General features: G+C 41.9%; 4 protein-coding genes across 6 annotated transcripts; 1 reads left to right on the forward strand and 3 right to left on the reverse strand.

The window, feature by feature from the left end:
* Positions 1-8,585: 8,585 nt before the first annotated feature.
* On the reverse strand, positions 8,586-53,504 carry LOC124148030 (serine/arginine repetitive matrix protein 2-like). 3 transcript variants are annotated; one of them, XM_048386618.1, is made up of 12 exons: positions 53,251-53,504; positions 50,738-51,139; positions 49,257-50,656; positions 38,977-40,220; positions 38,248-38,355; positions 34,005-34,277; positions 33,598-33,865; positions 24,184-24,326; positions 21,765-21,911; positions 19,642-19,761; positions 16,030-16,245; positions 8,586-11,363 (listed from the first exon to the last, which is right to left on the reverse strand). In XM_048386618.1, the coding sequence occupies exons 2-12, from the start codon at positions 51,112-51,114 to the stop codon at positions 11,124-11,126; spliced, it is 4,536 nt and encodes a 1,511-aa protein (XP_048242575.1). In that variant the 5' UTR covers positions 51,115-51,139; positions 53,251-53,504; the 3' UTR covers positions 8,586-11,123. The 3 variants fall into 3 exon arrangements, with proteins under 3 accessions (XP_048242575.1, XP_048242573.1, XP_048242574.1); XM_048386616.1 differs by having other exon boundaries at positions 49,257-51,139; XM_048386617.1 differs by having other exon boundaries at positions 49,257-51,139; positions 53,195-53,504.
* On the reverse strand, positions 8,990-10,642 carry LOC125377635. The gene has a single exon (XM_048391570.1). The coding sequence runs from the start codon at positions 10,640-10,642 to the stop codon at positions 8,990-8,992; it is 1,653 nt and encodes a 550-aa protein (XP_048247527.1).
* Positions 53,505-53,695: 191 nt separating the features above from the next.
* Positions 53,696-67,945, forward strand: LOC124148032 (coenzyme Q-binding protein COQ10 homolog B, mitochondrial-like). The gene is made up of 5 exons (XM_046518957.2): positions 53,696-53,801; positions 56,705-56,863; positions 58,366-58,558; positions 59,715-59,816; positions 67,298-67,945. Exons 1-5 carry the CDS (start codon positions 53,719-53,721, stop codon positions 67,460-67,462), a joined length of 702 nt encoding a protein of 233 aa, XP_046374913.1. The 5' UTR covers positions 53,696-53,718; the 3' UTR covers positions 67,463-67,945.
* A 12,274-nt stretch (positions 67,946-80,219) lies between these two features.
* LOC124148033 (putative sodium-coupled neutral amino acid transporter 11) lies at positions 80,220-231,846 on the reverse strand. The gene is made up of 13 exons (XM_048386624.1): positions 231,088-231,846; positions 144,254-144,395; positions 143,408-143,482; positions 125,013-125,071; positions 110,390-110,465; positions 102,106-102,174; positions 101,096-101,208; positions 100,090-100,169; positions 99,632-99,702; positions 92,818-92,979; positions 82,502-82,614; positions 81,923-82,060; positions 80,220-80,859 (listed from the first exon to the last, which is right to left on the reverse strand). The coding sequence occupies exons 1-13, from the start codon at positions 231,124-231,126 to the stop codon at positions 80,578-80,580; spliced, it is 1,419 nt and encodes a 472-aa protein (XP_048242581.1). The 5' UTR covers positions 231,127-231,846; the 3' UTR covers positions 80,220-80,577.
* Positions 231,847-271,975: the final 40,129 nt, after the last annotated feature.

Genomic DNA, 271,975 nt, shown 5'->3' on the forward strand with positions numbered 1-271,975 from the left:
CTTCATCGCGACCTAGGCTAGCTGTCACAAAGTTAAAATGGCGGGCGTCGGCGAAACACATAGCTCAGCCCTGATCACAAATTCACACAAATATGGATAAATATCAAGCTGCCAAGTGATTGTGATCTGTTTGTTGAAGAACAAAGGTATGATTAATCTGTATCTGATGGTTAATTTGCGTAACTGTGTGCTTAGAACGATGAATTCTTCAAAAGTTTCGGTCAATGCAAAACTCTTGAAAAAAGTAAACAAGATCCTTTTGACAGGCACGTTGTTGACATCGATGCTTATGAGGTACTGGCACATCCTAAACAATATGCGTAACATGATGGCATGGACATATGATTATTTTTACGAGATAACAGTGTGCCATGAAGCTCTATAAAAGCATGCTATGATCCTCTGATAGATTTCTTACCAAAACGGGATTCAAAACATTGAATTACGTAAAAAAAACGAGGTTGGCAAAAGTATACTGATATATACCTGCAAAACTAATTACGGTTTACAGGATAATTATGATATAATTCGTGCACTGTCATATAACCATCAAAAATACAACAGGGAAATATTTAGGAAATATTTCTAATTTTTGCAAGCTGTCATAACTTACATATTTTATAATAAAGACTCATTAATATTTATATATTCTTTGTGATGGCCATCACAATATATCATGAACGGGGATCAACCTTCGTCTGTCTGTACTTTTGATTCCATACCACCCTCAATCCAGAGCTAACAAACGTTGGTGAGGCTTGAAAAGTAATGTATGCACAGAAAGGAAAGGAAAGGAAGTACATGCAATGTAGAGTTTATTTCATCATTGAGCTTCAGAGATCTGTCATTACATCGCGGTACGTCAGTGCTTTCTGCCTTTGACTTATCTGTACATTGAAACACAACCCTTGCCATTGAATGGAAAATATTCTTCCCATCAACCGTTTCACAGTTAATATCCACATTGTCATCACCCTCTTGTATAAGCAATCCACCATCTGCAGGTGAGACAATGCCACTTGGTTTATAGATGCCATCTCTGATTCTGTGTAACTCCGACTAAGCTAAACTCCATAGGAGTGCAGCGTATCTCTTATGCTACGAGATCCAAATTCATGGTGCATTTGAATGGCTAGACCCAAATGAAAAGGGGTTGTTGTGTTTGTTGAGGCATAAACAAAACACTCTGCAAGAGCAACTGCCTTTCGATGTATGTCATCTGACGGCGTGTATAAAACTGCATTCAAAGCTTTTCTGTCTATCAACCATAGTACAAACTGCAACAAACTGTCAGGAACAACCTGTTAGGACGCCTCTTGAGAAACCCCACTGGAGGCTGGATAAGAATCCTTCTTTTTGACTTGCAATATGTTGTGTCTCAAAATCGTGACTGCATTTCTAAGAGTTAACATTTTGTTTTCCGCATTGAAAGCCTCCCCATCATCATCATCATCGCCATCAAACCTTGCCAAGTGTAGCTCCCCCTTGAGTATGTGCGCTGCGTGGATTGCATCAGCCAGAGTTATGGAACTGCTGAGTAACATGTTTGGTGACCCCTTGCCAGCAATCCTCTCCACTGATATTTTGTCGCCGAAAAAGGAACAGAGTCTCGTTTTAAGTTTGTCACTTTTGTAGTTGCTGTTGTTTGAGGACTGATTTGTTATGAGTTCATTATATCTTGCTGTGATTTTTGCCATTGATAGAGCTTTTCCTTCCGTGAAAAGATCGATTTCTATCTCCTCCACTTGTTTTGCATTAACTTTCAGGATATAGCTCCCACACAACTTTTTTCATCGCCTCCTTGGCAAATGGTAAGGCCAAATGTAGACCTCACATTGACTAGACTTAAGAAATCTGATACAAATCCTCTTATTTATAAACAAGAATACAATCAATTAAGAAACACTTATGACACTTATAAATCTATATTTACAGATGGATCAAAGGATGGTGGCGCCGTTGCTAGTGCCACCATCATTGGATCCAGAACAGTATCTTCACGATTACCAGATAATAGTTCCATATTCACAGCAGAAGCGCACGCAATTTCAACAGCACTAAAATATATCAAGAAGAAATCCAAATATAAAGACTTCTTTATTTTTTCAGATTCACTTTCGTGCCTTCAGGCTATTAAAAATATGTCATGTAAACATTCATTTTTAAGTGAAATTCTTGAGTTATTTAATGATCTTGCGACTGGCCAATATGACATCGTCTTTTGTTGGTTACCAAGCCATGTTGGTATCACTGGTAACACAATGGCTGATGCTGCTGCAAAAGCAGCACTCGACAAATCTGTGACACCACTTCTTTTAACCATACAGTGATTATAAACCTATAATTAGATCTTACATCCGTGATCTGATGCAAAAGAAGTGGGACGCCCAAGTAGGTATCAATAAATTACATGAAATAAAACCAAATACTGGTTACACCTACTTTGGCTGTCAGTCCAGATTTGAAGAGGTTGTATTAAGACGATGTCGTATTGGTCACTCACGTTATACTCATGAATATTTACTTAAAGGTGAGGATCCTCCATTCTGTATCCCTTGTGATGAAAGAATCACGGTCAAGCATGTTTTCCATCACAAGGGATCAATATTTCAAAGTATCATGTATCAAGGATCTTTTTTATCAGGTAAGTAGTCATTTAATTATTGGGTTTTTAAAGGAAATTGAATTACTACATAAAGTTTGATTGATATATTTTGTAAATAAATAAATAACTTTTATAATTGGTAGAATTATTCAATAACTGAGATTGTTAGTGGCTATATCCTTGATGGGGGTTGCAGTAGTGTAAAATTATTGTCCCCCTGAGAGGGTATGTCAGACCACGTCTTTCAAAGTATGTTTATTTCTGCTCGTTTTTAGACGTAGTATATATGTTCATTTATTCTGGCTAGATTTGTCATTAATCGCCAACAGCGGAAGGGATGATGTAAATCCGGCTGGGGTCCATGCAGGTAGCAAAAGTACTGTAAGTCCCCATGGACCCTAGCATGGTGATCTACCTTCAGCTGCTGGCGATCCATAGCCCTTTTTTATATTGTACCGTTATATATAGTGATATCTTTTATAGTTGTATGCTAGTTTTAAATATTAATCTGTGATATTCTAGTAATTTTACTCTACATCGATGACAGGTTTTTATATAGTTAAAACATATGTATTAATAAATGAAATTTCTCGTCACGATATGGCTGAAATATTGCCGATGTGACGTAAAGCTTTAACTCACTCACTCACTAGTTTTGCAAATGCCTCATCATACACAGATTTCTCAGAAATCGTGTGATCATCGTCATTGTCATTCATATGTTGTACTTGATTGGCTGCTCTCAGGAATCGTTTCATACAAGTCTCATGATATAAACCTTCTTTGGCAATTGAATCTTCACCTTTTAGCCCATTTCTGGTGTCCCCCGCCGTGATATTGCTGGAATATTGCTAAAAGCGGCGTAAAACCATACTCACTCACTCACTTCCCCTTTTATCCTCTCAATTACACCCATGTCCCCCACTGCTATTGCTGCTGCATTTAGGTCACCAGCTCGTTCAAAAGACTGAATTGTGTGTAGTTTGTTGTTACCACGATGCTTTTTGAAGCCACAGATTAAACAAGACGACCACTTTATTGATTTGACAGATCTAGGTATGATAATGTCAGTGAATCATCATGCTTGACGTTTATGATGCGACGCAATACTCCATCTTGACGACTGTGTGCAGCTGAGACTACACTTTTTGAACCATGGATTGTTCCCAATGTGATGTCCCCGTCCTTTAGCCCACAAATCAGACACTGTTCGTGTACATCATTAAAATAGAACTTAGATTTTTTCTTACTGGTGCCAGCTTTAGAGGGCTGGGGTTGCTTGAATTGCAAGGTTCCTTCATTAATCTGTAAATAAATCATAAGTCTTTGCTTGTGTTTTTCTTACAGAAAATATTCAACTTGCTTTCTTTGTGTTTTCTGCTATAAGAACGTGTAAACCGACAGACGCCTTTGTAATCATTATTAGCGAGGAGGAAAGCAGTATTAACCTTTGGCAGTGCGGCACGGTGTACGCCGTGTCTAGGCCTAATTCATACCACTAGCACTCTTGTTTTTGGTCTTATTAAATCAGAAAAAAAAAAATATTACACAACGTTTGTCGTCATTACGATCATTTAGCCAAAATATTCAATTTATCCTACTATTTAATACAGATACACATGGCAAGTGGCACGCTGCTATCAATGAAATGTATGGGTCGGCGTTTCCCGAAGCATATTCACTGTATATTTTAATAAATCTTTATAATTTGAATTTATATTCGCTACAATACCAACGTTAACAGTGTGATATGTCTTGCATGAGCAGTATTTTTCTCATTAATTATTTCCTGTGACCATTGTGCGTTTGTTTACGTTTAGTGCCAACAAGGGAGATCACTCCCAGCTGAGGATGTATGGACAACTACTTTTATATATACAGACATGTCGGCGTTTTCCGATGCATATTTTGTTCCAAATTTCTAGATTAACGTCCATGTGAAATTCATTACGACAAATTTATTTTGATTCTACATACATTAAACTTTACCAAAATGTATACAAAAGGTATACCTCTTTCAGGGGCATAATAATATAGGTTTCAATGGGAAATCCGGGAACGTTTGCTCGGCTACTAGCCTGTATCAAAGTCTGGTACAGCTTTACACTTCAGGGAATAAGCGTTTGCAGTTGTAAAATAATCTCTCTGTACCATCAACTTGCTGCCCCCAACCTCCTGCAGGTCTCCAACCATCCGTGCCAAGCCTGCCCCCGCAGTAAGCCATATGATTACTGTTGACTGATGAGCCAAGGGAAGGTCCCCTTTGTCCAGCTATGTTGTGCCTGCGAATCATCTTCCCGAGGCAAGAGAGTTAACTGACTTTAAAAGTCCAGTTTCCACCCTTGCCGAACTAGGCTGGAATTCCTGGGCTCGATCGTAGCGCCACCAGTGGCTATTACGAGTTATGCCCCTTCTATACCTCTCCTATGGACCAATCAGATTCCACCTCTCGTATAACTTGCATTTGCTTCAAACAAAACGGCGGCGCCCAGTCCAGATGATATGATCGATAATCAAGATCTATATTGTGATAAAACGAGTCTTACATCGCAAAGTGCATCAAATCACGTGAGCACCTTGATTAAAAACATGAAAAGATTTAGAAAATATCTGTTGACGATTTGGCGGTGCACATGCTTTGCAAATCCTGCAGTCGACCGAAATCTGCATGACAGTTTACGAACCAGATTTCAATTTCGGTCCGCGATTTTGATTTGACTATACATAGACTCGCCAGTACAGACAAAATGTAACTACATTTTACAAGCCTAGTTCGGCAAGGGTGGAAACTGGACTTTTATAGTCAGTTAACCACTTGCCTCGGGAAGATGGTTGCGAATGAGTAGCCTTGCTAAGGCTTTAAACATTTTTTTTAACAAAGTAGCAAACTTTGATATGTAACTGCAAATATAATTCATAAGGGTGATAATTTATGGATGTCAACTTCTTTATAATGAGGAACACAACGTTTCTGAGTATATGCTTACTCCTTCATCAGGTGAAAGAATGCTATGAGGCAGATGGCATATATATGTGCATGTAAGAACAACAAGATCACAAAAGGTGGACACTTTACAAAGGAAGCTAACAGATAATTGACGCTGATGGGTGATAATGTCTTCTTGTTCTTACATGTACATATATATGCTCTCTGACATAGCATGTGACAATTTTACTTGTCATCTTTCCTCTCCATTTTGCTCTTGATGTGGTTGCTAACGTACACACAATTCCTCCATTATCAACGATCATACCGCCTCATCACTGCTCGTATAGTGTGTTTGTTTTGACTGGACCCAAGCCGTAAAACTGCACTAAATAGACATTACATATCTGTACCACCTGTGCCGACAGCGACCAACAGCCTAAATTAACGGTTAAAATTGTAAAATCATAATGTCTGTCACGGCCCCTATGCTTAAAATTCAGTGTGCAGATATCAGAGACGCTATTGTTAGGATGTTCCATGGAAGGTTTGAAACTTAGAATGAGGTGAGCTAACAGGATGTTAAGTACATATATTATTAAATCCAATCGGCAATCAGGTATCAAGGTTGCAGGCTCGTACATGGTTCCGGATGTAGAATCCGGCCAACAAGAAATATAACTTTCAACTTAAAACCTTACCTCCCTGGCTTCAAATCTGTTTCATCAAGTAAATATTATTTCATCCCAAATTTGCACATGTAATAAGTTAGATCTGAATGAGAAGTAGATTATTTTCTATACAAGTTTATGTTGGTTTTTGTTTGTTTGTTTGATGTTTAACGCCGCACTCAGCAATATTCAAACTATATGACGATGGTCTGTAAATAATCGAGTCTGAGCCAGACGATTCAGTGATTGATATCATGAACATCGATCCACGGAATTGGGATACGATGACATACATCAACCAAGTCAGCGAGCCTGACCACCCAATCCCGTTTGTCGCCTTTTACGGCAAGAATAGGTTACTGAAGACCTATTCTAACCCGGAAGATGACTGAGATGGTTTTATCAACTGAGGAGGCAGGAGATTGAACAACCAACCTTCTGCTCTCCAGGGTGACGCTCGACTATCGATATGGTCTACATGACAACTATACCGAGGGACAAGTATTCCTTGCAAAGTGTTATGTAACATATACACCTCGTCAAAAGTATCGCACCACCAACATTTTTGGATATTGAGATAAGGGATGGGTTGGGAGAAGCTGGAAAGGGAACAAAAGCAATCAAAAGTGTTACTTAATGTGAAGTCAAATGTTATTTTATGAACAAAAGGAAAAAAATAGCATTTGCAAAGAAAAGAAGCAACTTTATTAACCAGCGACTACAAGGACTGTAATAGTTGCAGTAAGGTATGGTAACTGTCAGGAATGAGTGAGTGAGTGAGTCGGGTTTAACGCCGCTTTTAACAGTATTCCAGCTATATGTGGGAGGAAAGGCCGAAGTGATGCAGGCCTCAGACGTTTAGCACTTTGGTGAAACCCACAAGCACAAACCTAGAAACATATATATATTAGTTATATCACAGCATGCCAGCTTAATGTGGGAGGAAAACCCCAAGTGATGCAGGCCTCAGACTTTTACCACTTCCGTGAAACCCACGAGCACAGGGATGGTGCTGACAAACCTAGAAACATAATCGGGGTGAACCAGGATTTGAACCCACAATCATAGGTTTCTGGCGTGCCCAAGGGATGCAACTCTGCACAGCGAATGGCGGCGCCTTAGACGACTGGGCTACCCGTGCCCCCCTGTCAGGAATGAGATGGACAGATCAACATGTACGTGTCTTAGTAACATTGTACCCATGTCACAGTTAAATGATCAACAGTGTAAGTCAGCACCTGGTGTAGCCACTGTATAGGGATGTGTTGCCACTGCTGATGCAATGCCTGGGCAAATTCTGGGAGATGCTGTACTGGAGGGTCCCTGGCTGAAACCCTACGTCCCAACTGACATAGATACTCAATGGCGTTGTTCTGGAGATTTGCCACAGGTCGTCCTCGGTGGGTCTGGCCCGTTGTCCATGAAGACAAGACGTGTAGTAAATGAATGTTTATCAAGATGAGGCACAACAAAACCATCCAATATGCTATCTTGGTACCTTTGTCCATTTAATGTCCCCTGAATTGTGAACAAATCAAGTTCATAATCAAAGAAGCAACATCCCCATACCATCAATGAGCCGTCACCACACGCCACTGTTTCCTTGATTTTCTTGGATAGAACGCTATGTCATTTCAGGTGCAATCGTTCCAAAGACAGACTTTCAAGTTGGTAGAACTTTCTACCAAAACACTAGCAGTAAAGATGCATGCACTTTCTGTCATCAAACCTGATTTTCTCTACAGCATACAGCTCTCATAAACACACCAACAAGGTCGGGCAGTTAAAGTGGCTACCATTCTACAGGCAGATGATGTGTCAATACACAGTGTACCCTTTGAAAATCCCTACAAAGAAAAGAACTTGCAATTACACTTCAAATTTGGAGGTGCAGTACTTTTGACAAGGTGTATATTTGATATTTCAGTTGAGAACACTTGAAAAGTACTGATGAGTTTCCGGAAGTTTTTCTTTGATGTTCATTTCTGTGCCTCGTCCATGTTCTCCCCCCATGGGGTACCGGGTTGGAATTAGGCCCCAGATTGGCTGATCAGACTCGATGACATGGTTCATAACATGTCATTGTACTCCAATTGTCAGGAGCCCGTGAAGATCCGGGGTAGAATAGGTTTTCAGGAACCCATGATTGCCGTAAAAGGCGACTAACGGGATCTGGTGGTCAGGCTCACTGACTTGGTTGAAGCATGTTATCAATCCGAATTGCGTGGATTAAAGCTCATGATATCAATCAGTGGATTGTCTGGTCCAGACTTGATTATTTACAGGATGTCTAATTTCTCTTAGTGCATCATATCTAGATAAAGGACAGTCTCAATCTATGCCTGATATAAAAAGAACTAGTCAGGGTTTTTTCTATGATTAAAAACTTAGTGCCATTTTGACTAGAAATCCATTTTGACTGGACTTAATTCAGAGCTACCTGGTATCTTTAACATTAATTACGACTATAACATGAATTGCACATTTGGAGCAGGTTCCCAGATTTAACACAGCATCAATGATATCAGTCACACATTTGGAGCAGGCTCCGAGATTTAACACAGCATCAATGATATCAGTCACACATTTGGAGCAGGTTCCCAGATTTAACACAGCATCAATGATATCAGTCACACATTTGGAGCAGGCTCCCAGATTTAACACAGCATCAATGATATCAATCACACATTTGGAGCAGGTTCCCAGATTTAACACAGCATCAATGATATCAATCACACATTTGGAGCAGGTTCCCAGATTTAACACAGCATCAATGATATCAATCACTCATTTGAAGCAGGTTCCCAGATATAATACAGCATCAATGATATCAGTCACACATTTGAAGTAGGTTCCCAGATATAACAAGGCATCAATGATATCAATCACACATTTGGAGCAGGTTCCCAGATTTAACACCGCATCAATGATATCAGTCACACATTTGGAGCAGGCTCCCAGATTTAACACAGCATCAATGATATCAATCACACATTTGAAGCATGTTCTCAGTTTTAACACAGCATCAATGATATCAATCACACATTTGGAGCAGGTTCCCAGATTTAACACAGCATCAATGATATCAATCACACATTTGGAGCAGGTTCCCAGATTTAACACAGCATCAATGATATCAATCACACATTTGGAGCAGGTTCCCAGATTTAACAAGGCATCAATGATATCAATCACACATTTGAAGCATGTTCTCAGTTTTAACACAGCATCAATGATATCAATCACACATTTGGAGCAGGTTCCCAGATTTAACACAGCATCAATGATATCAATCACACATTTAAAGCAGGTTCCCAGATATAATACAGCATCAATGATATGAATCACACATTTGGAGCCGGTTCCCAGATTTAACAAGGCATCAATGATATCAATCACACATTTGGAGCAGGTTGCCAGACTTAACACAGCATCAATGATATCAATCACACATTTGGAGCAGGTTCCCAGATTTAACACAGCATCAATGATATCAATCACACATTTGGAGCAGGTTCCCAGATTTAACACAGCATCAATGATATCAATCACACATTTGGAGCAGGTTCCCAGATTTAACAAGGCATCAATGATATCAATCACACATTTGAAGCATGTTCTCAGTTTTAACACAGCATCAATGATATCAATCACACATTTGGAGCATGTTCTCAGTTTTAACACAGCATCAATGATATCAATCACACATTTGGAGCAGGTTCCCAGATTTAACACAGCATCAATGATATCAATCACACATTTGGAGCAGGTTCCCAGATTTAACAAGGCATCAATGATATCAATCACACATTTGAAGCATGTTCTCAGTTTTAACACAGCATCAATGATATCAATCACACATTTGAAGCATGTTCTCAGTTTTAACACAGCATCAATGATATCAATCACACATTTGGAGCAGGTTCCCAGATTTAACACAGCATCAATGATATCAATCACACATTTGGAGCAGGTTCCCAGATATAATACAGCATCAATGATATCAATCACACATTTGGAGCAGGTTCCCAGATTTAACACAGCATCAATGATATTAATCACACATTTGGAGCAGGTTCCCAGATTTAACACAGCATCAATGATATCAATCACACATTTGGAGCAGGCTCCCAGATTTAACACAGCATCAATGATATCAATCACACATTTGAAGCATGTTCTCAGTTTTAACACAGCATCAATGATATCAATCACACATTTGGAGCAGGTTCCCAGATTTAACACAGCATCAATGATATCAATCACACATTTGAAGCAGGTTCCCAGATATAACACAGCATCAATGATATCAATCACACATTTAGAGCCGGTTCCCAGATTTAACAAGGCATCAATGATATCAATCACACATTTGAAGCATGTTCTCAGTTTTAACACAGCATCAATGATATCAATCACACATTTGGAGCAGGTTCCCATATTTAACACAGCATCAATGATATGAATCACACATTTGAAGCAGGTTCCCAGATATAATACAGCATCAATGATATGAATCACACATTTGGAGCATGTTCTCAGTTTTAACACAGCATCAATGATATCAATCACACATTTGGAGCAGGTTCCCAGATTTAACACAGCATCAATGATATCAATCACACATTTGGAGCAGGTTCCCAGATTTAACACAGCATCAATGATATCAATCACACATTTGAAGCAGGTTCCTAGATATAACACAGCATCAATGATATCAATCACACATTTGGAGCAGGTTCCCAGATTTAACACAGCATCAATGATATCAATCACACATTTGAAGCAGGTTCCCAGATATAATACAGCATCAATGATATCAATCACACATTTGGAGCAGGTTCCCAGATTTAACATTGCCTGTACAGTTTTAACACCGCAGTGCTGATCACACACTTTGATTTCATCAGTCACAATGACATCACAAACACTCTGTCATGCTTCGCACACATCCGTCCAACACAAGCTCCGAGGTCATCTGGTCCTGGCTGCAGAGGCCCTGGAGGTTCATCAGGAGCTGATTCAGGGGACTCCGCTGGGCTGCTGAAGATGTGGCCGTGGCGGAAGCCAGCATCTGTTGGATGTCCTGTGTATGGAAACAGAGTCTTCTTCTCAGCAGCTTTATTATCTTCTCAATGGAGGTCACCATCTTATCGTCACTCTGAGGAGAAAAGCATGATTCACACTTGATGCATGAAATCTAAATAACATGAATAGTGGGTATAGACTTGGCTCCCCAGCAGTCACATTTCATTGACATCCCACAATGACAGTTTCTTGGTCTGGTAGAACAAGTCTCGTGATAAATGTTATATCTGGGATAACATTTTCCGAAATCTAGTACTTTTTGGGGTTGAGTCCCATCCGGGATTCGAACTCACACTGTTATCCCAGATATAACATTTGTTACATTTGACCACTTTCTAAATGGCATTGTGTGTTCATAGCTTTTGGTCATGGGAGCTGTGTGGGACTGTATTTGACCAGTAGACAATGTTAGCATGTGACCGTCGCACAGGGCTTGTCCGCTTGTAGTGGCAGCATGTGCAGGGCGAGAAAGAAGTGAAGAAACACTTGTCCTACTGCATATATCAATATCAAGGCTTGCCAAGGAATTTTTCCACTTTTAACAACGAAGGTTGACATATTTGATATCGAAAGACACAAGGGTGAGATTTTATTTATCATCCAACATCATTCTTCCAACTTTTACAGTTTCAATGGTCTGCAAAGCATTGTGATGCAATTTCAATGTAGATATCACTTGATCTCACCCAAGCGATATCTCCGGTGGGAGCCAGTTTTGGATGATAAAGTGGACACTAGACCCGAGTGTTGTCTCCCTTTAACGTGAAGTTCACACAAATTCGTCTTTTTCTATTGGACAAGAAACTGCAAACCTATATTCTTAACGGTATGAATGACAATTCTAGAAATTACAAACACTGGACTACTTTCCTACTTGGGAAAACTTTCAGAATCCCCTAGCATGAATAAATACAGAAACCTGACAGACTGAATCTTGTACTTCTTTAGGAAATGTCTTGTCTGTGGTAGACTATGTCCGCACTGCGACCCACCATAGCCAACACAACAAGGGAATAGCACTGGAGCGGGTAGCTCGGGAAGGTGGGTAGCTCGGGTAGCTCGGGGAAGGTGGGTAGCTCAGTAAGGTGGGTAGCTCGGGTAGCTCAGGAAGGTGGGTAGCTCAGTAAGGTGGGTAGCTCTGGTAGCTCAGGAAGGTGGGTAGCTCAGTAAGGTGGGTAGCTCTGGTAGCTCAGGAAGGTGGGTAGCTCAGTAAGGTGGGTAGCTCTGGTAGCTCAGGAAGGTGGGTAGCTCGGGAAGGTGGGTAGCTCAGTAAGGTGGGTAGCTCGGGTAGCTCAGGAAGGTGGGTAGCCCGGGAAGGTGGGTAGCTCGGGTAGCTAGGGAAGGTGGGTAGCTAGGGAAGGTGGGTAGCCCGGGAAGGTGGGTAGCTAGGGAAGGTGGGTAGCTAGGGAAGGTGGGTAGCTAGGGAAGGTGGGTAGCTAGGGAAGGTGGGTAGCTAGGGAACACAACAAGGGAATAGCACTGGAGCGGGTAGCTCGGGAAGGTGGGTAGCTCGGTAAGGAGGGTAGCTCAGGAAGGTGGGTAGCTCGGGTAGCTCGGGAAGGTGGGTAGCTCGGGTAGCTAGGGAAGGTGGGTAGCCCGGGAAGGTGGGTAGCTCGGGAAGATGGGTAGCTCGGGAAGGCGGGTAGCTCGGGAAGGTGGGTAGCTCGGGAAGGTGGGTAGCTCGGGAAGGTGGGTAGCCCGGGAAGGTGGGTAGCTCGGGAAGGTGGGTAGCTCGGGAAGATGGGTAGCTCAGGAAGGTGGGTAGCCCGGGAAGGTGGGTAGCTAGGGAAGGTGGGTAGCTAGGGAAGGTGGGTAGCTAGGGAACACAACAAGGGAATAGCACTGGAGCGGGTAGCTCGGGAAGGTGGGTAGCTCGGTAAGGAGGGTAGCTCAGGAAGGTGGGTAGCTCGGGTAGCTCGGGAAGGTGGGTAGCTCGGGTAGCTAGGGAAGGTGGGTAGCCCGGGAAGGTGGGTAGCTCGGGAAGATGGGTAGCTCGGGAAGGCGGGTAGCTCGGGAAGGTGGGTAGCTCGGGAAGGTGGGTAGCTCGGGAAGGTGGGTAGCCCGGGAAGGTGGGTAGCTCGGGAAGGTGGGTAGCTCGGGAAGATGGGTAGCTCGGGAAGGTGGGTAGCCCGGGAAGGTGGGTAGCCCGGGAAGGTGGGTAGCTCGGGAAGATGGGTAGCTCGGGTAGCTAGGGAAGGTGGGTAGCCCGGGAAGGTGGGTAGCTCGGGTAGCTAGGGAAGGTGGGTAGCCCGGGAAGGTGGGTAGCTAGGGAAGGTGGGTAGCTCGGGAAGGTGGGTAGCTAGGGAAGTAGGTAGCTAGGGAAGGTGGGTAGCTAGGGAAGGTGGGTAGCCCGGGAAGGTGGGTAGCTAGGGAAGGTGGGTAGCTAGGGAAGGTGGGTAGCTCAGGAAGGTGGGTAGCTCGGGAAGGTGGGTAGCTCAGGAAGGTGGGTAGCTCGGTAAGGTGGGTAGTTCGGGTAGTTCGGGTAGCTCGGGTAGCTCGGTAAGGTGGGTAGCTCGGGTAGCTCAGGAAGGTGGGTAGCTCGGGTAGCTCGGGTAGCTCGGGGAGGTGGGTAGCTCGGGTAGCTCGGGAAGATGGGTAGCTTGGGTAGCTTTGGAAGGTGGCTAGCTCGGGTAGCTCAGGAAGGTGGGTAGCCCGGGAAGGTGGGTAGCTCGGGAAGATGGGTAGCTCGGGTAGCTTGGGAAGGTGGGTAGCTCGGGTAGCTAGGGAAGGTGGGTAGCTCGGGAAGGTGGGTAGCTCAGGAAGGTGGGTAGCTCGGGTGGCTCAGGAAGGTGGGTAGGTCGGGTAGCTCAGAAAGGTGGGTAGCTCTGGAAGGTGGGTAGCTCAGGAAGGTGGGTAGCTCAGGAAGGTGGATAGCTCGGGAAGGTGGGTAGCTCGGGAAGGTGGGTAGCACGGGTAGCTCAGGAAGGTGGGTAGCTCGGGTAGCTCAGGAAGGTGGGTAGCTCGGGAAGGTGGGTAGCTCGGGAAGGTGGGTAGCTCAGGAAGGTGGGTAGCTTGGGTAGCTCGGGTAGCTCGGGAAGGTGGGTAGCTCAGTAAGGTGGGTAGCATGGGTAGCGCAGGAAGGTAGGTAGCTCGGGAAGATGGGTAGCTCGGGTAGCTCGGGTAGCTCAGGAAGGTGGGTAGCTCGGGAAGGTTGGTAGCTCTGGTAGGTGGGTAGCTCGGGAAGGTGGGTAGCTCGGGAAGGTGGGTAGCTCGGGAAGGTGGGTAGCTCGGGTAGCATGGGAAGGTGGGTAGCTCGGGAAGGTGGGTAGCTTGGGAAGATGGGTAGCTCGGGAAGGTGAGTAGCTCAGGTAGCCTGGGAAGGTGGGTAGCCCGGGAAGGTGGGTAGCTAGGGAAGGTGGGTAGCTCGGGAAGGTGGGTAGCTCGGGAAGGTGGGTAGCTCGAGAAGGTGGGTAGCTCGGGAAGGTGGGTAGCTCAGGAAGGTGGGTAGCTTGGGTAGCTTGGGAAGGTGGGTAGCTCGGGAATGTGGGTAGCTCGGGAAGGTGGGTAGCTCCATTTAGGTGGGTAGCATGGGTAGCGCAGGAAGGTAGGTAGCTCGGGAAGATGGGTAGCTCTGGTAGCTCAGGAAGGTGGGTAGCTCGGGAAGGTGAGTAGCTCAGGTAGCCTGGGAAGGTGGGTAGCTTGGGAAGATGGGTAGCTCGGGTAGCTCAGGAAGGTGGGTAGCTCAGGTAGTTTAGGAAGGTGGGTAGCTCGGGAAGATGGGTAGCTCAGGAAGGTGGGTAGCTCAGGTAGGTGGGTAGCTCGGGAAGGTGGGTAGCTCGGGTAGCGCAGGAAGGTGGGTAGCTCGGGAAGGTAGGTAGCCCGGGTAGCATGGGAAGGAGGGTAGCTCAGAAAGGTGGGTAGCTCGCGTAGCTTGGGAAGGTGGGTAGCGCAGGAAGGTGGGTAGCCCGGGTAGCGCAGGAAGGTGGGTAGCTCGGGTAGCGCAGGAAGGTGGGTAGCCCGGGTAGCGCAGGAAGGTGGGTAGCTCGGGTAGCGCAGGAAGGTGGGTAGCTGGGGTAGCGCAGGAAGGTGGGTAGGTCGGGTAGCGCAGGAAGGTGGGTAGCCCGGGTAGCGCAGGAAGGTGGGTAGGTCGGGTAGCGCAGGAAGGTGGGTAGCCCGGGTAGCATGGGAAGGTGGGTAGCTCGGGAAGGTGGGTAGCTCGGGTAGCATGGGAAGGTGGGTAGCTCAGGAAGGTGGGTAGCTCAGGAAGGTGGGTAGCTCAGGAAGGTGGGTACTGAGTTACCAGGGTACCCACTAGACTACCTGGGCCCGCGGTTAGTCACGTGATATACTATTTAATGACAATAACAATAAAACTCCATGGGTAAACAACAAGTTGTAACGTTCTCATTTCTTTCTGAATTGCACATGCATTCCTTCTGACTTTTATATGTTTGAGTAAAAATAAAGCTTCAGTATGCATGACCAGATCTTTTTATATGTGTATCTAAATAGCCTTGGCCAGGGCTATGGTAAAACGATTCCCAATCACCCATTTTGTACCCAACTCTTGAGACCTACGGCGGGTAGGTACCTGGGTAGGGTCGGGTGACAGGGTTACCCCAGCAATATATCTGGACTTGTCTCACCCCTACAAAGGAATGTACATTTTATCAAATCCATGCCTACAGTCACACTCTACAGCATTCTCTATTTCAATGAATTTAGTTTAGCACCTATTTGACACAAAACTCCAGGCATGGTGATATAAAATCATTATTGTTTAACTGTTCATTGTTTACCTGAAATGTCTGGACTTTCACAGCACACATTAATCCCAAAATAATCCTTCTCTCGGTGTGATATGTGATCTGACTCAGTCCATGTTTCTGCAAGATGGCGGCGAGAGCATCAGTTACTGGAAGGAAGCCATCTCGTTTGAAGAGGCCATCAACAATGTATGTGCACACCTTCCCAGCACTGAGTCTCCTGGCTGATCTTACGCAAATCTTACAGAACTGAAAGAAATGAAAGGTGATATATGCACATGTGATGTCATTTGATACACATACCGTATTTGATGCAATAAGTGCCCAGGGTGATCTAAAAATTAGAAATGGGGGGCTCATATTTAAATATAATTTTGGTGAGAAAAACAGAGTTAAAGGATTGAAAATTTCATGGTTTATAGTATGCTGACAGCCTAAAAAATCTGTGCGTATTCTACACGACAGATATATTTTCAAGAATTTACATACACGAGTGCGTATTATACACGAATAAATGGTGCTAATTGTTCACAAGCCAATATATTAGTCAATATCTCTGTGGGTGCTTATTTGAGCAGGGCGCTTATTGCATCGAATACAGTACCTGGTTATGTCTTGTTGATACACACACCTGGTCATGTGACCTCATGTTGATACACACACCTGGCCATGTGACGTCATGTTGATACACACACCTGGTCATGTGACCTCATGTTGATACACACACCTGGTCATGTGACGTCATGTTGATACACATACCTGGTCATGTGACGTCATGTTGATACACACACCTGGTCATGTGATGTCATGTTGATAGGTGACGTCATGTTGATACACACACCTGGTCATGTGACGTCATGTTGATACACACACCTGGTCATGTGACCTCATGTTGATACACACACCTGGTCATGTGACGTCATATTGATACACACACCTGGCCATGAAACCTCATATTGATACACACACCTGGCCATGTGACGTCATGTTGATACACACACCTGGTCATGTGACGTCATATTGATACACACACCTGGCCATGAAACCTCATATTGATACACACACCTGGTCATGTGACCTCATATTGATACACACACCTGATCATGTGACGTCATGTTGATACACACACCTGGTCATGTGACGTCATGTTGATACACACACCTGGTCATGTGATGCCATGTTGATACACACACCTGGTCATGTGACGTCATATTGATACACACACCTGATCATGTGACGTCATGTTGATACACACACCTGGTCATGTGACGTCATGTTGATACACACACCTGGTCATGTGACGTCATGTTAATACACACACCTGGTCATGTGACGTCATGTTGATACACACACCTGGTCATGTGACCTCATGTTGATACACACACCTGGTCATGTGACGTCATGTTGATACACACACCTGGTCATGTGACCTCATGTTGATACACACACCTGGTCATGTGACGTCATGTTGATACACACACCTGGTCATGTGACGTCATATTGATACACACACCTGATCATGTGACGTCATGTTGATACACACACCTGGTCATGTGACGTCATGTTGATACACACACCTGGTCATGTGACCTCATGTTGATACACATACCTGGCCATGTGACGTCATGTTGATACACACACCTGGTCATGTGACGTCATATTGATACACATACCTGTTCATGTGACGTCATGTTGATACACACACCTGGTCATGTGACGTCATGTTGATACACACACCTGGTCATGTGATGCCATGTTGATACACACACCAGATCATGTGACATCATGTTGATACACACACCTGGTCATGTGACGTCATGTTGATACACACACCTGGTCATGTGCCATCATGTTGATACACACACCTGGTCATGTGACGTCATATTGATACACACACCTGATCATGTGACGTCATGTTGATACACACACCTGGTCATGTGACGTCATGTTGATACACACACCTGGTCATGTGACCTCATGTTGATACACATACCTGGCCATGTGACGTCATGTTGATACACACACCTGGTCATGTGACGTCATATTGATACACATACCTGTTCATGTGACGTCATGTTGATACACACACCTGGTCATGTGACGTCATGTTGATACACACACCTGGTCATGTGATGCCATGTTGATACACACACCAGATCATGTGACATCATGTTGATACACACACCTGGTCATGTGACGTCATGTTGATACACACACCTGGTCATGTGCCATCATGTTGATACACACACCTGGTCATGTGATGTCATGTTGATACACATACCTGGTCATGTGACGTCATGTTGATACACACACCTGATTATGTGACGTCATGTTGATACACACACCTGGTCATGTGACGTCATGTTGATACACACACCTGGTAATGTGCCATCATGTTGATACACACACCTGGTCATGTGATGTCATGTTGATAGGTGACGTCATGTTGATACACATTCTTGATCAGGTGAAGTCATGTTGATACACACACCTGGTCATGTGACGTCATGTTGATACACACACCTGATCATGTGACGTCATGTTGATACACACACCTGGTCATGTGACGTCATGTTGATACACACACCTGGTCATGTGACCTCATGTTGATACACACACCTGGCCATGTGACGTCATGTTGATACACACACCTGGTCATGTGACGTCATATTGATACACATACCTGTTCATGTGACGTCATGTTGATACACACACCTGGTCATGTGACGTCATGTTGATACACACACCTGGTCATGTGATGCCATGTTGATACACACACCAGATCATGTGACATCATGTTGATACACACACCTGGTCATGTGACGTCATGTTGATACACACACCTGGTCATGTGCCATCATGTTGATACACACACCTGGTCATGTGATGTCATGTTGATACACATACCTGGTCATGTGACGTCATGTTGATACACACACCTGATTATGTGACGTCATGTTGATACACACACCTGGTCATGTGACATCATGTTGATACACACACCTGGTAATGTGCCATCATGTTGATACACACACCTGGTCATGTGATGTCATGTTGATAGGTGACGTCATGTTGATACACATTCTTGATCAGGTGAAGTCATGTTGATACACACACCTGGTCATGTGACTTCATGTTGATACACATACCTGGTCATGTGACGTCATGTTGATACACATACCTGGTCATGTGAAGTCATGGTTGTACACATACCTGGTCATGTGACGTCATGTTGATACACATACCTGGTCATGTGACGTCATGTTGATACACATACCTGGTCATGTGAAGTCATGGTTGTACACATACCTGGTCATGTGACGTCATGTTGATACACACACCTGGTCATGTGATGTCATGTTGATAGGTGACGTCATGTTGATACACATTCTTGATCAGGTGAAGTCATGTTGATACACACACCTGGTCATGTGACTTCATGTTGATACACATACCTGGTCATGTGACGTCATGTTGATACACATACCTGGTCATGTGACGTCATAGTTGTACACATACCTGGTCATGTGACGTCATGGTTGTACACATACCTGGTCATGTGACTTTATGTTGATACACATACCTGGTAATGTGACATCATGGTTGTACACACTTGGTCATGTGACGTCATGGTTGTACACATACCTGGTCATGTGACGTCATGGCTGTACTAGGAAGGAGAGACTGCTGCAGGAAGGGACGGAGGAACTTCTGGTCAAAGACATCATCCGCAACAAGCGTGCTGAGACTTAGTTTGCACAGCATCTGAAACACCAGCCACAAGTGAGAGGGAACATCTCTAACATGTTAACTTGTACATGGTGAGGTGAAATGGGGTTTACTGTCCCATCCAAGACTATTGCACTTATATAGTGACATGCATGCACGTGTATATGTGTGTGTGGATGCTTGTACTAGACCAGACTGATGCCGATTTATAGTGCTAGCTCACTGAAATACCATACCAGTTTAACATGATTTCCCCACTCAGACACAGTATACTGACTCCGAGCTGACCAGTCCTTGTTTTAGCCCCTTAATGCCGAGCGCCAGACAGGGTAACAACAAGTACCATCTTTTAACATCTTTTGGTAAGACGTGGCCGGGGATCGAACCCCAGACCTTTCCCTCTCCGGGCAAACGCTCTACCACTAGACCACAGAGGCAGTCAACTCCTACATCACCTCTTACAAGCATGGGTTGCTCAAGACTCAATTCTAACCCAGATCTTCATGGGTGGAAAATAATCATGTGTTCACCAGGCAAACCAGTGACTGAAAGAGCAACGTCCCACGCCACTGGGCAACTATGGGCGAAAATGGAGTACCCATGTCACAAAACTAGACAAAGGCCCTGTTCCACAAAGTGAAAGTAGTGTTTCGACAGTCATAAGTCTATGTTAAAGTATGGGAGTTACAATCACCTTTGCTCTACGATCGCTGAAACCATCCTGATGGGCAGAAAATGGACTTTAACCAAGGACCCTTCCACAAAACGATTGTAGCGCCATGACAGTCAGAAGTCTATGTTAAAGTATGGTAGTTACAATTCCCTTTCTGCTATGATCGCTTTACAGAACAAACCCCAGAACCCAGATGTGAGGACCAAACTTCAACGATAGAATCGACATGGTATCGACATAGTGTGTTTTTTCATAGCATTATCTCATTCAAAATGTGTGTTGGAGAAGTGAAGATGGGAGTTATCTCCCCTGATCGTGTTCTGAGTCCTTGACAAACGACTCAGTCCATCTAAACCATCTACACTTGTTTACTCTAGTAGACCCATCTGAGCCAAAGGCGGGACCTGATCCCCAAGCATAGATGCCAACTCAAATAGTTCCCTGTCTGCACCCACAAAGCTCTTCAGAAAACATAACTTGAGGTTTCTTGAACTATCAACAATCAGAGACCTCGTATCATTGAATAATGGATATGTCAGACCTATGTGGAGTGAAAGCATGGCCAGCATAATCTCCCTGTACAATGCTTCATGTCACGAGTGCAGAAACAATTGCTCACCATGATATTTTATGCATGTGGTTTATTTCGTGATCAAATGACAAAAATCATAATTTGTTGTGAGGAAAAGCTTGATAGTGTTATTTTAGGGTCAAAATGAACCCAGACACTATCATGCTTCTCTTCCATATCTGCAGCATGCGCGTTATAGAAGTAAAAATGTGAGTTATCTCCCCTGATCGGGTACCTGAGTCCTTGACAAACAACTAAAGTCATCAAAATCTACTCTTGATTACTCGAGTACCTGTCAGAGCCCTTCTAAGGACCTGATCCCTAAGCAGAGCGCCAACCCCAGTTAAGCTATAGAGTAACTATATTATCAGATAATGGATATTTTAGTCTATACTAATTGAAAGCATGTCTCTGATTGATCAGCATTGGCTAGCTTTAGAATGCTTCATGGCACTGCTGCATAAATAATTTGCTCTCCATCATATTTTATACATGTGAATCATTCATAAGAACATCAGAAAAAGCTGTAACTTTTGAGATGACAAGAGTAATAGTGTAACTGCAGCAGGACGTGGAGTCATCCCGCAGATGAAATCCTTACCTTGTCAGCTTCCTGGCGGGGTTAAAATCTTTGGTCATGTGGACAAGGCGTCCGACCTCTGATCAAAAGGTCCATGGTTCGAATACCATCACAGAACTTGAAAATCTTATGGCTACTACATAGGTATTATGTCAAAATCACAATGCTTGGCATCTCTTACTATGGTTACCATAGTTACTTATGAAGCTACACACCTTTGCAGAGTTAGTCCTCATGCGTTCATCGGGGCTCTCACAGGACTTGGTGAACACATCACAGATAATGTCGTGTTCTTCTTTGGTGAGACTTGGCTTCAAGAAAATGATGTTGAATGTTGCTGATTGCTCAAACACTGTCAGTACCTGCAATGAATGGCAGCCATCAATACTCCAGCCAACGATGACCTCAGTGAGTGAGTAAGTTTTTATGTCGCATTAAGTAACATTGCAGCAATATCATGGCGAGGGACACCAGACATGGTCTTTACACATTGTATTTGCTGGGGATTTAAACCTGAGTGTTTAGCATGACGAGCAAACACTTTAACCACTGGACTACCCTACTGCCCCTCCACTCCATCCAAATTCATTGTCAACCCTTATTACAACCATGAGTACGAGGGACATATTTTGCCCCTGAATCCCCACAGAGAGACAATCATGTGATACTGGGTATCTGCATGGGTACTTAGGACCTATTCTACCCTGGAATCCCAACAAAGAGACTAGCATGGGCACTGTGGACCTATTCTGCCCTGGATCTCCCAAAGGGAGACAAGCATCAGATACTGTGGACCTATTCTGCCCTGGATCTCCCAAAGGGAGACAAGCATCAGGTACTGTGGACCTATTCTGCCCTGGAACTCCCAAAGGGAGACAAGCATCAGATACTGTGGACCTATTCTGCCCTGGAACTCCCAAAGGGAGACAAGCATCAGGTACTGTGGACCTATTCTGCCCTGGAACTCCCACAGGGAGACAAGCATCAGGTACTGTGGACCTATTCTGCCCTGGAACTCCCAAAGGGAGACAAGCATCAGGTACTGTGGACCTATTCTGCCCTGGAACTCCCAAAGGGAGACAAGCATCAGATACTGTGGACCTATTCTGCCCTGGAACTCCCAAAGGGAGACAAGCATCAGGTACTGTGGACCTATTCTGCCCTGGAACTCCCAAAGGGAGACAAGCATCAGGTACTGTGGACCTATTCTGCCCTGGAACTCCCACAGGGAGACAAGCATCAGGTACTGTGGACCTATTCTGCCCTGGAACTCCCAAAGGGAGACAAGCATCAGGTACTGTGGACCTATTCTGCCCTGGAACTCCCAAAGGGAGACAAGCATCAGATACTGTGGACCTATTCTGCCCTGGAACTCCCAAAGGGAGACAAGCATCAGGTACTGTGGACCTATTCTGCCCTGGAACTCCCAAAGGGAGACAAGCATCAGGTACTGTGGACCTATTCTGCCCTGGAACTCCCAAAGGGAGACAAGCATCAGGTACTGTGGACCTATTCTGCCCTGGAACTTCCAAAGGGAGACAAGCATAAGATACTGTGGACCTATTCTGCCCTGGAACTCCCAAAGGGAGACAAGCATCAGGTACTGTGGACCTATTCTGCCCTGGAACTCCCACAGGGAGACAAGCATCAGGTACTGTGGACCTATTCTGCCCTGGAACTCCCAAAGGGAGACAATAATAAGATACTGTGGACCTATTCTGCCCTGGAACTCCCACAGGGAGACAAGCATCAGGTACTGTGGACCTATTCTGCCCTGGAACTCCCACAGGGAGACAAGCAACAGGTACTGTGGACCTATTCTGCCCTGGAACTCCCAAAGGGAGACAAGCATAAGATACTGTGGACCTATTCTGCCCTGGAACTCCCAAAGGGAGACAAGCATCAGGTACTGTGGACCTATTCTGCCCTGGAACTCCCACAGGGAGATAAGCATCAGGTACTGTGGACCTATTCTGCCCTGGAGCTCCCACAGGGAGACAAGCATCAGGTACTGTGGACCTATTCTGCCCTGGAACTCCCAAAGGGAGACAAGCATCAGGTACTGTGGACCTATTCTGCCCTGGAACTCCCAAAGGGAGACAAGCATCAGATACTGTGGACCTATTCTGCCCTGGAACTCCCAAAGGGAGACAAGCATCAGGTACTGTGGACCTATTCTGCCCTGGAACTCCCAAAGGGAGACAAGCATCAGGTACTGTGGACCTATTCTGCCCTGGAACTCCCAAAGGGAGACAAGCATCAGATACTGTGGACCTATTCTGCCCTGGAACTCCCAAAGGGAGACAAGCATCAGGTACTGTGGACCTATTCTGCCCTGGAACTCCCACAGGGAGACAAGCATCAGGTACTGTGGACCTATTCTGCCCTGGAACTCCCAAAGGGAGACAAGCATCAGATACTGTGGACCTATTCTGCCCTGGAACTCCCACAGGGAGACAAGCATCAGGTATTTTATTCTTACAAGAAATTCCTAAATAGCAAAAAGCAGTTCAACACTTACCTCATGTGAATACAAAGATTCACAAAGAAACATTGAAAGCTAAATGACATTCAGGTAACAAAAATTAATGGGAAGATGAAGCTTATTTCTTAACAAATACTACACAAGCTCACCTGTGAGTTGTTACGATACCTGTCCAACAGATGGTCCCATATGGCAGAGAATGCTGGGTAATCCTCCTTGGTTGCCATGGACGCCACGGATGCAACAGCTTCTGCCCAGTGTCTCTGAACAAAGAACTTGGTGTGCTGTAGATCTACTCGAGGAAAGAAGCAAGCCACCATATATGTAAAATAAGGATACATAATAGTGCCTGCATTGAAGCTCACCTGGATGTGTAACAATTTAACAAAAGATGCTGCAAGAAATGATATTCAATTTTTTCTTTGTATATACTTAGCACTTAGAACACACACTTAAATACTAGTGAGTGAGTATGGTTTTACACCGATTTTAGCAATATTCCAGCAATATCACAGCGGGGGAGACCAGAAATGGCCTTCACACATTGTACCCATGTTGGGAATCGAACCCGGGTCTTCGGTGTGACGAGCGAACGCTTTAACCACAAGGCTACCAGACCGCCCCACTTAAATACTAATGATCTGAATAAAGTATGTCAGCACTAGGAGAAGCATTCATGCCAAAGTTCAGAAATACCTCATATTTCGGAGATGTTCAAAGAGCCAAAAATGCATTTTGAGAGAATTCAAGTCAAAACAAGGTCAAAATTCAACATATTGCAAAAAATTGGACATATGAGATGGGTTCTACTTAATTAAAGATGTACCAAATGTTTCAAGACTTTTGCCATAAGTCTACATTAAAGTAGGGGCGATATCATCATCTTTGTGCTACGATTGCCATAAGTCTACATTAAAGTAAGGGTGTTATGATCATCTTTGTGCTACGATTGCCATAAGTCTACATTAAAGTAGGGGCGTAATGATCATCTTTGTGCTACGATTGCCATAAGTCTACATTAAAGTAAGGGCGTAATGATCATCTTTGTGCTACGATTGCCATAAGTCTACATTAAAGTAAGGGTGTAATGATCATCTTTGTGCTACGATTGCCATAAGTCTACATTAAAGTAAGGGCGTAATGATCATCTTTGTGCTACGATTGCCATAAGTCTACATTAAAGTAGGGGCGTTATGATCATCTTTGTGCTACGATTGCCATAAGTCTACATTAAAGCAAGGGCGTTATGATCATCTTTGTGCTACGATTGCCATAAGTCTACATTAAAGTAAGGGCGTTATGATCATCTTTGTGCTACGATTGCCATAAGTCTACATTAAAGTAAGGGCGATATCATCATCTTTGTGCTACGATTGCCATAAGTCTACATTAAAGTAAGGGCGATATCATCATCTTTGTGCTACGATTGCCATAAGTCTACATTAAAGTAGGGGCGTTTTGATCATCTTTGTGCTACGATTGCCATAAGTCTACATTAAAGTAAGGGTGTTATGATCATCTTTGTGCTACGATTGCCATAAGTCTACATTAAAATAAGGGCGTTATGATCATCTTTGTGCTACGATTGCCATAAGTCTACATTAAAGTAAGGGCGATATCATCATCTTTGTGCTACGATTGCCATAAGTCTACATTAAAGTAAGGGCGATATCATCATCTTTGTGCTACGATTGCCATAAGTCTACATTAAAGCAAGGGCGTTATGATCATCTTTGTGCTACGATTGCCATGAGTCTACATTAAAGTAAGGGAGTTATCATCATCTTTGTGCTACGATTGCCATAAGTCTACATTAAAGTAAGGGCGTTATGATCATCTTTGTGCTACGATTGCCATAAGTCTACATTAAAGTAAGGGCGATATGATCATCTTTGTGCTACGATTGCCATAAGTCTACATTAAAGTAAGGGCGATATCATCATCTTTGTGCTACGATTGCCATAAGTCTACATTAAAGCAAGGGCGTTATGATCATCTTTGTGCTACGATTGCCATGAGTCTACATTAAAGTAAGGGAGTTATCATCATCTTTGTGCTACGATTGCCATAAGTCTACATTAAAGTAAGGGCGTTATGATCATCTTTGTGCTACGATTGCCATAAGTCTACATTAAAGTAAGGGCGATATGATCATCTTTGTGCTACGATTGCCATAAGTCTACCTTAAAATAAGGGCGTTTTGATCATCTTTGTGCTACGATTGCCATAAGTCTACATTAAAGTAGGGGAGATATCATCATCTTTGTGCTACGATTGCCATAAGTCTACATTAAAGTAGGGGCGTTATGATCATCTTTGTGCTACGATTGCCATAAGTCTACATTAAAGTAAGGGCGATATCATCATCTTTGTGCTACGATTGCCATAAGTCTACATTAAAGTAAGGGCGATATCATCATCTTTGTGCTACGATTGCCATAAGTCTACATTAAAGCAAGGGCGTTATGATCATCTTTGTGCTACGATTGCCATGAGTCTACATTAAAGTAAGGGAGTTATCATCATCTTTGTGCTACAATTGCCGTAAGTCTACATTAAAGTAAGGGCGTTATGATCATCTTTGTGCTACGATTGCCATAAGTCTACATTAAAGTAAGGGCGATATCATCATCTTTGTGCTACGATTGCCACAAGTCTACATTAAAATAAGGGCGTTTTGATCATCTTTGTGCTACGATTGCCATAAGTCTACATTAAAGTAAGGGCGATATGATCATCTTTGTGCTACGATTGCCATAAGTCTACATTAAAATAAGGGCGTTTTGATCATCTTTGTGCTACGATTGCCATAAGTCTACATTAAAGTAGGGGCGTTATGATCATCTTTGTGCTACGATTGCCATAAGTCTACATTAAAGTAGGGGCGTTATGATCATCTTTGTGCTACGATTGCCATAAGTCTACATTAAAGTAGGGGCGTTATGATCATCTTTGTGCTACGATTGCCATAAGTCTACATTAAAGCAAGGGCGTTATGATCATCTTTGTGCTACGATTGCCATAAGTCTACATTAAAGTAGGGGCGTTATGATCATCTTTGTGCTACGATTGCCATAAGTCTACATTAAAGTAAGGGCGATATGATCATCTTTGTGCTACGATTGCCATAAGTCTACATTAAAATAAGGGCGTTTTGATCATCTTTGTGCTACGATTGCCATAAGTCTACATTAAAGTAAGGGCGATATCATCATCTTTGTGCTACGATTGCCATAAGTCTACATTAAAGTAAGGTTGTTATGATCATCTTTGTGCTACGATTGCCATAAGTCTACATTAAAGTAAGGGCGTTATGATCATCTTTGTGCTACGATTGCCATAAGTCTACATTAAAGTAAGGGCGATATGATCATCTTTGTGCTACGATTGCCATAAGTCTACATTAAAATAAGGGCGTTTTGATCATCTTTGTGCTACGATTGCCATAAGTCTACATTAAAGTAAGGGCGTTATGATCATCTTTGTGCTACGATTGCCATAAGTCTACATTAAAGTAAGGGCGATATCATCATCTTTGTGCTACGATTGCCATAAGTCTACATTAAAGTAAGGGCGTTATGATCATCTTTGTGCTACGATTGCCATAAGTCTACATTAAAGTAAGGGCGATATCATCATCTTTGTGCTACGATTGCCATAAGTCTACATTAAAGTAAGGGCGATATCATCATCTTTGTGCTACGATTGCCATAAGTCTACATTAAAGTAGGGGCGTTATGATCATCTTTGTGCTACGATTGCCATAAATCTACATTAAAGTAAGGGCGATATGATCATCTTTGTGCTACGATTGCCATAAGTCTACATTAAAGTAAGGGCGATATCATCATCTTTGTGCTACGATTGCCATAAGTCTACATTAAAGCAAGGGCGTTATGATCATATTTGTGCTACGATTGCCATAAGTCTACATTAAAGTAAGGGCGTTATGATCATATTTGTGCTACGATTGCCATAAGTCTACATTAAAATAAGGGCGATATGATCATCTTTGTGCTACGATTGCCATAAGTCTACATTAAAATAAGGGCGTTTTGATCATCTTTGTGCTACGATTGCCATAAGTCTACATTAAAGTAAGGGCGATATCATCATCTTTGTGCTACGATTGCCATAAGTCTACATTAAAGTAAGGGCGATATCATCATCTTTGTGCTACGATTGCCATAAGTCTACATTAAAGTAAGGTTGTTATGATCATCTTTGTGCTACGATTGCCATAAGTCTTCATTAAAGTAAGGGCGTTATGATCATCTTTGTGCTACGATTGCCATAAGTCTACATTAAAGTAAGGGCGATATGATCATCTTTGTGCTACGATTGCCATAAGTCTACATTAAAATAAGGGCGTTTTGATCATCTTTGTGCTACGATTGCCATAAGTCTACATTAAAGTAGGGGCGTTATGATCATCTTTGTGCTACGATTGCCATAAGTCTACATTAAAGTAAGGGCGATATGATCATCTTTGTGCTACGATTGCCATAAGTCTACATTAAAGTAAGGGCGATATCATCATCTTTGTGCTACGATTGCCATAAGTCTACATTAAAGCAAGGGCGTTATGATCATCTTTGTGCTACGATTGCCATAAGTCTACATTAAAGTAAGGGCGTTATGATCATATTTGTGCTACGATTGCCATAAGTCTACATTAAAATAAGGGCGATATGATCATCTTTGTGCTACGATTGCCATAAGTCTACATTAAAATAAGGGCGTTTTGATCATCTTTGTGCTACGATTGCCATAAGTCTACATTAAAGTAAGGGCGTTATGATCATCTTTGTGCTACGATTGCCATAAGTCTACATTAAAGTAAGGGCGATATCATCATCTTTGTGCTACGATTGCCATAAGTCTACATTAAAGTAAGGGCGTTATGATCATCTTTGTGCTACGATTGCCATAAGTCTACATTAAAGTAAGGGCGATATCATCATCTTTGTGCTACGATTGCCATAAGTCTACATTAAAGTAAGGGCGATATCATCATCTTTGTGCTACGATTGCCATAAGTCTACATTAAAGTAGGGGCGTTATGATCATCTTTGTGCTACGATTGCCATAAATCTACATTAAAGTAAGGGCGATATGATCATCTTTGTGCTACGATTGCCATAAGTCTACATTAAAGTAAGGGCGATATCATCATCTTTGTGCTACGATTGCCATAAGTCTACATTAAAGCAAGGGCGTTATGATCATATTTGTGCTACGATTGCCATAAGTCTACATTAAAGTAAGGGCGTTATGATCATATTTGTGCTACGATTGCCATAAGTCTACATTAAAATAAGGGCGATATGATCATCTTTGTGCTACGATTGCCATAAGTCTACATTAAAATAAGGGCGTTTTGATCATCTTTGTGCTACGATTGCCATAAGTCTACATTAAAGTAAGGGCGATATCATCATCTTTGTGCTACGATTGCCATAAGTCTACATTAAAGTAAGGGCGATATCATCATCTTTGTGCTACGATTGCCATAAGTCTACATTAAAGTAAGGTTGTTATGATCATCTTTGTGCTACGATTGCCATAAGTCTTCATTAAAGTAAGGGCGTTATGATCATCTTTGTGCTACGATTGCCATAAGTCTACATTAAAGTAAGGGCGATATGATCATCTTTGTGCTACGATTGCCATAAGTCTACATTAAAATAAGGGCGTTTTGATCATCTTTGTGCTACGATTGCCATAAGTCTACATTAAAGTAGGGGCGTTATGATCATCTTTGTGCTACGATTGCCATAAGTCTACATTAAAGTAAGGGCGATATGATCATCTTTGTGCTACGATTGCCATAAGTCTACATTAAAGTAAGGGCGATATCATCATCTTTGTGCTACGATTGCCATAAGTCTACATTAAAGCAAGGGCGTTATGATCATCTTTGTGCTACGATTGCCATAAGTCTACATTAAAGTAAGGGCGTTATGATCATATTTGTGCTACGATTGCCATAAGTCTACATTAAAATAAGGGCGATATGATCATCTTTGTGCTACGATTGCCATAAGTCTACATTAAAATAAGGGCGTTTTGATCATCTTTGTGCTACGATTGCCATAAGTCTACATTAAAGTAAGGGCGATATCATCATCTTTGTGCTACGATTGCCATAAGTCTACATTAAAGTAAGGGCGATATCATCATCTTTGTGCTACGATTGCCATAAGTCTACATTAAAGTAAGGGAGTTATGATCATCTTTGTGCTACGATTGCCATAAGTCTACATTAAAGTAAGGGCGATATCATCATCTTTGTGCTACGATTGCCATAAGGCTACATTAAAGTAGGGGCGTTATGATCATCTTTGTGCTACGATTGCCATAAGTCTACATTAAAGTAAGGGCATTATGATCATCTTTGTGCTACGATTGCCATAAGTCTACATTAAAGTAGGGGCGTTATGATCATCTTTGTGCTACGATTGCCATAAGTCTACATTAAAGTAAGGGCGATATGATCATCTTTGTGCTACGATTGCCATAAGTCTACATTAAAGTAAGGTTGTTATGATCATATTTGTGCTATGATTGCCATAAGTCTACATTAAAGCAAGGGCGTTATGATCATATTTGTGCTACGATTGCCATAAGTCTACATTAAAGTAAGGGCGTTATGATCATCTTTGTGCTACGATTGCCATAAGTCTACATTAAAGTAAGGGCGATATCATCATCTTTGTGCTACGATTGCCATAAGTCTACATTAAAGTAAGGGAGTTATCATCATCTTTGTGCTACGATTGCCATAAGTCTACATTAAAGTAAGGGCGTTATGATCATCTTTGTGCTACGATTGCCATAAGTCTACATTAAAGCAAGGGCGTTATGATCATCTTTGTGCTACGATTGCCATAAGTCTACATTAAAGCAAGGGCGTTATGATCATCTTTGTGCTACGATTGCCATAAGTCTACATTAAAGTAAGGGCGATATCATCATCTTTGTGCTACGATTGCCATAAGTCTACATTAAAGTAAGGGTGTTATGATCATCTTTGTGCTACGATTGCCATAAGTCTACATTAAAGCAAGGGCGTTATGATCATCTTTGTGCTACGATTGCTATAAGTCTACATTAAAGTAAGGGAGTTATCATCATCTTTGTGCTACGATTGCCATAAGTCTACATTAAAGTAAGGGCGATATCATCATCTTTGTGCTAAGATTGCCATAAGTCTACATTAAAGTAAGGGCGATATCATCATCTTTGTGCTACGATTGCCATAAGTCTACATTAAAGCAAGGGCGTTATGATCATCTTTGTGCTACGATTGCCATAAGTCTACATTAAAGTAAGGGAGTTATCATCATCTTTGTGCTACGATTGCCATAAGTCTACATTAAAGTAAGGGCGATATCATCATCTTTGTGCTACGATTGCCATAAGTCTACATTAAAGTAAGGGCGATATCATCATCTTTGTGCTACGATTGCCATAAGTCTACATTAAAGTAAGGGCGTTATGATCATCTTTGTGCTACGATTGCCATAAGTCTACATTAAAGTAAGGGCGATATCATCATCTTTGTGCTACGATTGCCATAAGTCTACATTAAAGTAAGGGCGATATCATCATCTTTGTGCTACGATTGCCATAAGTCTACATTAAAGCAAGGGCGTTATGATCATCTTTGTGCTACGATTGCCATAAGTCTACATTAAAGCAAGGGCATTATGATCATCTTTGTGCTACGATTGCCATAAGTCTACATTAAAGTAAGGGAGTTATCATCATCTTTGTGCTACGATTGCCATAAGTCTACATTAAAGTAAGGGCGATATCATCATCTTTGTGCTACGATTGCCATAAGTCTACATTAAAGCAAGGGCGTTATGATCATCTTTGTGCTACGATTGCCATAAGTCTACATTAAAGTAAGGGCGATATCATCATCTTTGTGCTACGATTGCCATAAGTCTACATTAAAGCAAGGGCGTTATGATCATCTTTGTGCTACGATTGCCATAAGTCTACATTAAAGCAAGGGCGTTATGATCATCTTTGTGCTACGATTGCCATAAGTCTACATTAAAGTAAGGGCGTTATGATCATCTTTGTGCTACGATTGCCATAAGTCTACATTAAAGCAAGGGCGTTATGATCATCTTTGTGCTACGATTGCCATAAGTCTACATTAAAGTAAGGGCGTTATGATCATCTTTGTGCTACGATTGCCATAAGTCTACATTAAAGTAAGGGCGATATCATCATCTTTGTGCTACGATTGCCATAAGTCTACATTAAAGTAAGGGCGTTATGATCATCTTTGTGCTACGATTGCCATAAGTCTACATTAAAGCAAGGGCGTTATGATCATCTTTGTGCTACGATTGCCATAAGTCTACATTAAAGTAAGGGCGATATCATCATCTTTGTGCTACGATTGCCATAAGTCTACATTAAAGCAAGGGCGTTATGATCATCTTTGTGCTACGATTGCCATGAGTCTACATTAAAGTAAGGTTGTTATGATCATATTTGTGCTATGATTGCCATAAGTCTACATTAAAGCAAGGGCGTTATGATCATATTTGTGCTACGATTGCCATAAGTCTACATTAAAGTAAGGGCGATATCATCATCTTTGTGCTACGATTGCCATAAGTCTACATTAAAGTAAGGGAGTTATCATCATCTTTGTGCTACAATTGCCATAAGTCTACATTAAAGTAAGGGAGTTATCATCATCTTTGTGCTACGATTGCCATAAGTCTACATTAAAGTAAGGGCGTTATGATCATCTTTGTGCTACGATTGCCATAAGTCTACATTAAAGCAAGGGCGTTATGATCATCTTTGTGCTACGATTGCCATAAGTCTACATTAAAGTAAGGGCGTTATGATCATCTTTGTGCTACGTTTGCTGTGTTGAATGGTGCACAGGAGAATTCTTTTCACTGAAAAGACACAGAAAATTATTTGCCATTCTGTTTATCAAGCATGTTCCTATGTTTATTATTTCCCATGTGTCCGTCCAATTTACTTGTGTGAAGCCCATTTTTCACTTGCCTCATGTAGTAAACATCATCCCTTAGTACCTTAACGTTACTTCTAAATATGTCGAAGGTCGATGTTAAGGTACGGGAGTAGCCATCACCTTAGCGCTAAGATCGCTTTATACAACGTCACCAAGGACCTCATTTTAATCCTACCATTATGTGATTTTAATTATGCCCATTGAGACTTCAATACGAAGAATTTGATGCTTGTGGAGATAGACAACATTCATTTCACTTGCATCATGACAGCACAATCTCACCTAAGACGCCGCAATTTGTTGTGCAGAGTTGCGTCCCTTAGGTACGCCAGAATCCTATGATTGTGGGTTCGAATCCCTGTTCTCCCCGATTATGTTTCTAGGTTTGTCAGCACCATACCCGTGTTCATGGGTTTCACCAAAGTGGTAAACGTATGAGACCTGCATCACTTGGGGCTTTCCTCCCCCATTAAGCTGACATGCTGTGATATGACTGGATTATTATTAAAAGCGGCGTTAAACCAAACTCACTCACTCACAATCTCACCTGGTTGTAAATGTCCCATCAGTGGCTTGATGTGTGGTTGAACGCCCTTCTTCAAAAGATGGACGATAGTCTGAATGGTGGAGAACCCAGCCTCTTTTATTGCAGGCAGTTCGCTGTCACACAATGTCTTGACGTACGGCAGGACAGCGCCAAGTCCAGCAGTCTCAGCAATGATGGCCACAGTATAACCGTTTGTATTTGGGACAACGGCTGAAGGGGAGTCTAGATCTGGTGTAAGATGTGACAGTATTTCCCTCGTGCCGAACACCTGAAACAGACCATGACATCAGAGTGAGTTGACAAGGACTTTTATTCTTAACACTCATTCTTTATTTGTAACATTTGACCATTAGTGTGTACTTAATTATTTCAACTTGTGTATAATCAGTGTTTTCCAAATGTCTTACCTTTGTGAGTTTAGAAACCATCCTGCAAGCTATTAGTTTCATCTGACGTGTTCCACACAGACCTGCTTGAAAAACTAAGAGAAGTTTGTCGATGTATGGACGAGCTTTGCCTCCGGCTTTATAAATGACAGCATCTATAGATTCTATTAGTTTCTGCATGGTTTCTTCGCGTTCGTCCTGCCACAGGGTGTGAAATATCATCGGCAACAGAAGATTGAACAATTCACAGCACCCGCCAGTCTTGGCCATCTTCTGTAACTCTGTCGTTGCTTCCTGTGGCAAACAGAAGTCATTGTTTGAAATAAAAATATCAGTTTGGCCTGAGACAGGTAAGCTGGGTACTAGGTCGGGTGGGTATTGAGTGACCACAGGACAACCTTGAACTGTGGTTAGTCATGTGATCTACTGTTTACTGACAAAAGTTCACTATACATGTAACTCCATTGTTACACCACAAGTCCCTAATGTTCACATTTCTTTCTGACTATGTACCCATTACTTCTGACTTTCATATGTTTGAATAAAGATAACCTTCACAGTCAACTTCAGTGTATGCATGACCAGATCATTTTATAGGTGTATCTATAAAAACAATTCCCAATCGGACATTTTGTACCCAACTCTTGAGACTAACAGCAGGGACATAGTGAAAGGGGGTCGGGTATCCGGGTACCCGGGTAGTAAATTTGGACTCGTCCCAGCCCTACTATTAATCCAACATCAAATTCAGGGATACCAGCAGCCAAAAGCAACACAAATCTCTCTGCAGAGTTACTCCTCTTAGCTGTGCCAGGATCTTATGACTGATGGTTTGAATACCAGATTTGCTCTGATTATGATTCTTAGTTTGAAAGCACCGAACTTGTACTTACCATTTCATCCAAATGTTACATATCTGTGACCTGTGTTGCTTTGGAGATGCTGGACTTGCCCACATTCAGCTGACACACCAAGAGAATAACATACGGACTACGAGGGCCGGAATTACATATTATCTGTCCTGAGTGAATTAATGTTGTAAATACAATGCCTTGGGGAGAGACTTTCTATGGATGGCCATTCAGTCAAGGAATGGCCACATTCACAAGGAACAAGCCAATTACACTCGGAATGTGTACAAATCAAAGCGCCATCTGGCGTTCTTTATTGTCAATGTTGTCTTCTTTCCGTGGCATTTAGAAGTTGGTGTGATGAAGTAAGACAAGTTCTATGGATGAACAACTTCTTTATTACAATTAGTGCGACGTTTCGGTGTAGATCCTAACAAGTGAACACTTGCTTGATAAAGGTGTTAGGATCTACACCGAAACGTCGCACTAATTGTAATAAAGAAGTTGTTCATCCATAGAACTTGTCTTACGTCAATGTTGTCCTTTAGCAGTTTAGTGTCCTTTTTGTTCACTGATGTTCTTCAGAAGACATTGCTCTTTTTTTTACATATGCAGTCTTTCGTTTGCGAGTTGTGAGCTGGTATTGTTTTGTATTTTGAATTCATTAATTGTATGTAAACAATGGCCTTCATTTGTAACATTTGACTATTATTGCGGACTCTTGTCCTTTATTTCCGCTTTGTATTTTTTAACTATCAACATTATTTCACAAGGGGCAGCTATTCCATAACTCTGAGTTGCGAGTAGGTTGGTTGGTTGTTTGTTTTATGCCGCACTTGGCAGTATTCCAGCTATGGGATGGCGGTCTGTAAATAATCAAGTCTGGACCAGACAATCCAGTGATTGATATCTTGAGCATCTATCCACGCAATTGGGATCAATGACATGCTTTAACCAAGTCAACGAGCCTGACCACCTGATCCTGTTCATCGCCTCTTACAACAAGCAAATAGTCGCCTTTTACGGCCAGCATGAGTTGCAAGTAGGACATTCTCTTGTCACTCATACTCTTTTTTTTATGATAAAAAGTAGAATAAATGTATGTTTCTTGACCTCAAATGGAGACTTCAGCTGTTGGTCAATTGCAGGTCCAGCAACTACTAGGTGAGCGTACCACTCAGACCAAACAAACAAGTGGCTTCGGACTAGTGGCTTAAGTCCAGACTGTAAGCACACTGTTTTGCTTATCATTGCTTTGTGAAAATTGGAAATGAATGAATTGTCAATTTAATCATAGTGAATGTGTCCTTTTGGTTTAGTGAGAAATGTGTTGTATACATGGAGAATAGGAGTTACAATTAAGAGTTTTTAACTAGGCCTTTTGGACAACTGGAAGGACAGATGGACAACTGGAAGGACAGGACAACTGGAAGGACATATGGACAACTGGAAGGACAGGACAACTGGAAGGACATATGGACAACTGGAGAGATAGATGGACAACTAGAAGGACATATGGACAACTGGAAGGACAGATGGACAACTGGAAGGACAGATGGACAACTGGAAGGACAGATGGACAACTGGAGAGATAGATGGACAACTAGAAGGACAGGACAACTGGAAGGACAGATGGACAACGGAGAGATAGATGGACAACTAGAAGGACAGGACAACTGGAAGGACAGATGGACAACTGGAAGGACAGGACAACTGGAAGGACAGATGGACAACTAGAAGGACAGGACAACTGGAAGGACAGATGGACAACTGGAAGGACAGATGGACAACGGAGAGATAGATGGACAACTGGAAGGACAGGACAACTGGAAGGACATATGGACAACTGGAGAGATAGATGGACAACTAGAAGGACATATGGACAACTGGAAGGACAGATGGACAACTGGAAGGACAGATGGACAACTGGAAGGACAGATGGACAACTGGAGAGATAGATGGACAACTAGAAGGACAGGACAACTGGAAGGACAGATGGACAACGGAGAGATAGATGGACAACTAGAAGGACAGGACAACTGGAAGGACAGATGGACAACTGGAAGGACAGGACAACTGGAAGGACAGATGGACAACTAGAAGGACAGGACAACTGGAAGGACAGATGGACAACTGGAAGGACAGATGGACAATGGAGAGATAGATGGACAACTAGAAGGACAGGACAACTGGAAGGACAGATGGACAACTGGAAGGACAGACGGACAACAGAGAGATAGATGGACAACTGGAAGGACAGGACAACTGGAAGGACAGATTGACAACGGCAAGATAGATGGACAACTGGAAGGACAGGACAACTGGAAGGACAGATGGACAATGGAGAGATAGATGGACAACTGGAAGGACAGGACAACTGGAAGGACAGATGGACAACTGGAAGGACAGATGGACAATGGAGAGATAGATGGACAACTAGAAGGACAGGACAACTGGAAGGACAGATGGACAACTGGAAGGACAGGACAACTGGAAGGACAGATGGACAACTGGAAGGACAGATGGACAACTGGAAGGACAGATTGACAACTGGAAGGACAGATGGAAAACTGGAGAGATAGATGGACAACGGAGAGATAGATGGACAACTAGAAGGACAGGACAACTGGAAGGACAGATGGACAACTGGAAGGACAGGACAACTGGAAGGACAGATGGACAACTGGAAGGACAGATTGACAACTGGAAGGACAGATGGACAACTGGAGAGATAGATGGACAACGGAGAGATAGATGGACAACTAGAAGGACAGGACAACTGGAAGGACATATGGACAACGGAGAGATAGATGGACAACTAGAAGGACAGGACAACTGGAAGGACAGATGGACAACGGAGAGATAGATGGACAACTAGAAGGACAGGACAACTCGAAGGACAGATGGACAACTGGAAGGACAGTCAACTGGAAGGACAGATGGACAACTGGAGAGATAGATGGACAACTGGAAGGACAGGACAATTGGAAGGACAAGACAACTGGAAGGACAGATGGACAACTGGAAGGACAGATGGACAACTGGAAGGACAGATGGACAACTGGAAGGACAGGACAACTGGAAGGACAGATGAACAACTGGAGAGATAGATGGACAACTGGAGGACAAGACAACTGGAAGGACAAGACAACTGGAAGGACAGATGGACAACTGGAAGGACAGATGGACAACTGGAAGGACAGATGGACAACTGGAAGGACAGATGGACAACTGGAAGGACAGGACAACTGGAAGGACATATGGACAACTTGAAGGACAGATGGACAACAGACAATGTGCCACATTTCAGCCATGTGAGCTTAATATTTCAACCATCCAAAGTGTTTGGAAAACAATTCTGTAATCCAAGTCTAAGACATGTAAGAAGGGTCCTGGGTAGTTATCACCAATACCTGTGCAGTTGCAGGTGGTCCATTCTTGATTTTCAGCACTATTCCTATCAGGTGTCTCTTTTCAACCTCTGTCTGGGAGATTCCAGGACTTGACAAATTGATACTTCTCTGAAAAAACAAATATATACATATGTATAAGTGATACTCCTTAGTAATATTTAATATTTGGGGTGGTCAGGTAGTCTTGTTGTTAAAGCGTTCACTCGCCACGCCGAAGACCCGGGTTTGATTCCCAACATGGGTACAATTCTGGTGCTAAAAGCGGTGTAAAACCATACTCCCTCACTGACTCAGTAATATTTGAGGTAAGGTGATGTGGGTTTAATGTTGTGTGCAAGATTATTGCACTTATATGACAATGTAATGTTAGTTTTATGGCGCTAGGCCACTGAGATACCATGCCACAGCTTACACTGATGCCCCACTCAGACACAGTACACGGACTCACCATACCCACACAGTGTGCATATTTGCTCTTAATATCAATCACTGGTTTGTCTGGCCCAAAGCCTGATTGTTTACAGGCTGCCATCATAAAGCTTGAATATTGCTAATGTGGCATTATACAAACAAACAAATTCCGTGGCTTAAGTTTATACGTTTTTCAGTGTATTTCCACATTTAACATTTGGAGAACAAAGTTCTTGGCTGAATTATAGTATGTCATAACATGTTGAGTATGCCATAACATGCTTAGCATGTTATAACATGTTAAGTATGATAACTTACAAGCAGACGTCCAAAGTACTTGATATCCTCATTCTTGACAAAGGGAAACAACTCCAGGTCGACAGGTTCTGATGACTGAGAACTGGTGTTCTGCACCAAAGCCTGACTGGAGCCTGATATCGATCTTCTTCTTCTTCTTCTCTCATGTGTGATGGACCCTGAATATGATCTCCGTCTTGTAGGTGAGTTAGAGCCTGATATCGATCTTCTTCTTCTTCTTCTCTCATGTGTGATGGACCCTGAATATGATCTCCGTCTTGTAGATGAGTTAGAGCCTGATATCGATCTTCTTCTTCTTCTTCTCTCATGTGTGTTAGACCCTGAGTATGATCTCCGTCTTGTAGATGAGTTAGAGCCTGATATCGATCTTCTTCTTCTTCTCTTATGTGAGTTAGATCCTGAGTATGATCTCCGTCTTGTAGATGAGTTAGAGCCTGATATCGATCTTCTTCTTCTTCTCTTATGTGAGTTAGATCCTGAATATGATCTCCATCTTGTAGATGAGTTAGAGCCTGATATCGATCTTCTTCTGTTCAATCTTCGTCTTTTGGCATGTGATTTAGGACTTGAATATAACCTTGTTATTCTAGAGGGTGATCTCTGTCTCGTGGAGTATCGCAACTGTGCCATGGCTCCTGAATAAGATCTTTCTCTGGACTCTGATCTAGTTTTTCCATTTCTTAGTACAGATCGTGAACTGGGACTTCGGGTTGTAGTTAGCTCTCTCCCCTGTGTTGCTGTTTCAGCGGTCACTGCTCTGGATGTTGTCAGTGATCTTGCTGGACTTTGTGGGGACGTTGATCTCATCCTTATAGAGCCTGTCTGTCCATGTCCTGCAGTATGTACACCTGATAATGACACTGACATATTGTTTGAAGAGAATAAAGTGGGAGCATAAGGCATATCTGTAGTTTTCATTACTGGAGACACTCTTCTAGGCAACTCTGAGTCATAAGAGGACAACGAGACAATATCAAGGTTAGAGTTGTCATATGGGTTGCTGGGCAACTGACAACTTCTCTCTGAAACATGAGTGTTATCTCTTTGGTCTTTCTCTTGTGACGTTCTCAGGGATATCCCAACTGTCTGTGGCTGTGAAATATTGACTGCTGAAGGTTCAAAACTGCTTGTAAGATTCAGTTCCTGAAGGTCAGTTGAAGCTCTTTGCCTTCTTTTCATCTCAGATAGTTTTCCCTCATCAAGAATCTGTTTCACGTTTAAAGTTTTAGTCATATCTGACCCAGCACAAGAAAAAATACCCATATATACAAAATATACAATTTTGTATATTTGATATTTCCAAAATATACAATTTTGTATAGTTGGTATTTCCAAAATATACAATTTTGTATATATAGTTAGATTTTACCACTGCTTCATTCAATTTCCTCACCACTTATAGAATGTTTCACATAATGTGGTTGCAAAGTTTACTAATGATACCGAACAGTATAATTATTGCATGTGACAATAATGCTTTAATACTATTTTCATTATGACAACTATATGATGTTATGAAATAATTTGTATTTCGTTATGTTTTACAGATCTTAATAACAGTTTGATCAATATAAAATGCGTACGCCAGCAACAAGTAGTTGAAAGTAGTTTTAAACATTGATGTTTATCGTTCCAAAGCTCTGTTCTCCAGCTCAGTTCATCTTTGTTTACGAGAACGTTTTTAATATGGGCAATTTTCTTCTTTCGGGACATTGGAGCAGTCATAATATACATAACATCATAAATATTAAGATTACAGGCAATTTTAACAACTTTAGTACTCCATGAACTTTTACATAGTAACCATTGTCTTCATCAAAGCGTTACAAGTACTGTTATTAAATCTTGGGGGAGTCTAAAAACATTAGCATGTAATGTAACAAACGGGGAGGAGAGACCCATGTCTCCATTAGTGGCTATACATGGAGGTACCGTTACTAACACCAAGAAATAATTTACCGGCTCTATTTTGGATTAGATTAACGTTTTATCCTCATATACCAGAGCCATAGATCATTACCGGCTCAACAAGACTTTCATACAGTTTCATAAAAAACATCATACATCATACACCCAACAGAATAAGACAAAGCATGGCTGGCAAAGTTGTACAACTATTTCACAGTTTCACATATCTAGATGCTCGTCAACCCGTAGTCCCAGATAACGATATGATTCTACATATCTACCAGTGTTTGCCCAGCGTAGAGGAATCTGGTTAATCTGTATCACTTAACGAGTTTGAATAGCTTACTCTTCCCACAGTCGAGAGCAGCACAGTAATTAGTAGTTTAGACCAGGCGAATACACTGGTCACACTTGACTGGTCTGTCTGATGATTCGGTCACCTGCCAAATGGGATGTCTGACAATTGGGTGTGAACCTTACAGGGGAAGTTATTTTATGAATGCGTCACGTGTTTCAAAAGAGATGACCATTATCTAAGTAAAATACTTCTAAGATCATAAAGGACATAACATTTAATAAAGTGAAATTCATTTTCGACAAAATTTTATGAACAATTTTAAAACAGTGCGGGCAGATTCTATTTTCTAAAAGGTTTGGGGGGTTGTAAATCGTCCTGTTTCGATCCAGATCTAAAACTAGCTAAAATGCGACGGTGGTCCCTGTATTTAAAACATAAGGAGCAACAACGTTACGATCATAAAAGTTCTTAATGTATTGCCCTTAACGTTATGTTTATCGTTCCAAAGCTCTGTTCTCCAGCTCAGTTCATCTTTGTTTACGAGAACGTTTTTAATATGGGCAATTTTCTTCTTTCGGGACATTGGAGCAGTCATAATATTCATAACATCATAAATATTAAGATTACAGGCAATTTTAACAACTTTAGTACTCCATGAACTTTTACATAGTAACCATTTTCTTCATCAAAGCGTTACAAGTACTGTTATTAAATCTTGGGGGAGTCTAAAAACATTAGCATGTAATGTAACAAACGGGGAGGAGAGACCCATGTCTCCATTAGTGGCTATACATGGAGGTACCGTTACTAACACCAAGAAATAATTTACCGGCTCTATTTTGGATTAGATTAACGTTTTATCCTCATATACCAGAGCCATAGATCATTACCGGCCTCAACAAGACTTTCTTACAGTTTCATAAACAACATCATACATCATACACCCAACAGAATTAGACAAAGCATGGCTGGCAGAATTGTACAACTATTTCACAGTTTCACATATCTAGATGCTCGTCAACCCGTAGTCCCAGATAACGATATGATTCTACATAGACCAGTGTTTGCCCAGCGTAGAGGAATCTGGTTAATCTGTATCACTTAACGAGTTTGAATAGCTTACTCTTCCCACAGTCGAGAGCAGCACTGTAATTAGTAGTTTAGACCAGGCGAATACACTGGTCACACTTGACTGGTCTGTCTGATGATTCGGTCACCAGCCAAATGGGATGTCTGACAATTGGGTGTGAACCTTACAGGGGAAGTTATTTTATGAATGCGTCACGTGTTTCAAAAGAGATGACCATTATCTAAGTAAAATACTTCTAAGATCATAAAGGACATAACATTTAATAAAGTGAAATTCATTTTCGACAAACTTTTATGAACAATTTTAAAACAGTGCGGGCAGATTCTATTTTCTAAAAGGTTTGGGGGGTTGTAAATCGTCCTGTTTCGATCCAGATCTAAAACTAGCTAAAATGCGACGGTGGTCCCTGTATTTAAAACATAAGGAGCAACAACGTTACGATCATAAAAGTTCTTAATGTATTGCCCTTAACGTTATGTTTATCGTTCCAAAGCTCTGTTCTCCAGCTCAGTTCATCTTTGTTTACGAGAACGTTTTTAATATGGGCAATTTTCTTCTTTCGGGACATTGGAGCAGTCATAATATTCATAACATCATAAATAATGAGATTACAGGCAATTTTATCAACTTTAGTACTCCATGAACTTTTACATAGTAACCATTTTCTTCATCAAAGCGTTACAAGTACTGTTATTAAATCTTGGGGCAGTCTAAAAACATTAGCATGTAATGTAACAAACGGGGAGGAGAGACCCATGTCTCCATTAGTGGCTATACATGGAGGTACCGTTACTAACACCAAGAAATAATTACGGGCTCTATCGTGGATTAGATTAACGTTTTATCCTCATATACCAGAGCCATAGATCATTACCGGCTCAACAAGACTTTCATACAGTTTCATAAAAAACATCATAAGACATACACCCAACAGACAAAGCATGGCTGGCAGAATTGTACAACTCTTTCACCTGTTTCACATATCTAGATGCTCGTCAACCCGTAGTCCCAGATAACGATATGATTCTACATAGATCAGTGTTTGCCCAGCGTAGAGGATTCTGGTTAATCTGGTTAATCTGACTGTTGGAATATTATCTTTGCATTATCCTGTCTAAAAATCTAGATATATTTACAATATCATGTATGCATTTTTGAATCATTGTATTCCGGAGTGGTCTTCATATAAACTTCTTGACCAATCCGCTTCATGTACATTTTCAGAAAAACAGAACATAACATGGGAATACCGTTCGAATTGAGCCTCGCTCAATTTCCCTGTGCGCTGTGATTTTTTAATTATTTTTTTTAAATGAAAATTTTACAGGGACTAGCTGTGCTACCACACATGTTAAACCATTTTTACAGTTTTGTCTAATTTTAGCGATAATGAAAACTGAGTAGAGGTAAGATATATTGATGAACAACGTCTTTATTACAGTTAGGAGCGACGCTTAGGTGTATGTTGTAACACCATTATCAAGCAAGTGATGTTGTTCATCCACAGATCTTATCCTCTCTCAATACTCCAACTTCTAAATTCCTCGCAAAGAAGATAATGATACTTGTTTTGAATCTTGCCATCGTACAAAATATTCTTCGCACAGTATTCAAAAAACAATGTAATATTAATATCATACTACGCCATCAATATATGTTGTGCAATATTTGAGAGGTTGGCGCCTGTCGGGACGGTGTGTGATGCTAAAACTGTTCTTGTATAGTCTAGTATCCTTTGGCTAGTGACATCTACCACTGTTTATTCCCATTCAAGTTGCTAACGGTGTTTCATCTAAACAGTATTATGGGAACGGAAATTAAAACATTACTTCATTCGTTATGCTGCCATTTTTGAATATATGTCCATGAGATTAATCTGTTCATTTTTCCGTATTTTTATTACGGAACTTATAGCTTTGTGTGGCACAAACGATCAAATAGTAAGATGACTACAATTAAAGGGCATTAATAACGAGAGGCTGTTCACATATATGTACATCATATATGTATCACGCGAATCATTTCTGATTTTACTCGACGTAAGAGCTAGAAACGTTACCTACTTCCGGCGCAGCGGTTCTAGATGTTGGCGCTATCTAGATTGGGTCCCTGACACATGCAGCTCTATTTGTTGGGTGTATTGTACTTAATAAGCTGAACTTTTATAAATCTATTTTTTCCAAATATATACTGGTCACTCCAACTAATCATTGTTACTGAAATATATAGGATTGTTGTCTATAACGTGTCCATTCGTATGTCTGTTTCACGTCTGTTCTACTAATTATTGACACTAAGAAACTCGTACAATTTTTTAAATCATTACTAAACGTGTTGTACTTGTCTACATCTGAATTGAAAAGTGGGAGAAAAGTTGCTTACTGTATTTTGCCGCCTTTGATGGTTCTGATGATCAAGATGACAACGTCAAAATCTAAGTGTTCAGGAGTCGATGAGGATTCAGGAGTTTTTGAATTGATGCAGAATCAAGGTTGGGGGTTATTATAGGCCTAATAGTGCACCACGTGATTTATGTCCAGGCCCCCGTGACATGCAGTTGTCATGTGACATGTAATTAACTAATTGAATTGCAAAAACAATTCCGACAGCAAATAACCGCATCCACAACAACAATGCGTGGATGCAAAGAAAGAAACCATTTTAAACCCCTTTCTGTATATTTGTATTTGTATTCCTTTCTGAAACTATCATTCTACAAACAGTTGTGTTCACCGCCCATTGTGATACTTCTACTCAAGAAAATAAAAAAGGATGTTTATTTAGTCATCTGACATGCGTTCATTGTAAACAAGGATTAGTGTGAAAGGATTACTAAGTTTGTCATCCAGTATAATGCACTTCCTCGATTAGCATAATTAGAACAGATTTTGTAATTAGTTATATCCTGACTCCAGTTAACCAAGGCAGCTACATCAGTTGTGATTTATGAATTTGTGGAATCTTAATGAAAATAACGACCGCCTGTCACAAAAATGCAAACGAACTATGAACACGCACAGTTGCAGATTTTCCTTTCGTACATTTGAGGGTAAACGTGAACGAAGCCGTGCAAGATGCTTTACAGCGATTTGTTTTCAGAACACATATTGAGCTCAGGTAAGTTTATTAATGATGATATTTTCATCCATTCATAGATATGGCGATCATGAGCGCTGACACTATATGTATTCGCAATAGAACATTTGGAAGACTAGACACAAATTGAGTCACAATATGACAACATCAAATCAAAGAATTTGTTTAATGCAACAGATTTAAGGCATTGAAATTGTACATTATTATGAAATACATGAGTGTCGCTACGTCTCATGTCAAATACATCAATGAATTCTTTATAAACAAAATTAATTTAATATTACTATGAATTTATAGCTAAAATTATGGAGTCTTGCATGTCGAGCCAACAAACCATAGTACATATTCTTCACATTGGAATTTCTGTTTACTGTGCTTGCGGTGGGGTCAACCCTATTCCCAAAATGGACAGTTCCAAATACTACTGCATAAAATATTAATGCCAATTTGGAGAAAATTACCAAATGAATGAATGCAAGTAAAACTTAATCCAGGGAAAAAGAAAACTGTTCAATATCACGTCAAAGTGTGCCCAAGTGCAAAACCTAATCTTAAAATGAAAGGACTTTGGTATTAATATTTCAGTCAGATTATGATATTGGCGAGTTAACGAGGTAAGCCCTATGATTAATTGTCTTAAATACCTTTCTGGTGTCCACCGCCGTGAACCATACTCAATCACTCAGATAAATAACCCCTTTTACATAAGTCATGAACAAGAATATATATATTGCCAATATTTTGCTCCCATGTTTTGGATAATTGTACCAAAGAAAAAGAATTAATCCTAGAATGTCTACACATTAATTCATTACGGACGCTGAAATAATGCCGATGAGACGTTAATTTTTACCTCGCCCACTCACTGATTACGGACTATTTGTGGGCCAATAAGAGGTACAAGCCACGTGAAAATGTAGAGTGAGACCAACGTAGCCATTACACCTTTTTACAAGATGGAAAACATCTTTGCTGTTAGTGATTACATATAAAGAAATCTAACCAATTCACAGGCTATACGTTGTAGAACTGAATGCAAGTCATTCCTACCTGATACCATTAATAATTGGAATAGTCACCGGAAAAAGAGGATTATTAAACTTAGACAATGTTATATTCAGTTAAGCCATGATACCAGATTTTTTCACTTTAAACTTCCATCGGCTTAAAAAACACATCTCAGATAACACATCATGCATGCTCTTGTGGCTGTCACAATGGTACACTGCATTAATTTTTACACATGCCCCAACTACAATATATTTAGGAACGATTCTATTCTAAAGGTTAAGTGAGTTTCTAATCAGTGGTTTATTGGAAACAATTTGAACAGTGCCTAATTTAGCTATTTTGAAATCGGCCATGTACATCCGACGTTCGGGTGGATTTGCACATATATAATAACTAGTAGTAAGACTTAATACATACTTTGAGACACGTATTAAGTATTAAAGAGTTAAATAACTTTTCTTAGGAAACCCCTTTCCATCAACCGCACTGTTGACCTATCTTTTTTGTTCTGTTTTGATGTATTGATGTATCATTTAATACAATATGTATATCTCCCCTCATCCCAATGTTAATAAAAGGAAGCTTGGTGGGGACTTTTGGGATATAAGAAATGAATACAGACTGCCATATTGTCTGAATGTCTTAACAATCACCGGGTGTGACCACGTAGACAGGATATCATTCGGGTTTCTCATAATTACTCCATGAGCATGCTTGGTATTGTAGCTTGGGGATATTAAATGTAAGTTTGTTATCAGAGGAGATTGATAGTGAACTTTTAGTACCAGTTAGATATGATATCTATATGACTTCTTTCTGTTTGACAAAGGATTAAGGGTAAATGTGTGGGTAATCCTTCCACGCTGATGAAAGAAAGTCACTCTACTAGTTCATGTAATCTACGTCAAATAAGATCAGAACACATGCATTATTACAACATACTCAGGATACCAATAACAACGAAATGTACAAATTAACAAACATGATCAATATTATTATTACATGTTAATGCCATGTATGTAAATATAGCTATATAAACATATGTTTAATTTTTCAGCTTGTGTGAAGTCGTCCTTAAATACAAGAAAACGTATATTTTCCCAAAATTATATTACCCTCAAAAGGGCAATTATATTCATGTTACATTTTTTCAGTCTCTTTTTTAATTCGAATGACGTAACATTTATGTTACTTTGATTTTATTAGACCCATGTTGTTGTTACAGACCCAGGGATTGACTAGGTTCATTACATGTCATAAAAGTGCCAGGACATAATATGGTGGCAATACATTCTCTAATTAACACGTGTCACAAAGGGACGGGCAATTTGGGTTTGTCCTCAGGGAATGTGTTATGCAATTTGTGTATTCACGAAATAACATTCAACAAATTATGTACATGGTCCTGTGATGTAGGATTGATGCATTCGTACTTTTTATAAATAAATGAATTGCATTTTTTTTCTTAACCGTGTGCGAAATACGCATAATGTCGGAAAGCGCAAGTTAAATACTGACTTCATCCCAAAATAAATCACAAACCCTCTCTTATAATTTGTATATTATTCTATATTTTAATTATGTAAATCACGTTCCTGTCACTTTTAAAGTAGAATACGTAAGTCACTCAACCAATTCCATTATTATTTTCCCAAAGATCAAAGATTAAAGCAGTTATCAAGATTTATTTTCCATATCTTTAAAAATACTTAATCTTTACATTGAAACTGCCATCATGATGTATTATTATTATTATTATTATTATTATTTTTACTATTATTATTGATGTACATATGGTTTGCACCCAACCATGCGCGTGCCAAATTATACAGCGTCTAGCTTTTAGAGCGCCAACTAAGTTTTCCAAAGTAGAAATTAAGCCAAATGAATATATATCAAGTTTCCTTTTGCTAGAACATATGCATGCTGTTGTGTTTTTTCAAGGTAATCTTCGTTCTCGCATTGATAACAATATTAAAAGAACAAGTATTATAAAATATAATACGGGAATATACTACACATGTTATTTACTCATCCGGTTGCTCATAATACAATTTTCCCCAAGGACTACCGTTTTACAAAACGCGATTTTCCGCGTTTCCGCCGAGATTTCACATTATAACAATGTATATCTACAATGAAACCGACAGCTCAGAACAAACCAAATTCAACACTTTTAAGTAGTGATAAAATAGTTTTCATCTTCTGTGCAATCCACTCTGTTGGCATATGTGCACGAGAGCATGTTACAAAACACATCGCGGCCTCCCCGTAAAACAAATCCAAGCTCAAACACTTTCAATACAGAAGTTACCGCCAAAGCAATCGCCCCCGACAGCTAATCCCCTCTGTGCATTTGGCCATAAAGTCTACTCACATGCCAAGCACCGCGCCAGGAAAAGTACCAGACGCCTCAACCGCCCACCCGTCAATATCATTGCAAGGACAGTATGTACTCCCGCAAACAGTGTGGAGTACTAATTAAACCTTCCAGTAATGTTACCCGCCACTACATCAGTTTTTTGTAACTTGCTGATACTATTTTGCACAAACAAAACATTTATAGAGCAATTCATAGCAATTATCCTCCTTTACCAACATATACAAAGAAACACAGTGCTCGACTTAAAACACTTCAATTTGCACATATATCATAATTATACACAAATACATAATAATTATCTCCCTTTACCAATATATACAAACAAAACAAATTTGGATACACCATATATACAAATTTGTATATTTTGTATATGTCATATATACAAACTTGTATATTTTGTATATATCATCTTTCCAATCTTGTATATCCTTTGGAAATATCATCTTTCCAAAGGATATACAAGCTTGTATATATGGATTTTTTTTGCAGTGCAGGGGTGGGACTGCCACTGACCTTTCTCTTCTTTGGGGACGTTGGTCCTGACACATCCAAAGAGTCTGGTGAACTTGATTTTGAACCTGATCCTGACCTTTTCCTGGACCACCTTCTCACATAAATGTGTTGAGCTGTCACCTTGGTACCGCCTGATGAAGGGGATTCTGAAACTGATCTCTGTCTTCGATGGGACCTGTTGCCTGATATTGATCTGCTTCGTCTTTCATGTGAGTAAGATCCTGAATAAGATCTCTGCCCATGTGATATTTGGCCTGATATTGTTCTGCTTCTTCGTCTTGCATATGAGTTAGATACTGAATATGATCTTCGCCTTGGGGGGGATCTATGGCCTGATGTTGATCTGCTTCTTTGTCTTTCATGTGACTTAGATCCTGAATTTGATCTTCGCCTTGGGGGGGATCTATGGCCTGATATTGATCTGCTTCTTCGTCTTTCATGTGACTTAGATCCTGAATATGATCTTTGCCTTGGAGGGGATCTATGGCCTGATATCGATCTGCTTCTTCGTCTTTCATGTGACTTGGATCCTGAATATGATCTTCGCCTTGGAGGGGATCTATGGCCTGATATCGATCTGCTTCTTCGTCTTTCATATGAGTAAGATCCTGAATTTGATCTTCGCCTAGGAGGGGATCTATGGCCTGATATTGATCTGCTTCTTTGTCTTTCATGTGGCTTAGATCCTGAATATGATCTTCGCCTTGGAGGGTATCTATGGCCTGATATTGTTCTGCTTCTTCGTCTTGCATATGAGTTAGATCCTGAATATGATCTTCGCCTTGGAGGGGATCTATGGCCTGATATTGATCTGCTTCTTCGTCTTTCATGTGACTTAGATCCTGAATATGATCTTTGCCTTGGAGGGTATCTATGGCCTGATATTGTTCTGCTTCTTCGTCTTGCATATGAGTTAGATCCTGAATATGATCTTCGCCTTGGAGGGGATCTATGGCCTGATATTGATCTGCTTCTTCGTCTTTCATGTGACTTAGATCCTGAATATGATCTTCGCCTTGGAGGGGATCTATGGCCTGATATTGATCTGCTTCTTTGTCTTTCATGTGACTTAGATCCTGAATATGATCTTTGCCTTGGAGGGGATCTATGGCCTGATGTTGATCTGCTTCGTCTTTCATGTGAGTTAGATCCTGAATTTGATCTTCGCCTTGGAGGGGATCTATGGCCTGATGTTGATCTGCTTCGTCTTGTATGGGAGTTAGATCCTGAATTTGATCTTTGCCTTGGAGGGGATCTATGGCCTGATGTTGATCTGCTTCGTCTTGTATGGGAGTTAGATCTTGAATAGGGAATTTGTCTTATAGGGGATCTATTGTCTAACATTGATCTTCTCCTTCGCCTTATGACATGCAAGTTAGACCTTGAACATGACTTCCGCCTTGATGGAGATCTAGAGCATGACATGGATCTTCTCCTTCGCCTTCTGACATGGAAGTTAGACCTTGAACATGACCTCCGCCTTGATGGAGATCTAGAGCATGACATGGATCTGCTCCTGTGCCTTGGTCTCCCGGCATGACAGTTAGACCCGGAATATGATCTCTTTCTTCTGCCTCTACCACAAATGTTCTCCCCTCTTAAGTCATCGGTAGAATCTGACCAGGAATCAGTGAATTTGCCAGGTGCAGTTGTACAAGAGTCGGATGTCAATTCTGACGAAGTAAATATGGTTGAGCCACTGAGTCGTCTCGTGTGATTCTGGCGACCGACCCGTATGACTGGACTGCCATCACTAGTTGATACCAGGTCCATGTCCGAGTCATCTGGAGCTCTGTCCCGTTGAGGAGATAGTAAACATGGTGGTATGGAGCTGCTCATGTTGCCTCTATCCTGATCTTGAAGCCTGTATGCAATGAGAAACTGATTGTTCACACAATAATCATGGCATATCATACCTACACAGGGATTTAGCCAGGATATTAAATGAGGTTCCCCCAGCAGGCAATTTGGGAAAAATAGTTTTGTCCAAAATAGGGATTTTTAAAAGTTTTCATCTTTTAATTCAGAGGTAGGCCAATTTTAAAATTGTAATTTGCATTCAGTGCAATAACATATAACTGAGCATTACAACCCTTTCCTATTTATTCGTCCTGTTGTCAAAAAAGACAAACAATTATCTATTTGTTAATAACATAAATTGGGAAATTTTTAGGAATTTTTAATGACATTTGCTGCAGTCTTTGGGCTGAATATCAGCCTCTATGCAGCTCTAGATAAATCCCTGATATATTTCAACAGACTAAGATATAGCCTCATGATAATTCTCTAGCTGCTCTGGATTATATAGGAATATCATACTTGATCAAAAAAGGTCATAAAATTTCTGAGTCCCGTGATGGGATTTGAACCACGGACCTTCTGATCAAAGGTCGGACACCTAGACCACATGACCGAAGAGGTTAACCCCATCAGCAAGCTGACAAGGTAAGAATGTCATCTATGGGATGACTCCACACCCTTCTACATTCTCATGGCTTATGGCTTACTATTACAACTATTGGCAGCTACAGTGGAACTTGAAGGTTTAAGGTTGAAGCTTAAAATAAATGAATGTTACACCATGGAGGAGATAATTAAAAATGTAATTTGTTTAACTGGAGAGGTGTGTGTAATCTTGTAGCATGTGCTGTAAGACATATATGCTTATAATGAACTTTGTTTATAACAAACTAAACTTTGTGGTCACTTTGTGATTGTTATAACTGTAGCTTACTGTAGTTTGAATTTATCACATATAGGCTAGGTGTGTGAGTGAGTGAGTTTGGTTTTACGCCGCTTTTAGCAATATTCCAGCAATAACACGGCGGGGGTCAACAGAAATGGGCTTCACACATTGTACCCATGTCGGGAATCAAAACCCGGGTCTTCGACGTGCCGAGCGAACGCTTTAACCACTAGACTCCCCCCGCCCAACATATGGGCTTGGCTGGGATGGGTCCCCGGGTCGGTCCTTAGCAGGACCTGTGTACCAATAGGACTATCTGGACCTGTGGTTATTTACATGATATTTTGTCAATGACAATAACAAAAAATGCCCATGGAACATCGCTAATTTCTTTTGGATTATGCATGCGTTCCTTCTGACTTTTATATGTTTCAGTAAACAGGCGTTCCTATCTGAATATAGAGCATGGAATGGGTTAACATGAAGGCATGTTGGTAGCATAGCTTCTGCAGTAGAACCAAATACATTTACAATGCGAACGAAAAGAAACACCATCGGATTTGACCGTGGCAGAACAGGTGCAAAGGTGCTACGTACGGGAACATCTGTCAAACGTATTGGAATAACTTCAGCTGTGTCTGTCAAAAGCGGAGCGTAGTTAATTGACAAAACACTTTTTCCAGAAAAACAGCGAGTGAGAAATGGCGGGGATAAAAAAATATTTGAAGCAAAGTAATTACTTTTGGTTTTTCTGACTCAAAGTCCTGACTATAAGCATCAAATCCATTGCATTGAGCAACCAGTTTTCATATGCATCAGACTTTGATATCTAAAGTGGAAGACATGTTTTCTTGTATGAGTTATCAGTCAGGTATCGTCTCCGAACATGCTGAAGATGACATCTCGCCCTTCCGCCCATCATAGGGTGTCAGTTAACACACCTCTCATACATGATGTTGTCACAACGTGAAATTGTTTGCTGAGTATAGAGTAAATATGGACTCCTCTAATACCTAATGTAAGTCAATAGTTCGGAGATGTACTGTCTTGACGTCTGCTGACCCGTAAGATTGAGGACATGACAGCTTGATTTTGGCCGGCCTTTCTCATAACTTGTCGGCCCAAGACTCGTGTTGCTGTCAAGGCGTAATAATTATAAGTGGTAATCATCATATTCCTTGAACGAATTGTCAACTAGTTTTATACGTATCTGTCGTAAACTCGACCACTTACTACTGTCACTTTGCATATGAATATAACGCCGCCCAGTAATTTGGCCTCGGCCTTACCTGGCCGTGACGTCCTCTGCAGTTTCATCTGATAAACATGTGATCACAGACAGGAGCGCCTGAACATGGTTTAGATTGCGTTTCCCTTCGTGTCATTTGTTTGTAGCTTAAGAATACTGTGTGACCATTCGTTGACAGTTCATTATCACTCACTGACACGCTATATGTATAAAACAACGCGAGAAACATCCACACAACGTCGTGATCAGCGACAACATTCGCAATGTTTACATCGCATTCGGCCCCGATCGGGATTATATCGGTTTCTTTCGGAAGATCTCCAGTTGTGATTGTAAAAATCACAACTGGGAATATGGGATAACATGATTTACATATACCGATGTATAAAATGTCATATCAAATATGTTTCTCAATTTCACATAAAACATGTACTGTTTCAACGTGGAATTTCTATGACGTATTTAAAAGTAACCCTCGACCTTAGGCTATTTTTAGAACAGGGAAGCCATGGCGAACGTGAGGACGTTTGGTCGCCAAGGTGTAAGAGCTTTGAGATGTTTGCGGTTCAGTCAAAGAGAGGACATTGCCAGGTTTGTGGGATGAGATAGTTTTTCTTACGATAAGTGTTTTTTAGTTGACAGATTGGTTTGATTGTAGCCTCGTCTGATATAAACATTCTGACACAGTCCGAGAAATATTGACATGGACAGCTCAGGACAAGGTCGCTGACCTATGTTTTGTTCTAACATTGATAGGAAAAGTCGGTCACCTTATTCTTATATAATTTGTAAAATATATAACATACACAATTCTTTACAATCACCAGTGATAATCATTTAATGTTTCTCAGACTAATAGGTTAGCGAAAATGAACCGAGGATTCATTATTTCGTAAGCAGGTAGTGGTAGAGGCTATTTACGACAGAGCTTTCATAATCAACCGGTATATATATATATATATATATATGGGCTAGCTGGTGTAACCATCGATATTTCAACTGTGTAGGCCGGTGCTTTTGTAATCAGAGAAAACAACTCAAAGCAAATAGTGTATAGTTAAGTAACAGATAATGAACTGGTAGTCCAAAAAAATTTGATCTGTGAAGATCCGAGGTAGAATAGGTCTTCAGCAACCCATGCTTGCCATAAATTGCGACTGTGCTTGTTGTAAGAGGCGACTAACAGGATCGGGTGGTCAGGCTCGCTGACTTGGTTGATGCATGTCATTGTATCCCAATTACGTGGAACGATGCTCATGATATTAATCACCGGATTGTCTGGTCTAGACTCTATTATTTACAGACCGCCGTCAACAAATGTTTGTACAAGTATCACTTGTTCCCAACTTGTATTTTCATGATTCAAATAAAACTGTTCTCTGTAAAAAATCCAGGCACCCTCCCCAAGTGTTAATAAATTGCCATTCTGGTTAAAACAGATTTCATTTACACTGGACTGAACAATAAAGACAGTAACAACAGATGTGTATAGATATATCTTTGATCTGTATATGGAATAAGTATTACAAGTTTTCTGTCACCAGGTTACATTTTAGTTTGTATCTAATCTATATGTCACTCATGATAGTTCAAGTAATTTGGATGTAAATGTACAAATATATTCAGCCAAATGTGCATATAGCGAAACTCTAAAAAAGTCCAAGCTATGACACCTAACTATTGGGCAGTTTGGCCAAGGAGTATTTGTTGAACCTTGTGATATATGTCACAAACAATACAGTGTGTTGCAGAAATATAGATCAGCTGATAGATATTTCAGTGTTTTAAGTTCATATAAATTCTAGTCAGCTGGACAGGCAAGTCTTAATAAATTGCCATTCTGGTTAAAATGTTGTCAGTCAGACCAGATTTCATTTACACTGGACTGAACAATAAAGACAGTAACTACAGATGTGTATAGATGTATCTTTGATCCGTACATGGAAAAAGTATTGCAAGTTTTCTGTTACCGCATTACATTTTGTATCTATATGTCCCTCATGACAGTTCATGTAAATGTGACCGCCTCTGTGGTCTAGTGGTAGAGCGTCCACCTGGAGAGTGGAAGGTCCAGGGTTTGATCCCCAGCCGCGTCATACCAAAAGACGTTAAAAGAGGGTTTGTTACCCTGTCTGGCGCTCGGCATAAAGGGGCTAAAACAAGTCAGCACGACAGAAACTAACAGTTTTCATCCACTAGTCCTTTTAATGGTAACATATAGTAAAACCCTTAAAAATGGCATTTTTCTACTAGTCATTATGATACCTTTACCATTGGGCAGTTTGGCAAGGACTACAGGACTAGAGCCAATTTCTAATACTGGTCAGTATACAGTGTCTGAGTGGGGTATTCATGTTAAACTGCGGCATGGTATCTCAGTGAGCTAGCACTATAAATCATCATTAGTCCGGCCTAGTACAGGCGGCTACACACACACACACACATGCATGCACGTTGCTATATAAGTGCAGTAATGTTGGCAGCGACGTTAAACCCAATTTCACCTCACCTCATGTAAATGTACATTTATATTCAGCCAACTGTGCATGTTGTAAAAGCTCCCCTTCCAAGACAAAAACAAATCATCTCGGACCTAAACACTGGAGCAGTAACATTAACAGCAATAGAAACAAACAAATTTTCTATTCCACCATGTCCACTAGTCCTTAAAGATAGGGGCGGTCTTGGAGTCCAGTGGTTAAAGCGTTCCCTCATCATGCTGAAGACCCGGGTTCGATTCCCGACATCTTGGACATGGTACAATGTGTGAAGCCCATTTCTGTTGTCCCCCGCCATGATATTGCTTGAATATTGCTAAAAGCGGCGTAAAATCAAACTCACTCACTGACTCCTTATTAAGATAACACATAGCGAAACCCTAAAAAAAGGTCCAAGCTATGATACCTAACTATTGGGCAGTTTGGCAAGGCCTATTTGGCTAACGCCAATTTCTATTGCTGTGTTAATAAAGTAAAGCCATTCTTTAAAGAAAACAGAAAAGGACACCAAGATTAAATGTCATGTGACCTGCAGTGCAGTACTTCAAAGTGAAGAGTGAGTTGTGTTTAACACCGCTTTTAACAGTATTCCAGTTATATCACGGCGTGAAAGCTTAATGTGGGAGGAAAGCCCGAAGTGATGCAGGCCGCAGACCTTTAGCACTTCGGTGAAACCCACGAGCACGGGTATGGTGCTGACAAACCTAGAAACATAATTGGGGCGAACCGGGATTCAAACCCACAATCATAGGTTTCTGGCATGCCCAAGGGACGCAACTCTGCGAAGCGAATCGCGGCGCCTTAGATGACTGGGCCATCCGTGCCCCCTCAAAGTGCAGATTACAAATCCAGGGGTAGTGCACATTACTGGGCACCCTTTATCAGATTTCAACTAACGCTGCAGTAGACTTGTGGTACTGTTTTTATTCATATCCTTGTGCCTCCATTTCTAATAATAATTTGCCAGTATGATCGTTCTCTGCTCCTTTCCTGCAGATGCATGTGTGGTGCCTTGCTGACTCAACAACCCAGGACATGTGGAGACCTCATGCTGTCAGATATTCAGAGGCGGCATCTCTTTTCTTTACCTAAACTTGGTGGGGTGCTGTCACCATCGAACAAAAGAAAGGATTATTCAGAGCGAAGGATACTGGGGTAAGAACAATCTCCTACCCAGAGTTCCATGCGGCTGGCAGCCAGCCAGCATAGTACCTCTGCCACAGGCCAGCGCCATGTGACGATTTGTCACATCCTTCACAGTCCATTCAAGATATTGCGTATGCTTTTCATCAATTTCATTTTTGACAAGTTTTCACATTTTCATGTACAAATGTCAAAGAATTGTTACGGTTCATTAAGAAAGTATCCTAAAACGTGCAAATCTTATTGTTTTTGCGTAGTTATCCTTTGTTTACATTGGATGTACGGCTCCACATGCTGTCATCGAAGCCCAACGGAGAGCTAGCGATACGGTCACTTTGATGTATAAATATATCTTGTCATGGTTCTGTGACGTCACATGTGATGCTTTCATGAGCATCGGTCAGTATGTTCGTTTTGTGCATTGAACCATTCTAATATATCTTGAATATATATCTCATTTATTAACCAACATGTATGATATTCGCATTTCTTTTGGCAGTGAGTATATTTCTGTAATAGTTATACATTTCTGCCTCCCAGACATTACTGTCTTTCTTCTTGTTTAACGCTGCACTCAGCAATATCCCAGCTGTATGACAGTGGTCTGTAAATAATCGAGTCTGGACCAGACAATCCAGTGATTGACATCATGAGCATCGATCCACGCATTTGGGATACGAAGACATGCATGAACATGATGAACCAAGTCACTAGGCCTGACCACCCGATCCCATTAGTCGCCTCTTACGACAAGCATAGTCTTCTTACAACAAGCATGGGTTGCTCAAGACCTATTCTGTGATGTCCACAACTGGTTTGTCTGGCCGAGATTCGAAAATAAGAAAATATGAACATGATGAATGATAAGGTCTTGTTTTATATTGCCAACAGTTAAGAATACTTTGAAAAGAAAGAAATGACAATAAAATGCCACTGTCAGCAATGGTCAGTGTCAGATTTTAAGATTTATGACATTTTTAAGGACTCCAACCAGGGCAAGTTTTTTATTTTTTACCACCAATCAATCCAAATAAAACTTTGAGATGATTAAACAAAATCTTGTACAGTGTATACAAGTGTTTTTTTTAGTTTTCTTTCACCTACCGACCAAATGTTTGACTTTCAAAATCCATAATCCTCCTCAAAAGATCTCACTAACTAAAATACCGTATTCGACGTAATAAGCGCCCACGGCGAGATTTGCTGATATATTGGCTAGTGAACAATCCCAATTAGCACCCCTTCCGACCCCTATTCGCGTATAATACGCACTCGTGTGTTCTGTGCACCCTTTATTATTGGCATTTAAATTCTGGAAACATATATCTGTCGTACATAAACATTTCAGGCTGTCAGCATAATTCACGAAATTTATCTTTCAACTCTGTTTTTTTTCACCAAAATAATATTCTAATAGGAGCCCCCTAATTTTGAGAGCGCCCCGGGCGCTTATTACGTCGAATACGGTACTGTTAAAGTGGTGTTTCCGCCAACTGACATGTTCTTGTTTGCAGGTACTCCATGGAGCAGATGTACACAGTGGTTGCTGAAGTTGACCAGTACAAGGAGTTTGTGCCCTGGTGCGTGGGGTCCTCCGTCACACACGCGAGGCCGGGGCATTGTCGGGCCAAACTAGAAATCGGCTTTCCTCCACTGCTTGAGAAGTACACTTCGTCTGTGACTCTTGCTAAACCCAACCTGGTCAGGGTGAGTTGGCTCCAGTCTTACGCTGGACTGTGTTAAGGATCTTCACAGGTCTATATCACCAGTTTTTGAACTTCATCGAATCCCTAATAGAATAATACTGCTGTTCAAATGAAAGCATTTGTGGGTCATTGTTAATATAGGTATGCAGTGTAATCAACGGACCCAACTGACAACATGCACACAGACACAATCGTCTCAGCCCTTCGTAATCCACCATCTTTACATCACAATCTCATAGAATATATATACATGCACAACATTGAATGATATAACAAATGCAAGGATACCAACCACACATGTGGACAAGCTTCTTCCCAGCGTGTGACACCTTCATTACTCTTGGTAACACCGCTGCCACCAGTGTGGGCACGGCCATTACAAGAATCTTGAAATTTGCCCCCTAACCCCAAATGTAGTAACATTTATACTGCTGTTTATGTCTTTGGGAATGCCATCACAGATAATTTTGAAAAGGTTTATGACTGACCATATTTCCAAGATGAATTTACCTTTTGGTTTATTTGATCAGATCGGTTCGAGATTGCAGACCTAACGGAAAATCAACCAACTTCTCCCTTACATTCTTACTATACCAATTACATGATAGTTGTAATGAAACAGAAATTCAAATTGACCAACAAACAAAATAATTTAGCTGATGTAAGAGTATTCGGCGTCACGTCAGTCATCACTTGTTTGTAAACATAACAGTCCGTCGGTTGTAAGTTCAACTCCAAGCATGGTTGTAGCCACCTATGACAGTGGGGATCTTTGACTGGTGGCAGCAATGGTATGGAGTATTCGTCACCACTCGCCCCTTTCCGTAACCTTCTCCTTCGTCAGGCAGTTAATGGAAGACCTCAGGCTTCTACAAATGATAATGCCCTGAAAAATAGCGTTACCCTTATAGTGACATCATTGTAGATGAAGACTGTGGCGGCGCTATTGATTGGTGTTATATTTAGGGTTTGTGAGTTCAGTCTACAGAATAGCTTTATGGCTACAGAGAATTAAGATCTTTGTGACATACAGAACTGCTGATAATAGATGATGAACGGATGAGGGGATACAAGAACGAATGCTTGTCATGAACCATAAGAGGTACAGGGTTTATATGTAAGCATGATAAGTAGTCTGGACTTGCTCCCTGTTTCAGTCGGAGTGTACTGAAGGCCGCCTGTTCAACCTGCTGGTGACGACCTGGAAGTTTAGTCCTGGCGTACCCGGCAACCCCCAGACCTGCACGCTCGACTTCTCGGTACGTCTTGTGATTATCATGTTTGTAAGGAGGCTCTTTAAGTGAGTGAGTTGAGTTTAATACCTGGCAACCCCCAGACCTGCACCCTTGAATTCTCGGTACGTCTTGTGATTATCATGTTTGTAAGGAGGCTCTTTAAGTGAGTGAGTTGAGTTTAATACCTGGCAACCCCCAGACCTGCACCCTTGAATTCTCGGTACGTCTTGTGATTATCATGTTTGTAAGGAGGCTCTTTAAGTGAGTGAGTTGAGTTTAATACCTGGCAACCCCCAGACCTGCACGCTCGACTTCTTGGTACGTCTTGTGATTATCATGTTTGTTAGGAGGCTGTTAAAGTGTGTTAGTGAGTTGAGTTTAATACCTGGCAACCCCCAGACCTGCACGCTCGACTTCTCGGTACGTCTTGTGATTATCATGTTTGTTAGGAGGCTGTTAAAGTGTCAGTGAGGTGAGTTTAATACCCGGCAACCCCCAGACCTGCATGCTCGACTTCTCAGTACGTCTTGTGATTATCATGTTTGTTAGGAGGCTGTTAAAGTGTGTGAGTGAGCGAGCGAGTGAGCAAGTGAGTTTAATGCAGCTTTGAACAGTATTTATTCAAAGTGCAATGAAGGCCTGTTAATGGTCAATTAGTAGTGGGACTCATGATCTTAATTTATTAAAATGCTTTTCTGTTCACTGTGAACATCATCGCCCCAGAAACCATTTGGCCTATATAGCTTAACACTTCACATGCTTGTTCCCACAAATGATGACACCTTAATTTAGTTAAGATGTTGAAATCTGTTTTTCAATATGGCCACTATGGCAGCCGTTTTGAAAAACCTATTTATGGCCATAATTAAATTGGTTTACACATATGTGTGTGTAGTTGGGAGGACTCAACTCATTTGTTCCATTTTTGTGAAATTTTACAGTTTTAGTCTGTTTTCAGTCGTACAAATGGGTATCTCTCATACCCTCACGTCTAGTCGCACGTTTAGAGGAAGCCAGAAGCTGGAATGTAACCATTAAACTTGTTTCCGTCCGGTTGCGCACGCACCTCCCTATGACATGTCACAAATCTCTCAGCGCGCCTCTGCGCTGGTCGCTCGAGAAAGTCTTTCGCGGTAGACTGCTAGTTTGTATTCTACTAGTACTTATCGCTTATCTACAGTTGTTCTAATAAAGTCATAATATGTCTTACCTGTAGACTCCTGGAATGTAATCCTTGGTAATCCATTGTTTGTGTTCAACGCGTGTTTCGCTGTTTGACAGTGATTCTACACGTGGCAATATGTCGGGCATTTGTGCCTCGTGTCAACGAAAACTGTCTAAAGTAGACCCTCACAAGTATTGTCCTTCCTGCATCATTAAGGACGGGTTTTCAACGTATTCGTGGAATAAACGTTGTAAAAAATGTGAGAACTTGTCTTCAATAAACTTTAACTTGTATCTTCGTGCGTTGGCGAAGCAGGCCGCTGACCAGCGCTACAAGCGGATATGGTCATCGGTTGGATCCTTGGACTCTGCACCCTCCGCATCAGGCCCTGGGGGTGGCGAGTCGACCACACCTCAGAAATCAGTTGAAAAAGACCCACCTCAGTCAACTTCAGCTTTCGACACGTGACTGTTCGCCTGCTGATGATACTACCCGCACGACTGGTCTTCGTCATTCGGTTGATCGAGAGCGTCACTCAGCCTCCCCCGTTACGACGGGACCGGGTGGTGACGAGGACCATGAGGGGACTACGGTCCCCAGTCGGTCCGCATCTCGTTCTACCAACGACGATAGGGACGTCGTGCGGGACGACAGTGGACACAGAAGTCGTTCCCGTTCAAGTCGGGACGACAGGATGAGTGCCTCGTCGTGAGACAGTACACGACACGAGGGCGTTCATCGTCATCGTGGTCGTCGAATGTACGATTCGGATACACCGCAGTCTCTTCAGTTTTCTCCTCCCGATGTCTTCAGAGCCATGGCTCACGATATGGACCAGAACTTTGGCTCTGCTCTGCCTCGGCAGAGCTTCTGCAAGCCGCCTGGTCGATCTCGTTTCCCGATCTCTGGCATGCCGTTTTCGTCACCCATGACTAGGGATTTGGACTGGGGGCTGCTCTTCAAGAGACCTGCACCCTCCACATTTGGAATCCATGGGCACTGCTGTTCGTCACCAGCTGCAAACGCTTGCTATGCTGTCGACAGCGATCAAGGCCCTCTCAGTGTACTTTGAGGTGAAAGAACCCCAGGACGAGGACGACAGGACGGTGCCATCGGTCCTCACCTGTATGCAACGGGGGATCTAGGACGTCCTCGCCCAGTTCCGATATGTATCGGGCCAGATTACTACGGCGCGTCGCCATGGTTACATCGACTGCACTGACCTACCTGATCGTCATGGCAGGTCACTCTTACGGGCCCCGTGGACATCGCAACAGTTGTTCGACGGTCGTACCAACGACGTTCTGGACAAGTACTCCAGGGAAGCCGAGCGTGACATCATCATTTCGGCTTCACCCAACCTGTCCAGACGGCCACCGGTTTCGAACGCCCCACGACGACGTTACCGAAACGAGAATGTGCAACAGGCTTTCCGTAGGGACGTGCCTCGACAGCCGTCCCGCAAGGGAGGTTCCGACAGGAAAGGTCGCCAGGTCTCCTTTTCCAAGTTTCCCAGAGGGGGAAAGTACCAGCGGGGGAGGAAGTGAGGTCCCTTCCCCCGCCGTCGCCGTGGTTGGAGTCTCCCCCGGTGACACTACCTTTAGACGAGCTACCGGTAGGGGGGCGACTTCGTCACTATGCCCACAAGTGGGTTTTCCTCAACGCAACATACCTCCAACCACCCGACACATTCAACTTGACATCCCTCAGCTCTCTGCGTCGGATGATATTACCGAACGACTTCCTCGTCTCGTTAGACCTTCAGGACGCGTATCTACATGTACCAATAGCTTCCGAGTTCCAGAAGTACCTCCGATTCGAATGCCAAGGTATGCATTACCAGTGGGCGGCCCTCCCGATTGGAATTTCTACGGCCCCGTGCTTTTTCACACGGATCATGAAGACGGTCGTAGAATGGCTCCATCGGCAGGCGATCAGGGTCGCCTTCTACCTAGACGTCGGGCTCCAAGCTCACCAGTTTACAGTAGCCCTTCAAGGTGAGTTGGCGACCACCCTGAGTCTACTACGGTACCTCGGGTGGATCGTCAACTTTCAAAAGTCGGACTTGGTACCACCTCGGGTTCTACAGTACATTAGGATACGCTTCCAGACGGGAGTCAATCTGGTCCAGGTACCTCAAGACCGTTGGGACAAGATTGTCAGCAGCGTTCCGTGACGTCTACATGCCTCGTCGTCGGTGCACACGTGACAGGAAGTCCTCGGCAGGGGTCCGGAAAATTTAAAATCCCAATCGGACATTTGCATTTAGGCCACGCCCCCTTCAAATAGCGTATTTTAGTACGACTTTTCACACACATTACAAGTTTACATATTCATAATATGATGAATTATGAATTGTATTAACCGGACAATTAATAACAAATAATATCATTTTAGATTTACATGGAAAACATACGTTTGTTTCTGTTATAATAACGATCTGTTAACGTAGTGAACGGTCTAATTAATATTCATGAGTTATATTCATGAGTCTGCTCAAGTGTACGCGTTGTAACATTTGGATCGAGACTATTATCCCATATTTGGTTATCACGTGACCTCACGGGAAAGGTTTTTTTTAAACTAAAAGATTTTTTTTAAAACAAGACAGATAATTTAATCACAAATACTAAAATATCGTTGATAGCAATAGTTATTTGAATACTTTTTTCATCTGTACTTAATTATTGACCATAAAAAAATTGGATATCGATCGTCCGAGAAAGCAAAATGGCGGTCAATCAAGATTCAATATACGACTAGCTACTGAAAACAATAAAATCTGCAAATCCTCATTGTATGTCAACCAAGTGAATGTCGTTAGGCACGACTTACAAAATGATCGTCCAGACTTTGAGGGTTTGGCAGATCCGCATCGGTCGACTGGCTGTCGTCATGCTTTCGCTTCTTGTCTGAGGTTACGTATCGTAGCATTGTGAGGATAATGAGGTACATCGATGATGCAAGGTATTAATGTACAGTTGTAAACACCTTTCACTCAAATTAACAAGATGTTCTCAGTAATTAATCCTCGATTAATCAGTGTCAACTCAGTTTATTGCCTATTACAGTGATTGACCGATTGGACTATCATGTAGGTACGATGTATTTTCAGCAATCAAAACAAACAAAGCTTGTCAGTGTAGTTAATCTTCTGTGTTGCAACTGCAGACAGAAACTGCTCAGTCCTAACTGTTGATCATGTCCGGTCAAAATTTAAGAATGTCCGGACAATACTTTTTAAAATGTCCGGTAAGCAATATTTTAAAACGGACATTTGAGATTCCCAATCGGACATGTCCGGCGCATATGACGGTTTCCGGACCCCTGGTCCTCGGTCTGTTGACATCGGCCCAAGACTTGACCCGTCGAGGTCGTCTTCAACTTCGTCCACTGCAGAGATTGCTGTACCCCCACCTGGAGTTTCCCAATCTCCTGGTTCCACTTCCGGTGCAGCTACGTTGTCATTTGGAGTGGTGGCTCCAGCCGTCGAACGTTTGCGAGGGCGTCTTTATGAGCGAGCCTCCGTTCATACTACACCTATTCGTAGACACGTCATTGGAAGGCTGGGGAGCGCACTTCGGGGACGACCAAGCGGCCGGGCGGTGGTTGCCAGTAGAAAAGGTCCTCCACATCAACTACCTCGAGATGGAAGCAGTGATTCGGGCGGTCGAGTTTTGGAAACTTCGACTCCGTCGGAAACGACTGATGATACAGTCGGACAACTCCACAGTCGTCCTCTGCGTCAACAAACAGGGAACAACTCAGTCGGCGGCCCTTCTGGACCGGACATTCAGGTTCTTCGCCCTCGTCGACGACTTGGACATGGGCGTACGCGCCCGTCACATCCCGGGGGCCAAGAATGTGATTGCCGACGCCCTGTCGAGACCATCGAGGCCGTCTCCCACGGAGTGGATGATCCATCCGACAGTCTTTCATCTGCTGACAGATCGACTCTGGTTGCCCCAAGTAGATCTCTTTGCTGCCCCGTACAACAACCGCCTCCCTCGATTCGTGTCGCCGGTTCCAGACCCATGGGCATGGGACCACGACGCTCTAGCGATATCGTGGGGGGTCTAGACGCTTACGCGTTTCCACCAACGGTGCTGTTACCATCGCAACTGGTGAAAGTTCGTCAAACGGCCAACCTACGTCTGCTTTTGGTCGCGCCTTATTGGCCGGCCAGAACATGGTTCCCGGAACTTCTTCAGATCATCGTTCAACCACCGTTCCCGTTGCCAGATCGAGACGACCTCCTTCTTCATCCTCAATAGAGAGACACCGACGACTTGCATCCGGGGATAAAGAACTTCCAGCTTCACGCCTGGGTTTGCTTAAGACCTCGTTAATGAAGAAAGGCTATTCGGCTAAAGCGGCAGCGCTTGTCTCGTCGGCACATCGAGTTACGACTCGTAAGCTGTAAGATGACAAGTGGACCACTTTCTCCATTTTCGCCAGGTCTCATGGCTTCAACCCGGCGGTAGCGACCCCACCACAGGTGGCGGAGTTCCTAGTCTCTCTCCAGTCATCTCGGCGTCTGAAAGGGTCGACGATCTCGACATATCTGGCAGCTTTGGCTTCAGTAGTGCCGTCTCCTACGGGCGACAAGCTCACTACCGTACCGGAGTTGCAGAAGATTCTACGTGCCTTCATGGTTGAAGATCAGTCACGTAAATTCCGACCGCCGGCCTGGGACCTCGATGTCGTTCTGCGCATCCTGTCTAGTCAGGCTTACGAGCCTCTCGATCAGGTCGCGTTCGACTTATTGTCTCAGAAAACGGTTTTTCCTTCTCTCGCTGGCTACGGCTGCGAGAATTACGGAAATACATGCCATTGACGTCGGTCGGATTACGTTCGATCAGCGTAACCATGGCAACGATAACTACGATGGGGATCGTAGTACTTCTACAGTTAGAGATCGTAGCTCTCGTCCCCACGGGGACGTGCGACGTTCTCGCAGGGAGAATTTGGGGGTTCAGCGTCGTAGTGAAGATAGTGACAGAACGACGACCTCGTCTCACTTTCATATCGACCCGGCTTTGATAGCCCAGATCACGGCGGCGGTCCTCGCCTCGACGGCGTCGACCAAGAAGGATACGACTACGTCAGGGGTCCATGGCCCGTCAACTATTCTACGATGGGGATCGTAGTACTTCTACGGTTAGAGATCGTAGCCCTCGTCCCCACGTGTGCAGTTGTACTGTCGCATCGATAATTAGTTGTGTGTCGATGAGCATTACCCATGCTATTTTAGTTACCTTGTCTACGGTGAGTTCTGTAACTAAATTATACGCCGACCACATTTCGATCGCAATTCAACTGACGTGTGCAGTTGTCCTGTCGCTTCGATAATTAGTTGTGAGTCGAAGAGCATTAAACATGCTGTTTTAGTTACCTTGTATACTGCGAGTTGCTCTGTAACTAAACTATTCGTCGACCACACTTCGATCGCAGTTCAACTGACGCGTGCAGTTGGCCTGTCGCATCGATAATTAGTTGTGTGTCGAAGAGCATTAACCATGCTGTGCGTTCATGATAAACAACTTGTCTCGTCCGTGCATCTGGTCGAATGTTCTATTGTCACTACAGGGGTGAGGAACTTGGTACATTCGACGTGAAAGTGGTCACTGCCTGATTACTTTCCCGACCCTCCTTCCAGTGTTCCGTCGAATTCTACCCATTTGTACGACTGAAAACAGACTAAAACATGGGTTTTTCAGATTAAAAACGATGTTTCATTGGTCTGTTTTCAGTCGTACGTTCCCACCCAGCCATCCCCACAGGGAAGTAATCCAGTCCAGTCCTGCTTGATGGCTTATTCTTCGAGATTTGTGACATGTCATAGGGAGGTGCGTGCGCAACCGGACGGAAACAAGTTTAATGTTTACATTCCAGCTTCTGGCTTCCTCTAAACGTGCGACTAGACGTGAGGGTATGAGAGATACCCATTTGTACAACTGAAAACAGACCAATAAAACATCGTTTTTAATCTGAAAAACCCATTTTTGACTTTTGCACTTCGACCATGCTCCTAAAGTTCTTAAAAATGCATTTTTCTCATATTTTAAACATGTTCAAAATGTAATGAATTTTGGTTTATGCTTAATTAGTAATGAGACTCAACACATGTTCTGTTTATTTCAATTATGTTACAATTTGTCCTTGTGTGTTTTCCATACTCTTAAATTCTCTCAAAGAAAGGACTATATTTGTCTAATAAAAACATTAAAAGGTATTGCTCAATTTTTTAATAATACCTTCATATTTCAATGTTATGTGCAGTGACACACCAGGAAATATAACCAGGTCTTACCACAAAGCATTACAATCTCTTTTGCAGGTCTCATTTGAATTTCGATCCCGCCTTCACTCACAGTTGTCCACATTATTTTTTGATGAGGTCGTGAAGACGATGGTGAATGCATTTCTGAAACGGGCCAGGAGAATCTATGGACCTGAATCTATCAAAAGCCAGAAGCCTAAAATAGTGATATACAACTCCTGATGTTGGCTTCGTATAGGTACCGGGGTAATTAGGAAATTGTGAATATTGGATTTTTGTGCGAGCGATGTCAGGATTGATGCAGCCCAGGAGGCTGTAGAGGACGTAACAAATTCCCAAGCATGACGCCGCTCTTCGTACGGAAGTCCTGCAATCTCATTAAAATCAGATCTTAGTTCTCGCTACCGCTAAACAAAGATCTGAAGACATCCCATTTGGGGTCTCGTCAAAATGACCTTTCATCCGATCAATCAGAGCGTCACTTACCAGATTTTGAAAGTGACAGTCGGAATGTGATTTCTAATCATGCAATCTCGAAAACTTTAATAAGGGGTATTCCGAACGTTTGTTACGGGTTTAGCGACTGAATCCTTACAATCCAGAATGTTTTTTTGGTCAGGTTTCAAATTTGTAATCAAGAATTTGTCAAAATATGTTTCAAAGCGTAATCTCCAGTTTGAAATTAGTGGCGTAAAGCACGAGAAAGCTGCCTTCTGATTGGTCATTCCATTGGCCGGTCAAAGTTCGTGCAAGGTCGGTCTGACGTGACCCGTAATGGGATGTCCTCAGATCTTTCTTTAGCGGTAGCGAGAACTAAGGTCTGGTTTTAATGAGATTGGATAGGAAATACTGAGAAGGGGGGACTTGTTCCAGGAACAGCCTGTCCAGTGAACACAGATTTTATTCACCACTTCCGGCCTCGTGTAAGGCACAGCTCCTTTTACTTACATGTTACAAAGTGACCCCCTAAATAATGTCACAAATTTGTATAAATCAACCAAATTCACCAATTGTCATGTTTTTAAGTAGCTCATGATTATGTTGCTTTAGCCTAGAGGTCAACAAGGTCTCCGTCTTCATAACACATCGGTAAAAACTTCCAAATTGAATTATGAATTTTTTATGCAGGCTGTCATAATTATGACTAATGTTTTAGCTTTTCTGAGGTGTATTTCAGTGATGACAGGACATTAGCGAGGAAAGGACTTTTTCGTTTTACATTGTTGCATTGAATGCAATAGTCAAATGCCTCTGAAATTAGGAAAATACTTCCCAGTACAAAATACTATACTCCTAAAAAAAGTCAAAGAACATCCTATTTTCCTATCATGACTTCATGCCATGACATATTAACTATAGTCATATGAAAAATCATGACATATTATCTATAGTCATTTGAAAAAGTTGTGTTTTTTTAACTTTGTTTTGAGAAGTATATTTTCCCAACTCGTTTGCCTTGGGCATAAGTTTGAACTTCTAGAATCTTGATAACTGAAAGTGTATAACCATTTGATCCTCCAGGAATATAGCATCTCTTGACCCAGCATGATGTCCCTCCTCAGGAATCTGACCAGTACTGGACCTTAACAACTGACCAATATTTTAAAGAGGAAAACCCCTTATTTCAGCTATTCTAAAACAGTTGTGTTCCTGTGTTGTTCTGTTATGAAATTATCATTGTATTATTATTTCCTGTGTGTCCTTGTCACCTCTTAGACTATAGCAAGAGAAAGTTGACCAACTTGGCAATTTTGAACATGTTTAGATGATGGCAACCGATTTCCCAAGTTACTTTTTCAGTATTGTGTACCATACCTTTTGGGTGATCTGGGTGCCGTTGTACAACACAACCTTAGCGCTACAACTGTCGTAAGTCTATGTTAAGGTTAGGGTTAGGGTTAGGGAGTTAAGATCACCTTAGGGCTTAGATTGCCTTGTACAACGGCACCCTGATGAGGTTAAGAACTGTCAAGCTACAAGACTTGCATGCACAGGTTTATTTGTTATTGTTATGTACTTGTTGACTTAGAAGAAAAAGGTTAAGAGCAGGTATGCTCTCTTGACCTTTGAAAACTTGTATTTATTTTCTGTGAAACACTTTTTATGTGGCGTGTGCTGTCTGGAGCCCAAAACATTGGGTCATTTAGTGACAAGAAAACCTGGAAACTATAAAGATCCTGTCCTTGAATGACATTTAGAAGTGATACACATAAGAAACAGAATTAATGGATGTCAAGTTCTTTATAATGAGGAACACAACGTTTTGGAGTATATTCTTACTCCTTCATCAGGTTCTTCATAATGAAAAACGTTGTGTTCCTCATAATATAAAAATTGACATCCTTAAATTCTCTTCCTTGTAAGGATCCTGCTTTTCATTGAATGTCAAGCATGTGGCAAACATGGCAAATGTTTGATATCCTCAGTGTGTCTGGAACAGCTGAGAGTCACCTTATCCCTTTTGCTCGTGCATTTATGAAAAATAATTTGACTACTTTGCTGAAGTGAATACAACAAATTGAGCAGACATTTTTGAGAAATCAATATTTTTTGGAAAAGTGAGATAATTTCCAGATGTGCTTTCCCTTTTTCTTGTGTATACATGTATACAAATATATCTATATGAATTTCTTGTTACCATGGTTACTGGTGTTTGCTGGGAATATCCATCTTATAGTTGACGTCACTCACAGTTTGTTGATGTTTTTTTAAATTAATATTGCAAACATGCTGTCTTTTTTTATGATAAATGAATGAAATTCTTGATCCAACGTACCAATCTCTCTGCAATATCAATAGCCACCAAAAAACGTGTAGTGGTAGTTTCAGATTTGATTGAAATTTAAAAGTTGATTTTGAAGGTCATATTTTGAACTACATGAAATTTAATGAACACAACAATGTCACCGCTGAGAAACATTTTAAATGTTTTAAAGTCTTTGCCTGAGAAAAGGTCTAACTAGTTTTTATCCTGATGCTGAGAAAATGAAATCAAGTTTTAAACAGAGTTATTTCCCTTTGTCCAAGTGACGCTGTTACTGTCAGCAACAGGTTGTCAGAACAAGGGGATTTCTGAATTATTCTTGATAGATACTGTGAAGAGTCAATTCTTATGGCTGTGATATGACTATAAGAGGCTTGGGAATAGCTCCTTGTTTTATTGAATGTGTTGTTGAATCTTTGACAGTTTTATGGTGTCATACTTGCCCGTCTACAGTAACCAGTTTTATGGTCGCCAGGTGTTTAGGACGGTTTGTTTGCCTTTATTGATCATATTGATTGATGATGTTCAAGTCAAAGTTACCGAAATGGTTCAATCAACATTTTAGATTCAAGTGATGTAACTTTCAGTTTTTAATGATGAGTGAGTGAATGTTGTTTTACGCCAGTCAGCAATATTCCAGCTATGTCACGGCAGCCTGTTTATGATGAATCCTGGGTCAGGAAGACCAGTGGTTGATGATGATCAACAACGTAGGGGACACATTATCAGCAAGGTGTCTCATTTCAAGATCTGTTATTTGGTCTTTTGGTGGGATCATATGAGTTTGATTTTTAAGATTCTATCGTTGGAAATTCAAATCCAATTCATTTGTGTCCACATGGTCAATAGTCATTATGTATGACAGGAACATTTTGAAAAGTGACATTAATTTGGTCCATTTTAGCATCTGTGCTAAGGGACATGCCGTAAAAGGCGACTATGTTTGTCGTAAAAGGCGACTATGTTTGTCGTAAAAGGAGACTATGTTTGTCGTAAAAGGCGACTATGTTTGTCGTAAAAGGAGACTATGTTTGTCGTAAAAGGCGACTAACGGGATCCGGTGGTCAGACTCGCTGACTTGGTTGATACATGTCATTGATCCCAATTGCGTGGATCAATGCTCATAATGTGAATCACTGGATTGTCTGGTCCATATTCGATTATTTTACAGACCGCTGTCATATAGCTGGAATATTGCTGAGTGCGGCGTTAAACAACAAACAAGCAAGCTAGGACTAATAAAAGGAATTCTGAACAAATACATAAAATTATCCCCCAAATGGTGAAGACTTGAGGTGATGTAGAATGTCCATTAGCATGATTGATAAGATTTGGAGGTTTGTTTACTGACTATGATATATGAATTTTCCTTTGGTTTAACTTTGTATTTAATAATTACAAAATCTCATTAAATGTGTCTTGTGTTGAATCCATGTGAACTGCATCTTCCTGAGGCTAGGGGGTTACCTTAAGTCCAGTTTCCACCCTTGCCAAACTAGGCTGGAATTTCTGGGCTCAATCATAGTGCCACCATTACGAGTAATGTACACATGCTCTGCAATCCTGCAATCGGCCGAGGTCTGCACAGCAGTTTATGAACCAGATGTCAATTTCATTGCAGTTTTGACCTGACTGTGCATAGCATAGACTGGTTAGTCCAGCCAAAATATAACTCCATAATTCCAGCCAAGTTGGGCAAGGTTATAAACTGGACTTAAATAGTCAGTTGACTCCCTTGCCTCGGGAAGATGTAAGAATTGTGATACAGGATATTATATATGTTGGAAGTAAAGACTACACGAGGAAGATGTGTTTTGCCTCTGTTAGGGTACGCCATTGGATGAATCCAGTTGTTCAGTTGAAAAATATGCACGTCCCAAAACTTTGGTTTGTAAAATTTAGCATTCAATAAATTGCATGAATTGTTGCATGTAATGTTGTTTTAAAAAAAAAATGAGTGCATTTCATGTTCTGTTTGTAGCAAAGTCTGCTTTAAGCAAAGTCGATTGTACAATTCCAACTCATCATAAGCATGTGTTTATGAATCACTATCAAATAGGATTCCGGGGTAGAATAGGTCTTCAGCAACCCATGCTTGCTGTAAAAGGTGACTATGCTTGTCGTAAAAGGCGACTACCGGGATCGGGTGATCAGGCTTGCTGACTTGGTTGATGCATGTCATCAATCCCAATTGCGTGGATTGATGCTCATGATATCAATCACTGGATTGGCTGGTCCAGACTCGATGATTTACAGACCACCGTCATATAGCTGGAATATTGCTGAGTGCGGCGTTAAACAACAAACCAACCAACCAACCAACCATCAAATAGTGATGATGACAGGTGTTCGGGAATAGGTGAGTAGATCCTGCCCACCGTTGGCCAGTCACAAAGTCTTGACAATAGTGTGCCACAACAGTGCATTTTGTTGCTCTTGCTATCAACCACTATTTTGTTTTTTGTTTAACGCTGCTCTCAGCAATATTCAAGCTATATGATGGTGGTCTGTAAATTTTTCGAGTTTGGACCAGACAATCCAGTGATTGACATCGTGAGCATCGATCCACACAATCAAGACACGATGACATTCATCAACCAAGTCAGGGTTACTGAAGGCCTATTCTACCCAGGATCTTTCAATCACTGGACAAATAGCTGGAATATTGTCGACTGTCACAAACCAACATCACTCTTCACGTCTCACTTGCACAGCGGGTCCCGGCATCTTGACAACAACATGTGTAATTTGATGTTTTATTCGTACATGATAACAACATGCTAGAAACAGGGACAAGTAGTAGTCTCCACAGACAAGATGACTCACCCAGTAGAGCCGAGAAGATAGTGTTCTACTGTATTAGTATGAAAGAAATATCACCCGCCATCTTCTTTCTCTTTGTTCTGTTTTCCAAGGAAAAATTGTTCGAAAAGAAACATTACATTTGACATGATTTTGTTTTTTGAAGTTGAAGAGAAATTGGAAAACAGGTTTCCAGGGTTTGGTGTAATCTCTTCCTGGAGTAGAACTAAATATATTTTAAATTGATTTCTGAAGCTTAATTTATGAATCAGTGTTTGGAACAGTCATATTTCAAGTATATCACATGAAGGTCAGCTTAATGTGGAGAAACTCTTGTTGCAGACCTTTACCACTTTGCTGAATCCTACAAGCATGGATATGGTACTGCGAAACCAAGGGTCAGAATCTGAGCAATCAGCAGATCCTGGCACAGCTAAGGGACACAACTCTGCTTGTGTTTGTGGTGCCTTCAACCACTTGCTACCTACATGACATTCAAAACTCAAGACAAGTTCTATAACAGTCTACATGTCTTGATTTTGTTTAACAAACATATTAAATTTAATATCAGAGTTAAATATCCAGTTTGGATGTACAGCTACTTAAATAGTTCTCTTTCTGTTGTTTTTCAGTTTGTATTTCCTGCTGCATTTAACACATAAAGTCATAAAGATATGTCATGAATAATATACACGCCCCACCGAGATAATTATGAAAATACATCAATGTTTTCTGAGATTGACAACTGCGCATTTTTGTGGTCACATGTCTCCATCTCCTCTGCTTACAACCGTAAGCTTCGACAAGAGTCGTACACAAAGTGGAAAGTGAGAAACTGTTAAAAGTTACAATCACAGGAAGTGTCAACCAAGTAAACAACCAAAATGTCTCCTTCAGGAGATACATGTAGTTATACATTATAAACAATTGACTCTAATTTCACTCGTCTCATTGTTTGATTTGTTAATATAGACACCTGCGGAGGGGAATCTAAGACACGGACCAAGGAGTTTTCCCTGACTCTGATGTTTCCCTGGAGTAGAATCAGGGAATCTACCTGTCGAGCAGCTTGAGGGACACTTCCACCTTGGTAATGAAACAGGGCATGTCAGTGTACACAGAGGGTACAAGTAAATTAGACCGGGGTCTTCACACAGGATGCATGACCATGCCCACAATAGGGAGTGACAAAACCCACAATAGGGAGTGACCAAACCCACAATAGGTAGTGACAAAACCCTCAACTGGGAGTGACAAAACCCACAATAGGTAGTGACAAAACCCACAATAGGGAGTGACCAAACCCACAATAGGTAGTGACAAAACCCTCAACAGGGAGTGACAAAACCCACAATAGGTAGTGACAAAACCCACAATAGGGAGTGACCAAATCCACAATAGGGAGTGACAAAACCCTCAATAGGTAGTGACAAAACCCACAATAGGTAGTGACAATACCCACAGTAGGTAGTGACCAAACCCACATTAGGGAGTGACAATACCCACAATAGGTAGTGACCAAACCCACAATAGGTAGTGACCAAACCCACAATAGGGAGTGACAATACCCACAATAGGTAGTGACCAAACCCACAATAAGATTTCTCTTGCTTTCTCTTTGCTGAAGAGATGAATTATGTATCCACAGATTTCAGTCCTTTCTTGGTTGAGCGACGATCACAGATCAAAGCACACAACAATCTAACTATCAAACTACATCAAAATAAATACTTTCAACATCATATATACAATATTAAACACACATATATGCAGGTTGGAGTTGCACAAAATGCCTCCAATGTATTCATGTTGGTAACAATTACTTCGGTTAACAAACTTAGTACAGGAAGCCAATCCTTGCATCCTTTATACACAGGGGAGACAACTCTATCACATGAGCTAATTGTCTCTGGTCTGTTTTCACGACGACTCTCACAATCTTGTTGATGGAACAAGGAGACATGCAGCAAGAGGATAAACTGGAGGCTGACACGCAACTATTGATGTCAAAACATGGAGGTTGTGAATAAAGTCAATAGGATTATTTCTGTTCTACAGATAGTATAAGTTCTTGTGTTTGTTTTCACTCACATAACCGCCTCCATAGTGTAGTGAGTGAGTGAGTATGGTTTTATGCCGCTTTTAGCAATATTCCAGCAATATCACGGCGGGGAACACCAGAAATGGGCTTCACACATTGTACCCATGTCGGGTCTATCACATGAGAAGACAAGGCAACCCTAGGTTGGTATTGGACAGTTACCATGTCAAAGCAAATATTTAGTGGATCAGCTAATTTTTTCCCCTTTTTTGTGTCATAATTTTCAATTTTCCAAAATCAATCAATTTCATTCGAGATAAAAATATTAGTTTAAACTATTATTTCAGTCTGGCAATTGTTATCAGCTTTTGATAACACTTCACACCTTGTACAATAGAACGCTTTGAAAGTTTGTTAACCAGTAATTTAAACCATTTTACAACATATATTGTAAGTTTACAGACAGACATGAAGGAATCCAAAATCACAGATCTGTTCGTGGTGTAAATGTTTGAATTGGTCGTGTTCACATTTTGAGATAACTACTAGCACCAATACCTATATATGAATGAGCACAATAGCATAGGAGATATATAGTTATTATCTATGTAGTAAGTAGGGAGGTCAGTGGGTTACCAATGATATCAACAACAAGTATTTTGCTACATTTGATTTGTTGCTGAGATTTGCATGTCACTTTGTAAATTCTGTTGTTGATCTTGAACATAGTACCCATTTTTAAATAAGTATATGTACCAACTAAATAATTTTTTATTAATAATCACTACAAACATGACTATAATATTCCATAATTTCAAATTTATACATTGTAGGACTTCACATGAGCAATCAGAACATTGTAACAAAATAAACCAAATTTATGATGAATTTGTGTAAATCACAACATGAGAATGTATTATGTACACATGGTGTCCTCGTATGCAAGTACTCCAGCGTCAGGGCAAACACTGAACATTCCACAGACCTGCCAGCCCTGATGACTGCAACTACTCCAGCGTCAGGGCAAACATTGAACATTCTACAGAACTGCCAGCCCTGATGACTGCAAGTACTCCAGCGTCAGGGCAAACATTGAACATTCTACAGACCTGCCAGCCCTGATGACTGCAAGTACTCCAGCATCAGGGCAAACATTGAACATTCTACAGACCTGCCAGCCCTGATGACTGTAAGTACTCCAGTGTCAGGGCAAACATTGAACATTCTACAGACCTGCCAGCCCTGATGACTGCAAGTACTCCAGCGTCAGGGCAAACATTGAACATTCTACAGACCTGCCAGCCCTGATGACTGCAAGTACTCCAGCATCAGGGCAAACATTGAACATTCTACAGACCTGCCAGCCCTGATGACTGCAACTACTCCAGCATCAGGGCAAACATTGAACATTCTACAGACCTGCCAGCCCTGATGACTGCAAGTACTCCAGCGTCAGGGAAAACATTGAACATTCTACAGACCTGCCAGCCCTGATGACTGCAAGTACTCCAGCGTCAGGGCAAACATTGAACATTCTACAGACCTGCCAGCCCTGATGACTGCAACTACTCCAGCGTCAGGGCAAACATTGAACATTCTACAGACCTGCCAGCCCTGATGACTGCAACTACTCCAGCGTCAGGGCAAACATTGAACATTCTACAGACCTGCCAGCCCTGATGACAGTCGTATCGTCTACAGCTATATTCCTGCCACAGTACAATCTCACGGACATCAGGTTATTTTAATACTCTGATGTGATGCTGAGACACTGATAATGCTTATAAACGTAGTTCTTGTACCGGAACACAGACTTATGATAAGCAAAGTGCTGCAATAGCATTGTGGAACGGGAGCTAGAAAACACATTGCTAGACTACGACTCAAATAAGAATGAACCGGAAAGTATCTCAGGGAGTGGGACATTCTTCAAGTAACCATAGCAACCACCAGTGTCAGGATGTGACTAGACATCCTTCAAATAACCATAGCAACCACCAGTGTCAGGATGTGACTGAGTTATTCTTAAAGTAACCATAGCAAACATCAGAGTCAGAATGTGACTGGGACATCCTTCAAGTAACCACAGCAACCAACAGTCAGGATGTGACTGGGACATCCTTCGAGTAACCACAGCAACGAGACCATGATGCTTTTTTATCAACCCCAGCAACTACCATAGTTTTGATGTCTCTGGACCAATCTCTCTTACAGCCTGAACAATACAGTTTACTAAATACTTTCTTTTACTGTACATAAAAGTCGCTGGTCACACAGCCATTACGTTATGTCTGCTCTACTTCAGGCATCACCGGGCCAGGGGAGGAAAAGGTTTCACTTACTCCGTGTCTCATAAATACTGTATGCCAGGTGGGCGAGCTGGCCTTAAAAGTAAGGCCCCACTTTCGTTAATTTTAGGTTTAACCGATTTATTTCAGCTTTTCCACACAAGGTCCATCGAAAGAAAATTAGAAATAAATAGCTATGTCTATGATTTATTTATACATTTATATGGAAGTCAGTGGAGTTTGAATTCTGATAGTGATGTAGACATGTAATTTATATATAACAGTTTTTATTGAATATTGAGTTCATAGCAGTTAGATTACCATCTTCCCGAGGCAAGGAGTTAACTGACTTAAAAACTAGGCTGGAATTCCTGGGCTCCATCGTAGCGCCACCAGTGGCTATTGCGAGTTATGTCCTTTCTATGCCTCTCATACTGACCAATCAGATTTCACCTCTCGTATCACTTGCATTTGCTGCAAACAAAATGGTGGCGCTCAGTCAGGACGATCTGATAGATAATCAAGATCTATATTGTGATAAAACGAGTCTTACATCGTGAAGTGCATCAAATCACGTGAGCACCTTGATTAAAAACATGAAAAGATTTAGAAAATATCTGCTGACAACGAGTTAGCGGTGCACATGCTTTGCAAAATCCTGCAATCGACCGAAATCTGCATGACAGTTTACGAGCCGGATTTCGATTTCGGTGCACGATTTTGATTGGACTATGCATAGACTCGTTTGTCCAGCCAAAATGTAACTCCATAATACCAGCCTAGTTCGGCAAGGGTGGAAACTGGACTTTTATAGTCAGTTAACTCCCTTGCCTCAGGAAGATGTTAGATTACAAGTCGAATTAGCTGTGTGGGAGAAGTATCTGTACTGCTATTCAGGCAGCTAGTAACATGATATTCTTAGTCTTGGTGGTGTCGTCTCCAGATGAAGAAGAAGTGATTTTCGATTCCAAAGGTGGGGCTCCATTAATATTGTGAGGCTTTTTGTCCAAAGGTCGGCTCCCAAAGCTTTAATCTTTGGACATATTCATTTCATGATTTACAGAAATAATGTCAGAAATAATATGGGTAGAGAGTCCAACGCGACACAGGTCTTAAAATCTATCAATTTGGTGAAACCCACAATTAGTGTACTTGGCAGACCAAGAATCAAGTTGAGGATGAACTTGCATCCAGGTAATGCTAAGGGAGCTAACTCTGCACTGCATGATGCAGCACTTGGGTTACCTGGGTCCACTATCCTAGACCGAGTTCACTAACCTAGACTGTCTTCACTTTCCTAGACCGTGTTAACTATCCTAGACCGTGTTCACTATCCTAGACCGTGTTCACTATCCTAGACCATGTCAACGATCTAAATCTTGATCCACTATCCTAGACCGTGTCCACTATCCAAGACCATGTTAACTATCCAAGGTTCCTAATTGGGGATAGATCAGATCAGTGGAAAGTGAGTGAGTAGGGTTTGATGCCAGTTTTAGCAATATTCCAGCCATGTCACAATGAGGGAACAAAAGGCTTCATACACTGTATTCAATATAGAATAGAACCTGGGTCTTCAGCTTGACAAGGAATGCTTCAACCACTAGATTACCTCAACACCTCAGAACAGAGTGAGTGAGTGAATGTATCATATATCACATTGTATTGGGAGAAATCACAGTTCCACACAGATAAATTGTTCCATCAAGGATGAATGATATCTCTGTTGATTGATCAAGCACTTTAGCTAAATCATATCACAACGATCACAAGAAGATTTCTCTTTCAGTGGAAAGATATTCTAACGTCATGATTTGAAAGTACCTTATTCGACGTAATAAGCGCCCCGCACTAATTAGCGCCCACAGCAATATTTGCTAATATATTGGCTAGTGAACAATCCCAGTTAGCACCCCTTCCGATTGATCAATGTACACAAGACTTATTTATTCGCATATAATATGCACTCGTGTGTTATATGCACCCTTAATTATGGGCAATTAAATTCTGGAAAAATATATCTGTCGAACATAAACATTTCAGGCTGTCAGCATAAACCACGAAATGTATCTTTTTTTCACCAAAATAATTTTCTCATTTTGAGAGCGCCCTGGGCGCGTATTACGTCGAATACGGTATTCACACATCACTGCAGTCATGAGATCAGAAGGCAGTGGAAGAAGAATGGATCAGGGACCTGGTTTTTTAGTGTTATCACCATGGAGAGATCATATCACCACAGATTAATAATAACATTGAGATCTCAAATCACCATGCAGAGATCAAATCACTAATTACTAAGAGATAATATTTTTACTATCAGCATTGAGAATCATATCTCCATGGCGAAATCATATCAATGTTCAGAGATTATCACCAGTGAGATATAATATCATCATGAATAGATCATATCACACTGAGATCATATCACCATCGAGAGATCATGTGATGTAGAGGTATTTCGGCCTCCATGTTGTGATCTAACAATAAAACTGGCAACACAAACTCTATTGGCAGCAGAATACTTGCTGTTTAGAACTAACTCAAACTGATACCGTTTGGACAAATATCCATGAAAAAATCTGTATAAATAATATGAAGTGTTTCTGTGAAATTTAAAATAAATAGGACATTTAACAAATGCTACACATCACAATCAGTAGATCTATTTTACCAAAATCCTAAAAAGAGTTTGTTCAGAATTCAAATCTGATTAAAATCAGATCTTAGTTCTCGCTACCGACCTTGCGCAAACTTTGACCGACCAATGGAATGACTGACAAGAAGTCGACATTAGCCAATCAGAAGGCAGCTTTCTTGTGCTTTACAGCACAAATTTAAAATTGGCAACTACGCTTCAAAACATATTTTGACAAATTCTCGATTACAAATTTGAAACCTGAACTGAAGAACATTCTTGAATGGCTAATAGATGGTCTAGATTGTATGGATTCAGTCGTTAAGCCTGTTACTATGGTTCGGAATACCCTGTGTTAAAGTTTTCGAGGTTGCATGATTAGAAATCACATTCCGACTGTCACGTTCATCTGGTAAGCGACGCTCTGATTGGTCGGATGAAAGGTCATTCTGACGTGACCCCAAATGGGATGTCCTCAGATCTTTGTTTAGCGGCAGCGAGAACTAAGATCTGATTTTAACGAGATTGTTCAAAATTGGAAATGGCGTGCATCAGCAGTTCCCAGAATATGATGATCCAGCAAGTTTTCTAAACAGCTACTGGCCTCACTTACATTAACACAGAACAGCTACACTGAATGTCCTTTCAAGCGATCTGATCATGGAAAATATCAACACAATTTGAATCACAGAAGAGTATTTACAATATTTCTGTGTATATGTAAATAGAATTTCATAATATTATTTGAAATGTTTCATGTCTGATGATAAATAATTTGTATGTTTGATATATCCACTAAACAAATCATGCGAGTGGTGTGGTGCTTTTGACTGGAAATATCGGCTCAAGCGGATAGGACATGTTGATATGCGTAGAACAATAAGGCATATCTTCTCCATGACTGCACGTGGAACCGCGGGCGAGGTTGATCATCGCCATGATGAAGCCAATGATGGCCACCAGAATGCCGAACGTCGCCACGACCATGGGTCCGATGTTTGCCCTTGAGAACATTGCTTCCTGTCGGAGTCGCATGACGCTGAGAGAAGGGATGATGTAAGCCAAAGGGGCTGCTGCGAGTACCCCCTGAAACAAGCAGAAGATGCAGAGGCAGGGTTGTCATCACTTGTGAATCTTGGCTGGTTTGTCATCCTGAATGAATGACAAGAGTTACCTCCCTTTCCATTAGGGCTGGGACACGTCAAAGTTTACAACCCGGGTACCCAACCCCCTTTTACCTGATCCTACCTGGGCACCCGCTGTCGGACTCAAGAGATTGGTACAAAATGTCCGATTGGGAATGGTTTGACCGTAGCCCTAGCAAAAAATATTTAGATACAAGTATAAAACGATCATTTTTTGCAGTTGACTGAAGCTTTATCTTTATTCAAACATTTGGTCGCCTCTTTGACCAGCATAGATTACTGGAGACCTGTTCTAACCCAGAACTACAACCAACAAATGCAAAGTTTAGTGATAAAGCTCTGAAGTACATTGATATGGAAAGGGAGGCAACTCTTGCCGTTCAAAGGACCAAGACAAGCATTCATTCTAACTAACAAGAGTCAATAGAAGATGATTAATCCCCCTGGCCCCCCCAATAGGCATAGGAACCACTTCAGTGAGTGAGTGTGGTTTTACACCGCTTTTAGCAATATTTCAGCAATATCCTGGCGGGGAACACCAGAAATTGTCTTCACACATTGTACCCATGTCGGGAATCGAACCCGGGTCTTCAGCGTGACGAGCGAACACATTAACCACTAGGCTACCCAACCGCCCCTGGAACCACTTCAACCTCTGGTTAATACATGTCCAAAGTTTGGATGAAAAGTCTTTCCTCCGTTATGCTCCGGAAATGAAATACGGATGGAAAATTGGGTAGATGAGGGAAGGACAGTTAGATCAGATGACGACTATATCCCCCCTCATAATATGCAGGTTTTTTTTATCAGAAACCATAACTCAGTTCTTAATATTTTGAGACGTGGGTGACAGTTTTCCAGTTAGAATTATGTTCATTTTGACCTATATTAACAAATTTCATAATCATGTTTACTAAATCTTGTTGACTGAGAGAATAAATAGGTTAAAACTCCAACATTGGGGATTCTCACTATAATTGTTTATTAGTTTCTGATTTACTTACATTGAGCTCAAGAACAATTCCGAGGCAGTCTGTTGCCATGGAGACGGCACCTGTGAGGAACACGATGATGACGGTGATGGTGATGTGTCTCCACAGCGGTGTAGGAGGGTTGGCCGGGAAGACAGCGTTCTCTACAACCTGCCAATATAGAGACAGAGTGAGTGAGTGATGGGAGATCGGCAAGTGAGTGAGTGGTCAGTGAGTGATGAGACACACACATTTTCATGGCTTTGGAACTAGCTTTCATGTGAGGATCACTCATCATCCCTGATTCCCTGCCTAACTTTTCGCCGGACTTTTGCTATCAGCTCTGTAATTGTATTTGATACTGACCACAGCCATCTTATTATATATTGCCACGGAATATTGTACAACCACTCTATTGTTCACTGCCATTGTAATTGCTATGCAGTAATTTGTATTCATTTCTAACTTAATGTAATTGTTGTAATTTGTTGATTGTATACCATGTATACCATTTGTTGGTTCTATTACGTACAGATTTCAGGATTAACATATTGGTTCAATTTTGGAATCGACACATAACACTGGATATGATGGACGAGACCTATTTTCTACCTCTCTCGTGACGAAGCACTCCACAGGGTAGGTAAGCATGATGGTGATGGCGAAGGCAATTCTCACAATGTTCATCAGAATGTCGTCATGACAGTAGTTCTCTAGCAGGTCACCTGAAACATAGTGTTCATACAGAGTAACTCCAACAGTGAGTGAGTCGGGTTTAACGCCGCTTTTAACAGTGTCACAGTTATATCGTGGCTTGTCAGCTTAATGTGGGAGGAAAGCCCGAAGTGATGCAGGTCTCAGATGTGGAACCCAAGAGCACAGGTATGATGCTGACAAACCTAGAAACATAATTGAACCAGGATTAGAACCCACAATCATAGGTTTCTCGTGTGCCCAAGGGACACAACTCTGCACAGCGAATCGCAGTGCCTTAGATGACTGGGCCATCTAGCCCCCAGTAACTCCAATAAACACTGGATCCTGAAATGTATACACTGACTGATTTTCAACAGAGAGGGTGTGCATGTTGTTTTATGCAGTAGGGAGCAATGTTCCAGCTATACCACGGCGGCCTGTGAATGTTTGATGATAAACCAGTGGCTGATTGCATGAGCACTGATCCACCCACTTGGGGTAGGATGATATACAATCAGCCATGTCAATTAACTTGATCTTATTATGATAAGCATGGTGAGGTACCGTTTCTATTGTGAATTTCACTTGAGAAGACAAGCATGGGTCACTAGGGACCTATTCTCACCTGGAATGCCCTGTGAGACAAGCATGGGGCACTCGGGACCTATTCTACCATGGAATGCCCTATGAGACAAGCATGGGGCACTGGGGACCTATTCTACCATGGAATGCCCTGTGAGACAAGCATGGGGCACTGGGGACCTATTCTACCATGGAATGCCCTGTGAGACAAGCATGGGCACTCGGGACCTATTCTACCATGGAATGCCCTGTGAGACAAGCATGGGCACTGGGGACCTATTCTACCATGGAATGCCCTGTGAGACAAGCATGGGGCACTGGGGACCTATTCTCACCTGGAATGCCCTGTGAGACAAGCATGGGGCACTGGGGACCTATTCTACCATGGAATGCCCTGTGAGACAAGCATGGGGCACTCGGGACTTATTCTACAATGGAATGCCCTGTGAGACAAGCATGGGTCACAGGGGACTTATTCTACCATGGAATGCCCTGTGAGACAAGCATGGGGCACTGGGAACCTATTCTCACCTGAAATGCCCTATGAGACAAGCATGGGTCACAGGGGACCTATTCTACCATGGAATGCCCTGTGAGACAAGCATGGGGCACTGGGAACCTATTCTCACCTGAAATGCCCTATGAGACAAGCATGGGCACTGGGGACCTATTCTACCATGGAATGCCCTGTGAGACAAGCATGGGGCACTGGGGACCTATTCTCACCTGGAATGCCCTGTGAGACAAGCAGGGGCACTCGGGACCTATTCTACCATGGAATGCCCTGTGAGACAAGCATGGGGCACTGGGGACCTATTCTACCATGGAATGCCCTGTGAGACAAGCATGGGGCACTGGGGACCTATTCTACCATGGAATGCCCTGTGAGACAAGCATGGGGCACTGGGGACCTATTCTACCATGGAATGCCCTGTGAGACAAGCATGGGGCACTCGGGACCTATTCTACCATGGAATGCCCTGTGAGACAAGCATGGATCACTGGGGACCTATTCTCACCTGGAATGCCCTGTGAGACAAGCATGGGGCACTGGGAACCTATTCTCACCTGAAATGCCCTATGAGACAAGCATGGGTCACAGGGGACCTATTCTCACCTGGAATGCCCTGTGAGACAAGCATGGGGCACTGGGGACCTATTCTCACCTGGAATGCCCTGTGAGACAAGCATGGGCACTGGGGACCTATTCTCTCCTGGAATGCATAGTGAGACAAGCATGAGGCACTCAGGACCTATTCTACCATGGAATGCCCTGTGAGACAAGCATGGGCACTGGGGACCTATTCTACCATGGAATGCCCTGTGAGACAAGCATGGGGCACTGGGGACCTATTCTCACCTGGAATGCCCTGTGAGACAAGCATGGGGCACTGGGGACCTATTCTACCATGGAATGCCCTGTGAGACAAGCATGGGGCACTCGGGACTTATTCTACAATGGAATGCCCTGTGAGACAAGCATGGGGCACTCGGGACTTATTCTACCATGGAATGCCCTGTGAGACAAGCATGGGGCACTGGGAACCTATTCTCACCTGAAATGCCCTATGAGACAAGCATGGGTCACAGGGGACCAATTCTACCATGGAATGCCCTGTGAGACAAGCATGGGGCACTGGGAACCTATTCTCACCTGAAATGCCCTATGAGACAAGCATGGGTCACAGGGGACCAATTCTACCATGGAATGCCCTGTGAGACAAGCATGGGGCACTGGGAACCTATTCTCACCTGAAATGCCCTATGAGACAAGCATGGGCACTCGGGACCTATTCTACCATGGAATGCCCTGTGAGACAAGCATGGGGCACTGGGGACCTATTCTCACCTGGAATGCCCTGTGAGACAAGCATGGGCACTCGGGACCTATTCTACCATGGAATGCCCTGTGAGACAAGCATGGGGCACTGGGGACCTATTCTACCATGGAATGCCCTGTGAGACAAGCATGGGGCACTGGGGACCTATTCTACCATGGAATGCCCTGTGAGACAAGCATGGGGCACTCGGGACCTATTCTACCATGGAATGCCCTGTGAGACAAGCATGGGGCACTCGGGACCTATTCTACCATGGAATGCCCTGTGAGACAAGCATGGATCACTGGGGACCTATTCTCACCTGGAATGCCCTGTGAGACAAGCATGGGGCACTGGGAACCTATTCTCACCTGAAATGCCCTATGAGACAAGCATGGGTCACAGGGGACCTATTCTCACCTGGAATGCCCTGTGAGACAAGCATGAGGCACTGGGGACCTATTCTCACCTGGAATGCCCTGTGAGACAAGCATGGGCACTGGGGACCTATTCTCTCCTGGAATGCATAGTGAGACAAGCATGAGGCACTCAGGACCTATTCTACCATGGAATGCCCTATGAGACAAGCATGGGTCACTGGGGACCTATTCTCTCCTGGAATGCATAGTGAGACTAGCATGAGGCACTCAGGACCTATTCTACCATGGAATGCCCTATGAGACAAGCATGAGGCACTCGGGACCTATTCTACCATGGAATGCCCTATGAGACAAGCATGGGTCACAGGGGACCTATTCTCTCCTTGAATGCATAGTGAGACAAGCATGAGGCACTGGGGACCTATTCTACCATGGAATGCCCTGTGAGACAAGCATGGGGCACTGTGGACCTATTCTCACCTGGAATGCCCTGTGAGACAAGCAGGGGCACTCGGGACCTATTCTACCATGGAATGCCCTGTGAGACAAGCATGGGGCACTGGGGACCTATTCTACCATGGAATGCCCTGTGAGACAAGCATGGGGCACTCGGGACCTATTCTACCATGGAATGCCCTGTGAGACAAGCATGGGGCACTCGGGACCTATTCTACCATGGAATGCCCTGTGAGACAAGCATGGATCACTGGGGACCTATTCTCACCTGGAATGCCCTGTGAGACAAGCATGGGGCACTGGGGACCTATTCTCACCTGGAATGCCCTGTGAGACAAGCATGGGGCACTGGGGACCTATTCTACCATGGAATGCCCTGTGAGACAATCATGGGGCACTCGGGACTTATTCTACAATGGAATGCCCTGTGAGACAAGCATGGGGCACTCGGGACTTATTCTACCATGGAATGCCCTGTGAGACAAGCATGGGGCACTCGGGACCTATTCTACCATGGAATGCCCTGTGAGACAAGCATGGATCACTGGGGACCTATTCTCACCTGGAATGCCCTGTGAGACAAGCATGGGGCACTGGGAACCTATTCTCACCTGAAATGCCCTATGAGACAAGCATGGGTCACAGGGGACCTATTCTACCATGGAATGCCCTGTGAGACAAGCATGGGGCACTCGGGACCTATTCTACCATGGAATGCCCTGTGAGACAAGCATGGATCACTGGGGACCTATTCTCACCTGGAATGCCCTGTGAGACAAGCATGGGGCACTGGGAACCTATTCTCACCTGAAATGCCCTATGAGACAAGCATGGGTCACAGGGGACCTATTCTCACCTGGAATGCCCTGTGAGACAAGCATGGGGCACTGGGGACCTATTCTCACCTGGAATGCCCTGTGAGACAAGCATGGGCACTGGGGACCTATTCTCTCCTGGAATGCATAGTGAGACAAGCATGAGGCACTCAGGACCTATTCTACCATGGAATGCCCTGTGAGACAAGCATGGGCACTGGGGACCTATTCTACCATGGAATGCCCTGTGAGACAAGCATGGGGCACTGGGGACCTATTCTCACCTGGAATGCCCTGTGAGACAAGCATGGGGCACTGGGGACCTATTCTACCATGGAATGCCCTGTGAGACAAGCATGGGGCACTCGGGACTTATTCTACAATGGAATGCCCTGTGAGACAAGCATGGGGCACTCGGGACTTATTCTACCATGGAATGCCCTGTGAGACAAGCATGGGGCACTGGGAACCTATTCTCACCTGAAATGCCCTATGAGACAAGCATGGGTCACAGGGGACCAATTCTACCATGGAATGCCCTGTGAGACAAGCATGGGGCACTGGGAACTTATTCTCACCTGAAATGCCCTATGAGACAAGCATGGGCACTGGGGACCTATTCTACCATGGAATGCCCTGTGAGACAAGCATGGGGCACTGGGGACCTATTCTCACCTGGAATGCCCTGTGAGACAAGCATGGGCACTCGGGACCTATTCTACCATGGAATGCCCTGTGAGACAAGCATGGGGCACTGGGGACCTATTCTACCATGGAATGCCCTGTGAGACAAGCATGGGGCACTGGGGACCTATTCTACCATGGAATGCCCTGTGAGACAAGCATGGGGCACTCGGGACCTATTCTACCATGGAATGCCCTGTGAGACAAGCATGGGGCACTCGGGACCTATTCTACCATGGAATGCCCTGTGAGACAAGCATGGATCACTGGGGACCTATTCTCACCTGGAATGCCCTGTGAGACAAGCATGGGGCACTGGGAACCTATTCTCACCTGAAATGCCCTATGAGACAAGCATGGGTCACAGGGGACCTATTCTCACCTGGAATGCCCTGTGAGACAAGCATGAGGCACTGGGGACCTATTCTCACCTGGAATGCCCTGTGAGACAAGCATGGGCACTGGGGACCTATTCTCTCCTGGAATGCATAGTGAGACAAGCATGAGGCACTCAGGACCTATTCTACCATGGAATGCCCTATGAGACAAGCATGGGTCACTGGGGACCTATTCTCTCCTGGAATGCATAGTGAGACTAGCATGAGGCACTCAGGACCTATTCTACCATGGAATGCCCTATGAGACAAGCATGAGGCACTCGGGACCTATTCTACCATGGAATGCCCTATGAGACAAGCATGGGTCACAGGGGACCTATTCTCTCCTTGAATGCATAGTGAGACAAGCATGAGGCACTGGGGACCTATTCTACCATGGAATGCCCTGTGAGACAAGCATGGGGCACTGGGGACCTATTCTCACCTGGAATGCCCTGTGAGACAAGCAGGGGCACTCGGGACCTATTCTACCATGGAATGCCCTGTGAGAAGCATGGGGCACTGGGGACCTATTCTACCATGGAATGCCCTGTGAGACAAGCATGGGGCACTGGGGACCTATTCTACCATGGAATGCCCTGTGAGACAAGCATGGGGCACTCGGGACCTATTCTACCATGGAATGCCCTGTGAGACAAGCATGGATCACTGGGGACCTATTCTCACCTGGAATGCCCTGTGAGACAAGCATGGGGCACTGGGGACCTATTCTCACCTGGAATGCCCTGTGAGACAAGCATGGGGCACTGGGGACCTATTCTACCATGGAATGCCCTGTGAGACAATCATGGGGCACTCGGGACTTATTCTACAATGGAATGCCCTGTGAGACAAGCATGGGGCACTCGGGACTTATTCTACCATGGAATGCCCTGTGAGACAAGCATGGGGCACTCGGGACCTATTCTACCATGGAATGCCCTGTGAGACAAGCATGGATCACTGGGGACCTATTCTCACCTGGAATGCCCTGTGAGACAAGCATGGGGCACTGGGAACCTATTCTCACCTGAAATGCCCTATGAGACAAGCATGGGTCACAGGGGACCTATTCTCACCTGGAATGCCCTGTGATACAAGCATGGGGCACTGGGGACCTATTCTCACCTGGAATGCCCTGTGAGACAAGCATGGGCACTGGGGACCTATTCTCTCCTGGAATGCATAGTGAGACAAGCATGAGGCACTCAGGACCTATTCTACCATGGAATGCCCTATGAGACAAGCATGGGTCACTGGGGACCTATTCTCTCCTGGAATGCATAGTGAGACTAGCATGAGGCACTCAGGACCTATTCTACCATGGAATGCCCTATGAGACAAGCATGAGGCACTCAGGACCTATTCTACCATGGAATGCCCTATGAGACAAGCATGGGTCACAGGGGACCTATTCTCTCCTTGAATGCATAGTGAGACAAGCATGAGGCACTGGGGACCTATTCTACCATGGAATGCCCTGTGAGACAAGCATGGGTCACTGGGGACCTATTCTCACCTGGAATGCCCTGTGAGACAAGCAGGGGCACTCGGGACCTATTCTACCATGGAATGCCCTGTGAGACAAGCATGGGGCACTCGGGACCTATTCTACCATGGAATGCCCTGTGAGACAAGCATGGGGCACTGGGGACCTATTCTACCATGGAATGCCCTGTGAGACAAGCATGGGGCACTCGGGACCTATTCTACCATGGAATGCCCTGTGAGACAAGCATGGATCACTGGGGACCTATTCTCACCTGGAATGCCCTGTGAGACAAGCATGGGGCACTGGGGACCTATTCTCTCCTGGAATGCATAGTGAGACTAGCATGAGGCACTCGGGACCTATTCTACCATGGAATGCCCTATGAGACAAGCATGGGTCACAGGGGACCTATTCTCTCCTTGAATGCATAGTGAGACAAGCATGAGGCACAGGGGACCTATTCAACCATGGAATGCCTTATGAGACAAGCATGGGGCACTGGGGACCTATTCTCACCTGGAATGCCCTATGAGACAAGCATGGGTCACAGGGGACCTATTCTCTCCTGGAATGCCCTATGAGACAAGCATGGGTCACAGGGGACCTATTCTCTCCTGGAATGCATAGTGAGACAAGCATGAGGCACTCAGGACCTATTCTACCATGGAATGCCCTATGAGACAAGCATGGGTCACTGGGGACCTATTCTCTCCTGGAATGCATAGTGAGACTAGCATGAGGCACTCAGGACCTATTCTACCATGGAATGCCCTATGAGACAAGCATGAGGCACTCGGGACCTATTCTACCATGGAATGCCCTATGAGACAAGCATGGGTCACAGGGGACCTATTCTCTCCTTGAATGCATAGTGAGACAAGCATGAGGCACTGGGGACCTATTCTACCATGGAATGCCCTATGAGACAAGCATGGGGCACTGGGGACCTATTCTCACCTGGAATGCCCTATGAGACAAGCATGGGTCACAGGGGACCTATTCTCTCCTGGAATGCCCTATGAGACAAGCATGGGTCACAGGGGACCTATTCTCTCCTGGAATGCATAGTGAGACTAGCATGAGGCACTCGGGACCTATTCTACCATGGAATGCCCTGTGAGACAAGCATGGGGCACTCGGGACCTATTCTCACCTGGAATGCCCTGTGAGACAAGCATGGGGCACTGGGGACCTATTCTCACCTGGGATGCTCTGTGAGACAAGCATGGGCACTGGGGACCTATTCTCACCTGGAATGCCCTGTGAGACAAGCATGGGGCACTGGGGACCTATTCTCACCTGGGATGCTCTGTGAGACAAGCATGGGCACTGGGGACCTATTCTCACCTGGAATGCCCTGTGAGACAAGCATGGGCACTGGGGACCTATTCTCACCTGGAATGCATAGTGAGACAAGCATGGGTCACAGGCGACCTATTCTCACCAGGAATGCCCTGTGAGACAAGCATGGGCACTGGGGACCTATTCTCTCCTGGAATGCATAGTGAGACTAGCATGAGGCACTCGGGACCTATTCTACCATGGAATGCCCTATGAGACAAGCATGGGTCACAGGGGACCTATTCTCTCCTTGAATGCATAGTGAGACAAGCATGAGGCACACAGGACCTATTCAACCATGGAATGCCTTATGAGACAAGCATGGGGCACTGGGGACCTATTCTCACCTGGAATGCCCTATGAGACAAGCATGGGTCACAGGGGACCTATTCTCTCCTGGAATGCCCTATGAGACAAGCATTGGTCACAGGGGACCTATTCTCTCCTGGAATGCATAGTGAGACAAGCATGAGGCACTCAGGACCTATTCTACCATGGAATGCCCTATGAGACAAGCATGGGTCACTGGGGACCTATTCTCTCCTGGAATGCATAGTGAGACTAGCATGAGGCACTCAGGACCTATTCTACCATGGAATGCCCTATGAGACAAGCATGAGGCACTCGGGACCTATTCTACCATGGAATGCCCTATGAGACAAGCATGGGTCACAGGGGACCTATTCTCTCCTTGAATGCATAGTGAGACAAGCATGAGGCACTGGGGACCTATTCTACCATGGAATGCCCTATGAGACAAGCATGGGGCACTGGGGACCTATTCTCACCTGGAATGCCCTATGAGACAAGCATGGGTCACAGGGGACCTATTCTCTCCTGGAATGCCCTATGAGACAAGCATGGGTCACAGGGGACCTATTCTCTCCTGGAATGCATAGTGAGACTAGCATGAGGCACTCGGGACCTATTCTACCATGGAATGCCCTGTGAGACAAGCATGGGGCACTCGGGACCTAATCTCACCTGGAATGCCCTGTGAGACAAGCATGGGGCACTGGGGACCTATTCTCACCTGGGATGCTCTGTGAGACAAGCATGGGCACTGGGGACCTATTCTCACCTGGAATGCCCTGTGAGACAAGCATGGGGCACTGGGGACCTATTCTCACCTGGGATGCTCTGTGAGACAAGCATGGGCACTGGGGACCTATTCTCACCTGGAATGCCCTGTGAGACAAGCATGGGCACTGGGGACCTATTCTCACCTGGAATGCATAGTGAGACAAGCATGAGGCACTCGGGACCTATTCTCACCTGGAATGCCCTATGAGACAAGCATGGGTCACAGGGGACCTATTCTCTCCTGGAATGCATAGTGAGACAAGCATGAGGCACTCGGGACCTATTCTACCATGGAATGCCCTATGAGACAAGCATGGGTCACAGGGGACCTATTCAACCATGGAATGCATAGTGAGACTAGCATGAGGCACTCGGGACCTATTCTACCATGGAATGCCCTGTGAGACAAGCATGGGGCACTCGGGACCTATTCTACCATGGAATGCCCTGTGAGACAAGCATGGGGCACTCGGGACCTATTCTCACCTGGAATGCCCTATGAGACAAGCATGGGTCACAGGGGACCTATTCTCTCCTGGAATGCCCTATGAGACAAGCATGAGGCACTCAGGACCTATTCTACCATGGAATGACCTATGAGACAAGCATGGGTCACAGGGGACCTATTCTCTTCTGGAATGCATAGTGAGACTAGCGTGAGGCACTCGGGACCTATTCTACCATGGAATGCCCTGTGAGACAAGCATGGGTCACAGGGGACCTATTCTCTCCTGGAATGCATAGTGAGACTAGCATGAGGCACTCGGGACCTATTCTACCATGGAATGCCCTGTGAGACAAGCATGGGTCAATCGGGACCTATTCTACCATGGAATGCCCTGTGAGACAAGCATGGGGCACTGGGGACCTATTCTCACCTGGGATGCTCTGTGAGACAAGCATGGGCACCGGGGACCTATTCTCACCTGGAATGCCCTGTGAGACAAGCATGGGCACGGGGGACCTATTCTCACCTGGAATGCCCTGTGAGACAAGCATTTGGCACTGGGGACCTATTCTCACCTGAAATGCCCTATGAGACAAGCATGGGCACTCGGGACCTATTCTACCATGAAATGCCCTCATTGGGGACATTGGGTTTCACTGGGAATGATTTCACTAAGGGCAAGCATTGTCCCCTGCAATGCCCTTGAGGAAACCTAATCTCCCAAGGCAAACGAACACGAGCATGGAGAACTCACCTTGCGTCAACCCGGTGAAGGACAGGTATCCCACAATTCCTAGAACGAGGCACATGAACATGGCGAAGATGACACTGAAATGCGTAACGAAGCCCCATCTCTGAGTTGTTGGGTTCTCCAGGGACGAGTGAATCAGGAATGTGTTATGATGACACATGTACGCTGGAACATATCAGAGAGAACATTCTGTAAGCAGCAGATATATATTAATCATGATACAAGAACATATTCACCAGGATACAAGAACATCACCTAGAGAAGCAGACACATTCACCAGGATACAAGAACATCTCCTAGAGAAGCAGACATATTCACCAGGATACAAGAACATCTCCTAGAGAAGCAGACATATTCACCAGGATACAAGAACATCTCCTAGAGAAGCAGACATATTCACCAGGATACAAGAACATCACCTAGAGAAGCAGACACATTCACCAGGATACAAGAACATCTCCTAGAGAAGCAGACATGTTCACCAGGATACAAGAACATCTCCTAGAGAAGCAGACATATTCACCAGGATACAAGATCAACTCCTAGAGAAGCAGACATATTCACCAGGATACAAGAACATCTCCTAGAGAAGCAGACATATTCACCAGGATACAAGATCAACTCCTAGAGAAGCAGACATATTCACCAGGATACAAGAACATCACCTAGAGAAGCAGACATATTCACCAGGATACAAGAACATCTCCTAGAGAAGCAGACATATTCACCAGGATACAAGAACATCTCCTAGAGAAGCAGACATATTCACCAGGATACAAGATCAACTCCTAGAGAAGCAGACATATTCACCAGGATACAAGAACATCTCCTAGAGAAGCAGACATATTTACCAGGATACAAGAACATCTGCAGAAGCAGACATATTCACCAGGATACAAGAACATCTCATAGAGAAGCAGACATATTCACCAGGATACAAGAACATCTACAGAAGCAGACATATTCACCAGGATACAAGAACGTCTCCTAGAGAAGCAGACACATTCACCAGGATACAAGAACATCACCTAGAGAAGCAGACATATTCACCAGGATACAAGAACATCTCCTAGAGAAGCAGACATATTCACCAGGATACAAGAACATCTCCGAGAAAAGCAGACACTTCACCAGGATACAAGAACATCTCCTAGAGAAGCAGACATATTCACCAGGATACAAGAACATCACCTAGAGAAGCAGACATATTCACCAGGATACAAGAACATCACCTAGAGAAGCAGACATATTCACCAGGATACAAGAACATCTCCGAGAAAAGCAGACACTTCACCAGGATACAAGAACATCTCCTAGAGAAGCAGACATATTCACCAGGATACAAGAACATCTTCTAGAGAAGCAGACATATTCACCAGGATACAAGAATATCTCCTAGAGAAGCAGACATATTCACCAGGATACAAGAACATCTCCTCGAGAAGCAGACATATTCACCAGGATACAAGAACATCTCCTAGAGAAGCAGACATATTCACCAGGATACAAGAACATCTCCTAGAGAAGCAGACATATTCACCAGGATACAAGAACATCTACAGAAGCAGACATATTCACCAGGATACAAGAACGTCTCCTAGAGAAGCAGACACATTCACCAGGATACAAGAACATCACCTAGAGAAGCAGACATATTCACCAGGATACAAGAACATCTCCTAGAGAAGCAGACATGTTCACCAGGATACAAGAACATCTCCTAGAGAAGCAGACATATTCACCAGGATACAAGAACATCTCCTAGAGAAGCAGACATATTCACCAGGATACAAGAACATCTCATAGAGAAGCAGACACGTTCACCAAGATACAAGAACATATCCTAGAGAAGCAGACATATTCACCAAGATACAAGAACATCTAAAGAAGCAGACATATTCACCAGGATACAAGAACGTCTCCTAGAGAAACAGACATATTAACCAGGATACAAGAACATCTCCTAGAGAAGCAGACATATTCACCAGGATACAAGAACATCTCATAGAGAAGCAGACACGTTCACCAAGATACAAGAACATATCCTAGAGAAGCAGACATATTCACCAAGATACAAGAACATCTAAAGAAGCAGACATATTCACCAGGATACAAGAACGTCTCCTAGAGAAGCAGACATATTAACCAGGATACAAGAACATCACCTAGAGAAGCAGACATATTAACCAGGATACAAGAACATCTCCTAGAGAAGCAGACATGTTCACCAAGATACAAGAACATCTAAAGAAGCAGACATATTCACCAGGATACAAGAACATCTCCTAGAGAAGCAGACATATTCACCAGGATACAAGAACATCTCCTAGAGAAGCAGACATATTCACCAGGATATGTGATGAATACTGTAACACCATCCCCATCCCAAACTGAAATACAGCTATGACATCACATTGTTTCAACTGTATTATCTGAAGCGAATTGACGGTTTACGTACCTTCTTTCTAAGCTCATGCATTACAAATGTACCGGCTACAATGATAAAACTGCTCAAACTACACAAGTAGTACCAGCATAAGGGTTAGTTTAAATGCAGCATGGACATCGAAGCACAAGGATTGTCGTGGATTACAAGAAATGTCCATTCAGTATATTTATGTTGTAGTCAAACACTGTTGAACTTGAGTTTGCCTCGAAATAAAAGCATGGTCCCTGTGTATTCCTTCTTTATTCATCATCGGTTGTTTTGAACCTGAGGGTAACTTGAAGTATTCACGTAGGTCCCTTCAACTTGACACAACGGTGTTTGGCCGCATTTATTTTCATTTATTTATTTAAATTTTCTGGCTGTATTTTTAACTCAGATTACACAGAAGTTTGTTACCTTGAGGCTGTATTTAAAAGTAATAATGCACACGTAACTGGATATGCCCTCGTAAATTATCTGTAACGAATGTCCAATTACTTTTGTGATATCCATAACAGGCTCAGCAGAGTGACGAGTACTGTAATGTCATCTTAATCACCTCATCTAGTGTTCCTGGTGAAGTAAATAAGTTATTGACAAGTTGCGCAGAGTATACTCCATTGAGTCAGCCATCACTGCCATCAATCTGATGAACCACTGACTCAGCTTAATGAAAACCATAGGAAATCCAATTACTCTTAAAGAGTATTGCTAATAAACAGTCTAGACGGGTCAGGGCAGTATGCAATCAATGGTGGGTGCATATGGTTCAATTGGGGCAACCGATTCACATCGTATTTACCATGTTTACCAGGTATTTATCTAGACCTGCTCAGAGGCCGATACTCGGCCCAAGTCTGCAGCCAATGTCATTAAAAATTCCCAAATTTAAATTAAAAATTTCAAAATTCATATTAATATATGTAACTAATAAATTGTTATGGATTGTAGATGTAACCTATATTTCACTGATTCAGGACAAAAAAATAGGAAGAGGTTTTTATTCTTAGTTTTGTATTATTACATTGAATGCAATCTCAAAATACCATGTTAAAATACCTTTGAATAAAAAAATACAAACTTTTAAGTAAGAGTGAGTCAGTCAGAGTGTACTGTCAGTGAAGTTTGATGCAGTGTGTGAGTGAGTTGGGTTTAGCACCTCTGTGGACAGTGTTTCAGTGTTATCACAGTGTGTCAAAGAGGGAATCGAACCCAGGCCTACAGCTGGACAAACTGCCATTAGAACTACTAGGCCATTCCATGGCCCCTCAATGACAGAACCTGCATGATGTATGCCTTGATCTGGTAATATAGCACGACCCCTCAATGACAGAATCTGCATGACGTATGCCTTGATCTGGTAATATAGCACGAACCCTCAATGACAGAGCCTGCATGACGTATGCCTTGATCTGGTAATATAGCACGAACCCTCAATGACAGAGCCTGCATGACGTATGCCTTGATCTGGTAATATAGCACGACCCCTCAATGACAGAACCTGCATGACATATGCATTGATCTAGTAATGTAGCATGACCCTTCAATGACAGAACCTGCATGACGTATGCCTTGATCTGGTAATGTAGCACGACCCTTCAATGACAGAACCTGCATGACATATGCCTTGATCTAGTAATGTAGCACGACCCCTCAATGACAGAACCTGCATGACATATGCCTTGATCTGGTAATATAGCACAACCCCTCAATGACAGAACCTGCATGACGTATGCCTTGATCTGGTAATGTAGCACGACCCTTCAATGACAGAACCTGCATGACATATGCATTGATCTAGTAATGTAGCACGACCCTTCAATGACAGAACCTGCATGACGTATGCCTTGATCTGGTAATATAGCACAACCCCTCAATGACAGAACCTGCATGACATATGCATTGATCTAGTAATGTAGCACGACCCTTCAATGACAGAACCTGCATGACGTATGCCTTGATCTGGTAATGTAGCACAACCCTTCAATGACAGAACCTGCATGACGTATGCCTTGATCTGGTAATGTAGCATGACCCTTCAATGACAGAACCTGCATGACATATGCATTGATCTGGTAATATAGCACAACCCCTCAATGACAGAACCTGCATGACGTATGCCTTGATCTGGTAATATAGCACAACCCCTCAATGACAGAACCTGCATGACGTATGCCTTGATCTGGTAATGTAGCATGACCCTTCAATGACAGAACCTGCATGACGTATGCATTAATCTGGTAATGTAGCATGACCCTTCAATGACAGAACCTGCATGATGTATGCATTAATCTGGTAATGTAGCATGAACCTTCAATGACAGAACCTGCACGACGTATGCATTGATCTAGTTATGTAGCACGACCCCTCAATGACAGAACCTGCATGACGTATGCCTTGATCTGGTAATAAAGCACGACCCCTCAATGACAGAACCTGCATGACGTATGCATTAATCTGGTAATGTAGCATGACCCTTCAATGACAGAACCTGCATGACGTATGCCTTGATCTGGTAATAAAGCATGACCCCTCAATGACAGAACCTGCATGACGTATGCCTTGATCTGGTAATAAAGCACGACCCCTCAATGACAGAACCTGCATGACGTATGCATTAATCTGGTAATGTAGCATGACCCTTCAATGACAGAACCTGCATGACGTATGCCTTGATCTGGTAATAAAGCACGACCCCTCAATGACAGAACCTGCATGACGTATGCATTAATCTGGTAATGTAGCATGACCCTTCAATGACAGAACCTGCATGACGTATGCATTAATCTGGTAATGTAGCATGACCCTTCAATGACAGAACCTGCATGACGTATGCATTGATCTAGTTACCGTATTTTCTTGAGTATAGTGCGCACTTTTTTTCCAAAAAACACAGCTGTGTGGAAGGGGGTGCGCTTTATACACGAATTATGAGTTTGGATGTTTTTTTCCCCCATGGAAAGACATTACCGTGAGCATGAAACACCGGGAATACCATGTCAACAAATCCATACTGAAGTACGCAAAATAATCATGTAATTACACTGTCTGGCTATAAAAAGTGTTCTTTGTATATCTGGACTTATGTTTGTAACTTATTTCATTGATTTTATTCAAAATTCCTTATAATATTGTTTTTATTAATTTCGGCGAAATCGTGTGTGAAGCGATCGGAAGATCGCACAACTCACCGTTATTAACAGCAACCACGGTCAGAATACCGCTATTGATGCCTTGAAACAAACTTTAGTTGACAGAGAATCGATACATATATCATAAATGACATACTTTGACTCGTTAAAAGTCATATTTGTTTTTGTTTGACGATTCTATGTCAACATGAAATTATCGCGATCACGTGATCACGTGCGCGTGAGCCTTGACGGTGACTGGTCAGACATGTTCCATGTAAAAAATAATACCCGGGAATAGCGATCAGCTGCTTCGCTTAGGGTTATTATTATTTTAAATATGTTTAGTAAAGGTTGCATATAATTAAGAAAATAATGGAATATATTATTCCTGATAAATAAAATAGTTTCAGATACAATTGTCGCCGATCCTTGCATTAAAAATCTTATAAAGTTATATCATTGGGTGTCTCTTGACTGAATCACCGGTCGATTCCAAGAAAACGTGTGTACAGCTGATTGCTGTTTCCAGCTTAGTTTACGAGAAAATACGCAAGGTAATCTTAATCCCTAAATATAAAACAATGCCTAGCAGAACAATAAATACTATTTAAACGGTAAATAAACATGTCTGGTGATTTTTTATCTCAAATTTCGAATTTGTACTGACGAAGTTTCTCAGCACCCGTTCGTTTGCCGGACTTCGCTGAAAGGGTACGGTGTAAAATATTTCTGCGCATAATATTCAAATTTCTTTTTTTCCAAAATATTGAACCCGCTAGAGGGGGGTGCGCATTATACATGGGTGCGCACTATACTCAAGAAAATACGGTATGTAGCACGACCCCTCAATGACAGAACCTGCATGACATATGGATTGATCTAGTAATGTAGCACGACCCTTCAATGACAGAACCTGCATGACGTATACATTGATCTAGTGATGTAGCACGACCCTTCAATGACAGAACCTGCATGGCGTATGCATTGATCTAGTAACAACAGAACTTGTATAGGGTTATACAATTTGTCATAAAAGAAATACAAAATATGTACATGATCAGACTCCACTGTAGCATCTTTGTGCTGTCAATAGAGAGGCCAACGTTTCCACATCATAAATTCTGATGTGTGAAATTACATAACCAGATCTTGTGGAGAAACAATGAATAAGTATTGTCTTCATCAGCAGCAGAAGAGAACATTTTGTTGCCAGGCTAACATGTAATGGTGAGGAAATAAATTTGAAAATATTTACCAAATGCCATTATTCCTATAGCTTGAGTGATATTATAGTTCGCAAACTGCCAAGCTCCCTCTGTGGGTGGTCTGAAAAACAGGAAACATATGTTTAACATCAAAACTGCTTCTGTGAAAATGACATCAGTACTTTAAAAAACGACCCGTGAAGATATGGGGTAGAATAGGTCTTCAGCAACCCATGCTTGCTGTAAAAGGCGACTAGGCTGATCGTAAGAGGCGACAAACGGGATCGGGTGGTCAGGCTTGCTGACTTGGTTGATGCATGTCATCGTATTCCAACTGCATGGATCAATGCTCATGATGTCAATCACTGGGTTGTCTGGTCCAGACTTGATTATTACAGACCGCGCCATATAGCTGGAATTTTGCTGAGTGCGGCGATAACAAACAAACGTCATCATCATCATCATCATCATCATTTACAAACGGGTTAATACAAAGTGCAACACTTACATATCTTTGGCAAAGATGGCCAGTTTGATGACCACGCTGACCATGATGAAGACAATCAGCAGTATAGATAGAAATGCCCACTGTAAAGATAAACACCAACAAATGTTAAATATACCTGGAACCTCACATCACTTATAGCTGTTATTTTTTAATATTATTTTCACAAATTCAATATGAAACTCGTGAACACTGGCTGCATTTATAGAAAGTTCCAAGTGTCATTTTCAAAAATACTCCTTTCCACTTTCATTCTGAGCCGATATTTCCATAATTTTCCAACACTTCTTAGAACTTTTCTCAAATTATTCATGAACAGCATTCAACTGATGGATATTCCTGCACGAAATGGAGGCAATTTTGTAGGATGAAATTAACTTTGTAATTCTTCTTTAACATCACCATTATAACAATTCTCCTGAAGTCAATTCCCATTACAGCTGAAGCTTGTCATTATTTAAAATTCTACATCAAGCTCCTCCCCAGCACTTGACACCTTGGTTACAATCCTGGTAACATCGCTGCCACCAGAGTGCAAGCAGCCATTACAAGAATCTTGAAATTTGCCTTCAACCCCAAATGTAGTGACAATTATATTTTTCTATGCATTGGGAATGCCACCATTCTGCATTTGGAAAAGGATTACCGCTGACTATTTTTATCAGATGAATTTATGAGTTGTTTTTGATTACTCATATTTGTTCGAGATTGCAGACTAACGGAAAAGCACCAATCTTCCTCTTTAAATTCTTACTACACCAACTCCATGTTAGTTGAAATGAAACAGAAATTCAAACTGACAAACAAAGAAAATATTCAGCATTAGAACAGTCATCGCTTAGTTGTAAACATTACAGTCAGTTGGTTGCAAGTTCAACTCCATGCATGGTTGTGCCTGCCAATCACTGTGGGGAGCTGTGACTGGTGGCAACGATAGTATGGAGAGCTCTGCAAATCGTCTGTTGGTGTGGGGAGCTCGATCCTGTGTGAATAAAGGTAGATAACTCACCTTTCCGAGGCGAGCAATATTCCTATAGAGTGACAGGGGTAGAGTTATGATCAGCGTTGAAATAAAGATGATAAACTGTCGGTTGCCCAGCACTGAGTGAATTAATGTCTCTTCTGAAATAGCAAAACGTCAATGACAACATATAACAATTTTAAAATTTAGTTTTAAAATTTCTTGGAAATTTTTAAACTGCTAAAATGATCGATGTTCATGGAGTTTAATTTCCAAAAATTGGGTGTTTTCAATTTCAGCTCACTCAAGGAAACATATTGATGAGTGTAGCTCTTGAATACATCCAACACATCTTCTGGATCTGTCACTGGTGAAATAGGGGTTTACGGTGAGGTGAGGTGAAATGGGGTTAACATCGCTTCCAAGATTATTGTACTTATGTAGCGACATGCATAGGTGTGTGCGTGCATATGTGTGTGCATGCGTGTGTCCGGACTGATGCCGATTCATAGTGCTAGCCCACTTAGACACGATGCCGCAGTTTAACATGAATATCCCAAGACAGACACAGGGAGACAAGCATGGGGTACGGAGGACCTGTTCTACCCAGGAATCCCAACAGTGAGACTAACATCAGGAACTCAGGACCTGTTCTATCCAAGAATCCCCACAGGGAGACAAGCATAGGGTACTGGAGACCTGTTCTAATCTGGATTCCCCACAGGGAGACAAGCATGGGGTACTGGAGACCTGTTCTACCCTGGATTCCCCACAGGGAGACAAGCATGGGGTACTGGAGACCTGTTCTACCCTGGATTCCCCACAGGGAGACAAGCATGGTTACTGAGGACCTGTTCTACCCTGGATTCCCCACAGGGAGACAAGCATGGGGCACTGGGAACCCTTTCTACCCAAGGATCCAGACAAACAAGGGCTACCAGGGACCTTTTCTGCCTCAGTCTCAGGAGTAACAAAAACATTTAATTCGAAAATAGGAGTGAATAGTGTGAAAAGGAGTAAAAGGTATAACCAGTGCAGCGTCCAGTAATGTCACTTACCCTCTCCGCCAAACCACAGAACGATCTTGGTGAGTGTGTCGCCGATGATGACATTGTAGCTCACCATCGCTGAAAGGACAGATAGCTGGTTCAATAACATCATCAAAAACCATATACAAACTTACTGATCTTTACTGAAGTGATTGTTGTCATGTGCCACAGACGGTTATAATCATCCTCAGCAATGGTAAGGCCTTGTAGGACATTAGACAACAAAACCGGCGGAGATATTGCTAGCAGTGGTAAGATCTAGTCTTGTAGGACATTAGACAACACAACCGGAGGAGACACCACAAGCAATGGTAAGATCTAAACTTGTAGGACATTAGACAACAAAACAAGTGCAGACACTGCTAGCAGTGGTAAGATCTAGTCTTGTAGGACATTAGACAACAAAACAAGTTCAGACACCACAAGCTATGGTAAGATCTAGTCTTGTAGGAGTGAGTGAGTGAGTGAGTTGGTTTAACGCCGCTTTTAACAGTATTCCAGTTATATCGTGGTGTGTCAGCTTAATGTGGGAGGAGAGCCCGAAGTGATGCAGGTCTCAGACGTTTACCACTTTGGTGAAACCCACAAGCATGGGTATGGTGCTGACAAACCTAGAAACATAATCGGGGCGAACCAGGATTCGAACCCACAATCATAGGTTTCTGGCGTGCCCAAGGGACGCAACTCTGCACGGCAAATCGCGGCGCCTTACACGACTGGGCCACCTGTGCCCCCTAGTCTTGTAGGACATTAGACAACAAAACCGGATGAGACACCACAAGCAATGGTAAGATCTAGACTTGTAGGACATTAGACAACAAAATAAGTGCAGACACCACTAGCAGTGGTAAGATCTAGTCTTGTAGGACATTAGACAAGAAAACAAGTGCAGACACCACAAGCTAGAGTAAGATCTAGTCTTGTAGGACATTAGAAAAAAAAACCCTGGCAGAGACACCACAAGCAATGGTAAGATCTAGTCTTGTAGGACATTAGACAAGAAAACAAGTGCAGACACCGCTAGCAGTGGTAAGATCTAGTCTTGTAGGACATTAGACAAGAAAACAAGTGCAGACACCGCTAGCAGTGGTAAGATCTAGTCTTGTAGGACATTAGACAAGAAAACAAGTGCAGACACCGCTAGCAGTGGTAAGACCTAGTCTTGTAGGACATTAGACAAGAAAACAAGTGCAGACACCGCTAGCAGTGGTAAGATCTAGTCTTGTAGGACATTAGACAAGAAAACAAGTGCAGACACCGCTAGCAGTGGTAAGATCTAGTCTTGTAGGACATTAGACAAGAAAACAAGTGCAGACACCGCTAGCAGTGGTAAGATCTAGTCTTGTAGGACATTAGACAAGAAAACAAGTGCAGACACCGCTAGCAGTGGTAAGATCTAGTCTTGTACGACATTAGACAAGAAAACAAGTGCAGACACCACAAGCTATGGTAAGATCTAGTCTTGTAGGACATTAGACAAGAAAACAAGTGCAGACACCGCTAGCAGTGGTAAGATCTAGTCTTGTACGACATTAGACAAGAAAACAAGTGCAGACACCACAAGCGATGGTAAGATCAAGTCTTGTAGGACATTAGACAAGAAAACAAGTGCAGACACCCCTAGCAATGGTAAGATCTAGTCTTGTAGGACATTAGACAAGAAAACAAGTGCAGACACCGCTAGCAGTGGTAAGATCTAGTCTTGTACGACATTAGACAAGAAAACAAGTGCAGACACCACAAGCTATGGTAAGATCTAGACTTGTAGGACATTAGACAAGAAAACAAGTGCAGACACCCCTAGCTATGGTAAGATCTAGTCTTGTAGGACATTAGACAAGAAAACAAGTGCAGACACCCCTAGCTATGGTAAGATCTAGTCTTGTAGGACATTAGACAAGAAAACAAGTGCAGACACCGCTAGCAGTGGTAAGATCTAGACTTGTAGGACATTAGACAAGAAAACAAATGCAGACACCACAAGCAATGGTAAGATCTAGTCTTGTAGGACATTAGACAAGAAAACAAGTGCAGACACCCCTAGCTATGGTAAGATCTAGTCTTGTAGGACATTAGACAAGAAAACAAGTGCAGACACCCCTAGCTATGGTAAGATCTAGTCTTGTAGGACATTAGACAAGAAAACAAGTGCAGACACCCCTAGCTATGGTAAGATCTAGTCTTGTACGACATTAGACAAGAAAACAAGTGCAGACACCGCTAGCTATGGTAAGATCAAGCAGGACATTAGATCAAAGTTTTAAAAATTATCAAAACTGAATTATTTAATTATTTTTACATTACAGCCGATAAAGCACAGGACATGATTTCCCAAAGGAACTGCAAATCCAATCTACAAGTTAAATGTCTCATAAATGGTACTTAATTGCCTTCCGAGCTTAGAATGCCTAACTCCTGGACTCAATCGATCACAGAGCCCATTTATAACACCACGTGTGAAGCAATAGCATTTGCTATGCCCCCTCACACTCTATTATACAAAACATACGATTCAATCAGCAAATAGCTTTGTTATAGTCAAGCCACATGCGTATTGCTGTGTCATCTATTCTTCCATAGGCTTGCATCAGCAGATACTATTCCCCTGAAACTAGAAGTTATTACCCTAAAACCTGATCATTCAAAAGGAGGAGAGTGCACCATTTCCAAACAGTGGAAATATAATGAGCATGAATTCCAGAGGACTGGATCCGAGGAGCCCGCTAGCGCAGATTCCAAGATTATGGGTTAATTTTCTCAATGAAGCGTTCACACCAGTCCCTTAGAGAGTTCTTTGAAAATCACATTCTTGACTGATTGATGAACGAAGAAATTTCTCTGCATTTACGCAGACAATAAAATCATTTTAATATGTGTCCCTCTGGAAGATGTGGGTGCTGTGTAGGTCGTAGATCCACTTTTTATGCATGTTGCTGAGTTGACAGATAAAATTTAATGCCATTCAATGTGCAATTGAACGTTCAAATATTGTGAAGCCAAGGATATTCACCAATACAGTGATACACTATTAAGTGAGTGAGTGGGTGAGTATGGTTTTACGCCGCTTTTAGCAATATTCCAGCAATATCATGGCGGGGTACACCAGAATTGGACTTCACATATTGTACCCACGTGGGGAATCGAACCTGGGTCTTCGGCGTGACGAGCGAACGCTTAAACCACTTGGCTACCCCAGCACCCCTACACCATTAAGAATCTTATAGACACTTTGGTTTGTTTATTATACAATTCCCCACACAGCATTATTCAAGACATGATGGCGGTCTATAAATACAGTAAACTATGGTTATAACAAACTCAAAGGGACGACTAGTTTTAGTTCGTTATAACTGCAGTTCGTTATAAGCATTTTGACTGAATTTCCTCACTCTTGTTGTCACATTTTATCGACATCATATATCCACTTCAAAAGCTACAGCCTAATCAAAATTTTTACTATTGTTAATTGGGGGAGTAAAATGAGACAAGGTTTCAGTACTTAATCCAGTTAATCACTTGCCTTCAAATTACTGCCTACAACAGCCGCGCATGGCCACAGATGTTTTGATAGGCTGATTGGTGACACGTCAGCAACTCGGAGATTACCAGTTCGTTAGAAACACAAGCATTGTTGTAGACAGAGTGCACACGGGACCACAAAGTGAGTTTGTTATATCCGTCAGTTCGTTATAAGCGTGTTTGTTATATCCATTAATTTTAAATCATAAAATATACAGCCTATGACCGGGACCGAAAAAACAGTTTGTTATATCCGTCAGTTGGTTATAAGCGTGTTCGCTATAAATGTAGTTTACTGTAATTGATGTCTGGACCAGACAATAAAGGAAGCACTATTGTGAGCAGTGATCCATGTGATCAGGGTACGATACACAATCAACCAAATCACCAAGTGTGCCCACTAGGGCTGGGACGGGTAACTCGGGTACTTGGGTCGGGTGGACCTGAGTAGGACCAGGGTACCCACAGGACTACCTGGACCCGTGGTTAGTCACATGATATATTGTTTAATGACAAAATTTATCTAAAACTCTATGCTTACACTACAAGTCACTAATGTTCCCATTTCTTTCTGACAATGCGCCCATTCCTTCTGACTTTTATATGTTTGAATAAAGATAAAACTTCATGCAGTAAACTTCAGTGTATGCATGCCCAGATCGCTTTACACGTGTATCTCAATACATTTTGCCAGGGCTACTGTCAAACGTCTCCAAATCGCACAGTTTGTACCTATCTCTAAATATCTACAACGGGTAGCCGGGTAGGGTTTGGTAATATGGGGGTGGGTTCCCGGGTAGTAAATTTGGACTCGTCCCAGCCCTAGTGTCCACCCATCCTTCCTGCCTGTTACAACCAGCATTGGTTGCTGGGACCTATGAATATACACTAACCAACAGTGGAACCCTGTGAGAGATGGGATCGGGTGGTCAGGCTTGCCGACATGGTTAATGCATGTCATCATATCCCAATTGCATAGATCGATGCTACTGATCTCAATCACTGGATTGTCTGGTCCAGACTCGATTATTTACAGACCATCGTCATATAGCTGGAACATTGCTGAGTGCGGCGTTAAACAACAAACGAACAAACAAACGGTTTAGTAATGCACCTTCAATGATCTGGCAATACTCTGCTGCCTAACCAGGGATTCATGTAGACGAGCCCAGAGATTGATATTCGGCCCCTTGTCTGCCTCAAATGTCATTATAAATTCCCAAAATGAAATTCCAAGTTTCCCAATTTATGTTAATACATATAACAAATAGCTAATCTTATGTCTTTGGAGAAAAACGTGACTGATAACAGGACAATAGGAAGAAGTCGTACTGCTCAGTTAGATATTATTGCATTGAATGCAATCACAAAATACAACGTTAAAATACGCCTACCTATTAACGAAAAATAGAACTTAGAAAAATCCTAATTTGGAACAAAATAATGATTTTTCCCCATTGGCCTGCTAGGAGCGCTTAGTTTAGAACCCTGGGCCTAGATTTTCGAAACGATCTTAGCTAAGATAAATCTTAACTACTTACGTTCAAAGATAAGATATCTTAAGACTAAGATAAGATAGATTTTCGAAACAATCGTAAACCTGTCGCAGATCGCTCAGAGCTACGACACCTATCTGTAGCGGGAGAATAGCTCGAAGTCGTCAAGCGTATCGAGGGGACGAGTTCTGTCTCGGAATATCCTCGGTCTTGTCATCAAATCATTGTCATCTTCATCATGAAAAATGTCCAGAGCAAATTATACCGCCATCTTGGATGAGGATAAAATAAACTTACGACAGGTATAGGGCTATCTTAGATTTACGACAAACTTAAGATATCTTAGGGCTACGATAGTTTCGAAAATAGGCTACGATAGCCTACGATTTCTTTACGATAACTTTACGATAATCTTAGGGCTAAAATCGTTTCGAAAATCTAGGCCCTGGATAAATCTCTGCTTACACAGCAGTGTACTTACAGCACATGTTTACTACCATGCCTAATTAGTTGACAACAGCTCATAAATAAATATATGTATATGGCAGATGGCAGATGGCAGGTCACTTCAACACAACCACGCAACAGCTGTGCACACCAACTACCTGACAGTGTCATCAGTGATGGCATGACCCCGCATGGAACTCGTCTCTGAATTAACATTTTCATCCTTTTATCTTGGACTACATCTTTGTCAGTCTTTCAAGTAGCCTATTCTGTGTGAACTTAACATTGTAACTTGATGTGTTATTGTTCCAGTTAATCATTTCAAGCTGATTGGTTGCTTTCATTACTGACGAAGAATCAGGAGAGAAATCTGTGAGCCGAATATTATTTGTTGTCATTCATTTTGATCAGTTTGTGCTGATGGTTAACAAATTCATCATAAAACTTCAACAGTTAATCAACAGACAAGGGTTGTTATGCAAAATTTCCAAGCAGATTTGAGATTCACCACAGGCAGATATATAACTGGACCTGTTCTATACCGGCCAGGTTTACATGACATCACCACAGGCAGATAGATAACCAGACGTGTTCTATACCACCCAGGTTTACATGACATTACCACAGGCAGATAGACAACTGGACCTGTTCTATACCACCCAGGTTTACATGACATTACCACAGGCAGATAGATAACAGGACCTGTTCTATACCACCAAGGTTTACATGACATCACCACAGGCAGATAGATAACCAGACGTGTTCTATACCACCCAGGTTTACATGACATTACCACAGGCAGATAGATAACAGGACCTGTTCTATACCACCAAGGTTTACATGACATCACCACAGGCAGATAGATAACCAGACGTGTTCTATACCACCCAGGTTTACATGACATTACCACAGGCAGATAGATAACAGGACCTGTTCTATACCACCAAGGTTTACATGACATCACCACAGGCAGATAGATAACCAGACGTGTTCTATACCACCCAGGTTTACATGACATTACCACAGGCAGATAGATAACAGGACCTGTTCTATACCACCAAGGTTTACATGACATCACCACAGGCAGATAGATAACCAGACGTGTTCTATACCACCCAGGTTTACATGACATTACCACAGGCAGATAGATAACAGGACCTGTTCTATACCACCAAGGTTTACATGACATCACCACAGGCAGATAGATAACCAGACGTGTTCTATACCACCCAGGTTTACATGACATTACCACAGGCAGATAGATAACCGGACCTGTTCTATACCACCAAGGTTTACATGACATCACCACAGGCAGATAGATAACAGGACCTGTTCTATACCACCAAGGTTTACATGACATCACCACAGGCAGATAGATAACCGGACCTGTTCTATACCACCAAGGTTTACATGACATCACCACAGGCAGACAGACAACTGGACCTGTTCTATACCGGCCAGGCTTACATGACATCACCACAGGCAGATATATAACCGGACCTGTTCTATACCACCAAGGTTTACATGACATCACCACAGGCAGATAGATAACCGGACCTGTTCTATACCACCAAGGTTTACATGCCATCACCACAGGCAGATATAGAACTGGACCTGTTCTATACCGGCCAGGCTTACATGACATTACCACAGGCAGATAGATAACCGGACCTGTTCTATACCACCCAGGTTTACATGACATCACCACAGGCAGATAGATAACCAGACGTGTTCTATACCACCCAGGTTTACATGACATCACCACAGGCAGATAGATAACCAGACGTGTTCTATACCACCCAGGTTTACATGACATTACCACAGGCAGATAGATAACCAGACGTGTTCTATACCACCCAGGTTTACATGACATTACCACAGGCAGATAGATAACAGGACCTGTTCTATACCGGCCAGGTTTACATGACATCACCACAGGCAGATAGACAACTGGACCTGTTCTATACCGGCCAGGTTTACATGACATCACCACAGGCAGATATAGAACTGGACCTGTTCTATACCGGCCAGGTTTACATGACATCACCACAGGCAGATAGACAACTGGACCTGTTCTATACCGGCCAGGTTTACATGACATCACCACAGGCAGATATAGAACTGGACCTGTTCTATACTGGCCAGGATTACATGACATCACCACAGGCAGATATAGAACTGGACCTGTTCTATACCGGCCAGGATTACATGACATCACCGCAGGCAGATATAGAACTGGACCTGTTCTATACCGGCCAGGCTTACATGACATCACCACAGGCAGATATAGAACTGGACCTGTTCTATACCGGCCAGGATTACATGACATCACCACAGGCAGATAGACAACTGGACCTGTTCTATACTGGCCAGGATTACATGACATCACCACAGGCAGATATAGAACTGGATCTGTTCTATACAGGCCAGGATTACATGACATCACCACAGGCAGATATAGAACTGGACCTGTTGTATACTGGCCAGGATTACATGACATCACCACAGGCAGATATAGAACTGGACCTGTTCTATACTGGCCAGGATTACATGACATCACCACAGGCAGATATAGAACTGGACCTGTTCTATACCAGCCAGGCTTACATGACATCACCACAGGCAGATAGACAACTGGACCTGTTCTATACCAGCCAGGCTTACATGACATCACCACAGGCAGATAGATAACCGGACCTGTTCTATACCGGCCAGGCTTACATGTAGAGACAGCACACATCACCACAGGCAGATATTAAGACCCTGTTCTTCCCTGCCAGGCTTACACAAGAAGTCCCCACACATGTGACACCTGCTGAGATGACACTTACCTATAAAGGGGTAGAGGAACTGCAGAACAGTGAGCACATAGAAACCGGGCCGGCCAAATGCCACCAGCACCATATCCTGGAAGAAGAACACAGAAGTTGAAGAACAGATGGAGGATCATGTACACTTTATAACCATTCAAGTCATCAACACTGTTGTCAACACCATCAACAGTGTTCCCAATACCATAAACGCTGTTGCCAACACCATCAACAGTGTTCCCAATACCATAAACGCTGTTGCCAACACCATCAACAGTGTTCCCAACACCACCAACAGTGTTCCCAATACTCACACACTGTTCCCAATACCACCAACAGTGTTGCCAAAACCATCAACAGTTTCCCCAATACCACCAATACTGTTCCAATACCACCAACACTGTTCCCAATACAATTAAAAGTATTTCCAATACCATAAACTGTGTTCCCAATACCACAAACAGTGTTCCCAATACCATTAAAAGTATTTCCAATACCATAAACTGTTCCCAATACCATAAACAGTGTTTACAATACCACCAACACTGTTCAAAATACCAACAACAGTGTTCCCAATACCACAAACAGTGTTCCCAATACCATCAAAAGTATTTCCAATACGATAAACTGTGTTCCCAATACCATAAACAGTGTTTATAATACCACCAACACTGTTCAAAATACCAACAACAGTGTTCCCAATACCACAAACAGTGTTCCCAATACCAATAACAGCATTCCCTGACTATTATCAACATACTGCTGAAACCCACAAGGTGTTGACCAACCTAGGATCAGTATCAGGGCTAAGCCCCCCGATGCTTAGTCGATCATCAAACTCAAAGCGATGATTGATTCATGCATTTAAGTTTCTCCAAATGCAGCAGCCATAAAATTTCAGAGTCCTGTGAGGGGATTCGAACCCTGGACCTTCTGATCCAACATCGGACGCCTTGTCCACATGACCAAAGAGGTTTACACCATCAGCAAGCTCGCAAGGTAAGGATGTCATCTGTGGGATGACTCCAAAGCCGTTTCTTGAGCTGACAGTGTACAGAGTGATCTTAAATCTACAGGAAGTGAAGTCCACTCAACACCTGCCTCATAGGTGAAAGATCTTTTGAAGGACAAGACTCTTTCACTAGATCACACAGGTGAGCTGAAGCTCTAACACACTGGTTGTGAGTGTCAGGATCTTGTATCATATCCTTTGCTTGACCGGAAGCAGGTGAACAATATATACTGTAAATCTTGAAATTAACGAGCGTGATTTAAATGCGAAAAATGCGAGTGGTCTTTACTCGCATTATTAAACATCACATTTATATCAACAATAAGACATTTTGGGTAGCAGAAATATCAACTTAGACATACGCTGAAAAAAACAACTATGTATTCCACATCACTGTTTATTGAGCAGCACTTGTAACAAGTATATAAACAATGTCATTCAAACACTAATTACATGCTGTGAATTGTCACTGCTGGGGTCAAGACTATAGTTCTACTCACTCATGTCATCACTGATTACACCGGCAAATGCGTCAAAGGCCGACACTAGCCAGCACACGTGTATTGTTTTAGCGGAAGTACTCTACACAGCGATAATAAGCGGTGCTATTTGGTGTGTGATTGGATTAATGTAAGGTTGGATTAAGGTGAGGATTCTCCTGTATTTTCTTAAGATATAAATCCACTGATGCTTGAGAGGAGGGGGTGTCGCATTCATATTGAGTCACATTTTTGGCTAGGGGCCAGCGGTCTCATTCTTTTGGAGACACATTAATTTCACAATTTACAGTAATTAAATTTTTAAAAATAACACGCTATACGGAATTGCCTTGGGAACCCATGTTCCACAAATAACATGTATTCAAATTTAGCACAAATTACAACGATAATATCACTATACCACACAATAACATCACAGTATGACACAATAATCATAGCACAATATGACACAATAATCATAGCACAATATGACACACCTTCCATTATCACTTCGCCAATTCTGTAAATTGTCCATTGATTTCTCAACACTACAAACATGCCTCAAGGCGTAACTGTTTGTCAATGTCAAATTGGTCTGTTTTCTCTGCCTTGGAGCGGACTATAAAGAGATGCTGACGGCATCAATTCACTCTCTTTACCTCTGTTGACTTCCTGTGTAAAGTCAGGATCGCCATCAACACCATATTTCCTATAATAAAAGACCCCTTCTACATTGTCATCAACCACTGAAAGTACATCCTCCATTTTCCAACATGTTATAGTCCCTTACCCATTAATCATTAGGGCTGGCTAAAAAGATTGATAATCAGGATTATCATCGATGGGAAGAACTATTAATGATTATCAAAATGAGTGAGTGAGTGAGTGAGTGAGTTGGGTTTAACGCCGCTTTTAACAGTATTCCAGTTATATAGCGGCGTGTCAGCTTAATGTGGGAGGAAAGCCAGAAGTGATGCAGGTCTTAGACGTTTACCACTTCGGTGAAACCCACGAGCATGGGTATGGTGCTGACAAACCTAGAAACATAATCAGGGCGAACCAGGATTCGAACCCAAAATCATAGGTTTCTGGCGTGCCCAGGGGACGCAAGATTATCAAAATGAAAGTGATGTCATTGACAATAACTTACATAAACTATTGTGATGAAATAAAGTTGAGATTTACTCAAACAGACTTGTTTTTGTCAAAAATGTCAATTGTCAAAGCTGGAATGAAACTGTTTTGGTTATGTCTCAAATGTCTAAAAAAATGTCTATGTATAAATGTGTCACTGCTCACCAGTGAAATATGTTGATTTCTTTCGGGACTTTCTCATATACATAAGTTACTCCTCCAATATTTACGGATACTTGATCGATTATGGTTAGCAGTTATCGCTCTCTATAATCTTCCGTATTCGACCAAATATCGAACAAATTGACCCTATTTTTTCACCAAAATAATATTCTAATAAGAGCCCCCTATTTCTAATTTTGAGAGCAGCCTGGGCGCTTATTATGTCGAATACGGTATATCGATAGCCAGCCCTATTAAAAAACACAGTTTTGTTTCAGATCCGTCACCATCTTTATATCACTAACCGAAGTCAGGTTTTCTCACCCAGACAGACAACCGATCTATTTGGTCGCCTCTTACGATGAGCATAGGTTGCTGGGGACCAATCATAATCCGAAATCCCTGGAGTAGAAGATAGGGCTGGGACAAGTCCACATTTACTACCCGGGTACCCATCACCCTATTACTTGACCCTATCTAGATACCCACTGTTGATATCTAAAGATAGGTACAAACTGTCCGATTTTGAAAAGTTTGACCGTAGCCCTGGCAAAATGTATTTAGATACACATATAAAGCGATCTGGTCATGCATACACTGAAGTTTACTTGAATGAAGTTTTATCTTAATTCAAACATATAAAAGTCAGAAGGAATGGGTGCATTGTCAGCAAGAAATTGGAACATTAATGAGTCCAGTGCGAACTGATACCATGACCTTGGTATGGTTTCAAAGGTGAAGGTGAGTGTGTGAGTTTAATGCTGCTGTCAGTCATCATGACAGCTACAGAATGTCAGCTACAGCATGTCAACTTCATCATGTGAAAGGAAAGTCTGAAGGTGCAGGTCTAGATGTTTACCACACTGAGGTGAAGTCAGCTGATCCTACCAAGGCTAAGGGATGTAACTCTGCATAGGGATGCAATGCCTCAGACCACTGCCCCTCTTTACGACTGGGCTACATATTTCATTTTTCATGTTACTTAATCTTTATTCCTTAATTCCAGCAAAAAGTACAGTTAATGATGTAAAAATACATTTAAAAAAATGTTCAAACGATAAAACATAGACATATGCTGATATTTTTCTAATGATAGGAATAAAATTGTACCCGTGAAGTTCCAGGTTAGAAAAGGTCTTCAGCAACCCATGCTTGCCGTAAAAGGCTACTAAGCTTAGTGTAAGAGGCAACCAATGGGATCAGGTGGTCATGCTCGCTGACTTGGTTGATGCATGTCATCGTATCCCAATTGTGTGGACTAATGCTCATGATGTCAATCACTGGATTGTCTGGTCCAAACTGTGCAGCGTTTAACAACAAACAAACAAACAAACAAATGGAGGTCACAGAAATTATATACTCCACAATGAAGCCAAGAAATTCCCAGGTCAGGTGATCTAAGACTGGTTATCCTACAAGGCTTAATTTCCAGAGATTAATTTGTACACTTAGCTTCCCAAAATCTAATAAGTATTCTGGTCAGGTTTATCCACACACGATTGCAGTGTATTCATGGCGGCCTGGATGTGAGTCTGCCAGGAGAACGAAGCAGGAGATGAATAATGGACCATAAAATATTCATAACTTTATCAGACGGCCTGATAATAGCTGGGTGCTTATGTCAGGAACAGTAATTGGTGTCTGTGATCGGACTCGGCCAGCAGCCCACACAACCCTCCATCCCCCCGTACCCGGGAAATCTTCATCTGTTACGATGTCTTCTCCGCAGCTGAATTCTTTAAATCTCACCTAACACAGATAAGGACACAGTTCCCATCAGAAGCTCAGTTTCAAAGTGACGGATCAGCTGCCTTTTCTAATTTGGTTTTGTTCTCAGTAGGCCGAAAACCTGTCAGTACCGGCACATAATTTTGTCAAGGAAAGATAACTCTCTTGTTAGAATTTAGACCCAAAATGGCCAATTATACCATGTTGGATTTTAAACTGACTGCCACAATTTGCTGTGTAACAGATTCTGTTAGATGTCCCATTGGCCCATTTACATCGTTTTGCCACGGTTCCTGTGCAATTGCTTCTTAATCCATCCTTATGCACCGCTCCACAGACATTTCATCAATAATTGTCACAAATTACAAGGTTAAAGGATTTGCCATCCCCTCTGAAGGATTACAGTCCGACCAAAATAAATCTGAGCCATGCTTCAGACGATGGCGCTATTGGTTTGTACCGTAATTACTCTATTAGCAACACATGTAGATACTGATGCAGTCATCAACTGGCTGCATCCTTATTGGCTGATATAAGCTTTTGTTACTGTTTGGTTTTGATGTTGTGAAGGAATGAAACCAAACATCACAGAATTAAATCATGTCATCCAGTCAGATTATTAAGTGGAAAATGTTGAAACAAAATAGACTTGTTTGTATGACAAGCAGGGTCTCCTGGCAAACAGGGTTTCTGCACTAACAGGGTTTCTGCACTAACAGGGTTTCTGCACTAACAGGGTTTCTGCACTAACAGGGTTTCCTGACTAAAAGGGTTTCCTGACTAAAAGGATTTCCCGACTACAAGGCATTCTAGAAGTTGGCAAATAATTAAGAAAAACATACAACTTTATGGATAACAACTCCTGGTAATAGGCTAATTAGGATCCAGTCAGCTTGTCACAACTGTATAATCCCTTTTATCTTTATCCTTACTGTAAATCTGGCTTCACTACCCGTGTGCTTCATTACCTGTGTGCTATTTATCATTCCTACTGTATATTTGGCTTCACCCAATTATCTACTTGTTATCTATTACCATTGATGTCTATGTTAATCTGCTACTTATCACAACATCTCATCACTTGGTTGTAGTCACTCCAGCTTGATAACGGTTTAAGAATCTACATCGAAACGTCGCTATATGCAATAAACCAGAAGTTATTATCCATAAAGTTGTACGTTTTTCTTAAGGTTTCCACACTAACAGGGTTTGGTAGGGGTTTCATGAATAACAGAGCATCCAGACTAAAATTTCCAGGGTTAAAAGGGTTTCCAGACTAAAAGGGTTGCTCAACTAACAGGGTTTTATGATCAACAGGGTTTCCAGCCTAACGAGGTTTCCTGGTAGCAAGGTTTCTTGGTAAAAAGGGTTTCCAGACAAAAAGGGATGCTCAACTAACAGGGTTTTATGATCAAAAGGGTGTCAATACTTGCAGGGTTTCTTGGTTAAAAGGGTTTCTAGACTAAGAGGGATGCTTAACTAACAGGGTTTTATGATCAAAAGGGTGTCAATACTTGCAGGGTTTCTTGGTTAAAAGGGTTTCTAGACTAAGAGGGATGCTTAACTAACAGGGTTTTATGATCAAAAGGGCTTCCATACTCACACTGTTTCCAGACTAACAAGGTTTAGAAACTATACAGCACCATTACCAAACGGAAAAACAAATAAAGACAGAACAGTTCTGTCCCTAATGAAACATAGATGATCTTACGAATACTTGTTTTGCTACTGATGCCATATCATAGATGAATGGGTGTTTAAATTTGGTGGCAATTGTTGCTATCAATATAGATTGGCTGCAGGAGAAAGAAATTGAAATACCAAATAAAAATAAGCATTAATTGAAAACACTGTCGTTATGAAACAAAATATGGTACTCTAGAGACTAATTGTGCTTGTCCTTGGGACAATGTCCCGTTGCCAGGGTATTGGTGTTTACAGGACCGCCTCCGTGGTCTTGTGGTAGAGCGTCCGCCCGGAGAGCGGAAGGTCCGGGGTTCGATCCCCGGCCGCGTCATACCAAAAGATGTTAAAAGATGGTACTTGTTGTTATCCTGTCTGGCGCTCGGCATTAAGGGGCTAAAACAAGGACTGGTCGGCTCGGAGTCAGTATACTGTGTCTGAGTGGGGTATTCATGTTAAACTGCGGCATGGTATCTCAGTGAGCTAGCACTATAAATCGGCATCAGTCCGGACTAGTACAAACAGCCACACAAACACACACACGTACATGCACGTCGCTATATAAGTGCAATAATCTTGGATGCGACGTTAAACCCCATTTCACCTCACCTATTGGTGTTTACAAGCTGGGTCAAGGATGGGTTCAAATCTCAAATGTTCAAATGTCAGCACTATAACCATGCTTGTTGGTTCACCACAGTGAAGAATGTCCCCCACAATTGTCACTTTAGATTTTCCTCCAACATAAATTGAGACGCCATGACAGTTGAAACACTGTGCCAGCTTCAGTTTGTACTCCATGCCAAGCAAAACAAGTCATCAGAAGATGCCAAATTCCCCCGGACCCCAGAAAAAGGCACCACTTCAGTCCCTGGTTAATACATGTACAAAGTTTGGATGAAAAATCTTTTACTGTTACGCTCCGGAAACGAAATATGGATGACGGACGGATAGACAGACCAGATGATGACAATATGCCCCCGTATTTTATGCCGGGGATAAAAATTAATAAGTTTTAACAGAAACAATGACTCAATTCTTAATATTTGATACATCACAGTATTCCAGTTATATCACGGCATGTCAGCTTAATGTGGGAAGACAGCCTCAAGTGATGCAGACGTTTATTTTTTATATGTATAACTGGAGTCTTGGTCTAGTTATAACATCATCAGGCTTGCGTAATATTCAAGAAACACAAAAAATCATCCTAATAAATTGTGGGCAATAGATGCTTAATCCACTCCTGACATCCATGGTTCCATAAAAACAGAAATGAATCATTCATACTTTCAAACTGAATATCAAGTGCTTGGTTTTACAGCCAAACAGCTTCAAGTTTATATCCTTTTCTTTTTCAGCCATTTATAATACTGGTACCATATTCACTGTATAAAGCAGCCACCATCCAACTTCTAGACCAAATTATGACCGAACATTAAGGTCACAGTCCATATTTTCTTGTGTATATTGCAAACGTTTTGTTTGAAATACAAAATAGCCACATGATAAATTGCAAAAAACAATAAAGAGCGAAGAGTGGTTTATTTCACGATAAAACATTGTTCTATCATGACGTCATTTCTGGAGATTTGAACATGTGCTCGCATCTTCATGACGTTGTAAACTGGACATTATTTTTAAGAGGGCAGTGAGTTGTTCCCCATAGTTGTGGCTGGGCAAGGTAGATATTCGCGATAGCTGAACGATAGGGTCCAAAAGCGGGAGAGATGTGACAATCGGTATTGGGAAAAGAGGGACAGATAATCGATGTGAGAGTTGTGAGAATACGCAGGAAAGAGCAAATTGACCCCCCCTGTTCATAAAATGGATTTTGTAAGACATTGCCGGAGTCAGATATTCTTTTCAAGGAATCATCTCATTATTTAAAAATGGGTAAATAATTTTAAAGCCTGTACAATTTATTAACATCATTAAAGAAGCTGTAAATAATATCAATATCACATATAGGAAACATGCAATGAGTGGGAGTTGCTTATAGTACAATAAAACACTGCCGGGAGAATAAACCATGAGGTGTGCAGTTGAAGAGGTATATTTAAGAATTGAACGTCAGTTTGGATGGGTTCATTGAAGTGTGAACAATTTAAAAGCACTGGTTAAACTGTGTGAACCTCCAAGCTTGCGATAAATGCAGGTATTAAAAAGAAAAATAGAAAAACGAGTTGATCGAGAATACGGGGAAACCCCGGAAAGTAGTTCCGGCAAAAGTTCACACGATCAATTTCACAAAAAATTGTTCACATCGTGTGAAATTTTTTTGTTCGTTCACAGGTGTGTGAACTCCAAATATCAGATCACGTGACTACCCATTCAGCCAATCAGCATGAAAGAAACAGTGTAAACTTCAAAGTATGAAATTATTACGAATTACCTAGTTACAATTATCAAAACAGTTTGAGTTCAAGTACATTTGAACAAGTTTTTGCACTACCACTTGATTTATAAAAAATAATTTAAATCGTTTATGGGTTTGATAAGCACCCCGTTGGTCAATTCCCATGGACCGAGGTGCTTATTGCGTTGTATACAGTATCTTATTTCTGCACCGGCTCCACATAATGCCCATGACAAAACTAGCGATGCCAAGAGTCGCTGTCTGGCTTCCATCACTGACGGTTTCCCTTGTTCCAGGAGACAGCTTCCTCACATCACACGGAGTAATCTAATCCCATGGGTGGACATGTGCTACATAAACAGCCTCTCCCGAAAGTTAATCTGATAAAGTATTGATATAGACTCTCAAAATTGAAAGTTGATTTGTAATAATGTGCATGATCATATCTGCAGCTGAAGTAGCCAACTTAGTCATTTAGGATCAAGATATATTTAGGCAATATTTTGATGATTACTCTAGCCAGTCCACTAAGGTAAATGTTTGAGTCTCGACCAGGCAAACCAGTCACTTAAAGTGTTGTGAAACAATCCACCCAATTAGAGCATACTGACTTCCAATCAGCAAAGCCACCAATCTTGACCAGACGATTCAATTTAGTCCCCTTTAACAACAAGGAATAGGGTCTATAGGGGAACAGGGCCCAGCTGGGGACCTATTGTAATCCAAAGCCCCACAGGACCCAACTTGTGGCCTCTTTCAACCAGTCATATGGTGCTGGGGACCTATTGAAACTGGAAGAGACACAGGGCCCAACTTGTGGCCCCTTTCAACCAGTAATTAGGTGCTGGGGACCTATTGTAACTGGAAGAGACACAGGGCCCAACTTGTGGCCTCTTTCAACCAGTATTAAGGTGCTGGGTACCTATTGTAACTGGAAGAGACACAGGACCCAACTTGTGGCCTCTTTCAACCAGTCATTGGGTGCTGGGGACCTATTGTAACTGGAAGAGACACAGGACCCAACTTGTGGCCTCTTTCAACCAGTAATAAGGTGCTTGGGACCTATTGTAACTGGAAGAGACACAGGACCCAACTTGTGGCCTCTTTCAACCAGTCATTGGGTGCTGGGGACCTATTGTAACTGGAAGAGACACAGGACCCAACTTGTGGCCTCTTTCAACCAGTCATAGGGTGCTGGGGACCTATTGTAACTGGAAGAGACACAGGACCCAACTTGTGGCCTCTTTCAACCAGTAATAAGGTGCTGGGGACCTATTGTAACTGGAAGAGACACAGGACCCAACTTGTGGCCTCTTTCAAACCAGTAATAAGGTGCTTCGGACCTATTGTAACTGGAAGAGACACAGGACCCAACTTGTGGCCTCTTTCAACCAGTAATAAGGTGCTTGGGACCTATTGTAACTGGAAGAGACACAGGACCCAACGTGTGGCCTCTTTCAACCAGTCATAGGGTGCTGGGGACCTATTCTCATGCCTAATCCATGAGGGGGCAAATTTATTTCCCTCTTTTGACTTTAGATAAGATGCTGGGACATATTCTAACCAAGGTCTCCACCCCTATTCACAGAACCCAGGTCTTCACCCCTATCCACAGAACCCAGATCTCCACAGAACCGAGGGCCCAACCCCTATCCACGGAACCCAGGTCTTCACCCCTATCCACAGAACCCAGGTCTTCACCCCTATCCACAGAACCCAGATCTCCACCCCTATCCACAGAACCCAGGTCTTCACCCCTATCCACAGAACCCAGATCTCCACCCCTATCCACAGAACCCAGGTCTTCACCCCTATCCACAGAACCCAGGTCTTCACCCCTATCCACAGAACCCAGGTCTTCACCCCTATCCACAGAACCCAGGTCTTCACCCCTATCCACAGAACCCAGGTCTTCACCCCTATCCACAGAACCCAGGTCTTCACCCCTATCCACAGAACCCAGGTCTTCACCCCTATCCACAGAACCCAGGTCTTCACCCCTATCCACAGAACCCAGATCTCCACCCCTTTCCACAGAACCCAGGCCATTACGTAAGACCCATCCAGTACAGCAGTCACTTGATCTGGCATTCCCAACACAATAGTCTGCCATGGTAAGTACAAGAGATAAGTCTTCAAAAAGGCACAATGTATAGTATTAGAAAAAATTATTGTCTAAATTTTGAATATTACTTAACCCTCTTGGTGCCACGGGACCATATATGGTCCCTCACTTTTCACACCCTCATAGTGCCACAGGACCATATATGGTCCTGTGTAAATGTCCCTTTGCAACTGTGAATTAAGATGTCTAACACTGTGTGCACAAACTCAAAATTATAACCATTATCACCCTCATCATCTCAGCTTTAACGATGTGTAACTCATATTTTTACAGTGCTACGGATCACGAAATAGGGTGAGATTAATAAAGTGGTTACGGCGCTTCTCAACCTTTTTCTGCCATATTGAACTTCATGCAAATGACAGTGATCTTTTTATTATGCACCCATGTCACATACACGTAACTATTATAATATCAGACAGCCAATTTGAAAAAGAAATCTGATCAGACTGGTCAGAAAGATTTACTTTTCTCCAGTGTACAGTTATTGGTGTAAGACTACTAATGTTTATTTCGCAACGGAAGTTTTTTTATGAAGTATTGCATATGTTTATCAACTGTGTGTCATGGTGATTTAGCACAGCGATAAAAACAAAACGACGTTTCAGATTGTCTTTCTGTTGCTTAGGGTGCTGCTTTACAGAAAATATTCAAATCAAAGATACGGAAAGATAGCTATGATCGTTAATATTAGGTGGTATAGTGTATATTTATGGGATGGAAGTTAATGATCCAAAGGTGAACATTGATTGTCCATGGCCGAAGTGATCGACAGGGCACGTTCGCTTCATAGCTGAGCTGTCTACATCTACCAGTTGTCCTACATGCTCGCCCGTTTAGACAAATAACTGCTACTTTTTTCACAACGTCTAACATTAGTCGACGTCATATTGTAAAAGTATTGTGTCAAGGTCGGTTTCACATGTGGCAGTTCGACCATGGTTTCTGTTGGTGGTGCACGCGATACAAAGATGATACAACTATTGAAAACATCAACATAACTTCCAAAATGATGACATCAATATCTTTTTACATTTGGGTTAACCGCTTATGGATACGATGTGCTGTAATGTTTGATTTCGATTTATTTTTCCTTTCATTGAATCTGTGATAATGGCGCTGTGATTGGTTTGCTGAAATAGTATTTTCCGTGAGTCTAATGTACATGGTACATCCTGTGATTGTAGAAGATAATTAACAAACAAATGGGTATGCATACATATCATCAAATACACATTATTGATTAATATCATCAGGAAATGGTATATAACATCATAACTCGACAGCTCGTATTTCCAACATTCTGCCATGGATATTAGATCTAATTAATTGATATTAGATATACAAATTATTGATGTACACTGTACTCTCGATTAACGTATGATAAGCTATTGCAATTGATATTTGATACTTTTGTTGTTACAATCTGCAATTTTATTTGTATAGGCTAATAGATGGCTGCTATGAATTTGTCGTCTGGACAGGACCTTGCATGTACTTACTTTTGGGTGGTAGTGCATTGTTATAATCTTGTTAATTATTTAAGAATTGACCTTCACTTTATGTGAGTTCATTGGAGTATGAACCTTCATAGAGTGAGGACCAAACTGTATGAACGTCGGAGCTTGATTTTAGATACTGTTGGAAAGACAATCAATTCGAGTTGCATATTATACAATTTGGTTACACTGTGTGAAGAAATAAGAACGTTGCAACACTTTTGATACAATGTATACGCCTTTGAAACCGCGACGTCATCACAGTGCGGCACTGAGTGGTGTACAAAACCAGCTGACGGCCAGGCACCATGAGGGTTAAACGTACTGCAGGAAAACGTTTGACAAGTCTTACTTAAGTTTAGAACTTGGAACAATAACCTACGTATTGAAATTGGGAGATTGAGAAAATATGAAGCCACTAATAGCAGCCTGAGTGTAAATAAAAGTTTAGTTCAGTTCAGTTCAGTCGCAGTCCCTGAACCATAGTATTTTCCCTTCCACACAGCCCCTACTGTTATTCTATTGAAATAATTGAGGCAAGTCTAGAATTTCCGCAGTTCATGCCTGAAACTCTCATCTCAATGGGTCTCCTTTTCACTTTAAATGTAGTTGCTTCTTTTTATTAAACTTATATGTTTTCAGAGACAAACCGTCAGTCTACCACACAAGTAGGCTTGTTGAGTGAGCGTCGTGTAACTTCTGTCCACTCAACAAGACTGCAGGGAAGGAGTGTCACAAGGATACGTCTAGTTTTGCCGCCTCAGAGAAGCTCTACAGGAGGAATCCATATATGAGGCTCACACAGAGAGGATGTATTGAACACCTTCAGCTATTTATGTCTCCATATCAATTTGACAAACGGCTGCCTCTATTTCGGTCATGCAATTTCATTATTCTCGCATGTCATTTCTCTCTACTGAGACAATTCTCGAACAACAAAGAGTAGCCGTAGGCCTATTTCATCCCTGCACAATGAGGGACATCTTTGGTTCAATACCCAGAAGTAGACTACAATGGAATCAATCTCGGTAGTGGCCTGAGATAGGGTTGTTGTTTCTGGAACCAGTTGTTTTCATAGTAAATATTCTGAACATTTATCAGGTGCTGACAAATATAGCTGTTTCAAAAAATTGCAACATTTTTTTGTATGAACATGAGCTTGATAACGGTCAATCAACATTGAAACATTGCTAATTTTAACAACCAGAAACTGTTATCCATTACATGGTCCATCTTCTTATGTACTAATCAACTTCTAGAATGCTAATCAAATATTTTTTTTTTTTTTTTTTTTTTAATACTAACATGACCCAGCTGCTTGAGGTAGATCTGACAATATCTGACACCAGAGCAATAGTGAACACAACTGATACATTTTATTGACAAGACCAAAAAATGCAAAAACAGACACAGGGTTTAGATTACTTTTGTTTTTTCCCACGTAAAAGAACATATAGGCCTGACATATAGGGCATCAACGTCATTGCACTTCTTGCCTTTACACTGACATCAGACATCAACAAATCAGTCCCAGACCAATCCTGCGATCGCAGAAAGATTTGCAGAAAAATATAACTTTCCGCAGATTTGCAGAAATATCACGGAAGTTGACTTTTTTTATCAATCAAGACAATAAGTTTAAATTTTTTTTAAGCTTTCCTATTGAATTTTGCACTCTAATACCTAAACATGTGATTTAAACCTACAAAATATGAATCCTACAATAAAACGAAATTTGGAGTAAATAATTATCACTTTTTAACGTTTTTGTGGTATTATGATAACACAATCTGTGTTTACATCTAACTATAGAATAATGTGAGTGAAACATTGCATATGAGTTTCATATTAATTTTTGAGGTTGTTTTACCACAGAATTTGGTAATTATAGCCACAGATTTTTGGTAATTTTACTGCAGATTATTTTAATTTTGACACAGAATTTGTTAGGGACAGAATACCATTACACCATACACCCTCATTTTCATGTTTACTATTAGTGAGTGTTATGACTTTAGGGTAGAAATGACCTGCAATTAATGACTTCCCTGTATTGGGAGTTACCTCCCTTCTGATGATATTGCTCGGTGATGACTGTGATACACATCCACCTCTTACTTCCAGGTACCCATGCTACAACTGGGCAGATCTGCACAGTTTAAAACAAGGTCTTTGTCAAATGAAACGTTTTCTCTCTCTTATGTAACCTTTCAAGGGTACAACACAACAGTGGCATGAATCAAACCCTTTACTTCCAGGTACCCATCCTACAACTGGGCAGATCTGCACTGTTTATAACAAGGTTTTTGTTTAATGAAATAGTTTCCCTCTCTTATGGGTACAACAAAACAGTGGCATGAATCAAACCCCTTACTTCCAGGTACCCATACTACAACTGGGTACATCTGTACTGACTGTCACAGAAATATGCTGAACCCAGACCGAGAAATAATAATGACTTACCTGGTAGGAATCAGTATTGGATAAGTGGCCAGCCTCAATCAGCAGAAATATAGAGTAATCTGAAAAAATAACAACACACTACAAATACTTGTGTCTCATAAATACACTTTCTACAAAAACGGGTACCAACCATTTTGACTGAGGGAGTATTCGAACAGTATTCCAGTTATACAGGCTTGTCAGCTTAATGTGGGAAGAAAGCCCGAAGTGATGCCGGTCTTAGACGTTTACCACTTCGGTGAAATCCATGAGCACGGGTATGGTGCTGACAAACCTAGAAACATTATTGTGGCGTCCACTAGTTTAAAAGCTATACTTTTAAACTTTTTAAGGGATCTGTTGCTTGAAAGAAGATATCATCTGTAGTCAAAAATTCAAAGACAACACACAATTCTCTGAATACACAATTCCTTTTAGAAAGTGGTCAAATTCAACAAATGTTATATTTGTGATACCACTTTCTTGGTAAAGTACAAATTCTGGGACTTGAACCGACACTCTCAGAGTGCGGAACCTAACTGCGGGACACAAAGTCAGCGACCTAACCCACTCAGCCTGCGAGGATTTGGTGCCTCACTCTGAGAGTCTGAGTTCGAATCCTGGATGGGACCTGATGCAAAAAAGTACTAGAATTTGTACTTTACTTAGAAAGTGTAATCTCAAATATAACATTTGTTACATGAAATTATCTGTTTTCATCCACATATATTTCTGTGGGGAATATCCAAGCTTCTGCAAGGAAACCATCCCGTTTCTAATCTAAGTGAGTGATGAAGCCCATGCAGAGCTAAGATAAAAGATTGAACAACATGTGCACTCTCTGCAGATTCTGAACACAGCTCTTGTTAGATTGGTTGGTTGGTTTGTTGTTTAACGCCGCACTCAGCAATATTCCAGCTATATGACGGCGGTCTGTAAATAATCGAGTTTGGACCAGACAATCCAGTGATTGATATCATGAGCATCGATCCACGCAATTGGGATCCATGGGCGGATACAGCTTTTTTTAAAAGGGGGGGTGCACAATTAAGATCTATTTATTGTCTTTGGTGGTAATTTATAGAGAAATAAAGAATTTTTTCGAAATAAAAAGGGGGGGTGCGCACCCCCGCACCCCCCTCTGTATCCGCCCATGGGATCGATGACATGTATCAACCAAGTCAGTGAGCCTGACCACCCGATCCCGTTAGTCGCCTTTTACGGCAAGCATGGTTTGCTGAAGACCTATTCTACCCCGGAATCTTCATGGGTCGCTCTTGTTAGAAGGGTGAGTGTGTATGGTTTTACATCACTTTTAGCAATATTTTAGCAATATCTCACAGAGGGGGACACCAGAAATGGGCTTCACACATTGTACCCATGTCGGGAATCGGACCCGGGTCAGCCTGACGAGCGAACGCTTTAACCACTAGGCTACCCGACCACCTTTCTTGTTGGAAGAGACACCATCAACAGGCTAGCTATGATCTTACACAAGTTTTACTTCATACAAGTCGATATGTACAATATGTGTCAAGTCAGCACTTTATGTTGGTGTTCAGAGGCATCTCCCAATACCAGCTTGGCGAGACCTATCTCCTCTCTCACCTAGAGTCAAGGATTTAGCCTAATAATCCCAATACCAGCTTGGTGAGACCTATCTCGTCTCTCACCTAGAGTCAAGGATTTAGCCTAATAATCCCAATACCAGCTTGGCGAGACCTATTTCGTCTCTCACCTAGAGTCAAGGATTTAGCCTAATAATCCCAATACCAGCTTGGTGAGACCTATCTCGTCTCTCACCTAGAGTCAAGGATTTAGCCTAATAATCCCAATACCAGCTTGGCGAGACCTATCTCGTCTCTCACCTAGAGTCAAGGATTTAGCCTAATAATTTGCCATGGATTAAGTCATAAATACAAACTAATGAAGAATGGCACTGAAAAGCTTGTTAAGGATGACTGACGATGAATGAATAGGAGAACAAAGTTAATGATTACCGTATTCGATTTAATAAGCGTCCACAGCAACATCTGCTAATATATTGGCAAGTGAACAATCCCAATTAGCACCCCTTCCAATTGATCAATTTACACAAGACTTATTTATTCGCGTATAATACGCACTCGTGTGTTATATGCGCCCTTAATTATGGGCAATTAAATTCTGGAAAAATATATCTGTCGTATATAACCATTTCAGGCTGTCAGCATAAACCACGAAATTTATCTTTCAACTCTGTTTTTTTTCACCAAAATAATATTCTAATAAGAGCCCCCTACTTCTAATTTTGAGAGCACCCTGGGCGCTTATTAATATGGTAACATAGATTGCTCTTGAGGACTTGGGCATCTTGTTCTTTAGGGTAAAATACAAGGCAAGGCTAGATGAGATGCTAGGGAATGAGTGAGTATGGTTTTATGTCACTTTTTGAAATATTTCAGCAATATCACAGCAGGAGAGACACAAGGAATAGGCTTCACACATTGTACCCACATGGGGAATGAAAACCCGGGCCTTCTGCCTGACCGCTAGACTACCCCACAGCCTCTGAAATGCTGCCCGTAAATGAAATATCAAGTAATTTATCTTTCCAAATTTTTCAGTATTGTGGTATTATATTTAAAAAGAAACATGGTACAAACACTTTAACCATTACAAAATTCTATAATCTGGCAATAAATCAACCTTGATTAAATTCATAAGAAACAGCTTTTGAAATCAATACATAAACCAGCAGTGAAGAGAGAAAAAACTATTGAAGAATTTTGTTTTAATCTCATTTGGATATTGATTCGATAATATATGTCACAAATAGGAAACAAAATTTTAACATTTTATGAACAGTATTAGTTTCTTCCTGCCAAGTCTGTTAACTCATTTCTCAAACTCTGAAGAATGTGAACTTTTTACCCATCATTCCAAGAATTTAAATCAATTCTTTCAATTCATTACTTCATTTCACTGAAGGCTACACGACCCACCAGAGCCCGCATCAAGGCAACACGACCCACAAGAACCCACATCAAGGCAACACGACCCACCAGAGCCCACAAGGCAACACGACAGACCAGAGCCCACATCAAGGCTACATGACCCACCAGAGCCCCACTTCAAGGCAACACGACCCACCAGAGCCCACATCAAGGCTACACGACCCACCAGAGCCCACATCAAGGCTACATGACCCACCAGAGCCCACTTCAAGGCAACACGACCCACCAGAGCCCACATCAAGGCAACACGACCCACCAGAGCCCACATCAAGGCTACATGACCCACCAGAGCCCCACATCAAGGCAACACGACCCACCAGAGCCCACATCAAGGCTACACGACCCACCAGAGCCCACATCAAGACTGCAGGACCCACCAGAGCCCACATCAAGGCTGCACGACCCACCAGAGTCCACATCAAGGCTACACGACCCACCAGAGCTCACATCAAGACTGCAGGACCCACCAGAGCCCACATCAAGGCTGCAGGACCCACCAGAGTCCACATCAAGGCTACACGACCCCACCAGAGCTCACATCAAGGCTGCAGGACCCACCAGAGTCCACATCTAGCTTACAAGACCCACCAGAGCTCAATCAAGGCTGCAGGACCCACCAGAGCCCACATCAAGGCTGCAGGACCCACCAGAGCCCACATCAAGGCTGCAGGACCCACCAGAGCCCACATCAAGACTGCAGGACCCACCAGAGCCCACATCAAGGCTGCAGGACCCACCAGAGCCCACATCAAGGCTGCAGGACCCACCAGAGCCCACATCAAGGCTACAGGACCCACCAGAGCCCACATCAAGACTGCAGGACCCACCAGAGCCCACATCAAGGCTGCAGGACCCACCAGAGTCCACATCAAGGCTACACGACCCACCAGAGCCCACATCAAGGCTACAGGACCCACCAGAGCCCACATCAAGGCTACAGGACCCACCAGAGTCCACATCTAGCTTACAAGACCCACCAGAGCTCAATCAAGGCTGCAGGACCCACCAGAGCCCACATCAAGGCTGCAGGACCCACCAGAGCCCACATCAAGGCTGCAGGACCCACCAGAGCCCACATCAAGGCTGCAGGACCCACCAGAGCCCACATCAAGGCTACATGACCCACCAGAGCCCACATCAAGGCTACCAGAGCACAAGATCTATAACATCTGCAGGCCATGCTAACAGTACACTCTGACCGTGGTTGACTTTATTGCTGACTTGGCACAATTCCAGGCCTGGCGAGCTGATCAATGGCCCACTTCATTTTACTTAGAAGGATTTCTCTGGGATTACAATTGATCACCAAATGCAAATCTTTGTAATCTGTGCTGGTGGTGGGATGCCTTGCTGTGTAGATGACAAACCAACTGACTTATGGATATTGTCTGGTCACAAAGACTCTCCTCATCTTGTAAAGGATGAATGGGTAACTTAACCATAGGCTGACTGAAATATGAACTACTGTCTATGCTGATAGCAAACTGCAAGGAGTGAGTACATGAGAGAGTGAGAGGCCAGTTCATGACCTAGTGATTGTAAGTGTGAGTAGGATCTTTAGACCTGGACACAATGACCTGCAATCAACCAGGTCACACATAAACTAGTGTCAGATAGCATCAGCAACACAATTTGTATAATTTGACACAATGATCTGCAGTCAGTCAGGTCACAAGCTAGTGGTTGATAGTGTCAGTAATGCACAGCTGGACACAATGACCTGCAGTCAATCAGGTCACAAGCTAGTGGTTGATAGTGTCAGTAATACACACAGCTGGACACAATGACCTGCAGTCAATCAGGTCACAAGCTAGTGGTTGATAGTGTCAGGAATACACACAGCTGGACACAATGACCTGCAGTCAATCAGGTCACAAGCTAGTGGTTGATAGTGTCAGTAATACCCACAGCTGGACACAATGACCTGCAGTCAATCAGGTCACAAGCTAGTGGTAGATAGTGTCAGTAAAACACACAGCTGGACACAATGACCTGCAGTCAATCAGGTCACAAGCTAGTGGTTGATAGTGTCAGGAATACACACAGCTGGACACAATGACCTGCAGTCAATCAGGTCACAAGCTAGTGGTTGATAGTGTCAGTAATACACACAGCTGGACACAATGACCTGCAGTCAATCAGGTCACAAGCTAGTGGTAGATAGTGTCAGTAAAACACACAGCTGGACACAATGACCTGCAGTCAATCAGGTCACAAGCTAGTGGTTGATAGTGTCAGGAATACACACAGCTGGACACAATGACCTACAGTCAATCAGGTCACAAGCTAGTGGTTGATAGTGTCAGGAATACACACAGCTGGACACAATGACCTGCAGTCAATCAGGTCACAAGCTAGTGGTTGATAGTGTCAGTAATACACACAGCTGGACACAATGACCTACAGTCAGTCAGGTCACAAGCTAGTGGTTGATAGTGTCAGGAATACACACAGCTGGACACAATGACCTGCAGTCAATCAGGTCACAAGCTAGTGGTTGATAGTGTCAGTAATACCCACAGCTGGACACAATGACCTGCAGTCAGTCAGGTCACAAGCTAGTGGTTGATAGTGTCAGTAATACACACAGCTGGACACAATGACCTGCAGTCAATCAGGTCACAAGCTAGTTGTTGATAGTGTGGGCAAGATCTGTAAAACACAATGACTACAGAAGAGTCATGTGATCTTGGTTGATCCACAAACACACAACCATACAGAGAATTAAACTCAGGAGAAGGACTAAACCAACACATGTAGCAGTAAGCTACACTTCTCAATTTGCTCGGGGCGGTCGGGTAGCCTAGTGGTTAAAGCGTTCGCTCGTCACGCCGAAGACCCGGGTTCGATTCCCGACATGGGTACAATATGTGAAGCCCATTTCTGGTGTCCCCAGCCGACATATTGCTGGAATATTGCTAAAAGCGGCGTAAAACCACACTCACTCGCTCACTCTCAATTTGCTGATGGAACATCTCCATTACATAAACCTTTATCACATTAAGAGCACTTTACTCTTCTGTTTGAAGGTAACGACTCCCCAACGACGATCAATGCCTTGTTAGTTTACCATCTTGTTGGCAAAACTTCAAAGAATACCTCCATTACAAGAGTTCATTGATTTTCCTCAGTGACTTTTACTTGTTGACAGAACTGTTGAAACAAAAAACTGTAACGGTACTGATGATTAAAAAACATCACAAGTTAATACATACATTCTCGGGGGTCTCGAGGGGGACATGACTAATGTCCCCTTCCTGTTAGTTAGTTCCAGACGGACTGGTGGACAACAAATTGTGATTGGTCAAATTCAAGCACATGACCTAAGGCTGCCAATCAACTTACAGCAATAGATACCATCTTCGTGAATAATTAGTCTAATTCTATTCTGATCGTTTTAAGTAAGAAATCGCAACCTGCATTATAAATATGGATCGTGTCCAAGCCAAGAATAAAAACCGAGATGTTGTTTGACGTGCATCACAAGCGCTCGCACGAAAAGATGGAAATAATAACTTGGATGTACGCTTGACAACTTTTAGATGCATTTAGTTGATTTTATATAATTTTACATAATTTATTTAAAGATTTGCTTGCAACATCTTTATTTTGGTCTTTGACATGTTTGACTTCGACCAGTCCTTGTTTTAGCCCATTAATGCTGAATGCCAGACAGGGTAACAACAAGTACCATTTTTTAACAACTTTTGATAAAATGATGCCTCGGATTGAACCCTGGACCTTCTGCTTTCTGGGCAGACGCTCTACCACTAGAACACGGTATAATGTAGCATATTGTTGAGCATCCCTCGGGATATGTGTACTGAATAACATTTTTGACTCGCATGAGTTAGTTGGATAAGGTGTCTGTTGTGAACACAATTACAAGCTAGACTGATCATTCTGTAAAGCCATATGATTATATGATTCATATCATCATAATTATTAAAAAAATTGCAGTTATCCATCTGCCCACTTCCACTTCTTTCATATATTACATCAAAGTGTTAGTGATAACAGAACTGTGACAGCTGTCCCACCAGCCCAACACACTGCCTGCCCACACATTGCCTGTCTGCCCCCACACATTGCCCGTCTGCCCCCACACATTGCCTGTCTGCCCCCACATGTTGCCTGTCTGTCCCCACACATTGCCCGTCTGCCCCCACACATTGCCTGTCTGTCCCCACACATTGCCTGTCTGCCCCCACACATTGCCCGTCTGCCCCCACACATTGCCTGTCTGCCCCCACATGTTGCCTGTCTGTCCCCACACATTGCCCGTCTGCCCCCACACATTGTCTGTCTGCCCCCACACATTGCCTGTCTGCCCCCACATGTTGCCTGTCTGTCCCCACACATTGCCCGTCTGCCCCCACACATTGCCTGTCTGTCCCTACACATTGCCTGTCTGCCCCCACACATTGCCCGTCTGCCCCCACACATTGCCCGTCTGCCCCCACACATTGCCTGTCTGCCCCCACACATTGCCCGTCTGCCCCCACACATTGCCTGTCTGTCCCTACACATTGCCCGTCTGCCCCCACACATTGCCCGTCTGCCCCACACATTGCCTGTCTGCCCCCACACATTGCCTGTCTGCCCCCACACATTGCCTGTCTGCCCCCACATGTTGCCTGTCTGCCCCCACACATTGCCTGTCTGCCCCACACATTGCCTGTCTGCCCCCACACATTGCCCGTCTGCCCCCACACATTGCCTGTCTGCCCCGCACATTGCCTGTCTGCCCCCACACATTGCCTGTCTGTCCCCACACATTGCCTGTCTGCCCCCACACATTGCCTGTCTGCCCCCACACATTGCCTGTCTGCCCCCACACATTGCCTGTCTGCCCCCACACATTGCCTGTCTGCCCCCACACATTGCTTGTCTGCCACCACACATTGCCTGTCTGTCCCACACATTGCCTGTCTGCCACCACACATTGCCTGTCTGTCCCCACACATTGCTTGTCTGCCACCACACATTGCTTGTCTGCCACCACACATTGCCTGTCTGTCCCCACACATTGCCTGTCTGTCCCCACACATTGCCTGTCTGCCCCCACATGTTGCCTGTCTGTCCCCACACATTGCCTGTCTGCCCCAACCCATTGCTTGTCTGCCACCACACATTGCCTGTCTGTCCCCACACATTGCCCGTCTGCCCCGACACATTGCCTGTCTGCCCCCACATGTTGCCTGTCTGCCCCCACATGTTGCCTGTCTGTCCCCACACATTGCCTGTCTGCCGCCACACATTGCCTGTCTGCCGCCACACATTGCCTGTCTGTCCCCACACATTGCCTGTCTGTCCCCACACATTGCCTGTCTGTCCCTACACATTGCCCGTCTGCCCCTACACGCTGCCCGTCTGCCCCCACACACTGCACGCCTATCTGTCCCCACACATTGCCCGTCTGCCCCCACACATTGCCTGTCTGCCCCCACATGTTGCCTGTCTGCCCCCACATGTTGCCTGTCTGTCCCCACACATTGCCTGTCTGCCCCCACTTGTTGCCCGTCTGCCCCCACATGTTGCAAAGTTTGCCCCCACACATTGCAAAGTCTGCCCCCACAAGTTGCACACACAACAGTATCACCCGTCAAATCTACATTACCACAGCTGCATTCAAAGAATCAATTTATATCATTCTTCAAAGAGAAATCCTAAATGCCAAGGTTTCAATTACCTAATTAAAACACAAATTGTGGGAAGTGCTGACGTTATGACAAGTGGAACAACACACCTTAAATGGACCAATTTCTGGTGTCTGATGATGTGATATTGCTGGAATATAGCTAAAAGCTGCAAAACCAAACTCACTCATTTACTTGAAATGTCTTGACAGCCCCTACATACAGATTCTCCTGCAATAGGAGACGACACTCTAAAATGCGGGGGAGTGGGGTAGCCAAGCGGTTAAAGCGTTTGATCATCATGTGAGAGCCCTGGTTCAATTCCCCACATGGGTACAATGTGTGAAACCCATTTCTGGTGTCGCCTGCTGTCATATTGATGGAATATTGCTAGAAACAGCGTAAAACCAAACTCGCTCACTCGCTCCGTGCAGAGTCTCCTGCAACAAGGGGGAGCACTCTGAAATGACTCGACATGCAGCCAATTATGAACTGAGCCTAAATTTTACAAAAGGATACACAAATCTGGTTTTCTAATTGTATTTGTTGGTATTTACTATATCAATCCTTGGGCCCCTAGTCCACTAAAGCTCTCAAATTTGCCAGAAACCTGTGATTGTAGGTTAGAATCCTGGTTCGCCCTGATTATATTTCTAGGTTTGCCAGCACCATGATACCTGTGCTCGTGGGTTTCACCAAAGAGGTAAACGTCTGAGACCTGCATCTTTCCTCTCAAATCAAGTTGACATACAGCAATGCCCCTATGAAGATCTGGGTTTGAATTAGTTTTCAGCAATGCAGCGACTGTGAACATTCTGAAATGCCTGTAAATGCCTTTTCACACGCAAGTTCAATCACCCAGCATCTTTTACAAGTTGGTTGTCCTTTCATGGACAACATTGTATGCTGGTGCAAACGATACACTACAGTGATAACTACCATATTCGACGAAATAAGTGCCCAGTCCTAATAAGCGCCCACGGCGATATTTGCTAATATATTGGCATCCCAATTAGCACCCCTTCAAATTGATCAAGTACACAAGACTTATTCATTTGCATATAATACCCACTCAAGTGTCATAACACCCTAAATTATGGGCAATTAAATTCTGGAAAAATATATCTGTTGTATATAAACATTTCAGGCTGTCAGCATAAACCACAAAATTTATCTTTCAACTCTGTTTTTTTCGCCAAAATAATATTCTAATAAGAGCCCCTATTTCTAATTTTGACAGCACCCTGGGTGCTTATTATGTTGAATACGGTATGTATAATACTGTTATAAAGTTTCACCTCCTATTTCGTTGCATCAGTAGTGGACCAACAAGCCTCAGCAGAATCTCTAGTCCCATAACTCATCACACAATAGTCAGATCAATTCAGTTTCTTGTCTTACAGGTTATTTTGGTCAAGGGGCGCCAGGGTAGGCGAGTGGTTAAAGCGTCTGCTTGCCATCCCAAAGACCCAGGTTCTATTCCCCACGTGGGTACGATGTGTGAAGCCCATTTCCAGTGTCTCCTGCGGTGATATTGCTGGAATATTGCTAGAAGCGATGTAAAACAATATTCACTCACTCTCAATTTCTTGTCATTGGGTACAGGTAGGACAAATTATTAAAATGATAAATGTTGTCCTGGCTGTTGTAAGTGAAAGTGAGTTTTGTTTATGTCGCTGAGAACAGTATTTATCACAGCATCATTGTTTGTTTGTTTGTTTGTTGTTGTTTAACACCAGACTGAGCAATATTCAAACTGTATGACACGGTCTGTAAATATCAGACAACATAGTGATTGACATCTAGTGATGTAGCAAATAGGATTATAGCAACCTTCACTTCATTGTCCTCAATGCAAAAAGGATTTTGATAAATATCAGTCAACAAAGGCAACATACTGAGTTAATCTAATTCACTGTCATCATCAATTTGGAACCTCTTACAACAAACTAAGACAAAATTGTTATGGATGAGCAACTTCTTTATTACAATTGGGCGACGTTTCGGTGTAGATTCTAACACCAAAACGTCGCCCAATTGTAATAAAGAAGTCGCTCATCCATTACAAATTTGTCTTAGTTACCATTCCAACATCTAAATGCCACTCAAAGAACTCTTACAACAAAGTTCAAGGTCAAGCCAATCAACATTCCAGCAGGTTCATGGCTTCCGAATCCTGCACAGACCTTGTTATGCATCTCAAGGAAAAATATTTGCCACTTCAATAACATGTTTACTCATGAAGCCTGACAACGACTAAAAGAAATGTCAGTGTGTTACATAAGCCTCCATCCCCCTGCCTTCAATTGATTGTCTCCACACCTCCATTACAGGGCTTCCTGACTCGGCTAATCAGACTTGACAGGGATTTGTCTGTCCACTGATTGTGTTGTGGAGCACATGGCAGGATATTAGCTGTCAACTCAAAACAGTAACTTCCTGTTTGTCGGCTTAACACTGACACCTCGTTAATGTTTAGCTGACTGGGTTCACCCCTGGTTTAAATGGCAAAACCAAGATTTCACAGAGGACTTATTTGAATCAGATTAAAATCAGAGATGGTCAAGTTAATTTGATGATTATTTGTAAAGAAATCTGCATAATTAACGAAGAGTTAAAAGACGAGGGGAACACAGGTGGCACAGTTGTCCAAGGCACAGAAATTTGCTTGAGGGTTTCAAGATTTGCCATGATTATGTCTCCAGTAGGGATGGGATGGGTAACTCTGGTTCTTGGGTCAGGTAGGTTCTGAGAAGGACCCGGGTACCCAGGGGACAACCCAGATCCATGATTAATCTCGTGATATGTTGTTGAATGACAATAACAATAAAATTAGATTGTGAAACTACAATTTGTTAATGTCCAGGACTACAACCATGAACCTGCTTCACCAGATGGGAATCAAATCCAGACCATGTCCATGTTGAACCAGAGCTCTACCCAACTGGCCATCACATTGTCTCAAGTGTTTGTGAAAGAACATGGGAATCAAATCCAGACCATGTCCATGTTGAACCAGAGCTCTACCCAACTGGCCATCACATTGTCTCAAGTGTTTGTGAAAGAACATGGGAATCAAATCCAGACCATGTCCATGTTTAACCAGAGCTCTACCCAACTGGCCATCACATTGCCTCAAGTGTTTGTGAAGGACGATGGGAATCAAATCCAGACCATGTCCATGTTGAACCAGAGCTCTACCCAACTGGCCATCACATCGCCTCAAGTGTTTGTGAAGAACGATACTGTAATTACCTGCTGTCCACCACATCATTGTGTCACGCCATGTCTGCTGATAAATGAAGACACCCAAAGCGTCTTACTTCACATTCATTTCAGCCAAAACCTGTCATCCTGCTGTACTGCAATCTTAAAAGTCTTCCAATCACTTTTCTTGCCCAACCCTTATATCAGCATGTTGACATTTACAAAGAAAATAAGATTTTTTCTTGCACGAAAATATCTCCTGTTCGTAAATGTCAGGGCATATTTGTATTCCATGCACGATATTGCAGGAGCTAAGACGTCAACTCCATAAAACTTCTCTGTAATTTCATTTTTCCCCAAATGTCGAACATGCACTGGATTAGCTTTCTTAACACATCTCATAACACATCAGTTTTTCTAGGTGGTTAGTTGAATTTAGTCTTCCGACAGTGATTCCAAGCCAAGATATGGTACTCATTACTGTAAAAATTCAGTGATAAATCTTATTATTATATAATACAAAGTTTTTCTTCATACTCATTGGCTTAGAAGGGGTCACATGTCCTTCGACATAAACATATATTGACTCCGAGTCTGGCTTGATAACGACTTGTGTAATAAAAATAGAAGGAGAATTACCCACAAGGTTTCCCTAAATCTAAGCCAATCAGATGTCTCCATTTATTGGAACCTCTAAATGTTATATGGGCTAAATGTTGAATATGTTGAATCTGCTTTTGTTTGGTTATTGTAAATCCATAATTGTTTAACACCACGGTTCATATAATGATATAATCACTGAATTGATACTGCTGTAACATTGCTGAGGTATTGCTGAAACATTGCTGCGATATTGCTGAAATGTTGCTGTGATACTGCAGAGATATTGCTGAGGTGCTGCTGTGATATTGCTGAAACATTGCTTTGATATTTAGATATTGCTGAAGTGCTGCTGTGGTAATGTAAAATATTGCTGTGATACTGAGGAGATATTGCTGAGGTGCTGCTGTGATATTGCTGAAACATTGCTGTGATATTGCTGTGATACTGCTGAAATATTGCTGTGATACTGCAGAAATATTGCTGAGGTGCTGCTGTGATATTGCTGAAACATTGCTGTGATATTGCTGTGATACTGCTGAAATATTGCTGTGATACTGCAGAAATATTGCTGAGGTGCTGCTGTGATATCGCTGAAATATTGCTGTGATACTGAGGAGATATTGCTGAGGTGCTGCTGTGATATTGCTGAAACATTGCTGTGATACTGCAGAGATATTGCTGAGGTGCTGCTGTGATATTGCTGTGATAATAAGATATTGCTGAAGTGCTGCTGTGGTAATGTAAAATATTGCTGTGATACTGCTGAGATATTGCTGAGGTGCTGCCGTAATATTGCAGGAAACTTGCTTTAAAATTGCTGAAACATTGCGATATTGCTGTGATATTTAGATATTGCTGAAATATTGCTGAAATGTTGGTGTGATATTGCTCAGATATTGTTGTGATATATAGATATAGCTGAAATATTGCTGAAATGCTGCTGTGATATTGCTGAAACATTGCTGTGATATAGCTGGGATATTGCTGTCAGCTGTAATAAACAACACTCGCATCCAGTAACCTGAACTTGCCAATATTAGTTCTGTAAAATGAGTGCATGCATGTTGATTTAGGCAAGATCAACAATCACTAAAATTGCCTGTTCACAATCTTTGGAATGAAGAACAATGAAATTCAATTAGAGACACTGCTTAACACACCTAACTGGACTGAGGTTTGCACAAACTGATTAGTTTCTGATCCAAGGGCTTCCATTAAAACTAAAATTGAAAGTAAATCAGTGTTTAATTAAATTCTTTATGCATCGTCAGTGAAAGATCTGGGTTGCTAGAATGTCCAAGATTTTTGGAAAATCATGCAGGGAGCTGTATCACGTCATTGATTTTACATTAGTTTAGAATGCACTTAGCCATGATGTATGTGACAGGAACTTGTGACAAGATGACACAAGATTCTGTTTTATAGTAATTTTAAACGAAAGTTGTACAGGCTGACTCCATTATACAGGAAGTTGCACAGTAAACTAATATGATTGGGGAGTTCCAAATGCAAAGTAATAAAGCAGCGCTATTTTCTTGTGTGGATATTTGTACATCCTTTTGTTTCTGGAGTCATGGCGTCTTCATTCAAAAGGGTGAACATTCGAGTTCTTTGTGGGTTACCTTCTACAAGGACCAAACTTTCCAAATCGAGTTGATAAACAAATGAAGCTGATTCACATTAGAAAGCTAACCTATGATTGGATTAAGAGTGAATGAGAATGGTTTAACGCCGCTTTTAGCAATATTCCAGCAATATCACGGCGGGGGACACCAGAAATGGGCTTCACACATTGTACCCATGTCGGGAATCCAATCTGGGTCTTCAGTGTGACGAGCGAACACTTTAACCACTAGGCTAACTGACTGCCCTGATTGGATTGAGAACCCAGGTACTCTTCATGAACATGGGTGGTCAAAGCTGGCTCAACGTTCGCCTGACGATACCACCAATGTGAGTGAGTGAGTGAGTGACTTTATAAACACTGCAGTCGGCAGTATTTCAGCAATATCTCAAAATCCTGTAATATAATCTAGTCCAGACAGGAAAACCAGTGGTTGACAGCATGAGCAACCAAACTTGCACAATCACAACCATTTTTTTTATCACACACTGTATTGACCCATTCATTATTTCTGTCTCTGGCAACTACAATGTGATACCGTATTTTCTTGAGTATAGTGCACACCCATGTATAATGCGCACCCCCCTCTAGCGGGTTCAATATTTTGGAAAAAAAGAAATTTGAATATTATGCGCAGAAAATTTTTACACCGTACCCTTTCAGCGAAGTCCGGCAAACGAACGGGTGCTGAGAAACTTTGTCAGTACAGATTCGAAATTTGAGATAAAAAATCACCAGACATGTTTATTTACCGTTTAAATAGTATTTATTGTTCTGCTAGGCATTGTTTTATATTTAGGGATTAAGATTACCTTGCGTATTTTCTCGTAAACTAAGCTGGAAACAGCAATCAGCTGTACACACGTTTTCTTGGAATCGACCGGTGATTCGGTCAAGACACACCCAATGATATAACTTTATAAGATTTTTAATGCAAGGATCGGCAACAATTGTATCTGAAACTATTTTATTTATCAGGAATAATATATTCCATTATTTTCTTAATTATATGCAACCTTTACTAAATATATTTAAAATAATAATAACCCTAAGCAAAGCAGCTGATCGCTATTCCCGGGTATTATTTTTTACATGGAACATGTCTGACCAGTCACCGTCAAGGCTCACGCGCACGTGATCACGTGATCGCGAGAATATCATGTTGACATAGAATCGTCAAACAAAAACAAATATGACTTTTAACGAGTCAAAGTATGTCATTTATGATATATGTATCCATTCTCTGTCAACTAAAGTTTGTTTCAAGGCGTCAATAGCGGTATTCTGACCGTGGTTGCTGTTAATAACGGTGAGTTGTGCGATCTTCCGATCGCTTCACACACGATTTCGCCAAAATTAATAAAAACAATATTATAAGGAATTTTGAATAAGATCAATGAAATAAGTTACAAACAGAAGTCCAGATATACAAAGAACACTTTTTATAGCCAGACAGTGTAATACATAATTATTTTGCGTACTTCAGTATGGATTTGTTGACATGGTATTTGCGGTGTTTCGTGCTCACGGTAATGTCTTTCCATGGGGGAAAAAAACATCCAAAGTCATAATTCGTGTATAATGCGCACCCCCTTCTACACAGCTGTGTTTTTTCGAAAAAAAGTGCGCACTATACTCAAGAAAATACGGCACTCAAAACCCACTGTCAGGGGAGACATATGTTGAGTAGAACTTCACCATGTTCTTTGTTTGTTGTTTACCGCCATACTCAGCATCATTCCAGCTATATGACAGCAGTTTGTAAATAATCGAATCTGGACCAGACAATCCAGTGATTGACATCATGAGCATGGATCCACGCAATTGGGATCGATGACATGCACCATCCAAGTCAGCGAGCCTGACCACCCGATCCCATTAGTCGCCTCTTACGACAAGCATAGACGCAATTTACAGCAAGCATGGGTTTCTGAAGACCTATTCTACCCCAGATCTTCACGGGTCCTTCACCATGTTGAACAGAATCAGAGTTCTGAATTAAAGCAATAATGGTCCTTACACCATAACATTTATATTAGTATTCCTTCAATTCTTTATTCATTTCACACTGTAGTCACTCAGCCCATTGTACATAAGATAGTCAGGCCCACAATGGACATTAAAGAGCTTATTCCATTCATGGCATGGAATACATAATGAAATTTTTTTCATACTTTCAGCGACCCGTGAAGAGCCGGGGTAGAATAGGTCTTCAGCAACCCATGCTTGCCGTAAAAGGCGACTATGCTTGTCGTAAAAGGCGACTAACGAGATTGGGTTGTGAGACTTGCTGACTTTGTTGATAAATGTCATCTATCCCAATTGCGTGGATCGATGCTCATGATGTTAATCACTGGATTGTCTGGTTCAGACTTGATTATTTTACAGACCGCCATCATATAGCAGGAATATTGCTGAGTGTGGCGTTAAACAACAAACAAACAAAACAAAACAAAAATACTTTCAGCATGGCAAGATGACAACAATATGTTACACTTATTCAATGCAGGATGGAGATAATATTTTCCTGGAATATATTTATGTCTGAGATTGTTATTTATATGTTTTACAAATTAACAGATTATGGTATTTGATTTTGATAAGACCAATGTTACAGAGGTCTTTGGTCTCTTGGGACATTGTGATATCTACCCACTTTAATATGGAGTGTAAGAAAACTACAACCATAGCCTGAGAGTGCAGTAAGACATTTATCAATATTGATATTTAGAAGATACGGTTCAACACAGAAATTTAATTTAAATAAGGTATAGGTACATATTTTAGGACTATCAACAGTTTTATTCTTGTTCATGAATATATTTTAATCATAATACTAATTCAAACAAGCGTCCGGCTCTAATAAGCGCCCACGGCGATATTTGCTAATATGCTGGCTAGTGAACAATCTCAATTAGCACCCCTTCCGATTGATCAATGTACACAAGACTTATTATTCGTGCATAATACGTTTGTTATAAGCACCCTCAATTATGGGCAATTAAATTCTGGAAAAATATATCTGTTGCATATAAACATTTCAGTCTGTTAGCATCAACCACGAAATTTACAATCTTTCAACTCTGTTGTTTTTCACCAAAATAACATTCTAATAAGAGTCCTCTATTTCTAATTTTGAGAGTGCCCGGGGCGCTTATTATGTCGAATATGGTAAATAGTTTTGGATAAGAAACTGATTGGTTTTCACAAATACAGCCGAAAACAAATTTATATCAGGCATTTTTAACTTTGGATACCCAGTCAATCTTGCCAAGTACAGCTTCTTTAAACAACGGATTACCCATCTTTCTTGGGTAACGACTATTAGGCACAGTGAGTGAGTGAGTATTGTTTTACGCCGCTTTTAGCAATATTCCAGCAATATCACGGCAGGGGGACACCAGAAATGGGCTTCACACAATGTACCCATGTCGGGAATCGAACCCGGGTCTTCTGCGTGATGAGCGAACGCTTTAACCACTAGGCTACCCGACTGCCTCCTATTAGGCACAAATACAACCCAACACCAATAAGTAATACAACACTTATATGCCGAAATGTACAAAGTATAGTAGTATAAGTGTCATACAGAATTGAAAAACTAGAGTGACAAGGGTCTGTAGCTCACTTAAATGTCTTCAATATTTGGAATATTAGAACCTACAGGTCATACAGGGACCCAAATTAACATGAATCAGCTAGTCACAGACTAGTAATGTTTGAAGAAGGACTAGTAACATTTCCCTGTGGACTGACACGCTCACCATTAGGTAGATGACAGCTCTGTAGCATATCATATTAATTCGTGCCGTGGAAGAAAAATGCAAAATGTTGGAAAGGGCACATTAAATCTCCAAATCATCATCATCATCATATCAAGTCGTGAAAAAATAAATTAATTCCTTCAAATGTTGTAAGAGTGGGTGAGTGAGTTAGGTTTAACGCCGCTTTTAACAGTATTCTAGTTAAATCGCAGCGTGTCAGCTTAATGTGGGAGGAAAGCCCAAAGTGATGCAGGTCTCAGACATTTACCACTTCGGTGAAACCCACGAGCACGGGTATGGTGCTGACAAACCTAGCAACATAATCAGGGGGAACCGGGATTCGAACCCACAATCATAGGTTTCTGGCGTGCCCAAGGGATGCAACTCTGAACAGCGAATCGCAGCGCCTTTGACGACTGGGCCACTTGTGCCCCCAAATGTTGTAAGAGAAGGGATAACAAGAAAATGCAAAAACGCATTACAGGAATTTTACATATATTTGGCTTGAGCTGAGGTGCCAAAATCAAAGAAGTTCCTTCACCAACACTACCATGTACTTCCTGCTAACCATGCTATAACTCACCTGTGATAAGTGCTACAACAACTATCAGTATTATTCCCAGTCCAAAGCCCGCCTGTCGAAGTGCAAACGGCATCCCTGAAAGGTCACAATCACCATCATGAACAACGGCAAAACATGGGGCATATCGGTTGTCTTCACAAATGTTTTCAAACTTATACATATGACAAATTGATAAAATTATTTATATATTGCCTGACTTAGTTTTGATCAAACGAATTCAAATATAATTCAATGTTGATGTTACTGTTTTGTCAAATTTCACTCAAGATTGCAAGCTACATGCATTAAAATTCTAATACACTGTCATACAAAATGTCAGGTGATCAAGATCACGATAAATTAATAATGCAGTTATGACAAGATAAAACTCATATCAAGAATACAGTATTTGTGTTTGTTTGTTTGTTTGTTTGTTGTTTAACACCAGACTCAGCAATAGTCCAGCTACATGATGGAGTTGTTTAAATAATCATGTCTTGAACAGACAATCTAGTGATTTACATCATGATCAATCCATGCAATTGGGATATGAAGACACGCATCAACTAAGTCAGTAAGCCTGACCACCTGATCCTGTTTGTTGCCTTTTATGACAAGCATTGGCTGCTGAAGACGAATTGTCTTATCCTGGATCAAGCTCTAACATGTTGGCGTCAAAATATGTCACTGATCTTTCTTTATATTCGAAGAATGTGTAAATGTAGATATTCTTGGATTGAGATCCAAGGTTAGTTCCAAGGTCATTTCCAAATTTCATTGTATCTCTGAACTAATAACGTCTTCCAAGGTCAAATCAAGTTTTTGGGGCTCTGTGTCTGACTTCTACAGACAGTAGGGAGGACCTACCAATAATCCCAGAGCCGATGATGGAGTTGATGAAGTTGAAGCTGGTCATGGGGATGTTGCTCCGGGGCTTGCCGTCATCCTTCTCCTCCACCAGCTGACGAGTGTCACTCACGCTGCTCGTCTCGGAAAAGTCCGACACCGTCTGTAAGGAGAGCGAACAGTTCAGGAAGATCATGATAAACTTTATCAAAGATACAAAATCTGCTGAAACTCGATTGCAGTTACCATGCAAAATAACATCAGAACTCCTCTTACAAATACACCTTCAACACAAATACACCACAATACTGAAATAAGAACACAGCTATCTTGTTCGTTTGTTGTTCAATGCTTCAAATCAGAGGATTCCAGGCAAACAAATGTCACCTGTAAATCAAGAATGGATCAAACGTGATTGATATTACAAGCAATAGTTCATGCTGTCAGAATACGATGACACACAGGCGACCAAGTCACCAAGCCTGACCACCTGATCCATTGAGTCGCCTTGTTCTGACAATAATAACCCAGAATCGCCTCCAGTGTCCAATTCTCTTTAAAATACCTAGTGTTAGCACAGAAACCCAACTACTCAGTGTATTTGATCAGTCCATCAGTAAGATCAATATAGTTGTTGAGACTTGGTACGGTGGTAAAATCCAGAAACATGGTTCTGGCACAGGTAGACCAATGATCATAACTCGTCAGACCCTGAGATTAAAACTCCAAAGTTTGTATGTTGTTGTAACATTCATGTCAGTCTCGACCACACAAACCAGTGATTGATATAATGCTTGTTTTGTTTGTTTGTTGTTTAATGCTGCACTCAGCAATATTCCAGCTATATGATGGCGGTCTGTAAATAATCAAGTCTGGACCAGACAATCCAGTGATTGACATCATGAGCATCGATCCACGCAATCAGGATTCGTACCTGGGCCTTCCTCATGACGAGCGAACGCATTAACCACTAGGCTACCCTACAAGCATGGGTTACTAAAGACCAATTCTAACCTGGATCTACACAGGGCACATTTCAAGTGGTAAACTTGTGTAAGATTATGGTATACAGTTTGACAGCTTTCCCAGCCCTGAGTTAGGCCATTAGAAGCTGACCATTTGATATTCCGGGGTGGAGTCTGGGATTTCATCGAAAAAATAAATTGTTCCTGAAAATTCTTGAAAAAAATAATAATGCTTCATGTTGCAATGTGTTTTTCAGACGAAAATGTTATTGCTGAAACTGTTCATTAAAAACATATCTGGTTTAGCAGCTGTAGCTGAAAAAATATCTGGTCTCAAAACCAAATCCCAGGCCCCCCACAAGAATATCAAATGGTCGGCCCCTTAGGACAATGAAAATGTCTTGGGATTCAAACCCACATGCATGCAACCAGTAGATCCTGGCAGGCACAAGGGACACAACTCTCCACAACTAGATCATACCTATGTGTTGCAATCCCATCTCAATCTTTACACCCCTGCACTAAGTTACGAAAATAACAGATGCATCAGTTAATGAGTGAGTATGGTATTACGATTTATAGTGCTAAGCCCACTGAGATACCATGCCGCAGTTTAGCATGAATACCCCACCCAGACACAGTATACTCACTCTGAGCTGACCAGTCCTTGTTTTAGCCCCTTAATACCGAGCGCAAGACAGGGTAACAACAAGTACCATCTTTTAACGTCTTTTGGTATGACACGGCCTGGGATCGAACTAGGGGCCTTCCGCTCAAAAGAACCTGGTGTGCTGAGGTTGATTTAGGATCTATACTTGATGACGTAACTTCAATACGATGATGACCTAGGTCGACCCTCAAGTGAGTGAGTTTGGTTTTACGACACTTTTAGCAATATTCCAGCAATATCACAGCTGGGGACACCAGAAATGGGCTTTACACATTGTACCAATGTTGGGAATCAAACCCGGGTCTTCGGTGTGATGGACGAACGCTTTAACCACTAGGCTACCCGACCGCCCCAACAGATGTATCAACCAGAACCAGTAGATCCTGGCAGGCACAAGGGACACAACTCTACACAACTAGATCATACCTGTGTGTTGCAATCCCATCTGAATCCTTACACCCCTGCACTAAGTTACGAAAATAACAGATGAATCAACCAGAACCAGTAGATCCTGGCAGGCACAAGGGACAAAACTCTGCACATCTAGATCATACCTGTGTGTTGCAATCCCATCTCAATCCATACACCCCTGCACTAAGTTACGAAAATAACAGATGCATCAACCAGAACCAGTAGATCCTGGCAGGCACAAGGGACACAACTCTGTACATCCAGCTTAGGCCTATGTTTTGCAGTTTCATCTCAATCCTTACACTCCTGCACTAGTTACAAACATAACGCAAACTCTTTGCTGTTAGATACTATATTGAATGATGCGGCATAGGTTAAGTGCAGTGTATAAAGTGGGTCAGAGTTTATGGAAACACCGACAACAGCCGTAATATATATAACAAAATATGGTGCTCTCTATATGCTCCGCAGTTGTTTACATCGTAATACTTCAGTCAAACTTATGACAGGCACTGGAAGCTTGTATCACAGCAACGTATCAGCTAACATGAGGTGGGCACCCTTAAAGAAAACTAAGCAAGCCTTGCAAAGGTTTTGTTTTACACCGCACATCACAACTATGACGTCATATTACTCAATGAGATGAAAAAATATCACATGACCTTCATATATGGAAAAACACAAAATAGGAAGCTCTCTGTTGTCCTCAAAACTTGAAATACATATTCTTAGTAGATTTCTATCATATTTTCTGTCGAAATGTATTGTAACACGTCCTTTAAATATTGCAGTAACTGCAACCTTGATTTTGTAGCCTATACACGTAAATATTATTATTTGGACATGCCTACGGTCAATGACTGTAAAAGAAATACTATTCTAAAACTATTAGCTTCCACAGTGATGCAGCTGTCAAATCAGCTGTAACAGTCAGATTGGGTTTATTTTGATTTGATACCTCTGATTGATCAATCAAAATTGAATATTTTCAAAATTCATGGTAGATTAAGTATTTAACAACATTCAAAGCAGAATATTAATTCATAGCAATTCTTAACAAGTTTCATCATTAAACGACATGGTTGCTACAAATCATCTTCACAGACCACAATTTAACAAACCCCTTTCATTTGTTAGCATATTCAAATCCCCTTCCTTGTAAACAGAACGCAGGCATTCTCTAAATTATCTTACATACTGTATTTGACGTAATAAGCATCCAGTACGCTCTCAAAATTAGAAATATGGGGGCTCTTATTAGAATATTATTTTGGTGAAAAAAACAGAGTTGAAAGATACATTTTGTGGTTTATACTGACAGCCTGAAATGTCTATATACGACAGATATTTTTTTCCAGAATTTAATTGCCCATAATTAAGGGTGCATATAACACACAAGTGCATATTGTACACGAATAAATAAGTTTTGTGTACATTGATCAATCGGAAGGGGTGCTAATTGGGATTGTTCACTAGCCAATATATTAGCAAATATCGCCGTGGGCGCTTATTAGAGCAGGGTGCTTATTACGTCGAATACAGTAATTGTTACTTATTTCTAAGAATTTCAATGCATAAAACATTTACAAAAGGAAAAAAATACAAATCTGCCATTCAAACAAAATCATTTCAACCATATAGCTTCATGACCGTCTGCTCTGAATGCACCGACAAAATTCAAGTGGTGACATATCAGAATGAGTATCAGGATTAAATGTGTCTGATATATTGCGATATATAAATAAATTGCAAGTGATTCTATGGCCTATTTGAGCTCCTTGCAGTGTGTCCTTCTATACTGACAGTATGGTAAAGATGTGCTGGAGTTTAGTAGTTGATTGATATAATACACTACAGATCAGTTCGTAACCAAAGACAGGTCCTGACATCAAATTCTAAGTTACATATATCACCAAAATAAAGTTCACGTCAATACGAACAGAACAGATTGTGATAAACAGGTCCTCCGAGACATGATAAAATCCCCACTTACCTCCAACATAATTAGCGACATAGCTTTACGTGTAACGTCCACAATTCCTGCACGCTCCCTGACTTAACCAATCCTTGTGGAAACTGTACATTCAGCATTAAATTAAGATAACTTTCTGGGCAACAGTTGGATCTACAATTCTGTATGACAAGGACGAGGCTGGCACCGACATTCAGACATAATGCTGTTCATTCAATCATCCCAGAAATCGGACACTAATTTTCTGCCTGAATAAGACTAGATGCTCATCTTCATCACTGAAAAAATCCATTGCATGCAAGGAATCATTTGAGAATAGCCCCTGCACGACTACATCGTATCTCTATACTACTTGATCAAGTTAAAAGAATTTTAACTTCATAACTCGAGATATTATCCGAACGAGCCACGGAGCTTGGACAATACATATTCCACATCCAAGAATTGTGAACCTGACATTCTTCAAGCCTCTATTGTCATCATAAGGAACTAGTTTGAATATTCAAAGACATCTTCCAGGCAGCCGCTAACGCTGTGTTTCATCCCAAGTCTGGCACTGGTCACAGCATTATGTAGGTACTATGGAGCTATGGCTGGCCGGTAATTGATAATGTCTAAGATTCATGACTGGGGTTCATCATCACTTTATTTTAGAATTGGTTCTCGGCAAACAAGGAGACGTCTTGATGTAAGTCTGTCGAGGTTTAACGTCCTCCTGATTGAAATTCAGCTTGGTTTACATGTCTGCGCCTCTTCCCATTAATTTCTGTCCATGAGATTCTTGTTTATTTAATTAAGGAGCAGATACAAAAACATTCACTTTGACATATATTCATTGTCCCCAACATCACGTCACTTCTTTGAGAGATTTTTCTAAGAGACACAGAGCTCCAGATAAGCTTTTGGTGTTGTGGGTATTTTACCCATGCATTTTAAAATCATTGGGTATCAGTAATTCTATCTTGGTATTCAAATTTCTGTTACCCACTAGTTTTTACACATGTGGGTATTTAAGTTAAATATTTAAAAATACTATTCATCTAGTCCCTGCAAACTGGTGTCGTGTGGGTTCGAGAGCTTTATAGGACTCAAAAATACCACGATACTTCCACAAGAAAGTGTGATGGCAAATGATCATGATGTAACTGTCATCATGGAGTTTGGCAAGGTTGACGGAATGCCCGTTTATAATTTCTGTTTCTGATTTTCTAAACGAATACGCAGGGTTACTTCACAATATTTTGATGATACGCACAAGTTTTATTTTTGTAGCGTATCTGTAATGTCTGTTGCGTATTTGATATGCTCTGATTTTTTTTTACTGCGTATTTCTGCATTTCTGATGCGTATTTTGTGCAGATACGCAGCTTATCTGGAGCTCTAGAGACAGCATATTTTGGTCACTGCCACAAATTTATTTTCTGTGGAAGCAGGACAACTAGAAAAAACAATTCTTATCAAGAAAATCCTAGATACCACCAACCCAGAGTCAAAAACTACTTTCCTATTTTAGTTGACAAATTATATATTTTTCTAATTCCAAGATGCATCCTTTTCAATTGAAATCAATTTGCTAAAGTTAATGAAAAAGTCTCCTATTTCCAAAGCTAATGAACAGTCTTGTTTGAGGATATCACTGACAATAAATGAAATGGGAATAAACGATAAGATGTCAAAACAAGGATATCTGGATTTTAACTATCTGATACATCCACAAAAAGCGTATATCAAAAATTCAACTACCGTATTCACCATAGTAACAGCCCTGGTCGACAAAGTGGACGCTATATTGAAAACATACACAATGTGTTAAATTTGTCTTAAGAAATTGAGCATTAGTCAGCAAATTAGGTAAACGATAGCAAAACTTAAACTTTTCGATGATAGTTTCTGTTTTCTGAAAAAAAATCTGTAATATCCACTAGCAAATACGGACTGTCATGTAAAGTTTCATTCTTAGCGGAGGGTGTTCATAAGGATTACCTACAGGATGATCTGGAAGTTGGTCAAGGCATGCTCACTGGAGCAGGGAGCTCAACACGTCAAATGTCTATTTCTTCCCTTGTATTCAGACAATTGATGATGGAATATGTCTCCTAGCCAGACAAGTATCGTCTCATTCTGAATAGCAAGGTGTTTCAGATCGCGATCTTCCTATCAAGATGTGACTATTATTGTGACACAGCGTATCATTACAACCCTAGTAATACAATAAAGTAACACATGAAGTCTCCAAGGCGATGATTGTGTCTGCCCCCTGGTTGAGCCGTGTTCCACCAGCATTCTAGGTGCTATTTAGAGGTGAGGTGAAATTGGGTTTAAAGTCGCGTCCAAGATTAGTGCACTTATAGCGACGTCTATGCACGTTTGTGTGTGTGTGTGTGTGCCTGCTTGTACGAGTTCGGACCGATGCCGTTTTAAGTGCTAGTTCACTGAGATATCATGCAGGGCCCCATTCCTCAAAGCGATCTTAGCACTAAGGTGATCCTAAGTCCCATACTTTAACATAGGCTTACGATCGTAGCGCTTAGGTCGCTTTGAGGAATGGGGCCCTGCAGTTTAACATGAATATCCCACTCAGATACAGTATACTGACTCAGAGCCGACCAGTCCTTGTTTTAGCCCCTTAATGCCGAGCGCCAGACAGGGTAACAACAAGTACCATCTTTTAACGTCTTTTGATATGATGTAGCCGGGGATCAAACCCCGGACCTTCCGCTCTCTGGGGGGCCGCTCTACCACTAGACCACAGATGCGGTCCCCAGCTAGTTAGAGATACATCACTGACAGGCCAGAACAGCAACACAAGAAGCTTCCTGCAGAGCCCAAGACAGACTCAACTCTTTGGCTGCTTGAACACAAATGACCTTGACCTCCTGCTCAAGGTCAGATTATCATAATGCGATTTAATATTATTTGTTCCCAAGAATACTGGTAAAAATATTTTTGCTTCTGGTTTTACACGCCAAAACACGGTTTGCTGGATGCCTTTAAAAATATGTTTGGGCAAAAAAAATAGTTCAGCTCCTCCTTTCAGAGACTTTGTTTAATATTCTCTTTTCTGAAGTTGCTTTCCATGTTTCATATTCTCTTTTCTGAAGTCACTTTCCATGTTTCATATTCTCTTCTCTGAAGTTGCTTTCCATGTTTCATAGTCTCTTTTCTGAAGTCGCTTTCCATGTTTTATAGTCTCTTCTCTGAAGTCGCTTTCCATGTTTCATATGAAGTACTTCTCAGAGAACCTGGGCACATCTGGTTGACCGTGAAAAGTAGTTACTACTTAGGCATGTGAAAGCAACGCTGTGACAGAAACCCAACAATCTCGTCTGATACAGCTGTAAATAACATCACTAATACCTTAAGCTGCTTAGCCTGGGACGTAAATGTCACCGTCAATCAGGTCCTGCTCACTAAGTCCACTTTCAGGATATACGTACATCTAACATACAAATAAAAGCTTCACCTTGTATCTGATGAACACAGAAAAATACCCACATATTTTTTCCATGTTAAAGTGGGTAAAATGTGTGTGTGTGTGACGACAGAAATATTGTGCAGATGAATAAAATAAATAACAAATAATCAATCTATTTAAAATAAAGCCACTGATAAAACTTGCTATGTCAGGTCAGCTTCTTGTTTTTTTGTGGAGGAATTAAAAAGTATGGTTCCAGAATGAAACTGATCAATAATCTTTAATCAACTTCAATTCTGAAAGCCTAAATGCCTTGCTACAAAATATACTTCTCAAAGCATGTTAAAGAACACACACAATTGGAAGGTCGTGATTCCGTGGCGGATCAAACAGTACTTTTTGCACTTATGCTTCCATAAACCAAACAAATTCAGGCCACGCCCACTGATGGTCTACTGTCTCCTGATTGGTTGACAGTGGAGTAAAACTTTTTGCACTTATGCTTCCATAAACCAAACAAAATCAGGCCACGCCCACTGATGGTCTACTTTCTCCTGATTGGTTGACAGTGGAGTAAAACTTTTTGCACTTATGCTTCCATAAACCAAACAAAATCAGGCTTCGCCCACTGATGGTCTACTTTCTCCTGATTGGTTGACAGTGGAGTAAAACTTTTTGCACTTATGCTTCCATAAACCAAACAAAATCAGGCCCCGCCCACTGATGGTCTACTTTCTCCTGATTGGTTGACAGTGGAGTAAAACATTTTGCACTTATGCTTCCATAAACCAAACAAAATCAGGCCACGCCCACTGATGGTCTACTTTCTCCTGATTGGTTGACAGTGGAGTAAAACTTTTTGCACTTATGCTTCCATAAACCAAACAAAATCAGGCTTCGCCCACTGATGGTCTACTTTCTCCTGATTGGTTGACAGTGGAGTAAAACTTTTTGCACTTATGCTTCCATAAACCAAACAAAATCAGGCCCCGCCCACTGATGGTCTACTGTCTCCTGATTGGTTGACAGTGGAGTAAAACATTTTGCACTTATACTTCCATAAACCAAACAAATTCAGGCCACGCCCACTGATGGTCTACTGTCTCCTGATTGGTTGACAGTGGAGTAAAACTTTTTGCACTTATGCTTCCATAAACCAAACAAATTCAGGCCACGCCCACTGATGGTCTACTGTCTCCTGATTGGTTGACAGTGGAGTAAAACTTTTTGCATTTATGCTTCCATAAACCAAATAAATTCAGGCCACGCCCACTGATGGTCTACTGTATCCTGATTGGTTGACAGTGGAGTGGGCTGGGTTTGTGTTGTTATTGCACTGAATGATGTGACTGATTTGCATTGTGGTCGACAGTTTTTGGTGTGTTAATGACTATATAAGCAGTCTGTGAATTTTTTATTGTTGACATATATATCATATAAATAATTACTCTTCATGAGGTCAATATGGGAAAAGAAGGACCCAAGGACCCGACCCCTGCGGTGGTCCCGTCAGACTGCTGAATGGCTGAAGGGGTTGGGTCTGACGGTCCTTCTTTTCCCATGTTGACCTCTTCAAGAGTAATCAATTGTTTTGTTACACCAAAATTCACTTAAACGTTTATGAAACATTTAAACCAGCCTCTTTTTCATCACAGTAACTTAGCTGCGAACCATAAAATGTCAGTAACTAGACATGATCTTGTTTTTTAGCAGATGAGTCAATATTCATCACGTGACACGTCAATACTGATCATGTGACAAGTTAATATTCGAGTTCAGTGTCAGTCACATGATTTTGTGGTCTGTATTGAAATGCATATTGTTTCGTCACGTGGTTCGGATTAACCAATGGAATTGCATGATTCTTAATAGAGGTATAAGAATTATAAGAAATGACTTCATTGTTGCTGGAGTCATAAATGTATAACTCCAAAACACGAAAAATATTGAAAAATCTTAAAGAACTATAACCATACGAACAATGTGGATGTTCTTTCAATTCTTTGAGTAGTAGGTACAGTTCAAAATTAAACCTCCAAACAATTGTGAAAAGAAATCATAAACAGTCACTGATAGATTTATTGATGCAAAGCTCTGGAAATAACTTAGTGATACAATACCACAACGGAATCAAACTGTAATGAAAAATCAATAGATGTTCAAGCATTTTTGTAGATGTGCAGCATTATACTGAATTGGAAAGTGCCCCATTGAGAGATGATTGTTGCAGACATATCTGTGCTGCGGCATGGATAATTGTGACAACATAACTACAAGGAGTGGCCAGTGAGTCGAGCCCATTCATCACAATGTAAGTTTGTTGTTTGTTTGTTGTTTAATGCCGCACCGAGCAATATTCCAGCTATATCACAGCGGTCTCTAAATAATCGTGTCCCAATTGGGGTATGATGAGTGAGTGAGTGAGTGAGTGAGTGAGTGAGTGAGTGAGTGAGTGAGTGAGTGAGTGAGTGAGTGAGTGAGTGAGTGAGTGAGTGAGTGAGTGAGTGAGTGGAGTTTAAAGACACTTTTAACAGTATTCCAGCTATATCACGGCGTGTCAGCTTAATGTGGGAGGAAAGCCCGAAGTGATGCAGGTCTGAGACGTTTGCCACTTCAGTGAAACCAACAAGCACGGGTGGGGTATGATGACATGCATCAACCAATCAGAGAGCCTGACCACCCAATCCCGTAAATCGCCTCTTATGACAAGCATGGGTTGCTGAAGACCCATTATGTTCAAGGGTGCATATAATAATTCAAAGAATTTTCATCCAATGTATATTCTAAGAATGACCTTTCTTCATTTTTTAATTCTAAAAATACACCATCATGATATTTATAATTTCTGTGAGCATGTACTCGTATTTGATTTCTTAACAATTAACAATGGCCTCATAATCAATAATTCAGACTATTATTACCGGTAAGTTCTCCCTCCCACATTTCTCCAGAGGGCAATATAATGTCAGAAGGCAAGGTTTTGTAGACGAACTGATGTGGTTGAAATGGTGATCTGATAATCACACCTTATTCTGGTCTAACATGCAAGATTCTGACTTGATTTGATTATGGGAACATCTATTTTTGTGTGGTCAGACCACCATGACCTATCAGTGGCACCATTGCCAAACTAGAGGATGGAAGTAATTGAGCCGACTTTGCTAACACGATTATTGAATGTGGCAAAATAACACATGAACCTGAACATATTTGATCCAATATTGACTTATGTTTCGAGTTGTCTTTTATTCCTAAAGTAACACTTCATTTCAGAAGAAGTAATATTATTTTAATAATCAACTGAAATGACATCCGATTAATCCTGAATTGCAGATGAGGTCACCATCGAGTCTTCTGCATTTTATTTAAAGCACCATGTAGCCAAAAGTTGGGGTGGAATTATTCAGAATTTGGTGCATGACATTATTCTGTAAAGGTGATATTCTGTGTCATGTTTGTTTGATTGTTTGTTTGTTGTTTAAAGCCGCATTCAGCAATATTCCATCTTTATGATGACGGTCTGTAAATAATCGAGTCTGTAAATAATCTAGACCAGACAATCAAGTGATTGACATCATGAACATCGATCCACGCAATTGGGATCGATGACATGCATCAACCCAAACAGCAAGCCTGACTAACCGATCCAGTCTTGTCGCCTCTAATGAGGAGGGTATCATATCGGAGAAAAATATCTCCTTCCAAAAATGTGGCAGAAATTCTGCCATCTGAGTTCGACCATCTGAGAGTTGTGAAAATATAGAAGGATACCTTGTTTTCTTCCCAAGTCTCATCATCAAGCTGTAATGATTTGTTAGTTTGTTTGTTTGTTTGTTTAAGGACGCACTCGTCAATATTCGAGCTATGTGATGGCAGTCTGTAAATTATTGAGTCTGGACCTGACAATCCAGTGATTGACATCATGAGCATCAATCCATGCAATTGGGATACGATGACATGCACCAACCAAGTCATTGAGCCTGATCACCCGATCCCATTAGTTACTTCTTACTACAAGCATGAGTTACTGAGACCAATTCTACCCCGGATCTTCACGGGTCAGTCCGCAATGGGCTTGTGCTGACCATGGTGCCCATGACACTGCAGAAGCAAAAAGTTGTAACGTCAGTCTCAGATATTTGTCAAATCAACAAACTGTATGTAGCAGTTGCATCACCAGATAACATCCTAACCTTCTCAGGTTGATGAAACTGTCCTCTATGGTCATGTGGTCAAGGTGTCTGACCTTGGATCAGAGGGTCCAATGTTCAAATCCCGTCATGGGACACAGAAATTTTATGGATGCTACATTGGCGCCATGAAGGTCTGAGATAGAACTGGTCTCCAGCAACCCATGCCTGTCTCCCCATGAAGACCCAGGGTACAACTGTCTCCAGCAACCCATGCCTGTCTCCCCATGAAGACCCGGAGTACAACTGGTCTCCAGCAACCCATGCCTGTCTCCTGATGAAGACCCGGGGTACAACTGGTCTCCAGCAACCCATGCCTGTCTGCCCATGAAGACCCAGGGTACAACTGGTCTTCAGCAACCCATGCCTGTCTCCCCATGAAGACCTGGGGTACAACTGGTCTTCAGCAACCCATGCCTGTCTCCTGATGAAGACCTGGGGTACAACTGTCTCCAGCAACCCATGGCTGTCTCCCCATGAAGACCCGGGGTACAACTGTCTCCAGCAACCCATGCCTGTCTCCCCATGAAGACCCGGAGTACAACTGGTCTCCGGCAACCCATACCTGTCTCCCCATGAAGACCCGGGGTACAACTGGTCTTCAGCAACCCATGCTTGTCTCCCCATGAAGACCCGGGGTACAACTGGTCTTCAGCAACCCATACCTGTCTCCCCATGAAGACCCGGGGTACAATTGGTCTCCAGCAACCCATGCCTGTCTCCCCATGAAGACCCGGGGTACAACTGGTCTTCAGCAACCCATACCTGTCTCCAAATGAAGACCCGGGGTACAATTGGTCTCCAGCAACCCATGCCTGTCTCCAAATGAAGACCCGGGGTACAATTGGTCTCCAGCAACCCATACCTGTCTCCTCATGAAGACCCGGGGTACAACTGGTCTTCAGCAACCCATGCCTGTGTTTCATAGCAGAGTACAGCACTGCAGAAAACCAAGAACCTTCTGTACTTGCAATGTCAATATCTATCTCATTTTCAAATCTGCAGCTGTTTGAGAGTATAAATGCAGGCCGCACACTGCCACTTGACTCTCAAAGCTTCTTCTAAACTGTAACAGAGGAAGAACATGCCCCCAATAACCAGCACGTTTCAAGGTCAGCCCTATCAGTTCCTGACTTCAACCTCAAACATTACATAACACCAGTTCTTTGACAATGACAAATGACTTGAACATTCAATAACTACACAAACAGTTTCTGAATTAGTTTTTAAGCAGCTATCAATTTCATTTGTTACAGAAATTTCCATAAAAAGTAGTAAATTGCCAATTTAAAATGATTAATTGACAAAAGAAATCCACATCAATATAATTTTAAATTAAATTTAAAATGCTTGAAGAATTCGATACCAAGATAATCTCAAGACTCCTATTGTCAATGGCTTCAACCCTTATAAGACTCTGTCGTTGAGTGAGTGAACATTGTATTAAAGTACATTCACTAATATGTCAGCTCTGCGGCTTTTAAATACTAAAGTCTAGGCATGGGGCCTGTTCCAAAAAGCTATTTTAGCGCTAGGACGACCATAACACAGACACTGATTTAACATTCTACCACCAAATTGAAGGATGATCTTATATGATTGGTTAATTTTACTCAATCTGGAGTGGGTAATGAGAGAAGGGCCCCTTCACGTCGAGTAGGAATAATTTGCATGCGATGACCCCGGCATAATGTAAACATTTACATGTAATCTATTTTCAAGTAAAGCTAAACATTAACTATCTTGGAGACCTCAGATGAACAGTGACAGGGCAGCTAATACAATTACACCACTAACCTACAGATCAACTGTCCCAGGGCACAGAAACAACAGAACCAGGTGGTCAAGTGTGTGAGTGAGTATCGTTTTACACGCTGATTCACATTAGAAAGCTGACCTATGATTGGATTAAGAGTGAGTGAGAATGGTTTAACGCCACCTTTAGCAATATGCCAGCAATGTCACGGCGGGGAACACCAGAAATGGGCTTCACACATTGTACCCATTTGGGAATTGAACCTGGCGCTTCAACATGGTGAGCAAACGCTTTACCACTAGGCTACCCAACCACCACCCCAGGTGGACGAACTGCCGAGGACCGAACTGTAGAAACCTATTTGGAGTCGGGAAGTCAACGGTGTGGGAATGTGTCAAGTGTGTACTGCACTTGAGGATAAAATGGGTCCCATCTCACAGTAAGTACCCCGAAGATGTTGACCTAAGGGCTGTGAGTGAAGGTTCTGAACATCTGGGGATTTCCTTACTGTGGAGAGGCTGTAGATAGGACACATGTCCCAGTCACTGGCCAGTGCTTGCAGATGGCGACAAGCTAAACAGAAAAGGATGGTACTCCATCATACTCCAAATACAAGTTGGTGTTTACTGTTGGGTGGCCAGGTCGGGTTCATCACGTGCGGGGGTTCGGGAACTTCGGAGCTGTTCCACAAAGGGGATGCCAATGATCTTATTCCACAGTGGCCAAAGAAGATAAGGTCCCACCACAAGGACATCGTAATGCCAGTAACACCGGTTGCAGATGCTGCTTACTCACTTAAAGCCTGGCTGTTGAAACCAGATAGCTAAGCTAGTCTAACAGCTGCACACTGACAGTTCAACTTCCGACTCAGTCGAGCTAGGAGGACCACAGAGAACTCATTCTGACGGTTCAAGAGCAGATGGCGATGTTTCCAAAAGAGGCTAGACATCTCTGTGGAGTTTGCCATGACAGGCATAGCAGCATGCGCAGTGCTTCAGATTGTGTGCGAGATGCTTTGTGAGCGGTAGACTAATGATGAAGAGGTGTGGTGAGGTGAGATGGCTTTAACGTCTCGACCAAGATTATTGCACTTACATGGCGATGTCCAAGCCATGTGTGGCTGCTTGTCCTAATCCGGATTGTTATTGTGCTGGCACACTGAGATAACATGCCGCAGTTTAACATGAATGCCCCACTCAGATACAGTACACTGACTCCAAACTGACCAGTCCCTGTTTAAACCCCTTAATGCCAAGCACCAGGCAGGGTAACAACAAGTACCATCTTTAAACGTCTTTTGGTATGACTGAAGCTGGGGATCGAACCCGGACCTTCTGCTCTACAGGCGGACACTCTACTACTAGATCACGGAAGCTGTCTGATGAACATGATGAAGAGGAAAATGTGGAGTTTGAAGAAGATGCCCAGAACACTGTACGCTTTCCATACTTTTGTCCGCATGTGACTTAAATGTTTTCACATTTCAGCAGTACGACACAGAGTTTAAGAGTAACACGAACAAATTTGTTTTTGTTTGTAAGCTTAAGCTATGATAAACAAGATAATTACAACTTGGGTTGTATTCTGTTTGTATATTTGGATCAGATGGCATCACTTTACACACAAAGCAAACATTGTGGCCATTTACATGGCCAAATTTGCATTCCATGTAGAGTTACTTACATGTAAATATACTTTTGCATCACCTGTTTAGCTCGTGTAAATATACCTCTTTGAGCAACGTTAAATATGTGAGCAAATACATTCACATAACTTATTTGCTTAATGTAAGTAAATTTACTTTCAAGTGTATAAATACTCATGTAAGATCAGCATCCATGTCAACATGGTCTAAATACTAGCTTGAGTGAGTATGGTTTTATACCACAGTTAGCAATATCCCAACAATATCACAGCGGGAGGACAATAGAAACGGGCTTCCCACATTATACCCATCAACCACGCTTCAACCTCTAGGCTACCCTACTGCCTCATAAATATTAGATCATCCAAATCAGAGCATACTACAATTAAACCACTGACAGGGTTTTCCCTTGACTTACAAACGTGGGGGTCCACGGGACCCTGAAATAATTAATTTTAAGGGTCCTTGCAGGCCAATATGAGGTCCTGTGAAGCTTGCTGTACGTTTAGGTAATTACTTTAGAGCCTGGAATGAATCAATGATCATGTGGACAGTGGTCATGATTGATGGAGGGAATGACAGATAACCATTACTGATCTTGATGAGCTGTAGGTACAATGAATATTATTGTGCGTCCCTCGTGATAGTATATTCTTTTTCTGCATCCAATCTCATTATTTGTGTGAGCTGGAGGCACATTTGTGCATCATGTAAAACCTTGCAGTGACCTATAGATCTGGTAAGTTAAATATTAACTGTACTGTGACACAGGACCAAAAGAGGAGAGGTGAAATGGGGTTTAACGTTGCGTCCAAGATTAATGCACTTATATACAACGTGCATGTATGTGTGTGTGGGTGGCTGCTGGTACTAGTCCTTACTGATGCCGATTTATAGTGCTAGCCAACTGAGATACCATGCCACAGTTTAACATGAAATTCCCCACTCAGACACAGTATATTGACTCCGAGCCGACCAGTCCTTGTTTTAGCCCCTTAATACCGAGCGCCAGACAGGGTAACAACAAGTACCATCTTTTAACGTCTTTTGGTATGAAATGGCCGGGGATCGAACTAGGGGCCTTCCGCTCAAAAGAACCTGGTGTGCTGAGGTTGATTTAGGATCTATACTTGATGACGTAACTTCAATACGATGATGACCTAGGTCGACCCTCAAGTGAGTGAGTATGGTTTTACAACGCTTTTAGCAATATTCCAGCAATATCTCACAGAGGGGGACACCAGAAAGGGACTTCACACATTGTACCCATGTCGGGAATCGAACCCGGGTCTTTGGCGTGACTAGCGAATGCTTTAATAATTAGGCTACCCGACCGCCCCTCGACCCTCAAACAAAGCTGTGATACCATCTTGCTTCTGTAGACAAAAGCCAGTGGTCCTGAAAGCTTTTGAAACTGGCAACTCTAAAAATTACCAAATTTTTGTCAGTCCAACTTTCAACAAATAAAACAACTTATGAAAATTATCTGATGACGTATAATGACGTCATCTCTGAAGTAACTTAGATCTACATGTCATTCATTCATACAGTAAACTATGGTTTTAACAAACTCAAAGGGACCACTAATTTTAGTTCCAAATGACCGGGACCCAAAAATAAAATTGTTATATCCGTCAGTTCTTTATAAGAGTGTTGGTTATAAACATAGTTTACTGTAGTAGTCACAAGTTTCTTTTTTTGTTTTGAATATTTTGAACCTAGGTCGCTACAGATATATATTTAACCTCGAAGCAAAGCAAAATGTTATTCCCCTGCACAAAAAAAAGACAAGGGGAAACCCTGAAGGTAACAGACAAGCTGACTGCATTCGAAAAATATACTTATATGAATATCGCTGATGCTTTGTCCAATAACAAAGATTTATAAGGTACTTTATTTGCCGGTCCATAGGGACTGACAGTCACATGATTGGTTGGTTGGTTGGTTTGTTGTTTAACGCCGCACTCAGCAATATTCCAGCTATATGACAGCGGTCTGTAAATAATTGAGTCTGGACCAGACAATCCAGTGATTAACATCATGAGCATCGATCCACGCAATTGGGATCGATGACATGCATGAACCAAGTCAGCGAGCCTGACCACCCGATCCCGTAAGCGCCTTTTATGACAAGCATAGTCACCTTTTACGGCAAGCATGGGTTGCTGAAGACCTATTCTACCCCGGAATCTTCATGGGTCAGCAGTCACATGAAGTACTGGTCCAAGGTTAATTTTACCGGCAAAAAACTGGGAATTACGGGCAAAATGGGAACACTGACATGAGCCTGCCCCTGCTGTTGTTTATTACTATCGCAGAGCTCCCTCTACCATCACCACAACTAAACCATGTTCAAAGAAATGTGTAGAGCACCCAAGGCCACAGCTGGTAATCTAAATTCCTTCGATTGATCAGCTAATTGTCTCTGGTCTGTTTTCACGACGACTCTCACAATCTTGTTGATGGAACAAGGAGACATGCAGTAAGAGGATAAACTGGAGGCTGACACGCAACTATTGATGTCAAAACATGGAGGTTGTGAATAAAGTCAATAGGATTATTTCTGTTCTACAGATAGTATAGGTTCTTGTGTTTGTTTTCACTCACATAACCGCCTCCATAGTGTAGTGAGTGAGTGAGTGAGTTAGTGAGTATGGTTTTACGCCGCTTTTAGCAATATTCCAGCAATATCATGGCGGGGGACACCAGAAATGGGCTTCACACATTGTACCCATGTCGAGAATCGAACCCGGGTCTTCGGCGTGACGAGCGAACGCTTTAACCACTAGGCTACCCGACCGCCCCCCATAGTATAGTGGATAGAGCACCTGCTCGGGGAGCGGAAGGTCAGCGGTTCGATTCCCTGGTCGTATCTTTGAGACGTAAGATACAGTTACATGACGTCATACCATTCAGGAGAACTATGAAGTCATAATAACAAGATGACAATGGACAAATAACTTACGCCTTTACATTTAACTTAGGTGCATATTTATGGGGAAAAATTGCTCTTTTTGAAACAATGTAGGTTCATGATCAAAATTAAGCCTATCTTGCGGAAAAACTATAAGTTGCATCTTCCACACACATCTCAATGTTCATCATGTGGTTGTGTGGCTGTGAACGGTGAAGATTCATTCTTCTTTTTTTAATTTAAGTTCTGTCTTCCAGATATACTTTTCCTTGCATCCACTTCAAACAATCAAGTCAATAACATTTCTAGTATCACAAGTCATATTTTGTTTTCCAGTAAATTTTGTGTCCTTGGTAATTTGGACTGAACAGCCTTCAATTATATTGCTGCAAGTAAGATATATATATCGTCTCTATATCATGTCTCACGTCGTGACGTATGAGCATAAACTTAACTGACCTAAATGACCGGTCGTGTCAACCCCAGAATAATGAAATAAACTCTCCATATTTGTGAAAAAGAATCATCTATTTAATGAACATACACTTCCACTGACAAAAGACAATAATGTCGACCTCGTCCTTATTGAGCCTGTTATTAGAGTTAAACGAGGACCAGAAATATTCTGCCAGAATAGCTCGCTGATCAATTATGTATTAAAACTGAACCAACGTAGTTTCACTCCAGTACATAAGGCTAAACGACCTCGCACACTGCGTGGCCCTGCACATCAAAACATGAGTTATAAATTTGACATTTACTCTTGTATCAGAATCAATAATAATGAATGGCAGATTATTGATCTGATGTCAAGGTCATATTGATTTTTTATTGATAAATCCAATTAGAAGGCTTCCTCCTAAAGACATGTGTGTGAAGGGTTCACGGATTTAAATAAAATCTATCGCTAGGAAGTTGTGGGCAGCGAGTGTGGTTGGGTAATGATTTTAAGTTGTAGATTATGGAGGGTTAAGTCTGTAGCAGTTTCACATCACCACACGAGAAGGATGCATCTGAGATGTAGTGAGATATACAGGAATAGAGATTAGCACAAGCTGGCTAGACAGCCAGCTTATCAATATTCTTAACGCTCAATGGACTGAAGGAGTATTCTCATGGCAATTTTGCTGCCATGTCTTGGCTGGTGACAAGAGAAAGGGTTAACAGAGTATCTCTCAGTGCAAATTCAAACTCAGATTTGGCACAGCAGAAGTCACATTAGCAAGTCATCTTATATAGATTGGCGGCGTTGGTTAGGCGTTGGGAAGGGGCAATGGGGGCAGAGCTCCAGCTAACTTTTTGAGCCATTGAGTTTTTACTCGAAGGTTTTTATTTTAATTGGGTTATTGATTTTTCATTGGCTAATCAAAAATATTTTTTCACTCATCTATTGATCACTCTATTGGGTTTTCCCCAAAATGAGTTAAAATTTTGAAATTAAAAAAACAAAAAATAATGTTTTAGATGCATTTAAGGGTTCTAACTTACAGGCTTGACTCGGAAAGTAAATTAGCTCGTAAATGTGTTTCTGAAATTAGTTCCATTGTACGCATGCTGAGAAAGCTTAATTGGGTATTTACGTATGCTGTTTTTATGATTTGAGTTTTTCCTTTAATGCATGCTTTTCTATATCCAAATTAATTGAAAATAATGGGGATTTGAATATTTTTTTTCTATTTTTTTTTCTGGGGAGGTATATTACGCAAATACGCAGCTTATCTGTAGCTCTGTGGGGTGTGTGTGTGGGGGGTGTGTGTGGGGGGTGTGTGTGTGTGTGAAATTTGTCTTAGGACTACGATACCCTTAATGTATATATGTAACATTTATCATGTTCCTTCTCCCCCTATCATAATTCACAAGTCCCAATATAACATTGAAATTGATTAATTTTGTAGCTGAGAAAATAGAATTGTCATTTTTTCATGTCCCCCAACCCCCACCCATATGTTACATAATATGGTAAGTTATATGATAGTTGAGATACATTTGGGTGGTCCCCGTCATTCGCTGTTTTGGTTTCACTTGATGAAATCATTCTTTTCATGCTGCTGAAAACGTTGCCTACATCCCCTGCTATCTTTCTACAAACTGACCACAGTCACGGAGTGACCTCTGGAGGAGCAGCTGACGACTTCCAAGCCTGTGTACAAGACTACTACTGGATTCTGGGAATCAATACTGTGCGTGTGACCGCGGGTGACCTTGAGAGCAATGATTAATATATGATACAGCACTGGCACATGTGAGGAAAGCTTGGAAATTGTTGCTGCATCGTGGGAGGCAGGTCGTAAAGAACTGTATTTGTTTCCATAGCATCATGCACTATTTGTAGTAATTGCTGCACAAACTGCCAACATTCCGATGAGTGCATCTGTCTGCAATTACTGCTGCAAGTATGGTAATAATAGTAGTTCCGCCTTACGGCCAATAGATTGTAATTTCTATCCTAGGGTTTCACTGGACGCTGAAAAATGCATCCTTAACACATTTAAATTATGGATGGATGGGATCTGCAAATAATTTACATTGTGAGTCACAGGGTATGCAAATAATTTACATTGTGAGTCACAGGGTATGCAAATAATTTACAATGTGAGTCTAAGAGTATGAAAATAATTTACATTGTGAGTCATGGAGTATGAAAATCCTTTAAAATGTGAGTTATGGGGAATACAAATAATACAATGTGAGTTATGGGGGATACACATAATAAAATGTGAGTCATGGGGGATACAAATAATACAATGTGAGTTATGGGGGATACACATAATACAATGTGAGTTATTGGGATACAAATAATACAATGTGAGTTATGGGGGATACACATAATACAATGTGAGTTATGGGGGATACACATAATACAATGTGAGTTATGGGGGATACAAATAATACAATGTGAGTTATGGGGGATACACATAATACAATGTGAGTCAGGGGGATACAAATAATACAATGTGTGTTATGGGGGATACAAATAATACAATGTGAGTTATGGGGATACAAATAATACAATGTGAGTTATGGGGGATACACATAATACAATGTGAGTCATGGGGTATGAAAATAATTTACATTGTGAGTCATGGGGGATACAAATCCTTTACATTGTGAGTTATGGGTACAGCTGTCAGAATCAATAGGAGTATTCAAAATTGTAAATTGCACATTTCAAATTCTGCACACCAAAAGTTCAGAATGTCAATAATAGTTATTCTTCAAACAGCAATGAAATCCCCATCAATAATAGGCTAAAGGCTCCTGTCCATGTGCAATTATAGGACATCAGTAATATTCTTGTCATGGAAATCAAGTGAAGCATGACACATGTCACCAGCCCTCCCTGGTTACAAACATACACAGACTCTGGTGGACAGAGCTGAATGTCTCTCTTTGCTGATGGTCAGTCATGCAAGGAATGGATTAAAGTTAGATTTGTTTGTCTGTTTGTTTGTTTGTTTGTTAAATGCCACACACAGCAATATTCCAGCAATATGAAGGCCGTCTGTAATTAATTGAGTCTGGACCAGAAAATTCAGTGATCGACATAATGAGCATCGATCATGCAAATGGAATATGATGACAAACATCAAGCAAGCCTGACCACCCGATCCTGTTGGGCGCCTCTTACGATAAGCAAAGTCGCCTTTCACTACAAGCATGGGCAGCTGAAGACGGTTCTAACCAGGATCTTCACAGGTTTATTTAAGTTAGATGATATTTTTGATGATATAATTTCAATTTGGTAAATAAATTTATCTTTTTCAGAATACGAATCGACACATATTTTCATGAAATGTATTCTTATTATTGTGAAGAAATATGATATCCCCAAAAGGAATATCAAAACGTAGGAAATAGTTAAAGAATGGCAAACCCATTGATAAAATCTGTCAATTCTCAACACCTGCTCTCACTCCCAACTCCCCAAAAAACAACAAAACTGGAAAATGTAATAAGGTTCATAATAACAAATAATGTGATGTAAAAAGTATATAAGACAGTTCTAATCCTTAGGTTTTCAGTACAAAGCATCAACCTAAATTTGTTAACAATACATTTCAGATAAATAACATATTTTGAAATTTCAGCAGTTCACCAAAAACCTGGCCCAAAAGAAAATTTCTTAATACAAACTCATGTTCATGTGGTTACAATTTAAATACAGTAAGATATGGTTATAACGAACTCAAAGGGACCACTAATTTCAGTTTGTAATAACCATAGCTTGTTATAAGTATATATCCAACATATATACCTGCACAACAAATGGTTGGGACTAAACTATAAATTTGTTATGTCGGTCAGTTTGTTATAAGCGTGTTCGCTCTAAACGTAGTTTACTGTACTGTCATACATGAGATCTGATGCAATTTCCATTCACTTCAAAATGGTAGCTCTGAGAAAACCATATTCTACCTGGTTCCTGGATCCTAAAGGGAATTTGTATGAAGCAAATAAAAACAAATCCCTCGTAATGGACTACCTCTATCATGTAGTGGATAGAATGTCTGCCAGAGAGCGGAAGTCGGTGGTTCTCAAGCCCCAGCCACATTATACCTAAACATGTTAAAGGTGGTACTTGTTACCCTGCCTGGCGCTCAGCATTGAGGGAATAAAACAAGGACTGGTCGGCTCAGCGTCAATATACTGTGTCTGAATGGGGTATCCATGTTAAACTGCCGCATGGTATCACTGTAGGCTGGCACTATAAAACCAACATTATTCCAGAGTAGTACAAGCAGACACACACACACATGTACGATGCTAAAAAGTGCATTAACCATGAACGCGACATTAAACCCATTTCACCTCACTTAGTAATGCCATACCCATTGTAAACTGTAAGACTTTCAAAAAAATCATTCAGTGATAAGGTTACACCAGTATACCGTAGACCAAATGAGACAAGCTCCCATCAATAGGTGTACAACAGAAAGACACCAGACTCCATGATGAATCGTATGGCTAGCTGTTGTCATGGTATTTCCGTCTTGCTAAATCCTCATGGAAGAAGTGACTGTCCAGCCCTATGTTCTGGTTCCAGGGACAGAGAGCAACCCTGAGGTTTAATCAGTGGGAAGGAAAATATTATTAACCTGGCATATTGATTAAAAAATCTGGCTAAAGATAGGTCTCTACACTATGAAGGTAATCATAAGAAAGCCTTATTTCAAGTGAATTCTAACATGTAGCTGTGTTGTCCAAAGTGCTATATGTCACATTAACTCACAACAGCATCAAACATATCTCATTTCCAACAAACAAGACAAAGTGCCATTTTATACATTATTCACAGCAGTCGAGTTTACTTATACGCGACACCAGCACTCGATCAATAAATTAACGCTGAAAAATGCATCCTTAACACATTTAAATTATGGATGGATGGGATCTGCAAATAATTTACATTGTGAGTCACAGGGTATGCAAATAATTTACATTGTGAGTCACAGGGTATGCAAATAATTTACATTGTGAGTCACAGGGTATGCAAATAATTTACAATGTGAGTCTAAGAGTATGAAAATAATTTACATTGTGAGTCATGGAGTATGAAAATCCTTTAAAATGTGAGTTATGGGGAATACAAATAATACAATGTGAGTTATGGGGGATACACATAATAAAATGTGAGTCATGGGGGATACAAATAATACAATGTGAGTTATGGGGGATACACATAATACAATGTGAGTTATGGGGATACAAATAATACAATGTGAGTTATGGGGGATACACATAATACAATGTGAGTTATGGGGGATACACATAATACAATGTGAGTTATGGGGGATACAAATAATACAATGTGAGTTATGGGGGATACACATAATACAATGTGAGTCAGGGGGATACAAATAATACAATGTGTGTTATGGGGGATACAAATAATACAATGTGAGTTATGGGGATACAAATAATACAATGTGAGTTATGGGGGATACACATAATACAATGTGAGTCATGGGGTATGAAAATAATTTACATTGTGAGTCATGGGGGATACAAATCCTTTACATTGTGAGTTATGGGTACAGCTGTCAGAATCAATAGGAGTATTCAAAATTGTAAATTGCACATTTCAAATTCTGCACACCAAAAGTTCAGAATGTCAATAATAGTTATTCTTCAAACAGCAATGAAATCCCCATCAATAATAGGCTAAAGGCTCCTGTCCATGTGCAATTATAGGACATCAGTAATATTCTTGTCATGGAAATCAAGTGAAGCATGACACATGTCACCAGCCCTCCCTGGTTACAAACATACACAGACTCTGGTGGACAGAGCTGAATGTCTCTCTTTGCTGATGGTCAGTCATGCAAGGAATGGATTAAAGTTAGATTTGTTTGTCTGTTTGTTTGTTTGTTTGTTAAATGCCACACACAGCAATATTCCAGCAATATGAAGGCCGTCTGTAATTAATTGAGTCTGGACCAGAAAATTCAGTGATCGACATAATGAGCATCGATCATGCAAATGGAATATGATGACAAACATCAAGCAAGCCTGACCACCCGATCCTGTTGGGCGCCTCTTACGATAAGCAAAGTCGCCTTTCACTACAAGCATGGGCAGCTGAAGACGGTTCTAACCAGGATCTTCACAGGTTTATTTAAGTTAGATGATATTTTTGATGATATAATTTCAATTTGGTAAATAAATTTATCTTTTTCAGAATACGAATCGACACATATTTTCATGAAATGTATTCTTATTATTGTGAAGAAATATGATATCCCCAAAAGGAATATCAAAACGTAGGAAATAGTTAAAGAATGGCAAACCCATTGATAAAATCTGTCAATTCTCAACACCTGCTCTCACTCCCAACTCCCCAAAAAACAACAAAACTGGAAAATGTAATAAGGTTCATAATAACAAATAATGTGATGTAAAAAGTATATAAGACAGTTCTAATCCTTAGGTTTTCAGTACAAAGCATCAACTAAATTTGTTAACAATACATTTCAGATAAATAACATATTTTGAAATTTCAGCAGTTCACCAAAAGCCTGGCCCAAAAGAAAATTTCTTAATACAAACTCATGTTCATGTGGTTACAATTTAAATACAGTAAGATATGGTTATAACGAACTCAAAGGGACCACTAATTTCAGTTTGTAATAACCATAGCTTGTTATAAGTATATATCCAACATATATACCTGCACAACAAATGGTTGGGACTAAACTATAAATTTGTTATGTCGGTCAGTTTGTTATAAGCGTGTTCGCTCTAAACGTAGTTTACTGTACTGTCATACATGAGATCTGATGCAATTTCCATTCACTTCAAAATGGTAGCTCTGAGAAAACCATATTCTACCTGGTTCCTGGATCCTAAAGGGAATTTGTATGAAGCAAATAAAAACAAATCCCTCGTAATGGACTACCTCTATCATGTAGTGGAAAGAATGTCTGCCAGAGAGCGGAAGTCGGTGGTTCTCAAGCCCCAGCCACATTATACCTAAACATGTTAAAGGTGGTACTTGTTACCCTGCCTGGCGCTCAGCATTGAGGGAATAAAACAAGGACTGGTCGGCTCAGCGTCAATATACTGTGTCTGAATGGGGTATCCATGTTAAACTGCCGCATGGTATCACTGTAGGCTGGCACTATAAAACCAACATTATTCCAGAGTAGTACAAGCAGACACACACACACATGTACGATGCTAAAAAGTGCATTAACCATGAACGCGACATTAAACCCATTTCACCTCACTTAGTAATGCCATACCCATTGTAAACTGTAAGACTTTCAAAAAAATCATTCAGTGATAAGGTTACACCAGTATACCGTAGACCAAATGAGACAAGCTCCCATCAATAGGTGTACAACAGAAAGACACCAGACTCCATGATGAATCGTATGGCTAGCTGTTGTCATGGTATTTCCGTCTTGCTAAATCCTCATGGAAGAAGTGACTGTCCAGCCCTATGTTCTGGTTCCAGGGACAGAGAGCAACCCTGAGGTTTAATCAGTGGGAAGGAAAATATTATTAACCTGGCATATTGATTAAAAAATCTGGCTAAAGATAGGTCTCTACACTATGAAGGTAATCATAAGAAAGCCTTATTTCAAGTGAATTCTAACATGTAGCTGTGTTGTCCAAAGTGCTATATGTCACATTAACTCACAACAGCATCAAACATATCTCATTTCCAACAAACAAGACAAAGTGCCATTTTATACATTATTCACAGCAGTCGAGTTTACTTATACGCGACACCAGCACTCGATCAATAAATTAAGATCTGTGAAGAAATACAGTAAACTACATTCATAATAAAACGTTTCTAATGTACTGATCGATATAACAAACTTATTTCTTAGTCCTGGCCTTTTGTTGTATATATGCTGTTTATATGCTTATAACAAATTACGTTTTTTACGAACTAAACTTAGTGGTCCCTTTGAGTTCGTTATAACCGTGTTTTACTGAACACATACACAAGGTGAAAAGGATACCGTATTCGACGTAATAAGCGCCTGACTCTAATATATTGGCTGGTGAACAATCCCAATTTGCACCCCTTCCAATTGATCAATGTGCACAAGACTTATTTATTCGTGCATAATACACACTCGTGTGTTATATGCACCCTTAATTACGGGCAATAATATTCTGGAAAAATATGTTTGTCGTGTATAAAACGTATAGACTTTTCTATTATATCATTCAGGCTGTCTGCATAATCAACGAAATTTATGATCTTTTAACTCTGTTTTTCTTCACCAAAATTATATTCCAATAAGAGCCCCCTACTCCTAATTTTAAGAGCGCCCTGGGCGCTTATTACGTCCAATATGGTATACTTGGTAATTACGGAGAGTGTCACCGTACACTGTATCTATTTTAAATTTTCATGTGGTATTGTACACAAGCAAGTCAAAATTAATTGTGTGATGGTGATTTATTTTGCATATTTTACACAGATATGCAGTTGATCTGGAGCTCTGTATGGTTGAGGAGTTCCGAGCTATAAAGTCCGCGCGGAAGCAGCACCAAGCCTACAGCTCCATGTTTAAATGGCCTGCATTCATGAAGCGCATTTGGAGCAGGTCCATTTCTCAAGTTAACAAGGCCTCTGGGAATTTCAGATCAATGGAACACCAACAGCTCAAAAACCCTGTGGACACATCACAGAAAATAACATTGTGTGTTCTTAAATGTGCTGGAAATAATGTCCTCTTCTCAAATGTGCACGTTTCCTCTTATCTGTATTTAGAAGGTCATTTTTGAATATCACATTCTTATTTATCGGAATGCCTGATTGGCTGGCTGACTGGAAGGGTTGTAAGAACCTCCAGTGTCGTAGACATGGCAATTCCACATGGCCCGATGGAAATACTTACGAGGACAAAATCAATAGTTTGGACATTGATAGCTTGGAAAGCTGTCAGTAGTTTTGATAGTGATATAAAACGAAAAACACATGTTTATCAACACTTGGATTTTTTATCAGAAACAAATATTTTTTCCAGTCATCACCTCAAGACAAAAAAATTTGTCTCTGAAAGGATCTCAACAATTTCTTTTGGAACTACAACACTGTCGACTGAATGCTTTCTTTTTTTAGATAAAGCTGAGGACAGTATTTCTTGGAACAAATTATTTTATGGTTTTATTTTATTATCAAATGGTCAACGCCAAACACCAACTATCAGATTGATCTGCATCCTAAAATTTGTTTTTTACTTCCCACCCATGTCTTGTTATTGACATAAGCTTTTGTTTGTTTGTTTGTTTGTCTGTTAATGCCACACTCAGCAATATTTGAGTAATATCACAGCCATCTGTAAATAACTGTGTCTGTGCCAGACAATCCAGTGATTGACATCATGCGCATCAAGCCACGCAATTGGGATGACGAAGACATGCATCAACCAAGTCATGGAGCCTCACCACCTGATCCCGTTAGTCGCCTCTTACGACAAGTCTCGTTGCCTTTTACGGCAAGCATGGGTTGCTGGAGACCTATTCTACCCCAGATACCCTGGGTCTCTCCCAGCCTTGTTTTGCTTTCTGTAACTCCATGCTGCCACCGTATTCAGTGTTTAAAATACCCACCTGCCCGAAATGCAATTTTACTGACGGATGGTCACTTTTGAAACTACACGCCCGATGGTGGGCAGTGAAAATTACTAAGTTGACAATCCACCACTTTATTGTTATTTTCAGAGAAATCACATTTAAAAGTACTATTCTCGTGTTTCCCTTTGGTTAAACTTATGTATGCCAAGCATCAGTTTCTGGGTAATTGACAGAAAGCACACAACTGAGAGTGAGTGAGTGGGTATGATTTTACGCCGCTTTTAGCAATATTCCAGCAATATCACGGCGGGGGACACCAGAAATGGGCTTCACACATTGTACCCATGTCGGGAATCGAACCCAGGTCTTCAGCGTGAAGAGCGAACGCCTTAACCACTAGGCTACCCGACCGCCCCCACACAGCTGAGAAGCAGGGCTGGGACGATACACCAACTGTGCGATCCGATATGTATCATGATACCTTGCTCACGATCTGATACTGATGTCAATCACTGGATTGTCTGGTCCAAACTCGATTATTTACAGACCGACATCTTATATAGCTGGAATATTGCTGAGTGGGGCGTAAAACAACAAACACATTGTGATACACATCATAATACTTGCAAGTGCTCTTATCGGTAGTGCGAAAGCCATCTTTTTCATAGACGGGATAACCAAATACCTTGCACACTAACCATTTACAGTTGGCAGTGTCAAGTATGGTGCAATGGATGAAAATATATGCTTTCACTACTGTCACTACTAATTTGTGTTTGGTGTAACATTTATGAAAGCAAACATTAAAAGTATGAATCTATATTTTTAACTTAGTGTGCGATAATGATCAAACCCTGGAACGAGAAGTAAAAAATCGTGGTTATCAAACACTGGATTGTTTGGATTATTTGGACTGCCCTCATTTTGCTGGAATATTGCTGAGTACAGCGTCAACAGCCACTCAAGAAACGACCAAACCCAGTAAGCAAACAGTAATATGTTAGGGGGCACGGGTGGCCCAGTCGTCTAAAGCACCGCGTTGCATCCCTTCGGCACGCCAGGAACCTATGATTGTGGGTTCGAATCCCGGTTTGCCAAAATTATGTTTTTAGGTTTGTTTTGTTTTGTTTTGCCTTGTCCACATGACCAAAGAGGTTAACCCCGTCAGCAAGCTGACGAGGTAAGGATGTCATCTGTTGGATGACTCAGAGCCCTGCTACATACTTCCCCGTCAACTAAAGGCACGTCCCGGGCCGCATAGTAGGGTACTGAGACTTATTTTGCTCAAATTTAATTTAATATGAACATGCTCAGCCTCCTGTTGGGCGCCAATGTAGCGGCCATAAAATTTCAAAGTCCCGCAATGGGATTCGAACCACGGACCTGATGATCAGAGGTCGGATGCCTTGTCCACATGACCAAAGAGGTTAACCCCATCAGCAAGCTGACAAGGTAAGAATGTCATCTATGGGATGACACCACGCCCTGCATCCGGTGAGTTATCAATGCTGGGATCAAGAGTTCTACCCACTCGTGTCAAGCTTGTTGACACCTTCTCCGCATACCAATCACTGAACTGTGAACTGTTGTTATTTGAAATTATTTTATTGCCTTTGAACTTCCTCAGTGCCAGTCAACTGATTAACATATAAACTGTGTGTTGTTTTTTGGAAAACACCGGTTATTGTGTTTTTACGGAAGTGCTCTACTCAGTGCTAATTACCGGAGCTATTTGGATTAAAGTAAGGTTGGATTAAGGAAGGATAAGAATTATTCCACTGGGGATGGGTGGGGTCGCATTGATATTGAGTCACATTTGTGGCTAAGTGTCAGCAGTCGTATTAATTTGGAGACATTAATTTCCAGATTTACAGTATTGTGTGTATCAATAAAAGTTCCTATCTAGGCCAGCAATAAATTAATAAATGTACTGCTAAATATGAAGTAGGCAGATGTATTAAATGTTTCAAACTGAATTTTCTGCTTCTTTTGAATCATCTAAGCAAATGTAAATGTTTCTGTGTCAGTGAATTACCGTATACGACGTAATAAGCGCCACTCACTAATAAGCGCCCACAGCGATATTTGCTGATATATTGGCTAGTGAACAATCCCAATTAGCACCCCTACAATTAATCAATGTAAAAAAGACTTATTTATTCATGCATAGTACACACTCCTGCGTTATATGCACCCTTAATTATGGGCAATTAAATTCTGGAAAAATATATCTGTCGTATAAAATATTTCAGGCTGTCAGCATAAACCACAAAACTTATCTTTCAATTCTTTTTTTTTCACCAAAATAATATTCTAATAAGGGCCCCTTATTTCTAATTTTGAAAGCGCCCTAGGTGCTTATTATGTTGAATACAGTAATAATTTGGTATGGAAATTCATAAAATTTGTATCGATACAGAATCAATGTAAAAATTGTATCACTACATCAATATATTGCTACATACGATGACATCTCCAGTGTGACAAAACACCCCACCTACCCTCCCACTCTACTGATGCTATTCACATCCAACAAACTCATCCATTGACATTAGATGTGATTCACATCCAACAAACTCATCCATTGACATTAGATGTGATTCACATCCAACAAACTCATCCATTGACATTAGATGCGATTCACATCCAACAAACTCATCCATTGACATTAGATGCTATTCACATCAAACAAACTCATCCACTGACATTAGATGCGATTCACATCCAAAAACTCATCCATTGACATTAGATGCGATTCACATCCAACAAACTCATCCATTGACATCAGATGCCATTCACATCCAACAAACTCATCCATTGACATCAGATGCTATTCACATCAAACAAACTCATCCACTGACATTAGATGCGATTCACATCCAAAAACTCATCCATTGACATCAGATGCGATTCACATCCAAAAACTCATCCATTGACATTAGATGCAATTCACATCCAACAAACTCATCCATTGACATTAGATATGATTTACATCCAACAAACTCATCCATTGACATTAGATGTGATTCACATCCAACAAACTCATCCATTGACATTAGATGCAATTCACATCCAACAAACTCATCAATTGACATAAGATGCGATTCACATCCAACAAACTCATCCATTGACATAAGATGCAATTCACATCCAACAAACTCATCCATTGACATAAGATGCAATTCACATCCAACAAACTCATCCATTGACATCAGATGCAATTCACATCCAACAAACTCATCCATTGACATCAGATGCGATTCACATCCAACAAACTCATCCATTGACATTAGATGCAATTCACATCCAACAAACTCATCCATTGACATTAGATATGATTTACATCCAACAAACTCATCCATTGACATTAGATGTGATTCACATCCAACAAACTCATCCATTGACATTAGATGCAATTCACATCCAACAAACTCATCAATTGACATAAGATGCGATTCACATCCAACAAACTCATCCATTGACATAAGATGCAATTCACATCCAACAAACTCATCCATTGACATAAGATGCAATTCACATCCAACAAACTCATCCATTGACATCAGATGCAATTCACATCCAACAAACTCATCCATTGACATCTAATGCAATTCACATCCAACAAACTCATCCATTGACATCAGATGTGATTCACATCCAACGAACTCATCCATTGACATTAGATGCAATTCACATCCAACGAACTCATCCATTGACATTAGATGCGATTCACATCCAACAAACTCATCCATTGACATCAGCTGCTATCCATGACTGCAGAGACTGGTCAGTTGCATGCAAACATACACTACTGCCCTCTAGTGGCCGGTCGGCTCCCTTCTCTGTCCACTCATCCAATCACGGTACATGACTATACAAGCACTTACTGCAGCTCCCAACTGCGTGATAATAGCTGATAAGGTTATACCAATGGAAGCGCCATTATTGACAGCCTCACCTCAATTTGGCCAATGACTTGCTGTACAGAGCATTGGTGGAGAAAGGTTAAAGGTCATGCCCTGAGATGGGAATCTTCACTTTTCGTGGATGTTATGAGTGTAATCAAATTCAGCTGGGGATGATATTGGAAGACAAATATTTATTATAACACTATGATAATTCAATAACCAGTTATCTCAACTCTCCTCACAGCCCAAACCTAGAGTATATGGACAAATTAATTACTTGTTCTACGCAAAGTGTCCACACCATTTTATCATAAATAAATTCTTATAAATAAATAAGTCAACAATAATAACTTCAGTGGCTGCTTATTTGATCATTAACACGAAAAACTGTGAAAAATCAGTGACACCATTAAGAGCAATAACGCCAAACTGATTACGAAAGTTAGACTATCAAAGCCATGGCGTCACTTGGCTACAGAGTATAAGGCTGTAACTAGGGCTGGGACGAGTCCAAATTTACTACCCGGGTACCCGACCCCCTATTACCCGAACCTACCCGGGTACCCACTGCAAGTCTCAAGAGTTGGGAACAAAATGTCTGATTGGTTATTGTTTTACAGCAGCCCTGGCTAAAACTATGTGTTCACTGAAGTTTACTGAAGCTTTATCTTTACTCAAACATATACAAGTCAAAAGAAATGTGAGCATTAGCGACTTGTAGTGTAACCACTGAGCTATAGTGAGTTTTTGTCATTAATATATATTATTGTTTTTACAATATATAACGTGACAAAACACAGGTCTGGGTAGTCCTGTGGGTACCCGGGTCCAACTCAGGACCCACCCGACCCGAGTACCCAAGTTACCCGTCCCAGCCCTAGCTGTAACAAAGGCATGAGGTTAGGTTGTGAATGCTGTTTTATGCTGCAGTTAGACATTGTAAGATAATTCATGTAGGCCTGTAAGTTATGAAGTCTGTGCAGGAAAACCAGGGGTTGATAGTACAAGCACTCACCCTTACTGTCAGGCACAGTGACATTCAGTCAGCCAAGGCCCCATTCTATGCAACAGGCTGGGACCAGACAATCCAGTGATTGATATCATGAGCATTGATCTACGCAATTTGGATACAATGACATGCATCAACAAAGTCAGTGAGCCTGACCACCCGATCCTGTTAGTCGCCTCTTACGACAAGCATAGTCGCCTCTTACGACAAGCATAGTCGCCTTTTACAAACATGGGTTGCTGAGGGCCTATTCTAACAGGTTCTTAGTGTTAAGCCCGACAGTGTTAATATACACAAGTTACAATTGTCTTGGTGTTAAGGTGTTATGTTTTGTTGTTAGCTGATCACTTTGTGGAACCTACTACTAGGATTTTACAAGCCAGGGAGGCTGGGGCAGTTCTACCCCCATCTTCCCGAGGCAAGAGAGTTAACTGACTTTAAAGTCCAGTTTCCATGGAACCCTTGCCGAACTAGGCTAGAATTCTGGGGCTCGATCGTAGCGCCACCAGTGGTTATTACAAGTTATGTCCATTCTAAACCTCTCCTATGGACCAATCAGATTCCACCTCTCGTACCACTAGCATTTGTTTCAAATGAAATGGCAGCGCCCAGTCAAGACGATCTGATCGATAATGAAGACCTATATTGTGATAAAACGGGTTTTACATCACGAAGTGCATCAAATCACGCAAACACCTTGATTAAAAACATGAAATGATTTGAAAAATATCTGTTGACGAGTTGGCGGTGCACATGCTTTGCAAATCCTGCAATCGACCGAAATCTGCACGACAGTTTACGAACCAGTTTTCGATTTCGGTGCGCGATTTTGATTGGACTATGCATAGACTTGTTAGTACAGCCAAAATGTAACTCCATAATATCAGCCTAGTTCGGCAAGGGTGGAAACTGGACTTTTATAGTCAGTTAACTCTCTTGCCTCGGGAAGATGTTCTACCCCTGAATCCTCACAGTGACATGTGGATACTATAGCCATGTTTTGTTCTGTTGGGTTGTTATTTAACTCCAGAACAGACAATCCAGTGGCTGATATTGTGACCGCTGGGGTATGATGGCACACAATTAACCAAGACACTGAGTCTGTCCAACCAATCCACTAGGTCATCTCTTACAACCAGCACAGGTTGATTAAGAACTATTCTAACCGGGAATCCCAACAGGGGAAACTATTGCCATCAGATGAATTTCCTGTCGGTTTTATGAAAAGATCAATAGACCAGTTTGCAAAATTTCAAGTTTCAGTAATAATGCCTTGGAAGATCAAACAAATTGCATACAACACCATGACAGTACATTGATTTTGTCATACAATATCAGAATTGCTGACAGGGCATTTTATTTGTTTCAGAATTGCTGACATGGCATTTTATTTGTTTCTGAATTGCTGACAGGGCATTTTATTTGTTTCAGAATTGCCGACATGGCATTTTATTTGTTTCAGATTTGCCGATATCGCATTTTATTTGTTTCAACCAGACACAATCAATAGTAACTTGTTACTTGGTAAATTCTTAGGTCAGCAGTTACCTGATATTTTGAGTTTCATCTCAAACCCTTAATAAAACTGAATCTGGTACATACAAACCATGGCCAACAGAGGATTTTACACATGGTTCTTAAAGGGTTAAAACCTAATTGGGATGAAGAGGTCACAGTCAAGTACACCACAAAAATGTGTTTTTAAGAATACATAAATATACCCTAGCTCATCAATGTTTTTTGTTTGTTTTGTTTGTTGTTTAACACTGCACAAAGCAATATTCCAGCTATATCATGGCAGTCTGTAGTCTGACCACCCGATCCTGTTAGTCGCCTCTTACAACAAGCATAGTCCCCTTTTACGTCAAGCATGGGTTGTGAAGACCTATTCTACCCCGGATCTTCACGGGTCAGCTTATCAATGTACAGCACTGGAACTATTATGTCCAATCTTCGGGAAATGTATGTCTTAAGATTTTACACGAACAGTCTTTTCTAATATTCCAAGTTAGTTAAAACAATCTTAAGATTTTTCCCCCTCTATATATACCTTTGTAAATGACTGCCTGTCGGTTGGGCCACTCTCAACCCATCGTAGCCTTGTAGTGCATTTCTTCGTGAGGTCACAACTTAATGATGGTGGGCTGGACTGCAAGACGAGGATGGATTATAGTCGGCTCCATGTCTAGTCGTCTGGGCACCAGCAAGTGTCGGCTCCGCGATATGTTAGTATCTTGGATCTGACTACAAGTTGCTAGTCTGTCTCACACATCCCGAACCATATTATTTTCCCTTCCACCCATCCCTTACTGTAATGCTAGAGCCTAAGGGAAGCAAGTCTTGATTTTCCACAGGTTCTGAAACTCCCATGTCACTGGGGCTCCTTTTCAATTTAAATGTGGTTGCTTGTTTCTGTCGAAATTCTACATTTTCAGAGACTTAGTATTTCCTAGCGCTCAGGTTTTGCCAATTGTCTGTGGCGTGGATAGTATATTTTCTGTTAGGTATCCATGAGTGTTGGGTCCTCTATCTATTTGCATCCCAGGTGCAGCTAATTGTTTACCTGGTCACAGACAAATTCTGCGATTCTGCAAAGATTTGCAGAAGACATAACTTACTGCACAATTGCAGAAAAATACCGGAATTTGCCTTCTGTTATCAGTCAATACACTAATTGTAAGTATTTTCAAGCTTTCTTATCAAAATTGTAACAAATTCTGCAATTCTGCAAAGATTTGCTGAAGATGTAACTTACTGCAGAATTGCAGGAAAATAGCGGAATTTGCCTTTTGTTATCAATCAATACACTAATATTCATTATTTTCAAGCTTTTTTATCAATCTTTTGCACTCAAACATTTAACATGCAAGCAAATGAAATATGAATCCTACAATGAAATAATATTTGAAACATATCATTCTCACTTTTAAGTGTTCTTGTGGTATTATGATTACATAAACTATTTGTGCATCCAACCATAAAAAAAATATCAGTGACACTATACATATTTATTTGAGTAATTGTATGTCATGCATATCCAATGATAATTATGTCGTTTTGGATTTGGATTAGAGTTTTGTAAAATGAATTTGTATGAATTGTATAGGGGGAAAAGGTATGCTTTTCCTGCAGAATTTTGCGCTTAATTTTGTTATTTTAGCCACAGAATCTGTCAGGAATTGGTTTATGGGATGTTAGCTGGCTAGTTTGTTGTTTAACGCCACACTCAGCAATATTCCAGCTATATGACAGCGGTCTGTAAATAATTGAGTCTGGACCAGACAATCCAGTGATTAATATCATGAGCATTGATCCACGCAATTGGGATCGATGACATGCATCAACCAAGTCAGCGAGCATGACCACTCGACCCCATTAGTTGCCTCTTACGACAAGCATAATTGCCTTTTACAGCAAGCATGGGTTGCTGAAGACCTATTCTACCCCAGATCTTCACGGGTGTGTCCAGCAATGAGGTAATCCCCTTGTCCAAGATTAACATACCAGGAACAAGCTCAAATATCCTTATTCATGTTTTACATAGAATCATAGATGAAGATAATTGTTAATTCATTTAAATGGTAAATGAATGTATCAAAACATTTGCTTTCTAATTCTACATATTCAAGTATACATCAGTAAAAATGTATACAACCATAATGACACAATAGTCCACATCCAAAATGAAGAGCTCAAAATGCATGATATGCTTTGCAATGTGTGTGTTTTAAATACTGTCTATTCTCTTGTATTATCCATGCGATTTAAAAACAAAACAGTGGGCTTGATGGGTACCACTTCCTAATGAGCCAGGGGCGGTCGGGTAGCCTAGTGGTTGAAGCGTTCGCTCGTCACACGGAAGACCCGGGTTCGATTCCCGACATGATTACAATGAGTGAAGCCCTTTCTGACGTACCCCACTGTGATATTGCTGGAATATTGCTAAAAGCGGCGTAAAACCATACTCACTCACTCATAATGAGCCAGCACCATCACAGCTGCTTGTGACAGATCAGTTTGTTTACTGACATTTAGCAATATCTGGCTAAATGATTTCTTGGGTGGCGTTACCATCTTAACTTGTCTCTGTAACTCCTTAATCCCGGCTGTTATGCCACCCTCAACATTTCCCCCGCATTTAAGCCCGCTTCCACATCCGCCACTAACTTTGCCTTACATTCAAACCACAACCAAGCTCACATCACTTCTGCTAATCTTACTACACACGGTTTTCATGCTCGTCTCCACTGCAAAATTTGTTTTGGTTCCCACCTTCAACCCAAAATGTTTTGGGCCTCCTTTTATTTTTTACTTTGGTTTCTTGTTTTTTATTATTCAAATAATTCTTTTTGTAACAGAAGACCTTATCTCATAACCAGCTGTGGTTTTCTGACTTTCGCTTTTTCGAATCATGCCTTCAAACACGATTTATCTTATTTAGAAACCAATATGAATACACAATGCCATTCGGGAAGTGGTCAAATGTAACAAACATTATATTTGGGACAACACTTTCTTAGTAAAGTACAGATACTCGATTAGGTGCCTCACTCTGGCAAGTGTGGGTTCGAATCCCAGACTGGACTCAACTAAAAAAAGTACTGTACTTTACTAAGAAAGTCTTATCTCAAATATAACATTTGTTACATTAGAAACCAAAGTTGCCATTTTCTCACAATCTTTTCCTTCAGTATGTGAGACTTAATGTTACAAGTCAAACAGCTTGGTTTGTATATTCCCCAGGGAGGTGAGAATGAAAGGAGAGTGAACACTGATCTATGGACTGGATAATAATGTAGAGCTTTGAGCATGCTATTGGGAGTGGATTTGGCGCCATTAATATATTGATACACATTATGATTATTCAGTCAAACAGGAAACGGTTTCGTGCCCTGTCTGGCTGCTCCAGTGGTGCTGGGTTGTTTGTATTCGGATTTCGGCCAGTGTGCATATACAGATAGGTACCTGGGGATTGCCTACACAATGACCCTTTCCGTCTGAATACGTTGGACAAGATCTATTTATATACTTTTGGCCATGATTTTGGCAGAAGAATCTCTGCACTTGTTCACAGAAGACGTAATTCAAAATTAACCATTTTTTATTAGTCTCAACAAAATCAGTAATAGTACTATCATGGGATAACATTTATACTAAGTTATCCTATAATAATTAGATCGACATCAAGTGCTTTTATGGGTACAATGCTTATACTAGTCTGGACAAATGCCGGTTTCATAGTGCCAGCTGACTGAGATGCCATGCCGCAGATTAACACAGATACCCCACTGACAGTATACCAGCTCTGAGACGACCAGTCCTTGCTTATTCCTTTAATCCGAAGCACCAGTGATGGTAACACCAAAAATGATCTTTAACGTCTTTTGGTTAGATATCGCCAGGGATCAAACCACTGACATTCAGCTTTCCAGGCAGACGCTGTATCGACTACACCAAAGAGATGGTCTATTACTGAGATGCACAGGAGTTTTGACATCAGATATTTAAGTTAGTCTTGTATCAATCAAATGTGACAGTCTCGTTTTCTGTAACAGTAAACCTAACAATTAAGTTCCAGATCTATCCCATCCCATCAAGTATTTCAGCCCTCAAAAACCATCCATTCTTCCGACTATTACATTCAGTACCTCCTTCCAACATCAACAGTAACTCAGCTCTCAGACTAATGGAGCCATTGCTGCTAGCAGTAGCCACTTGATAATTGTGTGCATGTGAACATATTTCAGACCAGTTTGTCGCGATAGTCCTTTACATTTAACTACAATGGCCGTTACAAGGAAATCAATTTACTGACAAATCTTTACGCAATAAGTCTGAGAAACCACTTTCCCTGAAAACAGATTAGAGTTGCTTTGATGTCATGAAATTTCACTTACAAGCTCTTCAGGGAACCTACTGCATTGAAAGAAAGATTTCAAAGAAGGCTTTCTTCAAAAGCCTGTTTTGTTAAGTGATTAGAGATTGGAACAGGAAATTCAAGCTCTACCCACGGGGAGCTATATACATGAGAAACTGGTGCAAGGCATTAAGTCAGACATAATGCACAGTGCCATACCAGTCCTGGCTTGAGGCTTTCGTGATTTCGTATTTTTGTTTTTCAAAGCTGCACTCAGCAATACTCTAGCTTTATGACGGCGGTCTGTAAATAATCGAATCTGGACCAGACAATCCAGTGATTGGTATCAAGAGCATTGATCCATGCTGCTTGGGTACGAGGGGACGCCATCACCAAGTCAGTGAGCCTGACCATCCGATCCCATTAGTTGCCTCTTATGACAAGCATAGTCAATTCTTACAACCAGCATGAGTTGATGACAACCGATTCTACCACAGATCTTCACAGGGGAGGCTGCAGTGAACCCTGGGGGTTAATTGGTTCCAAGTTCAAGCAGAAGGCTTTGTTCTTTCCAAGTCAAGTACAACACTATCCAAGTCAAATACATCACTATCCAAGTCAAGTAAAACACTATCCAAATCAAGTACAACACTATCCAAATCAAGTACAACACTATCCAAATCAAGTACAACACTATCCAAATCGAGTACATCACTATCCAAATCAAATACATCACTATCCATGTCAAGTAAAACACTATCCAAGTCAAGTACAACACTATCCAAATCGAGTATAACAATATTCATGACAAGTACAACACTATCCATGTCAAGTACAACACTATCCAAGTCAAGTACATCACTATCTATGTCAAGTACAACACTATCCAAGTCAAGTACAACACTATCCACGTCAAGTACAGCACTATCCAGGTCAAGTAAAACAGTACTTTGTTTTCAGTTCGCAAAGAAGCAAGTTTTACCAGATGCAAAATACTGTGTCCTATACACAACAACAGATGTACTGTGTCCTATACACAAACAACAGATGTAAATAACTTACATCATGGGGGATGGAAAAAAATATGGCTGTTTGAATCATTAAAAATAATCACAGCTGCAGATTGCACGTTGCATATAACTGACATTTCAGAGAGTCAGTGGTGGAGTTTCTCCCATCTAACAAGGAAATACTCTATAATAGTCTTCAGGCCCCAAGCAGGTGCAGTGATATGCCATCAGCAAAACTGATTGAACTTTTGTGAAGCTTGCCACATGTACCTTGGTCCCCTATGTTCTTGCCTTGGACCCCAACACATAACTACCACCCACACACACACACATATACACACAAATTATGTTCTTGCCTTGGACCCCAACACATTATTACCACACACACACACACACATACACACAAATTATGTTCTTGCCTTGGACCCCAACACATTATTACCACCCACACCCACACACATACACACAAATTATGTTCTTGCCTTGGACCCCAACACATTATTACCACACACACCCACACACATACACACAAATTATGTTCTTGCCTTGGACCCCAACACATTATTACCACACACACGCATACACACAAATTATGTTCTTGCCTTGGACCCCAACACATTACTACCACCAACACACACACGCATATACACAAATTATGTTCTTGCCTTGGACCCCAACACATTATTACCACCCACACACACACGCATACACACAAATTATGTTCTTGCCTTGGACCCCAACACAATATTACCACCCCCACACACACATACATACACACAAATTATGTTCTTGCCTTGGACCCCAACACATAACTACCACCCACACACACAAAACATACACACAAATTATGTTCTTTCCTTGGACCCCAACACATTATTACCACCCACACACACACACATACACACAAATTATGTTCTTGCCTTGGACCCCAACACATTACTACCACCCACACCCACACACATACACACAAATTATGTTCTTTCCTTGGACCCCAACACATTATTACCACCCCCCCACACACGCATACACACAAATTATGTTCTTGCCTTGGACCCCAACACATTATTACCACCCACACATACACACAAATTATGTTCTTGCCTTGGACCCCAACACATTATTACCACACACACACACACACATACACACAAATTATGTTCTTGCCTTGGACCCCAACACATTATTACCACCCACACACACACACATACACACAAATTATGTTCTTGCCTTGGACCCCAACACATTACTACCACCCACACCCACACACATACACACAAATTATGTTCTTGCCTTGGACCCCAACACATTATTACCACACACACACACACGCATACACACAAATTATGTTCTTGCCTTGGACCCCAACACATTACTACCACCCACACCCACACACATACACAGAAATTATGTTCTTGCCTTGGACCCCAACACATAACTACCACCCACACACACACACACATACACACAAATTATGTTCTTGCCTGGGACCCCAACACATTATTACCACACACCCACACACACACACATACACACAAATTATGTTCTTGCCTTGGACCCCAACACATTACTACCACACACCCACACACACATACATACACACAAATTATGTTCTTGCCTTGGACCCCAACACATTATTACCACCCACACCCACACACATACACACAAATTATGTTCTTGCCTTGGACCCCAACACATTATTACCACCCACACACACATACATACCCACAAATTATGTTCTTGCCTTGGACCCCAACACATTATTACCACACACACACACACACACACACATACACACAAATTATGTTCTTGCCTTGGACCCCAACACATTATTACCACACACACACACACACACACATACACACAAATTATGTTCTTGCCTTGGACCCCAACACATTATTACCACCCACACACACTAACATACACAAACATTATGAGACTATTTCTACAATTAGTTGCGAAAAGAAATTGTCTTTTGGTTTCATTTTGCAGTCGTACTTCTGTGATGGTGTGACTAACAATTCAAAACCTGCTTTCAAGTTTAGGCCAAACATCTTGTAAACCAACTAATTAAAAAGGAGGCCCGAGTGAGTGAGTGAGTGAGTGAGTGAGTGAGTGAGTGATTAATTGCTGGTCTAGACATGAACTTTTATTGATACACACAATAACTAACTTTCTTATTAATTAATATATTGATACATTGTGACACTATTTGAGTCAATACATTGATACTAAACTTTCCAATCAATGTCGACCCTAAGCCACACTGCTCATCAAAACACTTTATGCTTACTGTGAGTGAGTGAGTTGGGTTTAATACTGCTTTTAATAGTATTCCAGTTATATCACGGCGTGTCAGCTTAATGTGGGAGGAAAGCCCGAAGTGATGCAGGTCTCAGACATTTACCACTTCGGTGAAACCCACGAGCACGGGTATGGTGCTGACAAACCTAGAAACATAATGGGGGCAAACCGGGATTCGAACCCACAATCATAGGTTTCTGGCGTGCCCAAGGGACACATTGCACAGCAAATCACGGCGCCTCAGACGACTGGGCCACCCGTGCCCCCAGAGGCTCTAATGAGAGTCCTCCAGACTCTACAATAAATAAATCCAGGCAATTCATGCTCACAGACACAAAGATGGCCACAAATGCAAGTCCAGGACAATGCTTGGCCCATTTTGTCTTGTTGATTTTCAGAATAATGTCCACAATTTGAGCCACAGAAATGACCAGCCACAACAGACTGCATCACCGTCCAGCAATCCTTCAGAAATCTCCTGAGATTTAAGTTAACATGAAAGAAATGACAGCGTTATTGCTGCATGGAACCTTGGTCAATTATTGGGATTTTCATTGTGGATATCCCAGTCCTGGATCTAAGCCATGCTTTATTGGACTCCCAGCGGAATAGTGTAGTTATTGTACGTTGCAAGCATCAGCCAGCTATGGCTTCGTCCCTCCATCATGCATTGATATCCATTTCTGATAAACATACTGAAAGGTGCAACATTTGACCACAATCCTGGAAGTGTGTTCAGTGTCCTAACCAGACCTTTCAATTCCTGTTGCTTAGATGTAGGGCAAAGGAAGTTGGAAAATAACACGCTGTCAGAATTCCAGAAAGTTTATATACCTTTATAGCTTAAATGGATAGAAATAACATTAAACCGCCTGTATATTATCAGAAATCGGCGGGACACTGTAACTTGATAATGCCCTCATATTGCTTGGCGACAGGCCATTATCATGCCCGTTGTTAGGTGACGTCATAGAATAGTGATAGGTGATGTCACGTTCAATAGTGACGTCATCTGGTTTGTTCTATGACGTTTCCCTATTTGTAAAAGTGGGTCAGTGATATTCATGTTGATTGCAGTACATGTTTCAAAACCTATATTGTTGTTTCTTTTTATTTGATAACAAATTCCAGCCATTTTAGTGATAATAACGGAAACGCTATTTTTCAAGGCATTATCATTTGCAGAAGTCCTCAGTCTTAATGGAGGACCTCGGGCTTCTGCAAATGATAATGCCCTGTAAAATAGCGTTACCCTTATAATAACATCAATCTCATTAAAATCAGATCTTAGTTCCCCGCTAAACAAAGATCTGAGGACATCCCATTAAGGGTCACGTCAGAACGACCTCTCGCGAGTGTTTGACCGATCAATGAAATGACTGACAAGAAATCAACATTAGCCAATCAGAAGGCAGCTTTCTCCAGCTTTATGACACTAGTTTCAAACTGGCGACTACGCTTCGAAACATATTTTGACATATTCTTGGTTAAAAATTTTAAAACTGATAAAAAGAACATTCTGGAATGGCTTACAGATGGCCTAGTTTGTATCGATAAAATCGTTCAACTGTTGTTCAGAATACCCTCTGTTAAATAGTTGAGGTTGCATGATCAGAAAACACATTCCGTCTGTCACTTTCATGATCTGGTAAGCGACGCTCTGAATGGTTGGATGAAAGGTCGTTCTGACGTGACCCGTCATGATATGTCTTCAGATCATTGTTTAGCGATAGCGAGAACTAAGATCTGATTTTAATGAGATTGTAATAATATCAGCATGAAAATTTCCTTTTATTTATCAATACCTTGAAAACTATAAATACCTAGAAGTTGACTTAAAATAAATACACCTCCTGGGCCACCTAACAAAATAATGTAAGAATTTCTCTCATGTACAGCAAGGTGCTGACGGACCAAGGATCAAAATGGGGTCGAATTGGACTAACATCCTTGCACGGCAAAGGGAAATAACTTTACACAGAAAATTACAGCTAATCTTCTAATCCTGTTGGGATTCACCATACTGAAAAATCCTGTCTGTGGAGACATTTAATACAGCCTTGGTGTGTGTTACAGTATGGGAGATATGAGTTTTGTTTGTTTGTTGTTTAACGCCACAATCAGATATTCCAGCTGTATGACACCGTTCTCTAAATAATCGAGTCTGGACCAAACAGTCAAGTGATTGATATCATGAGCATCAATTTACACAATTGGGGTATGATGACATGCATCAACCAAGTCCCCGGGCCTGACCATCCGATCTTGTTGGTCGCCGCTTACGACAAGCGTGGATTGCTGAAGACCAATTCTTTTTGTTTGTTTGTTTATTGTTTAACGCCACAATCAGCAATATTCCAGCTGTATGACACCGTTCTCTAAATAATCAAGTCTGGACCAGACAATCCAGTGATTGACATCATGAGCATTGATCCACACAATTTGGATTGTGATAAGATTGCCTTGTGAGATCTAGCCAGTTTGTTTTATCCCCTGAAATCAATAAATGGTAAAAATGAAACAATACACCGATATTCCGATGCATCGCGATACTTGACCCACGATACGATATACAATAAACGTGGGCCCATTTATCGATACGCCACGATACGGAACGCAAATCTCAAGTACAGCGTTTCCTCGCTATTGTACCTTTCAATAAACCGCTAACTTGGTTATAGAGCGGTAACGCATGGCTCCCAAAAATGTTCTTACATTTTTAATAAGCTCAGGTTTTACACCAACAGATGTTTTTCCCCATCTCATAAAATATTATCAGCTGATCACCGCAAGCACATAACACTGGAAATACCAGTCAGCAAATCCGAACTGAAGTACGCAATTCAATACCATCATTATACTATCTTGTTATTAAAACATGTTCATTGTATATCTGGACTTGTGTTTGTAATATATTTTATTAATTTTATTCAAAATTTCATTTAATATTGTTTTCATTAAGTTAGGTGAAATCGTGTGTGAAGAGATACAGCAACCACGGTCAGATTACTGCTTTTGACGCATTGAAACGAACTTTAGTTGCTAGGGAATGGATACATATTATATTAAAAATGCCATACTTTGACTCGTTAAAAGTCATATTTGTGGCAATTTGGCTAATATGTGTCAACATAACGTTTTCACAATCGAAATACATGTAGCGCGGGAAGTCCCTACGGTGACTGGCCAAATTGTTCCATACGTAAAAATATCCTGCAACAGCAATCACCAGTACCAAAATGCTACACTTGTGGTTCTTATAATTTTAAATATATATATAGTAAAAGCTGCAACTAAGGTAACACGATATTGGAATATATTATTCCTGATAAAACAATAATTTCAGATACAATTTCCTCGACCATTGCATCAAAATTCTTTGAAGTTGTATCACTGGTGGAGTACATTAATTATTTTCTGGTATTTGAACTTTGAATTGTTTTGAAGGAAAGTTAGAGAAACTTCCAACTTCAGTAGTCTTGTTATTATAAAATAATTTTGACTGTTCCAAAATCATGAAAGGTTCAATCTTGACATGCTTTAAGTCTTGTTTTTTTTATCATTGCGTATCGAGATATGTATCGCATCGTGACCAGAATATCGAGATGCGTATCGTATCGTGACCTTCCTGTATCGTTGCAGCCCTAATAAATGGGCGTGAACATGTTCTACAGACCTCTGATGGCCAAGCTTCCCCTCAGCAATGTCAAGACAGGTCACGTTTCCCCGCTACAGTAAGACCCACAACATAAAATTTGTATGTTTCGATTCATAAGACAACACGAGATTTCATCCCATGCATATTTTTGGTGTTTTTCACTTAATGTAATTAAGTTTTTAGAAACTTACAGAGTTAAAATGAAGCTTAACATGTAACCTCACATAAGTGCCCACCTTTAGAAACATATTTCTACCCTGGGGCTTTAATTATCTGAATACCGTAGACGTATGGTAAAACATGGCAGGATACAGTCTCTCTAATGACATTACTGCCAAGCAAGGTGTTTGTGGTAATAGTGCGAAGATGTGGTATGAACATTAAAATGAGACCGCCATGTTGTTCCACCTCATCAACGCGACCCAAATTGTGTTAACATCACCACGCAGCAGGGGGCAACAATTCAATAACCTCATCCTAGAAACGAGATGGGATTTCATCCATCAACTTCACAAATACCATAGATGACCAACTTTGCTTCTGGGCAGGGCATGAAAGTGGGACATATTGCCCGTTGGACCATGCACAGACAACCACAGGCAGGAAACTTCTTGTGTTCAAACTAAATCTGGTTGTGTTTCTGCCCAGGCAAGGAAGACACCTTCAGTGAACACCACCTGGTGATCTTGGTCTCTCAGGTCATGCAGTACAACAACCTGGCCACTTTGGACTACAGATGTTACGTTCCCTTTTTCCAGTAATTACTGGTAAAATTAAGTTTGGACTGGTAATTCATGTGACTGCCAGCTAGTCCCTGTGGACCGGCAAATAAAGTACCTTATAAATTTTTGTTTTTGAACAAAACATGGGTGATACTCAAATAAGTATATTTTTCGAACGAAGTCAGCTTGTCTGTTACCATCAGGGTTTCCTGTTGTCTATTTTTAGTGCAAGGAAATAACATTTTGCTTTGCTTTGAGGTTAAACATAGCAACTTAGTCTCGAAATATTAAAAAAGAAGAAGAGAAAATTGTGACTGAACTTTGTATGATCCACGCAATTGGGATTGATGACATGCATCAACCAAGTCAGCGAGCCTGACCACCCGATCCCATTTGTCGCCTCTTATGACAAGCATAGTCGCCTCTTACGACAAGCATAGTCGCCTTTCACGGCAAGAATGGGTTGCTGAAGACCAATTCTTCCCCGGATCTTCACGGGTCCCCAAGATAATGCAGTATGGAAAAAACAGGAAGTCTTTCCAAAGTTTGATGGGTCTTTGGACTCCTGGCTGTGTCTATCCCAATCAGACTCAAATAGAAAAAATGTTTCTCGTCATGAGGGTTGTGACTGAACTTCTAAAAAAATTTTAATGCGATCAATGATGTTTGTTTTTGTCAAGTAAAAAACCTGTTATGATAGTTTTGTGAAGACTATCTGTATTTAACATAAGTGTTTTGTATATATACCACAATAGTGGCCAAGAGTGAATAAGGGTCGGGGGTAGCCCAGTGGTTAAAGTGTTTGCTCTTCACCCTGAGTGTCTGGGTTCTGATTGCCAACATGGGTACCATATGTGAAGCCCATCTCTGCTATACCCTACCTTAAATCACTGGAATATTGTTAAAAGCAGCATAAAACCACTCATATACTCAAGATTGAACCTCTTCCTGGCAATTGAGAAACAAAGCACAAAATTCTGGTGCCCTGGACATTTCAAAACAAGCTTCTTATGATAAACCTTTTTGTACCACCTCATATTGGCAATCAATATCTATATAAAGGACAAGTAGACACAAAGCTAGACTCTGGATGGCGGATCACATTTTTAACAGGTTCTGTCATTAATATATCAGAGTATATTGTGAGAGTAACATGTTACGAATGGCTGCCTTCAGAGCCCTCATTGACCATCTATAAGAAGGTACCTGATACCAGCTGTCTGCATATTGTCATAAACCTCAATAATGGCTTGCTAAGAGATGGTCATGTTTGTTTATAGGTTCATTATCCAATATGACAGATTCATCCTCATCTGAGGGCATCACGATCCGATGCTGGTGATAAACAACTCCAACTGTCACATTTTTACAATCAAGTATGACTTTTTCAAGTAGAGCTGTGGAGCAAATTATGCCATGCTTAGAAGTTTTAGAGTTTGATAGCGCTCAGCAAACAGACAGATTTGCGGTAACATCGCCCACACACAACCTCGGCTATGGATTGGCTGTCAGCTAGTGTGGACGGGAGATAACAGAATTATACAATAGAGAGGTCGGGCCACACACTGCCTGGGATGTTGTCGTGGGCTCACTGGGAATTCTACAGGGAAATGGTTAGTACAGGATGGTCAGGTTCTACAGGGATAGGACTGTTGAGAGTTCTACAGGGATATGGTTAGATAGGACTGTTGAGAGTTCTACAGGGATATGGTTAGATAGGACTGTTGAGAGTTCTACAGGGATATGGTTAGACAGGACTGTTGAGAGTTCTACAGGGATATGGTTAGATAGGACTGTTGAGAGTTCTACAGGGATATGGTTAGATAGGACTGTTGAGAGCTCTACAGGAATTTGGTAAGATAGGACTGTGTGGTGAGAGTTCTTCATGGAAATGGTTAGGCATGCATCTGGAGTTGACAGGACATGTTCAGACAATGCTCAGGCCTCCCGTCCCCAAGGATGCGACTTTAATGAAGCCTTGTATCTGCAGTACCCACATGCACAGTCGCTTCAGGGCCAGCAATCAACGACAACACAGGAATCAGCACCACAGCTCACTGCAGTAAATACACTACACTAATCAAAACCTACTTGCATAGCATATTGCCATGTTCTGCAACAGAGGCTGAAAAGTCATGTGTGGTGACAATTATTGTTGTCACTGGTTCAATGGAGTGAGTTAGTGAGTGAGTGAGTGAGTGAGTGAGTGAGTGAGTGAGTGAGTGAGTGAGTGAGTGAGTGAGTGAGTGAGTGAGTGAGTGAGTGAGTGAGTGAGTAGGGTTTTACACTGCTTTTAGCAATATTCCAGCAAAATCACGGCTGGGGACACCAGAAATGGGCTTCACACATTGTACCCATGTGGGGAATAGAACCCTGGCCTTCGGCGTGATGAGCGAACGCCTTAACCACAAGGCTACCCCACTCAGTGGAGAATTTTTAAGTGAGTGAGTTCGGTTAAACTCTGCTTTGAGGTTAAGTGAGGTGAAATGGGGTTTAACGTTGTGCTGAAGATTATCGCAGTCATATAGGGACAAGCATGCTCATGTGTGTGCGTGTGCGTACATGCATGTGTGTGAGTGTGTCTGTGTATGTGTGTGTCTGATTGTATTAGTCCAGACAAATGCCAGTTCTACAGTGCTAGCCCGCTGAGATGCCATGCAGCATGTCTAACATGAATACCCCACTCAAATGCAGTATACTGACTCCAAGCCGGGCAGTCTAGTACTAGTCCGGACTGATGTCAATGTTATTGTGCTGGCTCACTGAGATACCATGCCGCAGTTTAACATGAATGCCCCACTCAGATACAGTATGCTGACTCCGAGCCGACCAGTCTGGGTTTTATCCATTTAATGCCAAGCACCAGGCAGGGTAACAACAAGTACCATCACTTAACATCCCTTGGTGTGACGTGGCCGAGGATTGAACCACTGACCTTCAGCTCTACAGGCAGACACTCCATCCACTACACCACACATGCAGTCCTCTCTTTCAACAGTGTCTTAGTTATATCAAAGGTTGTCAGCCACTGTGGATGGTGGGCAGGTTCCTCCAATCACAACTTGGGTAGTGACCTCATGCAGCTCTATGGCCTCTGTGGTCCAGTGGTAGAGCGTCTGCCCAGAGAGCGGAAGGTTGGGGTTTGATTCCCGGGCACGTCATACCAAAAGACCAAAAGATGTTAGGTGAGGTGAGGTGAAATGGGGTTTAACGTTTAACGTCGCGTTCAAGATTACTGCACTTATATAGCGATGTGCATGTACGTGTGCGTGTTTGTGTGGCTGCTTGTACTAGTCCGGACTGATGCCAATTTATAGTGCTAGCTCACTGAGATACCATGCCGCAGTTAAACATGAATACCCTACTCAGACACAGTATACTGACTCCGAGCTGACCAGTCCTTGTTTTAGCACCTTAATGCCGAGCGCCAGACAGGGTAACCATCTTTTAATGTCTTTTGGTATGACGCGGTCGGGGATCGAACCCCAGACCTTCCGCTCTCCAGGCGGACACTCTACCACTAGACCACGGAGGCGGTCCCAATTGACGTTAAAAGATGTTACCTGTTGTTATGTAGTTTCCAGTCTAGCTTAAACATTGCTCCATGGTCCAGTACCAGTTTCCAGTCTAGCCTAAACAATGCTGCACAGTCCAGTACCAGTTTCTAGTCTAGCCTAAACAATGCTGCACAGTCCAGTACCAGTTTCCAGTCTAGCCTATACATTGCTGCACAGTCCAGTACCAGTTTCCAGTCTAGCCTAAACAATGCTGCACAGTCCAGTACCAGTTTCCAGTCTAGCCTAAACAATGCTGCACAGTCCAATACAAGTTTCCAGTCTAGCCTAAACAATGCTGCACAGTCCAGTACCAGTTTCCAGTCTAGCCTAAACAATGCTTCACAGTCCAGTACCAGTTTCAAGCCTAGCCTAAACAATGCTGCACAGTCCAGTACCAGTTTCCAGTCTAGCCTGAACAATGCTGCACAGTCCAGTACCAGTTTCTAGTCTAGCCTAAACAATGCTGCCCAGTCCAGTACCAGTTTCCAGTCTAGCCTAAACAATGCTGCACAGTCCAGTACCAGTTTCCAGTCTAGCCTGAACAATGCTGCACAGTCCAGTACCAGTTTCTAGTCTAGCCTAAACAATGCTGCACAGTCCAGTACCAGTATCCAGTCTAGCCTAAACAATGCTGCCCAGTCCAGTACCAGTTTCCAGTCTAGCCTATACATTGCTCCATGGTCCAGTACCAGTTTCCAGTCTAGCCTAAACAATGCTGCACAGTCCAGTACCAGTTTCTAGTCTAGCCTAAACAATGCTGCACAGTCCAGTACCAGTTTCCAGTCTAGCCTATACATTGCTGCACAGTCCAGTACCAGTTTCCAGTCTAGCCTAAACAATGCTGCACAGTCCAGTACCAGTTTCCAGTCTAGCCTAAACAATGCTGCACAGTCCAATACAAGTTTCCAGTCTAGCCTAAACAATGCTGCACAGTCCAGTACCAGTTTCCAGTCTAGCCTAAACAATGCTGCACAGTCCAGTACCAGTTTCCAGTCTAGCCTGAACAATGCTGCACAGTCCAGTACAAGTTTCTAGTCTAGCCTAAACAATGCTGCACAGTCCAGTACCAGTTTCAAGTCTAGCCTAAACAATGCTGCACAGTCCAGTGCCAGTTTCCAGTCTAGCCTATACATTGCTCCATGGTCCAGTACCAGTTTCCAGTCTAGCCTGAACAATGCTGCACAGTCCAGTACCAGTTTCTAGTCTAGCCTAAACATTGCTGCACAGTCCAGTACCAGTTTCCAGTCTAGCCTAAACATTGCTGCACAGTCCAGTACCAGTTTCCAATCTAGCCTAAACAATGCTGCACAGTCCAGTGCCAGTTTCCAGTCTAGCCTATACATTGCTCCATGGTCCAGTACCAGTTTCCAGTCTAGCCTAAACAATGCTGCACAGTCCAGTACCAGTTTCCAGTCTAGCCTGAACAATGCTGCACAGTCCAGTACCAGTTTCTAGTCTAGCCTAAACAATGCTGCACAGTCCAGTACCAGTTTCTAGTCTAGCCTAAACAATGCTGCACAGTCCAGTGCCAGTTTCCAGTCTAGCCTATACATTGCTCCATGGTCCAGTACCAGTTTCCAGTCTAGCCTAAACAATGCTGCACAGTCCAGTACCAGTTTCTAGTCTAGCCTAAAAATTGCTGCACAGTCCAGTACCAGTTTCCAGTCTAGCCTAAACATTGCTGCACAGTCCAGTACCAGTTTCCAGTCTAGCCTAAACAATGCTGCACAGTCCAGTGCCAGTTTCCAGTCTAGCCTATACATTGCTCCATGGTCCAGTACCAGTTTCCAGTCTAGCCTAAACAATGCTGCACAGTCCAGTACCAGTTTCAAGTCTAGCCTAAACAATGCTGCACAGTCCAGTGCCAGTTTCCAGTCTAGCCTATACATTGCTCCATGGTCCAGTACCAGTTTCCAGTTTAGCCTAAACAATGCTGCACAGTCCAGTACCAGTTTCTAGTCTAGCCTAAACATTGCTGCACAGTCCAGTACCAGTTTCCAGTCTAGCCTAAACATTGCTGCACGGTCCAGTACCAGTTTCCAGTCTAGCCTAAACATTGCTGCACAGTCCAGTACCAGTTTCCAATCTAGCCTATACATTGCTGCACAGTCCAGTACCAGTTTCCAGTCTAGCCTAAACATTGCTACACGGTCCAGTACCAGTTTCCAGTCTAGCCTAAACATTGCTGCACGGTCCAGTACCAGTTTCCAGTCTAGCCTAAACATTGCTGCACGGTCCAGTACCAGTTTCCAGTCTAGCCTAAACAATGCTGCACAGTCCAGTACCAGTTTCTAGTCTTGCCTGAACAATGCTGCACAGTCCAGTACCAGTTTCCAGTCTTGCCTAAACATTGCTGCACGGTCCAGTACCAGTTTCCAGTCTAGCCTAAACAATGCTGCACAGTCCAGTACCAGTTTCTAGTCTTGCCTAAACATTGCTGCACGGTCCAGTACCAGTTTCCAGTCTTGCCTAAACATTGCTGCACAGTCCAGTACCAGTTTCCAGTCTTGCCTAAACATTGCTGCACAGTCCAGTACCAGTTTCCAGCCTAGCCTAAACAATGCTGCCCAGTCCAGTACCAGTTTCCAGTCTAGCCTAAACAATGCTGCACAGTCCAGTACCAGTTTCTAGTCTTGCCTAAACATTGCTGCACGGTCCAATACCAGTTTCTAGTCTAGCCTTAACATTGCTGCACGGAAAAATGTTTTTAGTAAAATCTGTTCCATAGGAATAATTCCTTTTGCGATATAATACGTAGGAATAACGTCACAGGAATAGATACTCTTTGACGTATACATAACAAAATTGGAGTTTATAGACAACACACTTGGCTGTGAGGACTTGCTTGGGCTGGCTGTTGTCATGAGTCTACGTCTCCTTTAAATCTTCCGAATCCTGAAATATCTATCATATGAGTTGACATTCACAAATACTTTCGAAGTTTTTATTCAAACTGAACACTTCATTGGTTTTTTTTATGTTTAGGGACTGATCACTAATATTCATACGACATAAGAAAACTAAATTTATGCATTATATACATGCGTACAGGTGAGAGTGTCTGCGTGTGAATGAAGTTAGAGCGGACGGGTGTACAGAAAAAAACTCAACTGAACTGAAGTCATGTACTTCATTTCTCCATTTTCATTCCATGAAGTGTTAATCAGGCTTTCCTGAGCAGAAACTCTTATCTGTAACAGGACTCCAGAAATAAAAAATTAATTAAATGAAAAACATTTCTATCACTGCTTCACATACATAAGTGGAACCCAAACTGTTTTTCCCCGGACATCCGCGAAGTTCAGGATACATTTTGAATTCTGAGGAAAATCATTGGCAAAATCTTTTTTCAAGCAATTTATTGATCAAATAGATTTTTTAACCAAATTCCAAGACCCCATCAAACTGGTTGGTCTCTAATTATGAACTGAGCCATACATGCTAACAGAAACATTTGTATATTCCGATCCCCGGATTAACTATGCAGTATTCCACCATGAATATGAAGGTCTCGCACTACTGAGCGTTCCAATTGATCATGTTGTCACTGGAGCTAAATAATAGCCTTGATCCTGCCACTGGCACCTAATGAGGTGATATTGACCATATTCCCTGATCATAGGGACAGTAACTAAGATACTAACCGGAACATCAATGAACAATTAATTGTTTATCAGCAGACATTCTCAAGTACTTGATACTACGCAGTCCCTTCAATATGGGGTTTAAAATAGGCAGTATAATACATCCTACATGCACTGTAGTCAACAGGTTACAAGTGAGTGAGTGAGTGAGTTTTCCGCCACTTTTAGCAATATTCCAGTGATGCAGGTCTCAGACGTTTACCACTTTTACCAATTCGGAAGAATCGTATCTGAAAATTTTATTTTATCAGTAATAATATATTCCAATATTGTGTTATTTTAGTTTCAGCTTTACTATATATATATTTATATAATATCAACCATAAGCGTCACACTTTGATACACCTGATTGCTATTGCCGGATATATTTTACGCATGGAACAATTTGACCAGTCACTGTCATGGTTCCTTTAACTTTATCTTGACATATATAATATTGAAACTACAACAAATACGACTTTTAACGAGTCAAAGTATGACATTTATGACTCTTGAAGTTCGTTTCAAGGCGTCAATAGCAGTAATCTGACCATGGTTGCAGTGACTTTTTGATCTACTACTCACTTCACACACAATTTCGCCAAAATTAATGTAAAGAATGTTGACTGAAATTTTGAATAAAGTTAATAAATTAGGTAACAAACAAGTCCCGATATACAATGAAGACTTTTTATAACCAGACGGTGTTATTACATGATTAGTTTCAGTACTTCAGTATTGATTTGTTGACATGGTATTTCCGGTGTTACGTGCTTATGGTAATATCTTTGTGTTGGGGTGGGGAGAGAAACATCAAAACTCATTATGGCGTGTGTACTGTGCATCACCCAACTACACGGCTTTATTGGGAATAAAGTGTGCGCAATACTCACGAAAATACCAAATTTCATTACATTGTGAACACAAATGGCTGACTGATTTCTGTAACAGGTTTTCAAAAGGGTGGTAAGTCAGTTGAGCTTAAAATAGAACTCACCTGAACTTTGCTTGTACTTCCAGAGATGCCAACCATAATTGAAGTTGGAGTTAACAGTGGAGTGAAAAAGTAATTTCATGTTAAAAAGAGTATTGTTAACTGCATCACTGGGTTTAACTTCGACATTTTCATTAGGCCTGGACATAACTAAAGGGGCACTATGCTCTGAAGACTGACAGTCCCATAAATAAAGTTATCTTATTTAAAAGTACAATTCTACAAAATAACAAAACAAAAATCCAAATGGAACCCAGAACAATCAAGAGCTGAGGCAATCTAGACTCGCCAAATCATTCTAGACTTGATATTGGACTCCTTTTCAATTTTTTCTCTCGGGTCTGGAAGACAAACTTTATGCTCTGGCTTCTACCTAACTGTCTGACACTGCCCGCTAGGGTGAACCTTATGCTCTGGCTTCTACCTAACTGTCTGACACTGCCCGCTGGGGTGAACCTTATGCTCTGGCGTCTACCCTACTGTTTGACACTGCCCGCTCAGGCTCATTAGCTATCGTGAGTCCATTTGCTGGCTAAAGCACCAGAGCGTGACAAGAGACTGGGCTACCGTCTATTACGATAGCGGAATATACTTTGCGGCAATATCTACGTGTATTTCTGAAAAACGATTGATTACCCTTGAAAATTTCGATATTACAAAGGGCATATGTTAATTAATTTCTTCAACCTAAACAAACAGACATAAAGAACGGGGGAAGAAAAAAAGTATCCCCTCAATGACGGAGATTGATTTGGATCCCATTTCTGTGTTTCATAGCTTGATATTTAATAATGTCATGTTTTAATGTCACGACAATAGAGTAAGAGGTGACTATGCTTGTCGTAAGAGGCAACTAACGGGATCGGGTGGTCAGGCTCGCTGACTTGATTGATGCATGCCATTGATCCCAATTGCGTGGATCGATGCTCATGATGCCAATCACTGGATTGTCTGGTCCGGATTCGATTATTTACAGACTGCCGTCATATAGCTGGAATATTACTGAGTGCAGCGTTCAACAAACAAACAAATGTCAATAGTCCTATAATATTAAAATAAACATTTGATTTAATTGAGGCCGCAAACTAAACCACATTTTGCATGATTATTGTGTAATCTGGACTATCGGATGTAAACTGTACAAGAACATAAAGCCCCCCGCCCTTTTAAATATGCGCATAAATCAAACGACGTATGTCATGTACGTCATTATTCCCAAAGGTTAATTCTAAGTTTGTGAGTACAACTGACATTATGGCAGATGACTAAACCACAAAATGAAACACTCCTTTGAACCTTGGTCCAACATGTTGTCCCATCCCTGCCTCGGAAGGGTATCAAGGATACAGCAATTAGTGGTTCCCATTTGGTATGTCTTGTGTCTGGGGTAATGTTTCAACTTAAGATTGGGTTATATATCCACGTCTGATGTGGTGAATCTATTACATGTTATGTAGGGCTGCAACAAATACATTATGAGTGAGTGAGTGAGTGAGTGAGTGAGTGAGTGAGTGAGTGAGTGAGTGAGTATGGTTTTACGCCGCTTTTAGCAATTTTCCAGCAATATCACAGCGGGGGACACCAGAAATGGGCTTCGCACATTGTACCCATGTCGGGAATCGAACCCGGGTCTTCGGCATGACGAGCGAACGCTTTAACCACTAGGCTACCCGACCGCCCCAAATACACTATGAGGCGAATATGATTCGTATCACGAATATACAGTAATGAATACGAATATTAATTCACGAATACAATAACAATTCAGCAGTTGATGTATGATTTGTTATATTCAGTGTAACATTAACAGCATGAATTATTTGACATGGTTTGTCAATTTTCTATATTACACATTTATATACTGCACTTGTCCAGGTACTTAGTCTAAGTATCTGCTCAAATGCCACAATGATCAGTGACCAAAATCCTGTTAAATGTAATATTATAAGAGTGTTGTCTTTCAAGAAATCTATGCATATCACATGTTCTTATGGATGCTTTAGGTACAGGGTATGTAAATGCACATGGTTGCATATTCATAAATATCCATAATATTCTAGTGGCCACGAATAACGAATTCAATTCATGAATAGTCACGGTTCGATTCACCGAATACATGAGTGAACCGTAACAGCCCTAGTGTTATGTAATATGCACAACAGCACAGCAGCACAACAGCACAGCAGGAGAGAAAAGATCACTTGAGTTGCAAATTACATTGATCAAAGGATTAACTGATTAATCTTGCACAGTTCATTTGTCAAAAGTAAGTGTTTACATATGTAGGTTTACTAAAGCAGACGGTGTACAAAGTGAAGGGCCTATGTATAAACAAGCATGAAATACTCATATCCCCCGCCAATATGACATGTCCCGTTATGTGCAAGGCATTCGCCCCTGTGAACTGAACCTTCTTGTAAATGGCGTAATTGCAAGTATGAAAAAAGTCATAACCAGTTGACCACTAGACCTATCTATGTGCCAAGTTTGGTAAAGATATCTCACATGTTTTTTTTAAATACTGCTCCAGAAACGAAACGTGGCATATGAACGGACAGCACTCATTCCTATATCCCCCTTCCACTTTGTGGCGGGTGATAATATTATACTTTGTTCAAAAGATTAGCCAATAATAAGTTGAATGATTGCTCATTGTTATCTCAATTAATTTTTTTAAAGAACCATGGACATTATGACAATGTTATTTGTCAGCATAGTCTTGCTGTAGCATTCTTCATGCCACTGGTGCATTAAAAATTGTCAACAATTTGCTCTCCGTGATATTTCATGCATGTAAATAATTCATGAAAAAAATGACAAAAATTGTAATTTAGAGGACAAGTGTAATAGCATAATGTTAGGCTGAACATAATAGCTATTATGACTGCTGTATATATATATATATTTTTTATATTTTTTTTCAACAACCCACTCTGCAATATTCCATATATATATATATGACCAATCTCCAATTTCATAATGATACATGCAATAATTATTACATTTTATGATGCATGAAGTCGTAAGATCGGGATCGGACGGCTAGGCTCGCTGACTTGGTTGATGCATGTCATCATATCCCAATTGCGCAGAACAATGCTCATGATATCAATCACTTGATTATTTACGGACCGACATCATACAGCTGGAATATTTCTGAGTGCAGCATCTAACAACAACAAAGAAACAAATCTTGAGTTAAGCAATATAATCTTTTCAAAAACACCATTCGTTTATTTAGCTTGCTGCACAAGCCTGCATTTTTATTGTACTAGTCACCATTTGAATTATTAAGCTGTAATACTTCCAAAACAATTAAAATAAAACGTTTTGTCCCCGTGACATGATGATAACACTGACTAATCATCTAATGCCACACTGGAACAAAGCAAAATTATAAAATTCATAAACTGACCTGACCAAAATAACCAATCATTCGTATAATTCAAAACAAATAATGTGATGTACATGTACTGGCTGAACAAAAATGATACAACTATTTTTAAATTTTTCACATTAAATTCTGGCAAACAATGACAGATATATTTGTTTTCCACATGAGAGATCATTGAAATATATTTTTATTCATAAAAGTGAGATCAATTATTCATCTTCATCTCTATTACTAAATAACAGTTATTGCCATATGCAGGTTTGAGTTCTGTCAAGCAGCCATTTCTAATATGTGATAAACAACAGATTAGGCTACTACACACAGCTGATTCTGGTTTAACAATGAATGCATTACTTTAAAAAAACATAAAATACTACAACGTGTGTCCTTATCAGGAACTGTGAACTGGACCTTCTTGTAATGGCGTAACTGCAAGTATGAAAAAAGTCATATCCAGGGGACCACTAGACCTATCTATGTGCCAAGTTTGGTAAAGATATCTCACATGGTTTTTTTAATACTGCTCCAGAAACGAAACGTGGCATACGGACGGACAGCACTCATTCCTATATCCCCCTTCCACTTTTGGTGGGTGATAATATTATACTTTGTTCAAAAGATTAGCCGATAATAAGTTGAATGATTGCTCATTGTTATCTCAATTAATATTTTTAAAGAACCATGGACATAATGAAATAAGTTGTCATGTGTGCTATCAAAGCTGACCAATGAGACTTGACACCTATGTGAAACACCCGAAACAAACATATGTAATCAGTTGAGAGATGAACATGAGTCATAATATCCCCAAAAGCTATATACATGTATATTTTAAAATATTAGACTGTTACAATGAACAAGTTTCCTTGTACAGCTGCAGATGATTATTTATGTGGATATTGACAGAACAGAATTGTTGCTTGTTTCCATTGATCGTCCCCTTCAGTCTCGGGGACATATCCAGAAGGACATGACCTTGGCAATGGTTCAAGGTCACTGTCCATCATCTGTCTTCTGCAGACACAAAGCCCGAAGGACAGCTGTTGTCATGGATGCACAAACCACATACCTACTTAGTGCAGGTTTATCACTTGAACATTCTCATGAAGAAAAGGAATAATATTTTGCCAGAATGAGGAATGTATTACTGCTTTTCTTTATGTAAATGCAACCAGGGACAGACACTTCCATCAGGCGCTAGGGTGACTTCGGGTTCATCTTGGAATTCTCAGAAGCTGATATTCTATTGTCCCCGGTCTACAGCAAATGTATATAAAATAGCTCTAACTGGAATTGAAATAGGTTATAATGACAACATATTTTCTTATTTTGCAAAGGTGGTGTGAATTGCACACGTAGGTTTCAGTTTTGCGTAACAGCATTGGATTCAAACTTAACATATAAAAAAATAATTTTCCAACACAATAATACTTGTTTCTAAAAAAAAAAAACAGCCTAAAAAGCAAATAATAGCAGACAAACTCCTGATGGCTCCAACTTGTATCACCTCCTAAAGCAACTAATACATTCACAGAGTGGGTCAATTAATTGTCAGTTTACTGTTGTGCTCAACTGGTTAATATAGGAGTCAGCTGATTATTAAACCCACTGGCTGATATTGGAGTCAGCTGATTATTAAACCCACTGGCTGATATAGGAGTCAGCTGATCATTAAACCCACTGGCTGATATAGGAGTCAGCTGATTATTAAACCCACTGGCTGATATTGGAGTCAGCTGATTATTAAACCCACTGGCTGATATAGGAGTCAGCTGATCATTAAACCCACTGGCTGATATAGGAGTCAGCTGATCATTAAACCCACTGGCTGATATAGGAGTCAGCTGATTATTAAACCCACTTGCTGATATAGGAGTCAGCTGATTATTAAACCCACTGGCTGATATAGGAGTCAGCTGATTATTAAACCCACTGGCTGATATTGGAGTCAGCTGATTATTGAACCTACTGGCTGATATAGGAGTCAGCTGATTATTAAACCCACTGGCTGATATAGGAGTCAGCTGATTATTAAACCCACTGGCTGATATAGGAGTCAGCTGATCATTGAACCCACTGGCTGATATAGGAGTCAGCTGATTATTGAACCCACTGGCTAATATAGGAGTCAGCTGATTATTAAACCCACTTGCTGATATAGGAGTCAGCTGATTATTAAACCCACTGGCTGATATAGGAGTCAGCTGATTATTAAACCCACTGGCTGATATAGGAGTCAGCTGATTATTAAACCCACTTGCTGATATAGGAGTCAACTGATTATTTAACCCACTGGCTGATATTGGAGTCAGCTGATTATTGAACCCACTGGCTTATATAGGAGTCAACTGATTATTAAACCCACAGGCTGATATTGGAGTCAGCTGATCATTGAACCCACTGGCTGATATTGGAGTCAGCTGATTATTGAACCTACTGGCTGATATAGGAGTCAGCTGATTATTAAACCCACTGGCTGATATAGGAGTCAGCTGATTATTAAACCCACTGGCTGATATAGGAGTCAGCTGATTATTGAACCCACTGGCTGATATAGGAGTCAGCTGATTATTGAACCCACTGGCTAATATAGGAGTCAGCTGATTATTAAACCCACTTGCTGATATAGGAGTCAGCTGATTATTAAACCCACTGGCTGATATTGGAGTCAGCTGATTATTAAACCCACTGGCTGATATAGGAGTCAGCTGATTATTAAACCCACTTGCTGATATAGGAGTCAGCTGATTATTAAACCCACTTGCTGATATGGGAGTCAGCTAATTATTAAACCCACTGGCTGATATTGGAGTCAGCTGATTATTGAACCCACTGGCTGATATAGGAGTCAGCTGATTATTGAACCTACTGGCTGATATAGGAGTCAGCTGATTATTGAACCTACTGGCTGATATAGGAGTCAGCTGATCATTAAACCCACTGGCTGATATAGGAGTCAGCTGATTATTGAACCTACTGGCTAATAAAGGAGTCAGCTGATTATTGAACCTACTTGCTGATATAGGAGTCAGCTGATTATTAAACCCACTGGCTGATATAGGAGTCAGCTGATTATTAAACCCACTTGCTGATATAGGAGTCAACTGATTATTAAACCCACTGACTGATATTGGAGTCAGCTGATTATTGAACCCACTGGCTGATATAGGAGTCAGCTGATTATTGAACCCACTGGCTTATATAGGAGTCAACTGATTATTAAACCCACAGGCTGATATTGGAGTCAGCTGATCATTGAACCCACTGGCTGATATTGGAGTCAGCTGATTATTAAACCCACTGGCTGATATTGGAGTCAGCTGATTATTAAACCCACTGGCTGATATAGGAGTCAGCTGATTATTGAACCCACTGGCTGATATAGGAGTCAGCTGATTATTGAACCCACTGGCTAATATAGGAGTCAGCTGATTATTAAACCCACTTGCTGATATAGGAGTCAGCTGATTATTAAACCCACTGGCTGATATTGGAGTCAGCTGATTATTAAACCCACTGGCTGATATAGGAGTCAGCTGATTATTAAACCCACTGGCTGATATAGGAGTCAGCTGATTATTAAACCCACTTGCTGATATGGGAGTCAGCTAATTATTAAACCCACTGGCTGATATTGGAGTCAGCTGATTATTGAACCCACTGGCTGATATAGGAGTCAGCTGATTATTGAACCTACTGGCTGATATAGGAGTCAGCTGATTATTGAACCTACTGGCTGATATAGGAGTCAGCTGATCATTAAACCCACTGGCTGATATAGGAGTCAGCTGATTATTGAACCTACTGGCTAATAAAGGAGTCAGCTGATTATTGAACCTACTTGCTGATATAGGAGTCAGCTGATCATTAAACCCACTGGCTGATATAGGAGTCAGCTGATTATTAAACCCACTGGCTGATATAGGAGTCAGCTGATCATTTAACCCACTGGCTGATATAGCAGTCAGCTGATTATTAAACCAACTGGCTGATATAGGAGTCAGCTGATTATTAAACCCACTGGCTGATATAGGAGTCAGCTGATTATTAACCCCACTTGCTGATATAGGAGTCAGCTGATTATTAAACCCACTGGCTGATATAGGAGTCAGCTGATTATTGAACCCACGGGCTGATATAGGAGTCAGCTGATTATTGAACCTACTGGCTGATATAGGAGTCAGCTGATTATTGAACCTACTGGCTGAAATAGGAGTCAGCTGATTATTGAACCTACTGGCTGATATAGGAGTCAGCTGATTATTGAACCTACTGGCTAATATAGGAGTCGGCTGATTATTGAACCTACTGGCTGTTGAGTTTCACTAACAGTTGTCAGCTGACAACAGGGCCCTTGTGAGCATGCACTAGCTGACATAAATGTAGGTGTTGTTTTCCTTGTTACAGATGTGTTAATCTGGTTCAACTGATAATGATAAACCTTTCCATATCTAGACCTTAATTATTATAAACATAGTTGACCGTAGGCCTATACAAATTTCATTTTAAAATTGGAAACTGTAAAATTCCTTATGAAAACTATTAAAGTTGAGCTCCCTCTAACTGCTTTGAGCAGTGTTTCTGTACATGGTCTATCAGCTGGAGGGGTAGCAGAGTGAGTGAGTGAGTGAGTTGGGTTTAATGCCGCTTTTAACAGTATTCTCGTTATATCATGGCGTGTCAACTTAATCTGGGAGGAAAGTCTGAAGTGGTGCAGGTCTCAGATGTTTACCACTTTGGTGAAACCAGCGAGCACGGGTATGGTGCTGACAAACCTATAAACATTATCGGGGCAAACCAGGATTCGAACCCGACAATCATAGTTTCCTGGCATGCCCAAGGGATGCAACTCAGCACAGTGAATCACGGTGCCTTGGTGCCTTACACGACTGGGCCACCCCTGCTCCCCCTCCCCCTTGAGAACAGCCTATATCTGTTTCTATACCTGGACACTATCTGGAGTAATAGTCTCTGGATCTCAGTACATGATAGGTTACATCATATGAGAAGTTTGTGTTAATCAGAAACTAGAAAAACACCTGTCACACATGTTCTACTTTTTGACTTAGTTCACAGGATAGCATTGTCTAGTGTATGTCATACAAGTGATACCGCTCCATCTTTCCGGGACACTCCCAGACTAGTGACCCTCATCACGGTCACCCGCCAGGAGATCCGTTAGACCCAGATGGCCTTTGTCTGGCAATTAAACCCATATGGTGAAGGATTTAAAACTGTCTGGCAATTAAATCCATATGGTGAAGGATTTAACATTGAAAACTGTGAAAAAATTTGGATAAGCCTAACAGGTGCCTGAAGGGTTGAACTTAAAATGATTTGGTTGGTTGGTTGGTTTGTTGTTTTACGCCGCACTCTGCAATATTCCAGCTATATGACGGCGGTCTGTAATTAATTGAGTTTTTCGCGAGAATGAATCATGTAATTATTTTACGCAAATGGATTGGCTAAAGGTTTGTTCAAGTCCCACACTGGCAATCTAATTTGCATACAAAAGTTTTAGTCAACCAGTGAGATTAATACACGTCAAGGTCAGAAAGGGCAACAATGACAACGAGGCACATTTCATTCATAAAACATAGTAAAGCATATTAGCACTTCCAAATATGGCATATGTTTCTTGGAAATGAAATGACACGAATATTTCAAGGAAACTAATGAAGCAAGTAGTCAGACTATTAACAGAATACCAAAGACCGAAAAACAAAATATTTTTATCAAATAAGGGACAATCATGTTTCGTCAGAATAAGGGGTCTTGATATTTCTTTGGCATATTTTTACCAAAATCTCAATAAACCTGCACCATGAGGATCCCTGATGCTTGGTCGGATTGAACACGCCGTCAACTGGTCAAGCTACCAAAATTCATTTTGAATATCTATTTGCATGTATCTGAGATGATCTTTGACCGAAAGTGATATGGGTAGATTGTAAATCTTTTAATTATTATTGACCCATGTATCCTACGAGGTCAAATTAAAACTACTTTGTATGTTTGTTTGTTTGTTGTTTAACGCCGCACTCACCAATATTCCAGCTATATGACGGCGGTCTGTAAATAATCGAGTCTGGACCAGACAATCCAGTGATTGACATCATGAGCATCGTTCCACCCAATTGGGATCAATGACAAGCATCAACCAAGTCAGCGAGCCTGACCACCCGATCCCATTAGTCGCCTTTTACGACAAGCATATTCGCCCCTCATGACAAGCATGGGTTGCTGAAGACCTATTCTACCCCGGATCTTCACTGGTCACTTTGTATGTATGTACATATTCTCATGGTTATGAAGTTAATCTTTAAATCATGTCATTATTAACTGGCAATATGATCGATGGATTGTAATTTTAAATCTAAAATTGTAAATAGATACGATTCTCAGGCTACATCTTGACTCGGTCATAATTTTGCCTTTTTAGAAAAAGAAACTCAGTTGGGACAAGTTTAAACAAGTATTTGTCACAGAGTGACGAAATATCCCCCGCCATATACACCATAGTACCAAATATGAAGACAATCCAGCGATTAGTTCTTGAGATATTGTGGCAACACCGTTTTCCAACTCCAAAAACAGATTTGCCTGCTGTGACCTTGAAAATTGGGTCAAGGTCACCAAATCTGACAGGTGCATGCGGTGTCTGTATATACACTATAGTTCCAAATATGAAGACAATCCAGCGATTAGTTCTTGAGATATCGCGGCAACACCGTTTTCTAACTCCAAAAGCAGATTTGCCTGCTGTGACCTTGAAAATGGGGTCAAGGTCACCAAAACCGACTGGTGTCTGCGGTGTCTGTATATACACCATAGTTCCAAATATGAAGACAATCGAGAGGTTTAGTTCTTGAGATATTGTGGCAACACCGTTTTCCAACTCTAAAAGCAGATTTGCCTGCTGTGACCTTGAAAATGGGATCAAGGTCACCAAAACCGACTGGTGTCTGCGGTGTCTGTATATACACCATAGTTCCAAATATGAAGACAATCGAGAGGTTTAGTTCTTGAGATATTGTGGCAACACCGTTTTCCAACTCCAAAAGCAGATTTGCCTGCTGTGACCTTGAAAATGGGGTCAAGGTCACCAAAACCGACTGGTGTCTGCGGTGTCTGTATATACACCATAGTTCCAAATATGAAGACAATCCAGTGTTTAGTTCTTGAGATATCGCGGCAACACCGTTTTCCAACTCTAAAAGCAGATTTGTCTGCTGTGACCTTGAAAATGGGATCAAGGTCACCAAAACCGACTGGTGTCTGCGGAGTCTGTATATACACCATAGTTCCAAATATGAAGACAATCCAGTGTTTAGTTCTTGAGATATCGCGGCAACACCGTTTTCCAACTCTAAAAGCAGATTTGTCTGCTGTGACCTTGAAAATGGGATCAAGGTCACCAAAACCGACTGGTGTCTGCGGAGTCTGTATATACACCATAGTTCCAAATATGAAGACAATCCAGTGTTTAGTTCTTCAGATATCGCGGCAACAAACAGGTGGGACGTACGGACGGACGTACGGTCGTGAATACTATATCCCCCGCTTCGCGCTTTCGCGCGGCGGGGGATAATTATTATTATTCTCTCAAATTGTTTGTTTGTTGAGTGTGATGACTGGTTAAAGTTTAAACTTAATGGGTGCTATATTCAAATTCTCCCTTATATAAGTTAGCTATGCAATATATCGCAAAGAATATTGAAGAACGAAGTGTGGTTTATTTCACGATAAACATTGTTCCATCATGACTTCATCTCTGGACATTTGAACATGCACTCAAAACTTGATGTCAAAGATTGGAGAGTGTTATTTTTGAGAGGGGAGTTTCATTTCTGGACATTCGAACATGCACTCGCAACTTGATGTCAAAGATTGGAGGACATCATTTTTGTGAGGGGAGTGTCATTTCTGGACATTCGAACATGCGCTCGCAACTTGATGTCAAAGATTGGAGGACGTTATTTTTGAGAAGGGAGTGTCATTTCTGGACATTTCGAACATGCGCTCACAACTTGATGTCAAAGATTGGAGGACGTCATTTTTGAGAGGGGAGTGTCATTTTTGGACATTCGAACATGCGCTCACAACTTGATGTCAAAGATTGGAGGACGTCATTTTTGTGAGGGGAGTGTCATTTCTGGACATTTGAACATGCGCTCGCAACTTCATGTCAAAGATTGGAGGACGTCATTTTTGAGAGGGGAGTGTCTTGTGAGTTGTTCCCCATAGATGTAGCTGGGCAACGTAGATAAATGCAAAGACTGAACGATATCATCCAAAAGCAGGAGAGATAAGACAACTGATATTATGAGAAGAGGTACAGGGTATCAACGTGATGATTGTGACATTATGTGGGAAATATCCACCTGTGCCTAAAATGAACTGTCCGACATTGCCGAGGTCGGATTCTATTGAGGGAGTCATTAATCAAATACGGGTAAATATTGTCAAAGCTTATACACCTAATCATCATCCTTAAAGAGGCTGTCCATAATGTTGATATCTCATCCAAGAATATAAGAAATAAACGACTTGTAGTCGTTGTTTATCGTACAATAAAACACTGAAAGAAAAATAAACTACTCAGGACACAAATTTATAGTTTATTCTCCCTGCAGTGTTACTTTGTACGATAAACAACTCCCACTTGTTTATTTCTTAAATAAACATGTTTTAGTTTGTATGTTGTTTTTAACGCCCCCCTCAGCAACATTTCATCTCTATGACAACAGTCTGTAATAATCAAGTCAGGACAGTTACCTTCAAGGACAAGCATAGCTTGCTGGGGATCTGGTCTAACCTGGATTCCCCATTATCAGCCAAGTTATCAACCACGCTTCAGAAACATGCAGCCACCCTCGTCTGTGTGGGTGGTGATAGATTTAACATTTAAGCTAAAGAACAGCAACAGCTTTCTGCAGCAATCAATGAGGCCCAGTCCATAAGGCTAGTACCAAGATGTAACATGACATCCCGAATTGTCAACCCAGGAAGAGTGCAATACATTATTCAAGCGTGTTTATGTACAGCAGAGATATCGGTGAATGAGGCTGCTTCCACTGTCTGCTGTAATCAGATGGAAACGGACAAGGAAATCTGTACAAAACCATCATGATTCCAAAATGTTATCTGGAAAATGTGGCATAATTTTGATGATGTTAAACTTGGCTTGTTGAAAGAAATTCAGAAGGTTCATGAGCTCAGCAAAAGTCAGACAGTGATTTATCTAGGATTTCATTTTTATTGACTTTGGAAGGCAAACTTGGAAAAAGAATTATGATACTGTCCAAAATTTGACTTTTTTAATGTGTTTTTTCCCAAAAAAATTCTGAGGAACTGGATTTTTTTAAATCCAAATTGGTAAGTCTGACATTTGCTGCAGAATTGTTGCCGAATATCGAACTCTGAGCAGGTCTAGATAAATCCCCGAGTGGCCTTACTACCAAATGCAAGTAATGTCAAGACAGGCAATATTTTCCACAGGCAGGTTAATATTGATTCAAAAAGAAAAGGTCATCCATCTTCAAAGCATACTTTATTAGATTTTAACTGCGACCAGTTTTACACTCTGAGATTTATTCCTGTTAGGTTTGTGCTTAAGTAGACAATGCAAGATTTTATTACTGACATTGAGTACAGCTTGCACTGCAGGCTTTTACTTTGCATCAAGTAAAATTTTTCTTGCAATTTTAGAGTGAGTGAGTGAGTGAGTGAGTGAGTGAGTGAGTGAGTGAGTGAGTGAGCTGGGTTTAACGCCGGTTTTATTCCAGTTACGCACTGCTCGTCAGCTTAATGAGGGAGGAAAGCCCAAAGTGGTGCAGGTCTGAAAACATAATCGGAGCAAACCAGGATTCGAACCCACAATCATTGGTTTCGGCGTGCCCAAGAGATGCAGCTCTGCAAAGCGATTCGCGGCACCTTCGACGACTGGGCCACCCATGCCCACCTACAATGTTACAACATTCAAGGCCTTAGCTAGCTTTCAGGATCTTTTACGATAGATGTGGGGGACACTGCAAATGTCTGATGCAATTCTCTATTTTGAATTGTACCATATGATGCCATGTCTCTTCAGGTGAACAATTTACCTGCCTTTGCATGTGTTTGTGATAGGTTCCACCGATGGGGCAGGATATGCTCACTTATTCACAAATACCTGGTATCATCACCATTTGATAGTGATACACAATACATGCTTATGATATAGCCAGAATTGAATGGGCGGCTGGGTGGGTTGGTGGGTGGCAGGGTGGATGGATGGGTTGGTGGATGGCAGGGTGGATGGGTGGGTTGGTGGGTGGGTTGGTGGATGGGTGGGTTGGTGGGTGGGAGGGTTGATGGGTGGCAGGGTGGATGGGTGGGTTGGTGGGTGAGTTGGTGAATGGGTGGGTGGCAGGGTGGATAGGTGGGTTGGTTGGTGGGAGGGTGGATGGGTGGGTTGGTGGATGGCCGGGTGGATGGGTGGGTTGGTGGGTGGGAGGGTGGCTGGGTGGGCAAGCGAAAGAGTGTATCGTTCTCCAAGTATCCTTCACAGATGGACTATGCCTTTAGTTGTGTGTGTCCTGGCTGCTTGAAGATATTGCATCAAGAATGACTCATTGAATTATTTTGGGGGCATTTTGGCTGATAATTACAACGCTGAAAATGCAAAATTCTAAAAATATCCCTCAGGCAGATAAAACAAAACATATTTTGTATCAGTTTACCAATAGAATACCACCATTTGGCGCCAATGGCATATCATTGCAAATATGATAAACATGTTTTTCATAGAAAGCTGATCAATCAGATACATGTAGTTAGAAAGGGAAACTCATAATTTATTATTATATGCCTGTGGCCTTTTCTTTGATGGGTTCATTACAAAAGAAAAATACATAACTTCAAAAACATATAGTTACTGTTATAACTCTACACATTCTTATTGATCAAATGCATATAGTTTGAGGCAAACACCTCATGATGAAAAGTCTTCTCTGACAGAAGTAAACACATGTACATGATAACGATAAACAATAAACATGTTGCAGATTGTAAATCAGGTCTATTTTCGAAAATTAAAAAATATTTCTAAAAATAAACGTAATGATAAACATCCTTAACATTAGCATTTATTTTGTCCTGAATTACATAAGGAAGAGAATTAATGGATGTCAACTTCTTATTATGAGGAACACATTATTATCTTATCTTATTATGTTCCTCATAATAAGAAGTTGATGTCCACCGATTCTCTTCCTTAGGCTAAAAGAAAGTCTTGTTTCTCAGGCAAAGCTCGCATCATCATAAAGTCTGCCATACGTTTTGGTTTTATATCTATTTTTAAATATAACAACTTAAATAATTAAAAATAATTTTTTAAAAAGTCTTTAAATATTCTGAGTCTTGAACACATGACCCCGGCAGTTAAATGCTACAATACCTAAGAAGAACATGATTTCCCCCAAATTGTTGTAAACAAAATTTGCTGTTGTAAAAATACTAGCTTGAATAACCAACAGCAACGAAAAATACACCGCCCACTCACGCAATATTTTTAAAAGCCATTGCCGGAGAACCACTTCTATTATTTTTTTAAGCTATATGTGTATCACTTCCAAATGCCTTTCAATGACTCCTTAATAACTGACTAACAATAAACACTTGATTCCAAATAAAATATAATTAGAACCACTGAGCTAATCTCAAAAACTATAAAAAAAATTATAAATTAAAACATGTCGTCCTAAATCCATCACAAAACACATTTCAGAGGCTTTGGCCATTAAGATGAAATCTGAAATTCTATGTTTTCGGTAAAAATTCAGCTATAAGATTGTAAATAATCCAGGGAATGACATCATGAACATCGATCCATGCATTTGGGATATGATAACACGCAATCAGCCAAGTCATAGAGCCTGACCACTTGGTCCATTCAGCCTCCTCTTATGACAACCCTATGTTGGGGGCCTATATTCTTTGCCGAGACCCCCCAGGTCTATTCACAGAAGAAACTGTCCAGATCTCTGCAGGATACAAGCGATCATATAGCCAGTTTAATTATCCCTCTTTACACACGCATGGAAACAGGTCATTAATCTCCAGCTTTGCTGACAGCGAGGTCTGTTTGTTCATATTTCATCGTCAATTTCATGTGGTGGCACTTGGTCCTGTGCACAGCGCACAGATCACAAATAAGGTGAAGTTGAGCAACGTCGGTCTCGGAGAGTAGTTGGATGGGTGACCGCGTTCAGCAGCTTGACTCCTGAGAGTTTCTAGGGCTTCGGTCCTGCCCCACACTGAAGGACATGTGCCACATGTGGTGTCTCCTGGGGCAAGTGACTTTGTTCGAAATGTGCCTCTGTTCACCCAGCAGTGAGTGGGTACCCGGTAGGATGAGATGGTAATGTGGCTGTTAACCTTCTAGCGCCTCACAGGCTGCTTGGGTTGTATACTCCCCATGGAGCTGAGAATGAAAATCAAGTGATCACTGATCCATTGACTGGGGTAATGATAGTGTAGCGCTATGAGCATCCGCTTGGTGAATGGAATCTGGTGCATTATAAATGCACTTATTATTATTCTTATGCACTCAGAATCAAATCCTTTCTGTGTCGAAGGTCAATCTTGTGACTTTTTAAAATTCTGATATTTGTTTATTTTCCTTCGAATTCTTTTATACAATCTCAATACAAACAATCAAGTGTGATTGGCAAACCAGTGGTTGATATCATCAGCAAAAATTCACATACTGTTAAGTTTGGCACCATGAATTCTTGCGAACTTTAACTGTGCCCAGTAAGTTTTGAACCATGAATTCTTGCGAACTTTAACTGTGTTCGGAACGTTTGGCACTATGAATTATTGCAAATTTAACTGTGCCTGCAAAGTTTCGTGTCTCACACTTGACAAGATAACCAAAGATCAAAGTTACTTCTGCATTGGTTATTTTTTTATAAGAAGGCAGCGGCATGATGAATTGGCAACTCAGTGTCAGTCAGTGATTTTGAAACTATAGATGTTGTTAACAAGGAAGGTTAGAGTAGCATGTTGGGTATATCCTCGGTTTGTCACTACGCTGTGAGGGATAACCAGTAGTTGTCTCAGCATCTCAGATCCTGTATCATGTTAATGGTATACAAACAAGGCCAAATTACTAGGGATACAGTTTAAACTAAGAGAATCCGCACAAGGAGGCAAGCTTATGGTATGGGGGACCTGTTCTATCCTGGAATCCGCACAGGGAGACAAGCATGGGGTACTGGAGACATGTTCTATACTGGAATACGCACAGGGAGACAAGCATGGGGTACTGGAGACCTGTTCTATACTGGAATACGCACAGGGAGACAAGCATGGGGTACTGGAGACCTATTCTATACTGGAATACGCACAGGGAGACAAGCATGGGGTACTGGAGACCTGTTCTATACTGGAATACGCACAGGGAGACAAGCATGGGGTACTGGAGACCTATTCTATCCTGGAATCCGCACAGGGAGACAAGCATGGGGTACTGGAGACCTGTTCTATACTGGAATCCGCACAGGGAGACAAGCATGGGGTACTGGAGACCTGTTCTATCCTTGAATCCACACAGGGAGACAAGCATGGGGTACTGGAGACCTGTTCTGTCTTGGAATACGCACAGGGAGACAACCATGGGGTACTGGAGACCTGTTCTATCCTGGAATCTGCACAGGGAGACAAGCATGGGGTACTGGAGACCTGTTCTATCCTGGAATCTGCACAGGGAGACAACCATGGGGTACTGGAGACCTGTTCTATCCTGGAATCTGCACAGGGAGACAAGCATGGGATACTGGAGACCTGTTCTATCCTGGGGTCCATACAGGGAGACAAGCATGGGGTACTGGAGACCTGTTCTATCCTGGAATCCCCACAGGGAGACAAACATGGGGTACTGGGGACCTGTTCTATCCTGGATTCCCCACAGGGAGACAAGCATGGGGTACTGGAGACCTGTTCTATCCTGGAATCTGCACAGGGAGACAAGCATGGGATACTGGAGACCTGTTCTATCCTGGGGTCCATACAGGGAGACAATCATGGGGTACTGGGGATCTGTTCTATCCTGGATTCCCCACAGGGAGACAAGCATGGGGTACTGGGGACCTGTTCTATCCTGGAATCCGCACAGGGAGACAAGCATGGGGTACTGGAGACCTGTTCTATCCTGGAATCCGCACAAGGAGACAATCATGGGGTACTGGAGACCTGTTCTATCCTGGAATCTGCACAGGGAGACAAGCATGGGGTACTGGAGACATGTTCTATCCTGGAATCTGTACAGGGAGACAAACATGCGGTACTGGGGACCTGTTCTTTCCTGGAATCTGCACAGGGAGACAAACACGCGGTACTGGGGACCTGTTCTATCCTGGAATCCGCACAGGGAGACAAACATGGGGTACAGGGGACCTGTTCTATCCTGGAATCCGCACAGGGAGACAGACATGGGGTACAGGGGGCCTGTTCTTTCCTGGAATCCGCACAGGGAGACAAACATGCGGTACTGGAGACCTATTCTTTCCTGGAATCTGCACAGGGAGACAAACATGGGGTACAGGGGGCCTGTTCTTTCCTGGAATCCGCACAGGGAGACAAGCATGGGGTACTGGAGACCTATTCTATCCTGAAATCTGTACAGGGAGACAAACATGCGGTACTGGGGACCTGTTCTTTCCTGGAATCCGCACAGGGAGACAAACATGGGGTACAGGGAGCCTGTTCTTTCCTGGAATCTGCACAGGGAGAAAAACATGGGGTACAGGGGGCCTGTTCTATCCTGGAATCCGCACAGGGAGACAAACATGGGGTACAGGGGGCCTGTTCTTTCCTGGAATACGCACAGGGAGACAACCATGGGGTACTGGGGACCTGTTCTATCCTGGAATCCGCACAGGGAGACAAACATGGGGTACAGGGGGCCTGTTCTTTCCTGGAATACGCACAGGGAGACAACCATGGGGTACTGGGGACCTGTTCTTTCCTGGAATACGCACAGGGAGACAACCATGGGGTACTGGGGACCTGTTCTTTCCTGGAATACGCACAGGGAGACAAACATGGGGTACAGGGGATCTTTTTTTTTCAACCTCAGGCATTTTAATACAAACTTAATAATAATAATAATCTGCAATTCAGAGATTTGAGAAAGTTAATGTCTTAATATACAAACTGTTCTGTTCACTTCTCAATTTTGTCACATTGATAATGACTCAATCTTAATTATGTTATCCCCGATATGCCCTGTTTCCGTCCTTTCCCAGTCATGAAGAGATCCTTTGAAAAGCCGTATGTTCTGAACGAACAAAGAAAGGCCATATGTCACAAATTCCTCACAGACTGCTGACTCAGGTATTCATTACATGCAACAACTCTAACACAAACATAGGGTATTCAATTATTTTTTTGTCAAACACAGTTCTCGTTTGGCTGGCTTTCAGTAATCAGTGATTTGACATGTAAACCTCCTCTCAGATCTGCTAAAAACACCTGTATGCATAGTTTCCATGGGAACCATGTGAAAAAGGGTGATTGAGGCATTTTCTTAGAAGGTGCTTTCATGATGGTGTCATGCTGATCTTGCACAAATGAAAGATGTGGTATTGAGTTTGTGATGTAATCATGCACTCCTGTCAAACACTCTCTGGTAACCCGCACCCTCTGATCTCGGGCACTCTTGTTAAAGTCTCCAGACCATTTGAGATGTGCCTCTGTTGCTGCGGCAACCTGAATTGTGCTTCCAGAACCCTGCAACTGCATCATAACAGCAGAATGTCTGTAATCTGCATGGTGATGGAGGATTTTCAAATTGGTGAATTTCATTGAATCTTGTCTCACAACTGAATAGAGTCTGGACACACGACAAATAATGAGGGGGTCCCAGGGATGATGTTGGAGGCCTACAATGTGCATCCCAATAAGTATGTTAGTGTGTGTAGGGGGGTGAGAGGGGTGGTGAGAGGGGAGAGGGGTTGGTGGTGTTGTCTGAGTGAGTGAGTGAATCTTGTCTGAGTGAGTTTTGTCTGAGTGAGTGTGTGAGTCAGTGAATGTAGGTCAGACGCAAACCAATGGGAAGCCCAGAATCCCTATTGCGCAATAAGCTTGGGTTACTGGGGACCTCTTCTGATCCAGAATCCCAATTGGGCAATAAGCTTGGGTTACTGGGGACCTATTCTTATCCAGAATTCCAAGGGGAAGGTAAGCTTGGGGTACAGGGAACCTCTTCTTATCCAGAATTCCAAGGGGAAGGTAAGCTTGGGTTACTGGGGACCTATTCTTATCCAGAATTCCAAGGGGAAGATAAGATTGGGTTACTGGGGACCTATTCTGATACAGAATTCCCAGGGGAAGATAAGATTGGGTTACTGGGGACCTCTTCTTATCCAGAATTCCAAGGGGAAGGTAAGATTGGGTTACTGGGGACCTATTCTGATACAGAATTCCAAGGGGAAGATAAGATTGGGGTACTGGGGACCTATTCTTATCCAGAATTCCAAGGGGAAGGTAAGATTGGGTTACTGGGGACCTATTCTGATACAGAATTCCAAGGGGAAGATAAGATTGGGTTACTGGGGACCTATTCTGATCCAGAATTCCAAGGGGAAGGTAAGATTGGGTTACTGGGGACCTATTCTGATCCAGAATTCCAAGGGGAAGGTAAGCTTGGGTTACTGGGGACCTATTCTGATCCAGAATTCCAAGGGGAAGGTAAGCTTGGGTTACTGGGGACCTATTCTGATACAGAATTCCAAGGGGAAGATAAGATTGGGTTACTGGGGACCTCTTCTTATCCAGAATTCCAAGGGGAAGGTAAGCTTGGGTTACTGGGGACCTATTCTGATACAGAATTCCAAGGGGAAGGTAAGCTTGGGGTACATGAACCCAATGGGGAGATAAGCATGACCCAGAAAAAATAATGGGAAGATTGGCATGGCTTTCGTAGCTTATTCTTACCAAGAGTTCAACAATGTAAGACTGATTTAATTCAAACTGTACCACACACCAGCTGTGAATTTCCATAAGCGTACACCATAAATAAATATATATATAAACCTTCCTATTTATTCATAACACATTTCTGATAAGCCCAAATGAACAACATGTTGCTCAGGGGCAATAGATAATATGTATATTACAACATACATTCTATATTCCACTAATTGCCAATTCATCACTGATTTATGAAGCATAAATTGCCAGGTGAGGTGAAATGAGGTTTAACGTCACGTTTTTCACACTTCTTTATCAACATGCATAAATTAATAACCCTGACTGAACAAGATGTTGCTGAGAGGTAATACTACACATATTCTTTGTTTTCTTGATTAGTATTAATATTTAATGAATAATAGATTGCAGGAAACTGTGGCTCTGAATAAAGTTAATGTCATGGTCAAATATCATTACCTACTTGTAAGATGCAATATCTAACTCTGTCCTATACAACACATATTACATCTGACCCGTGAAGATCCAAGGTAGAATAGGTCTTCAGCAACCCATGCTTGCCGTAAAAGGCGACTATGCTTGTCGTAAAAGGCGACCAACGGGATCGGGTGGTGAGGCTCGCTGACTTGGTTGATGCATGACATCCATCCCAATTGCGTGGATCAATGCTCTTGTTGTCAATCACTGGATTGTCTGGTCCAGACTTGATTATTTACAGACCCCCGTCATATAGCTGGAATATTGCTGAGTGCGGCGTTAAACAACAACCAACATCTGACCCAGAATAGAAGTGTTCTTATAAATTGAAATAATCAAAGATTGATCAGAAGGTCCAAACAACCAGGGTGAGGTGAGGTGAAATTGGGTTTTATGTCGCGTCCAAGATTATTGCACGTATATAGCGACGTGCATGCACATGTGTGTGTGTGTGGCTGCTTGTACTAGTCCGGACTGATGCCGATTTATAGTGCTAGCCCAGTGAGATACAAATATAACAGAATATCCCACTCAGACACAGCATACTGAATCGGAGCCTTGTTTTAGAGCCTTAATGCCAAGAGCCAGACTTGGTAACAACAAGTACCATCTTTTAACGTCTTTTGGTATTATGCAGCCAGGGATCGAACCCCGGACTTCAAACAACCAAGCAATTGACTATAAATTGTCTATAATCAAACAAACAATTCTACCCCCTTTATCAACCCTTAGATTGGTTTCTTGAGGTGGTTTATTCACTGCTTAGTACTTAGAATCAAACAATTCAAATCACAACCCCATGATGCCACACATATCAAAATATCTTACCCACAATGCAACACATATCAAGATATCTGACCCACAATGCAACACACATATCTGACTCACATTGCAGCACACATCAAGATATCTGACCCACAATGCAACACACATATCTGACTCACATTGCAGCACACATCAAGATATCTGACCCACAATGCAACACACATATCTGACTCACATTGCAGCACACATCAAGATATCTGACCCACAATGCAACACACATATCTGACACACATTGCAGCACACATCAAGATATCTGACCCACAATGCAACACACATATCTGACTCACATTGCAGCACACATCAAGATATCTGACCCACAATGCAATGATGTGAACTGACGTGAAATGAGGTTTAATGTCGCGTCCAGTATTATAGCACTTATATAGCGATGCGCATGCGTGCGTGCATTTGGGCTGTGTTTCTGCATGGCTGTTTGTTCTAGTCCTTACTGATGACGATTTATAGTGCAAGCACACTAAGATACCATGCCGCAGTTTAACATGAAAACCTCACTCATCTTTTAACGTCTTTAGGAATCACACGGCTGGGAATTGAACCCAGGACCTTCCGCTGTCCGGGTGGATGGTCTACCACTGGGCCATGGAGGCGGCCATGAAAATTAATATCAATGCATTACTGAAGTATTTGGACCAAACTCAGCCTATAAAATATGTCAAAAGTCTCGATATAGTTGCATCCTCTTTTATCCAGGGTATTATATCTATACTTTATGATAAATACCCTGGATCCATTTTCCACCATAGCCTGGTTTCAAAGCTAAAGACTCCATCTCTCTCGTCACCAACTTGGCACAGTCTATCTCTTCCATGTTTGTCTGCCATCTTGATATTTTAGGATAAATACCACATTATATTTATACCATATTTTTTTTTTTTTGTATTAACGCCGCACTCAGTATATATTCCAGCTATATGACAATGGTCTGTAAATAATCAAGTCTGGACCAGATATTCCAGCGATTGATATGATGAACATCAATCCACGCAATTGTGATATGATGACATGCATCAACCATGTCAGCGAGCCTGACCACCCGATCTCTAGCGGCCTCTTATGACAAGTATCATCGACTGTTACGGCAAGCATGGGTTGCTGAAGATCTATTCTACCCCGGATCTTCACGGGTCACATGGTAGTTTATGATTACATAATTACAGAGACGATGTCTCCATTTCACAAGGTGCACTAATTTCACTGTCTACAACTAGGGGCGGTGGTGTAGCCCAATGGTTAAAGTGTTCCCCCATCACACCCCAAACATGGGTTCAGTTCCCAACATGGGTGCAATGTGTGAAGCCCATTTCTGCCATGATATTGCTGGAATATTGGTAAAGGCGGCGTAAAACCATACTCACTTATTCACTCTTGTCCATGACGAGAACAGCAGTTCAGCATAAATCTAATTTGAAACTCGATGAACAATCTATATACTTAGTCGAATCAGAAGAGTGTTATGAGTGAGCTTTAGTTAAAAGATGCTTTCCTGAGAATTAAGACATGGAAATCCTTATTTTGTTGTCCTTTAAATGTTTTCTGAATATGTCGCTGAGGATGCAGTGTTCCTTAAGCTAGTCTTAACTTGTACAGCATTACAAATTCAATGCACAATTTTGTGGTGAACATGCAAATTTGCAATTATTTTTTTAGGGCCACCGATCAATAAGCCAATCTTCTTAAGTTTTTAAAGCGTTTGCCCTTCACACTGAAGACCCAGGTTCGCTTCCCAAATATGTGTGAAGACCATTTCTGGTGTTTCCCTCTGTGATATTGCTAAAAGCAGTGTAAAACAATACTCACTCACTCTTAAGTATTGCTAATGTGATTTTTTACTTCTCAATACAAGTGAGATAACATTCAGTTCAGCTTTTTGCAAGGCCTTTTTGCCTACAGCTAATAATATTCAACCAGCTGAATTATTCACTTGCGGAACCATGAATTTATAATGTCCCTCTGTGATATTGCAAAAAGCAGTGTAAAACAATACTCACTCACTCTTAAGTATAGCTAATGTTACAATTTCATCAAACTCTTGTGAGAAGGTAAGTCCACTTTGAACGTATTTAGGTAAAATCATGGTGTGTCAGCTTATTGTTGAGGGAAACCTAGAGTGATCCTGGTCATAGATCTTTACCATGACATTAACATTTTGGCATTAATGTGATGCCGATAGATCTTTACCATGACATTAACATTTTGGCATTAATGTGATGCCGACAGACAGAGAATTGGAAGGACTAGGTGCTGTCACTGTGCAATGCAACGAAGCCATTCGGGATCTTTTGGTGGACATTATAAATTCATGGTTCCGCAAGTGAATAATTAAGCTGGTTGAATGTGAATAGCTGTAGTCAAGGCTCTCTCTCTCTCTCTCTCTCTCTCTCTCTCTCTCTCTCTCTCTCTCTCTCTCTCTCTCTCTCTCTCTCTCTCTCTCTCTCTCTCTCTCTCTCTCTCTCTCTCTCTCTCTCTCTCTCTCTCTCTCTCTCTCTCTCTCTCTCTCTCTCTCTCTCTGGATATTACCATCTGTCACAAAGCAATTAGCTAAATCTGATTATAATGCTATCAGAACAAGCCCATTATTATCCAGTCATGAGAATGAAAAACAAGCTGGTTGACATAAAAAAAAATGGATTGTGGATACTTTTACCCATAAAATGCCCAAATTAACAATCACATTAAGAAGCTGATCACCTTATGGAGACTCACATACCATGGTTGATATCGATTCATGAATAAGCACATCGCATCTAGTAAATGTGATTATAGTGGTGGCCATTTCTTTGTTGTTCTGATTTATAACAAGACTCACCAGGATAATATGGCCGATAAAAAGATCATCAGTGTCACAGGTTTAATGGTCACTTGAACCATTCTTATTCTAATACAGAGCTCCAGATAAGCTTTTGGTGTTGTGGGTATTTTACCAATGCATTTTAAAATCATTGGGTATCAGTAATTCGATCTGGGTATTCAAATTTCTGTCACCCACTAGTTTTTACACATGTGGGTATTTAAGTTAAATATTTAAAAACACTATTCATCTAGTCCCTGCACACTGGTGTCGTGTGGGTTCGAGAGCTTTATAGGACTCAAAAATACCACCATACTTCCACAAGAAAGTGTGATGGCAAATGATCATGATGTAACTGTCATCGTGGAGTTTGGCAAGGTTGACGGAATGCCCGTTTATAATTTCAAAATAAGTTGCTGATTTGCTAATCGAATACGCAGGGTCACTTCACAATATTTTGATGATACGCACAAGTTTTATTTTTGTAGCGTATATGTAATGTTCGTTGCGTTTTTGATACGCTTGGATTTTATTTTACTGCATATTTCTGCATTTTTGATGCATATTTTACGCATATGCAGCTTATCTGGAGCTCTGTTATATATTCTTCTTTGGTTTCTAAATACTGACTTACCAAAAAAGGAAGCTTATTTTTCCATCCAAATACAGTTCTGGTTCATATCTGTACATTTATCTATCATCCCGAAGCTGCACTTTTGGGCGTTTCCTGATGTCTAGCAATCAGGAATGACTGAAGTTTTGAAGGATGGGTAGGACATTAGTGCCACGGGGAAGTTTGGAGAGGTCACCAAATAAAAATAAACAACTCCGACCCATTTGGATTTTATTAATTGTGATGAGATACGATTCGATATGTATGACGATGTGTTCTTATTTGTGGTGCGTAAGCCATCTTTGTCATACACAGGACGGCCAAATACCTGGCACACTGATGATTTACAGTTGTCAGTGTCATGTATGGCACAACAAATGAAAATACTGTATTCGACGTAATAAGCGCCCCGCTCTAATAAGCGCCCACGGTGATATTTGCTAATATATTGGCTGGTGAACAATCCCAATTAGCACCCCTTCCGACTTATCAATGTACACATGACTTATTTATTCCTGTATAATACGCACTCGTGTGTTATATGCACCTTTAATTAAGGGCAATTAAATTCTGGAAAAATGAATCTGTCGTATATAAACAGTTCAGACTGTCAGCATAAACCACGAAATTTATCTTTTGACTGTTTTTTCCACCAAAGTAATATTCTAATAAGAGCCCATTATTTCTAATTTTCTGGGCGCTTATTACGTCGAATACGGTAGGTATGTTTTCACTATTAACTTGCACTACTGATTAGTGCTTAGTGGAACAGTTATTGAAGCAAACATTTAAGGTCAGAATCGATATTTCTTACTTAGTGTGCGACTGTGATCGATACTTTATCGAGAAGTAAAACATCGCGATCCATCGATGCATCTACACTACAGTTTGACATAAATTTGCCAGGCCAGGTAACAACAAGCCCCATCTTTTATCATCTTAAGGTATAACATGGACGAGGGTTGAACCCCTCACCTTTCGCTCTATCAATTAGAACAAGGAGGTGTAGAAATACTAAAAAAACTACCGTATTCGACCTAATAAGCGCCCAGGGCGCTCTCAAAATTAGAAATAGGGGGCTGACATTGGAATGTTATTTTGGTGAAAAAAACACATAGTGGAAAGATAAATTTCGTGGTTTAAGCTGACAGCCTGAAATGTTTATGTACGACAGATATATTTTTCCAGAATTTAATTGCCCATAAATAAGGGTACATATAACGCATGTGTGCGTATTATACCGAAGAAATAAGTCTTGTGTACATTGATCAATCATAAGGGATGCCAACTGGGCTTGTTCACTAGCCAACATATCAGCAAGTATCGCCATGGGCGCTTATTACGTCGAATACGGTAACTGTTTGATTGGCACTCCAGAAGTAGTGAGCAAGTACGAAAACATGCAAGTTTATCACTACAGCTTCACAACAGTGCATGAATCTACATCAAAACATTGCTATATGTATTAAACAAGAAGTTGTCATCCATAGAGCTGTACGTTTTCTTACTTTATCACAAAGCTGGCCTGATCAACACAAGGATGGTGGGAGCATGACACTGATAAATCACATTATTTCGGATGATTCTACCCATCTGGCAACACTCCATTACATGCCATGAGACAGCTCAAGGCCGCTTGCTGAACATAATACAAATATTATCAAATTCAAACTGAATTGCTATAACTGTGACAGTAACTGTGTGAAAAAATCATTCAAAAAAATCTATGAAAGGGAAAGTGAATATTGTGTTCTTCCACAGCTTAAGATACTCCACATAATTTAATTGAAACTTTGAGCCAAAATATTATTTTTGACAAACATCTTGCAACAATTCATTTTTCATGGCAAACATTTCGATGTCCGAAGCATTATTTATCAGACATTGCACGTAAACATGACTGTCACACATAACGACCATCACATAGTCATCAGCCACCTCTTTTTTATACCAATATAAAACGTCAACACCAAAGAATAACCAGTCTTGATTATCCAACGAAACAGATTCCAGTGGGCGTATAAGGCAAAATAGCGGTGAAAAATACATGACTGGTTCACTGAAAATCAGTGATGACACCAGGTGTTGGCGGAAATGGAAGGCATGTGTTGCCTGGGATAATGACAACCTATTTGGCCCAAGAATACCCGAAGTGTTAAAAGATGCCACAGGCCAAAATATAACAAACTAGAGGTGAAACAAAATAGCAAGGTCATGACATGAGACGTATCATGATACATGGGTCACGATACAATACGAATCACGATACGCATATCTACATCAAATTGCATGGAAACGTCTTGATTACAAATATTCCAGAGTCACACAACTGCAGCTTATTTACTGCCTTTTTCCTGGGTGCCGTTGTACAAAGCGATCTTAGCGCTAAGGTGATCGTAACTCCAATACCTTAACATAGACTTAAGACATTCATAGTGCTAAGGTTGTTTTGAACAACGGCACCCTGATCTTTAAAATGAATACATCACCAACAGCTTTTCTGAAATTTACAATTACTGCTTTACAATCATAAAAACATCGTGCACCTAAAACATCTCTTGACATAAAACATAAACATCAACAATTTCCCTCCAAATAGAAAATGGTTCAAATACTTGTGATCATTGCAACCTTTTTAGCTTAACATAACTTCCACAGTTTCTAATGGGCCTCAACAGCATTCCGTTACCACATACAGCCAAGTTGGAAATCAATCGCAATGCTGCAAGTCGCTTCGGGGGAATTCCTATATGACATAATACTGACTTCTAAATCAATATCCTGGAGACTTCCCAAACACAGATCCATACATTGTCAGATAACCTGCAACCTCTAGTTTCTCTGACCAAGAATTCAGGGACGTTTCACAAAACCAACAGCAATCTATTCATTCCGAAGAGGATCGGTATAAGAAAATAGGTGGCCATTGTGTTTTCAGTTGGGACTTGGGTAGCAGGCTAGGTACGAGCTGTGAAATATTGGTTGTCACCCTGAATATTCATAATGATAATCAGAACTCTCAAATTGATGATAACGGTAACGCTATTTTTCAGGGCATTATCATTTGCAGAAGCCTGAGGTCTTCCATTAACTGCCCGACGAAGGAGTGCAGTTGAAAAGACCGAGGGCTTCTGCAAATGATAATGCCCTGAAAAATAGCGTTACCGTTATCATAGCTAAAATGGATAGAATTTGTTATCAAATAAAAATGAACAATATCGGTTTTAAAACGTTTAGTGCAATCAACACAAATTTCACTGACCAACTTTTACAAATATGGAAACAGCATAGAACAAACCAGATGACGTCACTATTCAACGTCACCTTTCCCTACCCCTATGAAGTCACCTAACAATAGGCGTGATAATGGCCCGGCGCCAAGCAATATGAGGGTTTATCAAGTTACAGTGGCCTGCTCATTTCTGATAACATGCGGGCGGTTTAATGATAATTCTATCCATTTTAGCTATAATTGATAATAATTGAGGTTCTGCATAATTCTAATACTTCTGACGCATGTTCTGCTGACAGGAACCTGCAGGATTATCACTTCATGAACAGAGGCCATGAATTTGTTTGCTGTTTAACGCCACACTCAGCAATATTCCAGCCATATGACGGCGGTCTGTAAATAATCATTCGCTTATATCAATATTCAAGCAATATCATGAACATAACAGTGAGTGAGTGAGTGAGTTTGGTTTAACGCCGCCTTTAACAGTATTACAATTATATCATGGCGTGTCAGCTTAATGTGGGTTGAAAGCCTGAAGTGATGCAGGTCTCAGACGTTTACCACTTCGGTGAAACCCACGAGCACGGGTATGGTGCTGACAAGCCTGGAAACATAATTGGGGCGAACCAGGATTCGAACCCACAATCATAGGTTTCTGGCATGCCCAAGGGACGCAACTCTGCACAGCGAATCGCAGCGCCTTAGACGACTGGGCCACCCGTGCCCCCGAACATAACAGAACAGAGATATAATACACAAGGTCATCAAGGAAATGAAAATAAGCCAAGGGATACTGCTGTAAATTTCTCTTCACATCAACAATAAAGAGAATTGGATCCCCTGTAGCAGATATGTGACTCTAAATGATGAAGTTCATCATGTTTCAGTGCCATCATAGTAGGGCCATCCCTGCTTGGCAATTTCAATGTCATAATGTCCACTGAAACACAATGAGACATTAACACCTTTATTATACTGCGCGTACTGGGATTCAACGATAAATGATACAGCTTGAGCGAGTTAACATTTCTATCACCTATCTGTTTATTGAAACACACGAATGAAACTATTACAAGAGGTCACACCAGGTTGTACTAGTTTATTTATGTTGAAAGTGACAGTAAATGTGTTGGAGTTTTGTTAAGAATTTCTGGTCGTCGGAATGAAAAAAACACAACTTTTCATTAATATTTTTTCACATTTCAATATTGTAATTCACAAATTTTATTTTTTTAAAAGTCTTGTTTCACAGGCATTTCAATTGACACAACATTGATAAATATGTTTGGCTTGGCCTGTGTTCATTAATTAATTGCCGTTGATAATGGAATACGTCACTTTGAATAGGGCAATTGTCACAGGTTTCATCTATCATGTCCTGTTTCATATTGCAATGAGTATTAATACAGCCCTACTCCAATATTCAAACCAATAACCTCACAAAGACATATATTTTATTGGTACCAATATGAGACATATTTGATGTTTTGCAAATATTTATTAATAATACATTTGCTTCAGTTGACTTTTTGGGGGGTGGAAAAGGTAATGGCACATTGATTGTTGAGATCAATTGAATGTTGGTCACGTTTTTCAAACACAACTTTGTTTATTTAGAAAGCCACATTTATATATATGAATCTAACATTAATATGATGCTGGCCAGTATATAATGGAGTCTGGACCAGACAAAATGGTGATTGATATTGTGAGGAATAGGGCTGGGACGGGCAACTCGAGTACCCGGGTCGAGTGGGTACTGAGAAGGACCCAGGTACCCACAGGACTACCCGGACCCGAGGTTAGTCATGTGATATATTGTTTAATGACAAAAATTATCTCTATGGTTACACTACAAGTCACTAATTTCTTTCTGACTATGCACCCATTCCTTCTGATTTTTCATGTGGCTGAATAAAGATATAACTTAATTCAACTTCAGCGAATGAATAACAAGATTGTTTAATACGTGTATCTATATACATTTTGCCAGGGCTATGCTGAAGACGTTCCCAATCGGACATTTTCAGACATCTCCTAAGATCTACAGTGGGTACCCGGGTAGGTCGGGTAATAGGGGTGTGGGTACACGGGTAGTAAATTTGGACTCGTCCTAGCCCAAGTGAGCAACAATCCACGCCATCGGGTACGATGAAGTGCAATCATCCAAGTCACGAGGCCTGACTATCTGTTCTATTAAGTCACCTCTTACGACCAGCATAGGTTTCTGGGGACCAATTCTAACCCGGATTCCCCACTGGGTCTAGCAGTTAATCATCTTCCTAATTACACAGAGACAATGTACAAGTTCCACAAAGGGCACTATTTACAAGACCCTTGACGATCCGGGGTAGAATAGGTCTTCAGCAACCCATGCTTGCCATAAAAGGCGACTATGCTTGTCGGTAGAGGTGACTAATTGGATCGGGTAGTCAGACTCGCTTAATTGATTCATGTTTTTGCATGGATCGATGCTCATGGTGTCAATCACTGGATTGTCTGGTCCAGACTTGATTATTTAGAGAAGGCTGTCATACAGCTGCAATATCGCTGAGTGCGGCGTTAAACAACAAACAAACTACTTACAATGTCAAACGCCTACGTTGTGAGTAGGCAAGAGACTGTGGACATTATAAGTCCTTCTTTTAAGAGTAAGTAAACAGCCATGCTTGACAGGGATGCAAAAAGCTCTGTCCTAACACAGAAAATGTTGTAGTCGCTGAACAGATCCAAGTCTGACTACAGGGACACTGCAGCCTGATTGTCATGTCTAGGCAACACGGGATAATGGCTAATGGCTCCCCATTGTCACTGACTGTCCCTGGCTATTCTTTTCAAACAATTCGGCCCAAGCAGTCATTCCGCCTCTCTTCATCAGCTATACCAAGCTACAGTTAATTTCCTAGCGGACAGGTACCACACATTTACGCCTGGATTTCAAAGCCAGCAGCTGAACCATCTAGGTCCTATAGCCAGTTTGATAGCTCTCATGATAAATCAATATATTACCTAAATAGTTCAATTTCACCACAACAGTGCTTTCAATGAAACTAACCAGTGGAAATGTCATTAAAGCAACATGATTATTTAATAGGTAGCATAAATCATCCACAATACAGTTTACTACACGCAATATTGTCACATCATATAATGTCAGCATCTGTCCTATTCTCTGGAATACTCAATGCTGGGCTGCTTGGGCCATATAGGAAATTGAAAAATCAATTATTTTTTCCCATGTCATATACAGTAATCCAGTTAATTCAAATCATAAAATGTTATAAAAAATTTTTACTATCACCAAATTGGTGATCAATCAACACGTTACACCTCAAATCAGTTCTGTAACACAATACAGGATGGTTGAAGGACAAACTACTAAAATATACGTGCCTAGTATTTATCTATCTTGAACAAAAATCAGGATACTAACTTAACTAGTGCCTCACAATCGATATTCTGGAACATCCATATAAATCAGGAATTTATCTCGACCTACTCAGAGACCAATATTCAGCATCAAGTCTGCAGCAAATGTCAGTGAAAATTCTAGTTGGAATAAAAAATGAACCAATTCCTGTCAACATAGTTAAAACTAATGTTATGTTTTTAAGAAAGAGACTTGGCTATCACTGACAAGACCAGTATAGAGGGAATGGTATTAATACTTAGTTTCACACATTTGCATTGAATGCAATGTTAAAATACATCAGAATTGAGAAAAATAACTTTTTTTAAATCTAAATTTGGAACAAAATGATATTTTCTTTCCCAGTTTGCCTGCAAAGGGCATTTAGTTGAGAATCCGAGATAAATCGCTGTGACTACCACAGAACAACTTTGACATAAAGATGGATCAATGTGACAACATGAGCACAAAGAAAACAAGGCCATAAACTGTACCTACCTGACTGTGGCCCAGTATATATGTCCCTTCGGTCGCCATGGTTCCCTGAATGATACACTTTACACCTTGTGGTCACGTTTGTATACTATTCCCATCTGTTTCCAACTGTACAAAGAGACAAGCAGACGTCACCTACAATGCCCAATTTCACCCGCCTACGTCCAACTGTACAATCCAAAACAGTAGAACGTGTATCGGACTGGCAAAGAAGATCACACAGATCACTGAAACAGGACTCCTGATATGATCGGCAAGAACGTTGGAACCTACACTATGATTGTAACATGAGGACACGGAGTGTTAGCGTTATTGACATGGACACATCGTCTGCTGTTGCACTGATATACTAATGATGGCCCTAACACAGAGGTAGAACCACACGTGTGCTGTACTACTATTGATTAATTTTCTCAATCGCTTCACCATCTGCCAGTCAACTCCAAAACATCGGATGAACGACCGTCAATGAAAATCTTCCAGTTCTACCACATCTCCTAGCATCTCAATGTCGTCTGCTACCAATGCCGTCTGCTCGCACTGCAGTCTGCTTGCTCTGCTAGGCGTCTGCTTATTGAATGGTGGAGCTGTAAACCTTCCTTCCAAGTCACAGACAAACTGCTTCATCTAGCATCTAAGTAGCCACCCTGCCTGTCTGTTCGGTGAAATAACGTCCAAGCTTCTCCCACTCAACCTGTCAAAGGAAAACTGAATTGAGATTTCATGAATTGTTAATGCATTCAAGTCTAGCTGACCCATAATTCAGCAGTCGTGAATAGACTGCATAGAGAGAGGCACCTTTGTGGGGAATCAATTATTTCAAACGAAGGCAATATATGTCACAATATATGTCAACAGGCTGAGATATGATCCAACACAGTAATAGTTGATGAAGCTACTGTTATTGTATAATGCTGTTTTGTCGCAGTTGTTATGGAGAATATTTAATAACAGATAATATTTGATCAATTACTAGAATTTTCCCAGTCACATAAAAAAACATATACAGATCTAAAATATTCATAATTTCATACATATTTAGTACTTGAGGATAAATTTAAAAATCAATTTGCAAATGTCATAAAATATGCATAGAAATGAAGCCTTGCAACTGTTATGTGTTATCAATATTAGAAGGGCATGTTCCGAGCTAGCGAGGCCTGACTTACATTAATTCATGTGTTCATGTGAGTCCACATGATTCTTGATTTGATTTAAGAACAAAAAGCGGTTTATTATCTATTAGGCTGTCCAGATAAACAGTGAGTGAGTGAGTGAGTTGGGCTTACACAGCTTTGAATAGTATTTCAGTTATATCCTGGATTTCCAGCGTAATATTGGAGGAAAGCCAGAAGTGATGCAGCTCTGCTCCAGCTCCACTAACATTCTATGACATAACTGGAATACTGTTTAAAGCTGCGTAAAAACACAACACACTCACTCACTCACTCACTCCACAATGTTTTGCTTCCTCGTGAGTGTGAACCAAACAGATGAAAACTGTATTTTTCTTTGTTGTTTAACGCCGCACTCAGCAATAGTCCATATGACGGCGGTCTGTAAATAATAGAGTCTGGACCAGACAGTCCAGTGACTGACATCATAAGCAATGATCCACGCAATTTCGAATACAATGACATGCATCAACCAAGTTAGCAAGCCTGACCACCCAGTCCCATTAGCATAGTCACGTTTTACAGCAAGAATGGGTTGCTGAAGACCTATTCTACCCAGGATCTTCACGGGCCAGGGAAACTTTAAAAGTTAAAAAAAAAAACAGGCAATGTCGACACAGTGAAATTTAGTCGAGATTTGCAGTAAAGCAAATGCTATGTTTGATACAGTAAATCTACACAGTAGGGCTGTGACGGGTAACTTGGGTACCCACAGGACTATCCGGACTCGTGGTTAGTCATGCGATATATTGTTTAATGACAAAAATAATCTATAACTCTTTGGTTACACTACAAGTCACTAATGTTCGCATTTCTTTCTGACTATGCACCCATACCTTCTGATTTTTCATGTGGTTTAATAAAGATATAACTTAATTCAACTTCAGTGTATGAATGACCAGATTGTTTAATACGTGTATCTAAATACGTTTTGCCAGGGCTATGCTAAAAAATTTCCCAATCAGACATTTTGAGACATCTCCTGAGGCCTACAGTGGGTACGTGGGTAGGGTAGGGTAATAGGGGGGTGGGTACCCGGGTAGTAAATTTGGACTCGTCCCAGCCTTACTACACAGACTGTAAAAAAAAATACAATAACACATGATGAAATTTGCATCTGACAGTTGGGCAGGCAAGGATAAATGTCACCATCCAGACAGAACTGTCACCAGCCACGGGACTGCCGACAGACAGCTATTTTGGACACTGTTCCTAGTTGCTTTTGGAAACTTCAAACTTTCATGAATTACTCTTGCCTGTCCTACAAAATAAACTGAATATCAACTAAAAAGATGTGACAGAAGATTTAACTCCGCTTTCTGAACTGACAGGTGTTGAATAATCAGCTGCACTCTGCTACGTTACAGTTCTTGACACTTGTCTGTAGATAGGAAAATGAAACAGACTGTAGATACCGTAAATCTTGAAATAAACGTGAGCATGAATTAAATGCGAAAAATGCGCATTTTGAAACTTTGCATTTATGTCTCCAAAGTGACTATCAACAATGAGACGGCCTCACTGCACACTATGGATAGTGGAAATACCAACTTGAATATAAACACAGACACGGTTTGCTGAGCAGCAGTTGTAACAAGTATATAACAAAGTCAATTAAGGAATAGGAATTACACAATAGACATCCGGTGAGTTATCACTGCTGGGGTCAAGAGTTCTACCCACTCGTGTCAAACTGGACATCTTTGACCACTCCAGTCAGTGAACTGTTTTTTTTAAAACATGCTTATTGTTATTACAGAAGTGCTAATAAGCAGTGCTATTTGCTGTTTGATTGGATTAAAGTAAGGATATATATCATTCCACTGGGGATGGGGTGGGGCGAGTCGCATTGATTTTGAGTTGCATTTTTGGCTAGGGGTCAGCAGTCGTATTAATTTGGAGATGCATTAATTTCAAGATTTACAGTATATGTATTCGATAAAAAAAAGACTCATAGGCAAGCAAACTTACATTACTGGATTAACAAATACACCTATCACCCCAAAAACTTTTCCTTCCCCCAAACCCCAAACCCATCTCGCCGCCAGCACACAAACATCTGTGATGGGAAATAACAGAATCTAGTTTGTGACCTTTCATGTCCTACTTTACCGGTACACTATATCTGTAGTTTGCTCTGTCATGCACACCCCCATTCAAACCTTCACTTGAAGTGAAAGGATAGCACTTCCCTCCCTCCCTGCACAATGAATCCAAGAAAAAATATGTCAATCGGTACTATGCTGTAATAAATTGAGTCACTGCATTTTTATCATTAAATATATATATATTTTTTATATTTGTTCCTCTATTGGGGTAAAATACGAAGGAAAATTAGTAATTAGGCTGTTATGGCCTCAAGATAAAACAGTTTACCTCTTGAAGACCGGAAGGTCAGTAACATAGAAATAATTTGAATAGATTCTGTGGCATTTTATTGGACAACCAAGTAATTTGTTTGGCACTTCTGTTTCCGCAAACCTCATTGATGAGGTGACATTACAGCGCTGAACTATGTCACTGACTTAATAGAGTCATCTACAGGTTGTTTGTTTTTGGCTTATTAGTTACTGTTGTTGACAATATTTTAAAGAATCGACTTCAATATTTTTTAGTTTAAAAGGTATTAACATAACATAAGAAATGGTGGGCTCACTTTACGTAAATCCCCTAATCACCAGTGTTTAAATTGATACTTCCATAAATGCAAAAATTATTGAATTATTTTTAAATGACATGTATGTCAAACACGCTTCTTCAAAGCTGCCATGACTAAGATTCATATTCTTTATGGGGGCAGATGTGTCCCCTAATGTTGACCCCACAATTAGCTGTGCACCCTTAGCCATGCCAGGATCTGCCCCAAATTATTCTTGGTTTGGTTGGTTTGTTGTTTAATGCCGCACTTAGCAATATTCCAGCTATATGACGGCGATCTGTAAATAATCGAGTCTGGACCAGAAAATCCAGTGAATAATATCATGAGCATCTTTCCATGCAATTGAGATCGATGACACGTATCAATTGAGTCAGTCAGCCTTACAACCCGATCCCGTTAGTCGCCTCTTATGACAAGCATAGTCGCCGTTTATGGCAAGCATGGGTTGCTGAAGACCTATTCTAATTCTAAAATGGTGCCTGTCACCTGGAAAAGATGTCGAAACCGCCAAGAGTGGATTTGGTACTGACAGACTTATGTGTGTATTCAGAACCAAACTGGGATTCAAACCTATAACTAGTCTACCTCACAAAGCAGAGGAATTTGGGATCATCTGTTCCCCATAAACTTGAAATACAAATCGTGGAAAATTGTTGGTTTGGTAAGAAAAAAGAGGCCAATGCCAACCTTTTTCCTGTTCCACAAACACTTCCACGACACATTATCTCTTACTATTTTTGGATTAGAAGCCAGTGTTTATCAAAGCCTAGATTACAGTATAAATGCCTTGGTTGTTATGAAGCCAATCATGTTGCACTCTCCTACCCAGAGTTAGTTGCGGCAAGGCTAGTATCTCTCCTACATCACATCTTCCACAGTCCATTCAAGATATTGCAAATCTTTTTCATCAGCACATTTAGATGTTTTACTTTTATTAGGAAAATATCCTGAAACATGAAAAACTATTTCCATTTGTTGTTTAACGCCGCACTATTCCAGCTATATAACAGCGGTCTGTAAATAATCAAGTCTGGACCAGACAATCCAGTGATTGACATCATGATCAAAGATCCACACAATTGACATGCATCAACCAAGTCAGCGAGCCTGACCACCCAATCCCGTTAGTTGCCTCTTACGACAAGCATAGTCGCCTTTTATGGCAAGTATGGGTTCCTGAAGACCTATTCTACCCTGGATCTTCACAGGCTTTATCAAAGTTATACAGAGAGCTAGCGATATGGTCACTTTGATGTGTAAAGTTGTATTCGCATATATATATAATTATGCAAAACATGTAAAGGACACCAAAAGGCTTGTAATGGACCCGTCTGTTCTTATTTTAGAACCATTGCGTTTGTTTACAACAAGAGAAAAGTCCAGTCACGTGATAAGCCTACGTGTGGTCAATGGAGTAGAAACGTCTCTTGTGGAATATGCCAAGCAAGCTCTGGGGTTATCGGCTATTGTTTGCAAACAATGCGTCAGAATCATCGACATACTGGCCCTTTAACTAAGCTCAGAGCAGAAAAAATATATACACAATGGAACTCAGCTTCCCAATAACAACGCTCACAGATAACATAAACAGTTACCGTATTCGACGAAATAAGTGCTCCCAAAATTAGAAATAGGGGGCTCTTATTAGAATGGTATTTTGGTGAGAGAACAACAGAGTTGAAAGATAAATTTCGTGGTTTATGCTTGCATAGATAGCTTGAAATGTTTAAATACGACAGATATATTTTTTTCCAGAATTTAATTGCCCATAATTAAGGGTGCATATAACACACAAGTGCGTATTATACACGAATAAATAAGTCTTGTGTCCATCGATCAATTGTAAGGGGTGCTAATTGGGATTGTTCACAAGCCAATATATTAACAAATATCGCTGTGGGCGCTTATTCGAGCAGGGCGCTTATTACGTCGAATACGGTATTTAGTTTTCATCAGAGATTATTGCTGACAGATAGGTGACAATAACAAAAAAATCAACAAGGCAAAGGAACATTATTAAACTCTTATAACCACCAAATGCTCATATTCTATATTACATTACACTAACCTATTGTACCGGAGTCAAGAAACCTTTCAACCCAACACAGGTCACCAATGACTGATGCTGGTGTGACATTCAGGTCGTGAGGCAGATTAATGGCTGATGCTCTTTTGAGCTTAACTTCTGTTGATGGCCAGGAAGACAAACCTTGAAGATAAGAAATCCTATGACACGCTTTGTGGTCATACATAATCTCGCTATTCTAACAGGGACATCTGAGTCTATATGCTGTGCTGTAAAGGGAGATCACTCTGACTATTAAAGGTCATAAAAAAAAAGAAATTCATCCATTTTTCAAAAATGTAAAAGAGGCATTATATTTTTGGTAAATACCTTTTGTAAATTATCTGTTGAAGGCATCTATGTTGATTACTGTCAACAGATGTGATTCACATGAAGCATGAATATTTGCTAGGACCGTGAATAGGAAACACAGCATTGAGATTTCTTTTGTTTGTTGTTTAACTCTACAGAAATAAATTATGACAGGATGAACCAGTGATTGATATTACGATACCCGCCATCTAGGTACAATGATACACAATCAACTTAGTCAAGTATGACCACCCAAACCACTTACTGAATAAAAGACACGTTCACACAAGAGAGGATTCACAGGCACGTTCACATACGAGGGGGTTAATGGTTGATTGGTGGTCATGTCTGTAGACATCTGTCTTGCCATCATCCAAGAAATGGTTGATTGGTGGTCATGTCTGTAGACATCTGTCTTGCCATCAACCAAGAAATGGTTGATTGGTGGTTATGTCTGTAGACACCTGTCTTGCCATCAACCAAGAAATGGTTGATTGGTGGTTATGTCTGTAGACATCTGTCTTGCCATCATCCAAGAAATGGTTGATTGGTGGTCATGTCTGCAGACACCTGTCTTGCCATCATCCAAGAAATGGTTGATTGGTGGTCATGTCTGCAGACACCTGTATTGCCATCATCCAAGAAATGGTTGAATTGGTGGTCATGTCTGCAGACACCTGTCTTGCCATCATCCAAGAAATGGTTGATTGGTGGTTATGTCTGTAGACATCTGTCTTGCCATCAACCAAGAAATGGTTGATTGGTGGTTATGTCTGTAGACATCTGTCTTGCCATCATCCAAGAAATGGCTGATTGGTGGTTATGTCTGTAGACACCTGTCTTGCCATCATCCAAGAAATGGTTGATTGGTGGTCATGTCTGTAGACATCTGTCTTGCCATCATCCAAGAAATGGCTGATTGGTGGTTATGTCTGTAGACACCTGTCTTGCCATCATCCAAGAAATGGCTGATTGGTGGTTATGTCTGTAGACACCTGTCTTGACATCATCCAAGAAATGGCTGATTGGTGGTCATGTCTGTAGACACCTGTCTTGCCATCATCCAAGAAATGGCTGATTGGTGGTTATGTCCGAGACATCTGTCTTGCCATCAACCAAGAAATGGCTGATTGGTGGTTATGTCTGTAGACACCTGTCTTGCCATCATCCAAGAAATGGCTGATTGGTAGTCATGTCCGAGACATCTGTCTTGCCATCATCCAAGAAATGGCTGATTGGTGGTCATGTCTGTAGACACCTGTCTTGCCATCAACCAAGAAATGGTTGATTGGTGGTCATGTCTGTAGACATCTGTCTTGCCATCATCCAAGAAATGGTTGATTGGTGGTCATGTCTGTAGACACCTGTCTTGCCATCATCCAAGAAATGGTTGATTGGTGGTCATGTCTGTAGACACCTGTCTTGCCATCATCCAAGAAATGGCTGATTGGTGGTTATGTCCGAGACACCTGTCTTGCCATCATCCAAGAAATGGCTGATTGGTGGTTATGTCTGCAGACATCTGTCTTGCCATCAACCAAGAAATGGTTGATTGGTGGTCATATCTGTAGTTGTCTGTCTTGCCATCGGATCCGTTTGTTTGTTTTGTTTGTTTGCTGTTTAACGCCGCACTCGGCAATATCCAGCTATATGATGGCAGTCTGTAAATAATCAGACAATCCAGTGATTGATCGATCCATGCAATATACTGACATGCATCAAGAAAGTCAGCGAGTCTGGCCACCCGACACTGCTGGTCATCTCTTACAACAAGTATAGTCGCCTTTTGCGGCAAGCATCGGTTAGTGAAGACCTATTCTAACCTGGTTCTTCACAGGTGCTATCTGATCGGTGAAGATGGACAGGTGACTCATCAGGTAAGAAGACCTTTCTCCACTGATTTGGTGTCCACTGTAAGTATTGTCTGCACCACTGGAGATGTCGCCTTCGATGCTCTGATGTCAGGATTAGCCTTCTGGCAGGTTGCCTTGCACAGATGCCAAAGATGAAGACTGTGCTCACAGTTGCTGTCTGGAACCTGTGTCCAAGATGCATGACTGTGCTCACAGTTGCTGTCTGGAGCCTGTGCCCAAGATGCACGACTGTGCTCACAGTTGCTGTCTGGAACCTGTGTCCAAGATGCATGACTGTGCTCACAGTTGCTGTCTGGAACCTGTGTCCAAGATTCATGAGTGTGCTCAACGTTGCTGTCTGGAGCCTGTGTCCAAGATGCATGACTGTCCAAGATGCATGACTGTCCAAAATGTATGACTGTGCTCACAGTTGCTGTCTGGAGCCTATGTCCAAGATGCATGACTGTGCTCACAGTTGCTGTCTGGAACCTGTGTCCAAGATGCATGACTGTCCAAGATGCACGACTGTGCTCACGGTTGCTGTCTGGAGCCTGTGCCCAAGATGCATGACTGTGCTCACAGTTGCTGTCTGGAGCCTGTGTCTAAGATGCACAACTGTCCAAGATGCATGACTGTCCAAGATGCATGACTGTGCTCACAGTTGCTGTCTGGAGCCTGTGTCCAAGATGCATGACTGTGCTCACAGTTGCTGTCTGGAGCCTGTGTCCAAGATGCATGACTGTCCAAGATGCATGACTGTCCAAGACGCATGACTGTGCTCACAGTTGTTGTCTGGAGCCTGTGTCCAAGATGCATGACTGTGCTCACAGTTGCTGTCTGGAACCTGTGTCCAAGATGCACGACTGTCCAAGATGCATGACTGTCCAAGACGCACGACTGTGCTCACGGTTGCTGTCTGGAGCCTGTGCCCAAGATGCATGACTGTGCTCACAGTTGCTGTCTGGAGCCTGTGTCCAAGATGCATGACTGTCCAAGATGCATGACTGTCCAAGATGCATGACTGTGCTCACAGTTGCTGTCTGGAGCCTGTGTCCAAGATGCATGACTGTCCAAGATGCATGACTGTCCAAGATGCATGACTGTGCTCACAGTTGCTGTCTGGAGCCTGTGTCCAAGATGCATGACTGTGCTCACAGTTGCTGTCTGGAGCCTGTGTCTAAGATGCACAACTGTCCAAGATGCATGACTGTCCAAGATGCATGACTGTGCTCACAGTTGCTGTCTGGAGCCTGTGTCCAAGATGCATGACTGTGCTCACAGTTGCTGTCTGGAACCTGTGTCCAAGATGCACGACTGTCCAAGATGCATGACTGTCCAAGACGCACGACTGTGCTCACGGTTGCTGTCTGGAGCCTGTGTCCAAGATGCATGACTGTGCTCACAGTTGCTGTCTGGAGCCTGTGTCCAAGATGCATGACTGTCCAAGATGCATGACTGTCCAAGATGCATGACTGTGCTCACAGTTGCTGTCTGGAGCCTGTGTCCAAGATGCATGACTGTCCAAGATGCATGACTGTCCAAGATGCATGACTGTGCTCACAGTTGCTGTCTGGAGCCTGTGTCCAAGATGCATGACTGTCCAAGATGCATGACTGTGCTCACAGTTGCTGTCTGGAGCCTGTGTCCAAGATGCATGACTGTGCTCACAGTTGCTGTCTGGAGCCTGTGTCCAAGATGCAGGACTGTGCTCACAGTTGCTGTTCGAGCCTGTGTCCAAGATGCATGACTGTGCTCACAGTTGCTGTCTGGAACCTGTGTCCAAGATGCACGACTGTCCAAGATGCATGACTGTCCAAGACGCACGACTGTGCTCACGGTTGCTGTCTGGAGCCTGTGCCCAAGATGCATGACTGTCCAAGATGCATGACTGTCCAAGATGCATGACTGTGCTCACAGTTGCTGTCTGGAGCCTGTGTCCAAGATGCACGACTGTCCAAGATGCACAACAATTTGATTTTAAAATCCTCTGAGCTGGGACACTGAAACACAGGTGTAGCTGACACACTAAGACCAGGGTGTAGCTGAGACACTGAGACCTGGGTGTTGCTGACACACTGAGACCAGGGTGTAGCTGAGACACTGAGACCAGGGTGTAGCTGAGACACTGGGACCTGGGTGTAGCTGAGACACTGAGACCTGGGTGTAGCTGAGACACTGAGACCAGGGTGTAGCTGAGACACTTAGACCAGGGTGTAGCTGACACACTGAGACCTGGGTGTAGCTGAGACACTAAGACCAGGGTGTAGCTGAGAAACTGAGACCATGATGTGGCTGAGACACTGAGACAAGGGTGTAGCTGACACACTAAGACCATGATGTGGCTGAGACACTGAGACCAGGGTGTAGCTGAGACACTAAGACCTGGGTATAGCTGTGACACTGAGACCATGATGTGGCTGAGACACTGAGACCAGGGTGTAGCTGACACACTAAGACCAGGGTGTAGCTGAGACACTGAGACCAGGGTGTAGCTGAGACACTGAGACCAGGGTGTTGCTGACACACTGACACCAGGGTGTAGCTGACACACTAAGACCAGGGTGTAGCTGAGACACAGAGACCAGGGTGTAGTTGAGACACTGAGACCAGGGTGTAGCTGAGACACTAAGACCAGGGTGTAGCTGAGACACTGAGACCATGAGGTGGCTGAGACACTGAGACCAGGGTGTAGCTGAGACACTGAGACCAGGGTGTAGCTGAGACACTGAGACCAGGGTGTAGCTGACACACTAAGACCAGGGTGTAGCTGTGACACTGAGACCATGATGTGGCTGAGACACTGAGACCAGGGTGTAGCTGAGACACTAAGACCAGGGTGTAGCTGAGACACTGAGACCTGGGTATAGCTGTGACACTGAGACCAGGGTGTAGCTGTGACACTGAGACCAGGGTGTAGCTGAGACACCGAGACCAGGGTGTAGCTGACACACTGAGACCAGGGTGTAGCTGAGACACTGAGACCAGGGTGTAGCTGTGACACTGAGACCATGATGTGGCTGAGACACTGAGACCAGGGTGTAGCTGAGACACTGAGACCAGGGTGTAGCTGACACACTGAGACCAGGGTGTAGCTGAGACACTGAGACAAGGGTGTAGCTGAGACACTGAGACCCGGGTGTAGCTGACACACTGAGACCAGGGTGTAGCTGAGACACTGAGACCATGATGTGGCTGAGACACTGAGACCAGGGTGTAGCTGACACACTGAGACCAGGGTGTAGCTGAGACACTGAGACCTGGGTGTAGCTGACACACTGAGACCGGGGTGTAGCTGACGCACTAAGACCAGGGTGTAGCTGAGACACTGAGACCTGGGTGTAGCTGACACACTGAGACCAGGGTGTAGCTGAGACACTGAGACCAAGGTGTAGCTGTGACACAGAGACCTGGGTGTAGCTGAGACACTGACACCAGGGTGTAGCTGAGACACTGAGACCTGGGTGTAGCTGAGACACTGAGACCTGGGTGTAGCTGACACACTGACACCAGGGTGTAGCTGAGACACTGAGACCTGGGTGTAGCTGTGACACTGAGACCAGGGTGTAGCTGAGACACTTAGACCAGGGTGTAGCTGAGACACTGAGACCTGGGTGTTGCTGACACACTGAGACCAGGGTGTAGCTGACACACTGAGACCAGGGTGTAGCTGACACACTGAGACGTGGGTGTAGCTGACACACTGACACCAGGGTGTAGCTGAGACACTGAGACCAGGGTGTAGGTGAGACACTGAGACCAGGGTGTAGCTGAGACACTGAGACCAGGGTGTAGCTGAGACACTGAGACCAGGGTGTAGCTGAGACACTTAGACCAGGGTGTAGCTGACACACTGAGACCAGGGTGTAGGTGAGACACTGAGACCAGGGTGTAGCTGAGACACTGAGACCAGGGTGTAGCTGAGACACTGAGACCAGGGTGTAGCTGAGACACTTAGACCAGGGTGTAGCTGACACACTGAGACGTGGGTGTAGCTGACACACTGACACTAGGGTGTAGCTGACACACTGAGACCAGGGTGTAGCTGAGACACTGAGACCAGGGTGTAGCTGACACACTGAGACGTGGGTGTAGCTGACACACTGACACCAGGGTGTAGCTGAGACACTGAGACCATGATGTGGCTGAGACACTGAGACCAGGGTGTAGCTGAGACACTGAGACCGGGGTGTAGCTGAGACACTGAGACTAGGGTGTAGCTGAGACACTGAGACCTGGGTGTAGCTGTGACACTGAGACCTGGGTGTTGCTGACACACTGACACCAGGGTGTAGCTGAGACACTGAGACCAGGGTGTAGCTGTGACACTGAGACCTGGGTGTTGCTGACACACTGACACCAGGGTGTAGCTGAGACACTGAGACCTGGGTGTTGCTGAGACACTGAGACCAGGGTGTAGCTGAGACACTGAGACCTGGGTGTAGCTGAGACACTGAGACCAGGGTGTTGCTGTGACACAGAGACCAGGGTGTAGCTGAGACACCGAGACCTGGGTGTAGCTGTGACACTGAGACCAAGGTGTAGCTGTGACACAGAGACCTGGGTGTAGCTGAGACACTGACACCAGGGTGTAGCTGAGACACTGAGACCTGGGTGTAGCTGTGACACTGAGACCAGGGTGTAGCTGTGACACTGAGACCAGGGTGTAGCTGAGACACCGAGACCAGGGTGTAGCTGACACACTGAGACCAGGGTGTAGCTGAGACACTGAGACCAGGGTGTAGCTGTGACACTGAGACCATGATGTGGCTGAGACACTGAGACCAGGGTGTAGCTGAGACACTGAGACCAGGGTGTAGCTGACACACTGAGACCAGGGTGTAGCTGACACACTGAGACAAGGGTGTAGCTGAGACACTGAGACCCAGGTGTAGCTGACACACTGAGACCAGGGTGTAGCTGAGACACTGAGGCCATGATGTGGCTGAGACACTGAGACCAGGGTGTAGCTGACACACTGAGACCAGGGTGTAGCTGAGACACTGACCTGGGTGTAGCTGACACACTGAGACCGGGGTGTAGCTGACACACTGAGACCAGGGTGTAGCTGAGACACTGAGACCATGACGTGGCTGAGACACTGAGACCAGGGTGTAGCTGAGACACTGAGACCGGGGTGTAGCTGAGACACTGAGACTAGGGTGTAGCTGAGACACTGAGACCTGGGTGTAGCTGTGACACTGAGACCTGGGTGTTGCTGAGACACTGACACCAGGGTGTAGCTGAGACACTGAGACCAGGGTGTAGCTGTGACACTGAGACCTGGGTGTTGCTGACACACTGACACCAGGGTGTAGCTGAGACACTGAGACCTGGGTGTTGCTGAGACACTGACACCAGGGTGTAGCTGAGACACTGAGACCTGGGTGTAGCTGAGACACTGAGACCAGGGTGTTGCTGTGACACAGAGACCAGGGTGTAGCTGAGACACTGAGACCTGGGTGTAGCTGTGACACTGAGACCAAGGTGTAGCTGTGACACAGAGACCTGGGTGTAGCTGAGACACTGACACCAGGGTGTAGCTGAGACACTGAGACCAGGGTGTAGCTGAGACACTGAGACCTGGGTGTAGCTGTGACACTGAGACCAGGGTGTAGCTGTGACACTGAGACCAGGGTGTAGCTGAGACACCAAGACTAGGGTGTAGCTGACACACCGAGACCAGGGTGTAGCTGAGACACTGAGACCAGGGTGTAGCTGTGACACTGAGACCATGATGTGGCTGAGACACTGAGACCAGGGTGTAGCTGAGACACTGAGACCAGGGTGTAGCTGACACACTGAGACCAGGGTGTAGCTGACACACTGAGACCAGGGTGTAGCTGAGACACTGAGACCCGGGTGTAGCTGACACACTGAGACCAGGGTGTAGCTGAGACACTGAGACCATGATGTGGCTGAGACACTGAGACCAGGGTGTAGCTGACACACTGAGACCAGGGTGTAGCTGAGACACTGAGACCTGGGTGTAGCTGACACACTGAGACCGGGGTGTAGCTGATACACTAAGACCAGGGTGTAGCTGAGACACTGAGACCAGGGTGTAGCTGAGACACTGACACCAGGGTGTAGCTGAGACACTGAGACCTGGGTGTAGCTGAGACACTGAGACCTGGGTGTAGCTGACACACTGACACCAGGGTGTAGCTGAGACACTGAGACCTGGGTGTAGCTGAGACACTGAGACCCGGCAGTAGCTGACACACTGAGACCAGGGTGTAGCTGAGACACTGAGACCATGATGTGGCTGAGACACTGAGACCAGGGTGTAGCTGACACACTGAGACCAGGGTGTAGCTGAGACACTGAGACCGGGGTGTAGCTGACACACTGAGACCAGGGTGTAGCTGATACACTAAGACCAGGGTGTAGCTGAGACACTGAGACCAGGGTGTAGCTGAGACACTGACATCAGGGTGTAGCTGAGACACTGAGACCTGGGTGTAGCTGAGACACTGACACCAGGGTGTAGCTGAGACACTGAGACCTGGGTGTAGCTGAGACACTGAGACCTGGGTGTTGCTGACACACTGACACCAGGGTGTAGCTGAGACACTGAGACCTGGTTGTAGCTGTGACACTGAGACCAGGGTGTAGCTGAGACACTGAGACCAGGGTGTAGCTGAGACACTGAGACCTGGGTGTTGCTGACACACTGAGACCAGGGTGTAGCTGAGACAATGAGACCAGGGTGTAGCTGACACACTGAGACGTGGGTGTAGCTGACACACTGACACCAGGGTGTAGCTGAGACACTGAGACCAGGGTGTAGCTGAGACACTGAGACCAGGGTGTAGCTGAGACACTGAGACCAGGGTGTTGCTGACACACTGAGACCAGGGTGTAGCTGACACACTGAGACGTGGGTGTAGCTGACACACTGACACCAGGGTGTAGCTGAGACACTGAGACCCGGGTGTAGCTGAGACACTTAGACCAGGGTGTAGCTGACACACTGAGACCAGGGTGTAGCTGACACACTGACACCAGGGTGTAGCTGAGACACTGAGACCAGGGTGTAGCTGAGACACTGAGACCTGGGTGTAGCTGACACACTGAGACCAGGGTGTAGCTGACACACTGACACCAGGGTGTAGCTGAGACACTGAGACCAGGGTGTAGCTGAGACCCTGAGACCAGGGTGTAGCTGAGACACTGAGACCTGGGTGTAGCTGTGACACTGAGACCTGGGTGTTGCTGACACACTGACACCAGGGTGTAGCTGAGACACTGAGACCAGGGTGTAGCTGTGACACTGAGACCTGGGTGTTGCTGACACACTGACACCAGGGTGAAGCTGAGACACTGAGACCTGGGTGTTGCTGAGACACTGACACCAGGGTGTAGCTGAGACACTGAGACCTGGGTGTAGCTGAGACACTGAGACCAGAGTGTTGCTGTGACACAGAGACCAGGGTGTAGCTGAGACACTGAGACCTGGGTGTAGCTGTGACACTGAGACCAAGGTGTAGCTGTGACACAGAGACCTGGGTGTAGCTGAGACACTGACACCAGGGTGTAGCTGAGACACTGAGACCAGGGTGTAGCTGAGACACTGAGACCTGGGTGTAGCTGTGACACTGAGACCAGGGTGTAGCTGAGACACTGAGACCTGGGTGTAGCTGACACACTGAGACCGGGGTGTAGCTGAGACACTGAGACCTGGGTGTAGCTGTGACACTGAGACCAGGGTGTAGCTGAGACACTGAGACCTGGGTGTAGCTGAGACACTGAGACCAGGGTGTAGCTGAGACACTGAGACCTGGGTGTAGCTGTGACACTGAGACCAAGGTGTAGCTGAGACACTGAGACCTTGGTGTAGATGAGACACTGACACCAGGGTGTAGCTGAGACACTGACACCAGGGTATAGCTGAGACACCGAGACCTGGGTGTAGCTGAGACACTGAGACCAGGGTGTAGCTGAGACACTGAGACCTGGGTGTAGCTGAGACACTGACACCAGGGTGTAGCTGAGACACTGAGACCAGGGTGTAGCTGAGACACTTAGACCAGGGTGTAGCTGAGACACTGAGACCTGGCTGAACCTGAGACACTAAGACCTTGGTCAATCAGATTATGTCTTATGTTTACAACATTCTATCTGCCATCCTTTTTTTTAAGGTCTATATCGTTAGACACAGCTTTGCTCAGACTGACTGGATTAGATCAATAGTTCCGTTCATGTGCAGCCGCCAAACCCACATAGCTCCTTGCAGTGGCAGCTGCAGATGTAGCGCTATTCCAGGCCTCAGTTGGCTAAATAAACACTGATGACGGAACTGTCTACTCAGCACTTTATCCCCACCTGCTCAGAGGCCGATATTCGGCCCCAAGTCTGCAGCAAATGACAGTAAAAAGTTATATGAAACAAACATTTCACAATTCATGTTATTACAGCTACAACTAATGTTATGGCTTTGTGATGTTGATTTGTATTTCACAGATAACAGAGGCCAAAGTCTGCACCAAATGAAAGTAAAAAGGAAGACTTTCCCAATTCATGTTTACATAGTTAGATTGGTTGGTTGGATTGTTGCTTAATGCTGCACTCAGCAGTATTCCAGCTATATGACAGCGGTCTGTAAATAATAGTGTCTTGACCAGACAATCCAGTGATTGATAACATGAGCATCGATCCACGCAACTGGGATCAATAACATGCATCAACCAAGTCACCGAGCCTGACCACCCGATCCCGTTAGTCGCCCCGTCAATTAGGGAGGGTCTCATGCCAGATGACTCAGCTGTATATTGAACTTGACCTTTCCATCTGTCACCACAGAACTGACATGAAAATTGATCCAAATATGTCAATATTTGTAAAAGCGTTTGTATGGAAGATCAAATCATGTAGTGTCCGGTTTGATCACTGTTCAGCCATGCCTGCTGCGACCTACAAAGTCCAGTGAGACATGTTCTGACATGTTCATGTTCTAAGTGCTAAGGTCCGTCTGAACGGCAGGTTGTGGTCAACACAGAAGAGGACAACCCTTGACCCTTGACTGTTGACTCTGATGGATATCAATGTTTGAAATGAAGCATGAAAGTTGACTTGTCTATGTCATAATCCTGTCCCCGGTGTATTCCATGATCAAAAGGTCAAAATTCTGTGGTCAATCTGTGTCAATTCTGCAACCAAAGCCGTAATTTCTGCAAACTTTTAAACTTAGTTAAACTTAGTCCCATTTTTGCGACTGGTTTCCGTCCAAGCACAAACGGGCACGGCTAAAAGAATTGTAAACTCGTTTTGTCATGATTCACATATATTTCCCCCATATATCAAGTATATTCCAGATGCTATTGAAAACACATCAAGACATATACTATTGAACACATTCAACTGTATCTTGGGTATATTTTTAAATGCAAGACATATGTAAAATAAAATATTATTCCTGGGAGATACTTTGACTGAAGTGCTTGAAGTCATACGCGCTGATTGGTTTGCCGTATTTTCACACATAACATTTATTGATAGGGGGCGAGTCTTCTTGCAGGTTACAGAAAGGCACGAGGGGTGACGAATGATTGAAGCAATGGTAGAACGTCCATACAATTAATTCATTCATGAAGCAGGGCTTATGTGACTTTTGTGATCAAAACAAGGCCTCATTTGATTGCAAATTCAAATTAGCAGAGAAACCTAGCTCTACATTGAAAACACAGTATGTTTATCTCCTAATTCATGACCAGACTGTGTCGAAAGTTGAAATCCTGAATCTAGAAAAACTTGTCTCATTCAATATAAGCGCACTTACAATTTAGGTCTTGCAATTATGTTTTTTCAGGTCACAGATTTTTTCAGTTATTCTCTAGTGAGTGAGTGAGTGAGGTTTTACGCTGCTTTTAGCAATATTCCAGCAATATCATGGCGGGGGACACCAGTAATGGGTTTCACACATTGTACCCATGTCGGGAATCGAACCCGGATCTTCGGCTTGAGGAGCGAACGCTTTAGCCACTAGGCTATCCGACCGCCCCAGTAATTCTCTAATTGTCACTGGTAAAAAAATATGTTTCAAAAAGAAATTATCTTTTTATATTTTTATTAACATTAGATGTGTATTGGTCTGAAAACATTTTGCTGCCATTTAAAGTTGTTTCAAACTTGCTTGACTTTCAAGTGAAAACTTTCATGTTATGTTATTATTCACTTTATCAGACTATTGAATATTGGTTTTGTTTTCCATCAATGTGCCCGTCAACATTTCGTGTACTTGTTACAATCACAACTATCAGTAAGGTATCAAAAAAAATATGTCAACGCCATTATTATTTTCCACTTACTTTTATTTTACTGTGGTTGCTGTCAAGGCATGATTTATGAAATCATAAATATTTTGATGTGTATTGATCAAGTACGCACTTAGCTGTTGACAATTCATTGGTTTTGATAGGCATTCAATGTTAGTGGCAATTTAAGTGACCTTGACCTGAGAATTTCACGTTATCTTAAATGTACAATTAGGGACCAACCATTGTTGTTCAGTGGAGTGGGCTGAAATTTTGTCTCAAGATTAGATATTTTTTCCAGCTACAGCTACAAAACCAGATATTTTTTTATTCAAAAATTTGACCCTTATTTGTTTTGAGAAAAACACCTAGGGACAATGCTTTGTTTGTGGCAAGCTATCTTTTTCTTCAAAAGACTGAAGCGTAATTATTTTTTTCAAGAATTTTCAGGGACAATTTTGGGGGGGATATATAATCCCAGCTCCTAATCAAAACAAATCTGAAAGTTAATTGCATATTCTACCATGACACTGAAGAATGCTATATTCTGATTGGTTAAAAAGAGTTTTCTTTTTTGCAAAAGAAACCACTTTATATATCTATAGATAAAATACAAAAGTCCAAAGATGAGCTGCATAATTTACTCAACCGGTTTTACAAATGTGATTTTTAAGGGTACAGTTACACCGTACCATTACGTTGTCTTGATGTCACAGTGCACTCTGATATCGTATGACATTATAGTTGACCGTCCAAGAAGCCTCGAGCTCCAAGACGCCTCGAGTCCCCAGACACTGTAGGCCGGTAGACAGGCCAAGCCGTAGTCACTTCAAAATAGTATATAATTTTATGAACCTACCTGTCATATCATTCATTAATTAAATCTATCACATTTCACAATGTCTGAAATACGTATTCCATTTCAATTTACATTTTTTTATCAATAAATGATTCATTTTTTCCTGCAGTGTTATTGAAAACAAATAATCTTGGACACACACTTCGACAATGGGTCCACATAGAACATGTCAAAGAGCAAAATAAAGACGTTTCAAGCAAATGTTTAAATCTTTTATACAAAGTTTTAAATACAATGAACAAAAATATTTCTAAAAGTGATCAAATTTACATCTAAGTTATTATTTCCATCTTTTTGTGCAATCGTGTGTAAACTCAAATGACATCTCGGCTTTCGTCACCTCGATTTCTCACATACGATGTTTAATGCCAAAATATATGCATGAAAAGTCTTTGTCACAGCTTGTTTAGTAACCTAGCACGATACATCAATGAAATTCCATATTTTTTACATAGATCGCGATTTCCTGCTTAAAAACATAAGGAATAACAAGGTTTAACAAAAATCTTTCGTCAAAATCTGAAATTCATCATACACAAGGACCGTACCATAGCTGTAATTTGATTGGCTGCCTTAGGTCACATGCTCAAATTTGACCAATCCAAACCTTGTAGCAGATTTCGGCAAGAAAGCATCATTAGAAACCAATTTTTATTCAATAAAATCGCATGTTACAGCTACGAAAAGACCCCAGGCAATTTGACGACCATGTAGATGAAATACAAGCTATCTAGCAGTGCGCCATAAGTTGTCTTCGACAAACGTGTTATTCATACAAAGCTTCTAAAACGGACATATTTCTTCATGTTACTAAGCGCCTTTTTGCAGGAAATAAATTGTTCAATTGTTGCTAATTTAACATAAGAGTGAACCTGGAACAATATTCATTGTATAAGGAAACTAACACTATTTACAATACCGGTATTCTCTTTTAATGTCTTATCACTTTGAATATATTCAGTTACGATCTAAACACACATTGTCGAATTCCTATAGAAATCTGTTAATGGCAAATTGTTGGCTCTTGCATGCCAATAAATCGAAACAGCTGAGCGTGGAAACACGACTGCTAATAATTGTACTCGCAAATAATTCCTCCTAAAGTTGACAATGAACAGAAATACATACCGTATTCGACGTAATAAGCGCCCACGGCGATATTTGCTAATATATTGGCTAGTGAAAATCCCAATTGGCACCCCTTCCAATTGATCACTGTACACAAGACTTATTTTTTCGCGAAAATACGCACTTGTGTGATATATCTTTCAACTGTTTTTTCACAAAAAAAAATATTCTAAAAGGAGCCCCCTATTTCTAATTTTGAGAGCACACTGGGCACATATTACGTTGGATACGGTAATTATAATGTAATTACTATTTTATTTCAGTTGACGATGCTAATTGGATAAGCAAGGATATACCTATGTCATCTGCTAAAATAAATTGCATTATTGCTTGAGTTACAAACAACAAATAACATAGCCTAGTGTTATGACTTGTACATATTATAATAGTTATTTGATAAAAGATGATTTCAAATGTTTTTGGCTACCTAAAGTTTTGGCTGGTCTTGTCGATTTCACCAGTGGCTACCTGGAAAAAAGTACTTGTAGCCATATGGCTACTAGTTAAAAAATTGAACTTTGAGGCCTGCCTGCTACATAGATCAGTAAATGTCGAGAGATGGTCAGACAGCACACCACCCAAGTTTACATTGCTGCCCTTATTTCAATAGTTACAAGCTGAACAATGGGTGGATTGTTACACTGACCACACCTGACATAGGCAGCCAGCTTGTAATTATCTTCAACAAATATAACATTGTTATTAACTAGGAATAAAACTGACGATGATTGAATTCAAAAAGGCTACTTTGTATTCAACGATTCCACAGACAATTGAGGTGAAAATAGGGTTTAACGTCCAGATGATGGCACATACATGTATTTAGCGATGTGTGTGTTTTTGTGAGTGCGTGCGTGCGTGCGTGCGTGCATCCCTGCTCTGCTTGTACTCATCTCACTGAGATACCATGCCACAGTTTAATATGAATACCCCACTCAGACACAGTATACTGACTCAAATCCTTGTTTCAGCCCCTTTAATAGTGCCGAGTGCCAGGCAGGGTAACAAAAAGTACCACATCTTAACATCTAAGGTATGACGTGGCCACGGATCAAACTCCGGCCAGGGCAAAATCACATAAACTCACATGTGAGCATCAGCAGGTGTTTTCTGTTCATTCTGAAACTAACTTTTGGAAAATGGAAAATAACTTCTTTATTATTCTGCACCATGAAAATATTACACACTTTAACTATACAATAAATATAGACTGTGTACAATACTTCAATACAACCCATATATGAGAAAATCTGCACACAAGGAAGCAATGAAATAAAGACAAAGACGGATATTCTGGTTTAGAATGTGTCTAAATTGGAAACCCGTACAAAAATGAAATTATATTTATCTCTAATTTGACTCAGGACTAAAGGCAACAAACTTGCAAGAGTAATGGCAATAAGTTTCTGCCTTTCACTGATATGAAACAGTGAGAGTGTCGAATTTTCTACTTTGAAACACGACGAAGACAATATTGTCATAACTCGGCTTAAAACAACTTCATTAATTGGCTGCTTTGAGGTCGTCCCCACTGATCTTAATGGCAGATGTTTACATATCAAAAGTGTTTTGTGTGTCCTTGGAGACTGTATTCAATTACCATTGGTCACATATTACATATCTGAAAAGGAGTGACAGTTCATAATCAAGCACAAATAATCCCCCGTTGAATTATTTTGTGGAAATGTGCAGAGTTGGGCCAATCATGTGATCGAGAGCCCTAGATGTATATCACTGTTCTATTGGTTTGTCGGACCTATTTTGATATTTTGCTAAAACAGAACATAATCTATCTTGTAGGGGAATAAAACATTCAGGAATATTGTCTGTTTGGTTTCTATGCTGAACAGAAAATGTTCCCGACTCTGTAGGTTGAGTGTGTGGGGTTAAAGATACATATTCATAACTTGCAATTATCACTCACTATTCTTAAATTCTTAATAATTTTTTAAAAACATTCAGATTGAGGCTGTCAGTACTAACCCTCTGGATGTTGAGGTTTTTTTCTGATGCACATTTTCCAAAGGTCGGAAAAGTGAAGGTTGTGCGAGAATTGTGCTCAAGCAGCACTGGATCTACCTCTGGCTATAAAATTACGCAGAGGTGGAGAATATTAAATTTCCTATTAGATGGTGTAAATTTAACTGCAAATATTAAACCAGTTTTAAAAAAAGACACTTCTAATTGTTGTCCGAGAATTTATTCTGTGTTGGAAAACAGTAAATTTCTCTGCTTTTTATCGTACACCAAAAAAAGTACTGTGCGATGATTTTTTTTTATTTAGAAGCTTTATAGAAACTGTCAGCGAGCAAAATACTGCCTAATATCTGAACGACATAACTATATATCAAAATGAGTTATATGCATATGTATAACAACATACATTCAATGCCAAAAATAGCATGCTGTAAATGACGAAAACTTATTTTTCTCTATGACGTCAAAAGGCAACAGAGAGATTACACATGTACAAAGAAAAGGGAGCATAACTCCGCAATGCTTAGCACTAATTTATTGTAACTCATGTCACTTGGTGAGAATTAGCTGTGGGTAAGGATAATATATTTTCGTGGTGTTTTGTTCACAAGTGAGTGAGTGAGTTGGGTTTTACGCCGCTTTTAACAGTATTCCAGTTATATCACGGCGTGTCAGCTTAATGTGGGAGGAAAGCCCGAAGTGATGCAGGTCTCAGACGTTTACCACTTCGGTGAAACCCACGAGCACGGGTATGGTGCTGACAAACCTAGAAACATAATCGGGGCGAACCGGGATTCGAACCCACAATCATAGGTTTCTGGCGTGCCCAAGGGACGCAACTCTGCACAGCGAATCGCGGCGCCTTAGACGACTGGGCCACCCGTGCCCCCTTTTTTTTTTGTTCACAAGGAACTAAACTATTCCAACACAAATATCGATATTGAAACTGTATACATTTAGTTATAAAAAAAACAAAAAACATAAGAAATGATGAAATCATACTTCGTAAATAGGTAATAGAGAAATGGATGGCCCTATCTAACAACTACTATCTACAACTTAGTCCTTAGATTCCAACATTTTTCTGACTGTGTAAGTGTAATTTGACTAATGTTGCACCATTATTAATGGAGCACTTGCCTTTTCATCAAATGTAATGAAATACCATAAAATTAACAACATTCTATTTGACGTCATGGCTGGTTTTGATAACGTCGGAGAATAACGACACTGGTATTTTGATTAAAACATATCTCCCCTAATTTTCGTTCATGGTAAGGAAAATCTCGATAACGGAATTTGTCGCTTTTTCGACACAACATAAAATGACAAGCAGAATTTCCTAACTGGCAGAGTTTCCTGACTAACAGAGTTTCCAGACTAAAAGTTGCAAGGTTAACCCACAGTCAATGACTAGCTGCAAGGTTAACTCACAGTCAATGACTAGCTGCAAGGTTAACCCACAGTCAGTGACTAGCTGTAAGGTTAACCCACAGTCAGTGTCTAGCTGCAAGGTTAACCCACTGTCAGTGACTAGCTGCAAGGTTAACCCACGATCAATGACTAGCTGCAAGGTTAACCCACAGTCAATGACTAGCTGCAAGGTTAACCCACAATCAATGACTAGCTGCAAGGTTAACCCACAGTCAGTGACTAGCTGCAAGGTTAACCCAGTCTGTGACTAGCTGTAAGGTTAACCCACTGGTAATGACTAGCTGCAAGGTTAACCCACAGTCAATGACTAGCTGTAAGGTTAACCCACTGTCAATGACTAGCTGCAAGGTTAACCCCCAGTCAGTGACTAGCTGCAAGGTTAACCCACAGTCAGTGACTAGCAGTAAGGTTAACCCACTGGTAATGACTAGCTGCAAGGTTAACCCACAGTCAATGACTAGCTGTAAGGTTAACCCCAGTCAGTTACTAGCTGCAAGGTTAACCCACAGTCAATGACTAGCTGCAAGGTTAACCCCCAGTCAGTGACTAGCTGTAAGGTTAACCCACAGTCAGTGACTAGCTGTAAGGTTAACCCACTGGTAATGACTAGCTGCAAGGTTAACCCACAGTCAATGACTAGCTGTAAGGTTAACCCCAGTCAGTTACTAGCTGCAAGGTTAACCCACTGTCAATGACTAGCTGCAAGGTTAACCCCCAGTCAGTGACTAGCAGTAAGGTTAACCCACTGGTAATGACTAGCTGCAAGGTTAACCCACAGTCAATGACTAGCTGTAAGGTTAACCCCAGTCAGTTACTAGCTGCAAGGTTAACCCACAGTCAATGACTAGCTGCAAGGTTAACCCCCAGTCAGTGACTAGCTGTAAGGTTAACCCACAGTCAGTGACTAGCTGTAAGGTTAACCCACTGGTAATGACTAGCTGCAAGGTTAACCCACAGTCAATGACTAGCTGTAAGGTTAACCCCAGTCAGTTACTAGCTGCAAGGTTAACCCACAGTCAATGACTAGCTGCAAGGTTAACCCACAATCAATGACTAGCTGCAAGGTTAACCCACTGTCAATGACTAGCTGTAAGGTTAACCCACTGTCAATGACTAGCTGCAAGGTTAACCCATAGTCAGTGACTAGCTGCAAGGTTAACCCACTGTCAGTGACTAGCTGCAAGGTTAACCCACAGTCAGTGACTAGCTGCAAGGTAAACCCACAGTCAGTGACTAGCTGTAAGGTTAACCCACAGTCAATGACTAGCTGCAAGGTTATCCCACAGTCAGTGACTAGCTGTAAGGTTAACCCACAGTCAGTGACTAGATGCAAGGTTAACCCACGGTCAATGACTATCCCAGGCAACGATTGTAGATATTTACTATTTTAGTGAAATCCATTAGTACGAAAAGAAAAAGTGCACATAGATAAAAATACACTCTAACTGAAAGGCTACATACATGAAGTTGTTTTGTCGTGGTCATGAAAATAATGACAATAGCGGCTTCCTTTTGAAAAAATATTACAAAATTCTTCTTCACACTCCTGGAAAAAACAATCTTGACACATTTACTCTGCTAATAATGAAGCTAAAAACGTAACTCAAAATCCAACCAAAAAATATCCTGAAGAGGCAAGTCTTTTGTTAGAAACTATCCCACTAACGTTCACTGCCCCTAATTGGTCCCTGTGAACCCTCATTACAACACATACGATCGTATCACAGTGCTAAGCAATGTCAAGCACAAGCTGGTTTAAGGTTTCTCTTTGAGACATAGCTCTTACATAAACAGAGAGTGAATTAAAGCCAACAAATATCGTTGATAGAAGATGTTAGTCTTACAAATGAATTCTCCTTCATTTATTACTACAGGGAGAGTGTTTGTGTAGATAAGGGATAGCGAGTGATGAACATAGAAATCCCCAGTTTCCTTACTCAGCAAACAGATTCGTTCCAGATCACCGGGATCCTCTTTCAGCCAGCTTGGGAGTTTAGTATTCAAACATTGACCAGCTGGAAATAGCGACAATGACATATGGTCATGGAAGACAACCGGAAATTCCTTCTCTTAAGGTCAACAGCTGTATAGGGGGAGATCAAATTTCTTGTAATTCGCCAACTTAAGTCCCTGAGCAAATAAAAGATCCTGCGGCCATCCCCGAAATACTTGTGTCATTGGAGTCTCGTACAAATGAGTTGTTCCGATAGGAAGTCTTCCGTCTTCATGATTCATGTTCATGTTCAGCCTGTAAATAGTCTAGTCTGGACCACGCAAACCAAAACATGTGCATCAATCCATACCTTCACAATGCCTCACAATGTTAGAAGTCACAGAGCTCGACCAATGATGTCTTTCAGTCAACTGTTACAAGCAACAGGTGTACAATGCTCAGGTTAAGAAACAGGCGAGGTTAAGCAATGGTGGTTTGGACAGTAGGTTCAGCAAACAATCCTTGAGTGTGACACCCTTCCCCGCCAGGATCTGGTATCTGGTAAAGTTGCTGGTAGAAAGGATAACAGTTTCGGACTAAGATCCTACGGGTTGACGCTTGTCCCTGCGAGCATCTGGTATCTGGTAGAGTTGCTGGTAGAAAGGAGAACAGTTTGGTACAGAGATCCTACGGGTGGACGCTTGTCCCTGCGAGCATCTGGTATCTGGTAGAGTTGCTGGTAGAAAGGATAACAGTTTCGGACTAAGATCCTACGGGTGGACGCTTGTCCCTGCGAGCATCTGGTATCTGGTAGAGTTGCTGGTAGAAAGGATAACAGTTTCGGACTAAGATCCTACGGGTTGACGCTTGTCCCCGCCAGGATCTGGTATCTGGGAAAGTTGCTGGTAGAAAGGATAACAGTTTCGGACTAAGATCCTACGGGTGGACGCTTGTCCCTGCGAGCATCTGGTATCTGGTAGAGTTGCTGGTAGAAAGGATAACAGTTTCGGACTAAGATCCTACGGGTTGACGCTTGTCCCTGCGAGCATCTGGTATCTGGGAAAGTTGCTGGTAGAAAGGAGAACAGTTTCGGACTAAGATCCTACGGGTTGACGCTTGTCCCTGCGAGCATCTGGTATCTGGTAGAGTTGCTGGTAGAAAGGATAACAGTTTCGGACTAAGATCCTACGGTGGACGCTTGTCCCCGCCAGAATCTGGTATCTGGGAAAGTTGCTGGTAGAAAGGAGAACAGTTTGGTACAGAGATCCTACGGGTGGACGCTTGTCCCTGCGAGCATCTGGTATCTGGTAGAGTTGCTGGTAGAAAGGAAAACAGTTTCGGACTAAGATCCTACAGGTTGACGCTTGTCCCCGCCAGGATCTGGTATCTGGGAAAGTTGCTGGTAGAAAGGAGAACAGTTTGGTACAGAGATCCTACGGGTGGACGCTTGTCCCTGCGAGCATCTGGTATCTGGTAGAGTTGCTGGTAGAAAGGATAACAGTTTCGGACTAAGATCCTACAGGTTGATGCTTGTCCCCGCCAGGATCTGGTATCTGGGAAAGTTGCTGGTAGAAAGGAGAACAGTTTGGTACAGAGATCCTACGGGTGGACGCTTGTCCCTGCGAGCATCTGGTATCTGGTAGAGTTGCTGGTAGAAAGGATAACAGTTTCGGACTAAGATCCTACAGGTTGACGCTTGTCCCTGCCAGCATCTGGTATCTGGTAGAGCTGCTGGTAGAAAGGATAACAGTTTCGGACTGAGATCCTACGGGTTGACGCTTGTCCCTGCCAGCATCTGGTATCTGGTCGAGTTGCTGGTAGAAAGGATAACAGTTTCGGACTAAGATCCTACGGGTTGACGCTTGACCCTGTGTGACTCTCGTGTGACTCTTGGTGTGAATCTTGGCCCAATGGGATACTGACAGAATGACCGCCTTGATTCCAAGTTGTTGATGAGGAGCTTCTTGTAGTCAACAGACCAGATGATGATCAAGGAAGTGAGCTCCCTCCCCATGGTTGAGGCGTCGACAAAAGGAAGGGTCAGGATGAATAGCTTCAAAGAGACTCCTTCACAGACATTTAATAGGAGCAGCCACCATTGGAGATGCTGATGTATTGATAACGAAAGACAGATCAGAACTTGGCAGTTGTCGTCCTGGGGGAAGGGTTTCAGGAAGAACTGAGCATAAGTTGGTACTGGGTACACTTGTACCATCGTCCCGAGGCAAGAGAGTTAATTGACTTTCAAAGTCCAGTTTCCACCATTGCTGAACTAGGCTTGAATTACTGGACTCGATCGTAGCGCCACCAGTGGCTATTACCAGTTATGTCCCTTCTAAGTCTCTCCTATGGACCAATCAAATTCCACCGCTCGTATCACTTGCATTTGCTTCAAACAAAATGGTGGCACCCAGTCAGGACGATCTGATCGATAATCAAGATCAATACTGTGATAAAACAGGTCTTACATCGCGAAATGCCTCAACGCGATTTTGATTGGACTATGCATGGACTCGTTAGTCCAGCCAAAATGTTACTCCATAATACCAGCCTAGTTCTGCAAGGGTGGAAACTGGAGTTTTATAGTCAGTAAACTCTCTTGCCTCGGAAAGATGCATTTGTACATAGTGGACACACATTTGGGTGTCACATCAAGCCCTCTATATGTATTTATACATGTGAATGTCAAGGCATGGACATAAATTTTTCCATCAATTTGGGGCAAGTAACAAAGAGACAATACTGAAGCTTTGACACCATTTCAGCGTGAGTGAGTGAGTTGGGTTTAACGAAGCTTTTAACAGCATTCCAGTTACATCCTGGCGTGTCAGCTTAATGTGGGAGGAAAGCCCGAAGTGATGCAGGTCTTAGATGTTTACCACCTTGGTGAAACCCACGAGCATGTGTATGGTGCTGACAAACTTAGGAACCTAATCGGGGGTAATCGGGATTTGAACCCATGATCATAAGTTTCTGGCATGCCCAAGGGAGGCAACTCTGCACAGCGAATCACAGCGCCTTAGATGACTGGGCTACCTGTGCCCCAAGAGGTAGTGGTGGCTGCACAACTCTGCACAGTGAATTGCAGCATCTCAGATGACTGGACCACCTGTGCCCCAATCACGTACAATAACGTAATCCACGCTAGTGATATCAATCCATGATATATAGTATTGTGGATATTAAGTGTGAAACGATACACCGATATTCCGATGCATCGCTATACTTGACCCACGATACGATATACAATAAACGTGGGCCCATTTATCGATACGTCATGATACGGAACGCAAATCTCAAGTACAGCATTTCCTCATTATTGTGCCCTTGGTTGTAGCGAGCGGTAACGCAAGGCTCCCAAAACGTACTTACATTTTTAATAAGATCAGGTTTCACACTGACAGATGTTTTTCCTCATCTCAAAAAACATTATCAGCTGATCACCGCAAGCACATAACACCAGAAATACCAGTCAGCAAGTCCAAACTGAAGTACGTAATTCAATACCATTGTCATACTATCTGGTTATTAAAACATGTTCATTGTATATCTGGACTTGTGTTTGTAATATACAGTAAACTGCAGTTATAACGAACACGCTTATAATGAACTGACGGATATAACGAACTAACCTTTTAGTCCTGACTATTTGCCGTAGTTATGCTGTATATATGCTTATAACGAACTACGGTTATAACGAACTAAAAATAGTAGTCCCTTTGAGTTCATTATAACCGTAGTTTACTGTATTTTAGTAATTTTATTCAAAATTTAATTTAATGTCGTTTTCATTAAGGTAGGTGAAATCGTGCAGGAAGAGATCAGTAGATCGCACAACTCAACATTATTTACAGCAACCACGGTCGGACTGCCGCTATTGACGCCATGAAACGAACTTTAGTTGCTAGAGAATGGATACATATATTATAAATGCCATACTTTGACTCGTTAAAAGTCATATTTGTGGCAATTTGGCTAATATATGTCATCATAACGTTTTCGCAATTGAAATACAGGTAGTGTGGGAAGTCCCTAGGGTGACTGGTCAAATTGTTCCATACGTAAAAATTTCCTGCAACAGTAATCACCAGTACCAAAATGCTACGTTTGTGGTTCTTATAATTTTAAATATATGTATGGTAAAAGCTGCAACTAAAGTAACACGCTATTGGAATATATTATTCCTGATAAAACAATAATTTCAGATACAATTTCTTCAACCATTGCATGAAAATTCTTTGAAGTTGTATCACTGGTGAAGTACATTGAATATTTTCTGGTATTTGAACTTTGAATTTTTTTGAAGGAAAGTTAGAGAAAGTTTCACTTTGAAGCTTAACTTCAGTAGTCTTGTCATTATAAAATAATTTTGACTGTTCCAAAATCATGAACGGTTCAATCTTGACATGCTTTAAGTCTTGTTTTTTTATCATTTCGTATCTAAATATGTATCGTATCGTGACCACAATATCAAGATACGTATCATATCATGACCTTCCTGTATCGCTGCAGCCCCAGTGGATATATGCATTTGAAGATCAAAACATTGGTTTGCGTACGTTTGCATAACACAAATTGACAAAAGCATTTCTTATTTATTAAAATGAACAAAAAATGGGGTGATGCGATGCCAGAAATAATAAAGAGAAACTGTATCAATATCACTGTTTGTTTGTGTGCTGTTTGTATTTTAATGAGGCCCTCAGCATTTTTTCAACAATATGATGGCTAGGCAAACAAAACATTGAACTAAATAAACTCAATTGCTGTCATGCGAATACCATGAATGTTTATTGTCAATAATGTCAAACAATACACATTCTGGTAACCTTCGAAGTTTTGATATCAATACCTATGCATCTACAAAAGTAATTAAGTAGAGTATGTTCCAATATAGTTGATTCATCTATCACAACAACGTACAGCACCTGTTGCTTGCAACATCTTGCATTGACAAATAATGGGGTGAAAATATCTGTGTGATTAACCCAGAAACACATTGTGCTGAATGTGGTCCTCAATTAGGCTGAATGATTTGTTCGTTTGTTGTTTAATGACAGACTCAGCAATATTCCAGCTATACGACAGCAGTCTGGAATTAATTGAGTCTGTACCAGACAACCCAGTGATTGATATCATGAGCATCAAACTTCTGAACATGGATGTGATGATGCATCAATCAAGTCAGGGAGCCTGACTACCCGATCCCGTCATCTTCCCAAGGCAAGAGAGTTAACTGACTATAAAACTCCAGTTTCCAACCTTGCCGAACTAGGCTCGTATTATGGAGTTACATTTTGGCTGGACTAACGAGTCCATGCATAGTCCAATCAAAATCGTGCACCGAAATGGAAATCCGGTTTGTGAACTGTTGTGCAGATTTCGGTTGATTGCAGTATATGCAAAGCATGTGCACCGCCAACTTCTTGTCAGCAGATATTTTCCAAATCTTTTCATGTTTTTAATCAAGGTGCTCAAGTGATTTTGATGCATTTCGCGATGTAAGACCCGTTTTATCACAACATAGATCTTGATTATCGATCAGATTGTCCTGACTCGGCCCCACCATTTTGTGAGAAGCAAATGCAAGTGATCCGAGAGGTGAAATCTGATTGGTCCATAGGAGTGGCTTTATAAGAAGGGACGTAACTGGTAATAGCCACTGGGCTATGATCGAGCCCAGCAATTCCAGCCTAGTTCGGCATGGGTGGTCAGTTAACGCTGTTGCCTCGGGAAGATGGATCCCATTAGTGGCCTCTTACGACAAGCATGGGATGCTGAAGACCTATTCTACCCCGGATCTTCATGGGCGGCCTCCTCAAGCAGTGAGTTTGGTTGAACGCCACTTTGAACAGTATTTCTGTTCTAGCTTTATCATTAAGGTTAAACCCATGAGCAAAGTCAGATTATGTTTCTGGCCAGATCAAACTGGGTTTTAATACCGCTTCATGATTATTGCACTCATATAGCGAAGTGCATGCATGTGTGTGTATGTGTGTCAATAGCTGTTTGTACTAGGCCAGACATATGCTTTATTCATACTGCTTTCCCACCAAGATACCATGCTGCAGTTTAACATGGATACCCCACTCAGACGCAGTATACTGACTTTGAGCTGTCAAGTCCTTGTTTTACCCACATAATATTAAGCACCAGGCAGGGAAACAACAACTATCCTGTTTTCAAGTCTTTTGGTATGAAATGGACCTGGATCGAACATTTTGTTTTTGCTCCTTTGTCTGTTGTTTAACGCCGCACTGAACAACATTCCAGTTATATGACGGTGGCCTGGAAATAATCAAGTCTGGACCAGACACACCAGTGATTGACATCATGAGCATTGATCTACCCAATTGGGAGGCGATGACATGCATCAACAAAGTCAGGGAGCCTGACTACCCGTTCCTGTTAGTCGCCTCTTATGACAAGCATCGACGCCTTTTACAGCAAGTATGGATTGTTGAAGACCTATTATAATTCTAAACCTTCCAACCTCCACAAGTAGTCGTAGGACATGCTATTGTAGCTGCAGGGTTCTGGGGCTCACATGATGTGATCATTTATGAATTATTTGATGTCCCTAGTGTGATATTGCACTAAAAGCATTGTTTGGCCAACTACAATTTGCAAATTGAATAGTTTGAACTTTTGGTTTATATTATTTTCTTGAACAGAAATAATAATTCCAGAATGCAGCGTTAAACAACAAACAAACTGAATTTATACAATGGATTCATATATGTCTCACTAACCGACATATTATTTGTTGAAAAATATTTCACATACATTTTCAACTTAAAACAGCAGTAAATACTTCTGGCTTAAATGTATAAATAGGAAAAGTATAAACTGTGAGAAATGTAAGACATTAGGGTCGAGTTTTCAAGGATTTGAAATATACTAATTCAAAACTAACAAGTGTTGAAAACAACCCTTTTATCTGTCAGTCATATTAGCTCTTTCAATTTTAAGACAAGTTATCTTTTGGTAGGCAGAGGATTGACCAAACCAAATCACAACATTTTTCACAACACCTTGTCCCTGGTTTGAAGATTTTGGCCTCAGTAAACAAGCTATTTTACGGGTGCTTCCATGAATGGTTGCAAGTGGTATCAACGGGGAAACAAGGGGTGTGTATTCAAAATCTGTCTACTAATTCAGCTGTAAGTTGAGTTCGTGACTGCGTTATTTTAATTTTAATGTCATTATTTTATGTCTTCTCTCGGCAGCAGTAATAATATATCATGGATCCAACATATATAGTTATTATTCAATCACCGAAATTTGAATCATTGAGATAAGACAGATTTAGGGCCTGTCACTGGTATCACAGTCTAAATGTCGTCTATGACACTTAAACAATGCTTTTCCGTTAGCATTCAGAGGACACCACTGTAACTGAATATACATGTCCATACGTCTTTGATACGTCTACAGCTGGTCTTCGGCGTTTAATAGCCTTCGACAACAACTTACCTTCGTCGTTACTCAATGTCAATGATGACCACAGCTTGTGTTGACAGTGATCACGTGGGGGAATATGGGCTTGTGTTGACAGTGATCACGTGGGAGAATATGACAGCGCGTGCTTAAGGGCGCCAGACACAGAAAAGAACCAAACGGAAAAAAACAACATTCAATACAGGTCGACAATTTCCGTACCTGAAAAGGGAGTATTCAGAATTAAACCCAAAAGACCAATCCCCAGGAATGGCATGCCGTTAGCGTAGAGAATGTGTGTAAGCCTCTGACAGAACCAACTTGATATAACCATACTCCGGAGTGGGCGTCGGCGAATGGTATGAAACCGAACGAGGGACGAAAAAACACATACACCCCGAGTGATCCTGTTACAACGAAACCATCTTGCCGACATGATATTTTCAATCTACCATTCTGAACAAATAAAAACAAATTGGAAATTGATACAATATATCTGAGCTGAGGTTAACGTGTGCCGTGTCACGTGATTTTAATTGACTCCTAAGCGACGTGTGGCTTTTTGCACTGAAGCGACAAGAGCGGAGTTTAAAAGGATTTATCATACCCCATGTCAGAGTGATGTGATCTGATTGGTTAACGTGATCTTGATAAAATACTATGTTTCCGGCCTGAGAGTGAGGTAAATTTCTGTGCGGTAAAATATATCCCTTATACCCCGCCACGGCTGACGGTTTGATTGGCATTCTAGAAGCTGGTGGGTAAGTAAGAAAACGTATAACTTTATGGATAACAACTTCTAGTTTATTGCCCAAAAGCGACGTTTCGATGAAGACAGGATGCACGTGGATTTAATGTCGTATAGAGAATTTAAAGTTTCATCAGAGCATCTCAGGGAGGCACGGGTGGCCCAGTCGTCTAAGGCTCTGCGATTCGCTGTACAGAGTTGCGTCCCTTGGGCACGCCAGAAACCTATGATTGTGGGTTCGAATCCCGGTTCGCCCCGATTATGTTTCTAGGTTTGTCAGCACCATACCCGTGCTCGTGGGTTTCACGGAAGTGGTAAACGTCTGAGACCTGCATCACTTCAGGCTTTCCTCCCACATTAAGCCGACACGCCGTGATATGACAGCAATACTGTCAAAAGGGGTGATAAACCAAACTCACTCACTCACTCACAGCATCCCAGTTTGATGTTTGAGGAAAGCCTGACGTGATGCGGTTCCACAACTTTTACCTCTCGGGGAAACGGGTACGGGTATGGTGTTGACAGAACCCGACTGACGTGCCACCTAGAAAGGGGAGGTTCTAAAGAGCGTGTAGTTAGTGGTTTAAAACTGGTTGGTTGGTTTGTTGTTTAACGCCGCACTCAACAATATTCCAGCTATTATGACGGCGGTCTATAAATAATCGAGACTGTACCAGACAATCCAGTGACTAATATCATGAGCATCGATCCACGCAATTGGGATCGATGACATGCATCAACCAAATCACCGAGACTGATCGAGGTACCAACTGAGGAGGACCACCCTATGGACTTGTCACAGATAGCTCACCAGATTCTGGAGCAGCACAAAGACCACCCTGCCACCGTATCGTATCAGCTAAGGGAAGCTCTACACCAAATTGCGGAAAGCGCACGTAAAATCTCCAACATAGTTAGTTACAACACTCCACTCGGCCCGCTCTCTCAACTCTTCAACATTCTTAATTCTACAACCTGTATATTTCTCTTCACATTTGACGCAATTTTCGTGTAATATTTATGTAAAGAATCATCCTTCCTACATACTCGTGTACCCCATCTGGTGGAGCTGTTTCTGAATTTGAAAAGGTATAAACAGTAGAGTGTGAGATTTTATCCCCAAAGCATTAAACGCAGGTGTGGGGCCCCTTGAATCGGGCTCTGAAATCTCGATCTCTACCGGTATACAGTCTCTTACACAGGTGTTAGAATTTCTCCAGTGAGCGTTTCACGCTATTGTCATACGACATCAAAACCATTTTTAACCATACCATTATTACTGTAATGTTTCACAATCTCGTCATTAGGAATGCCACGATAACGGCAACTACCGAAATAAAGACAAGGGTGACCACAAGTTATCCATGCTAGTCCTTGTACTCGCACTGTATTATAGGAATGTTTCAAAAACATATTTTGACACCAAGTCGTGAAATTCGGGCCAAATTCAATATCACACGAGTCCTGTATGTGTATTTTACCAGGCGCCTCTACACTGAAGGCAGACCAGTGACTGCCCCACTCCTTGTCTTGTCAGTGTTGCATATAAACAGTAAAAGGATATTTCAATCTGTTCACCCCTCTACGTAATACGGTCCACTGTATGACCATACACCTCTTCCAAAGTATCTCAACTACTTATATCACCGTAGATATTTTTCAGAAATGGGTCATTTTGCCCAAACCACTGCACATCTCGCCCATGCAGCATTTTAGAGTGAGTGAGTTGGGTTTAACGCCGCTTTTAACAGTATTCCAGTTATATCACAGCGTGTCAGCTTACTGTTGGAGGAAAGCCCGAAGTGATGCAGGTCTCAGACGTTTACCACTTCGGTGAAACCCACGAGCACGGGTATGGTGCTGACAAACCTAGAAACATAATCGGGGCGAACCGGGATTCGAACCCACAATCATAGGTTTCTGGCGTTTCCAAGGGACGCAACTCGGCACAGCGAATCGCGGCACCTTTGACGACTGGGCAACCCGTGCCCCCACAACATTTTAGAAGGCGTGGTAACAGGGTTGTCTTGGCTATTAGTGTATAGTAGCATTTCTAAAGTGATCAAATTCTAGTATACTGTCCTACTCTCTATAACACACAAGAGTCAGAGCTCGGGGTGTGGGCTGCGAAAAACTCCATACCGACCTTACCAGTGCTCTTGGGGTACAGGTGTGACATGTCGGCGCCTGAATCGTGGGTTAAATCTAACACAAAACGTCTTCGGTGTGCGTGGAATTTCTACCTAGCCCCTCAAGTATGTCTAAACAGCTCTAGGAATGTCTCATACAGCCGGGTAGAGTTGGGTTCGAAATTTACGGCATGACATCTTTTACCTACTTCCTGGCCGTTTACTTTTACAACAACTTCGGTCAAACCGATATGTCTGAAACAGAATGCACTTTTGTTTGATACCCGGCAAAGGATTCGTTGTCGACAAGTCCGAGTACAGTCTTGCCACCATGTTGTTCCATTGCCGTAGACTTATATTTCCCAGAAATTTAGTTTCTAAAACATACCTCTCCTTTACCACTACACGGACAGGTACAGTGATTTATTACTTGCCCGTGAAGAGATCGCCTGTTTAATAAACATACAGCTGTATTACACATTGTGTAATACCAAAGAGCGTTCTCACGAGGGGTGTTCAATAAGGTTTGCAACTTTTACACAAACAATGTCAACTTGTGGCAGGTCTGACACTAGTCATAACATCAGATTGACACTAGTCATTACATCAGATTGACACATGTCATAACAAGTTCCAGACACAACAATAAGTAAGATGTGATGGCTTCATTCACCTAAGGGTGGTCACAATCATGGATTCTCTCAAACATGAACAAAGCGCTGTAATAAAGTTCCTTACCAAGGAGGGGTGCAAAGCAAAGGAAATCCATGATCGCATGTGGCTGTTCCACAGTTTGCCGTTGGTCTCTACAGTTTAAAAGGGGTAGGGAGTCCATAGACGTTGACCCGTCAGGCAGGCCTTCAGATGCCACCCAACCGGAAACCATTGCTGCTATAGAAAGAAGAATTTTGTCTAACCAATGAGTGAAAGTATCTGAACTTTCTAGGGAATTCCAAATATCAGTTGGAACTGTTGTAACCATTATTCATGAGCATCCTGGTATGTCCAAGGTATCTGCAAGATGGATACCTAGAAACCTCAGAGCTCAAGATCGCCATCATAGAACTGAAGGTTGTCGAGACCTCCTGGAAATCTATTCCGCTGATGAAGCCGAATTTTCTTTCTCGTCTAGTGACAGGTGATGAAACATGGATCCACCACTGGAGCCCAGAAACTAAATTGGAATCATGCAATGGAAGCACCCCAATTCTCTGCCTCCGAGGAAATTCCGCACTCAACCATCAGCTCGCAAGGTAATGGCCACCATATTTTGGGATGCAAAAGGCATATTACTGATTGATTACATGCCACCAAAACCTACAATCAATGGACAGTTATATGCTAATGTAATGAAAGAATTGCACAAATATATTTGCCAGAAAAGCCATGGGACATTAACACGTGGTATTCTACTTTATCATGACAACGCCCCGGTTCACAAGTCGAGAATTGCACAAGCCGCCATATTTGAATGTGGATTCAAACAGTTAAATCACCCACCCTACAGACCAGACTATTTCCTGTTCTGCCAAATGAAATCTGCCCTATGTGGAAGACTCTTCCAGGATGATGAGAACATAAAGGCTGCCTTTCTTACCAGACACGAAGACGTTTTAGAAATGGGGGTAAGTGGCAATGACGATATTTTTAGTAATTCCAACATCAGTTTCTACCTACCATTTTTACCCCTTCCAATGAATTAACAACTCTCTTTTACCGGTAGTATTAATAACCTTTCTCTTCAACACCTTATCTACTTGGTATGGCTTGGGATCGACAGGACTTGTAACTCATCCCAGTAAAATGTTCCTTTTATATCATTTCCGTTTTAGTCGGGTATTTTGTAGACTGGCGGCCTCTGGTGTTTAACTTTCTTGGCCAAGTGGAATATTTCCCTGGTCCAATTGGCCTCATACCCTTTATCAAAATTCCATTTTCTTGGGTAGTTCTAACGGATGTACCCGGTCATAAGTATTCCTCCCGTTCCTTAGAATTTGTCGTTTTGCGATGGTGACCTATTGCCGTCTGATGTTTTTGCACGTAGTATCAGACCTCTATCTCATCACGGATAGTTTTGTCGCTGCTAGGTTTACGCCATATCAAGGTGTGGTATGTGGTATTATAGGCTTTCAATATTTTAGGTAACACCCCCACATACACCTGTGTAAAATATCTCCATAAGCGATCCTTTAAGGTTCTCTGGAATCTTTCCACGACGCCACGTCATCGTTTGACTAGTTTAATATGATTTCCCTTGAACATTCTTGACATAATTTTTAGAATAACTATTGACAAATTTGCTACCTTTATCGGTCATTAAGCTAATAATCATATGATGTTTAGACCGGGCCCCAATTCGTTTGATACCGTCGGCCACTGTTTTAGCTATAGCCTTCTTATCCTTGAGCAGTTCGGCAAACAGGTACTTGCTGAAGACATCTATGACGCATAATATGAATTTGTAACCATCCTTGACGCTACTGATAGGGGATACGTCCGACAAGTCCGCCTGCTATAGTTGATCTTTTCTACACACAGTAGCGGGAATAGGGTGCTCTAGGAAAGTGTCTAGTAGGGCCCTGTCTCTTCAACCAGGCCGCGACCATTCCGAGGAATGACCCCCCATAACTCAAAGTCCCTGCGTCGATACCCTTAGGTCTGTGTCGGTAATATGCTTAGCATCCTGTCTTTAGGTCTTATGTAAATCGAACGGAACGCCTTAGAACATACAAAGTGTTCCACGCCCGGTAATACTTCTGGCGTCCCAGTGGGAACCATGGTCGCCACTCCAGTAGCACCAGTACCTTTGTTATTTACTCTCTTCTGGGATAAAATAAAGTCTTCCCCCGTCTTGCCCACCCCTTCTACGTGCGCTGGGTCCTTGACTGCAAGTCTAAAGTGTCTTCTATAGTCGGACGTTATGGTGTAACATTTTCTCCTGTAGTGTAAAACTGGTATGAGTAATGCTCGTCACTTTTTCACCTTCATCCTCGAACACCACTTTTCTCATTTCATGTAAGTTATCTTGTCTTTCTTTCAGTAAAAGAGAGTTTCTTTTGAGAGGGGAGTGTCCAACAGGAGAGCCCGTCAATACACCATCACCCTGAGAGTCGTGTGCAAATCTGGAATACACCGCCTGAGGTAGCGGGACCATTTTGGTAAAGGAGGACGACATGGTGTTGTATTAAGAGGGGGTAAAACTCCCTACCACGCACGACATGACGTTTGTTACTACTAACAGGGGTAATATACCTCCTTTTTGCGTCAATATCTTTCTTTTACCGGCATGCGACATCCTACGTCTCTGACAAAGGATATGAAAAGCTTTTTTCTTACAATTTAATTGACGCCTCTGCCAGAATACACGTTAACGGCAGTCTCGCTAAAAGCGTAAAAATTTGACTGGTCTGGATCTGACAGTGGCAGGAACATTACGTAGATAATGTATAATCCCCGCATTAGCTTTAATCCAGTTGGTCGGTCCACCTATGACATCACCCTTTTACTTGCTAGATATTGTTCTCTTCCAGACACCACCACGCAACGCTGGCATACCCTGATGTCGTACATGGGTACCTTGAAATTTGCCATTAGAACGACATATGATAGGTGTGAGGAGATGTTTGCCCCACAAGGCAGACCAATACGAAATGACCAGTAAAAGAAATTTCCGTTACACATATTTTTCAGCCCACTCCTGGGTGCTGGTAGGGGGAGGGGGATTAGGGATCATCTACTAATGCGACAATGTGGTCCCTCTTCTTCCGAGATGAAGAAGACATTGGAAGTGTTGAAGAATAGTCGTCCTGGTCGTGGTCATAGCTGCTACCGCTACTGCTTTCTTCTGCTTCGTGACCGGCGGTGCAGGCCAAGGCACAGGTCATATCGTTAGTCTTCTTCTTCCGGCATCTATCTAAAATTTCAGTCCCTGTCAATCACTGTTCAGGCTGGTATAGGTACATTTCTCCGTGTTCCCTGTTGAACTGGTTGCAGTGCACTCTAAACTCATCCGGTGTACTCTGCGTTAAATCTAGCAATATATAGGTGTAAGGTAATATTTGCCAAGCTAAACGTTCTCTTTGACTTCTGTGCTGAGGGTTCTTGTAAACAACAACGTGCATACAATTTAAGCTGATAGAGCTGTGGAACGGTGTCCGAGCAAAAATATCCTCTTGTAGGTATAGAATGCTGGTCCGTCTATGATGAGACAGACCTCTTAACGATCCATCTAAGTAGCTCTCTTTCGTCGTCCCTCGTCAAATCTTTTATTTAGATTTATTCTTTGCGTACTGCCTTCTTCTTATGTTTCTTGACGGAAGGCGCATTCATACCCATCATGGATGAAGGTGTTTTCAAAGTCGTGGTCGCTCGGTACGGCGTTTCTTTTTTTTGCTGATGTGGGAAGTGGCTGGTTTCTGTTTCCGTTGTGTTTGGTTGTTGTGCTTGGTTTTGCTGGTGGAAGGCTGATGCTCTTCGTCCTTGCTGCTGTTGGTTTTGTCGGAAGTTGTCGTTGGAATACCTGTCTGGTGATGGTCATGGAGTTGTTAGGGTGGCGGGGTGAGTGAGGAGTTCAGGCTATGACGGAGAGCTACCATGATGTGTGATAGGGCGTTAGTCAGGGCGTAACTGACCTGGAACATGTTGTCCACGTTCTTATACATCCTGTCGTTTGACTGCTGAGACATAGTGGTGGGTACTTACTGACGCTTTGGGTCGGCACCATCTGACTGAACATACTGGTGACGGGTGTTTGTAAGGCTAAAATAGCGGGGACTGTGGGCTAATACTGTTCCACGTCACGGGATGATAGGGTCGAAAATGGCTGATCGACGTATCACGTCGTACTGTAGGGTTCTGTGTAAGTCAACCTAGAGGTTACGTGGTCACAAATAATGTGCTGCTTACAATAACAAAACCCAGAATCTT

This window comes from Haliotis rufescens, unplaced genomic scaffold (assembly GCF_023055435.1).
Source record: "Haliotis rufescens isolate VD_foot unplaced genomic scaffold, xgHalRufe1.0.p SCAF_10, whole genome shotgun sequence".
NCBI lineage: Eukaryota > Metazoa > Mollusca > Gastropoda > Lepetellida > Haliotidae > Haliotis > Haliotis rufescens.

Bases quoted from the DNA above. Each gene is read 5' to 3' on its own strand.
- LOC124148032 (XM_046518957.2), top strand. From the start codon at position 53,719: ATGGCGAACGTGAGGACGTTTGGTCGCCAAGGTGTAAGAGCTTTGAGA. The intron at 53,802-56,704 runs GTTTGTGGGATG...CCTTTCCTGCAG, and splicing joins CAAAGAGAGGACATTGCCAG to ATGCATGTGTGGTGCCTTGC. The intron at 59,817-67,297 runs GTACGTCTTGTG...TCTCTTTTGCAG, and splicing joins CCTGCACGCTCGACTTCTCG to GTCTCATTTGAATTTCGATC.
- LOC124148033 (XM_048386624.1), bottom strand. From the start codon at position 231,126: ATGGCGACCGAAGGGACATATATACTGGGCCACAGTCAG. The intron at 143,483-144,253 runs GTAGGTCCTCCC...GTGACCTTTCAG, and splicing joins CATCGGCTCTGGGATTATTG to GGATGCCGTTTGCACTTCGA. The intron at 80,860-81,922 runs GTAAGTAAATCA...TGCTTGTTTCAG, and splicing joins GAATTGTTCTTGAGCTCAAT to GGGGTACTCGCAGCAGCCCC.
- LOC124148030 (XM_048386616.1), bottom strand. From the start codon at position 51,114: ATGAGCAGCTCCATACCACCATGTTTACTATCTCCTCAACGGGACAGA. The intron at 34,278-38,247 runs GTATTGGTGATA...TGTTTGCCACAG, and splicing joins GACCACCTGCAACTGCACAG to GAAGCAACGACAGAGTTACA. The intron at 33,866-34,004 runs GTAAGACATTTG...GGTCTGTTTCAG, and splicing joins TGGTTTCTAAACTCACAAAG to GTGTTCGGCACGAGGGAAAT.
- LOC125377635 (XM_048391570.1), bottom strand. From the start codon at position 10,642: ATGGGAACCTGCTCCAAATGTGTGATTGATATCATTGATGCTGTGTTA.